The following is a 288358-nucleotide window of genomic DNA, read 5'->3' as shown; positions in this document are numbered from 1 at the left end:
CCCAGCGGTAGATGTTCCCCACCTCTCTTCCGGCCTCTCCACCTTCGGTGAGAGTGTCCGGACTTGTCGGGCAGAAGCGGTCGCCCCCCTGTGAGCCCGAGCGATGGAGGTGAGGAAGATGGGGCCCAAGGGACTGGTTTTGGTGGGGGAACCGTGGTGGAGTAGTTTCACTCATCTGATCAGTTGCCTCTCTTTTCTCAGGGGGGAAAGCCCTACCGTTGGCTCCCAGCATAGGACTGCCATGTCCGTTTGGGGTCCCGTCCCGCTCATCGTCATGGTGGGTGCTGACCTCGTGGGACTGGGAGGGAGTGTGCTGAGACTGGGAGTTAGGACTCTTCTTGGAGAGGTCTAGGCCATAGTTGGGGGAGCAGTTTCTCTCTGGATGTGCCGAGCGCAGGCCAAGTTGAGGCGGCATCACCGACTGCATAGAGGGGAAGGATTGGGGGCCTTGGGTAGAGGTGGGAGCATACAGCTCGCCGGCATGGATGGCCAACCGATGGGGAACTAGATCCTCCAGCGGGGGAGGGCGAGGTGTGTGGCTGTTCATAATTCCCGCTGGAGGACATGCCTGAATGACAGGAGTGGAAAACGTGTGGCGGCCTCCATTGCCTAAACCCAGACCGCCCAACTTTGCATAAGGCAGGAATGCGGGAGCGTTGCGAGGAGGATACTTGCCATTTCTTTTCAGTTTCTTTTTGCACAGAGCTACTAAATCGAGTAGCTGCAGGTAACTGGCCGCGGCCAAAACAGCACCCAAGTTGGGTTCAGTGGGAGACGCGGGGTCCCCGTCAGTGAGGCGGCCTGTGTAAATGTAGTCCAAAATGACCCGGAAGACTCCGGGACTCACCATCTCGTGGTCGAGGTTGATTAGATTGTCATGGACCACCAAAGACTTCAAATACAGGCTGCTGGCAGCCAGAATGTTCTTGTGTGCTCGGAAAAGAGCATTCTGCACCACGATTATAACATCGCACAAAAATCCTTTGGTCCGCTGGCTGTTGAGTTGCAGCAAGAGATCCCTCGCGTGACTTGGTACTTCCATGGCATCCAGCATCGTCTTCAGTCCTCCACCTACAAACAGAGTAGTGAGAGTCAACTTGAAGGATTTTTAAAATAAAGGCAGACATAATGAACTTGATGGGCCCTGAATTTCAGAAGTGTGGCCACAGATCATAACAAAATGGGAGAAGCTTGTAACAAATTATGAATGCAAGCAATAATTGTGTGGTCCCACAAAATTCAGAGGCAGAATTGTTATCCACCTGTCAATTTGTAGCAGAACAAGCAGGCTTTAGAGCAATTGTGGTAAACGCATATCAGTGAAAGTCAATGGGTGAATGAGAAAGGAAAAAGGTGAGCGTTTTGGCTGCTTTTCTCATCATGAGGAGAGAAAAAAAAAACTGTCCATCATGCGTTTACTCCCTCTGCAGCAAGCGAAAGGTGAGAGAGAAGTCAAAAGGCAAAATAAAACCCCAAACTAGTTGGTGTAGAGGCTGGGTGGAGCTTTGTGAAGAGATTTGAACAAATAGAACGACTCTTCTGTGTTTTTTTAAAAAAAATTTAATATATTATTATATTGTGTCGCAATCAATGCCCATCTGAGGTGCGTATTTTATACAGTAAATGAACCTTAACTTTTCAGTATGTAACAGAACCCAGACTGGTTTCTTTCTTCATTTATTTATGCCAGCAAAGTATAGTGATAAGAGGAACAATGTGAGAGGAAATTACCCTTCCTCTAGATGACAGACAGTAAAATTAACCTGTGTACCCAGCTGTTGCCATTCATACAATAGAATAATAGATTTGTCAGTAAGTGAACTATTGTGGGCACAAAAAGACAAGATGAGTATTGTTTAGGTTTATGCTATTTCTGTATCTTTTCTTTTTACTGTTAAGGATTCACTTCAACTCTGGCATTGTTGACAATATTTTGACTGGTTTAGACTAAGTTTATATGTGAACCCCCTGTTGGTTTTAGCTTCACAGGTTACTTGTGTGGAATTTAAGAATATTATTATTTTTTATGCCTTTTGGGTGCAATAGATGTCAAATCTGTTTTTCGTGAGAGGATTGACAAAATGAGCCAATCATAGGCCTCCTAGTTGAAATGGATGAATGGAATGAATATCAAGTTTTGCACTGAAAGAGTTCAAATACTGTGGTTGGGTTAAGATCATTCTCATTGCTAAAATAGTTTAAATTACATTGACTAACATTTATCAGACGGGAAGACCAGCCGTACTTGACCGCAATGCTTTTAACTCATTGGCTGCCATTTACGGCGAAAAAGATGCAATACTTCACGCTGTTCAGTCCTCAGGGATCCACTGCACACACACACACACACACACACACACACACACACACACACACACACACACACACACACACACACACACACACACACACACACACACACACACACACACAAACACACACACACACACACACACACACATTTACACACGGTCAAATATCACCACTTCTGTCCTCCATCAGGCCTAAAGTAAACTACATCATGCATGAAGCATGCGTCTTTTTCCAGCAGAAGCATCTGAGGATAGTTTGCAATACACAGTCACCCTTTCGGGGCTTTTTCTATGCTTGATGAGAAAACAAGCAAGTCAATAAATAAATATAATGTTACATTCTTCCACTGAGTGATACAGAAAGTGAAGGCTTTCCTTTTAAAATCTTACACAAAGTGGGATTTTAGCAACATGGTTTTGGTTATGTTGATTTTTTTTAGCATCATCAGGTGGGGAAGCAAAAATAAATATTTAAATTAATTTGCATGCGTAAATGATAAGAAAATATTTTTGAGGGGGTGGTCTAATTTTAGGAAGCTTTAATTAATAGTAATGAAGTGTCAAAAAGACTAAATATAGGGAAAAAATTCAGGTGTAAGGTTGGATTGCGTAAAATGACTTATTTTTACATTTTCAAAAAATGATTATAATAATAGCATATAATTAAAAAGGCTCCAGTTCTTCTAAAGGGAAAAAACTCAGTCGTCCATGTGATACAAATTTGACATTACACTCCATCCTTTCCCAAGCTGTCATTTTCAGCGCTTCCACTTCTGCTTTCCATTACAGGGGCCATCATATTTTATCATAAATTTTCAGCGGCGGTCACATCAAATCGGACTGGGCCAAGCAAGCATACCCCTTTCTTGAACTCTCGCAGCAATCACAGGGTGTGTGACGACACACAGCGACGGAAGACCTTACTGCTTGTTGAAGAGGACAACTTTCTTGCCATAAAATAAAACTCTTTTTTTCCCCCTCCAAATGTTTAATCATCCTCAACGGATCCCTCACGTAAATATAAATGTAAAAGGCTCGAAATTAAACGCACATGGAGTACCTTTGGCAATGCAACTGTTCCTTTGAAATGTGTTTACTTCACTTAAAAGTAACATAGATGACAGTTTGCTGCTTGCATCAAATTAATATCAAATACGTATCAACTATCTTTATTTAATGGCAGTTTTAAAGGAGAGCAGTAGACTAAACGCACTTATCCCTGGTTACACATAAGCTGGGCTGACATCTGCTTTCACGTCGCTATCGGCTCGCTTCATTTTAGAATCCGCAAAAGTGCAAATGAAAAAAAAAAGTCGATTTTGCATGTGTCAGATGGTAGACTGCATGTTTTAAATTTTTACGGGAAGGTTAGCGGCAAGAAGAAGGAGCCCCCCCCCCCCTTTGCTTTTTCAGAGGAGTGAAAGGTGAAAAGGTCATACTTAAATCATATCTGTAAAGCACGTCAGAGTTAACTTCCTGCCTGATTGCATCGCGGAGGAAAAAAATCAGCACACCATCGTAGAAAATGGAGACAAAATAACATGGGGAACTTTATGAAGTAAGATCTAACTATCTATGTCAGTTTACCATCAAGTTGGGTGCAAAAAAGAGCCTGTGGCATTCACTACATAGGGTTTCAAACAGCGTCTTAACATATTTTCTTCACACATGCCACACGCATAAGTATATCCATCCTCCCCCCATATGTTGTTTTGACACGTCTTTTGTTTTACCCCATTAAGAGAGTAACCATACATACATTGTATACTAATGAGACATGTTAACAGTACACAAAGTCACGCTGACAAATAAAATCCCCAGCTGTCAGAGAGCAAGCCAGAAATTAAAAGGGAAAATATGACAGGAAAATGAGAGTCTAAATATTTTGAACACACACACACAGACGCAAGCCCACTGGTATCTTGGTTAGAAACCCCAATCGGAAAAGCCGCATCATAAAAGCAGGTCAAATGAAGTGGCATATGTAGTCTATAAAACATGAATAAAGTGAAAATGTTCCACAGGGTTGATTTTTGTATATACATTTATGATTATTAATTATTGTGTTTATGTTGTACTTTGAAATTTAAAAGCCTGGAAATATGTAAAAAGTATTTTTTTTTCACCACTGCTCACTATGCTTACATATTTCTGTTGATTTGATGTTTAAATGTTTAGCACATCAGTCTCTTAAAAACAAGATAAAAAAATATTGGAAAATAATTTTTGTGGCACATATATAGTTTCTTAATTTTTTTTGTTCTTGTTTGTACGTTTTAGGATTAGTGTGACAAAGGACAAGAATTGTATTTGAGTACATTTAAATAAAAACTGTCCAATTGTGGAAAAAAACGTATTTCAATAACTTGTTCGAAGGCCTGGATCTTTAAGGACTGCTTATTAATAATGCTCACTTCAACATTTGGTAAAAAAAATAAAAAATTAAAAAATATATTTTAACTGCAAGTTGTGAATGACAACGCACTTTTTTTGCAGTTTTGCACTTTTTTCCATTTTTAGCATTGCACATCAATGAATAAAATTTCTACCAGTTTAAGCACTTGTATCCATTTAAACACAAAAGCATGAAAATGTGAAGAAACTAAATTTCTCCATTGACACTGCGGTAAAGTGTAACACATCACCGTTTTTTCTCTACTTTGTGGAATAGAGAAGCCGTAGAAATCAATTTAAGTAAATGTTAATGTCAGAAGATGAGACACGAACAAGCGTGAAATGGACAGTTTTTGGATTTTCTGATTCCTTTATCAAATTGAGGATGTAATTTATGTTTTAACACAAAAGTGTGAGTGGCATGTCGATCATAAACTTTTATGATTGATGCATTTTCCTGCTCCCTATCGTTAAGAAAAGTTACGGATTGTTACAGACATACTTTTAAATGCAAAAAGATTGCAAAGTGGGGATAATATGAGTGGCACATTCAGACACTTTTATGATAAACTGTTTCAGTAATTTAGAATTAGTCATTGACGCAGAATATTTTAATAATCACTTCATATGAAAAGTGTGAAATGATGATCTTGATCGTGAATTTTTTACGCCTTCATATAGATTATTTTTCGACAGATCTATTTTTTTTAAAGTGTCTACATAAGTGGCACTTGATCCCAAACTTCTGATTTCCTTATTTGAATATTAATTGAGAAAGATCATAATAACATAGAAACTAACAAAGAAATGCAGAAGAAGATAAATATTTCTATGACATTTTTGTCTGCGGCACATATCGATTTGATGGATAAACATTTAAATAAGCACAATATTAAAGCAACAACATAAAAATGTTCTAATATAGTGAGGTATCAGTAGAATGATCATCCACTTTCCATTTGTTTTTAAATTATTTCAATACCTACTTTCTATTTTCACTCACTTTTCTTTAAGAGTATTATTCTTTTTAAATCAACTTTTGCATTAAAGGGGAAGCACTACAAATAAATCAGGTTGAAAACAACAAACAGCGCGTGACATTACAGCACAGTCGACAGAACATGTTTTATATATTTATTTATGTATCTTAATGTATATTGCTGTTTTTGGAAGAATAAGAGTATAAGTTGTCTTACCTGCATGCCCGATGTCTGCTGCCATCCCATCCGCGTCTGCCTCAATGATCATGTCAGCAGGCTGTCGCAGTCATATCTGACGTCCCGAGTGCCAGCCTCCACACAGCCATGCCAGCGTCCTTTTCACCAGCTCTTTTTTATCATTATTAATTGATACGAACGCTCTCGTCGTTGGTCTCACGTCCTCCCATCCATTCCCCTCCCCTCCTCTCCCACCCACTTTCTCTCTCTCTCTCCCTCTCGCTCTCTTTTCTGCCCCTCCTCTCTTTTTCTCATCGCCTCCTATCCAAAGTAAAAAAAAAGCATCAGTTTCCTCCCTATTTTTTTCCCTCTTCTACTAATTTCCTCTGCTATTTTGGAGAGGCAGTAACGCGCGGTGATGATGATAATGGAGTCTCTGTGAGCTCGCCTCCACTGTGATGTCAGTCTATAATAAAAACGAAGAAGGTAACGCGGAGGGCAGGAACTTGGGGTGACCCCAACTTGAACTTCTAGCAGCTTGTCGTCTTAAAGAGACAGACTCCTCTTTCTACAGGCCTTTCTGCTGTCTTTTCTCGTTCAGCAGCTTCAGAAAAATAGATATTGAACAGATATTTGTCTCCCAAGAGGCCCGTCCCAGGTTGGTCCTCACTCTGTGAAGTTTACATGTTTTCCCCAGACTTGTGTGGGTCTTCTCTGGGTACTCCGGTTTCCTCTCGCATCCCCAAAACAGGCAGGGTCGGCTGGTTGAACGCTCAAAATTGCCCAAGGTGTGAGTGGCCTGACCCCCGTGACCCTTGTGAGGATAAGCAGTTCAGAAAATGAATGTTTCCTAAGACTTTCTTTTATTGTATTAACTTTATTGTTAAATCTTTAAATTCAAGTGACTATGTTTCATTCATTCATTTTCTGTACTAATTAACCTCACAAGGGTCATGGTGGGGTGCCGGAGCCTATCCCAGCCATCTATGACCACCCTAGTTGGTGACTAGACCATCAATGTTTTTGTAAGTGAAACAAATTCTAGATCACGTAGACCAAATTATTATCATTTAGCTATTGTTAAATTAAAGGGTTAAACAGAAAGGGTTACATGACAATTTATAAACAAAAAAAATATTGTGTGGAAATGTTCCCATCCATATCCTTATCATCATTATTATTCACTGTCAATCCAACTTTGTGGATGTGCTCATCTTTTTCTTGTTCCTACATTCATCCAAATGCACTCTAAATTGACTTCTTTTTTTAGAACATACCTTCCATTTTTGGTAACACCTGCGAGTATGTGACCTTTTTTGTGATGCCATCCACTCAAACTGCAGACAAGCACCGACACTTCATGCTTCACAGTGTCATCTAGCGGCATAATTCTGTAACAACAAGAGGAGACACTTCCATTTGTATTACAATGTTTGCTCAGGACAGGACAAAAAATAAAGTAATACAATGAAAACGTTCAACGTGTTCAATACAATAGTTTAAAAACTGTTGTGCAAAAACAATAATAATATCAATAATTAACTGTAAATAATCATAAAATAAACATCAACGATCAAAAACCTAGCAGCCCTTGATTATTTTTTTTATTCAATTCAATCATTTAACATTAACTATTTGTCATAAATGGAATACCTAATGGTTTAATGTTACTTTCTTACTGTACACTTAACAGAGGTGACCCCGTGGAATTTAATCTGATCACCACTTGGAAGGCCTCACAATGATTAAATGCCTTGCACCAGACATTCACTTGTGTACCTTTTGTTTTTCGTTGTTGTTTTTTTTTATGGAAACAGCATGCGATAATGTCATGAAGGCCTCCAGTGGCTTCCTTTAGGCAGCTGATTCAGGTTCAAGGTGCATGCCGTTAAGCGCGGAAGCGATCCGCAACACCCCGAGTAGCCGAGCCGAGGAGGGGGATGAGTGCATTGTCTTGGGTTTCCATGTTCCCCTGATGAACTACTGATAACCTGGCAGGCAGACATGGAGCGCTCCGGCCAGGCCTGGCCTGGAGAACACATACACGCCGTGGAGGATGTGACTGTTCAGCCGTCGTCCAAAATAGTTTCCAAACTGAGAGCGCTTCCATTTCACAACTTGACTTATAGATTATTTAGTGTGGATGCAGGCTATCCTTTGTATTTGCAGTGATTAAAGAAGAGAAAAAATGTTGTTCTTGAGAGATGCCTGTCTGAAAACATGCAATATTGTGACTGGCATGTCCGATTGAATATTATTTAGATCAGTGTAAGGCTCATTATTTTTTCTGATTCAGCATTATGGAAGATTAATGAATGAAATATCCTGTTGGATGTCAAGAAAAGGAGCTGCAATGTTTTTAATGGGCAAGCGGTCAATTTATCAAATGGTTGGAATGGTCATTTCATCAGATGTACACAAGCATGTATTTTAAAAAAATGTATTGAATTAGATTCTGGAGACACAAGGTGTTTCTAGTCTTTTATTTTTCATTTATGAGCACATTTTAAAATACACTTACATTAAAAATTATGTTAAATAGCCTACATACAAATTAAATTGATGGAATATAATTACAAACCAATCTCATGAAAATAGAATTAAAAAAATATGTTAAATTGATATTTTCTCTTTTAAAAAAATGCTGCTAATGATTCTAACTGATCACCTGCAGGGGATGTGGAAATAAAATGTTGATTCAAGCTACTTATTAATCTTAACAATGCTGCTTTTGTAATCGTTATGTTATCCCATAAATAAAATAATTATAGGCAAAAACCACTGTTTTTTTCATCTGACTTCCCAAAATTTAGTGTCACTTGCTAAATTGATATTTAACCAATAAACTTTGTCCACTAAAAATGTAAAGTTCTGCTTTGTAAATGTGAACGCTAGTGCATTTCTGCTCTAATTTAGATTTGGAAGTGGGGGAGGTCAGTATGAAGGCCAACAGAAGTATTAATTCCGCAATCAAGCTTTTTGTTCCTCCTTCCATATGTGATGAGGACAGCATAAGATTAACTGTGTATAATTGCATATGTGCATTTTGAGCACAGCTGTTGTCTTTGCAGACTCTATCTGACTTATCAATCAGTCTCCCGAGGCCTCGACTGGACTTTAAACTTGTCAAAACACAATTTTAGCGAGCTGTAGTCCCCAAACAGTGAACTTTTTATGAACTGTAGGGGGAGGCTTCAATTATTTTTTTGAAACCACCAAATTGCCGGTTGTAAGCAATAAGTGGGTTACCACTGCAAGCGCCAGGAAAAGTGTGTCGTATAGGGAAGCTTTCCACATTGGAGAGCAAAAAAAAAAAACTTAAAAAAGTGGAGATAAGACAGGGCCCTGCACAACTAACTCTTTAAATTACCCAACATTCCTGCAAGTGATGCAGGACCATTCCGTGTGACACGGTGCCGATTTTCACAGGGCTCGGGCCCGGGAAGATCAAGTGGAAGGCAGTTTTCCACACGGACGTCTGGGAGCAGACACGCTGCAGGCCCCTCGCCTGTCTGAGGCCCTGTTTCGCTTTGAATTTCCACTTGCCTTTTTTGTCATGCAGCGTGCTGCATGACAAAAAAGGCAGGGATTTTGACACAATGCAGGATGCTCCACATGTAAACTTAACACCTCAAAAGCAGACGACATCACCATTTGAGTCCTGCATCGAGACTGAATTCCCAAAGCTGGCGTCTCCTCTTTGTTACTTTGCTATCAATCAAGCACCAGAGTGCTACCTCGTAACCAACTGGTAACAGGGCTCTGCAAATAATCATCTCTGATACAAGAAAAAAAAACTTAAATCAGGGTCTAGGTCAAGGGTGTTGGTTCGCGGGCCGGTTTAACGTCAACTCGATTTCATGTAGGCCGGACCATTTAGCTATAATATTTAGATTTTTTTTTTTTTGGAAATGGATTAAAAGAACTGGATTAAAAGCCCTGAATATTCATTTTTTATATCTAAAACAATGTTTATTTTAGCTTTAGTGGGCCATCACTTTGACACAGGTGGTCAAGATCATCCATGCATACCTGCAAATTTCCAAACAATTTGTCCAAAAAATGAGAGAGGAATAGGACCTCCAAAATATATTTCACAAAGAGTCAAAGCCAAGTGTGCCCCACACACCAACACTAACAGGACGAAGACTATGCGCACATGACCTCTACTAAATTAAAATCTATTTTGCAGTCTGCATTGCCCTATACCTGCTATCTCTGAACCTAACCTAGTCCAATAATTCAGGCTTCATTAAGCTCAAGGATCAATAGATATTGGACCATGCCGCATAGCAAAAATGGTCGGTTAGTGTCCACAAGAACAACAGCAACAAACAAGCTGAGTATGGCGACCTGACAGGCCTTCAACCTGTAAAAAAATAATAATAATTAAACTGTAAAGCAAAATCAAGGCCACATAGGATGGTAGTAATATTGATGAATTTTAGGCCAATTTAAAATTGTATTGACAGACCATACTGTGGCTTAACTGGACAGACGGATGGATAGATAGCTTGTAGTGATAGTCATAACTGCAGGTGTATGAAATGAAGCGGTCTGCAGTGTGTTCATTGTTAAGCCTCAGAGTTCAACAGCCTCTCAAACACCCCCCCCCCCCCCCCCCCACAGAATCTTTTGTCTTCTGAGTCCGACATGCAACCACACACACATACACACACACTTATGCACCCTTCCCAGACCTTCTCCCCTCCATCGACTAAATCTCTTTTCCGGCTTGATATTGCTGAAAACCATATGCTGTGTGACATCATGAGGGCAGGAAGCGAGGGGAGAGATAGAGACAAGCTTGCCAGGGTTCTGCGAGGTGATGTCAGCTGCAAAGCACTCTGGGAGGCCCGTCGGGGGTGCGCGCAGCGGACGTTGGAAATTGTATCTTGCTTCTTTTTTCCCCCTTCTTTCCATTTCATTCCCACCTGGATAATCAGGTCTGTGGAAAGAAGGGAGGTGGATACAAGGTACGCGCACCTTGAGAGGGTGGCGGAGGGGTTGCTCCACGGCAAACAATTTGCGGTTCCACTCCAGGTCACATCATGCCAACACGGCTGGGCTCAGAGATATTCTGCGGCAGAAATATCCAAAGAATGTTGTGTTCAATTAGTCTCATGTGTGGTAGTTTGAAATGTGTTCGCCAGGCTTGGTTGGGCGTCACCTCCTTGTTCTCTGGGTGAACTTCTCCATCCCTTTGTTGTCACGTCCTGCTCACCATTTAGCAGCAAATTTAACCCTAATATGGCACTCTTCCAACCTATTATGAGTAGGAGTTTATGGCAGCAAATGATTGTCTCGACAAAGTGAATCTGAATGACAGAATGTCCGTCATTGTCAATTGCAGGCAATGTGTTACATGCTAAGGAATTCTTAAGTGTTATTATTGGCCAATAATATAGTGTTTTTATTCTGTTTAATTGTATTAGTTTTTTTAAAATGATTTTTTTAGTAGTCATATAATGCAAATGGAGTCAGAGTCACCTATTTTTGGGCTTATTTTTCAAAGAAGCATCCAAACAACAACATTAAATACATTTAAAAATGTATTAGTAGCGCAGGATAAAATAAGGCTTGAACTACAACGTATTTGAGCTATTTTGAATTGAGAATATCCATCCGAAATATTAAACTTTGGTTTTATTAGACCAAAAAACGTTTTCCTTAAATCTGATTCTCTCTATATACTTTTCTTGTTATTGGCTAGTGGCCACAAAAGGTACAACTCCTATCTTTTCCATTAATTAAGATAAGGGTTCACTTTAACTGCTGATTGAATGTATAAATAAAACTCATCAGGTGATGATTGTATTGAGCAATCACCCAAAGGCTGATTTAGTCACACGGACCCTCCCACATGACAATTTATGAAGATAACCTAGTACCTTTACGCTTGTGTGACATTATGTATTTCAGGCTCTCGTTCCTCTCGGGGTTTTTACGGTTTGTGTGCTGCAGCTTGTTGACCTCACGCTAACCCTGGTGCCACCCAGCCGGTGCATGATTTAAGCGTGCAAAGGCCCTGCCAAAACCCCATAGCGCCACATCTGCAATCCATAAACGCCAGCCACTATGTGCTCTCCCGCATTCTTTCTCACAATTTTTTTTTTGTTTTAATTTGCAAATTTTTACACCCCCCTTCTTATTTTTCAGGCATTCCTTTGACTCCTTTCCCCCACAGATTCATTTTTTTCTCTCAATATTATTTATTATTATTATTAATACGCTGGCCCTAGTCTTATCTCGCCTCCTGCCCCCTTCTCCTCTTCTGCTCTCTTCATCCACATCCAATGGAAAAAGCTCTCACCCGTTATATCTTGGGCCGGACGGCGTCCAAGTGTGGTGGCAGTGAAGTGGGAACCGCAAGACATTTTTGGGCCAACGAAGCACTAAGTCACCAGCACTCATTTCTCCTGACTGCAGACATGTGCCAAACACTCAAGTCATGGGTTGGAGTCGGCGCTATGTACCACGTTGCAGTTGGTCTTCACAAATAAGCTCTAGGGGAGAAGCAGGAGGATAGTATAGCATGCTCAGGCAAGAAAAAGGTACACGTGGAAATGCCAAGTGTTGCAATTCTTCAGTTCTGTTCAGTCAAACATAATTTGTGACATTTAGTCATGTGAGAATTTAAAGCATGCTTGTTCTACCTCCCACAAATCTATAAATTATTCACTGGAGAAAAAAAATACTTTTTCAATGCATATTTTTTGTCATACTACAAGTGAATTGCAATGAAGAAATTAGTAAATTAAAGATTTTTCCCACTATAAAGATTTTAGCTGCTAAGTACACTGTACAATGCATGTTAATTTGCATCAGAGGTTGGTAGTTTTACTTCATTTGAGTTTGTTTAGTAGATAGTTATTAAGAGTATTTAACCTCATGTTCAGTAAATGATTGTTTATCCTTTAAAAGCAATTCATATATTTTACTTATATATGTCCAATTAATCAAGCTTACCTAAAACATTGCCTCTCCTACAGTGTTTTTAACATGTATGCAGTTTGAGGCTGAAACAAATTAATTCACTTTACTTGATTTCCTATGGGAAACCAACATGGAAGTCAACCCTGTTGGCCTTTGGCACATCCACTGCCTTTATGACTGCATTTAGGGGGATATTGAATTGCGCTTTCCCTCACCGTGACCTTGAAAGCGTGAGCGCATAACAGACGCACATTGTCGTTATCACCTAATTCCAGCAAAAAAGCAGAAAATAAAGTGAGTGTTGGCACAACCCATGCCCCGCCGCCCAAAAAAAGCAGGATCCATCGCCCAAGTGTATCATCTTTCTTTTTCTAATAAAAAAAAAAAGCACAAGGTGAACTTTTGCTCTATTGCGGATCACGTTGCCGCCATCCCAACGTCTTCGCCCTGTGCTTGCTCATACAGACATCTTGGCATGCCCGCCGGGATGAATCATGTTTCTGCAAGCACGCAAAAAAAGGGGGGCTGCGATTTGCGATAAATACTGAGATTCATAAATCAACCATTTCCCCCTTTGCAAAAAAGGAGAAAAAAAACTGTGGAGCATTTTTTGGCCTTCCGTCTTGACAGCAATAAGGCTGTGTGAACTGTGTGGTGAAGAAGGGCTCCATCGGGTCAAACCTGGGGCAGCCCACACTCCCAAACCACATTTTGGGGGGGCATACCACTTAAATTTTTGAAAGAAGTAAAGAGACTGCACAGCATAAAAGATGTGTGAAAATGTATTGTGTGCATTGGTCTAATGGAGGTGCCAGGTTTCTTTGCTAGGCTATGATAGGTTAATGAAAAATGGAAGACTTTTTCCACCTCGCTCACATACTTAGGCTATTGTTTCATACTGTATCCAATTTCTTACAGGACAAGTGATGAATTGCCTTTTACAAATCTGCCGAGGTGCTTTTGCGGACAGCAATAAAATATATATAGATATTAATATCTCTGGAAGTTTGCAACAATTAAAAAAAAAAAAAAAATCCCAACGACCTATGTAAGCAGGGGACAACCTAAATTGGTCGCCAGCCATATTTACAAGACATCAAATCAAGTCTCTTTTCAACTGTTTTAATACTTAATAGCTCCAAATCATAAATCCTTCAAGTATGCACTCCTGCCACTGAGTACAATAATTTCTCTATCTCCAACTCAGGATAAGAGTCAGGGTGTCATCCTCAATATAGGTAATGAATTAATGAATTTCATAATTATACCTACATGATGAGGACTGATAAAGACCTTTTTTTCAACGACCGATAATATAATTTTTTTTGGGTCCAATGCTAATTATATGAACAGAATCTTTTTTAATAGGCAAAGTAGCACAAAAGATTTATATGTTAATGCCCTCTAGCGGCCAACACCGTTACGCCATTCTAAGGGTTACAGATCAGAGGGATTTAAGGGATTTTAAAAGACCTTAAATAAAATTACACTAAGTGAAAAAAATCTTCAAATGGGCAGTCATCTAACTTGTATGTGATCCTAATATTTTTATTCAATACCCATGATATTTTTGTTCAGGAATTCGCAGTGTTTTGCTACTCCATGTCCAAATCTTGCAAATCCACCGTGGACTCCCGTTTAAACCAGGGTAAAGACAAGGGCACATACGGGTCAAACGTCCAACGAGGATAGATCCGCTTGTACAAGTTCATCAAGACTGTGTCTTGGGAGCGCAGCTGGCTATCAAATACGCACTTCATATGACCATGTGTTCCTTTAAAGAGAAAACGCAATTTATTAATGATATATATACATGAGCTATTTTTGATGTTTTTTAAAATTATTTACCTAAAGTCTCTTTTATGTGGCCTCTCCGTCCCCATTTGGTATGCAGCTCAACAGGTTTAAACCACATGATGTCATCTAGCCCACAACAAAAAGGGGGTTAATATTAGATACACTAAAAAGCAAATGTTGAGGCAGTATTGAACACTCACCCCTGTTGAAAAACATGTAACGGACGACAGCAGACCGTCGGTTAATTTTGAACGGGTGTCCGCTCAGCACGATTCTCTTGAGCACGACACGTTGAGGATCACAACTTAGAAGGCTGCCCGTGGCTACAAGGTCCTGAACGCCTATAAACAGGGGTCACAAATGATTTAACTCATTGGGTGACATTGACGATGTTAGACATCCAATACATTGTGATCTGGTGGTCTTACCATCATCCCTCTGTTTGAAAACCAGGACACCAGTGGGAGGGAAGGTGATTGGAGCGTACACTGAAACCACAGTGGCGGCATCTGGCCTGAGAAAACGCTCCATCTTGTGTTTATCCCCTGATTAAAAACATAGATAAATTAAGTTAACTTTATAATGATATAGAGAGATATTCAGCGTGCGGCCATATGATCCAACACAAGTTGATTTGATGCTTTATCTTACCCGAGGTGTGCTGGGAGAAGATGGGAGAAGCCCGGAACCGCCGAAAACCACAGTGGAACACCAGCTCCTCTTTGGATTTAATGGGCTCCGTGTTACTGGGGTGCCTCCTTACTGAAAGGTGCATAACTGACATCTAAAGTGAGTGCAAAAATGTTTTTTTAGTAAGCATTTCTTTAAAAATATATATTTCTTGCTTGTAAAGGAAAAGACAGACCTTCTGTTCATGCGGAAGGAGAGACACTAATACTAGCGGCTTCCCTGTGTGGACACTCTCCATCACAGAGGGGGGCACATCAATGACATGTAGTGTGACGTACCAGCCCACCTGCAAAAGCGTGTTTACGAGAAAACACATTTTAAGGACAGTTTGAAATCAGGGGGGCAGACAACCAATGTTTTTGGATACCACAATTAGTTTTCTAACTCAATTGGTTAATTATGGTTCTATTGTTTCTTACCCTTTTCAGCATCAGTGTCACAAGTGCAATGCTTAAATGTTTTAAGTGTGAATAATATGAGCCGATAAAAACATTTTACCATGGCCCCCTCCTCCTCTTGAGCAGCTTCATTCAGGGTGCGGCGGCGAGTACGCTCAAAGTTTCGGAAGTGGAAAATGCGAGAATAGTTGTGAGGCAAATTCTCCATGGGATCCCACGGGGATGAGCGGAAACTTTTAAGGCCCCTGTAACGCTGGAACCTTCAAGAAAGACAGTGATAGTCCGAATTATTTTTCTCTCTTATAACTCAAAGTTCTTTTTTTAAAGCATTACAGGACCAACCTGATTCTGGCAGCCACATCAATGGGCGTATCCACCTCATCGGGGAACATGTCATTGGCCCGTGCTTCGCGGTAACGTTTGAGATCTTCCTCTTCCGCCACCTCATCCATTTCTTCATCGTACTGCTCATCGTCTCCTGCTCGCTCGGAGGGGCATACTTCTTCCTCCTCCTCCTCTTCCTCTTCTGTGTCTGAGTCCATGTCTGAACCTCCATCCTGAAATAAGACCAGACGTGAGGATTAGATTTTTTACTATGGTCCACTATGATGGAACTGAAATCTATCATGTCTTGAAGTGCTCCCTATAATGACAAATCACAGCAGGTGCTTTTAACAACTAACATTCCTGCACCAAAATAAGAAAAACAGTCAGCATTTGAAGTACCCTATTGTGACTCACACATGTTCATGTGAGTGAACATCACCATCAAACAAGTGCAAGCAATCTTTCTTGGTCTCCTTTCAAGCAACGCTGGAAATAAATCATTACGTCAAAGGCCTCCAACCCCCTCCTCCTACGCCACAATCCTGTCCAGACAGGAAGTCAGTTGTGTTCGACTTACAGGAAGCGAGGAGGCTTCGCTCAACGGCACTATTGTTGTGGTTTATTGCAGCAGACGCTTCAATAAATAAACCAGCAGCACCTTGTAAATGCAAGATGCACCAAAGGTATGGGTTACACATAATGACAATGTTAACAACAACATTTAATTGTCTAAAAAGTTCATTTCAGGGCTGAATCCTAAAAAAATTATTGAACGGACCAGAAATGAAAGAATTGTTTAGGCCCCGAGAAGTTTCAAACAATTATTGATACCTGCGAGCCGCCATTGCCATCAGGGCTCTCATCCATCATGTCATCATCAGGTTCATCGTCTTCGCTACTTTCTTCATCCAGATCACAGTTTTCGTCATCATCGTCATCAACAATCCACGCCGCCTGATAGTCAGATGTTCCTTTTGGGACTTTCATCACACGCTTCTTCTTTCTGGCATCTAAGAGACCATAATAACCTTATATTTCTAATACAGCATCTTTCAAATGAGTTGTCTTATATTGCGGCCTACAACTGTTAAGTTCAATGTCACTGTGTATAATTAAATCTTTAGTCTTTTTTAATCAAAACAATAATTGGAGTGACTGGAGTGCAGTACTTTTTATTATAAAAAATGAAAAGCACTGATGTAGAGACACTTCTGTTAGCCAGACCAAAATTAAGTCCAATTGTGACTTTTCTTAGTAGGTTAAAAATGTAAGCCCTCAACATTCAGAGCATTTTCCCTTTTCTGGTACCTTCGGCTTCCTGCAGCTCTGATTCCGTGGGCCAGGTTTGTTCTCCATCCATTGGGTCCACCTCAGCCTCCGTCTGTAGGGTCTCTCTGGAACTGGGGTCAGCTTTCATGAGCACCCGCACAGGGGCCTCTGTTTCCGGATCATCCTGCTAAATAACCCCAGCACAATATTTTGTAATTAAAAGAGTTCTCCTTAGTAATCTGTTCTAAATAAAACTCTACCTGCATATCAACATCTCCCTTGCCAGGCTTGGATTGTCTGGGTGCAGCTGTGATTAATGGAAGCGGGTCCAGTGGAGCATCAATCTGACTTAGCTGAAAGTCTCCGTGTCCACTGATGTGCACCAGACGGTCCACTTTGAGAGGACGCCCGCGAACATACCCGGAGACACAAAGGGTGCCAAGGCCAGTGGAAGACTGGGCAGAGGAGTCGTTGGGTGTAAAAGTGACATGTTGGGCCAATAAATGTGAGCGCTTGGACCGAAATCCCAGCTTTCGTTGCCTCTGCTGGCCCAAATGTCTGAGCAGAAGTGTGGCATCCTTATCCGTGTCAAGGGGGAAGAGACGGGACTCTGGGAAGCGGAGTTCTGTGACTTTGGATAGCACCCTACGAGAATCAACCTTCTTCTTTGTGGGCAGGTCAGATAAACCCTGACAGACAAGCGCTACCCAGGCATAGAAAAGAGAGATTAGCATCCATCGGTCCAAAAAAATAGCATAATCATATCAGGTTGACACATACCGTGGCTGGGCAGACCTTGGGCAAATAGGCAGGAGAGACAGTAGTCCCCATAGTTGTCCCAGCCTTCAGCTGAATCCAAGACAAACAAAAGGCTATCTGCCATCTTTGCAACATCGAGCAGTGAATGTATGTCATCTGGACAGAAAGAATACACACAGGCTTCAAATCAATGCTTATAACATTTTTTTAACTTACATTTGCTCATATACTATTAATATATCGTACTATATTTCATTTAAAGTCAACTTGGATAATCTAATGACTGATAACCTAATGAAGTTGTGGAGGACAAAAGCCTAATGAAAAAAAACCTAAAAAGGGCTGTTTCTGGATTGTGAATACTCACCAGTGTTGGTCTTAAGAAATGTGAATCTTTGTTTAAAACGAGGCACAACCAGCCCAAAGCTGTCACTTGTCCCACTGACAACACAACCCTGGTGTACAACACCCCCTGCTTCTTCTTGGCGCAGCATTTTAGTTATAGCACCAGCATCCACAGCAGCATGAAGTGACACAACAGCAACCAGAATAGGAGGGCCATCCCTGCTGCCCAAACGGCGTTTCTCCGATAAAATCTAGAATGACAAAAAAGTTATTTAAACATGACCTGCAAATGGCTGGCCATCAATTCAGGGTGACCCCCGCCTGGTGCTGGCTAGGATAGGCTCCAGCACCCCCTGTGAACCTTGTGCAGAAAATGAATGAATGAATATTTAAACATGGACACATTAGTCAACAGGCTTTACATATTTACCAAGTCTCTCTTATGCTGGCGAAGTTGATTGGCTTTGTTTTTTTTGTCCAACTTCCTTTGCTCTTTTCGCCGTTTTTTTGTCAGGGCTATCACGGACACCCTTCCTGTAAGAGAATGTTTCGACAAAGTGGGAAACGTGACAATAACACAGACTGATCATTCTGTAAGTGATGTCATTTTGTTTGCGTTGAACTATCCATTGCAAAAAGTACAAGATTTCAATTATCTTGGCAGGCATGCGTAACAACTGCGTTGTGTCACGTGATATACAGTAATGTGCCGAAAGCAGCCCCTACAATGTTTAGAATCTAATCGATTGCCAATTATAACCACTCTAATAAGTATATTATATAACCATTTATCCAACAGCGCAATATCTAGAGAAAAGGCAAATATGTTTTTTTTATAGATGCATTGTAGATTTTGGAATAGTTTTAAGGCAAGTACAGACGTCAACACGTGGGTTATGTCAACCATTATAAGCTAATAGGAGCTATCCCGTGTGCTTTCTCCAATACAGATCAACACTCACCTTTGTTACCTCTCTCAATTTCCCCTTTTGTTCGATGCTTGCCATGTTTGTGCTCTTTGTTTTTCTGCTTGTAAACGCCCGGTCTGTGGCTCTGTTGTTTTTCTCCTGTAGCGACCATTTTTCCTATTGATGGCTGGCGTGTTTTGCAGCACTGCCATGTGGCGCGGCAAAAGACACGTCACGTCCGCCTACCGTGACACTTTTTTTAATCGATTCATACGACCATAAAATTAGATGGAAATTAGGTGCGTGAATCAGACATTAGGCTGAAAATAGTGTGGCCAAATTCGTGTTTATTTACAAGAAGAGTGTATCGTTCAGTGTTTCACACAGTTTAGTGATACAGTGCGTTGATTTTAATTGTCCACCAGATGTCCTTAATGTAACGTTACAGAAACTCGCTGAAGCCCTAAAGGTCATCGGTATTGTTTTCCTGACACAAAGCAAGCCTCAAAGTTTCCCCTTTCATTCGCACATCTCTATCCTTGGTCCTCGTTTGGTTTTTTTTTGCAAGACACGTGAGGCAACACAGACAGTAATTAAGAGGCAGCCAAATGACATTTTGGTTCACTTTCGCACTCGTGACGTTCATCATGTCAATGCTTCCACTGACTTCCGGAAAACTGTCACTTCGAATTAAAAGCCCAATTGGTCAACACTACAAAATGAAGCAACGAGCAGTGATTCTTTTGATGATTTAAACAACAAAAACAAAACTATAATAAATAATAATGAATAATAATGACAATAATAATAACATGATAATGCATATCGCGTGTCCTCATAATTATAGTAAAATATAAGTGCTATGCACTATAGAATATTTCACTAATAATTCTTTTTTTGTTATCTATTGCACAAACTATGGTAATAATATAATAGAACAGACTATATTACCAAATTAATTAATAAATTCTTAAACTATTTTTCTATTACACAGTAATATTCAATCATCCATTTATTTGAGATTAATTCAATTAATTGGGATCTGATGAGTGTAAAAACAAATAAGTATATTTTTTACATGATGTAGTTTCTGGGAAAAAATGATGTCCACGTCATAAGTGAACGCCAGGTCATAGGAGGTTAAAAAAAAACGTGTAATTTGGCTTTTTAAAGATCTGGCATCCACAGATGTGGACATAACATTTTGGGTCAATATGTGAAACGTCCAGTGAACATATGTAGAGACTAGGTCTTTATAAGTTTTTTTTTAATAGTCACTTGCCATGTACGGGGTTATAATAGGGGCGATAAGAGTGGTAATTAAAATAAAAGTAGAAATTGCTCTAAAAAGTTTTTTTATGGCCTGGAATGTCTCCACCTCCTCGTGTGTGGGTCAGATAGAGTTGAGTGCAACAGGCAGGCAGGGCGGAACTGAACTGTTCCAGTACGTCGAGGCGAGGCGGACGGACGCTCGGCCCCGAGTTTCAACATCAAGTCGAAGTTAAGCATGCTGACGTCCTCAGCCTTTTTCTGACGTGCACCGCGGACACTATCGTTGGCTTGTTTATAAGTCACTTTTTGAGGCCGTTTGAACTTTCCTGACGTCTTTACCCTCGGCTTGTTTTTTTCTACTTTGGACGACAAGGGAGGCGGCGGAGTCAGCCCTCGGCAGCCATCTTTGGACCTGCCTTGCCTGGGAGTGAGATTCGACCGTTCTGGCAACCCCAGTCGACTGCATAGGGTGTGGATGCTCTTCTTTCTTTTTTATTTTTTTTTCAACTTGAACGAATTCCGTCGTCTTCCGTAGTCGAGTGACATCGTATGAAACAACTAGAAATCGACACACTCGTTTAGCCACGGGGACAGGGGATGAGAAAGGACGCCACACTTACTTTTTTGGGGAAAGTGTTTTGAATTTCACGACATTTCTCCACCACCGCTTGTGAGCTGGCCTGTCATAGGAGGGTGAGTGCAGAGCTAATGTAGCTAAGCTACGTAGCAAACAAGCCCGTAGCCTAGCCCTAAATGTCATCTATTTTTACGAAACGGACTAAAAGTGTATTTTTTCGCATCAAGTAACAAACGCCCAAATACACGATTGGTTTCGGCGATTGGACGCTGTGTTGATCTTGTTTTATCATATGACACGTAACTTAATCTGGCTAACGTCAAGTTGGCTGCTAACATCACAGCCAACGCTGTGCTGGTCGAGGCTCCGGTTAAAACAACACCCTTTTAAACACTTTGTTATACAACAAAAGTAGCCTTATTTCCTCGAAAGGTTGGCGTAGAAAAGTGACACTGATGTAATTATCTTTAAAGCTACTTATTTTGTCACTTGCCCTAGTGAGGGTTTACTTAGTAACCACAGGTAATCTCGTTTAGTTTGCGATAATTGCTGGTCAAAGTGGGCTGCAGTGTTAGCATAATCACATATATAACTGCGACATATGTAGGTTGTAATAGGTTTGCTCACACTGAAAGTAAACCGAGATAAAAGAAAGATACCGAGACTCCAATTTTTGAAAGAGAAAAAAATGAATATCATGATTTTTAAATTCCTTTCAGCCCATATTCTATGAAATATCTTACATAAACAAGTATCCTTTCCTTTTAACAACACCCAACAAGCAAGTGGGAACTAAGAACACACATTATTGAAGGCTTGTTTTTCTAATAATTATTTCCTATTCTTGCTGGGTTTTCCATAGTTTTTACACTTCATAATGATCCATGTAACGATGAACTGTTTAATAATTATTTCAATTTATTTAATGGTATTGTTTTGTATTGCCCCAGAAGAACACATCTTCAAAGTTGGTGAGGTAGGTTTTCCATGCATCAAAATTTAAGATTGAGCTAATATCAACATAATCTTGTAACTGATTAGCATTAACCGTTGTCAGAAATTTTCCCTGGGATTCAATTCTACTATATTATTTTCATAATACACACATTCCGTACAGGAAAATGATGACTCAGTTATGATGTAACAGTTGTTTGCCACTGTAATATCAAATGAGACATTAATAGCAGTTTATCATCATTCCTACCATCCATTAAGAGCTTATATGAATAAGCTCAAATTTTATTGGACAGCGACGCCGTTATTTACCCAATAGCTTTCTGAACAGGAAATGGTAAGTAATGCCGCATGGTAAAGGCACTCAATGCCAATCCCAAGCCTCCAGTTCAGTTGTCTCGTCCTGTGGCATTTTTGTGCGAGCACGTGCTGCGAATACTAAAAAAGGATGAAAAGGTGTCGCACGCTAAGGTATGAGGCATCTCGAACAATCTCGTGTGTCTGCTGAGGAAACCGTCATAGCGTATGACAACAAATCTCATTCATTATGTAACAGCTGGAAGTGTGGGACAATGGCAGTAAAGAGGTGCAGTCACCCATATGATAATGAACTTTAAATGAGATGTGCATTTTCTCATCATTAAACCAGTTAGCAGGTATTAAAATAATATCTGTGCTTTAGGTGTAGCGATTAACTTGATTTTATTCAGTTGCTGATTTGTGATATCTGAGATCAGACTGCTTAGGAATGTAAAGCCTCTATGAAATATCCCAAGACTCAATTTACAGCTGCCAATTGATTTCCTGATTTGGCATCCTTACTGTCCAAGTGGTGATGTCACGTCATGATTAGTCTTTCATCTTCTTTACAAATCATGGCAAGTCATTAAATCAAAGGTCATTGCAACTCTGTTTCAAAACAAAACTAAAATGATCGCACAACAGCAAAGTAAATAACAAGCAATTAATCAATTGGAACAGTAACTGAAGAAATCATTAGCACAGAATGTGGTCTTTCAACATTATTTACATATGTAGGACCACAAAGTATGCTAGAAAGCAAGAGGCTTTGCTGTCTTTCCCAACAGAAGTGACAGATTACATTGAGCAGTGATGTCCAATTGAAGCTTCTTGAAACAAAAATTGAGTTGGTAGATCAATTGGTTCAAAGCTTTATGGTGGTTCATTTGCTCTATGAGGCTACCAAGTGGTCTTGGAGCTCAACAGCTTTAAGAATTCTATTGCCTATTTGTTAAAGAAAATGAAATGAATGTGCTTGTTACACTATATTAACAAAAGTGCTCCAGGGATAACGTGTGATTGTTTTTACTTTTTCATTTTCATTCTTATTACTTAAAAGTAATAACTTTTTTCCCCTATGTATGGCTTGAAACAGCCCTTGGAACTAGCAATTGCTATTGTTTTTATTTTTTTATAGTGTTGTCAGTTGTCCAAACGATCTAACCAATTTTTGAAGCAGTCATAATCCATCCAGCCAGACAATGTGGCTTCACACATGATTTCTGTTTTTTTTGTGCTTCATGTCAATGATCTCCACAGGTATATTCATCAAGAATATTTTTAACGATGGGGCTATCTATGTACCGAGCCAGCATTTATACTTGGAGGGCAATGATCATCTTAGCTTTCAGTTGAGTGACAACTGTGTTCCTGCGGCCTAGTGGAAATGTCTTCTGTCTCGATCAATGGTTCTCTTTGCCTCCAAATTTGAACAGCCAAGGCCAGGCAGAGAGAAGTCTTGTGACTCCCACCTCGTCTCCACATAGACTTAAAACCGATCATCTAAGCCACATTGGTTGAAGCTAGCCTCTTTTGGTGATCTTTTACTGTCTACACAATTTATGGTGGGAGCGCAGAACAGCATAAATAGCCCAGTGTCAACAACATGAAAGTTTGTAGATGACAGAGGATTTGTTAACCTCGTCGACACTGTCTGCTGTATGTAATTTTGAAAAACAAGAGAAACCCACATTTCCGCACGAACAAACGTTAAGATCTTTTCACATGGATGTTTTTTTACCTCATCCAGAGTTTAAGCATATTTCATGCAAAGATTTTAAAACGTCAACATCCTGTTGTGCACAATTTTAAAAAAGAAAAAGAATAGCCTGTGGTATATTAGAGGACGTGTTTTCCAGGAGCGTACAGGTTTGACGAGAAGTCCCGTCACTGGAATGCTTTGTCTCAGTCAAGCATCTGACAAGTGAGGCTGTGTGCTGTCACCTCGGGGACTTTTGTCAGGAGGTGACATCGTTCTGTCTGCATACCATTTGCAGCGGTGGTGTGAGGTGAAGCTTTTCAGGATACGGCAGTCCTGATCTCATGACTGGAGCTGTTTAGTTGCCACTATGACAACCGACTTATCTTGTGCTACCCTTGTATGTCCTCCACCCCTGCACCAGACATCATTGACATTAACATCTTGTGCTGTCAATTTCCTCTGCTTGGTTATGAAAAATACAATTCACTGCTCTGGAGTAAACAAGATATGATTATTATTATTATTAAATTGAAACATCTAATTACTCCTAATATGTTTGAATTTTGTATGATTTCCTAATAGAAAATCTTGGAATTTGAACCATTTCCATTGTCAAATGTTTTGAACACTATATTTAAAGTAACTCTTAAGATTCCTAACATTCTTTATAGAAGTACAAGGTAATACAAACAATACTAATGTAATACAGTGGTCTTTCGATGCACCGCATTTAACAAATTTAATTTTTTTGTGTGGAACACAAGTTCTAGGTCTATTCTGGGTGACAGACATGTAACTGTTTGAGTTTAAATTAGGGATTTGATGGATTAGGCCCCATTTACAATATTGTACTTTCCAACTGTAAAACAGCATATTGTCAACTATTCAGGTCAAATGCTAAATGCAACAACCACACGTCTAGAGAGCCTTAGCTTTGATGAATTGAGGTTTGTGCTTCCTGCTGTACATTCATTCTTGTCAAAATTGTCATTCATGACAAAGCTGTGTGTTTTACTTAACCATAACCCTTTTTAGGCTGTCACATTTTTTTCCCTTTTTATCTCGGGTACACTTGTGCATAGCCACTGTCAGTGTTAACAGCTAAGAACAATGTTCTGGCAAAATTTGGACATCCATTCTTTTAAAATGTGTTCTTCTATGGTGTCACCAAAGGTCTTCTCTTGACCATAAATTGACACGTATCAATGCATCTTATGGGAGCCTCGGGAATGCAATCACATGCTAAGACTGCGTTCGATAATGCACTGCGAGCACAAACTGCACAATGTGCTGGCTAATGGAACATTTGAAATTTTGACAGTAATTTCTTTCCTTTCAGCTGCCGACCCCGTATGACACGGCTGTCCTGCAGATGAGCCGTCGGTGGGGGCTTTTTAGTCGCTGTCGCAGACCCAGATAGTTTGGCGGCAGCGGCATTGCCCCCCACCCCCACCACCTCCCCACTATGCCCAACAGCAGTCGAACAGGGAGCCTGAAGGATCCCGAAATTGCTGAGCTCTTTTTCAAGGAAGACCCAGAAAAGCTCTTCTCAGACCTGCGTGAGATAGGACATGGCAGCTTTGGCGCCGTGTATTTTGTGAGTACAAACCGGTCGTTTAATGTCGTCGAGGCAGTTTTGGTGATATGATTGTAATATTCTATTTTGGGAGATTAATTTCCAGGGTGTTCAATTACTTGACGGCAGAGTGAATTAAAAAAATAATAATAATATTTAACGATCTTACTATGCATTTGAGGTAATGCAGGGCCATTTGTGGCTATGGGTTTGGCTGAAAATACAATCGACACTTTTATTAGCAGTATGAATACATTTCACTTGTTGGTTATCAAGTAAAATTCCATCAGTGTTGGGGTTAGGGTTAGGCCTAGGGTTGCCAAGTCCGGTCCACAAGAGCCCCTATTCAGTCTGTTTTCCATGTCTTCCTCCACTACCACACCTGAATGAAACATTCTGGATGATGAGCAGGCTTCTGGACAGCTTGATGATGAGTTGATCATTTGATTCAGGTGTGCTAGAGGGGGGAGATATGGAAAAACAGACTGGATGGGGGCTCTTGGGGACCGGACCTGGCAACCCCATGTCTAAAGCAATAAAGTAAGGGGAAAATGGATGATTAAATCAGTATCCTTTGTGCTTTGTCTTTTAGGCACAGGATGTGCGAACAAACGAGGTGGTGGCCATTAAAAAGATGTCTTTCAGTGGAAAACAGTCCACTGAGGTATGTATTCCCAGAGTTGTTACAACTATCTTTATGTAGTACTGCTTCTGAAGTGACTGACTTTTCTACCTTTCTCTTCAGAAATGGCAAGATATCATCAAAGAGGTGAAATTCCTGCGGAAAATACAACATCCTAACAGCATCGAGTACAAAGGATGTTATTTGCGAGAGCATACGGCTTGGGTAAGAAGCAAAACAGAATGTATTCCGCGCTCTTATTTGTGGTGGGTGCATTTCATGTGGCACCTTTGTTTACTATATGTGCGGTCTTATTTCAGCTGGTGATGGAATATTGTCTAGGCTCTGCTTCTGATCTGTTAGAGGGTGAGTTCAAGTTGTGCAAGTCCTGACTATTTTCTTCCTCTAGATTCACGCCACAGTGTGGGGTATTTATTAATGTTTTTACATTCTTCAGTGCACAAGAAACCCCTACAAGAGGTTGAAATTGCTGCAATTACCCACGGTGCTCTTCAAGGTTTGGCCTATCTTCACTCCCAAAAGATGATTCACCGGTGAGTGTTCAGGACCGTGATGTAAGCAGTGACTGCTTTGAGCTTTCAGTCGTGTGTACAGACTTGTTATCACTAGCACGCCCCCTGCTCGTGTGTGTTGGACAGAGATATCAAGGCAGGAAACATCTTGCTGACAGAGCCAGGCCAGGTGAAACTCGCTGATTTCGGCTCAGCCTCAATCGCCTGCCCTGCCAATTCATTTGTTGGCACGCCGTATTGGTATGCTGAATGAGCTGCATACATTACTTGTATTTTGTATCAGAACCCATTTAGATTATATTTATGCGTGCATTTAGGATGGCGCCAGAGGTGATATTGGCTATGGATGAAGGCCAGTATGATGGCAAGGTGGACATCTGGTCTTTGGGAATAACCTGCATTGAATTAGGTACAGTCACTTGTATAAAAAATACTTTTAAAGATATTATATATATATACATTTATGACCCCAAATGTCTGTCTGGTTTGTAGCTGAGAGGAAGCCTCCACTGTTCAATATGAATGCAATGAGTGCCTTATACCACATAGCACAGAATGAGAGCCCCATGTTGCAATCCAGTGAATGGTGAGTTGCATTTTGACTTCAGTTTTGCTTTCTTGGAAAATACCTCTTTTGACCTTCACCCCTGTATTTCTTGATTTATTTATTTTTAGGACGGATTATTTTCGGAACTTTGTAGATTCTTGCCTCCAGAAAAGTCCCCAAGATCGGCCAAACTCTGAAGAGCTTTTAAAGGTAATCATAAAAATGTCACTTTACAGCAAGTTAATCTTATTTCTCATCGTGCCAATGCCTTTTTTTGTCCCTAGCACGCGTTCGTCCAGCGTGAACGTCCGGAATCGGTTCTAATAGACCTAATAAATCGGACAAAAGATGCCGTGCGGGAACTGGATAATTTGCAGTATCGCAAAATGAAGAAGATCTTGTTTCATGAAGCTCATAATGGGCCCACAATTGAAGCTCAGGATGAGGAGGAGGTCCGTCAAGCTTTGCATTATTTGCTGTTATTGTAATTGCAATATATTAAGTGTGCTATTTTTAGGAGCCAGAGCACAGTGTGGGCAGAACGGGTACCGTGAACAGTGTGGGGAGCAACCAGTCCATTCCCAGTATGTCCATTAGCGCCAGCTCCCAAAGCAGCTCTGTCAACAGCCTGACAGACGCCGGCGATGACAAAAGCGAGGTGGACATGGAAGGGGATCACACTGTTATGTCTAACAGCTCGGTCATACACCTTAAACCGGTAAAACAATAGTCATATTGCTTTGGCAGTTTGTGGTTTTGCTTCCATTGTGACACTTTTTTGGCCCCAGTGTATAAAACCACAAATTTTTCTCACGTCATGGTTTCCCATGAATCAGATCTGAATGGGTTCCATCTCTGTGTTCTTATAGATATGAACTTTTATCTTGCACTAGTTAAGGTACCACTGAGTCATTTAAACATGACTCAGGCATTCTGTAACATTTTTCCTATGCCAAGTTATGTGCCTTGGCAGAATGAAATTTGGGAAACCCCAGATTCATGCCATTTTGAAACAAATGGTTGTCTTGCTTCATTTTCAGGAAAAGGCAGCATACAACAAAGATTCAGAACCCCACATCCGGTCAACTGAGCCCCAGTCCCAGCCCGGTAATGCCCCACGGCCAAAACGGAACAGAGAACACTTTGCCACCATACGCACAGCCTCAGTGGTGAATACTCTACTCATACTAAACTACACTGAGTCAATATTGAATGAATAATCTGAATGCTTTTCAATGATTATTAGAAACAAGCAAAATTCAGGAGATCTTGGGCAAATGTTATTTCTCTTGCACAATCACCAGCTAACTCGGCAGATTAAGGAGCACGAGCAGGACTCTGAACTAAGGGAGCAGATTTTGGGCTACAAGCGCATGAGGAGGCAGCACCAGAAACAGCTGATGGCACTAGAGAACAAGCTGAAGGGGGAGATGGATGAGCACAGACTTCGTCTGGATAAGGAGTTGGAGAACCAAAGAAATAGTTTTGCTCAGGAGATGGAGAAGCTGATCAAGAAGCACCAAGGGTCAATGGAGAAGGATGTATGGCTTTTTAAGTATTTTGAATTATAATTCAGGAAGTATTTTAGTCTCCGCAATAATACTTATTTGTTGTTCTCTCACAGACAAAAACATTCAGCAATGATGAGAAGAAATTTCACCAACACATTCAGAGCCAGCAGAAGAAGGAACTCAACAGCTTCCTTGAATCACAGAAACGGGAGTACAAACTTCGCAAGGAACAGCTGAAAGAGGTAGTTGACTCTTCGCTGGTTTCTTATTCTAGGGTCCAAGCGCACATATATACTGCTACATTTTTTTTAGTCGTTTTAAGAGTGCATTAGAGACTATTTTGTGCAGTCAAATAAGAATGCATGCTTGTCACAGTTTTTTGTTGTATTTGTTTTATATGTATGGTAGTCACTGTTTACCAGACAAATTTAAATGCTAAAACACCCACTGGGCCCTGTGACCACATTATATAGAAATGTGAAAAGGAAACACATTTTTAAAACAAATGCTCCTTTACCTTCACAATACATTACATTGTCAAAGTTCTATTTGTCACATTTAATGTGATGTACCTCTGCAGGAGCTAAATGAAAACCAGTCAACACCCAAGAAAGAAAAGCAAGAGTGGCTTTCCAAGCAGAAGGAGAATTTCCAGCACTTCCAAGCAGAAGAGGAGGCAAACCTGCAGCGTCGACAGAGGCAATATCTGGAATTAGAGTCCCGCAGGTTCAAACGGAGGATCTTGATTGCACGCCATAACATTGAGCAGGATTTAGTGCGGGAGGTTAGTATTCCCCTCTTTAGGATTAGCTCAAGGTTCACTAAATATTCCATTAAATTATGTTGCGTAATTGTGAGTCTACCAAGTGAATGGACTCCCTTGATAGGGCTATGATAAAAAATATCATTTTCCTCAAACAGGACACTACAGTTTTGAAGCGATCAGAGGTTTTAAAGTTGGAAATTGCCACTGCTACTGATATGCAGGGACAAACCTTGGTTTTTGTGGCAATTGTTTTTGTGCTGACTCCCTTTGTTGGGGTATGTGACAGGAGCTGAACAAACGACAGACCCAGAAGGACCTGGAGCATGCTATGCTCCTGCGGCACCATGAGTCCATGCAAGAGCTGGAGTTCCGTCAGCTAAACACCATCCAAAGGACGCGGGCTGACCTCATACGCCTGCAACACCAGACAGAACTCACCAACCAGCAAGAGTACAACAAGAGGCGGGATAGGGAGCTTAGACGTAAGCACGTTATGGAGGTTCGCCAGCAACCCAAAAGCCTCAAGGTTAGAATTGATACATATCTTGTTTTTTTTCTTCTGATTTGATTTGGTTTGCTGAAATTTATACCATTTATGAATATGAACGGTCTGCTATGATTGGGTTGGATTTACAGGGTTTCTTCTAGAAAATTTGCGTGGCCTGGTGATAAGCCCACAGGCATGCAACTATGTTTTGGACAAAGTAAAACCAAAGATAGATAAAATGTTAAGTTGGTAGATTTTTTTCTACTTTTTTTTGGTATTGAGGAAAAATTCAATGCAATTTTATTGGACAGGTATGACCACAGGATGCTGCCATTGTGTTTTCAAATGGTTTACCAGATGCTGTTGAAATGTGGTAGCACTGATTTTGCCTGGGATGGTCCAAAGTGAGGAAAAAACGAACAATAAAGACGTTTGAGAATGACGATTTTTATGCTTAACTCTAATTTGACAGTCCAAAGAGCTACAGATCAAGAAGCAGTTCCAGGACACCTGCAAGATCCAAACCCGGCAATACAAGGCACTGAGGAACCACCTACTGGAAACCACACCAAAGTCAGAACACAAGGCCGTGCTGAAGCGCCTCAAGCAGGAGCAGCACCGCAAACTCGCCATCTTGGCCGAGCAGTACGATCATTCTATCAACGAGATGCTGTCAACTCAGGCGGTAGGCGCTTATAGTTGCACAAAAAAATGACAATACATAAATAATTATCTTATGTATTTATTTTTTTCTTTCAATCTCCAGCTCCGCCTGGATGAGACACAAGAGGCCCAATGTCAGGGTCTGCGAATCCAGCTACAGCAAGAGTTGGAGCTTCTGAACGCATATCAGAGCAAAATCAAGATGCAGACTGATGCGCAACATGAGCGCGAGAGGAAGGATCTGGAGCAAAGGGTGTCGTTACGTAGAGCCTTGCTAGAACAAAAGGTCCTTTTCATTCATTACTTGTTATATATAAAGTGACCAGCTGACCAAAATATTGTGCAAGCATCAGAATATAGTGCAACCAAAAATACACCCTAATTTATGAATAGCTTTAGAACTAAAGTTGGGACTTGATATTAACATGAAGTCATCTGCTAGCCTAATATTGTGCAAGTAGCCAGAAAACTGCCACACTTCTTTTTTTTTTAACCCTCATTTTGTCTATCAGATCGAAGAGGAGATGATGTCCTTGCAGAACGATCGCTTAGAGCGAATCCGCAGCTTGCTGGAACGTCAAGCGCGAGAGGTGGAAGCATTCGACTCTGAGAGTATGCGGCTGGGATTCAGCAACATGGTGCTATCAAACGTCTCGCCAGATTCCCTTGGTCACAGCTTTCCCGGCTCGCCCTCAAGTTGGGGTGTACATCTACAGCAGCAGCAGCAGTCTCCGTCGGGGAGCTTCCACGAATCACACTGGAGCGGCGGTGGCTCGGGTGCAGTATCGAGCCGCCAAGGCAGCAGTCGCCACTATCACTCCAGTCCCAGCGGGCAGGCAAGCTGGGGTCAGGGCACACCAGGAGGCGGGACTCCGCAGCAATGGAGCCACCCGTCGATGGTATCCCGCAGCGGGGCCGGTGCGCAGAACAGCCCCCAGGGCATGGGGAGGACACCGTCCGGAGGCCATGGCGAGCAGGGGATGAGCAGGAGTACTAGCGTCACATCGCAAATATCCAATGGGTCCCACCTATCCTATACATAGGTCCAACAAAACGGCGGCAAAGAAACCTCCCCTCCATTTTCTTTTACTGTGCGCGCACACATTTGAATCCATGTTGCTCAGGTCAAAAGGGCTGTAAAAAACTGCAGCTCCCCCCCAACCCTTCCTCTGTCCCTCACAGCAAACATACAGATTGTTTTAACTTAGTTTCATTAGCAACTTGATTTTCAGCAATTGTTTTAATGTTACCTTTTTTTTTAAGTACTTTTTCCTCATTTGCAACTCTTGCTCCCATTTTGCACATGAAAACACTGCTGAAACCCTTCCCATGAAACAAAACTAATAATACACCCTACAGTAAGTCAAATTATCCCCCGCAGAAATTGTTGTTTTGGACAGTGTTGTGATACCAGCCTGCTGTAATAGCCAAGTTAGATTACCACCAGCCTAAAGTTCTTCCCCAAATCGGCTTTCTCTTTCATTTTGTAAAAATCTTGACATAGGTGCCTTTTTATCTTTTTATATATAAATCTATACTTTAAAATGAACGACTCAAATGTTGTGTGTTACATGCCCAACATATTAGTTTCCTGCATAGTGGCAATAAATGTCCAATCCATTTTAATAGGTGGAGCCATAAGTGGCCATTCACAGCCAGAATTACTCTCCTGGTCTATATGGTCGGGTGTCAGTGCTTTTTTTTAGCATCTTTAGAATGTCCAAAATATAGTCATTGACACCCAGCAGTGATATGCTAACGAATGAGTGTGAATGGCAGGGCATGTGTAAATCTCTGTATTTGAATAGTTAACTCGAGTCCATATAAATCTGTTGTATTCTTTTTAAAGGAGGTGCAACATAATTTTCCAAGGTGACACCCTGGCCTTCATAAACTATCCGATATCTTGATTTTTATCAGTGCCTTTTTTTTCAATGAAAAAATGCTGCCTTTTTGAGCACTTTATCCTGAATACAAGATACTTTTCAGAATAGTTTTGAATTATTTTGGCAAGAGCAACTAGTAGATGATGAATGTCGAGTTGTCGGGATTTAGTAGACCGAAAGAATGGCGTGTAAGTGTTGAGACCCTCTTAAAATGAACGTGTGAACTATTTGAGTTGTGATTTTGCTTATTAATTGGGCTCATTTGAACTGTTCAGGCTGGTAGTGTGTACTCTGTACTAGCCATGACCATGACAGCAGGCTGGCAACACATAAAAGTTTGGTGAGGTATCAACATAAAGGTCCCACATTAAAGAACAATAGGGCTGACTGAATCAGGCATGCGAGTTATATTATGAACAAATGTGTCCATTAGCACTTAGCACAAATCGTGTTTCTACTTCTTAAGCAGAGATGACTGTGAAAACCATATTTATGTATTGTCAGATCATCATAATGATGTTGCTGACATCAGCTAGAATGCTTATACAAAATTCACTTTTCTAGAACCCATCCCAGAATAATTTGGCATAGTAGAAGAGAGCAAGCCAACTCCAGAATGTGAAAACACATCAGGGGTGGCTAAAAATACTTAAATAGAAAAATGCACCGGATTTAGGAATGGGTGGTTTTGGCTGGATGCCTCTAATATATTTGGCTCCTGCAATTGTGACACATTTAACTTTACATAAAAAGGCAAATAAATGCTTGCAATATCTTAAAATTGTGCAAAAATGAAGAGCAAACCCGCTTGCACAAAAGTAGAAACTTTAATTGGCATTTTTGGGCCAATTAAAAGCATCTTATGGAGTAGTAATTCTGTTCTCTGGACCGTAAGTTTCACACATGCAAGGAAGCCTGTTTTTTTTTTATTTTTTGTTTTTTTCTAAGTAGAACATCTGAAAAAGAATGCAAATAACCCATGTTTCCACATTGGAAATCATTTAAAGTGGAATATTATGTTCTGGAACATCACAAAAGGTAATGTTAACATAGAGTTAACATTATTTTACACTCTGTGCTAATATTCATTGCTGTATAGTAAATCCCACCTTCCATTTTCTGTGGCTGAGGAGCTCATCTTTATTGGGCCAAGTGGTGGGTTACACCCAGGACTAATCACCAGCATACAAAATCTGAAACCAATTTTGGGTTGTTTTCACTTTGTTTTGGAGTACCTTTTAGTACTTTAATTTTTCTTTCTTTTTTTAATTACATTGACTATGTAGACAGAATATATGTTACGAACCGTATTTACGAATGGAGCAGATTTATTAAGTCCACCTGATCCTCTCAGAAGATGGATGAGTGAATAAAAATGGGGAAATTATTCCTTTATCTAAAGCCAAGAGTTGAATGTTAGGCCAGCTCAACCTCGCCCTTCACGCCAACCATTTTTATTTACATTTATGTCAGTGTTTGTGTAATGGACAGTTTGTGTCATTTCCATCAACATGGATTGTTTTCCTTTTTCTTCATTTGTTTGATCCTACTGACTGAAAGCATATATATACACAATACTGAATGAGGCAAAACACAAAAGGCAGCCATCTTTCTGTGGTGCGAACATTGTGCCATAGTTGCCAAGCCCAGATTCCGCCATGTTGTTTCCGCCTCCCGCAGTCATCACTGGGCTAAACAGAAGCCAATAAACATACAAGATGCTTTTGTGATATTAGTGAAAAGAGATTGCATTTCTGTTGAAGATGTCAGTATTTTTATTTTTTTTCGGCACATTACCACTACAGCTTGTAACCTGTATTAAATTGTATAGATGGTATTGAGAGTTTATGAAGATGCTACACATAACAAGATGGTCAAATACTTAAAAGTTGATTAAAATTGTATAATAAAAAAAGAGATTGATTAAACAGAATAAAATAGAATCAAATGTACTATTGTTTGTATTATAATGTATCATTGTGTTGGCAGAGGGATTATTGAAAAATCAGCTGAAATAAAGTAAATTTAGTTTAAAATCTGTTGTCTTAGTTCAATTAGTTGTTGCTTACCTGAATTGTGACATCACCTAATGTCCTCACTTTTTCTATGATCTGATTTATCATTAGTCAAGGGCCTTAGAGACATGAATTGAAAACCTGACAATGGCCCTTTTTCTTTTCCTGCTGATGTCGTCCTCGTCCACTTATCCAACTTCCGTTGGTGCGTACAAATCATAACTGGTGAAGGCACAAAGGACAGTGATATAACACAAAGTGCACCGCTGCTGGAGATTTTTTAAACTAACATGTGGTCTTAATTTCATTTATTTGTATCCTTGAAATTATTTTGATTTTTCTGGATTTGCACAAATATGTGTTTGATTACACTACCATTGTGTGCAGTTAAAGTCGTAAAGCCATGTTTATGATTGGAATCGACCTTTCCAGTTATCCTGATTCACATTTTGGGAAGAAATCTGTTGAAGCCAAATATGATCAGTTACAAGTACCAAGATGAACATAGTCATGTTTTTCTAATTTTAGTATGACTACGTACATAAAAATAAATGTGCAATTTATGTGCAATGCTTACATGAGAAACTAAATCCCTCTTTATCAGAAAATTTTATGTAAAACAGTACCTACTTCATCCACTGACAGCTATTTTTCAAAAAGTGTCCTAGTAATTTGAAAGGGTTTTAGTTAAAAGTAAATCAACTGAATCTACCAAATTACACACTTATACTTCACTGGGAGGAAAAATTTCACTGTTCTTTTCAATTTTTCTTTTAGTAGACAAGGTGAAGAAAATTGTTAAGGTAGTATTGCATCTGCAACAGATTTACACAAAATTAAAGTAATGAGCTTTATTTATGAATCACACAATCATTAGGATAAGTCAATACAAAATGTAAACAAACAGCTCATCCAATTCATTTTTAAATCGTGTAATGTCATCTTCTGACCAAAGAGGGCGCATATACAAAAACAACAACTTTTTAAAGAACAGGTCAGTGAGTGTTCTTCCGGTACGTAACATCTCACTTAGCAAATGGATGGTACATTTTGATAGTTGTGTTTACATTTTTCTTTATGTGGAGCAGTTGAGCGCCCTTATTAGAAGTGACTATTAGTTTAATCTGACATTTTGGGTGCTCTTTTTTTGCAAGGATGGCACCCACTATCCAGACACAAGCACAACGCGAGGATGGCCACAGGTAAATAAATACGTTACTCTGAAAATCAAGCGGGCTATTTAGTTTGATTCTTATAAAGCATTCCTTAAATTAGGGTTTGAATTTGCAGACCACCGATTCCAAGGTCGTTTGGTCTGGAAACCATTTAGCAAATTTGCCATACCTCGTTGATTGATCCATGTCTTATTTCTTAGATGTATTTAATGCCTGCTCCACCGCGTGTCTTATTTCATCAGTTTGTACAGGTATTTTTTTAAGCCTAGTCAATTTTTAGTAGGATCAGTGGATCTAAGACTTGACCCAAAATGTGATGTCCAAATGTGGATGTCAGATATGAATTATTTTATATTAATTACATTTACAGTACTATGTAGTAGTTTCCCTATTAATGGTAAGGAACATTCCTCATTAGGTTCAGCAAAATATTTAAGAGTGTCTTTGTTGTGAATCCAACTCGTGAAGTCATGCTGAAGCATTTCAATTGGTTTTGAGGTCAGAACTGACATATTTGTCTATGGAAGCATTTCTGTCATGGTTTCCCTCTTGTCCTTTGTGTCTTCTAATCCTCATTTAATATCGTTTTTGTGCTACATTTACAGTCGGCCATCCTCACACAGAACTCTTCCAGAAAGGTAAGAAGTGTTGATACATGTTCTGAGTTTAAATGTTTGGTAAACTGGCATAGCAACCAAATAACAACCATTTTGTGTCCATGACAGGTCTGGTGTGGTCTGTCGGGTGAAATACTGCAACAGCCTGCCGGACATCCCATTTGACCCCAAATTCATCACATACCCCTTTGATCAACACAGGTAATGTTAAAGCCCCTTTTTTTCACATTGGAGAAGACCATTAATGAAATACTCACAGATTATTTTCTTGGTTTGTGATAATAGGTTTGTACAATATAAAGCCACATCTCTGGAGAAGCAACACAAACATGAACTCCTAACAGAGCCAGACCTTGGCGTCACCATTGATCTCATCAACCCAGACACATACCGCATTGACCCTAACAGTAAGTCCATTTATTTAGAGTACATGTAAACATAAAAAATGGATTTGACGTCTGTCGTTGTTCATTTTTTTTCAATAGCACTCAAGGGAAGCCGTGGCCTGTTAGCTCACTTGGAGTCGTTACAGTTTTATTGTTTTAATTGATTTATTTTCTCTCAGTACTGTTGGATGCAGCAGATGAAAAACTACTCGAAGAAGACATCCAGGCTCCGTCCAGCTCAAAAAGGTAAAGCCCTTTTAAATGAGTCTCCTTTAGTATGTTGCTGGCAAGGACTTTAATGTGTTTATGCTTTCCACATACACTTTTTAGATCCCAGCAGCACGCCAAGGTAGTGCCATGGATGAGAAAGACGGAATATATTTCTACAGAGTTCAACAGATACGGAGTCTCCAATGAAAAAGTAGAAGTCAAGTGAGTTGTTGAGAAAGGAGGAAAATGTGTGTGAGAGGGTGAGCAACAGAATTGCAAACTAAATGTGTTTTTGCCCTCAGGATTGGCGTGTCCGTCAAGCAGCAATTTACAGAAGAGGAAATCTACAAAGACAGAGACAGCCAAATCGCGGCTATTGAGAAGACCTTTGAGGATGCACAGAAACCGGTGAGAGCCAAATGAAGCACCCTTGCAAACGAATAATACTTCAAAAATGAGACCCCTATTTACTGTTCCCTTTGATATTGAATATTATTTTAATTTGCCGCCAATGTAAATCAAACGACCACTTGATCACAATGTAACTGAGAATTCAATTTTTTGGGTGACAGTTTTAATGTGGATTTTGTTAGATGAGATGTAATATTGTGGTCAACTTGCCCAGGCTTATCAGTGTTGTTTTTGTTCAGATTACCCAGCATTACAGCAAACCCAGAGTTACTCCAGTGGAGGTCTTGCCCGCCTTCCCAGACTTTAAGGTGGGTTAAAGTCATCGGCTGCAATTGACGTCAACTTCCACGAAATCGGAATATTTTTATTGCCATGTTTTCCCTGTATTTCTCCAGATGTGGATCAACCCATGCGCTCAAGTCATCTTTGACTCTGATCCAGCTCCGAAAGACATTTCCGGACCAGCGGGCGTAGAAATGATGTCTCAAGCAATGATCAGGTAGGAATTGATTGAGAATAATATATTGGGCAAGTGTTATTTTACTATTACTAAGTGACTATTTTGGTAATATTAAAGGAACCTCACTACCCAAATCCTCCAACTACCTATACTTTAGCCCAAAAAATACCCCAAACTATTATGAAATGTCCTATGGGGACCAAGTGATTTCTGTCAGGTCTGCCAGTCAAATTGGATTGGGCACCTAGCGCTGTCAATGACAGCCATTGAGTTAAATAAGCGCGCTATTGAGAGTAAAAACACAGAACGCTGACACGTGACTAACGAACACTTTCTACACAGAGGTATGATGGACGAGGAAGGAAACCAGTTTGTGGCCTACTTCCTGCCCAACGAGGACACGCTTCGCAAGCGTAAACGAGATTGTGACGAGGGCCTGGACTACATGCCGGAGGACCTGTGAGGAAACGTCAAGCCACACATTTAAGTTTGGTTCTGTTATTGAGCAATCTGTTTTCCTTCTCAGGTATGATTACAAGATAGCCAGGGAGTACAACTGGAACGTGAAGAACAAAGCCAGCAAAGGTTACGAGGAGAACTACTTCTTCATATTTAGAGATGGAGATGGGGTTTACTACAATGAGTTGGAAACAAGGTATGGCCCTCTTGCAATGGCATCACCATTTGATTTTTTTTTTTTGGATTACTTTTATCAAAACTATTCAATACATTCTTGTCCAAACCGGTGTTCGATGTTAATGACGTCGTGTGACCTTTGTCTTGCAGGGTGCGTCTCAGCAAGAGGAGAGCTAAGGCAGGTGCCCAGTCCACAACCAATGCGGTGCTGGTGTGCAAGCACAGAGACATGAATGAGAAGGAGTTAGAGGCCCAGGTCAGTCCTAAATTGGGCATACAAAATGTGCTTGAAATTGCCCTTTTTTGCCGAATTGGGAAAATTACTCTTTTCGTTGGGTTTGTAGGAGGCACGTAAAGCTCAGCTTGAGAACCATGAGCCAGAGGATGAAGAGGAAGACATGGACATGGATAAAGACTCTGGTCAGTTATTTTTAACCTGTATTCTGTATAGGGTACTTATTTCAATTTTATAAACAGGTCAACCTCAAATTGTTATTGGAGGGCACAACAATTTAATTACTGTCATATAAAGGAATAGAGACTTGTATGTCAAAAATGTTTTTTAATCTGACATATAGTCACTTGTTTTATAGTTTTAATTATATTGGCCACAATTTCAAGGTATATTCTTAGTTTTAAATATCAACTTATATTTGTCCACTAGATGGCACTACACTCCCAGAATCTAAGCATGCAGAAAATGCACTCAATTGAACTGTTTTTTTTGTAATTCCCCAAATATAATTCTTATTTGGTGTTTATTTAAAATGTTTGCAGTTTTGATATGCATATATCATATGTGATTTTTACTCCATCCTCTGAAGGCGACGACAAAGAGAGACTCAGCGGCAGCGATGCCGAGAACTCCGCCAGCGATTCAGACAAGGAGGATGAAGAGAATGAGCGTCCGGCAAGGGAGAAGGACGAAGGCGAACAAGAAAGGGCGAAGGTTGCCGCCAAGACCAAGAGGAGGCGGTCGAGTGGCAGCGAGAGCGGAGAAGACCGCACTCGAGAGATGCGAGACGAGGAGGAGATCTTCGGAAGCGATGACGACGACAGTGACAACGAACCCAAACGGAGCAGCGGCGAGGAGGGTAGTGACGACGAAGACGGGGGAAGAGGTGGAGGCAGGGGCAGAGAAGCCAGCAGGAGTCGCAGCGCCTCTCCGGCCCACAGCGAGCGCAGCAGCGACCACTCGGACGCACGGCCGCCCAGCGCCAGCGGTAGTGAACGGGCTTCAGACTCCAGCGATGCAAGCGACTCAGAATAATTGCACTCATTGGGGTAGTACTTTTGGACTGGAGATATCTCTCCTTTTTATATTTAGACGTAGCTTGTGCACCCGCTTGCTATACGGATGCCATTCTTCTTCGTGATGTAAAACTGCCCCAAAGCACACACACATTTTGGGGGGAAATTCTGCAATGACTTTGAAAATATCCAAGATAATTTTTAAAACCATTTGGTTTTCTGTACTTTTTTTAAAGGGACTCCTATTTTGGGCTGTCAAATCAATTTTCATGGCAGTCCCCAATTGAAATTTTCACTATGATGTCACATTTAGAACCATGAATAGGAAAATCATCCTGTGATTTGAGAAAGGCTTAGCAATTGAGAAAATAGATGACTAGTGTACCATATTCAAATGCCTTGGTTATATACTACATAGACTTAAACTTAAAAAAGAAAGATCGATCAGTGACCTTTCCAAGACCTTTTTTTGCGCCTCTTCATAGCAAATATTTTGTTTTTCCATTTTCAGTTGGTTGTTATTTTTATCTACATTTTAACAAAATAAAGAGGTGGAAAGAATTGTTTTGCTTTTGTTTTCATTTAATAAGTGGATTTTTTTGTTTGTTCTTCAATTTTAAATGTACAAAAGGGGAGAAAAACAATGAATATTCTGTGACTTCAAGAGTTTGATGTTTCATTGAGGACACCATGAAGACTCCTTTCTGGGGCTTGTTGACTGATACAAAAATAACAAAAAGCAAAGAAAGACAAAAGGCTCATAATGACAGTTGTACTATACACACTTACAACATACACACCCTCCCATTGAACCTATAGTTCCCATATTTTGGTTTTGCATGCTTTACAGAGCAGGAAAAACCTGTTGGCTGCTCGGGTGTGTTCCATCAATCTCAATTAACAAATAGCCCATTTACTAATACATATGTTGTACTCAACATTGGACTTTCCCAGACCTGTACACTCAAACAAAACAGACAAAATATTTGGCAATGAGACTAAGGCTATGGAAAAAAACAAGTTTAATTAGGATCGTATATATATTAATTAATTGATGTCAGAGTAAAATGTATGACAAGACCTAGTAAAATGGCATTCATATAAAACACACTTGCTATCCATCAATCGATTACAACTGAACTACATGTATTTTTTAAATGTATTTTATGAAAGCACATTCAATACGTTACACAAAGTATATCCAGCATTCAAAAGTTTTTCTTGGTGACATTTGGCTTTCGACATTACGTACCGTCCAGACGCATGACGTCACATGCGTGACGTTCATCTGCGTCATATGCGGCTCTAAAAAAAATCCAAGTACATTTCTCACCAGGCGCCCACTGTTGCACTGTGTTAAACACCTATTTTGTACATGCATTCTTTGACTTTGGACGGCCCCGAGCCACCGTGGGAATATCTTTGAAATGAACGCACCTACGAGGGACGATCGGAATGCTGGCCTACATTATTGAGCGCAAACTCGCTAAGCTACGAGGCTAGCATTGAGCTGCCTTCAGCTAATTTAGCCTTAGCTCGCTAAAAGCGCTGACAAAGCGACAAAGGTAAACAACTTTGAATGATCTTCTCTTATGTTTATGTAATAACGGCGGGGGGCTCGTGGAACTTATCCGATTTCTCAATGTTGTCGTTTTAGGCTTTTCTGGGGGGAATCTGAGGATTGACAGGGGCCACTAAAAACAATACAAATCCCCCCGTTGCTAACAAGGCCGACTTTACTCGCGCTGGATAGCTCATGCCAGTCTTTTAATGTTGCCTGTATGTGTATTTTTGCCCGACAGTGACAATTACCGGGATCGCAATGTTTATTCAAGCCACCGTGGGCACGATTTTTCCGATGATCTAGCTCGATATGTTACAGGTGCTAGCGTTAGTAGTGATGGTGAGTTCTTGACACGCTCCATTACTCTTGCCGGTCACCCTGTTGCTAATGTGCAGACCCACTATGACTTCATGGGCTGTATACTATCTGATATCAAGACATTGACGTGTTTTAAAAGTACAGACAGGACGTTGAGATCTATCCTGACGCCTTGAAACACTGAAATTTTAACACTTTGTTTTTCTCAGCCTTCATCTACATAATTTTCTGAATGAGTTTCCATTTGACACAACCAGAACAGATAAAAGTGGGTTAAAATAAGTGGAAAAAATGCTGCTAAAATCCCCCTAACTTTTATACCCACTTGATTTAACAGGCTATCTATCCAATTTAATTTATCATTTTTTGATGGTTGTATTTATATTGTATGACTATTATGACTATTATTAGTTATTGTAAGCCATTTATTAACAATACTTGACACACTTGATCAATGAAAATGACACACGCTGCACTTTTTCTGGTTAACTGACCATCTAGTAAAGATAAGTTCCTCATTTTATATAATTTTTCATGTGCAATTAAATATTACAATTTTACATTTTTGCAGGCTGTGTTTGTATGCTTTATTCAACCATACATTTTCCATCCTAACAAAGTTCTGGTAGTATATGTCTACTTTTTTATACTATATTTTGTGGTACTTTTTTAGATTCCCGACAACCTTTTAAACCAGGTCTGCCCATTATGTAGATCGCCAAGGTACTATTGATAGATCGCATGGCAATAACATTTTGACCCCCCTCTGTCGATTTCCTTAGTTAGGCTCTTATGAATTTGGCACATCCGCCGTGAGTTTAAGCGTGAATAGAGAGCAGATTTTCACCGACCATTCCCTGCCGGTCTTATACATCTTGACAGGTGCGAGGTATATCATGACATAATTGCTGATGTTTGTCAGTGGGCTGTAAAATAGATTTATTGTAGAAGGGTAACTCCTTGAAAAGTTGATGGTTGAGCAAAAAAAGTTTGAACACCCCTGCAGTAAGTCCAGTAGGAAAACTAAAATTTAGTTCAGGAAAAAATAGGACAATCAAAAATTTTAACATTTCATCAGAATTAGAATGCTAACAATATATTATTATCTTTTTGCTTTTTTTAGGAGACAAATGTGGTCCTGAGCATGCGAGACTGACTCTAAAATCTGCCCGGAGTCCTCCTGTCAGGATACATTTACAAGGAACCCTTGAAACAGTCCACACGAGAACATCCAGGATTTTCTGTCATGTTTTAGCTGCACCTTAACCATGTGAGGGTCTCTGAATGGACATCTGGGGAAAAGACTGACCCTGTCTGTCCCTGAAAAGTGTGCTTTCCCCACCCTATTGCCCTCTCCCCCCCTACCCCATCCAAACATTCCTAATCTCCTTGCCTAAAAAAGGAGGCGCGTCATGATGTTCAGAGACCAGGTAGGTATCCTCACAGACTGGTTTAAGGGCTGGAACGAGTGCGAACAGACCGTGGCGCTCTTGTCCCTCCTCAAGAGGGTGTCCCGAACGCAAGCTCGTTTTTTACACATATGCCTTGAACACTGGTTGGCGGACTGTACAGAAATACACATCCTGGAAGCAGAGGCCAACAATGCAGGTAGATGAGCGGGTATTTCAATGTTGGTATACAAGTAGAACCCCCCTTTTGATTTTCAAATGTGTTCCATTATCAAACTTTCACTGCACAGACTTCATAATAGATAATAATACTAATAATCAAATGTCTTCTTTTCTCAGCCATAGTCAACCAGTGGCACCAGGAGCCTAAAGAAAAAGTGGTATCCTTGCTCTTATCCCATCTGCCTTTGCTGCAGCCGCGCAACAGCGAGGCCAAATGTGAGTACATGAAGCTGCTGCAGAAGGTGTTGAGTCACACCATTGAGAGTAGCTTGTTTGTGGAGGAGAGCAGACAGCTACTGTCCTACGCACTCATCCACCCCGCCACCACGCTGGAGGACCGCACGTCCTTGGCCATGTGGCTTAACCATCTGGAGGAGCACCTCTCCGGCGGCTATACGCCGTCCCCACGGGCACCCCCAAGCCCATATCACCCCCGTCAGGGCTCGGACGAATGGCCCAACTCGTCCGAAACCCTGGAGCCCAGTCACGCCTTGCACGAAAAGTCCCCCTCATCCAGCACGTCTCCTGCAGGCCAGAACGGGCATATGGCTTTTCCTGGCGGATTGTCCTCTCCTGTAAACAGCAATAACACAGGTTTATTTTTAGCCCATCGTGTCGAAACTGAATACAAAGTTCCATTTTTTTCTCACAAACCTCTTTATATTTACAGGACTGGTTGGGCAAATGCAGCCGAGCCCTCTAAAGAAGTCAATCATCCCCACCAGTCTGCAGGCGTGTGGCTCCGAGTGGCTCAGTCAGGATGACATAGGGAGCAGGCAGAACTTCCATCCGACGGACCACGCGCCTCTCTCCCCGCAGAGCAGCGTAGCATCCTCGGGAAGTGAACAAACAGAAGAGCAGGGCTCAGCGCGCAACACCTTCCAGGAAGATGGAAGTGGCATGAAAGGTCAGAGGACACTCCCTGTCGCGTGCTGAACTGCAGTTAGTTGACCCTTTATGGGGAATCTATTTAACTCATTGGATGCCATTGGAAGAGGCTGCCTGCGATTGATTGCTAGCCCTGCCAGTAAAAATTGATTGTATGTTTCGTAGTCAATAGAATTACAAAATGAGCACTGAACAGGATCCAGACCTTTCAAATTACATCTACAATGAGATAGGAAAATTGTTACATCGTCTGAATTGCGTCTGAAGTGTCAGCCAGAATATAACTGTGCATTCATAGCAAAAAATGCTGGTTATTTATTTTTAATGGACTAAAAATAGTAACTTGCCCCATAATGGGTTGATATGACCTGTCATTCATGTTTGTTGCAGATGTTCCCACGTGGTTAAAAAGTCTTCGCCTTCATAAATATGCCTCGCTGTTTTCCCAAATGACGTATGAGGAGATGATGATTCTCACAGAGCATCACCTCGAATCACAGGTTTGTAAGACTAGTATGCACGAAAACCTGTCTTGGACAACCCAGATTTTAAAATGTTTTTGACCTTTTAAATTTACATAAAAATGCTGTATCCTTCTCACCAAGAAATACAAAAAATAAACAGAATTCCATCTGCGTTATATTTTATATTCCCATACCTGGAAACGTTTAAATAAGTTCAACTTGAAAAATGCGTCACTAGTCACTCAACAAACAATATTATGATACCTGCAGGTAATATTATTTTAATTATATAAATAAAGTAAAATATGCCCCTAACCCAGGTCAGAAAGGACACTCAGGTTGTCAAACTGCTATTATTTTTATCTTTACCATCTCTGCACAGAATGGATGCATAGTAGTCGCCACACATCCTAATTATATAGTCATTGAAGATTTATTTTGTTTGTCCATAGAATGTGAGTATGAAGGATTATTTATGACCTCTGAGCTGCCTGTTTAGGCTGTGCTATACTGCTCATTTATATTCAAGTGTAATAACACTCAGGCCCTCCACAACCCTCGTAAGGACAGGTGCCAAAGAAAATGGATGGATGTACTCCTCCTGTCTCATTATTGGATAACACTTGTCTCCTTAAACCTGATAATTCATCACCTTTCAATGAGGCGTGAAATTAAACAATGTTCCCTCAAATGTTACAGTTGCAGAATTGTTGTCTCTGCCCCGTGGCTTCCATAAAACAGATGGTGATTATGTTTTGCTGTGTTTTAACATAAATGATGGGGGTAAGAAATGACAAGTCGACCTCACACATGCTTTTATCATCTTGTCTTCTTTTTTAGAATGTCACCAAGGGAGCGCGGCATAAAATTGCCCTGAGCATCCAAAAACTGCGCGAGCGGCAAAGTGTGCTCAAGTCTTTGGAAAAGGTAATTAACACGTTTTGGCTTTGCTGTAATTAGTGTTCATGTGATTCTCAATTCTGCCGGGTCAGGAAATTTCCCTTTAGTTTGAAAGCTGACTGGCTTTTATGTACTTTACAAAACCCTTTGGCAGACTCATCTCTCTGCTGTGTTCCCAGGATATTTTGGAAGGAGGAAACCTGCGCAATGCCTTGCAGGAGCTGCAGCAGATCATCGTCACACCCATCAAGGCTTATAGCACGTTGACGCAGATCACAGAGCCAGCAAGCATTCCTCTGGACGTGACAAAATCGGACACAGATAAAGAAGCTAACCCTGAGGGATTCCATTCCCACAACACACCCACCTGTGACGGAGACTCTTCAGTGACCCCCATATCGGATGGCGACATTGCCGGACAGTTCACCCGAGTTATGGGGAAAGGTAAGGTGTTTGTTTTTCTTTATGGCCATTAGATGCCATTAAATGGGCTGACTTCCAATCCCTTTATTACTTTGGGGTAGCAGCAATCATTCAATTGACTGCCAGCCTGGCAGTTTCGCTCAGCCATTAATTCCTTCAACTCCCAAATTCTGTGAATGTACATCAACCACAACCAGGTGATGGGAGGCAGGAAATGCTTTAATAAAGCATAAAAAACACCACTAGCCTTCAATGAGTCATCAGCCCTGTTTCCTACCCGATAGAAAGAAAGATATAACCAGACGCCATGACAACTAGATCTGAGCTCACACCTGTGCGATGTGTGACTGACAGTTATCGTCAGTCACATTTCTATTTCAGTCTTCTCAATTCAACACATCAGTATTCTGTTGAGTTCTAAAACACGTTTTCTCTCACTGCAATGAAACCTCATGCTGTTCTAGCCTTCAAAGAAAAAAATGTTTTTGTGGACATTATGGTTGGTTTTCTCAGAAGTGAGGGAATGAAAGTACACCGCCTGTTTACGTTAAAAGTGCTGCCTATGGTGAAATTATCCCATAATGTAATAAACATCCTTGTCGTTCTGTGCGCATTCCACATGAACAGGTTCACTTCTTTTGTTTCAGTCTGCACACAGCTGCTCGTGTCCAGGCCAGATGAGGAGAATATCAGCTGCTATCTCCAGCTCATTGAGAAGTGTCTCATACATGAGGTGAGTGTGTATACTTGCTGTACTACTGGCAAATAGTGGGTGTTTTATGACTCATTTTACTCCTCGGCAACTGTCGGTCGCTAGTTCACCCATTAAAATGGTTACCTTGTGATCATGACCTTACCTTGATGACAAATTATTCTGGTGAATGATGACAAATTATTCCGGTGAATTTCTCAACTGGTTTTGTCTTGTTGGTTCTCGTAAGGCTTTCACAGAAACGCACAAGAAGCGTCTGGTCTCCTGGAAGCAGCAGGTCCTCAAACTGCTCCGCCTTGTTCCTCGGAAAGCTATGCTGGACATGCCCGTGTACCGACAGAAAGGGTGAGTTAACCTGAGCGCCCCCTTCGAACATTAGATGCCGTTTTATCTGCCAAAATGTTTTATTTTAATTTGACTTTGTTATTCCAGCTGGGCCTATGGGTCTAACTCCCTCCCCACAGCAGGCTCTGTGAGTGGAGGTGTGGCCCGGCGGGGCCAGAGGCAATTCCAGATAACCCCGCGTGGACTCCAGGGGGGACGCATAGGATTGTTGAGTCCCGGCGGAATCGGTGGCGCTTCTCCTCGCCACTCGCTCACTAATCCCGCACTGGCTGGCCAGGGTCGACAAGTCAGTACAACACTATGAAATGCTCGCAGTCATTTTTGTTTTAATTTTTTAAATCAACTGACATGATTCATTGGTGAATTTCAATCATTTTATTTTTAGAGCCTATGGTTTGCCAATCCAGGGGGCAGTAACAGCATGCCAAGTCAAAGTCGCAGCTCTGTACAACGGACCCACTCGCTTCCTGTCCACACTTCCCCGCAAACCATGCTCATGTTCCAGCAGCAAGGTACTCCATCAAGCTTTGCCCTTCAGGCCCACCCCCTCATATTTTTACCAATAATTTTAATTGGAAACAGGCTGAAAAGTATTTACAAGTCATTGTATTCTGTTTTCATTGACATTTTGCACAACATCTCATTTTCACTGTATGGAGTTATAGATGATTTTATATAAGAGTAGTGGAAAAAGTAGCTTCACCCACTGAGAATTCAAAAGTAGCACTAAATTGAACCATCCAAAAGAAGCATCTGTCGTTCTTTGTTGGGAAATGAAAAAGTGTACTCAGTATTTCAATAAATCTGAGGGAAGCAGCCACACACATTTTTACAAGGAAAGCAATGTTGTGAAATAGATTAACATTTTCTGTGTTGGAACACGACAGACCTATTAGAGGAGAAATCTGCAACACAGCATCTGGCAAATGAGAGCTTGTGTGTGCCTTGCAAAATCTGCCAGATCATTTACTGCCACATGCTGCTCCCCATGTCTTATTGTGTCTCCAGCACAAAGGAAGGGAGCACTTTTTATTGAATATCATCCATGGACTTAAAATATATATTAAAAAAACATCAACAATTATGTCACAATCAATATAATGCAAAATATCATTTTCCCTTGGTGTCAATCTTAGATTGCCAACTTCCAGGTGCTGACCTGGAAATCAACCCTACGCTGGAGTCGCTGTGCCTCAGCATGACGGAGCACGCCTTAGGGGGTGAGTGTCCTTTTTTCTTGAGAAAAAAAAGCCACATGAACGATCCTGTAAATTATCTTGGTATTCTGTCATCTCCATGACAGACGGAACTGACCGGACATCAACGATATGAAAAGAAGACGCGTGTCCTCATCACCCAGCACAAAAATTTACGTATGCTCGAGCAAACAGGCAAAGCAGTCACTACATAATGACAAAAAACAAACAAACAAACAAACTGTCTATATGTTCTCTAATATTTTTGTACTTTATTATATACAACTAAGTTTGTTATTAAAACAAATGGAATACAGATAATTATTATATTGCAAGACAGAGTAAGGTTCACAACCATGTCACTTGCAGGACTGTGACATGGCACAATTTTACGAGGAAAAAAAGGATCGGTGCTGTCTTAAAAAAAAAAAGAAAAGAAAAAAATAGAATGGCCCTATATAATTTCTCCTTCTTTCCTTATTCCCCGTAGGCTTGCATCGCCACGCGTGTAGATCGCCCAGATGTAAGGCACTTTTATACTTTAGGCACTAGACTGTAATTGGCTTAAGAAGACACTTTTGGGACCCCCAAAGGAGTCTCAAAAGGTTAAATTGTGTCTCTTTACCGTCCTCCCCGGATAACACGGTTTTTTGAGGACGAGTGCGTCATGCAACAGCAGGCGTTGCCTTTTATTTTAAAAGTTTCATCCTAAAGACACCAACTCTCCAGTAAAGCCAAAGAGAAGGGTTGTTCGGTCGATGACTCTTTTGGGACGGTTTGCACGCACGATACAATGGTTTACCCTTAAAAACAGTTGGAGAATGCCCAGCTGTGCTTTGTCTCCGTTATATATAGTATATATTTTTTTTAACTCCCTACTGCGTCCATGATGATGAATTATCGGATTGTACCAAGGAGCGAGGGTTGGCTTAGGGTTGTACAATTGCTCAAGCACTGATGGTCATTAGTTTTGGGATTGAGTTCCCTTTGCTTTGTTGTCAGCCTAAATTTAATTTAATTTTTTAAGACTATTAGGCTATAAATTTAAAAGTGTCCAATCACAGGCAAACAATTAGAAACTGATTGACAATGTATTTTACTGCGTCCCAAAAAAGTAGCAATCACATATACTGTACATTAGTGATAAAATGGCAGAACTATTTGTCTAAGAAACTGAGAAAAAGAGACAATTAAGAGATGCAAGAGAATTAATAACCATCTTAACATTCAGCCAATCAAAATTTTGGGACCCAAAAGTCCACCCTCCATCCTCACACAAGATGATTTAATGACTCATCCGTTTCCAAGGTGCTCCTAGTTGTCCATATTTTTCCATTTAGTGTCTGTGTTTCAGTAAACCCTCAACATTATCGCGTGGTATCAGTGTTGAATTGCTTAAAAAATATTAATGAATTCCGTGAATAAATAATCAAAAGAAGTGGTCTTCTAACCCCGGCCTCTGTCTTGGAATGTGGCAGAGCGGAGCGGAGGTGCATGCATGTTTGAATATGGTCTCTCATTTTGTTCATTCGGTTTATTTTTAAAAGCAGGGATAACTTTTTGATTTTTTCCTTTTGCGGCAGCGCCCATAGTAAAAAGGCAAAGGTGGTCAAACAGTGGAACCCCTAAAGTTGACTTAGCAAGTGTCAAATTATTGTGCATAATTACCTTTAAAACAGATATTTGCTTTAGAGAAGACATTCTGCATGTTTTTCCATCAATTCAAACTGTTTCTAAGTTTATTTACAGAGAAGCTTAGAGTTTGATTTATTTGATTACCCATACGCCTCAATGGAATGAATAAAACGCAATTAATCTCTTCCATTGCTGGCCACCTTGAGGCAATCCTGTCATATCCTGACACAAATGAAGAAAAATAGAGTCCTATTTGTAATATAAGTCAGGAATATATGTCTCGGTGAGTTGCTATATTATTTCGTCCACATGTTGAACATCTGTTGCTTTAAGGGTTACAAAATTGCTACTTTAGACGTTAAAATTGGCATGTTTATGAAGTTTTCCATGGAATGAGCTGGTCTCAATGCAACAGTGCTTGATTTAATTTTACAATGTGTAATTACGTAGGAAGTCACCTGACTTTTTTTTTAAACAAAATTCTCACCTGATGCTGCACACTGTATAGGCGGTTAAACTCCAATTACAAAATATGTATTCATTAAATAATTCTATGTAGTATTGAGCTGTGCCATAAGCTGCACAACCTTTACGTAAATTAAATTAAATCTATATTTGTCAGTTTTATTAATATCGAATGCACTATATTACGACAGTGTAATACTGACCAGCCAGGTAGCCTATTTAATATCATGTCTGAATATCTGAATTCTTAAGTTTTACTGAAAATTTGACTTTAGAGGTTCCACTGTATCCATATACCTGTTTTTTTTTTTTTTAACTCCCTTGGTATGTATAACTTATACTTAGTTCCTATAATTGCATGTTTTTGCCACACTAATACAGCATTGTTGTAGATAGGAGGACAACAGGGAGAGCGGACATCTTGCAACTGTGTGTGCGTGTAGGTGTGTTTGTGTGTGCGTGTGTTTATAACACCTGTTTACATCTTTCTAAAATAATGCCCAAGTCATAATATGTGAAAAAAAACAATCCAAAAACGCTGTCCTCTTTTTTTTGTTTCTTTTTTTTTTTTTTTGTTTCTGCGGATTCTTAACATGTTGACTACATTGTGTTGAGTTATATGGCAGTCATGGTTTTCTTCAGAGCAGGCTCTTGGATACATCTGACTTACAGGAAAAAAAAACATTTAAAAGGCAAAAAAAAATAATAATAGTATCACGCTCGTGCCCGACAAGGACCTCAACAAAGATAGAGCTAATATTTTTCGGACTTGTGTTACATCTGGCTCAGATGGTCCTTTTGAAAAATAAGATGCTGCAGCGGAATAGAGTACAGTGAATGTGCATAATGAAGCTGCAGTAGGGCATGACAATGCTTTTCTGAGCCAGGCGAGTAATCCTTAAAACACTACATGAGAATACAAGGACAAGGAGTACTCCATGTTTACATTCCAGTGATGCACTTCAAACTTGTGTGTTTCCCGTGCTGAGGCTGGGATGGGGAATCTTGAGTTCAAAATGTTAACATCTTTGACTTTACACTTGTTTTTTTTTTTGCCATTCATTTCTCTGTTAGAATATCAACAGCTGCATGTGTGCATTCAAAGGTTTAGGAAAAGCTTTAAGTGCATTTTTAAACTTATCCTGAAATATCCTTACGCGGGCAGTATGTTGTACTTCAGTTGTCTCAACTTTTTCCATGGACTTAACACGTTGTCTACCATTGACCATGATAGATGTCCAATTCATTTAAAGTGGGAGGCCTAGTATTGAATGCTCATGTTTTAGTGCCAGTCAGTGCCAATGTATTTTGATTGTCTCAGTCAAATTGCATTGGAGGTGCGGCACTGTCGGTGACAGCCAATGAGTTAATCGGCCTTTTTCAGAGGACTGAAATGGTTCCCCAGCCTTGCATCTAGCACGTCGAGTCACATAGGATCATCAACATCCATGTCAAGCTTGATACATGAATTAAATGCAATGGGCAATTGCTTTTGTCTTAAAAGAATTTATATATTTCACTCTGCTAACAGACATTTTGTAATGTTTTATGAAATCCTGTGCATCCTGTGTTTATGTTTTTTTTTTATTGTCCTAATTGTGAATTGTCTGAAGTGCAGCATCCGTCAGATGATTGACAGTCTAAATAAAGAGGTTCAGTTCTTTTTGCAACAGAATCTATACTTTGTCTTGGTGTCTATTGATTTTAGTTCTCATGCTATCATTGGAATCAGAAAATAAAGCCATCTTATTGAAAGAAAAATACAAAATATATTTTTTTATGAAAATTAATATATAATGCCAAATACCACAGGTGTCAAGACTAATGACTACAACCTTTTTAATGCAGATGTTTCTAATTTTCATGTTACACGTATTGTGTGTTATCATGAAAAATACGACTCTTGCAAACTTGCATTATATTGGGCCGAAATATGTGGCTTTTCAAATAAAATGACTTCATTTTGCTACATCATGTGAAACACTTCCGGGTTGACTTGTTTCCATCTCTCTTATCTAGCTAACAAAAGATGGCCGCATTTCTGTATCGTCAATAATTTACCCAACATGATTCCAAAGTTCTCTACGTGTTAAATTTTGTACGACTGGAATAGGTACGTTTGATCTCTTTACTTAAATTAACTGTTTTAATTTATTTTGTAATGCTGTTAAGATGGAACCGTGTTAGCAAGTAGCTTCCTGATCAGGCTATGAAACAAGGTAGTAAGTATATCTTTGCGATGTCAATTTTACCACCAGTAATGTTTGCTTTGTTTGGCGAATTATTTTTAAAATAGTCTCCTTATGGGTTTATAAAACGACTGTTGTCTGTGTTAAGAGTAAATTGCCTTTAGGGAGGCTGCAGTCGAGAATCGAATTCATGACACTGGGATATTAGTCCACTGTTTAGTGTTGTTAAAGCGTAAGTTTCCCCTCCAGAATTTTCACATTTTCCCTTTTGTAAGCTCACAGTTTAACGCAAGGTGGGCCCAAAACCGAGTTGATTATGACTCGTTAGGTGATCATTTATATTAATTTATGATACCTATCATATAAGGGCGTTAGTACAATAGGAATGTTGTTGATATGGTTCATTCGGTTAAGCTTGTAAATTATACTATATCAAAGTTAATGTGTCGTCGATGTAAAACCTTTCATTTTTAGAGCAACGCTATCACCATCAATGGCATTCACAGACTTAACATTTCTTTCATCCATGCCTTTTTCCCCTCCTTTCTCCAGCTCCTAATATACAATGTTGCCAGAGGAGTCTGGGGCTCGTAGAAAAGAACGGGAGAGGGGAGCGCGGCCCAAGGTGCGTCTGAGTCGTTCAGAGGAGAGACGAGTCTCTGGCAGTGGGCAGAGAAGCGCCCATGGTAGGTGGAAAGACTTGACCGCTCACGAACCGGCTGCCGAACGGCCCGTCAGTGACGGCTTTGAATATGGAAATTTCCTAAAAGAGCTGGAGAGTAGGGACCATGCCACAGCCCCCTCAGCTACCCATAGAGTGGGTTGCAGATGCCACAGTATGGAGGCCTCATTAGTGTCAGAAGAGGGCACGACCAGCCAAGCATTGGGAGCAGTCAACTCGAACGCAGAGTTGACACCCAGTGAAGGGGGGAGCAGCGGTCGCACACTCCGCCAAAAAATCCAAGATGCAGTGGGACAGTGTTTTCCCATGAAAATAAATAATGGCGCGAGCACGCCGGCGCTCCCGCAAGTGTTCTCTCTGTCGGCAAACTGCAACTCTTCCAGGCGCAAGATCCACCTCAGCGAGCTGATGCTGGACGACTGCCCGTTCCCAGAGGGGTCAGAGCTGGCTCAGAAGTGGCATCTGATCAAGCAGCACACCGCACTGGAACCTGCTGCCGGGCTGGCCGCGTTCCCGCCGGACGACGTGGACGGCCGGCTAAGGGAACGGCGGCGTATAAGCATCGAGCACGGCGTGGAGCCGCCCGCCGATGCCGAGATCCACACACTGGAGGTGACGCCGCAGGCCAGCGCGGCCCTTCAAAGGCGGCGCGGGCCCAAGCTTGCCCACTGCGTCACCGAGGCGGGCGGCACTGAGCAGAAGCAATTTTTCCTTCAGCGACAGCATCAGCTTCTGTTGCAGAGCTGTCTAGACACCCTTGACGAGGTGGTGGCGTCCTCTTCCGACGCCAGCCCCGCCCCCCCGGTGGACCCGGAAGGGTTCCAGACTCCCGTGCCTCCCAACGCTGGCCGGCACGTTCACACCCAGATTGACTACATCCACTGTTTGGTCCCCGACCTGCTGCAGATCACCAACTTACCTTGTTACTGGGGCGTCATGGACCGCTACGAGGCGGAGTCGCTCCTAGAGGGCAAACCCGAGGGCACCTTCCTGCTGCGTGACTCTGCCCAGGAGGACTACCTGTTCTCCGTCAGCTTCCGGCGCTACGGCCGCTCACTGCACGCCCGCGTCGACCAGTGGAACCACAACTTCAGCTTTGACGTACGTGACCCCAGCGTCTTCCACGCGCCCACCGTCACGGCTCTAGTGGAGCATTACAAGGACCCCAACTCGTGCATGTTCTTCGAGCCCTTGTTGTCCTTCCCCATGCACCGCACGCAGCCTTTCAGCCTGCAGAGGCTATGCCGGGCCGTCGTCAGCAGCCGCACCTCCTACGACGGCATCAACGCGCTACCCGTTCCCAACGCCTTGAAGAAACAGCTTAAGGAGTATCACTACAAGCAGAGGGTACACGTCCACAGGCTGGACACTTGGTGGGAATAACAAACGGTCAAAGTGACCACTCATCAAACTATACTTATTTATTGTACTGTCTTTGCTTCTCTGCGCATTGTAATCACACTGAGACAAGACAATGTACATCGACTGGTTCTTTCTGCTATAACTAATATATTGAATTTAGATCAATGAAGGATGGAAGTTGCTCAGCTATTATTGAGCCAAAGATTTCTGATGATTTACTCTCTAAAAAAGATCAAGACCCACCACCAAAACAAAATAAGATTTAAGTTTAGATTTATTTTTTTTAAAAATGTCTTTTCTCAAAGTTTGAAATATGGAACAAAAAGGTATCCGTTACATAACGTTAACAATTTTATTTTGGCAATGTAGGTTTGTCTTTCAGTGAATGTGCTTGGACTGACCACAGCCAATCAACGCACCCTGAGACAGGCAACAAGGGTGTTGTTTCAAGGCTTCATAACAGAATGTATCAAAAAAAAAAATTGAATCCACTGCATGTGTGCGAAAAGACTCGCAAGGTGAAAAAGTAAAATTCCCCAAAATTGCCACTAGGTGACAGTATAACTGCAAACAGTTCCCATCCCCTTTTATTTTGTTAGCCTTTTTTAAACCGTGGGCATAGTTTAACTTGTAACGTAATAAAATGTAACAGCAAAGTCTGGTGCTATGATTTTTTATGCTGCTCTGTCAATGCTGCTGCTTTAAAAAATATTGTGTTTTTATTCAAGATTGTCCACAACACCTGTGACGTCAGATACACTAAAACGTTTTTTAGGCCATTGCAAAGATCATGTTGACACTTCTATAGTCGCATATACACCGATAGTGCTTGAATAAAAACTATATATTAAATGAAGAATCCTGTGTTTTTTTTCTCATTTTTTTAGATTTATATAGATGAGTCTATTTTACCATCCACTTTGATTCGATTCGAGCTGTGATTGCTGCAATGTCATCTTATTTCCGTATCCTGCTAAAATCTTCATACAAATCGAATGCCTGGAACAAGATGGCACAAAGACCCAGAAGAAAAACGAGGTGATCTACAAACAAATCGTATTTACTGCCTCGATTAGCATTGACACCAATTAGATGAAGGCTTTGTGTTTATACGTATAACAAGCATGCATGCACTTAAGTAACAGTGATGCCTAACAATTGTTTTGTCGATCCAGTATAGTATTTACAAACAATTTACATTTCCCCCATCCCATTTTGCAGGAAAATTATTATGATCTTTGACAACATCCACAAAGCTACAAACAATGAAAAAAAAAATCAACTAAACCCGAACCTCGTGTTGGGTAAGTTCTTTCTATCATTTCCTTTTTTTAAATGTTTCACATTTTTTAAAATCCTTTCCTTATAAGTGAAGATGGTTTTGAAAGTATTTACCATTACTTCACCTCTTATGTGTTTATGTAGTGGCCACATCATTTGTTTTTTAAACAATTTCATGGATAGATGTTCTTAGATGTCAATGTGTGTAAACAGTTGTCAACAGTATACCCATCTTTTAACCAAAGTCCCCATGGAAATAAGCCCAAAACTTGCAGAATGGCCTTGACTACAACCCCCATTTTTTTAAAATATCATTTTTTAACAGCAGCTGTATTAAAGTGAGCTCAGCAGGGGGCTGTATGGAGCTTCATGGTTTATTGGGCTGCAGCTGGTAGAAGCTTGGCACTCATCATGCAGGTATTAGAGCCCCCCCGAGCGAAGAAAGAAGCATTTCTTCCCGGATCAGTGGCCCAGAGGGGACAGCAGTGTTCAAGGAGAGACCCAAGATGATTGGCTACACACTGTCACTGTGTTTGAAGCTCTCGTTCTCGCTCTACTTCTTTCCTAGCGACAAGGGGAAGATTCTCCTCTGAGTTTAATTCCAGTAGCAAGTGGATGGAGAATAAGATTGTTACGTGCAGCAACACCTGGGGAAAACACTGCCAAATCGCCCGGCGGGTTTCCGTGTTGAACAAATGCTGCAAATGGGCTCGGGTTGGCACCGGTCCAACGTGGCGAGGTTTGTTGTCGGGCCCTTTTGCGTCGACCCCTGTAGACCAGAGATGACTTTGCTTAGGGGCATGGCTGCATTCCAACGACACAGCAGATCCAACAGACGGCAATGCTCATTCCCTCCCTTCGCAATGTGCAGTTTAAATTTAATACAGAGTGTTTAAATCATTCCAAAGCCCAGAATTGGCTTTTGACCATTCTAGGATATAACTGGCTTTTAGCAGAAATTCACCTGGGATAGGCCAAATAAGCCCACCCACATGACCCCAATGAAGACAATGGATGATGAATTATTTGTGAAATTTTCTATGGTGTAATTTTAGGCTTTAATGACCTTATTTGTGACTATCTGAAGTTATTTCTTCTAATGGAAAATTCCATTTTCATTAATAAAGTAAACAACTCTGCCAATGCATTTTAGCTGAAGTATTTTCTCTTGACGATTTTATATTAGTCTGCATTTTTTTTCTCTAAAAGAATGAGTTGCCAGCATATGATTTTGAGTTGGAAAAGAACAAAGTGAAATATAATCAAAAGAAATGCATGTCGAGTATTTGGGGCCAACACCCCCTTGTTTTGTGCCAAATCAATTCCATTGATGTAGTCTGTGAAAATGGTTTCCATAGTGTTCAGTGTATGTAGGCCGTTAATTCAGGTGAGGCCGAGTGAAACACATCACCAGTTTCTGCAAAGATAATAATGTCTAGACATCTTTTCCACTGATCCGCCCACCAAGCAGTCCAACATATCTGTGAGTGAGAAACTCTGCAGATAAAAGACTTATTTTTCTGTCATTTCTATTCTTTCCGTTTTGGGGATGGCAAATGAGGCTGGTTGAATTTCCCCCTCTTCAACATTAATAAGAACATACCTGCCTATTTCCTTCAAATCTCTGAAATGGAGCGCCTCCTGTCATAAGAACATTAAGTCATTCTAGGGTTGTTAAAGATTCATTTCTTGAAAGTCTTCACAAATCCCTGGTGGTGGAACACAGCCGCACAGACTTGCAGGAATCTTTGTTTGCCTGAAAGTGTGCTTTAGAACAGATGTTGTTGAAGATATGCAACACGTCACTTCTAACATACTGTACAGTATGCCTGATGCAATTACGGATTTTAAGCATTCATAATTCATTATCGTAAAGGATTTCTAAATCTAAGAAACGTCTTACTCAAAAGTAAAAAGCTGAACTGAACCAATTCTAAGCATACAGTTGGCTAATGTTAATGAAATACTGTATTGTCAAATGCAACTACATCTATAGATCACATGCATATTGATGGTATTTGAACATAAAGTCACCCTTATGCCATGACGAAACCCATAAAGACATTACCTAATGCTTAATGGAAACAGTCAGGATGGGTCATCGCCGAAAATTAACGGCTTCCTGTATGAGGCTTTGTAAATTATCCTTTTGTTGAACTTGTAATGTATCATAATATGTTTGCTGTAATGGAGCCTATAGATATAATTATAGATAAGATATGTTTTTGAGAACAAAGGGCGTTTATTGCTGGCATTCTCCTCAGCAACATTCTCCAGAATTAAAAAAAAAAAAGAAACTGCTAGCACCCTCCCAAAAATCCACAGCATTTAATAATACTTTACCCCTAATAAATATTTAATAAATACTATGCAGTTGTGTAGATACATTTGGCCACCCTATTTGCATGTTGTAAGTTGCATCTAAAATGTTGATGGTAGTTTAAAAAAAAGTACTGCAACTGCATGTTTAATTAAAATATGTCATTGCCTTAGGTAAGAAGCCACAGTTTTGCTTATGAGGTATCGCAAATGATCCTATAAGTATACCAGTATAATGTATCACAATATGTTTGCTGTAATGAGGGTGACGGATATAATTATATAGATAAGTGTTGTTTTGTTTTGAGAGTAATGCATGTTAATGACCAGCATTCACTGCAACTACAACAAATGCCACCATTAAAATAAAAGTGCAACCAGGGGCCTGACATTGAGAATTTGAGTAAATGTTCAGGTAAATTGCAGCGTGTTGTTTTTCCCTGTGCCTAATTAGTCACTTGTCAGTTTCACATTCACCTACCACAAATGATTAGTGACAAGCAAGCTCACTCTGGCACTTGGGGACATTTCCAAGTCAACACAAATGATTTAATATAAGAATTGTGCTATAAATGGTGTTCATTATTATTGTGGGAAAAGCAACTCAGCTAGAATTTACATATTTTTTCACATATTGCGAATAACAAGAAGAGACCGCTATAATCAACACTAAAATGAAGATTAGTATATGGAAAAAAAAATGATTTACTTTGGAAAAAAATCATGACCTGACTGTTTGTATGACCTTGTATTTTTTTTCTCATTTAGTTATGTAAAATGTTGATATTTTAGATCAAACCATATGCGATATATAATGTCACCAAGGTTCCTTCCCAATATGGCTCCTGCATACGTGAAATCGACTACACTGCGAGCACTAATCTTTGTCCCGTTAAGGCTCACCCGCTCTCAAAGAGGCATTGAGAAGGATTATAATTTATTTTGAGTTAATCTGTCAACTTGCTCATGCTTCAATTATCACCACTCTACCGTACATATTTTAATAAACATAATCACTCACGACAAGGATGGCCTTTATTTGTACACGAGCATAAAAACAACTATATACTTTCTCCATTTTTTTTCCCCAGTAATCATAATGTGTGATACTACTCGTTTTCCAAAACAGTCTTTCATCCCATGAATCAATTCGACAAGCTTTCGTCTCTGTAAACATCATCTTTACTGATGCCACACATTAGCGTTGCGTTTAGATCTCCACAGCGCCGATCATAGCCCAGCATAAGACTGTACGTATATCAGAAATGGCAGATTTGTTAGAACCAGAACTGCTTGGAAAGTCGTGATTTAAAGAGGACCTTGGCCTGCAAAACAGATTAGAGGCTGTGTGACACCTCTTCATGTATGCTTGTGCAAGGCCAGGCTGGGATTTATGTTGAAGTAGCTCTGCGGTGTGCGACTAAGTGGCTGCTGAGAGGTTTTGTGTATACCCGCTACTAGTGTGTGACTTTTAGTTCTTTGCCGCTTGCAAATCAGTCTTTATTCCAATAAAGCTTGGCCCCAAGAGTTCTTCAAAGGAAGAGAAAAAAATTGAATTAAGAAGCAACAGTATGCTAATAAATGTAAGTGTAATACAGTAAATCGAAAGCTGTGCTGGAGTTTTTCAGGAAAATGTTATTCAGGCACTGAATAAAGACAGATGATTGTAAAGAGACGGCTATTTAACAAGAAAGGGGCCCCTGCTTAGAATGAAATTGGCCGCTGACTGGTTCCTATGTGGCCAAAGAACCAAGTGTGCAAGTTGTTACTTCTTGGCTGAGATGCCATTGGGGAATGAAGGCCATTCGATGCATTTTGTTTTGTTGAGTATAAAGAAACACAGTAATATATATTGCTTTTCTTTTATAGACAGTACTTTTTCAATCATCAGCTGCCATTGAACGGGTAATGCTACCAAGAATCACTCTCTTTTTCCCTCTCCCACTTCAAATTGACCTCAATGGCACGGAAAAAGGATTATTCATTAACCATCTGATTTGATTACAAAATGTATGTAACTGTAGCTGGTTATATTACTGGAAGACAAGATGCAGTTTATACAGCATATGCATAAGGATAAAGTCCTCCTTTTCCCATCACCTAATCAATCAACAATTAAGTCAGAAAAGCTGAACAAAATATTTTTTTTTATTCATTTAGCTCCTTTGTTACGTTTACAAACATAGCATATCTCATTTCCCATATCATGTTCCCAGCTGGTTAAATGTGATGTTATTCAGACATAAATACTAATGTACCGGCTATTCAAAGCATGGTGTTCTTTTGATTGACAGCGGGAGGCTGACAACATCTATTATAATTTAACATCTGTGTATAATTGTTTTAATTGTCATGCACACGTGTGGGTGTGAGAGCGCACATTCTCTGCAAAAGGGTGACAAAGCACAGCTTGGGGCATTGGTGTTAAACCTGGAGCAGAGACTACCTGCTATACTTACCGCTCCTAATTAAAACCTAAAGTATTTATGTATTTGGAAACGACCGTTTGCCAAAATGAGTCTCGACTCACTCCAAAAAAAAAGGCCCCGAGAGCGAGCAAGAGATGACAATTGGACAACGTTAGCAACTGATTAAATAGATTGGCCGACTTTACGAAGTGTGACGCCAACTTGGCTTGATGAGATTACGTTTTAACACTTTGAATTTCCTGTCTACAAACTTTGGATTGGTTACTTGAGATCCGTCATTTGATAGCCATTTTCCATCCTCTGGGTCAAAAGGTCATTTTTAGCTAATATGTTACTTTTAAGTTAATGTATCCTTTTTTTTATTCAATGCAGTGTCCCAAAGTTGAACCAATGGACATTTTTGGGGTATTTTTTTAAAGAATACCCTTTGCCAACGACCAAATAGTTAGTTTCTGATTTAAGAAGTTCCAAATGTTGCTTGTATGTTTAATTCCACACTTATTAAAGTCATTAATTCATGAATTTATTGGATTGTTGAAGGTGGCATGCTTAATTTCTGCCTCATTTAAAGATGAGCTTTTTCTCCAAAAAGAGCCGTTTTTTTACTGTGGCCAAATGACCCGACATCTTAATTTCCCCAAAGAATTAGTAATAGCAATGACTGCCATCTACATGATATAGTGTTGTCTTTTATGTGACTCAAGTTTAGAAGTGTTTTAAGGTTTATTGGACCCAAGCTTTGGATTAATAATTGGATTCCGTTTGAGTTCCACACTGGTTTTAATTGTGTAGAGGACGGTTTCAACTTGAAAGCTTCCACCAAGACAGTTTCTCCATCCATCCATGGTTGCTTGCACGTTATTTGACAGCTAAGATTTGGTCTGTACTCACTCGGCAGCTCCTCTCTCACGCTCGGTTTCAGTAATTAGAAAGAGAGGAGAAGGAGGCACGGTGTGGCTGTGTTTAACCTTCACATCCCCTTGTCGTAGAAAGTAAATCTCCTAGAGATCTGCCTCCTTTATTATGCAAGTTCCCTTGTGGTTTAACGACACTCTTTTCTGGGGACATGTTATTATTTTTTTCCATTTTGAGTGCCTGCCTACTATATGCAAGCTCTAACAATGGAATTGTTTCGAAAGAGACGTCAGATTTGTCTTCACTCGAGAGAGAGACTCTTATCAAGAGGCCTTGTGTTTAATGAGTTGTAAAGCATTATCTCCATATTAATACCAAAGCTAATTTTGTATGTCAGTGGGGGAATGTCTGGCTCGTGGCTCCTAAATTCCTGCCTTTAATTGATCCTCGCGGGACTGAGTCAGCGTGTTATCTGTATTCAGACCAATGGCAGCAACTCTTCCATTCAGGTTGGATGAATCAGGGAAATATTTTGTGTAATTTCATGATATGATCCTCAGATCTGAAAGAGACAAAATATCATAGCCTATCAGCTGACTTGGGTGGAGGTACACCCTGAACTGCTGACAGTCAGTCACAGTAAAAAGAGAATAACATAAAAAAAAACAAGAACCTTTAATTTGATTTGTAGATACATTGTGGCTGCATGGACAAAAATACCCATCCAGAAATGCTATAACGAGATGACCTTTCAGACTAAATGGCAGCAGTTGACATGAAGTCATGAACATTGGATGACCGGCAGTGTGGTTATTAACGGTCTCAAATTAACCTTTGGTCTGACTAAATGCAGAAAATGTCTGCATAAATCTATCTTTTTGTGTTGACTAGTGGTCAAGCTGCCGTCAAATGAGGTCCAATCCATTTGTCCTGGGTGGGTTGGCAGCATTCAAATGGTAGTGAGTGAGTTCACAGTTCCTGCACCTTATTTGACTTCACTGCGGTGGTTTAAAGTTCGTTGTGATTCTCGCAAATGAAGAAATGAATGTTCCGTCGCCCACACATCCCTAAGGCGCCTCAGCATCTCTAATAAAATCTGCTCTGCACTGACACACACTCACTCACACACACATTGCAGAGATGTGACAGTTTCTCTTTGATTGGTCTGATAGCATCTGATGTGCGCATTATGTCCGTACTGGCCGTCCATATCGCTCCGGAGAAAATATGATTTGGACCGGAGCGCTCCGAGGAAATGAAAAGACGGCGATTGGGGTCTCTGGCGGCATGCTAATCGGCCCGGCTTTGCGACACCATTTTAGTTTTTAGTCGGAATAATGACATTATATTGAAACATGGATCCGGTAGTGCAATTATTCAGGTGAAGCTTATTGATAAAGAAACTAATATGCTGGCATTTCCTCTCTGTAATCTGTGCGCAAGAAGAGAATGAATTTCAAAGGTCACCCCTTGACGCCGGCATAATGAATATGTCACTTCAACGTGTGTTTGTCGAGGCTGCGGCCAGAATATACAAGTGTCACTACAAATATTCATCATGAATACTCTAGCATGAAATTATATTCTCCCCCCATTAGTTTTGTCGGGGTGTTTTTCTTTTCTTTTCTTTTTTTTATTTATAGAATGCTATATTGCTAAACGTAAATTGGTTGACTCGGCGAACCAAGCGTAGTCTTTTTTTTTTCTTTTTCCGCCTGCCGTCCTCAGCGCAGAATTTAATAATAGCGGCATGCGACATTAATTCATAATCAGCAGCACGGCACTAGCAAGCCTTTTTTTTTTTTTTTTTACTGGTATAAATAATTATGCTCATACATGCGCCCAAGGTAAGGACAAAGTAAATCATAGGCAGTCTGGGGCAAAATGCCAAATGGAATTCTGCCATAGACATTTATGAGCTTGTCAAAAAAATAAATAAAAAAAGTCATTCAACAATTGTTTGAAGACTTTTTCTTGTCATTTTGCTACGCTTCAGAAATTTCTACTTAATGATTATTCTAACAAGCTTTCTTATTGAACAATTTGGAGGAACTTCAGAGGAAACTTGCTTTAAAGTGACACCTCCGCAAAGATGTTTCATAGGTTTCTTTTTGAAAACATTAAGTATAACATTTTAATTGCCTTTCAATTAGAAATGAGATGTGGATTTATTCTGACAAAACACCTTCTGGCCCAATGCACTCCTGGAATGAATTAAATCAGACACTAATGCAACATGTACGCTTATGTTATTTTCAAGTAAAAATGTACAATCTGAATCATAACTGTTGAGTTAGAACATGACAAATGCATTTTAAGATAGCTTTTAATTGATGCCAAAATCACAATCTTGTTTCAATCCACATCAAACCTATATTGTTAAAGGCTTCTTTTTTTGTTTTATACAGAACTTATGAAAATATTTCACACATTACTAAAGATTTGGAAAATTCCTTTCCTCAAATTGGAAACACATCGAGTAGAATTTTGTAATGTAACTGCTCCTAAACACCCAACCTGGATCCAATCTGAATTCTAGTTGAGCATTATAGCATCTTACTCAACACATTATTGAAAAAGAAGGCACAATTTTACACATATTTTCAGCTTGTCAAAATACATTTCCCACATTAAAATCTATGCTAAACACCAGTCAGATCTAGGTCATACTCAGATGTTTTACTTAATAAATATGCAAAAACACAGCAGGTTCCTGATACATTTCGACATATTCAAATGTGCTTGCATTTGAAATCCAAATTTGGATTAGATACAGTTTGTAGTTGGACAAAGCTTTCTCCGTATAGTATCAAAGGCAAATATCCCCTAAGCCCATTCCAAATCACCTTGCTACCTTCCCAAAATAGAGCACATAACAAGAGGAGAAGGGGGACAATGTATGATCCACAATTTTTGTAGAGGGCATCCCGAGAGAAGCAGGGAAGGTTCAGGCCTTCGCACATGAAACAGAGATGAGCCCATTTGTCTTTGTCTCTGCATTACACATAGCCAAGAGTTAATCAAATTGTGGCAATCGGGGGGCCTCTCGACACAAACCCTTGCTTGGATTGGCTTCCAATGCTGACCGTCGAGGACAAATGTCAGTCCTGATCTCACTCTGTCTCCCCCACTTGCGAATATTTCTCGCAGGCTAACGTATAATAATAACAATTACTTGAACACGAAAGCCTTCTCGAAACTGCAAAGTACCTCCTGCATAAATCAGGAACCGTACAAATGTGCATAAATCATTGAGGTGAAGATTAATTTTCCATCAGGTACAAGAAGGCGAATGGCTTCACCCTAGATGAAATTTTATTTTTTATCCTTTATTTTATTCATGTTTTTCCTTTGATCAGCTGGTCTGTCAGCAGGGGGAATAGATTCATGGGGAAAATTCACTTTTACTCTACAAACACTGAATTACATTGGCAGCAATTAGTATTGTGCTGGATTCTTGTAGGACCATAACCACAGTTTGTTCCCAGAATTGATATTGTAAAAAACAAAAAGAACAACTTAGCAGTCAGCAGTAGAAAAGACTTTGTTTTAACTTTTGTCTTATATTTATCAGGTTAAAGTACCTTTCAAAAGATAACTTTCTGAATAACTACTTTGTAGTAGGGACATCAACATGTTTTTTTCTGCTTTTTTCAAGTCTCCACACATATATTTTCCTAATCCAAATCAAAAGCTCTACTCCAGCAAATTAATTGAATACTTAAATAGAAAACTAAACCTAATAGGGGAACCAAATTAACTTGGCAAAAAGTAAATGACAGTTAAAATGCAAATGTTTGGAATGGAAAGAACTGAGCTAAGCTTTGTAAAAAAGGGAAACGGCAAATAACTAAAAGTAACGCATCTGTTGCTCCAATAAGAAGCATTTTATGAGCAAATTTCCATTTCTATTGGAATACTTTCACCATACAATTAATGTGTTGTTATAGTTGTCCAATGAACTTTTTCTGCTCTCCTTCACTGAACATTGACGCTTGTGGCGATTGCTTTGTGAATTGTGTGTGTTGTGTTGAGTCCGTATAACCGACTGTGTCTTCTAACGTCGCCACACGAGCAGAATTGCGCTCGCTTTCCTCCTGGCAGTAATATAGTCCACCCTCGCGGCCTTTTTTCGTATCGATCGGATTCTTGAGAGTTTGCTGTCCTCCTCTTTGCACCACTGGATGTGCGCACACTGAATTTGAACCCCACTTAATCAGGAAGGTATCTCACCGAGGTCAGAATTGGTACTCTTGTAGGCGGGATGTGGAAATTACAGCCTGAAATTGGTTTGCAAATTACTTGTTTTCTACAAATAATCTGTCTGACAGTCTCCAAATTCAAATGGATTGGCCGTCGTATGCTATCAAAGGCATTGAATATGTCTCAGCATAATTTCCCAAAAGGAAAAATGACGCACCTGATCTGACTCTTCTAATTGTCCCGCTTCAAAACAACCAACATTACAATCGCCATGGCGCAATGCCTGCTTCTAAATTCAGCGGCAGGTCCTCCTGGGTAGAAGCCAATGACTTGAGCACAACAAATGTGCTTCTGCTGCTTTGCAGTGATGTAAAAAATCTCAATTGCACCTTATTGATCCACTGGGGGAAGTTCGGCTGGTGCAGCAGCATTTACAGGAAGCAGGAGTGGTAGGAAGAGAAGAATGGCATTGCAAAAAAAAAAAAAAAGAAAAAAACGACATACACTGTGTGAGAGAAAGTGGGGGGAAAAAGGTCACGATTACCTATAGATATTAAAAATAACCGCACAGGATTAAGCATTATACTGTATGTAATAGATAATCAATGGCAGAGGAGATGAACTGAGCTTGCGTCTCTTCCTATTTCATGAGCCTGACCCACTTTTCTCTTTCAGATCCATTACAACTTTACACCATACAAATTAGCATAGACCCACAAGCTCTTTGCAGGAACTCATGCACAATCGGAAGTGCTGAATTGGGCATATAGCATTGAAATATGTTCCTGTTTCATAAATGCACAAATCAATGGATTTTTGTCCTTAATGTTATGATCTGGGTTTTCTTTTGTTTGTATTTTACTATTTCTTGTCCTTGGTGATGAACTATTTCTTTCATCTTCTGTCACCCTCAGAGATACCATAAATAAGGCAGGCTGCCTCAAGCACGCTCAGGCAATGGGCACTAGTATCCTCACTTGTCCACGTAGGACAGGACTATTTGATTCGAGCCACATGACATTAAAGTCAATGGCGCATGTACTTAGGAAACAACTATAGATTGCTCAATTTTCAACGGATTTTCCAACAGCCAAGTTTCTTAAAAATGTCCTAGATGCAGTTATTTTCTCCCTGCTGATTCTTTTTTTGCAAACCTGTAAAATTACAGCTCATGGGACGTTTTTGCGTCCTCTTGATTGCTAAATTATTATATTAGGTATTTTTTGAGTGGATACTTGTCATTGGTCTGGGTTGTATTTTTTTAAATTTTATATTATATGTCCATGGCACTTTTCAGCGGTTAGGCAAAGTGAATTAGCGACTTACTTGAAGATTAATTTCAAAGTGACACCAGATGGAAGGGAAATATATCGTGTCCAAATTGGCAACCAAACTAGCCAATTTTCACACACTTGACAAATAGTTGTCTATATCCCCCACCTGCTGGGATAGGCTACAGCACCCCTGCGACCCTTGTGTTGATAAGATGTACATGTATACATGTGTGTGTGTGTGTTTTTATTGTTTATCATCACCTTTCACGTCAGTGATACTAAAACATGATGATGTTTCTCTCTTGCTAATCTAATCTACATTTGCTTTCCCCAGATTGGTGCGCCAGTTTAGCTGGTGAAATTGAGCTAAAATCAAGCAAACATGCTGTCGCCAAGCCAAAAATAAGAAAGCGGAGAGGGGGTGTCTTTCCTTTCCAAGAGCCCAAACACAGCTGCGGGGAGTCACAGATTGGTGAGTCACAGTCACCAGTGCCTGCGGGCCCAGACATTCACGTCATTCCCATTTAATATTTTCATTAAAATTAATGCACAAGAGGTCCCTTTCGAACAATGTTGCCTGCTTGATGCATGATGAAATTTCACTGTTCTTGCCTTAAGGAACTTGGCCTGGTCAACTTAACTTTCGGTAAAATGGGGATGAATCCTGAATAAAATGTTTCCTCTTTTGACTGACTTTTAAAGGAAAAAGTCATGGGAATTGGATTTTCATTGGGCATGCCATCCTAACCTATGGGTCAAGTACATGGCTCTGAGCTGAGACCGGTGGAGTTGGTCAATTCTGAAATTTAAGACTCAAAGAGGAAAAACTTATAGAGGAACTTTTTTAATCCATATCAAGTATTCAACTAATGGTGACATTAGTTGGTGTTTTTTTGTCCACTCTCAAAACAATGTGGTCATGTATATTTATACTTGGTTTGATCACTACTTACATAGGTAACAATGTTTTTAAACAAGTAGGAATTGAACCTGTGTAAGAGAATGCATTATGTTATGCTAAGTCACTTCTGATAAACTTGACTTGTCTGGTAAATTTTCCTCTCTGGACTTCTTACCGTTTGCTTTCTTATGTTCATTGCCATTATTCAAAGTCACTAGTTCATCATTTAAATGACGCCGCTGCGCCATTATCTCATAAAATGTCCCCTGTTCCCTTTCCGGCTGTAAATTTCTTTTTTTTTTTCTTTTCGAGAAGCCGTTATCAGTTTTTCCACACAAAGGCAGAAGGCACACACCGTAGTGGATGTCAACAGTACATTTTTTATTTTTAAATTGGCACGAGCATCCATTTTACGTTAATTGCTGTTGAATTGTTTGCAGTGTGAATGTCAACAAATGAAAGTGGGGATATCCATTAACCATTCACACATGGTTATGGTGATCCCTTGAGCAAAGCAGGCCTTACGAGCTAGATAAATGTGGATGCGCGTCGTTAGGAACTCTGCCATTTTATTTTAAGTTAATTGAATAATTGCATTCATTATTCACCACATTTCAAAAGACAGAAGGGCCATTGAAGGTCGTTTAATACCGCACTCAATTTATTACAACACAGGAACATTTTAATGACACCAAGTACAATGGTTCTGCTTTTCAAGTACATACATTTGACTAATAAAAGCTATGGTTATTGGTCATCTATTTTCTCTATTATTTGTCTGGTTCTGTACACCCAACAATCTAAATTTGATATACAAACAAAAATATATGATTTAAATGGCCAGCTTTATTCCCCAGTAGTTGATTTACAGTAATAAACTGCAGTTTGCTGGTATGAATTACTTAAAAAAAATCTAAAAGTATGTTAAGCTGTTTTACAGTATTACATTAATATATCAAACCTATATTTAATGTAAACTGATGACCATTTGATAAAAACAACCCAATAAAGTTTTAAAGACAATTTTGGTTTTGACTCCGGAGGGACTTTTCTGACAAAAAATGCCAAAACAAACTCCAAAGGCCCAATTTTCGGATTATTAAATACAATTTCTCCACGCAATTTAACAATTAGCAAGCACATTCAACCATTTAGAGTGCCTTGGGGGTAGATTTCTCATAAGGGAGACACACACACTTGTAGGGCACCGACAGGCTCAATATGGCGACTTATTTGTGTGCTCTTGGTGTTCTGTGACGTAACCTACTCAATAAACCTTCCACTTCCCACTAGGTTGTTATTTCTACGACTACCATTTTTAAAGCACTATGAATCAAGCAGGAGAATGAATGACATAGGGTTACTGGTAGTGTCTGCACAGCCTGATAAGAATAGTTGGAGTGTTTTTTTGTGAATCAAGACCCTTGACTATCTCCATGAACCTTTTTGCTTGATGCGAGTCATGATTAGCTTTTCCTTGAAAATCTTGCCCCCCCCCCTGCTTATAGGAAATCTCTGAAATCTTCTTTTTTTTTATATTGGATGCTTTTATTTTCCTTTGTATCATTTGTGGGGGAGTGTGGTGAAGCCTGACAACATGGCCTCCAGCACGTGTGAAGATGAGGCACTGTAACGGCGTCACATCATACATCTATCTTCATCTGTCGTCTCGCTCGCCACTCTTTGCCGCCCCTGAGGGTGACAAGTGGGCGTTTTCGACAATGTTATACAAGAAAGTTGACAAGACAGCCGTCGATTTGCGGGCCGTTATGCCCACAGCGAAATAGGGAAAACACAGAAGCTACATTACACATTATTGCTTTTACAAGGATGATCATATTTTTTGGAAACGGTCATTCTGTATGATGCATTGCACTAGCTCAACGCTGCAAAGCACAGTAACATAATAAACAGCGGATATGTCCTTTCTCAGAACTAACCCAAATGGTACACATTGACTGACCAAATGAAGGAAGGTATGACGCAGTTCCAGAGCACTTTGGATGTGCTCTCTGCTTCACTACTTGGCGCAGCAGATTTCTGCCCAAAGTGCATATTCTAACCAACCATCCAAATCCTTGTGCAACACCCTATGACGCCCAGTCGTTAATAACAGTCTTGACATGTGGAGGCATGTTAAATTTCATCCGGCGTATCTAATGTCACTCTGACGATGACAAAAAATGTATATAATTGCTTTCAAAAGTACCATTCTAGAAAATTTTAAATCATCGAAATAAAAAATTATAAAAAAATGTAATTATCCTTAGACTAATTCTAAAAAAGGAAAACCTATACAAAAGAATGCCTTAAATATATGATCCTTTACATCCTTAATTTTGACAACACATAACGCATCAACGCCAGGATGTGAAAGATATTTCTTTCTACTCCTCCTTTGCATACACACAAGAGACTGACGACATATAAATCTTACGTCCACTTGAGTGTATTTGTCGCTGGCGTCCTGTCACACACCTTAAAGTAAGATTCATCTGCCGTCAGAGGACAGACAGCAAAGTCTGGAAAACTAATATGTCTGGCGTTGACTGCCAACAATGGTAACGAGAAAAGTCTCTGCTGAATCAGTAGGTATTTTGTAAATGCTTTTAGTTGTCGTTTTTCCTTTTCATGCTGGTGCCTTTAAAGTATTTTGTATAAATCAAGGACATCTTCCTGATGGAAGCTTTATAGAGATTCCAGCCATCCATTTTCTCCCGCTTAACCGAAGCGAGTCTCAGGGAAGTCCAAAATTTTCCTCTCCCCAGCGACTCCACCTAGCCCTTCCGGGAGGATCCCAAGGCAAGACATAGTCTCTCCAGCCTTTCCTGGGTTGGCCCTGCGGCCCCCTCACAGTTTACAAAAGTAATGATGGAATAAAAAGAGCTGGCTGCCATGAATAGTTTTATCATTTGCCAGAGACATTTAACTCTCTCAAGAAGACAAGGTTATCTGCTCCTTTCAAAGTGTTACCTTTATTCAAGTAGTCTGTAATGCATACTTTTATGATATGGCCTGGTAGGATAAAACAGAGAAACCATATAAAGTACAGACCACCTTCGTACATCCTCCTCCCAGTGGTTGAAGGGTCGGGACACAAAGGTGTTGAATCATTGGACGTGAATGTATATCAGTCTAGTGTAGCATAGGATCGTGAGGGGGATCTGAATCGCTGATATGCACTCCCTTCCAAGAGATATAGGTTGCCAGATAAGATATTTTGATGCCGAAATGTCAGATTCTGTCAAAATGTGCCTCTTTGATTGAACCAATGCTGGTCCTGGTCTTTCTCACTGTCCAGCCTGCAGTTCATGACCGGCTGCCAGCTCACCTGCCACATCTAGTTTCTCTCCCATCTGGACTACAGCAGCCAGCAGACCATTTTTATCAACAGGGACTTAATAAGACCTTGATTTATTTCAGCATACGTTTCAATTTGCTTCAGGTAGACTTGTGTTGTCGCACACTATTTACAGCAAATGTGATGCTCTCAGTGACCAAACAATTCACAAACAAAGTGTTTAGGTCCTTTTAAGTCACGCAAAGTGCCCGCTTTTCACAGTTTTTCCATTTGTCTACAGGGAACCAGGTGATAAATGTTTAATAGGCTGTTTAAATACAATTCACGTTTCCCATAAATTACTAATTGAACCAATTTATCTTTTTGTCTCATTTCTTCTAGGCTCCCGGGAATATTCTTGGAAACATCAAACATTCGGGTACTACAAATTATATAACTAATTACAGTAAGAGAAAAATAAAATACCATTGTTCACAATACCTATACATGTGCTTGTCTATCCAGGTTGGTCACCTGGGACACAGCACAAATGCAGCATGCCCTTCGTGCTATGCAACTACATCTGCTGGGCATGTATGACATTTCAAATCCTATTTTAAGCAAGTGTCAGAAGCACATTCTGCAACCCTTTTGTTTCCTAATAATAACTCCACTTGTGAAAGTGTGTGTGTGTGTGTGTGTTGGGGGGCTGGAGTGTATTTGGTTTTTGAAGTTCATGAAGCAAAACCACAAAATAATGTTCATCGAATGGTAAAATGAGCAAAAATGGACCAGTAATATATCCTGAATTTTCATATATGCTAATCCAGTCAACTGTAATCAGCAGTGATTGCAATAAGTCACATTTCAATGCTTGACAAACATGTAAATAGATGGAAATGTGTTGAGTGCACCTGAGCTTTCTGGATGCAGCCGCAATGCTGGAATTACCTCTGACTCGCGATGATCCTTCCGGAACTCATGGTTTCAGATCTCATGAAAACCAGTAGCTATGCGGCAAAAATTGTGGGCAGCATTTTTTTTTGGGGGGTGGGATCCATCCACTTGAATGAACGTGGGCATAAATTGCCGAGTTTGCTATCAGAGAGGAAAATCAAATTAAATCTGTAAAGTGCATAGAGCAAGTGAAGACCGGCTCTTTTCAAGTATCGGTATTGGTGAAACTTGTTTAAAGTCACGTCCGATGAAGGAATGCAGATAAGACAAGACTAACCCCTTTAGCCTGCAGACGTCAGATAGCCCATTGTTTACGTCCCCCTTCATCTGTTGCCTCACTTTGTATTGCCGCTGTATTTTCTCATCTATTTGATGTATTTAAAAAAAACTTGTGGAAGGTAATAATAATATATCTTGCAGTAGTGTGAAAATATCAACTAGTAGCTTGTTTGCGTTTGTGCAATTTCTCATGCAAATGAGCACAATGTAACTCTTGGCATGATGGGGATTCTTTTCCCATTGTTTTTGTCACTCTTCAGTTGACACTCTCTTTATTGTCAGTTATTCCCACAACTCTGCAGAGGTAGCCTACGTGGAAACAAAGGGGCAGATGATGCAACTAAATTTGGCACTGTTGTCGTAAACAGTAACACATAAACAGTACAGTGCAAGAACACATACAGGCAAAGCCTGGAGCACACGTGCTTAAGCACCAATGGCACGTTTCCAAACAAAAATGCTCCTTTTTTTATGAAAAGCATTGTGTTTGTGTGATTACTGTTTGTGTATGGCTTTGTCTGTTGGGATTTATACTCCTACACATGTACTTCATTCACACCAATAGAACAATGTACTTAATGTTTACAACTTAAGATGCCAGTGCTGACAGTGCAAAACAAAAGCTGATTTTTAAGATAAAGGCAGAACTATAAACTTTTGGTGCATTTCATTCGATCTTACTTTTATGTTGCTAAGATACAACCAAGGTTCTAGACCCAATGGTATCATCGTTACAATGTTTTTTCAATGTCAGAATATATATAATTAGATTCAATAGATATATATTATTATATTAAATAGATCCAACTATTTTATACAACCAATTTTGTTCCAATTGATTTTAGCAGGCACAGTTTAATCAATGAAGTTTCTTCTGCAATCAACTGATTTGCTTTTAAGACACTTTGGTAAAAATTTATCTTAGTCATTGGTTGGAATAATAGCACCCATGACGTAGTCATTGCATAAAATTATCATTGTGGTGTCCTTGTTTTTTGGCCAATGAGCCTTTTGTTGTCATTTGCGTTCATTGGTTGGGGTTATAATGAGCAACAGTGCTTTTTAATTGCAACATCTGTGAACCTTTTGGTCTTGCTAATGTTTCAGCATGGCTCTATTCCTTCTAGCAGGGATTTATCTCTGACAGAGTCCTTGAAGTGAGCCAGCTAGCTCCCGGCAACAAATGAGTGGCGTCTGTCTGCCGGTTTTTCTGTGGAAAGAGTTAATTGTGTCTAGTCCCAAATTGAAATTCGGGCCCTGTAAAAGACTCCAATGTGGAGTGGAAAGATAAGGCGCTCGCTTCTAATCTGCTTGTGTGTGAAGCAGGTGTTTGCTGTTGGGGGTGAAAAAAAATCATGACAAGGTGGACCATCAAAGCACATGACTTCATAAATTCAGTCATTTCATCACATGAAATGACCTCAAAGCTATTTTACCATTTGAGAGCAAAATAACACAAATATGTTTTTGCCCTTTCATTTAATGTTGAAGATATGATGTGACGGCGGCTTTGTTTAAAGCTTCTTCGAAACATTTAATACTGTTTTAATAGTTAAGATGCTTTAGGAATCAATATAGGGTTAAAAAAAATAAAGGTTTGGTGAGGTTATACTCTACTTGAGAAAGGTGAATGGATTGGATAAAAGTCATTTTGACTTGTTAGTGCTAAATAATATCTGTCAGATGATACTGGAAGCGCCACAGTAAGAAAATAAGGTTTTCTCTTCGTGCAAAATTTGATTTGAGAAGCCAGTGCAGGCTTTGTGAGAAGATTCACAATATCTCTTTCATCTATACTGAATGTGCTATCTTTCATCAAAAATAGACTCTGGCCATTTTGTAATCAAAATTCTGCAAACACGTCCTCACGGAATCAAGAGCTTCCTCAAAAGGACAGAATTGACCACAGGGACTCATGACCTAATTACATCCAAAACAATTGGTTAAGTGGTTAAATATGCGACCGGCGAACCAAAGATTCAACCACAGAAGTAAATCTCAAGATGCCAACATTGTGATTCACATACATTTTAATCATGTTTTATACCAGGAAAATGGTTGGTAATGTAAAAGTGTCTAAAAAAGCAAGCTAAAAAAACCTAAATTTTATTCATGCATATATTGTGTCAAATCAAATTGTCATACACAAGAGTATACTTATATTGGATCTGTGGGATCCATCTCCCTTTTTTTAAATTCTCATGCTCATAGGTAACCTTAACCCCAAACAAATCTATCATTCTTTTCAAAGAGAACAAGATCTTAAAAGCAGCTCGTTCACAAGCGAAACCTTGCCACTCTAATGCAATCTCCAATAAGATCATATAATGCCAGCATAGCACTTCAAATTCATCTTGAATGTGCTCCCCTTTGAAATTTTAGGACATTTTCTCCCATAGGTCTCTGTGTGCTTCTGAAACACAGCCTCACTGCCACCCTGCAATTTTGCTTGCCTCCTTGGCGATGCGCTTTTATGAAAATTTGTTTGTCGCAGCCTTGTAAATGAGCATGTATATCAAGTAAAAATGCAAAGTGTTTCATCAAAGGCACTGCATACTGCCTGGTTGAAATCGGTATTCATTTTCAGATCAAACATTCACAGTTTAAAACCAAATAAAGGTGATATTGTAATATGTTTTTCTTTTTCTCTTTCTGAGCTGCAAAGAAATATACAATGGCTATTTTTACTTGGTCACATAATTGCTCACACTTTGAGCATGGGCAGGATGCAATAGCCGTCACCTCCTAAGTGAAGTTTCTGTGCAAGAAAGCAATTTTCAGACAAGGATTCCTATTCATATCATTGTGGTTATGCATGAGTGTGTCTTTGTAATGAGAAATAGATTTGATTTCACTCTGCAGACATTCGACAAAAGCTGCAGAGTTTTCTGCAACATTTTATTTTATTATTATGTGAAAAAAAGACTCTGGTGATATTGTTGGATTCACTCATGTTATGCCATTGACGGCGATACTTGTCTGAGATCTTGCTGTGATTATTCAATAGGCCCCTTTCAATTTAATTTTTAGAGATGTGGGAGTACCCGGAGAAAAAACACGCATTACTGGGATGACCTTGCAAACTCCACACTGTAAGGACCAACCTGAGATTGAACCCTCGACCCCAGAACTGTGAGTCCACTTTAATATTACACTAGTAATTATTATTCATTTATTCTTTGAAATTATTGTGTGTTTCTTGTGCATATTTTGTTTACTCTAAGTAGCAGAAGGTTTTGTTTGTTGTGCGCAGAACAGTGAGATCTCACTATTGTCTTAGCCATACATTTCGCATTAAAAAACCCAGATAGAAAATTGACATGGAAACTCTTGGATCTGCCTTGTTAAAAGAAGACGCTTCGATTAAATCATGAAAATAGCTCACGGTCTTTGATGACGCGTTAGCTCAACAAACATGTCGTCTTATTGGCTTCCTGAAAATTGATGCTTCTGAGAGGCGAGGAATTGGCAAAAAAAAACATAGCATGGGGTATATCTCTGTTGTTGCCTGAATGACTGAGTGCAGCTAATGAATAGGGGTGTCATTGCTAGTAATGTCTTAAATAGCCAAGTTTTCTTCTATTTCTTCCTTGTTTTCTCCCTTTGATTATAGTATGGGTAATTGCCGTCCAACAAAGCCATTTGGTGTTAACAATCATTTGCCTCTAGAACTGGTTTGTTGTGTATTGCAATATAAAGAACAAGCAAGCCGAGGTTGCAATGTGTTAAGTATAACTATGTAACAAATGACATAAAATGTTCCCAAACGTTTTTTTTAATCCAGGCTAATAATCACTTAGTGTCCAAAAGGCATGCTTTGTGCTGTTAGCGATTTTATTTGTTTTTCTTCTTCTTGCTGATTTTATCTTGTTTTGAATTTCCCTTCCTTTGCCTTGTCTAACCCCTGCAAATCATTTATTCATCTTCCACTTTGCTTATCCTCACCAGGGTCTGCCAGCTAACTATTGAAAAGAAGCATGGCACACTGTTGGGCCCTAAAATAGCCAATGTTTAATGTAAAAACGATTGCTCGGTAAGATACGTTTAAAAAAAACAAACTGAAAAAAAAAAGAATAGAATAGAGGGTGTCAAGTCTTCATACTCAATCGTGCGCAGCCTCTGATACTGCTCTGACACTACATCTGAAGGCGGAATATTGAAGTGGAAACTTCCTAGAATTTTGCATATGCATTTTACAGAACAGTGACATGGAAAATTGTCTGTTCCTTTTACTTTCCTTTTGATATTGCAATGCTGCATGAAGAGATGTGAATCTGATCAGCTACAGCAAATATGCAAATTAGCCTGCTTGTATAGCAGACGGGTGGAAATGTTGTGTTGCGATTCAGCGCACGATGCGTTCGGATGCCCCCAGGCTGTGTTGTGCTGTTTGACAGTGATTATTGGCTCTTAAGTAGAGGGGGTGTTAAGCCTCCAAGGCCGCTACCTTCCTCACAAATTGGCGCTGTTCAAATTTGTGGGGTATTACACATTACACATACACAACTTCAGGGTCTTTCTGAGTAAAAAAGGCTACAGAAAAAAAAGGTAAGAGCCAACTTTGGCTGCATCCACATTTGCACTAACCCTGTAGGCCACATTCACCCCATGTGGTACCAAAATATGCTTTGAACAGTTTTTTTTTTCTTCCAGCAGAGTTTGGTTCTTTATGCAGCATACATTTACAAATAAATATTGTATTTCTATAAAGGCAAAACTAAGACGAAATAGTAAAAACAAAATCATACCCAAATGGCAACAAATACAGCCATTGGTGAAGATCAATTGAATTTATTGCAAATGGCATCATCCAAAGTTAGCTCAAATTGGTTGGATGCTGTACCAAATACAGAACATTTGTATTTTCTTTGTATTTTGATAAAGAAGCAAATGGCTTCAAATCCAATTCAAGTCATGTGCCATCCATTTTTTCTCAAAGTCCAAGTCATGTTGTCTTTCAACATGACCATCAAATTCATGACTCGAGTGTCACTCGAGTCATAGTCATAAGGCTGCAGCCCACACCTCTGCGCGTAGAAACCATTTGAGCACGAAACATAAACTCGATGCAGATGATTTGCTCTCACGGGTCACACAAAATGATGTGACGGGACGAATAGAACCCCTAGGCCGTGAGACAGCCGTGGAATTGATGTCCTTGTGATCAGACTTGTCATTTGAAAATAAAATGGCCCAGATATTTTATTTGACTTCATACACTGAGTGCATTGCCAGACAGAAGTCAATAAAGGTTGATAGTCTCTCTCTGACAGTTGTACACTTAGTGTGGAAATTGGAAGTCAGTGCCATATGGAGTAATATTGTTTGTATAATCTACCTACATACAATGTTTAATAAGCATGTCAGTGATCCTTCATAAATCATGTACTGCTTTTATTTCAACTGCAAATGAAAGGGCACAAAAACTGTTTTGTCAGTGCCTTAATCTCGGTCTCATCTTCAAAAATCACAAAGAATTGATGGTGGTGTTGTCCACTTATAAAGAATAAATTGCTTCTCCTCAAATAAAAGCCTTAGACTCGATGCATTTGAGTCAATAAACACCTCAAGCCACTGGTGGCGGAAACGTTAATCATCAGGATCAGGTTTGTGGCTGTAATTCAAAAGTAGCCGATAAATTAAAATCTTTAATAATAGAAAAGTTTTTCCAAACAGTCTTTGCTTGCGTTGACTGACCTCGATAGCCCGCTGGGCCGAGGAAGCAGACAAAAGAAAAATACTTATTCCAGACAATGAACTTGTTCAAGAAACAAAACGGTCAACTTTCTGCTCGGTTAAACACAGACACCAAACAAAACAAACAAACAAACAAAAACACGAGTCTAACCTTTGTTACTAAAAGCATACTATTTTTTCTCGGATTTCTAACAGGCAAGGTTTTATTGTCAGTTGTGGCCATCGTTCTTGAGTGGCGAGCTGCGATTATTCCACGGTGTCATGTTTGTGTGTGTCAAATGGCACTTTTAGGCCTTCGCAATCGATTGTGGTGCCGAGCTCAAGATGGCTGGCAGATGGCCATAGTCTCATTATTTGCTGTGCTTCAGAGCCAGTGCCTGACACTCAATGTGGTTTGAGTAGCCATTATTTGTAATGCCATACATTGAGGCGCCTTTATATATGTTGTAGCGTGTGTTATGGCCATATTAGTTTTGTGATTTGTAGCTTCCAATGGACAGCAGATGGGAAAATAGGATACTAGGAGGATATGAACCATGATTCACACTACTAGTCGAAAGCTATTCTCAAAGACAGCCGTTTCTTATGGACCAATATGGCTTTAACCTCCTAAGACTCCAACTCATGCATTTTTATTTTCTCTTTGATATACAGGCTACTTGGGACTTGATGAGTGTAAAAAACAAAACATTATCTTTTTACGTGATGTAGTTTCTGAGAAACATGATGTTGACATCATAAGTGGACGCCATGCCTTTGTAGTCCAACATCTAACATTGTAGTCTTTCCACACATGTGGACACTGGCTCGTAGGAGGTTAATTCTTTACATGACACTCTGTTTAACTCATTGGCTGCCGTCGACAGAGCAAAACGTCCAATCCACCCCCTTCCAGTGGCACTTAAAGATGAGAAAAAATCCTCACATTATGAATTGGACGTCTATGATTGTCAATGGGGGGCAGGGAGCCAGATACAGATTTAAAAAAAATAGAAAAAAATCAATATTTGACCGTATACGGAATGTATTTTTATTCCGAACCACTTGTACTTGAGGGTCACGGGGGTGCTGGAGCCTTGCCAACAACAGCCAGTAAGCAGGAAGTAAGCAGGGAATATTATTATTCTTAATGAAGTTTATTTATTTATATCAAAATGATTATGGTAAATTATGAGGGTGAAATTACCCAAAATGTGATATCCAGTTATGTAGACACCAGTTATTTTTTTAAATGAGCAAATGTAGTGGCCTGGCAGAGAAAGAGTTAAAATAAATAAATAAATGAATTGCTTTCTGAAAAAAACCTCCCCTTTAACCATTGCAATAACAATTTTCCCCCACCCAGTCTTTCAATGTTGACAATCTTAATAGCATGGATTTAATATTATTTCACAAAACCTCCAGTTTGTTTGTCTCATGTGACAAATGATAAGCTGCACTTTTACATTCATATGTAATAATTTAAATGCTAGAAGTTACAGCAGTTTGTATCCATGGTTTTCATCTCATTGTTCCTGTTTTTTTACAGGAACCAAAAGTGATTGGATGATGGCTGCTATGCTGTAACAGAACCAGGTGTTTGTTATTCCCTCATTATCCTTGCAAGTTGCAGACAAAAAAAAGAGTAGACTTCCTTTTACATGCACATGTTGCATTTTTCTACTCTCCACATCCCAAAAGTTGCAAAATCCAATGAAGCAAGCCATGATTAGAAATAGAAAAGTTAGGAAAAATCAACTCTTTTAATATTTTCTTTTTTTTCTAAAGTTTTATTTTTCTTCTTAATTACAACACTGCAGGGACCAACACTGAAGGCCCGGGGAATGCAACTGCACTGCATGACTGGAAAACATTTCCCTTGTGAGGAAAGAAACTTTCAAATCAGATGAAGAAATCCTGCAGATAAGGTAAGTTTGTGCTTTTGTTTACTTGTCTTATTATAATATCAGTTGTGCTTTAAAAAAAGATGAGACAGTTTTGACAGTATAATAGTGCAGTATATAGCTTCTCTACTATTTAACTTCTGATCTTTATTTAAATGTTGTGGCACACCGTTCATGAGGATTAAGGCTGATATTTGATTTTGTGCATTTGAGTTGCAAAGTGTTGGGTAAAAGTCTGCTAAATACTAAGAGCATCCTGTGAGGATAACCCTATGGTTAAGATTCCGTTTATACACAGCAACATTTGAGATTCTGAACTGAGCACTGAATTGCATTGAACTTAAGGCTTGTAATTTGCGGCCTTGCTGAACCGTAATTCCCTTGGAAACTATTATATTTGCCTTCTGTATGTCGGCATTACAGTACATAGGAGACCAAAGTAAATAGTGTTGGGGAGGTAAAAAGGAAAAAAAGTGTTATTTTTTTTCTTGATTCTTACCTTGATGGTAGAATAAACATTGGCTGAATGTTTAACCTTGTTCTTTGTGTGAGCAAATCAAACTATGCTTGTCACCATAGAGTTGCTTTGATTTTTAGTGGGATCCGCCTAAATTAGATATAATCTGCCTGCCAAAAGTTTTTAGTTGTCATTTAAAGATAATTTTCTCCCATAGGAAAGGTTACCTGAATTTATTCATCGTTCCAAAGGCATTACTAATGCTGCAAATTTGTTGTGCCAATAATTCTATTGGTATACATATATTTTTATTATGAGGTTGTGTGTTTTAAGCAGTGTTGGATTGATAGCATTTTTGGGCCCTCGTCAATTCAGATTTAAAAGTAACCTGAAAGACTCAGGATTGCTTGTTGATGCCAATTTGACATAGAATAAATATAGAATTCATTTGTGAAACATATTTATATATATTTCTAATAATTCCACCGTTCTGAAACAACCAGATTCCAAATTAAATCTTTCTTCAGTGCTACTCCATTAGGATTTGCATGTAAGAGAAGATGATGAGTTGACAAGACTACATTTGGATACACAAGGTGTTTGAAAATTAATCTCAGATTACAAAAAAAAAACAGGATTTATGGGGATAAATCTGTAGCTAACTGTCTTGTTACAATTCAGTCAAGGATTTATTTCCTACTTTCCATGGTGTCTCTAGAGAGCTTTAATGGATGTTGTAGTCCAAATGTATTGTATTATTTGGAAAATGTGCTCCAATATATGTGCCCATTAGTCCTTGCTTTAGGCTTTGTTACATATTTCAGTAATTGATTTTCAATCCAGTCTTTGCCTTTTGGTGACCCTTCCAAAGTAACTAGTGTATTTTGACGTTAGTACCACCAAGGTGAGATGTGATAAATAACGCCCATGGCTCTCATCGTAAGCAGAAAATTAATGATCTGACAAATGGCTGATTCATTACATTAATGCACAGAGCGGGATGTTCTTCACGGGCACAAATTAGTTGTAACCAATTCATTTGCCAACGTCCATGCTATTCCCCCATCCACCCGCTGTAATTGCGACTGATTTTATTTTTCTCGTAGGTGCCGACAATCTGGTGCTAAAATCACATGATCCTAAATATTGACATGTGATATGATTTGTAACCCTTCATTAGAAAGACTGTCAACTTGTGTTTTCATTGCCATTATCATGTTGCTTAGCAACTTGTTTTCACTTTGTGCTGTCAGAGTTTCTATTGTAACTATTAAGTGCATTGGATTGGAAAATATTTCTAGGCAGGGGTGAAGTCAACAATCTAGAATATTCCTCACACGCATTATAATTTACCATTGTATACACTGTAAGAAATCACTCTTTGAAATAGCCTCTTATTTACTGTACTAGAACCTAAACATCATACGTATTTTCCAACGACTTTAACTGGCGTTTGTGGCAATTAACGCCATTTAGTATAATCAACCACTTGCTCATTTGTTTTTTTAATTGCTCTTGTGCATACAGGATGTAAATTCATCAGCTCTCAGAGACGGGAAGGGCGGTTCATTCATAAAATGAATGTCATACAGTTTTAGACAAATTGATAGTGTGGACTTTACAATTAATGCAATCCGGACTAAATTCTGCAAGTTGCGCCGTGGGGTTTAATTAAGATGAAGATTTTTATTTAGTACAACATCCAAAGAGTTACAACCAATATATAGTAACTTTAATATTAATTGGTTGCACATTTTTTTAAATGGGTGCTATGTGTAGCATTATAATGAATAAAAAATACCGAGTAAAAAAGTTTCCCAAACCAATCAGTTAATTATATTTGGGCCTTCCAAAAACTCAAATTACAGCAAAAATAAAGACCACAACCAAGATAGCACAGTTTACCACGTTAGATTAAATTTTCAGATGTTTATTTATGTAAATGAATAATATTCTCCTCAGATGATGTTAGTGTGATGCAGGAAAAATCGAAGCTTTCGTGCCTCAATGTGCAAAAATGTCAGTTGTGGCAGCACGAGCGCAGTTCATGAACTCTTCACAAAGGCAGCATTATTCCTCCAGGACTAAAGCACAATGACCGTGATCATTTGATAAACCTTAGTGCATCATTAAACATGAACAGGACACAACATTGCGCTGTTTAAGAAGCTCGCCTTGCTTACCAACCTCACCCACCGAAACAATTAGTAGCGCTTTGCAGCAAAGCGTGGGGGTTTGTCTTTATTAATCATACTGCCAAGGCTGCTGATTGCAACCACAACAATCAATGAGAGACTTTCTTACCACACAGAGTAGAGAAAATGAAAAATGAAAAGTCCACACTGTTGCCAAAGGATTCATGACGGTGGGGTGAGAGATTTTTGTTTTGTCAGGTCTTATAATTACTTTTAAAGCAGCAGTAAATTTTGTCGCTGCCCGTGCACTATTGGCAAGGTATCAGGGTGAAATATTAGGATTGTATTAGCAGGCCGCGAAGATGCTTGTTTCAGCATGTTGTGCATGACGCGCCCATCCTACTAAGCGCTCAGTCAATGAATTGTTGAAAAATATCTCGTTGAGGACCGTTGAAGGGCGTCGACCGGGCAACCCCAGCCATCATGACTAATACTAAACAAAAGCGATTAATTTTAAGACAAAATGAAAACCAATGAAAACAAGCCGTCTTTTCAAAAGGAATTAAAATTGATCAAATTAGAAAGAATATCTTAACCATAACTTTGGACGTTTTAACTGTCTTTTTTGTACAGATAATGATGTAATTTAGTTTTTTAATCCTCACATTTCTCTATTTTGGTGTTTGTCAAGAACATACAATCAATATAGAACGTAATAACAAAACAATATATCATCAGTCTTTTTTATTTGAAACCTTGTTTTGTCACGTTTCTGTTTTCAAGTTTTCTAACGAATAGAGACAAATCCTACAGAAAATCTATATTTCGGTCCTAACTACTACCAGTAGCATTGTTTATATTCCTGAAACGTAAGGTTTAAATACACTTTTCTTGAATCTCAGGCTCTTCTTTTCTAATCTATAAAGCATGTCATTAGTGTTTTTGGAGAGAAAATCCATCATGGCTTCTTTTCATGTTATTCCAATTTACGCACAATGTACACGTGATGATAATTAGTTGACGATTGTGAAGATGAAATGGACGTGCATTTTTTTGCTTTCATCTGAGATTTTAATCAATAACACATTATCCCCTTTCTGCTGCAGTTGTTACCAATGTATATTTGAACAGTACTTATCAGCATTCTTTTCCTCATAATGTTAAACAAATTGAAAGTACGTATATTTGGTATGGTTTTTAACATCCATCTGCATTTTCCAATTTATGTACTACAAAACGTTGGTTTAAAATCCAAATTATTATTGCTGTTGCTTGCAAATCATATATTCATTAATATAAAACATTTTTTACTAGAAGCCACTTTTAAATTTTTATTACTTGCAGAGACGATATTTTTTTAAAAGTTTGTGAGGATTTGCGCTATAAAACATGTTAATATTGATATATATTTTGAATGAAAATATTTTTTTGCCTTGGTATGCATTTCTAGACTGTTCGCTAAGACAATCTTTGTGGCGATGTTTTTGCTGATTATTCAGTACTTTGTATTCATGATTCAGCCTTGAAGATCACATTCATTGAATAATCTGTTTTTTTTCACTTGTGGATTGTGTTCAGAAAGTTAGTCTTATACAGAAAATAACCCAAGAAGTGTAAATTCGCTTTACAAAAAGACATTTCGTGTAACAAATTGAAAAAAAAAATGTAGATGCTATTTACACATGGCAGAAAATGCCACTGTTGATTAGTGAAAGTTGTTGATGTTCTGAGGATGGTGTTGTATTTGTTTGGAGATGTGTCGAAAATAATATAAGTAAGGGTGGAATTTTTGTTTGGGAGAGAAAGAGAAAAGTGTGCAAATATGCAACATTTCACTTTGTAAGGTGTTGCATCAATATTTTTCATATAGTTTTCTGCTAAAGTTAAGCTCATTTAGATTCAAGGTTGATGTACACAAAGGCTTCGAATTCTTTGCAGTCAGATCAATGAAATTTTGAAGTAAGACGTCTTCATTGAGCTCATACGCGTGACAGTGCTATAAGTTAGGGACGTCACAGTGACATAGTGGCCCGTCCTCTCAAGTCATTTTAACTGCCAAAGTCTTGTTGAAATACTGTTCAATGAAGGATAAATGCAAGGTAGTGATGACCTGGAGGAAACGGGTGTGATCAAACCTCCTTAAATCAACGGGCTAAATAAATCCTTGTTAGCTCATGAAAATTACTGGCGTGCAGATGAAATCGTCGAGGCTGCCAACGCCGAGGCAAACTTTCAAGGTGATGATGCCTGAGTGGCTGCATTGGTGGAGGAGCGTTTCCACGGCGACAGTTATTTACTTTACTTGCCTCTTCATAAAGAATGTCAGCTAATCAAGGGGGAGAGCTAGTTGGCGTTTGGAGTATGCCGGATCTTCTCTGGAGGCGGATGTGGAGGAAGGATGACAGAGTTGGTTCCCATAAGAACCAGGGCGCCATCAGTTTTAACTGGTTCACATTCCAACAGTTGGGCCAAATTGGACAATTTGTTTTCATCATTTTCCCAATTACATTCAGCACATTTCTAAATCTCAGATTATCCTGAGTGGGTATCTCATTAGGAGATGGCATTAGTTAAGAACTATTACATGGCAGCTAATTTTTAGGAGAGAAAAAGGAACCCATTTGTGTATGTGTGTGTGTGTGTGGTGCAAGAAAAATGGAAGATTTCTTGAAAATACCTAAACTTAGAGTAAGATGTAATTCCTCTAAAGCAGTTTTCTGGCTTAAAGATGGATAGTAGTTTGCTAGTACTTAAACCCTCTTGTAATCTGTTATGCAGTTTAATTAAAAATGCATATATCAAGACAATCTTTTCCATCTGGCTGGCTTCTACTGTGCAGTAAAGCTTTCATAGAAATGAGGACATGGGGTTTGTTCCTTTTATGGATTTAATAATTTTTGCCACTTTGATAAGAGTTGAAAAAGAAATCGTGGGTGATGGTCAAAAGAAATATTTCTAATGTGAGTGGTAGACTATACTTGGAAATGAATGATAGTCCCAGATTTTGCATATTGGGTATCTTATAAAACTACAGTATTTTACTTCAGACAGCTTGTTTCACCTCTTTCTATTCATCCTTTGAATATTTCCACTGACTTTCCCTGCGTTCCATATAATACAGTGATGTATAGCATGCTAGAGTTCAAGACTACATCCAATTAAGACGGTCTAGTAAAAGAAAGACAGCCAGGCAGACCTTTTTTTCCCCTCAATGGTAGACATTTCCTGATTTTAAATAAGTGCGTGTCGACTTTATCACAAAATCCATTAATTTAAAGACCCTGAATGAATTAAACTTGCTCAAATTTGCCCCGATGTGAACATCCATTTGAAGGTTCATGATTTTTAGTACTTTGCAGGTATTAAATTAATAGGAACTAATAGACACTTGCTCACAGGATGAGTTTTTCTTTGATTGTACCTCCTTTAAATGGCCTTTACTTCAAGTCAAGACTCATTTTTACCTTAATGCCTGTGCAAACCTTCTCAAATGTGTAAAGTGCTTGCTCAAAGACTTAAAAGCATGTACAATTCCTAGAATTGTGATCAATGGTTTTGAATAATATCACCCAATAATCTTCTATTGATGATTAAGAATGTATTCATAACTATCATTTCCCCATTATATCTTTACTTACTGAAACTAGTTTTCACTTGGATGAACTCGACAATGCTGTTTATTCCAAGATGCATGTCAGTTTTAGCAATTAACACATTAGGATCCATTTCACCCACAAAATGTGTCCTATTCTTTTAAAATGTGGGCTGATGAGCACACCGTCAGTTCTTGACATGACATCTGTGAAGCAGTCAACTGCATATCAAAGCGGCGTACAATATCTTTGCCCAGATTGGTTCCAAATGCTCTGCCAAACTCCCAAACAGGTGCATCGAGGCTTGTACTTGCACGATAATCCAGATGTAAGTTTTCTACCCAAGCGTACAAAACGTAGCAGTTCCTTTCTATACCTTCTGAAGCTTTTTCCTTTCTTCCGTTAACGACATTCAATATCTATGTAGGCTACTGGTGAATTATTAATGACTGAAACAGAAATAGGCAATACAATAGCGTTGAGCCCTCAGGGAGTGTCTTTCAGGTTACCAGGAAAAAAAAAAAAGGCGAGCATTAATACAGCTGCTGCTTTCAAGTAATACCGAGGAAAAAAATGATTTCTTTATCGTTACTAAAGGTAATCTGGAAACACGCGTGACTTTACCAGGTTTGACAGTTAATATGAGACATAATTACGTTTGTCAGTGGTAATTTTTCCAATCTTTTTGGAAGGGCAGCTCAGTTATGCAACAATGTATGCCGTCGTGAGGGAGAAAAAAATATTGTCACTGCCTGTTCATTAAGCACCTTTCATTTCCGATTGTCAGACCTCGTTTGTTTGCCAGCTTAATTATATAGTTCCACTCAGAAATCTCATGAGGCCATACTTGTTCCGCTCTCAGATCCGTTTTAGCATCTTGTGCACATCAACTTGACGTCACTATTCTCTGAGTCAGCTTCGTTATTATTATATAGTTTACCCCTCCACATCGTCTTAGTGAACTTGGTTTCTTTCTTTTCAAAAACTTGACAGATTATTAGCAGACATGTAACGATATGGTCACAAATCCAGTTTGAAATCCATGTCTTTATGCCTGTTCTTCTGACAAATGGTCTTTTTGGAGGGCCCATCAACCCTCAAATCCTGGTGAACATACATGTTGAAGATTCCCCAAAGCGCATGTTACCACCAAGCTAATGACAAGCAATTGTTGATTATTCTGTTTCGAAACTGTCCGGCTAGCCCAGCACTCACTCTCCAATTGGAAGTCTGCCAGAAAGCTTTCGCCTATTACCAGAGCGTCAGAATCAATTAGTCCATCAGATGAGCCAGCACAAGCGTCAGTATCCACACCTCCAACTTTCGTATTGTTCTAGTTCGACAAAAAGCTTCAACGTGGTAATTACGTAGCAAGAAAAATCTGTTTAGTGCGTCGGGCACCGAGCGTAATCGTTAATCATTGACACTTCTGACAGTTAATTGCGGCAAGGCAATGGCTTTTTCATATTTGCCGAGCAGCTGCTCTCAAATAAAAGTTCTATGATTAGCAAACAATTTATATTTTGTAATTTGCCAAGATGGTTTCTACTGCTGAGTTGCTTCCATATTTGTTTAACTTTACTTAGCAGAAATCAGCAGTTAAGACCTGCAATATCTTCCCAAACTTGACATTTTGAAGCAAGGTGTAATTATATAACTATCTTAAAAGCCCACTTTCACACACACACCAATTAAATAATAGAATCATGTCAAAGGGTCTTGAAAAATAAAGTCACAGAGATCCATAATTATTGAAATTATACCACAACAATAATTTCTTGTCACAAAATTACATGTGCCTTTGTCAAATCTGATCCATAATTATTGAAATTATACCACAAAAATAATTTCTTGCCACAAAATTACATGTGCCTTTGTCATTTCTTGCATTTAATTGCTAAATCTCTAATATTTCTCTTTTTATGTTGGCCTATTTCAGCTGTGAATGTTTTTTTTCCATTTGCAATGTGATCAAGATGCCCATAATTAAATTGAAAAAGATTAATTTTTTATCTTGATATAATAGCTAGTTGTTTCTCTTTTTTCTTGGAAAATAACAAATTCTCCTAACATAACAGTTTCTTTTCCCCCAAAAATCGATCTGTTGTTCGTACCTATTTTGTCTCCTGTGATTACTTCAATCAACATATTCCAACCGTTTTACTCAAAGAGACAAAAAGTCAGAACAAGTTAATTAGGCCGAAGTTATAGTTGTCATTCATAACTTTGTGTCAGTTTGACATGAGGCTGAGTTGTCAAACTTGCTCTCTCACTCGCTACCACGCATATACATGCCAATTCTTAAAAGGTAAACCTGACAGCTTCTCCATTTTCCGCTCTTTCATTCCAGCGGCTCAAACCTCACAAACTTTTTTTTTTTCATTCCTGGAGGTAAAGAAATGCTCCTGTTGTTACCTCTACGCGGGTAGTTTGCATGAAGACGTGTCACTTCTTGTAGACAAGATTGCATCGAAAGAGCTCAGAACTGCTGTGTATCTTTTCATGCCACACATGCATATACGCACACACTCAAAGCAAACCACTTCTAACCAACTGTTGACAGAGATGCGTGTTCTGGGACTGGCATCAGTCGAACCGATAGCACGGAGAGAACAAAGTGCGTCGTGTTTTGCCATGACGCTAACTTCTCTTAGTTCCTCTGAGACATCCATCATTAAATAAAAACGAGTGCTTTGAGCCAACGCAGGAATGCACTGTATATGTTGCATTACAAACGATCAAAGCATGAAACAAAAGGTGTGATTTGTTATAGGCAACACTTCAGATGGAGGAGAATTTACTTCAGGGTAATTACATTTTGTCAGGGCTCAAGCGTAGAAATTGTCTATCCATCCGTTACCTAAAGCAGTTGTTCTAGGGGGAAAAATGTGGCACTCACTGTATTGCAATCATAAACACATTAAAATACAGCAGTGAAATAGATCTAAAATATACATGAAAAAAACTAGTTAATTCGTTTATAATCCTGGAGATATGATATTAAATGGTAATGAGGAATTTTCCAACAGTTGGGTTGTTGAGAACTTGAAATTATAGAAGAATAAAGTCAACAGAAAAAAAATGCTAAGCAACCTTGAAAGTTGAGGTGAACTAAAAATATTATGAAATGAAAGAAGCCAATATTAGCCAACATTCAAACATCATTTGAAATGCAAAACATGGCATTACGAATCAATAGCTAACATACATGTATTTCTACCAGGTTAAAGTCTTAAGGTTATATTTTGATTTTGGAAAATGCACACACACAGAATAGCACACAATAATTGTTATTGTATTTCACTCCACAGTAGCGACCACATGTCGTTGCTTAGCAGTGAACGGAGCACAACTCGTAATGTTCTTGACAAAAGATTGACTGTAGACCACCAATACCCTCTCCAAGCCTACAGCGAGTAAGACTGCAATCAAACCTATAAATTGGCAACGCTTTGGAACATGGGAAAAATGAAAAAACATATACTATCACCCTCCTGCCTCTGTAAGGTCACCTACAAGGACAAGGATCTGTTATTATGTTCCAGTAAATGTGTGTGTGTGAGCGTCTGCGTTCATGAACGAGTCTCGACCACAGTGTCACGCTATTTCAAGGAAATTTCACAGTAACTCAACTATCATAAGCCCGTTTAATTGCTCCAAAGAACTCCTGTGCAGTCGCACCAAAGCGGGATTAAACGGTAGTTGATCTTTCTCTTCATGCTCGTTGTCTTCTCTGATTTGAGCACTAAAGTAACTGGGGAAATGTCCTAAGCGCTTTTTTGCCTTGTAAAAGTATGATTTTCTTTCTTCTTCCCTCTTTAATTGAATCGGAGAATATTCTAATTTCAGAAACATGGGCACGGTGTGTTTTCATGTTGTTCAAAGGTTTTGGTGGCAGAGTAATTGTTATAATCAGTGCTTTGAAACCTAGCCACCTTTTTGATTAGGTCCGTGAGGGGCATCAGGTTTGAGCTAGAGTGCTGAGTATTTTTCATTTTTTTTTTTTTGGCTTGGATGGCACAAAATGAAACAAGGATTCAGGGAATATGCACGCTCGTTTTAGGGCATAATCACAACATGAAAGTCAATAGTTTGCTTTTTTCTAGTGGTTGCTTTTGACATTGAAATTTTTGATAACGATCCTTCACAAGTGGTTCAATCATTGGAAGTTTGGAAGCCAACCAAGGCTTAGTCTGGAGATTTGAATATGCCTTTTATTCCAAAGGTGGCATGACTGGATTAAATCATATTTTCACAAGATCTACCAACAGTACCTTGGTTAAGCGCCAATGTTTTAAATACTCTACCTCAGTTTGGTCATGTTTGCTTTCGGTCGATACATTTCATCTTGGTGTATTCCTAGTTAGTTTCTACTGCTCATTCCCATGCTAAATTTATGTCAAACGAATGCACTTGCTCTAACAGTGCAAGCAAGATTACATTTTCATATTTCATCCTTATCTCCCCTAAGATGGGATGTTTTGCAGCTCTCATAATATGGGTTGGTCCCTAGCTCCAGCTATTGAATATTGATTGGTCTTCCTTAGGGAAATTAATATGATGTATTAGAGCAAAAGTGCGCTATCACAATTGTTTAGCATGAGGGCTAGAAAAATAAAAAGAGACTGTGTGCCTTTTCAATTTGGAGTGTGGAAGCAGTGACAGCTGTTTAACCCGTGGCACAATAGTCAATCTGGGTGGGATTTATGGGTAAAATGATGTGACTGCTGAAAGCACTGAATCATCATGGTGCTTTAAAAAAGAAAAAAGAACTCCCAGAAGCATGTTTTCACCATTCCAATTATTAGGAGTGCAGGAACGACTACATGCAGCTTTGTGTTCAGTTTAATTTGCCAAATCTAAAACCAACAATGACTTGACTTTGAGAAACAAGGCAAAGGGAAACAAAAATTACACACGGTTCCTCGTGTTTAACAATTACTGTTACATGCTACATTCATTATGAAGATCTGTAGCCAATCTGGTTTACTTGAAATGGATTTATGTATTCCTACAAACCATCTACAAAACAACTCGAACTCGGAGACAGTGTCCTTCATTTAAAATCCAGCCCTTGATCTACAGTCCTTGCTTTGGAACAGAAAGTCTCCAAAGACATTTCTTTGTTCGACATGGCCTAACATCTATTGGTAGCTTTGATTTGGTGGCATAGCACGGAACACAAGAAATACTCAAGTCAGTACTTCTGTTGTGGGAGGTCGTGTAACCTGCTTCAACTTAGAAGAATTCCTTTGTGATCCCTGTCTCTCTTGACATTTGCCTATATGCCCCTTGCAGACCAGGCAGCAGAGCAAGTGGCACTAACCTTTTAGCTGCCAATTGATTCAAGACTGTTCCATTGATAACACACACACACTCATTCAGTCAGTCAAGACCCCTTCCAGGGTGGCCTTTTGATCTTTTAGTCGCCGCCATTGTACTTATCGTTGGTCTATTTTATGCAGTCCGGAAATTCACCTTCATTGTGTGGTAGTGACAACATACCGCTTGGGCTCACCTGCCGTGCTGATTTGGTCTTCCCACCTGTCATTTATTTAAGAGTAGCTATACTTATCTATGTAATGACTACTTATTTATTATGACTACTTATTTTTGGGTTATTTATTTGTGCCCCTCATAGTGAAGCTTTAAATCTCATTATTCGGAGCTGAACTCAAGTTGAATATAGTGTAGATTTTATTTCTCTATCGCAGTTAAATTAACCACCCCTCCATCTCATAGTTTGAAAAGCCTTACATGTTTGTCTTTTGGCTATGCCTCAAAAATAAAATATCACCCTTGCTTGGAAATAGAACAATTGTATCGGGGACTCTGGAGAAGATAAGAAACTCTCTATGGCCATAGTAAAGCGGGGCCAAATCCGATGTAATCCTTTTTGCTTTCACAGGGATTAGAAGTAATGATTTGTGCACTTTATCAGCAGGCCCATCTTAAGTGAAATTAAAATCCCTTATGTTGAGTAATATTTGAAGATATTGACTTGTTATTTAGCTTACCTCCTCAACTGACTGGTTTGCATCTCAATTTAGTTGACAGTCTGATCTTCCCTATTCTGCATCAGAAGCCTAAAGTACAGCTCCACAATTTTAACAAACAGCTCCCAGGTGTCTTGTTAAAATATCTGTCGCTTGCTTAAGTCCAAATACCATGAGAAGTATACATCAATTGGTACAAACTACTTCTACAGCTCAATTAATTTAAAGTCTATGAGGGCGTCATCATGCTTGAAACAAACAAACAAACAAACCACTACCTGTGCTAATATGAGTATGGCTTTGTGTTTCCGTGACAACCGGAGGTATTTTCATCTCTGAATCTGAATTTTACTTTGGGGACATTTGAGTCACTATTCTTTTCCATCTTTTACTTTTTTATTCTTTTTAGTTCCCGTAAGGACGTAGCACTAAGAGGCCGATTTGTGCTCGTCATCTAACATTCAGATCTGTGCGAGGTGGTGCATGCAATGGACAAACGCAAATGTTCTGTACTGCCTCATTGGCCATTTGGTTGAACGTTCCAATGTGATTCATACATTTTAAATGTCAAATTTTTGCTGCAATGGACAATAGACCATCCAGTTCACACTGATTGGACGTGTATCAACATAAATTTCAGCCAGAAAATTAAGCAAAATTGAAGTTTATCTTTAATTGAATACATTTACCACTTTAAGTTTAGTATGAATGCCACCAAAGTTATTAAAGTCCTCTATAGTGGTATGGGAAGGTATGACTGGGTAAATGTTTTTGACAATATTTTTGTAAAAACACTACAGCGCATTAATCTTTAATTTTTAATATCTTAAACTGTGACTTAAATAATACATTGTCTTGTAAAAATGGTATATATTTTTCAATATTGGGGTGTACTCGTGATTTATTGTTGAAGAGCTAAACAAAAAGTCCCACCTGTTCTATTTGTATACCAGCAATTAAAAGTAGAATTTTCCATTCCTCTTCTGCAATTGCACAATCTTAGGATCCCAAATTTGGATGTGTGCATTCAGCTGAGGAAAAAAATGGTACACATGCATCAAAGCATTATGAACATTTCCTGCTATCGCTGGGTTTGTCGAGCACTGGAGAGTGAGATTGCTGAGTGAGAGACGTCTGCAGCCACGCATGATGATTACCACTTTCTCTTGTGTAATTTCAAAAGTACGATCCAGGAACAAGGGCGGCTAACGGCTAGCGTATAGCTAATTGTGAAGGTGCTGTCAATCCAAAAATTTGGCAACGTAGACCCCCCCCCCTTGAGCTTTTTTGTCACGCTTTCTGAACTTGTGGGCTCCCGTCTCCAGTTGGACATATTTGCACAATTGACCTCAAATAATGCACATGATGGCTCTGTGTGTAATCACTCTTTCAATTGCTCTAACAAATATTCTTACTTGTAATCAGCCTACCGTTCTATGCTGTTCTCATCAAAATTCTTTTGAATGCACTGTTGCCATGGCACCTTAAAATGGGCTGCTGAGATGTTTTTTTTCTTTTTTTTTCTCCTCTCTCTGCTGATATGTCAGTGCTCATTTTTCTGGCCACTTACCTCATAGACATTGATTCTCGCCATACATATGGGAACAAATTAGCACATACAATATTTACTTTGCGTATTGTAGTCAGAAAAGCAAGGATTATTTATTTCCTTTCACTGTTTCCCAGGGAAATTAGTTTTAAGAAAGATATATGCACATACAGTATTACAAATATGGTTGAATGGAACCTCTCAGGATTATATTAAATAGTAACATATTTTCCTGGTGGGAATAACGGAAACAATTTAATTTTCGTTCTTTATTTTCAGCGGTTGTCATGTTATCTTTGCAGCTTGTTAATTTGAAGCATATGTAGGAGTCTGACATATGTAAGAGGTGGCAATGTTAAGTTCTCTCATTAAGGCTTGTTTTCCTTGAGGTAGAAGTGAACCACAAAAGTTGAAGTAATGTTTGCAAAATTTGGTACTACTTTTACTCAGGTTATGGTTTAACAAGGTATAGATTTCATTAGACAAAATGTGTGGTTTGGTGCCATTGACAAGTGTCCATCATCTTATGTGTTTTGAATCAGTACAGTCAATATGTATGCTATTGGTGTATTTCTTGAGGACTTCATTTGTATCTATTTTTCATTTTGTCAAGTACGTTTGTATGCATACATATCTTATTTTTACTGCAGAAGCATTGGATTGATATACACTACTTATATTCTACACGCATATGCGACTCAAAAAAAAAGGAAAATAACTAAAAAAGTCTGAATTTGAAAGAATCAAATATGGGCCGAGAAATGGTAACTGACCTGCAGTGTGAGTGTAGCCAATTTGGCAACTTCAGAGGCTCCATTGTCCTGGATACAATTCCATATAGTGATGGATGGGTCATGGGACCCACATGTTCATATGGGATATAGATGTACATTCATCATATAGTTACAAGACAATTGGTCAACTGCAGACCTTGTGGGACTGATTAAGGTTTGGGCTTTAGAAGCAAGCCATCATTAGCCATTAAAGATGAAGGCCTGGGTTTCTTGCAGTTTAGCATCCTTATACTATTTATTGAATAGATGCCCCACTCAAGGCACATCATATTTACTATGTCGTTTAAAAAATAAAATACAATCATCGTTTCCAATGGGGTTTAAAATTGTTTGCTGGCTGAATTCCTAGGACAGAGTTTGCCTTTGAACGGTATCGTCAAAATAGTAGAATCGAGACATAAGAATGGCCTTGCAGGGGTTTTGTTCCTATGGAAACTTGGCTCACAAGAAGACGAATATTCTAAAGTTATGCTCGAACCAGAATGGTAGAATTCGTACTTTCTTTTTTTATTCACGTCCTCAAAGTCAGAGAAACTAAAATGAGATTGTTTTTGAAGGACATAGTGCAGAAATAGCCAAAAGTATTACCCTAAAATGGCCACTTCAAACCAAAATCGGAGGCATGGCTTTTTGAGATATACTTTTTGTACATTTACTCATGATAGGCACACCAACTTGATTGCTTTTTGTCTTAAGGCGAAAAGAAATCTCTCCGAGAACGTATTGAAACGAAAAAAAATAAAGATTCAGTTGCAGCCTTCATGGATCATGCTCAATAATTCAGAGTCAGCGATCTTCTACAAATGATTAATTTTTCTGTCAGGAAACAAAACCAAAATGTCTACTTTCCTGCATTCATTAGATGAAAACTGATGGGTGTGATTGATGTCATAACCACATTGCTGTTGTAATGAGTCACTACGGAGAATAGCAGTTTCTGAATTCAATGAGATGTTATGCAAGTCTCTGTATTGCAAAAATATAATTGCTTTTTCTTACCAAAAAAAAAAACACATTTGTCCATTAAAGGATTAAAACAACCACATTTCTAACAAAAACCCTCAATGTTGACAATGTAGATTTGTAGTTATTTGGCATCAAGATGCCACACACAGAGAAAAAATAAAGAGTATTTTTATGGCAATAGACAAATCCTTTTATTCCAATTTCCATAAAGTTATGAATGTCTTGCAGAGAAAACTGTTTACAAAAACAGTAGCACATATTCCCAAAAGACCAAATTCTTGCTCAAGTACGATTCCAAACACATTTATTTTCTTAATTAGAGTAAATTAGGTAAGCCTAAAATGTTCATTAAAACATGAATTTTAAAAATGAAAAACTGCAAGGAAAATGATGGTAATGGGGCTTTCCTTTTCACGTATTCAACGTTTCATGAGACTCTTCAAGGTAGTGATGATTGTTGGCGGCAACCTTGCATCATTTCTTTTGGGTCAGCTCAAATAATGGATGCATATATGTCGCATATAGCATTTTTTTTTTTAAATATAAGGTGACCACAATGTTGTATGTTTTTTGTTGTTGTATTTACTTATTTTCTTTATATCTGTAGTGGGAAAAACAGAGCTGACGAGCCAATTAGAGCTGACCGAATATCAGCCACATTAACAACATGGCTGCATGGAGGGTGTAATGCAACAGGGCAATTTACCCAATAAGATTGTAGTCCTACTTAAGTCTGAGGGTTATGCTGTAATTATAAATCTTGCTGACCTAAAACACTTCTTTTCTTTGTATAATTCTCATATGAAAATGAAGGCCAGAGGCATTTTTTCTCCTCCACTGTTATCTTGCCCACCTCTAGCAAACTTGCCTCAAGGACACTCGAGGGATTTTCTTACATGACAGAGTGTTGAGATATTCCTTACTTTGGTTATAATATAACCAAATTTAAGACCTCATTATAACTAAATTGAGGCAACAATATTGACAGAGGAGAAAAAAATTACATTTTCGCATCAGGGAGTATTGTTTTTTTACCGTCACAGTTTATGATCAAGATTCCAATTATAATATCAAATTAAAGTCTCAATCAGGTTTTAAACTCATGATTTCACGTGACCCATGAATGTAAATACTATCCATGACTTCCTGGTTATGTAAATAAAATGCATGTAGCCATTTATTTCATTGAATAGGAATATTTACTTTTTTCCTATATTTTAATAAACAGTAAAACAGTAAAAATTTACTGTTTATTCCAAAAGTAGGCGAATAAGGAAGGATATGAGTCAATTTTTTTCCCCCATAACTGGACAATGACCCAAAGCACACCTCTAAATTATGAAAGGGAAGTAGATAGCAGTTGGTATTCTATCTATAATGTGTATTCAGCAGTTATCAGATCTTAAGCCCATTGAACTGTTGTGGAAGCAACTTGACCCATCACGCCAATTCAATTTATGGGAGGGGTTTCCGGAAGCCTTGGATGGAATTTCTCCACATGACTTCAACAAATTAACTGCTATAATGCCATGCTTTGATTGCTGCAAATGGCACTCTTTGCCAAAAGCTAAATGGAAATATTTTTTACCTTATTGATGTCCTAAACACCATATTTTCTATTATTTTTTCAACCCGTTTGTTTGGAAAGAAAGTGATCTTTTTTATAGGAAGCACAGAATTGTCCATGTAGCTTTTGAATCATGTATACATTTACATTTGGTACTTACATTGTTCAGCTTTTTCAATATGATTGTAGTGTCAGGGTTTTGCTTCCATTTTAACCTTTTGTGATAAAAAGAATTTCACTATAAATGGCAAGAGTTAAGATGACTGCATTAAATTTGAAATTGAGCACTCGATCCAGCAGTGTAAATCTAATAGTAATAGTACTATGCCTGTCAATTCTGAACCACAAGACCTCCAAAGGTCTTTCAATATAGTATCTCTTGTGTATTTTGCCATTGCTTTACAGATACAATGGCCTCAAGTGTTTTCATATTATTTCAAATTATGAATTAGCAATACAGAGGCAAATTCTCTCATATTTGGAGTCAAGGTGTTCAGCTGAGGTCCACTGAAGCAGGCCGACTGGAATACAAAGTGCATCACGTCGACTTGGCTGAGGCCAACAAGCCCACGGCACAGAGGCACTCACGTCTTTTTTCCATATCTTTCTCTTTTTGTTGTTTTCACATCAGTGTCAATTCTGTTTGGCTTTGTATTCCACTACACGCCATGAATGCAGAAACACTTGTTTGCCTTCAATAGATTCCGACACCCACCCATCAGCAATGATGGTATACTTCGATTAGTAATATTAAAAAGTGATGACATATGAGAGCAACCTTTAAAAAATATAAAAACGTTCTGTGAGGGTCCAATACAAAGCAAATTTCCCTGCATAATGTTTTCCCGTTTTTTTTAAAACCGATTTTAAATGCATACTTTGAGGAATGGTCTTCTATGAATGCCATTTTATCCTATATGAAAATTTGATTACATTGTTTTGCAATCATATTTTGTTGTATAGTATAATTGTTGTGAACTATACTCTTGTTTTTCCAATTCGCATCGAGGTTCGCCCCCTGTGAGGCTCAAATCAAATTGGTTTGCTGTAGTATATTGGCTCTTGTAATTACTTGCAAGTGGAAGTGAAATAGGAGACGGCATAGCTGGCAAACAAAGAATAGGAGCTTTAAAAACAAATGCCTTGATATTATCATGTGAGTAATGCATGAGAATTATTTCAGGGCTGATTCTAGTAATTCCCTCACACATTTGCCATTTGAGTTCTGAAATATTGTTTCATATATAAAAGATATTGTATTTCATTTTTTTTGAAAGCCAGAAGTTTCATGTTAAGTGGTTGGTCACGCAGCAACCAAATTCTACAGTTGATCCTTGCCACGAGGCAGCCATTCTGGTAATCTACGCACTAATTCTCCCTCGGAATCCACTCGAGACTGTTCGCTGACACACTGAACTGATGGAACATCGCATTATTGCTCCGCTGGGCTCGACCCGGCCAGGAGAAATTGGGGAATTTCTCTCTCCTTAATGGAAATTGATTTGTGCAATTTGTTAAAAGTGCGACAAGGGCAACTGTGTGATGTCAAAAAAGCATCTGGAGGCGAATAGACATACACACACAAACACACACACATACACCGCCCACATTTTGCTTGAGCAACTTGCGTGGGTGTAATACGTTCTGGGTCCTTAAACACGTACCCTCTGAGGGCTTTAGTGGTCTAGGGTGGTGTGTATGGATCGCAGGGCAAAACTGCTTTGACTTGGTGGGTGTGATAAGGTGAGATTCCTCATTAGCCTGGATTGAGTTCACTGATCTGATCTTCTGTTATGATTTGTAAAAGTGGCTTAAGTTGTCATTTCCTCATGTTTCAAAAGGTGCGGGGAGTCAAGACACCAAATCTTCCAACATGACTGCTATCTATCACTATTTTTTTTACATTGCATTGCCAATAGAGTCAAGCTGATAGTATAAATAGTAATTATTCTCTTGCCTCTATTTCTACTGCAATCAGTATTCATCGCATGTCGACATCATGTGCATCTCAACACTCATGCATGCACTTGTACACTTGAATATTTCAGCATAATGGTGCCAAATACTAATGCATATCAAGTAAGTGGATGAATACTAGACATGTATTCGGGGCAAAGGGAAACCCAAGTTGAATAAAAAAAAGTATGAATATTTATATGCAATGCTTTTTTAAATTGTTCCCAAGGATATTTGTTTTTAGGCCAGGAGTGAATGAACTCCCAAATCATAAACTTTCCCTTGGGGGGGGTTGCATCGTTAAGTTGTTTGGCCATCCTCTTGTGTGTAGACCTACCAGAAGCCTAAAGAAATTCGTATATAGAGACTCGTATTCTCTCATGACGAGGATGCTCGTATAATGAAAAACTCTCATAGAACCTCTGTTTTTGTGTGCGTGTAGTCAAATGGGATCAGTGACTGTATTTGAGGGCTTGAAGATTAACATTTGCTATGTGATTAGATATTGATATTCAGAATTGAGTAGGTGAATAAGTACCATCACACGTTCACATCTGAGCAGTTCATTAGAAATTCTCAGGAGTTGCCTAACCCAAAAAAGAGCTGCCCTTTAATTACAACCGGCAGCGCAAAGAGTTTGCATATTAGATAACGACACGCCACACCGACGCCAAGATAACAGCCAGCATAGGAATTTACTCCAAATAAAACAAGGCCTAAGGAAAAATATATTCCTATAAAAATTTACTGTGCCTATACTCGTCCCGTTAAAGCATGTAAAGCACGCCTGCATCGCATTGTAACGAGCGCCGACGTCGTGATTTTCCATGTATTTTATTTGTAGCCGTTGCTGCTTTATTGGGGGCTTGCTTGCATTTGGGAATTGCTGTGCATCGTAATTTCATTACAGTCACACCTTCATAACAGTCCCCCTCCCACCAATCAATTTGACATGGAGCAGAGCCATCATAATTAAGGTGGAATACCACATGTTCATATCCGCTTGAGATTTATTTCTAATTGTCTTTTTGATGGTCTATCTTGAAGTAAATGCCTCCAAGCATGTGGCTACTGACGACATTTATGACAAAGCGCCTGGTGGGCTATATGGTGGTCGTTAAAAACAGTGTTTTTTTTTAATATTTGTTGAACTAGAGAGAATACTTAGAATATCACCAAACAAAAAAAAAGGGATACATCTTGAAAATATTCAGATTTTCTTGTATATTGCATTATGTGTGAGTAAAAAAAATGTGGTTTATTCTACAATTTAAGGAGAGTAAAAGACCCAAATTCCAAGTAAAATGTATTGACCTTCAGTGCATTTACTCTCTTAAAATGTTAAAAATTGCATAAAGGATCCAGTAGAATTTAAGTCTCATTTTACACTATTTTTACCCAAAATACCAAGGTCAATTTTCCTTTTAAAAAGACCTGCGAAATGAAGACTAATTATGCTTTATTGAAGGTTACATGATCGAAAAATGGTTTTAACCATTTGTTTGTATGATTTACCAAATGAAGTGTCCGGTACTATATTTGAAGCAGTCATTTGCAAATTCTCAATTATTCTTAAGCAATCAACCGCACTTAGAGGCTTTTGAATATTGGCATTAAGATGTCATGGCTGTCATATTTTTTTCCTCCTCTGTAAATGTAAGAATGGATTATATATGCTCTCTTTTCCCTTCAGCGGTGGGATATTCATGTCTGTTTCTAGTCATGCTGTGTGTTTTTTTCATTGATCATGGCCAAAAGGAGTACAAGAACTTGGCCCCAAAACAAAAGTGACTTTTGAAAAGATGTGGCTTGCCAGCTTTGTTATGGTGGTCTTTTTCGTGATGGAAATGCATGGAAAGTCACTATCAGCCAAAATGTGATTCATAACTCTCTCTTTTGAACTTCTCAGGGGATATAAATAAGGCTTCATTATTGCCATAACATACATTTTCTTTTAAATATTTGCTGTCATACCAAAAATAACACGCTTCATTTTAATGCTGAAAAGAAGCAGTGTAAAATTTGGCCCCTGGTCTTCAAAAACAAAGAAGTCTGTTGGTTTTATGGCTTTAATTTCCATTCCCAGTTGAAGACTTTACAATACACACTGGTGTGTCTATGTGTATATATTTTTTTATATATTATTTTGGAAAATAGCTTCAAGCATGGGACTGTCTTGTGTTTCATAATCAAATCAACCTCTATTGACAGTGTCAATGTCTTGCATTGCCCTCTGGTGGCCAAAAATGCAAACCAGAAGGAGCAGCCTAATGTCCGTTGAATTAAAGCAAAAAATATTGTAACATTTAGTTGATTTATCAGATTGTTTATTATACAATAACTTATTATAGTTATTTTAAATAGTAAAAACAGGAATGACATCTGGTACTTTTTCTTAAAGGGCTGGAACGGGTTCATGTCATTTTAATTCATGCATCATTGAGGGCATAGCTAATCAAACTTGTGTGTTTCGTTCTGGTATCTGAGTGCAGTCACACTCCTGTCATCTTCAGAACCCCCTAATGAGGAATAAACAGGAGGGATAATGAGCAAATGAAAGTCAAGGTCCCACTGTATATTTGAGGTCATATGTCCAAATGTTTAAACAGTTAAAAAAAAGAGCTATAAAAAACTTTGATTTGGCTTTTGTTGTATGACATTTCCGTCTCATCGAGATAAACTAAATGTGTTATAGACATTTTGGGTTTACAGTTCATTCTCTTTTATTGTGAACGTAGCATTTTGATATTATAATGCCAACGTCCCTATAGCACTATAGTAGTTAAAGTGCCCTTTCCTCAAGTTTGTTTGCAACACAGCCCAAAATATTTATGTACAACAAATATCTCGCAGTAATTCCATTGATTTTTTTTCTCCAACAAAAATCCTACCTTTTGCATTCAGTGATAATATTTAAAACCCTCAGTAACACAATATAATTTCTAACCATAAAATCTGCTTCATCTTTGAACAGTTACCTATTATGTTACTGTTCATCAATGTTGGTTGCTACTTAGAGAACTAAGTCATTTTGAGCTGGTGATTATGTGAGTTATAAAGCTTTAATGACAGCACAGGCCGACTAGAGACCGCATTATAATGCTATTTATTCGGTGCACAGCTCCCATTGTACTCCATGCACTCTTTTTAATGCAATCCCTTTGGTATCGCTTTAACTGCTGCACTGTGCATAAAGGCACTAACAACTGTGTCCACTGGCCACTTTCCTCCCACCCACCCACCAACCGACTCTTCCCGTTCCCTCATCCTCGTCACCCCCTCCTCCTTCTCCTCCTCTTCTTCTTCTTCCTCCCCCTCCAGACATGATGGCGTGACAGCAGCTTCTCGTTCGCGCAGGTGTACACACAAGGCGCATTTTGTGTGTGTGTGTATGTGTGTGTATGTGTGAGAGGAGAAAGAATCGCCCATGATGCTGCAACCAACCCTCTCCTCCCTTTCGTCCTTCTGATCCTGCCGGTGCACGGAGCTCGGTGGCCGGTTGATTTTTGTGCCAAACACGCTGCGCGCACTACCGCGCGTAAGATCAGGACATAGAGAGGGAGAGCGGAATAACACCGTAGCATCAAAACCTTAGCTGGGATTCCATCATGTTGGCGAAAAGGGGAAGTTATAACTGAACACTGCGTCCTGGTTGCGCCGGCTGTTTCTTCTTCTTCTTTTTTTTTTCCAAAGCTGATTTTTTTGTGTCTTTTTCCTCTTTTCTGGACCTGTCTGTGTCATTCCTCTCTTCCTTCACCACCTTTATTAAACATGCGTGGAATTTATGGAGTGATAACGCGTGCTTAGTGAAGGAGCCGGATGCGCATTAGTCCTTGAACGCACCTCGGACGCAAAACCGCCAGGACAAATCTCACGGCGGCTTTTTCGTCTCGTCTCAGAGGTTGGATTTGAGTTTTTGAGACTGTATTTTTAGACTCCTAGCTGTGAAACTTGACTCAATGTCACATCTCCTTTTTTGGATCATTTCAAGCAGTTTCCGTCCCTCCGGCACTACGCATCGTTTTGGAATACATTAGTTCCCGATTATCCTCCGCGGTTGGACCCTCAAAGTGGAGGATGCGCGAGAGGGAGTCAGTCATGTGCAACTCTTAATTAGTGTCACTTTCGGTAAGTAGGAGCAAACACACATTTTGGTCGGGCAGCAGTGAAATGGTAGATTGTGCAGTCTACACCTGTTAGGCTTGTGTGAGTCTTTGATAGCCCTGACTTTCAAATGCAGCCTCATGGCTTGTGCTGTGAAGGCATCAAGGCTTCTATTGATGATGGTGTTGGATACGGTATTTTAGCCGACGTCCGTTGAGCCCGCGAGCTGCCCAGACACACATCGGGCCTGCATCTCAAGGAGGCTTTAAAATAACTAAAACAGAACATGCGTAAGAATGTGGGGTGTGTCTGTGTCAGCAACACACAGAGATTGCCTTTTTCTATTAATTTAATGATCTGAATCTTAGAAAGCATTCAAAGTGGTGCACTGACTGATGGAAGGCTCTGATAACTGCAGTTAAAATATATGTGTGTGTATATAGTCATTCATTTATATTCAACACCGCTCATCCTTGTCGGGGTCATGGGGTGCTAGAGCCCATCCCAGCTGACTTCAGGCAAAAGACAGACTACACCCGAGACTGGTCGCCAGACAGTCCTGAGGCACACAGACGACCAACCACACTGCCACTGAGTGTTAGTCGAACCCACGCAGGTCGTGTATATGTGTGTGTTTGTGTCTGTGTAGATAGAATTGTTTTTCTATATATATTTCTAACAATTAGTGCCGAGTCTTCCTCCCAAGTTTGACCCCGTCTAATTGCGGCATCCCGGGGACAAGAGAAGGTCAATGTCTTGTCTGGACAAATATCTCTCCATCACCTGAGTGAAGATAGATGCTTGCATGGAGGAGACAGCAGCAGTGAGGTTGTAAATCCATACGAGCGGGGCGGGGTTAGATGTCAATAAGCTTACGTTCAAAGTCGAGGCAGCACTGCTGCCGCGTTGCTGATTCCGCCAGCCTTCCTGTGTGAGGAGCTGAGATTTATCCGCATCTTTGACTATCCCGCAGGGCTAAGAGGATGTAGTGTTAGGCACCGGCCGACTGTGTCGGTCGGCCCCATCAAGAGTGTTGCAGTCATAAGAGGGAAGGGAAAAGCAAATGACGGCTGCATGTGGAGAAATCATTCTTCTTTCAAAGCCTAAAGGATGGAGTGTTTCGATGCCTCTCGGCTGTCTGTTGGAATTCCGGAGGACAATGAAAAATGAAAAGTTGTCATAGGGTTTTGTCACCAGTGCACATTGTGGCACATGCCTCCAATGGCTGCCAGCTATAAAACATTTATCAGGTGTCAACAAGCCGCATAGGTTGAACGTTTAAGATGAACGGAGCAAGGGAATTGCCTAATGTTTCACCGCCCATTGACTCTTGTGGAAAGAGTTTAACTGCATAGGTTTGTGATAATCAAGTCATTGGCACGTCTATCTTACATTTGGCTGAAGAATTCATGCATTGCATTTGCATTTCTTGTGTGGGTTTTCACAGGGATAGAAAAATCCTTTCAAACACATTTGTATAACATCGACATGTCGCCCAGGTGAACTGTGCATATGCGCATGAAACAAACTTTCTGTAAAACAAACCCCATGGACAGACTGAACAAGAATTCAAATGAAATCAAATCTGTTTGCTGTTATCAAACTGAAATGAAAATTTCTTCACAGTCTGAATGGGCCTTAAGCGTGGCATCGATTCTCACTCGGTGGCGATGCGATTGTGAGAGCGAATAGTTGTCTAGTCTCTGTCTGCCCTATTACTAACTGGTGACCAGTCTAGGATATAGTTAGCCTTTTTCTTGAAGTCAGCTGGGATAGGCAGAAAGAAAAATGAATGAATGAACAAATCGGAACAACATTTTCTTTTACAATTTTCTCATACACTGTCTTTGAAACATGCGTCTATCCGAGTTAATGTGACTATTTTGCCTACTTTGACGTGTGTGGCGAAGGACTACTGCATGGCCTGGCAGTTCAAATGATAGGATGTTTATCTGTCAATGGTTAAATGGAGGATAGTACTTGGCAAGTGCAGCTGATGACATTCGCTCGTTGCAGAGGCTGCCAGTGCTACTTGTCAAGCGTCAGTGTACTGCAATCAGGCAGCAGTCATCCAGCATGGATAAATGTTTGCATGTTTTGAGGGTAGGCACATTTCTCCAAAAATGTTGTTAGAAAGGTTGACAAAAAGCCACATGTATATGTAGATAGGTTGATACTTTCTAGTAGCCATACTGACCGCAGGGTTGAGATTAATGGGTTCTCTCACTTGCCATTCTGTTGCATTGTGTTACAGCAGCTGCCCGTGGTGCATGTGTCATGTGTTGGCCTTTTGAAATCGGGAGACCAGATGAGCGTTATTAGAGACTGTAGGAATAAGAGTGTGATGGTGAGCACCGACTATTGATCGGCCATTAGAGATGGACTTCACGGAACAATGTGGAAACCTGTTTTTCTGCTCGCCATGCAATCATAGACGTTTTTTTTTTTCTTCCCGTGCACACATATTTCTCACTAAGACGGTTGTTTTGAGGATATTTAGTGACCACAGGGGATTGGAGATCACAATAATTTCCTGTTCAAGGTTCTGGAGTGACGTTTCATGTGTATATTTTTTTTTTTTAACTAAGACCACATTGGCCCCGGAACTAAATTGTTGGGCGGCTCAAAAAATGTGTATATGCGTATTATATATTTATTTATTTAGTGCCAAACAGAGAATGTGCCCATTCCAACCCATTACTGATAAAAAAAAAAAAACAAATGTGCAGCATTCGACTCCTTCTGATGACTGTCACATGTCAAATGCAGCCAAGAGGGTGTGACCATAGAAGGATTGTTGGGGACTTCTGAATCACAAAGAGGGAGAGGTAAACTGTTTGCCGTTGGGATGCAGATTGACATTAAATTGTGCAAGGAGGAGCATAATGCTTTGAGGGATGATATTGAGCACCAAGCTGAGCTCAGTGAGCGGCCGTCCTAATCCAAACATATAATATCATTAAAGCTGTCCGTGCCACTAGAGGCCTGACACACATTCACTTTAGGGAATACATGATGCAGAGCATATGGAAACTGCTCCATAGTCTATCCATTACAATGTGGGCTTTCCAAACAGCAAAACTGGACCACAGTTTGGGTGTTGGCATGGTATGGTGATAAGCACGTCTGCCTCACAATTCCAAGATCAATGGTTCAATCTCTGCTGACTTCCGGTGTTGAATTTGCATATTCTCGTCTTGCCTGGGTGGGTTTTCATCCAGAACTCTGGTTTCTTCCCACATCCCAAAAGTATGTGTGGTAAGCAAGTGTGAGTAAGAGTGATTGTTTGACTCCATTACTACAAATCACAATTAGCAGATAAAAAAAAACGGGTGGCAATTAATTGACTACTTTTAATACCGCATAGACGAGCAACCAGTAGGACCGACCTCGCTGACCTGGAGGTGACATTGATTTAAATCATGCTCTCAGAAGCTGTAGTTGGTCTTATTGATCAGTATTTCCTGACCAGAAATCATTTCCTTCTGGCTGTCTTGAAAAAAGCCAATTAAGCTCTCAATAAGAATTTTAAATGCATGCAGTGCCATTAAATATGCATAAATACAATAAATATGACTGTATAGCGCTTCTACAAGTGCAGGCCTTACTAGTTCAATTGTGCTCATCTAATCTAAGTCTCACTGGACAATTGTGGAGCGTTTAATGCACTCGTCATCCTTGTAGAGGAGCATTAGGAAGGAGATAATGCCTCTGTGAATTCACTCGACATCATATGCCACAGTGATGAGCTATCATTGGGCCCTCATGTATTGATTTATTTGCCTGAGCGTGAGAGATATAGTGTATGTGCTCTTCATCAGACCTCCGCATATTTGGCCTCACTGGAGATGTTGAACTTTGTGGCCTATTAAAAAGCTGCCAGACAGTAGAAGCACTCAGCTATTCTAGTGAAGTGACGAGTGGGAGCGTCGACTTTCTCTGTTGGCTTCAAAGTTAGCTCGCATTATTAAAAGATTCATGCATAACATAGCAATGCCTGCCAAAATTGTGAGGAAATGATTCATAAACTCTCACTGCAGACTTTAAGATTCATTTTCTTATTTTTTTTCTTATCACGGCCTTAAAATGGCGTGAAAGAGAGGAATTTCACCGACAATGGCAATCTGGAGTGGCATGTCCAATCAAAAAGGCTCCTCTCATTCCCTTTAAATGCAGTACACATTCTGTGCTCTGACTGCCTAAACATCGCTGAGCCCTGGCAACCAAATACATAGATTAGCAACGGTAATTCTAATATTAATATAAATGCAAGTGAAGTGATTGATTCATGCTCAGTCAGAAGATACAGCTCCACACAAAAAAGGACTAAGCCAAGATTTATAGCTAAAATTTCAGACGTGGTATATGATTCACTGTAAACATCTCGGCAACAGTTCAATAAAAAAGCTAACATAAATCAGTGGGATTCAAAGATTCCACACCAAAGGGTTTAGTTTTGTACAAAAGTTAAGTGTAGTGTAAATCCACCTCGGGAAGCAGTAACCAAAAACCTCAAGCTCACAACAACACAATATACCTCTGATCAAGTTGGTTAATTCAACACTACAAATAGCTTCTGGCCTCTTGTCAGTTACGTGATGTGCCACTTTTGATATTCACCTGCTCGTGCTGCTCAGATTTTGTTGCCCTAAGCCATATTGATTCACAGTGTCCAGTATTTAATACATCCTGTATGAAATCTCTTTACCAGCACAGAGTAAAGCCACCAAAGTCGTAAATGGATAAGCTTGTGAAAAGCATTACAAGGGTGAATGAGGATGTCGGGATTACGTGTGCGGGAGTCTCTTGTATCGATTTATCTACATCTCGGATACCTCAAATATTTGGACACGTAATAGAGCGCAGTGATGACAAACACACACTGAGTGGACACAATAGGTGCTTTGGTGAAGTTTGACTTTTTGGCTGGGAATTCTCAAAAATAAAGGGTCCAGATTTGACTTCTTTTTGACAGCAAATCCTGACTGTTTATGGACTGCTAAATGTAATTGTTGCATGAATCTTGACAAATCACTTTTTGTTTCAGCATAGGTCACACTGAGACCTTTAATTTTTTGTCCAACTCAATCAGCTATGCATTTAATTCACTCATTCAACAACTTGTATTTTTTCTTAGCCCAAGAATTTTATTTCCAAGTCATAGTCACACAAACTGTACCCACTCATAGTAGACTTTTGCACTGGAAGAATACTAAATCGCCATAGTATCCATTAGGTAATAGTTACTGTATTTTTGGTGAGAGTCACATTTCACAAGAATCAGCTTAGTGCCCACTAAATGAATGAACTTTGTGTGTTGGCTTATTTACAGAGGCACTTTTCTTGAGGTCGATAGAATAAAAAGGTTATTCAGCACAATGCTATGCATTCCCCAGCAGAAGGACACGTGAGCAGGTGGGCTCTTTGCTGACAAAGTGTCAAGTGCCTCTGAGAAAATCTATCTGTCAGATCCAGATCTGTTGTATTTCCTATCCTTGATTTCTTTGGAGTTTTTAACAGCATGACTGGTTGACAACCTTGACTCATTTGTCAGTATGACACGACATTTCCCCATGTTGCACACAGTCAACAGCTGGGTTTTTATTTGTCATTACAATTACGCACTGGCTATTATATCACAGAAGTGTCAGGTCGTGCTCATTCTAAGTATATCGATATCAATGACCATTAATTTAAGGCTAACCTAAGCAAGAGCTATTTCTAACTGATGTTGGTATAACCAGAGCTGGAATTATTTGGATGTTGTTTTTAACAACAGTCTTCTCTGTCATGTGTCGGGTTTACAAGACATCTTTATTTTCCCTTGACACAGGCTTTAAATTTGAAGGTTCAACCTATTTGATTGCCTCACAGAGGATTTATTGTTTCGATATCAAGTGCCCAAAGGAATTTTAGTTGACTTGGTATGGACATTTTAGATGACATTTAATTTTTTTTTATTCTCCACCACCATGGTATGTTCTCTCTCCTAAGTTTTAGTATGCTATCGCAGCTCATCGCTATGTGACATTTTCAATATACAGTTAGGAACAATATTTCTGCTAAAAGTGCTCTGCAAGTCTGTGTGACTACTCTTTGAATCCCACACAAACGAGCAGACGTTGTTGGGCTGTAATGTTGATTTAAAAAAATATATATATCTGCTTTCATCTGAGATGAAAGTTCAAGGATGAAACTCACATTTAGGAGACAAAAGCGCAGGTATATAGTTATAGATACAGTTCATCTCTTTGCCTCCACAAAATATTGCTGAACTATTTCATTTTCTGTCATAACACTGCAGCGGTGACATTGTTGCAAACAAACCTAATCCAATGTCTGCGAGGCAATTTAGTGTGCGACTGATAATATCTGATGTGTTTATTGCTTTCTTAGTAGAAACACATTAAACTGAGAGCGCACTTGGGCTTCTGTGGCTACATGAAATGGCTACTGCACTCAATGTTTTTTTTGCCACTGGTAGTTATAGAACTCTTCGGATCAATACTTTCAACCTAGTGTCTACACTCAGCCCAAATTTGAACCTAAATCTATTTTGGGAAAATGAGCACATGGGGAGCTAATTTGATGTAATTTTAAATCAACCAAGTTAAGTCATAATGCTTAATAAAGTTGGATTTGCACATTTGCCCAGTTCGGGTCTAAGTCCAGTCGTTATCCCACAAAAGATTTTGATTCTAGTCTTTTCAGAGTTTCATCCATCACAATTGTTCTGATGGAACCGTTTATACCAGCATTATGAGTATTTGTACCGTCTAGATATGAATTTAGGACTACTGTGCATCAAAATATGCTACCTAATTAAATCATTGCACTTTTCTAAAGAAAGAATAATCTCAGACAACAGACATGTTTGCCCAGTGGTTTGATTTGGATGAGCCAACAATTGTGATGGTGCTGAAAACACATGAATACTTGATCCAATCCAATAAATGGAGCAAAACTCTGGAAAAATAGCCGTATCAGGCTCTGATGGCAATACTGAGTATTGGATGGGGACTAGTTTTTACAGAGTGGGACAGGTATGACATTATTGGTAGTTATATCCGTAAAGGGAACTTTAGAAAAATAGCTGTTATTATCGGAATAATTGAAGCACGTTAGTCAACCACGCTTTGTTTACCCTCCCTCTAAAAATGCTGCTCAAGCCAAGATAAATACAGCTGTTTAAGACATCCAGAGACTAAAAGCATCAATGTTTGTCAGATGACTTTGGGCCGCTTTGTTCACAATTTTGTCAGTGCGCAGAGGCCAGGTGGGCAACATTGACTTACATGAGATGTGACCGGGCAGAAACGTTAGCTGCATTATCCCAAACTTCACGGTTGAAAGACAAAACAGCAGTGGCATGTCTTCAGTGCACCTGCCTGTCAAGAAGCATGAGAAATGCCAGCCTGTTTAGTCCCAAACAAAGAGACACAGTAGCCAGTTTGAAGGTCAGCTGTGTATCTTTGACGTACACGAGGGCTGAGATGAGAAGCGACATGAAAGTGTTGTGGTCTCATGGGGGGGTGGTGCTTCGTAATTTTGGTAGTGAGGTTATCCTGCCTCCAGGATAAAGGAATAATATACTTAAGGCAATGAAATGTATTTAATTTGAGCAATGTTGATTAGTATATCATTCGGTGACGTCTTTAGTGGTCTTTGTAATTGCTGGAAGAACCAAGGCACAAAGCACCCTTGTATCCAATTAGGCCTATGAAGATTGCTGTGTCATTTGTTGATGTCTTTAGTGGTCTTACTCTTCTTAATGTTAACACAATTTGGTGGAAAATCACAGTAAAATATTTTGATAGAACATAGCAATATCGGATTAAAAGAAATGCAATGTAAACATTGTATGCTATGGCATTTTTTGTTTTGCTGATGTTGGCATGGAATCAAAACGGTGTTATTTTTTGTTGGTGGCTTTAGTGGTCTTTGATAGTGGCGTTCACTTGCTAATCATTGATTTTGATGGTTTTGTTAGTACAGTCTGCCAAACTACCTCACAGTCAAATGAAAAGTAAGACAGAGCTACAAGAGGTTGAATCTTTGCTATGAGTAAACTTTAAAATATTATTCTATTCATGTGAATAATTACTTTAACTCTTTTAATGTCTGTTCTTTCTTCTTTGCATGTCTTAACACAGAATGATTAACTTGCCAACTGTTCCTTACTTATTCTTTGAGAAGTGATTATATCTCCCAAGACAAACATCATTTCTTTATGTCCAGCACTTGCATTTGTCGACTCCTTTGACGAGCTTTGCCCAAATGATTAGATTGCCATGACAAACTCTTGTGAGATGTGACGGATGTCGGACCGACTTAGCCACAGTGGTCTGGACATCTATTGACTAAAAGGGACTTATTCGCGTTGGCAAGGATTAGCGATGTGAGACATTTATAAAACTTGCTAGGTTCCCTCCACTGTCTTATGCGGGCTGCTCCTGAAGCAGTGCATTCATAATTGTGTGATCAATGTATCCCGCTATTCTCCTTTGACTTTACCATCTTATTTCCTTTGTGTAGTTCATATCACAGTTTGTTTACCAACCTTGAAGTGCAGCCAATTTAGAAACCATGAAGGTCAGAGCTTGCAGTACATAAGGAACTTTAGACTGTATCTAATGATAAAAGATCCCACATTAAAGCAGATTATGTTCAAATCAAAGGAGACGAGCACAACAGATTTTTACTTTTAATTACGACTTGTCATAATTTTTTTTGTAGATGGCCTTAATGTAGTGTCTAAGAAAATGTTTCAGAAAATGTGCATTTTTCAACTTTTTTAAACTGACCTTTAGGAAGGAGACGTTGGTGAAAGGATTTTTATATTTTAAAACACCTTTTCTATGCCCTCTTGACTCCCAAATTTTTATCAATATTGCTTTTGCATTTCTTTTTACATAAAATACATGCCTCCCATTTGCAGGAAAACCAAAAGTTGTTTAATTTTAACAAGTGTGCTTGTTTTGTTGATGGTGAAATTCTTGTACTCACAAATTTCGCACCATTTTAGGGTGAACAAACGGTTATGTCCCCTTGACAATGCAATTTACCATGAACGCGTTCAACTGGAAAATGTATGTCTTTATTTGAGGAATAAAGATTACAAGACAGGAAGGACTTAAGGGGGATTTTGTACATATTCTTACATGATAAAAAAATCAGGAATAATCTTGACATTTGTCAGTTCAAGACTTTTAGTGATAAAAGAATCAGGGGATCATATATTATAATACTGAGTGCTGTTCTCTACTTAACAATAACAAAATGTGTCCAACTGAGTCCCTCAATAGTTCCTTTTTAAAATCATTTTTAAAAAAAATGCAGTGGAGGGTATGGAAAGTAAAAATACTTGTACAATTTTTATATTCCAAGTAAAATGTAAATGAAAACACTTGAAAAACAATGTTCTAGCAAAAGGAGAAAAACACATCATAATAGAGACAAATCTGCTCCAACCACTTTTAGATCGTCTAACAACATTGCTTTTCTGTCAGGGAGTGACACAACCTAACTGATTGTCTGAATTAATTTTTCTATTGAAAGCAGTTCTGACAGTTCACACAGTGGTGACACAGTTGAAAATTGGAATTGCCTTTTAGTTGGAAAAAAAGATGTTAAGTAGCCTATTTCTTAAGAGAATTTATTGGGGCTGTGATCTTATAAAACTTGCCTTTTGGTTCTTGTTGGAACAGTCGTTCCCATGTTGTGAATCAAGTTAGTGCTTAAGCCCATAATTAAGTGTAATGGTGCAAATGTCTGAGCCTTTTGCATGTTCTACCAGCTGCTATACTATTTACGACGGATGTACTCAAAGTGCTCATTTACGATTCATTGCGGAGGAATTGCGATGGTCAGCCCACATTTACACTATGTTGTATTTATGGACAGAATGAAAGGTCTACGGCACATCGTCAAAAAGTCGTAAAGTCTCCAAGAGCTCGTGGTCACGTTGTCATATGTCTTATTACTGCTATCTGCCGTAAGCTGGCCGTATAAAGTCAATCTTTTCATTGGAACTCTTGGAACAATAAAACAAATCTTGCAGTGTCAAAATATTTGTAATTTCTTGGCTGTAACCTGATTTTTATTTGGCAAAAAAAAATACGTATCAATACCTTGAGCTTGTGAAAAGACGTATTTTTATTACAATATGATTTGACGTGTCCAATGGTAGAACTTTACCACTCAATGTGAACCAATGTTTATTTTGTGTGATTGTGTTTAGAACTCCGTTTCATGATAGTAAATAACAGCTCCAATGTGACAGTAGCTTATGCCATATACAATTTTAGTGGTAAGATATGAACGCACTGTTTTGTGTTGCTTCCGATGTAATAGTCAAAAAGTGTTTTAATGTGAAAAAATCACAATGTCCATAATTTGGGGGAAAAAATCAATCACTTGTAACTGTAATGTGTGGCGGCATGATCACTCTAATATTTTGTGTTTTATGGAAGTTTCAACAATAGCTATAGTCTTTATTTTGCTCCTGCAAATGACACAACTACAAACCATATTGAGCTGATCCATAGATGATGGAACATTCCTCAACAGACTGTTGGCCAGACTAAGTCAAAACATGGAAATCAGACTCTTTCCGCAGAGATTTGCTGTCTGGCTATTCGTCATCCAAGCCAAAGGCAATACAAACTCATCCACATTTCAACACGAGCAATGAAGTAACACTACATTTTGTCTAACATTCTTAGACTTTTGGAGTATGGCAATTGCTTAAGAAGGCATCTTTCAATTAGATTATTTTTTGCCGGGTGATTAAAAAGGGCACCGCTCGGAGGAAATAAAAGCACCAGCAGATGTCAAAGATCTCGTCTAGCTGAGAGCGTATCAGGCATTAGGGTTGTAGTAGCGGATGGATTCCCATGTTTGATCCTCAGTTGAGGGAGGACAAGTTGATTGAGTGACTGCGATAAGAAGCTAAGCACTTCTCCCGCTTGTGTCTTGATTTCACTCTATTTTGCCAACATGGTTCATTTAATAACCCTTTTATTCTAATTGAGATTGTAGTCCAGCCTCGCTGATCCGGCTGTCAGTGTGATTGCGTTATAGCTGTTGGTGTCCAGGGCTGCCAGAGCATGTACTAAAATGAAGTGTTGACGCGATGGTGTCAAATTAATCATGCTATGAAATAATGTCTTTAGAGATGTGGCATGGCCGCTGGCTTTTTTTTGAGACAGCGAGATCCAGCTGCCTGGCACTTGTCTGCCTTCGTTGTTCACACATTACTGTCCACAGTCTCGTTTCCTCTGGACTACATGCGTCAAGTGACAAATCAGACTCCCGTCTCCCACCCTGTTGTGTTGAAAGCAATTTCATTGTCCCAGTCTAATTATCTGTCGACAGGATACTGTGTTGAAGTTGCAAGATTATCTGTCTTTGTGTTGGGTTATGTTCAGAGAAGATCAACTTAAGTTGCTATCGTGTGGCTAATTTAAGTGTGATCTGTAAATAAAGTGGGAATGCTTAAGGGAAGCTTTGAGGTATTGGTGATATTTGGTCATTATTGTGATATTTTGAGAAATTTATTATTGGAGCTATTACTTGATATAAAAGGTTTGAGAGTTTAGGCTTAGAGTATTAGTAGAACTGAAAATAATACTTAGATTTCACTCTAGGACTCCTGTTTTAAATGTATTCAAATACAAAGGAGGCACAATAATATGTTACTGAGAAGTGCAGTGTCTTCTTGGCTTAGTGGAGTGAAACACCCTCCCTCAATTTTGTTGTTTCTATCACAGCAGTAGAAAAAGCTGCTACATAATGCATTGCAATATACAGTGATGTCTTGTGTTGGAGATTGCAGCCAAATTACATATACAGCAAATGCGCTTTTAATGGACTGATGTGGACTGCGTGGATTTTCCTTCCGCTCCAATCATGTTAGTCTGTCTGTCTCATAGATTTGAGTCCAAAAAGCAATTGTTTGGTCTTGTGGCTGTGTCTGCTTGTCGCTTCTTTGCAGGCTTTTACACATCACTATCATTTGTTGTGGTACCATAACAGCAAAACACCTCATGAACTCAGCTAGAGAATGTGACTGGTGTGGAATTGTGATATTCCCTTTTTTTTAATACCCAGCAGGACTACACTGTCACGTGCTACTTATCTCTTTCTTCTTCTAACTTCAGTACTAAAATAACTTGCTAAGCCTTCCTAGAAGAAACCATTTCCAAGTAGCAGCTTTACACTTTCATTATTTTTTTGTTAACCTGTAAGCCATAAACGCCCGTTAAATCAACTCACCTTGAATTCAATACAAGATAATTTAGGGGACAACGTAAAAGATTCTTCAACACAAACAGATGCCATGTTGGTGTTTGAGTTGAAGGATAATGTTTCTCACAGCATGGGTGTAGTCTAATCGCTGGCCCAACATATGGCAGATGTGCCTGCAGGACTGTCATTTTGGTCCAAGCACACTTCACAGGCTTGTGCACAATTGGCTGCAGGTGCTAAAGTTTACTTGTGGCAAAGAGAGTGGGCAACATAATGCACACATGCATTGTGTAGTTGTTGGAACACCCTCCCCTATATCCTCTGTTTTGGATTCATGCATCAAGTGAAACTCTTAACATCCACTGAGGCTTATGGACTTAGTTATCAAAACTGCTCCAACTGTCAGGCACAGTTCACAGAACTGTAGTGAAATTGATGCTGCTAGCCTTTCAAGAAGAAAAGGACAACTTTTTACTGGTGAACTGTGATTAAATGTTAGGTTCTGCTTTAAAATGATTATTCCACAAGTTGTTCATGAATCAAGTGCATGGGTTTCTTTCAGCAACAAATGGAGAAAAAAGATAACTGCTTCTATAGAACATTGTGTTATAAGTGTATGTTATGGTGCAACTTTAACATTACTCCATGGAGCTTTCCGGGAGTGCTTTACTTGTTTTTTTTTTTTTTAATACATAGCAATTACCGTTTGTCGTGAATTCATTTATTTTTAAAAGGTCCATCGAGATGCTGATTTCACAATTATTCAAAATAAGGCTAATTGTATGATTTTTACAGAAGCAGTAACTTTTTTAAATTGCTGTAAAGACCCAAAGTGCACAATCAGCTAGATTTGAACTACTTAAAAATTAATGTTTGTTTTATAACTACTTTACCTTGCAATTTACAGAACCTTTAGTTTCATGCAGTTAATAATTCTGTTTTATTCATTAGCCTTTGTGCTCGTTGCCATTTTGACTGACACTACATGGAATACATTTTATTTCCCTATAAATAGAACTCAATTGTATACAATGATCCAATTAATTTTAAGGCTATTAGATGATTTCATGGGTTAGGCATTAGATTAAGGAGCCATTGGTTAAGTTCTTCTCTGTATCCTATAAATTTCAATTTGTTATGATTAAAACCAAAATGGAGCCCAGAAATCTTGGCTGAGGGTTCCCAGTTTATGTTCCAACAAATCCAGCTCATACAATTTCACCAATGAGGTTTCTGCTAAAACATGGTACATCTGACTGGAACCAAATGATTATACATGTAAGATGCCATGTTGTTTAGTTGGAATGAAATCCTACACCCACTGCAGTCTTTTCTGGAATAGGTTGGAGACCTATGTTTTAGACCATTGGTATGTGTTTTATTTTTTTGTTATTTTTATTTATTTGTTTAAGTCATAGCAATTCCCTTTGTGGGTCCCGCCTTAATGCCTCTTACTTTTTCTGCCTTCCAAATTGCCCTTTGTGTAAAAGGTGCTGCAGAAACAAATTGCTTTTGCCTCAGAGATGAAAATAAACTCACAAAACAACCACGGGAAGGTCATATTAGGATGAATAGCAATTAACAGAAAAAATAAGCTTTTTAATGCTTACAACTACCACTGTCGGCCTGAAATGGAAGAATAGAAACTAAATCAGAGCCGGTCCCTGACTTCCTCTCTAATTAAAAATATCAGGATATCAAAGCCGAGTGAGCCACTGCGGCAACACGGAATCAAAATGACATAAATGTCTGATGAAACTTCTGGAGTAATGCTCACATATGTAAGGGTTTCTTTTTATGGAACACAGACAGACTTGCTTTTATGACTAGTGCAGTAGGTAATTAAAGAGTTTGAGGGTGTTTTCTGATGGAGGTGCGTTAGCTTGGTTCTTTGCTTTTCGTTTTAGTATGTCCGTGAATAATTAGCTCAGTTGGAGCTTACTTCCTAAGAGGCTTAGTAGTGCTATGAGCTAAATTATAAGCCATCTTAGCGAGGTAAGTCATGTACACCCGCCATTGACCACATGCTTTGCAGGGGAACAAGAGATGTTCTCTAAAATGCTCACTTTTCACATTTAATTAGTCTTAACTTTAAGAAAGGGAGATGTAAGGAAAGTGTTACCCAACCGAGTAGAAGCAGAGCAAGAATGGACAGTCATGAAATTTTCATTGGTGATGATGCTCGTATTGTGAAGCTTCACTGCATGATATCCAGCCCTTATTTAATCAGTCTTCACAGTCTCGAGTTATTTAGGAACTGCAATAAGTAGAGCCGATCTGTAGTAATTCCATCATGCTAATGGGAGCCGGAACAAAAGTGTGCACTGCTTCCCTTGCATGAAGGCAGCTTAAGAGATGCTCAGGCATAACCCTGTTGTTTTACAGTTAACTCATAACATACCTGTAGTTAGAAAATGAGTGCTTATACTGTAAATATGACAAGTAAAATGGGTCATCAACTCTTGCTTGTACACAATTTTGTGGATTTTTTAGTGGGTATGGGTTTCTGACAAAGCAATAGTGATAGTCACATGGACTCAAAACTGTATGGTGAAGCTTTTTTCTCTTCAGTCACACATTTGGCCACATCACTCTTTGGGGCAAGCCTCAGATGCCTTATTCAAAGGGGTTGGAATCCAGTTGAGACGTTTTAACTAAGGTTTTTATGTAATTTAAATGCAAGGTATCCATATTTGGGAGATAGCCCAAGTACCCCATACTGTCATAACCTGTCCTGCTTAAGTCACCTTTGTTATTGTTAGAATTCAATTCAACATCTTGTCAAAGACGGGAGTGATTTTGCTTTTGCTTCAGCCACTCATTTCAAGCCGGCATATGAAACCTTTACGATAGTGTATCCTTTTTTGCCAAGCTGCTTATGAGAATATAATAAGCTAGTGACCCCTCATGTCATTCCATCGATGCGGTGACAGTGTTGTCGGGAATAGAGAAGATTTGTATAATGGCCCCGTTGCCTTTTAAAGACATCCAGATTTTCTGCGCCATTAACTTTGAAAGATGAGCAGCAGTAAAGCGCGAAATATCCTGCTTGAGCCGTCACTGGCTCACAGGAAGAACACACAGAGAGATCAGTGACAGAATTTTCTGGCCTTTTCTGTGCTTATGGAAAAAGCCCAAAATTAAAAGCGCACAAAGGTTTTCAGTGTTTTTTAGCATGATGACAAATCTACCAAAGCGCAAAATATCCTGTTTGAGCCACCATTGGCTCACAGGAAGAACAGTGGCACTGTTTTCTAGCCTAACATTGGTTATGCCGTAGGCTAAGGATGCTTCTCAGTCTTTTTTTACATGGTAGCAAGCCTGATTAAAATGGACAAGAATAGGGAGCATTTTTATTTCCAGCAGCGGAAGAATTAACACTTTACTGTTGTCGGAGTAAATGGTGCATTCCATCCCAAGTGTGCAGCTTTTAACATCTCGCTAAGTGCCAATAAATGTAGCCTTTTTGTGATTCACATGGAGATTTCTTCATCCACCATTTCCCCTAGAGATTTATATATATACGTTTTTGAAATTATGTGCACTAAAGCTCCATCTGTCTGTCCTTTCACTATTGGCGAGCGCTTGTGTGTATTCTAGAAAAAAAGGGTTTACTGAAGTAATGGTTTGATATCAATATTTCAAGTAGCACAGTTTCTTTTCCTAACATTTTCAAGATGATTTACTATTTAGTGTAAACTGCATGTCCAACAAGATTGGGATTGGATTCTTGAGATCAAGCACTTTTCTTTATATCCAACTGAAAGAAAAAGGTCTGCTTTAATGTGTAAAGATTTTTTGTAGTTTATATTTCTTATCAAATGAAATGAAGTTCTGAATGAAAGTGGTGTAGTGGTGCACAAATAATGATTTTGGTACATTACTTGATTTTATGATTCACAGTGAGGAGAAAATAATGAGAAATACGAAAGCACCAATATTTTGGTGGAATATCATTTTTTTCTTTAATCCAAGATCAAACATTGGCCTTCATTGTAGGAAATTAGGCCAGCACATCAATACAGTGGGTTTATTTTTATGTTTACAAAACACTGATGGAATTTGTTATTGCTTTTGGCTCCATTTTGAGAGCTATTGTATAGCCAGACACTGATAAACAAAACTTTTCATGCTTGAGTTTAACACATTGAAGCTTTTGGACGAGACATCAGTCTCTCCCAACAAACCAAAACAGTCGGCGCATCATTAGCACACCTGGTTATTGTACTTATGGATAAAAATTGGATTTTTTAAAAAAAAATTACCAATAGGGGCACATTATCAGGTTGTCAGTTAAATTGGTCCCCTGAAAGTTGTCAACGGTTTGGTACATCTGTCTCTTTTGTTTGTGATTCAGAAACATTTGAATAGTTGTTCTTCCAGAACGATTCCAACCTGGATCAACTGGAATGGAATGAAAATTGGCTCGTTTTCTTGGCCACGACTTGTCATTTCGTCTGGAGGACTTGGAATTGTAACGTGGAGTTTTGCAAAAGTGATTGAGGAAGAATGCAGTCTTCTTTCGCCTAGATATTGTTTACTGTTTGGCCAAAATGGTTTCCATTATTCTAAGTACGGATGTCTTTATTCCACTGACTTTGTTGACTTTGGAAATGGCCTCAAGCTAATGAGCCTGCAAATGGCAAATTTATTTGCTTCCCCTGTGGTACAAACAACATACAACTTTTGATAATCAGCACTTTTTTTCCAAATTCTGCCAGAACTCAGAAGTGAGTGCTATTCTAAAACAAACCGGAAGTTATTTTGGTCAGAGGAATGTCAAAGGTACTTTAAATGTTCAAACAACATCTCATTTGTGGTGATTGACAGCAACAGCACTCCATTTGAACTGTGAAGTCATGCTGGAGTGATTCACAACTAGCCCTCCCAGATCAAATGCTTTGTAAAATCAATGGCAATTAACGGATTAAGTTCACCGGTGACAAAATGTACTCACAAGGCTTCTTTCTTGTTTAAAATCGAGGCCTGAAGAGTATAGTTAACATCAAGTTATTATACTGTTAGATTGACCCTTACCCTCTGCCACATAGTGGAAGAACATGATGCAATTTGTCAGTGGTATAGATAGAGAAAATATATATAATTTTTCATTGGACACTGGACCAAAAGCATCACTTTTTAAGACCACCTATCATCCAGCACAATGAACTACTTGAACATAATTTCTTTTAATCATGGTAAGTTTCCAGCATTTTGAACAGGAATGACTCAGAGCATTAAATTATATAAACCTGATAGCTACTGAGGTGCCCGATGGCGTTAATTATCATCACATGGGAAAGAAATACAGTACATTTGTGGAAGATTTTTCTGCCTCCTTTTTGTTTGTGAGCCGTTGGCGTGATGACGCATGTAGCTGCTTTACTGACTCTGGGCTGCGAAGTCACACAAGCGAATCAGGCTAAATGTAACCGTGTGAACTGCCAAGGGGAGGGTGAAGAAGTAATGAAGTACAAATACTGATGAACCCTGCTTGTGTCATTTTCTCATGTAGCTGTGTTTTTCTTTTGTGAATAATAAAACAGATAACATCCTTTCTACTTCTAAGAGAACCTTTTAAGGGAGGGTTATTAGTCTGTTGAGGTACTCCTGTTTTCATACTTTGGTACCATCTGGATTTACCTTTGCTCATTGAAACATCCACATTGGAACCAGTTGAGAACATTCTAAATGGGTTCACTCAAATGTAACCTCACTTATACCTTTCTGCCACTGTATCTATTATTAATCTCTCGCTTCCCAAGGACAACATCTCCACAAATTAGTATGCAGCAAACGCAAGGATCACTTACCAGACCTGACTCAAGAATTAGTTCTGAGAACTGAATTCTGACCTTGCTTTCAATACAGAGGCAATATCTCTCAGCCAACAATGTGGCCAGAGGGACTTGGCTAGCAGATGGACCCAAATATTACTGCAGGAGTAATGCGTTCACCTTCGTCCTTTCCTCGTAGTATAATTAACATAATTGAAGAAGTTGGTACCGTTAAACCTTGAATCACCAAACGGAAATCACTTTTTTCCCCCACAGTTTTCTCATCCATCAAAAAGTTTTCAGTGAGCCTTGTTGCCAAGCTGAAACAGAATTAACTCATTTTACATATGAGTGAAAATATTAAGCCAACAAGGCAGAATCATGAAGTGGTTACATTTTTTTGACGATAAATCTTAACAAACAAGCAAATGTTTGAGGGCACCTGTTGAGCATTCTTTAACTGAAGCATGTTGATGCAAATTGCACCTTTAATTCCATTAACAAGAACTGTATCTTTGTGGAAATTTGGTCACATTCGTGTTTTTGAGGTCGGTCATTTTGACTATGTAGTTTTCAGTGTTGTACTCTTGGCAACCCTTGTGTACGTTTGAAGCAATCAATCATACAAGTTCATTGTCTGACATTCTGGATTTCACTGTATCGAATTTGTTCCCCTGCCAAACATTCACCTACCCCTACAAGAAGTCAAGTTTGTAATATGCTATCCATTTACAAGTTGGAGATGAAGCTGAATAATAGATAAACACTGTGATTATTGTGGATTCATTGCTAATTATGTGTTTTATTGAAAGAGTTGTGGCAAAGTGAGTGTGTTACTCGGTTTGAACTTGGCAGCATCATTCTTAATAGGTCTGGAATATCAAAACAAAAGCTCTTGATATTAAAACGATTGGAATTTTGGCATACAGTATTTTTAACTCATTATTTTTTTCTCCATTATGGAATTTAATTGTTTAAGAACTGCCATTCCATCTGCATATCAAAAAAGAAGATAGTGGAAACATGAAAGCTACTTTACCAATGATCTTCTTTTACAGTTAAGAGGCAAGAGTTCACATTCCTTCTAGGAAATTGTGACGCTGTTATCACATTCAAAGAATCACTTTTCTATGGGCAGAAGGCCTCTAGTGGAAAATCCCTTATCGAAATACAGAAAAAGCTATTATGACTTATTGAATTTTGATGGGCATAGATGACTTGAGTCTAGTGAAAGGTCTTCTTTTATGTGGTAAACTGCTTCTGAGGCAGAGCCCGTCACCACGCACACACACACACACACACACACACACACACACACACACACACACACACGCGCACACACACACCACACAGCACTGACATTCAGCTAATGAGTTACCACGCTGTAATGTGTTCATCCTCCCAGCTGGTTCTCAGAGCGAGGTCGCGTCGGGTGTGGTCGACTTTGCACTGTATCCGTAGAGACTTGACCAGTAGAGACTGGCATACATTTTATTTTTGTACAAAACTTGCATCATGATAATAAAATATGCAGCATTACACACTGCACTGCACGGACACTATAATTAAAAATCACTACAGAGGATCCCCATGATACGAGCACAATCCATTCCATGAACACATGTATGGATTTTTCCGCTAAAAATACCTCATTCCCAGCTAATGCACACAATCAATTATAACAAAATTACTACATTTAGGATGTCAAACAAGTGCAGAGAACCTTTAGCCATGTAAGGTAATTCACCTTCAGGTAATGTGATAGAGATTTGTCCGACAATATAAATTGTCGGATAATTTAAATTCAAGTAATGCTAAATGAAATTACAATAGTATGGACAACTATTTATTAGGGATGTAACAACCTGGAATTACATACAATTGCATTGAAATTGATTAAAGCGCCAAACATGAATCAATGTTGCCATCTTTTTGATATTTCATTTTGTTAAAAGGACTATTTTAAATGGCTAAGTTGTTATAGTGAGACAAATGTTGAGATTTTCAGCAGAGGAATCATTTATTGTCATTGAACTAGCTAATACAATTGGATGTACATTACATTAGGAATGGTGAATGTTCACCTAGAACTGCCTCCATTATATCACTAGTGACCAACCACCGGTCAGGTAGTCTGGGACTTGTTAGCCGCATATTACCTTTTCCAGTAGTGCTTCACCTTTGCGCCACATAAAGGGAGCAATGAACCTACATGTCACCAAACCAAAAACAACTGTGTTTGATGCAACCCATCCCTGTGATAAAAAAATACTTTTAAACCTTCCCCTTGCCTTCAGAGGATAAAAGAAAAAAGGGGTCTGACCTCTTGACTGTAAATGTGTTGACCGAGTGCATGGCTGTGCCAACGGGATGTGTCCTTTACTTGGCCTTCTTCCTCAGATAGGAAGGTGGAACTTTTTTTGTAATCCGCCAGTTGAAAGACCATTCTTGCGGCTGCTGTGTATTAACCAGAGCCATTTGTCTGATGTTCCTGTAGTGCCTCAAAGATGAACAAAAGAAATACCCTCAGTGCCAGCTCAATGAGGTCTCACCATATATTTGTATGTCTCTGATACGACGCATTTTATTGCCAAGGCTGAATGGACTACCCTGTTCCATTATGATGAGGATTTGAGGCTTTATTTTCATAGTTTGTGTCATAATGTAACTAAAGGAACAGCCCATAGTCTGTTTGGACTGATAAGGATGTGGTCTGTTGACTGCGTGTGGAAATTGAAAAGCATAAAAACAAATGCAGAAAACATTAACCGGTGGTGTCATACCAATTCCATAAAGAGCACAAAGGGTGCAGGTTTACATTCCAACCAATGAAGGTTCACCTATCTAATCTCCTACGTGTGTATTGCAGTCAAGTACTACTGCTTGTTTAAATAGAACATTCATTAAACTGTCTTTGCTGTATTGGTTGGAACTAAATCTGGGACCTTGTTGGCCCTTGGTGGAATCGATTTAAGACCCGTGACCTATGCAATTTACTGAAAAACACACACATATCCATTTGGGGTCTTCCTATCAGATATTTTTTGCACCTAAATTAGAGTCACCTGAATTTCAGGATCTGCCAAAAAAAAGCACATAGAAATATTAAAATATTTTCACACTATAAATATGATGCCATTCATTTCCTTATCTTTCCGTGACAGCTACCAGTAGGTTCTTCTAGTGGTGCTGTTTATATCTCCTTCTGTCTGCTGTGTGGAAGAATTGCAGAGTATAATTCGTATTTTATATAGTGATAAATATGGATTTGTATATATAGAAAATTAGAAATGTATAGAATTCTGACTCATCAGACCCCGTGTCCAATACAAAACAACAAATTATGTTTCCACCTAATTCTGGTTCTCTGAAAATTACCTCACTGGGCCAATTTCTACCAGTGTGGTAAAATTTCGGAACAATCCCTCTTGTCTATGCATATGTTTTTTGTGCTATTTCTGTATGCCCAAGTTCCCTGCACTTTTCCTAAGGCGGCATTGACCAACAGCTAATGGCAGCGTAAAACCCGACTAGCAGACGGAGCCTCAGGGTGTAATTACTTTGGTTTCCAATGTTTTTGACAATACTGGGTGTATTCTGAGCAGAAAATGCATTCAAGCTGTTATACAAGCTGTATGTACCCTGACTCCTTGGTAGCAAAGTGCTAAAATCCCCATTGCATTGATACACCGGCTGATCTCTCCTCCCAGCATTGGCTCGCATCCCTCTACTACCACCAGCAATTTCATTTGGGGGAGCGTCTCGAAGAAGAGATTATTTGACACATGGAGGCCACATTTGGTCCTTGAGTGTGAGACACTTAACCTGGACGGCTAATCGGCCATACTAATGAGTCCATATGCTGCTCGTCAGGGGCCGGCAGCACACCAGCTTTCATGCGAGGTAGCACATTTGAGCCCGCACAGGAAATGAAGGTCATATCAATGCAATACAGTCCGTCCATTTCATGCCTGGAGAGTGATATCATTGTTAAATCTATTAGATCAAATACTCCTTCTTCACACTGCAAAGATACTAGTGCTCAATTGTCAACTCAAAAGCTGCAGCACAAGGTTGTAGGAGAGTTGTACTAGGGAAAGCTGCTCCTATTTGTAATATGGGGATAGTGATATTGACTGTTTAATATCACAGCAGCAGCTTCTTTGCTTTTAATCCTCTTACTCGTCTTAATATGAAAAAAAAATAACTAAACACATCTTCAACGTATAATCAGGGGGTGAATATGACTGTGGATTGGCTAGAAAATGTGCATCTTTTACAGGCTTTGTCAAATGGTCTATTGTTTTGTCATGATTTGTGATGCAGTTTTAAGGTTTGGTCTCCAAGTGTATATAGAAGCTGTTTCCTTTAAGCCTGCATGTTGATTGGCTAACAAGATGTCGGTTTTGATATAGGTGCTGTGTGGGGTTTCATGACCCTGCTGGTCTCATTGAATAGAAGATTTCCAGTAATGTAATCTGATGCTGAGTGCAGCGGACTGACTCTGCGGCTGGCATGAGAGGTACTGACAAATTGTTGTGATGTAAAAATAAGTAGTGGCCTTTTTTTCTGCTTGTTATTACAACAGTAAAGCAGCTGATGGGGGGGGGGGAGTCAGGGAGCTCAGTTCTCTTTTCTATTTCTCAGAAGTCTTTTTTTTGTAGTTGAGGGATAATAAGATCGAGGGAAGCCAAAGGTTAGCGCACCAGACCACCGTTATTCTCTAATCCCCACATATTGTGAGAGGATGTGGGTGAAAGAGGTGAAGCACCAGTATAGTCACTCCTGCCTTCCAACTGCTCATAAGGTGCAGGAGGGAATTGGTTGGGGGTAGGTGGGACACTTTTGCTGAATATGTATCAGTTAATTTGCAAGGGACTTTTTTGTAGAGCTCACCTTTTATTCGCAGGCTGACACCAGGAAAAACATACAGTAATACATGAAGTGATTGTAAATCATGTCTAGCTTTTTTTGTCTGTTAATGTTGCTAGTTTTCATTTTGTCAAGAATATTTCAGCAGCACTGCAGTGAAAGAATGTTATACTTTACCCTTCTTATCCCGGTGGGATTAGTAATTCACCTTGCATGAAGATGAAATGAATGTGATTCCTGGTAGGCTCTCTTTGGATTTTGTTCACATAAAGGACACATGAACAGAGGTACTATTGAAATTCAAAATGTTTTAAATTTCCTCTACCTTAAAGGTGCTTGTAAAGTCATTTTGAGGATTTTCTTTAAAAAAAAATCATCAAATCTGTTAAAAATAGGTAGTGCTGAATCTCTGAGTTGAGGGCAAAAACTCTTGGTCTGATTTTCCAAATTAGTCGGTGTTGTTAACAATGGTCTTTATTTTCAACTCATTCAAAAACTGAGTTTACAGCACCTTTAACACAAGCTCTATTATAAAAAAGTGACATGTTCACATTACTTTCAAACTATCATATCACATCTGTTTACTGTTTCGTGTATGTCAAAACCTTGATTTCTTATCTGCAGGCTGACAAACTAACTATAGTATCTGTCTTTCCTATGGCTGTATGAGCCCCTATCACTCCCTAAATGTCTTATTGGGCCCATTATGTCACAAAGTGCATGTTTGGCACGCTAGCTTGTTCCAGAGCAAATAACTGTAAGGAAAGTGAGGCAGGATGTGTGGTAATGTAGAAGCTCCATTAATGTTGAACAGAATATAAAGGCGTAATGGGATGTTGCCGACCTATTTGAACACTCTAATGATGTCCCAGCGGCGCCCAGAGTACACTATAAGAAAATGACCAGACCTTGTTGGGGCCCATAGACAGACTAGTATTGTACTGGAATTGTAATGAAGGCCTGATGCTTGTGATCATTAGCTTCTCCCAGCTTTTCAACCTCTCTCTGAGAAGACTTTCTCAAAATGAACTTAATAAATTGTGCTGAATACCTTTTTCTATCATATAAAATGATATGATAATCCAGATTCTGTATCACCAGTTGAGAGGAAAGAAAGAGCAAGAATTGCCTGGAAAATTCTTCGGTATCGCACATCCTCATAAGAGTTGTGGGGGTTTCCGGAGCCCATCTCAGCTGTAAAAACTGTATCTAGTTTTTATCAGTTACTGACTCATCGTAAAAATATATCTCATATATGGTAAAGAAATCCCAGATTCTTCTAGGTTACAGTTTAAGCATGTTGAATATTGTGTTGTTATATCTGCGACAAAGAATAATTTGTTGTCAAAAGTTTAACTACAACAATACAAGTTACCTCATGTAGCTAATTAGTATTCAATACCTGTATCGTACATAGCTGAGTTTCACATTGTGGTCTATATACGCTCTCATAACACTATCAAATTTTCCCCCTGCAGCTATTTGACTATTCCTGGTTGGTGTGAATGACATTTGTTTAAACCTGTCAATTTATACCACCAGCATCGCTACTGGCCACAGCCAAAATCTCAAAATCCAAGGGGGTTTTCTGGGTCAAGTGCAAAAAGGAATTCAGAGGGACGAGTCAGGGAAGTGCCAGCAATGGTTTCTATGGTAACTGCAGGCACAGGCTGTATTTTAAGGCAGTTGTTTCACTGCGTCTGGCTGGGATCTCTGTGTGTTCCCGACCAGTCAGGCGAGAAAAGGGGAGAGCAGTGAGAGGAATTTTCCCAAAGGGCCGCGAAGATGGAAAGTGGGGCAGCGTAGCCCGTCACCGTCAAACAAAATCTCTCATCTGTAGAGAAAGGGAGAGGATCACATCAGGATTTTTTTTTACCTTTTCTGTGTGCATTTAGGCATAGTTAGGTGTCGATTGATTAATACTCATAGGTGATTTATACTAATACCGAGTTTCCCCAGTATACATTTCTAACAGTGTTTTTGTGTAACGACCCTTTACCCATTCACACTTGTCTGACACATGTTTGGTTACTTGGGATTCCCCACATGTTGTCTCGTCAGTAGGAGTAGACATAGATGGCAATGGCACTTGCATTAGGTGGCGTTTATATTTAATGATGTTTTTTGTTGTTGTTGTACAAGTATTTTCTGTCTCTTTTTCTGTCTGTTCTTCCTTTTCTCTGCCTCCCCTAAATCGGTTTCTGTCCATGATTTATAAAATTATATTAATAAACCAATAACTTAATATTGCACCAAAGAAGAAACAGACTTCTACAAGTCCCTTCTCTGGCTGATATACTTCAACTTTTTCTATGATCAGCATTGTGAGATGGAAATGCTTTAACAGTATAGTAATGTTACTGTTTACAAACAATTGACTTTAAAGGAAGTTATGAATTTTTGTCTGGAATTGTATAAACATTTTTTAAAGCTCCTCCTCAATATTCCTAGTTTTATTCATGAATATGACACAAAAGTATCTATTTCGATAAAAAAACATGAAATTGATGGTTCCGGAAACTGAAGAAACCCATGACATTACGTACTTTACAACAATATGTAACCTTGGAGCAAAACTGTAATTCTGGTTTAACTATCTGAGGAAAGATCAGGCATTAAAACAACAAAGCAAATTTGACATACTTCTGCCTGACAATTCAATTAAAAGTGAAGCAGAACTATCATACTCATCCATGAGAAGTTTTTTAATAACAAGGAGAAACAGTCATTTTTGCTTAGTTGCCAATCTTTTTCTTTTCTTTTTTTTCTTTTCGTGTGGGATATTAATTGGGCGGAGGTATAAATGAGCTCATCCAGCCTGTCTCATTTGTATCAAGGGTGCCTGTTTTAAAAATTAATGGAGAGCCAAGCCAACTCTTCTTTTTTTTTTTTTTAAAGCTTGTTAAATGTAGGATGTAGAAGGACTCAAGTTCAGAGTGAGATATCCACTTGCTCACTTTTAAGATTAATGATTCAGTGGGCTATAGGAAAAGTGTTTCTAGAATATATTATTTTACATTACAATAGCACAATAGACTGAGTGAAAATCATTTTTTAAGGTACTTGAGTCTTAAAGTGTAGTAGTGGTTTAGTAAGGCAGAAAAAAATTGAAAAACACATTGTCACATCTAAATGGCGCACACCGACTTAAAAGGTGCTGTCAGTTGATGGTGCAATTCTGTATTTAGCCTATACACAAGACACTCCTAGTCAATGGGTACAATCTATGGTAATGGTAGCATGAAACATATGCTTGCATGCATGTTATAAATATACATGTAGATATTTAGCATGCCCACTTCTACTGGCCATGTTGAAGTTCTCAAGTAAACAAGGATTTTGATTGGGTAAACATCATATTATGATGTTTGCATTATAATCATCATAATGCATAGTTATGGCAGTCTTGCCGCTCCTGTAAGTGATGTCTCTTCTCCATAATTGCGGCACGTATTTAGCGTTTTGCTTAGGCTTCTTTCACAAGGCAAATGGTAATTGGAGGATAATTGCACCAAGCTCAGATTTTTTTTTCTGAAGTAGGAAATGAATGCTAACATTAACTAACATTCCCTAACAAACAAACATCTTATTTCCACGTGTAGTCATGTTTTGTTCAAACACTTATCAATTAGGATTTAGTTGAGTTGTCCCATTTATTTAACAAGAGCTTTCGGATAACTATAGATGTCGTCAGCCTCTGAATAAAACAGTTAATAGATTCATACATTTTTACAAAAATGATTAAAATAGTTAGATTTTTTTTAAACTTGAAAGGGAAATTATATCTAACTAAATAATTTTTCAAGGAACTTTTAGCGCCAACCTAAAAAAACAAATTCATCATCCTTTTATTGAAGTTGCTATGCAACTCGGCACCTGTTTTTTAGAAAAACAATGTGATTTTTTTTTTTCTAGTAAATCCGAAATGGAATGTAAATGTTAACTGCAAAAGGTTTTCCGTCCATTATCTTGTGCGGTCCTTCAATAGGAGGATTTGTAACTTAATAAACAATAAAAAGCGTCCCCCATCTTCATTGGAGTAAACAACCAGACTTTGCTGTTTCCATGTAGGCAGATCTTTCATTTTACCTTGTATGGGGACTCAAGGACACAGTGCTGAGTGTGGACAATATGAGATAACCTGAGGTTAAGGTTAGGTTCCCTGTGAGTAGAAATGAATGAGTTATTTAAAAAAATAAATAAATTGAGCCCAGAGGGACGAGAATGAATCGACAAATGCTGCCTCAGTTCAATTTGACTGCATGTTTCTAACGCAACTCGTAAATCCGTAAACCTGCCCTTGTTTGACTACCCTCACAAGAGTTTCTCCATTTGATTAGCTCTGCTTATAAATCCATGGAGTGCCTTTAGATAATATGTTATGAATTATTCAAACATAGCAAGTTAAAAAAAATGTAGCTAGTAAACATGTTATATTTGATGGTTACACTTATGGACCAGAGCCGTGATGGAAGCAATGTAAACATCTCTTGTGTTTGACTTTAATTTGGCAATTTGTGGATTCATATCATCGAAAAGTGGATTAAACATCTGGCCAGGAAATGACGCCGCATGTGCTTAATGTTGTGTTAAAATATGTATTCACTCGGTCTAGTTTGTTTCGGTTTGTTTTTGTTGATATTCCTAAAATAGCAAACAACAGGAGGTTTTTAGTCCCACTACACATTCAAATATTGATTGCTCTGCCTTGTGCACTATTTCTTGGGGCTGGCCAGTAGTTGTTATTGTCACACAAATTGATCATCAATGACTTGGCTCCTTTTTGTCAGGCTGTGGTGACGTGCACTGTTTGCTTCATTGCACAACAGCGTGGAGGCTTTAAATGTGAAGAAACAAGAACAACACCAGTGAGCTTGCTTGTTATTGAGCAGAAACAATTCAGACTAAGGGGAACATCAATAATGTTTCTTAAGAGGGGCTTTGACGCTTGGGGAAGTGTGGGTGGAATTCTTATGAGAATTTTGTAGAAAATCTCACGCACACATACACACTAATAATTTAAATCCAAATTGAAGCTGTTAATAGAAACTGGTACTACTTCTTCCAGGGAAAACGTGAAAGAAATTGGCATGCTCCATATATTTAAATGATAAAACAATTCACTAACTAGTTGTAAAAAGTTACTTTTTTTGTTAAAGGCATAGATAGGTGTTGCATGTCATTTGTCTTCTAGTTATTTTTCAGGATACATGGAATTTTAGAAGGAAAACTGTGATCCTGTTTTTAACTCTTACCTCTTGAGTATTAATATGATATTCACCCATAAATATACATCAAAACTGACTTTGCACCAACTCAATTATACATCCCAATCTGATATATCTTGTTAACTTCATTTTCCAGTCAGGAAAATACCTAAACCATTCACACAACATAAAATGGGTCTAAAAGCACAACCAAAAATGTTATACAGTGCATACTTTCCTGTATAAAGTGATGACAATATCACGCTTATGTTTTGTTTCTCAAATCACAATGCCCCCGTTATCTATTATCTCTGCAGCAAGAAAACATTCACACCTACTGATTATAAATTACCGACAACAGTGGCTAAGATAACAAATTTGCCTTTTCTCTTCTAAGTACAAGCTAATGTGTGTACGTTGTATTGTGCACAAAATGACAGCAAATTTTCTTTCTCAACATGCAGCTGTCGCCCACTGTTCCTCGCATTATCTCCAGCAGGAATCCAGACGCTGCTTTTAAAAAGAAATCTTTTTTAGCTTATATCAATTAAACATCTTGAGCTTTGTAGATTTGTAGATTCTATAAAATATTTTCTTGATTATTTGCATTTCAATGACATTCGAATTTTGCTTTGATTTATAATGAGTGAGTTAATAAGGGCAGTAGCTATGTACTTTTCTCAGAAAAGAACTGCACAAAGACGGTGAAACAAAAGCACCTCCCTTGTTATTAATCAGAGACTGACTTGACAGTTCAGAGCATGCTGCTTTCATGAGCCTATGTGGGATATTTATGTTGAATATATTTCACTCCACCAACCGCTTCACATGCTGTCATCCATTATTTGTCAATGTTCTTCTAAAGCTATGGAAGTTTCTTTTACCATTTCTATGCTTCTTAGTTGATGACATCACAAGGAAAGGAGGCTCATCATGGATGCTTTCATTTGATTGGCTAAAATAGTCTGAGTATTGAGTCAAATGTCTCTAATTCTTCTGGAGTTTTCATGGAGTAAATATAGTTTATGCTGGGATGCATATGTATCCAGTTCTTTGCTCTTTTCTCATAGACAACAATGCAGTAAAACAGATAGTGATTTCCAAAAGTCTGGTAGCATCCCCTAAGTACCTTTTTTTAAATTTCTTAGCATTTAACCTGACTAATAATTGCTAATTGACCATTTTTGATTTCCAAGTTTATTTTGACACAAGAAAGCATCTCCAAACCCTATGCCCTAAAATGAAAAGTCAGGATATATTGATGTTCCATTTCAAGCTTAGCTTTAACACTGCTATCAGGCCCTGGCAGGGAATATGAATTTCATGCTGGCAGATGCCAACTTTCATCTTGTGTTAGTTTGTGTGTGATGGCCACTTCTGCCTGGCAAACATAAATTCAAAGTGAGCCTCAAAGTCAATCTCATGGGGTTTGGAATTCCAAATATCCACGCAGTCCTTTGATCAGCACTATAGATTATAAGAATTTGCATTTTCTTCTTACTAATGAGCAGTCACTTGCAATTTTGTATGAGGTCTGAGAAGTCCTTGGCTTTTTCTCAAGGTTTATTGATTCACTAAAACTGTTTTTATACTTTGATAAACTGTATGGAAAGCTGTTAGAAAGACCTCCAGGTCAATAAAGAGGTTTTACTCTTTGTCTTACACTGTAAGTGTCCTTCCTCCTTTTAACTTCACTCATTTCTGTTAAAATGAATGGAATAATGACACAAAGGCTTCCATGTTGTCTTTACCAGATCTACTCATTACCCTTATTTGACCTTACTTGGTGGTGGAGCCAGTTTAGGAAGAAAACTAGTATTCGGAGATTAATTGTGCTATACAATCTAATATAATATACCATCTTCAGATGATTTTGAATTTGATTGATGTCGAATTACCATTGTATTGTGTTTTATTGAAGAATAGTTGGCTCTGAATTGAGTGATGAATTGATTTTGTTTAGTTACACTGCTTTTACAACATTTTTTGGCTTTATGTAATAGTTGGTAGTTCTACACAAACAGATTTTATAAATTTCCAATACAATTGTAGAACTTTTAGGTGTCAAGACAGCAGTAGGTCTTCTGAAGGAGTTCAAACGGGTCTTAGCCTGCAGTGAGCTCTCATCTTTTACTGCTGTATCCCCATTCGGGCATGATTTCATTGTTGGAAGTTGAACATCATATGAATCAGTGCAATATTTCCTCTGGACATAAACATGAGTTCAAAATAGTCCTATGCAATTTTTTTGCTCAATTATTTTTTATCCGCAGTAGTTAATGAGAGGGCTATACTAGTAGCTGTTTTTGTAGTTCAAAATGATCTGCTCTTTTAATAGGCACTCTACAGCCCTCTTAGAAAGGGAACAACAAAGAGCTGAATAAACTGCTGGAAAATGGATATTATATAAAGCTGTACAGTATTACAAGGGATAAAGTTCCATATAGTTCTGCTTAATGCTAATTTGCTTTATTTCACATTGCAACCCATTTGGGAAATAATCTACATTGGTTGAAACAACACATCCCAATTGGTACGAATGGAAACTCATTAAATTCCACATGATTGACACAATTCCCAACAATCGGCACATTAATTGAGCAGGCTCATTAATGGACCATACACTGTAGTTTTATCTCAATGCATTTGTGGCTGTGTTGTGACTGTCTTTTATTGAGGATGGATGATGTTTGCCCTCAGGCTGAGCATGACTGTCATCAAACTAAAGCCGCTGTACACTCATTATGGGCCTTTTCTCCGCAATTTTGGAGGATATTGTGTGAAAATAGTATGTTAGCTGTCCCTCAAATTTGCTGCAATTTTGAGGAGGACGGTTTAGTTTTATAAAGTATGGACTAACTCGATGATATTCCACCGAGGATTGAAGCAGGTATGTTAAGCAGGAAGGCAGCAGGCCAACTAAATAATACAACACCTAAGGTCATAAGGTCATCTCAATGGCCAGGCAGCTGTATGACTCAGGACGTATGTCTTATAATTTATTTACGACTAGTCGTTAAGCTTACTGTGCACTTTTTTTCTTCTAATTCAGTAGTGTGCCATATGGATAAATAAAGAACAGACGGATTAATTGCGAGGATGTGTGGACATGTCAAATGCATCATTTGCAGCCACTGATGCTACACAGCCATTATGTTGTGGTATGGTGGGAAAACTGTCACTTTGTTGACTGTCAAGCATCCAAGAATAGTAATGTGGGGGAAAGGCTGTTTTGCAATAGTCCCAGTGGACCCTGTTAAGGTAGATTAGGAGAGATGTACATGTGCCACTGCTGTGTGATGCCCACGAGCAAGTCATTAGCGCCTCATGGCGTGAGCTGGCTCCAACCATTTGATAAAATGACGGAAGATGACTCGTACGTATTGTTCACCCTCTGGATAGAAAGTTTGTTTCTTAACAAATGTTGGGTGCGTGTCTGTCAAGCAGGGATGCATTTTTTTCTATACATATTTTAAACAAGTTGAATCTTTGTCAATTTGGTATGAAATAGTTGGCTAATTTACCTGACAACCAATCCCAGTTCGAATGATTGTCTGTTCCTATCAATGAGTGAATCATGAAACTCATTCTCTGAAGTTGGAGGTTTAACTCCTGCTACTCTAGCTTGTCGAAATTGTGTAAATTCGGGTCCTTTTTGCTTAGGTTGTAACATTTGTTGGGCTTATATATTGTCCTGATAGTTATTTTTTCTGCGGCTGAGAAGTGTGTGTATAAATGTGTCAACTGTGTTTAAAGGTTCAATGCAATTTTCTAAGAATGTTGTTAGATTTTCATGTTTCCTATTCTAATTAACTTCATTTTCAAACGTTCAAATAATTGTTTCCTATTTCCATTGGCATTGATATTTTTTTTAAATGAATACCTCATATTTGTATAATACCGATGAGTGTAAATTGCTGTATTTTGTTGATTATCTTAATTTCTCTCAGGTAGTAAATGCATCCCTCAGATCACACATACTGTAATCACAATTAACTAACTAAGCATTTACAAGGCCAGATTGCCTTTTCCAAACGTTTGGCTTCATTTACTACAAATCACATTTGTTTCGCATTACTGCGTCGTGTTCTAGTGGAACATTTTTCTACTCATTGCTGTGTTTCATCAAGGTTTTAAATGTGCTCAGGGAAAGGCAATCCATCACAAGAACGCCATACTTTTCGTTTCATCGCTAATGGCATTTTAATGTAAGAGAGGTAGAGAAATATTGCATGTGGTTTGGAACCATAGTCTTTGTTTTTGCATAATTATTATTAACACTTTTGTTCTTAAATTGCTCGGATTAATTTGGCGTAGGAAAACTTATCCCCCCGAGCACATAGTTTGTCCGGACTCATTACTACCACTAACAATGATATTGTTCTATTTATTCAAAAGCATATATGCAAAAAAATAATAACTAAACAAAATAGTGAGCTTTCCACTGGATAAATCTGCATTGTTAAAGGTTAAATCGGACTTTTTCTTATGTGATGTTTCAGGCAATTTAAAGGCCCTCTCAGTTGACAAGTGGTACGGTGTGTCTTTGGTAATGCAACTCAATGAGGAGGCATTGCCCTTTCTACTTCATTGAGAGTGAAATGGCTGAGAAAAACGACCTAATAAAAAGTTAGTTTCTTTTAGAGTTTATGCAATGCACTATTGCTCTTGTTTTTCAATTCAGTGAAGCCTGGTGTGGCTTCTTAAAGTAAGTTTGTAGGACCAAAACAATCAATGTGTTTACTTACTGAGTGCTAGGCCAAATAGTTCCGTTTTTCAACATTAAAGCTCACAAACCACTCTGTACAAACAGAAAACTTTTTAACTTGACATTTTATGGAATCCACGTACAATGAAATGGGAAAATCTTGTTTCCACACTCTCTTGCATTAGCATATGTCCATTCTTATGATCTACAATCATCAGTGGTCACGGTTGAATGAAAAGCATTAGCCCAACTCAAAGCATCCATCTGTTTCGGTGTTTGCCAGATTTTGCAAACTCATAATTAACGGAATAAAATATAAAAAATAAGGAATCACTTGGCCGCCTCTTATTCGGCTAACTAGCTTCATATAAATGTCATTGAAAGACAGAGATGGCTCTACACATGCAATTTTTATTGACCAATTGAGAACCTAAATCCCAAATTTCCTTTAAAGCCATCATTTAATGTTATTATAATTTAAATGAAAATTAAGTTCAAAACCAGCGATTAATTGGCCCTTTCAGGGGAATTGTTGAAATGATCAGCAAACTATGAAGGCTTACTACTCCCACAAACTTGCTCATCTGTGCAGTATAACTCCTTTCGATTGAAGCTCATTTAGGTGGAGCATTGAAGCCTCCATAAAGGCGATTCATTTGGCTGAAGGAATTGAACTGATGCTCTAAGGCTCAGTTGCTTCTTGTCATTTCCAATATTGTAAGCCTCCCTATCAGTGATACTCTCCGGTGCACAGCTTTTCATATCAGCAGGGCCTGCTGTTTAAGCGGAGGCAATGTCTTGTATTGTAGTTGGTGAGATCTTCATTTCTTTTTGTGTTATGTCATGGTTGACATTAATTTATTTATTAATTTTTCTTTATGCCAAAGATCCTTAAATTTTGCATGTGCAAACATTTTCACATATTTGTAATACGTTTAATGTTAAACTATTTTTTTGCTGAATTATTATTTTTTGGACCCCTCCAAAAACAGCCCTTACATCTGAATAGGTATTTTTTGATTGGCTTTATTTTTCAGAATATAAGCTAAATATCTAAAACTAGTTTAGTGTATTATATTTATTTTTCATATGGTAGTTTCCAATCAAATTTATTAGTAAAATTATTAGAAAGTGTTTCATTAAGATAAGAGTTACTCACTTTTTTCAATGTATGAGCCATCCTTAGTCAAAGTTACTTTTTTTAAATGTATTTTTTCATTCAACTGCCCCAACATTGATTACACAATTTCCATATTTTTGTACCAGAATGCCCATTTTGATCTCAAGAGGATGCTTTTTGTTGTATAAGCAAAAATTTCCTTCCTCTCAACATCAGTATCGGGCAACCTGCTACCTTGTACCCGTCACACGACCACGCGTTACATCCTTGCCACGGTAGTTCTCCTCCATCCACCCCCTTTCCGCTCCAAGTCGACACAACGTTCCCACTGAGCTCGCGTTTCCATCCACGGATACACGCTCGCCCCTCATGTTAGTGACAAATCATTCCATCTGTGAGTCAGAGAGCGTCGTAGGAGAGCTCACCCTATCATCTGTCTCACACAGATGAAGCCGCGGGGTGTCATTGGCTGCGTTTGGTGGCCTGAGTGTGTATACACGCGCACCCTCCGGGATACTAATGGAGCACATTCTGGCTGCTCCAAGTATACAAAAAGTGGGTCGAGTCAATCATCTCATCAAGCTTGTTTAAATCCATTTTAGAACATGTTCAGGATTGTGTCATTCACTTGTCTGATGCCATTTTGGCTGCGTGCTCATGCTGTCTTTCTATACACGTTTAAGTAGGATTAACACAATCTGTAATCTGCCGCTGCAGGAGGAGTCCTTTCTCATTATTCCCATGAGGGATCAAACAAGATTTGGGTCACATAATTAGACCACCCTTCCTTTCTCTCTCTCTCTCGCTTACCAGCCCATTTGTCATTTATGACAATTGAGTGATAAATGACAATGCATGCCAAAAAAAGAGATTTGTTTGGCACAATGTTAGCTATTGATATGCATGAGATATTTATATCCTCTAATGATGCATTTACTTCCAGTAAAGTTGGGTTTGGCAACCAAATTTGGATATTTTTCCCCCCCTCATAATTATATTGTCATAATTACGAGGCTACTTCTTAAAAAAATCTCACTCATACTATTATATTGTACCCCAAAAAAACCCAAAAACCAATACAATATATTTTTATTGAATGTAAGTGAATTTCCTACAGGCCTTTATTACTGTTACTGGTGCAACTTCTCAGTTGTATTGTGAAACAATAACCAAGCGATAATTACTAGGTGGGTGTCTTGAATCACTTTTACAGCCTTTTAAAGTCTCCAGTTGACAAATTATTGTTTGATTTTATTTAAGTAGAAACTTCATTACGCCTGTAAAGACGCATAATTCAATTTTCCATTGCATTGCTGGTGTCTAGTTGACTAAATATTTCATTAAATTTAACTCTTGTTTGTCATAGCAGTCTGTCAATAGCAGGCAATGTTATGTTTAAGGCGTGGATATTAAGGAAGCATTTTGCCAGATACTTTTTAGTAATAAACGGAGGTTTGGCAGTTAACCTTGATGTCCATCATCTGTCTCTCCTTCACTCTGTCTCTCACTATGGATCTCAGTCTCTCTCTCTATTTTTCCTCTTTCTCATCATATGTGATCAAAAATTGTAGAAAGGGTAGAGGAAGGCAGACATCCACAATATGCTGCAAAGCCAGAATGCGTGAGAGCCCAATTCCATTGAAGATCCCTCGTGGTGATGTGGTGAACCCTCGCAAAGTACTCTTGACCTCTTTGTTTGAAAAAAAAAAAAAATGAAACGCCTCCGCTTTCCCTCCGTTTTCACAACTCTAAAAGACTCTCATCTCAAAGGAACTTCTGAGATTTAATGCTCTCTGAAATTGTTCAAATGCTGTGCAGTTTTAACGAGAGCAAAGCTAATTACATTGATCAAGCCAGGTGACTGATTGATGAAAATAACCCACAGTCTAAGATTTTGGTCGGTGTTTTATTACAATGTATTCTAAATAAAATATAGCAGAAAGCCTTTCAAATAGTACACTCACTAATGTACACTAAACTATACATTAATAGTGCGAGTGCTGCCATTTACAAAGCCAACGCAAACGGTAACTCCACTGGAATGCCACAGAGTGGAGTGCTAAAGACAAATGCATTAAGATGTGTCTATTAGTAGAAGCAGGCACAGCCATTAAGCCCTAACAAAACATTATGGATTAGAGCTACATCAGATGTACATTCTCACTTAAAGAAGAAATTAAGTTGAAAGTTTTACATGAAAACTTGCTCTTAAATCTTAAATGTAGTGGAATGTATGTAACAATTTAAAATGTTAATCATATAGTATATACAACCTATATAGCCACCATAATAAGTACTCATTGTGAATAAGTCAACTCATTCAATGACTGTCACCTTTTTAATAACAATAATTTTGAGTGGGATTGACACGCTGAAAATATAAAAAGAAAAATACTGCTGTCTTCACTAGATTCACTCATTTTTTTTAGTTAGCTCCATGGTTCACAAGTCTTAGAGCTTTATCTTTTCTAACTCTATCACTTATCAGTCCAAGCATGCAGTTGGGTGTTCATACCAATGCCTGGGGGAGATTTTTTTCCCCTACTGATATATTTTTCGGCAGCATGTACACCTTTTCCGCTTTCTACTGTAGTTGCTCTTTAGGAATAGACTCCTGCCTCAACAGCAAATGTAAAACCACTGATGGTTTCTGTCAGAAAAGAGCCAACAGCTGCCAAGTCTGTGACGCCCTCCAACCGCTCACAGGCTTTTGAGGCTAGACCACAATATACTTGACATATATCGTTTTTACTTGGCTTTTCAAAAAAGAATGTCCAGGCTAAACCAAACACTATTTGTTACAGGAGAATGTCTAAAGGTTTTAAATTTGTCTTGCTGTTGTTTTGAAGGATCCGAGCTCTGACATGTAGGCTTAACTCATGTGGTGCTGAATGGACAGCGCCGCTGCTGGTTGCACTCAATTAATTCCACTTTTTTAAAAATACTAACTTGGTAATTGATTTTTATTCTGACTACAAGGTGCCTTAAATATTTTTTCTGCCTCTTTGCAAGTGCTGGGATAATGAGTTGAATATTTTTATAGAGTGATACCCATTTACATATTGCAGTTAGAGGCAAAAACGGAAACATTCAAACTGTTTTTTCCCCCCTGTATGCCTTAAATAGGTGTTTCTAACTTAATAATGAATGAATGAATTCAGAATGGACCCTCGGGCAGCCGAGTGGTTAGTACATCGACTTCACAGTTTTGGAGCCGAAGATTCGATCCCAAGTGGGTTCTCACTGTGTGGAGTTTGCATGTTCTCCCTGGGCTTACGTGGGGTTTTTTCTGAGCACTCCTGATTCTTGCTACATTCCAATAACATGCAGTAAAGGCTCGTTAAACACTCTAAATTTCCCCTAGGTGTGAGTGTGAGCATGAATAGTTGGCCACCAACTCAGGGTGGTGTCTGAAATCAGCTGGGATCGGGTTCAGCACCCTTGTGAGGATAAGCAGTTGAGAAAAAGGAATGAATGAATTCACAATGTTTATTGGAGCATCAAAATGTTATATTTTGCACTCCCAAAGATATTTTCTTTGATTGGTAAGCGCTTTCCTTTCTCAAGGGCAAAGTGCGCTCATTTACATTTTTTTTGCCACTGCTTTGCAACGAAAAGAAAAAAAACGAGTCTTTTTGACTGCAGTCTCATTTCCACTTGGCCCTGACGCCTTATGCTGCATTGCCTAGTTGCGCATGCTTTGCAAACTACTTTTTCGTCTGGTGTGTCTGTATATTACTCATACAGACACTCGGCCTTATGGCTGTTCTACTTCAGAAGTGCATCCAACTTCATATTCATACAAGACTTTTAAAGTAGTGAATAAACATTTATAGTTGTCTTCTAAAATTACGATTTTAAATATTTTTGTGAGTTTAAATTTTATACCAAATAGACTTCTTATTTTTGTCAGCAGTTTGTTCTGTCTGTCAATGCCTCAGGGAGATTTCTATTCCCAACATAACCCCTCTGTTGCCAATTTTTGCCCCCAATTAACTCTTCGGATGCGCTTCATGATGATAGACCTCAATTTTAAAAATCATTGGTCACCAGTGACAGCGATAGATCTCCAGTCCACTTTACTGTCAGCCTCTCCCAGTTCAAATGGATTGGACAGTGGGTGATTATATGTCCTGATTTATGCAGGACCCTTGCTCATTTAAATGCCGCATCCGACATCCTAGGCAGACTCGAGCAGGAATCTTCTTTGTCCTCTCTTTTGGACTTGGAGGCTGTAGTAAATGCATCATGTTACAATATATTCTTATTTGCATTGTAAAGAGCAACGTACCTTTTGACAAACATTTTTATGACTCATCCAAGTTCACAGAATGTATAGTGATATCAGAAAAATATTGTGGCAGAGCTTTGGGATTTACTATGGACACATTTTGGCTAATTTATGATTACTCGAATTGACTCGGTCTTTCTTTTCATGGGAATTTGTGGTAAGGGTGGAATTGTGCACACACTTGACTGACACAGCAAGATCTGCTCACATCCAAGTCGATCCTTCATTTAAAAGATGCCATGCTGGCTTGAAAGGAAGGTAATAGACATGGGATATAATTAGATATTGTACGCAATTGTAAATCTCCACTGTCACAATGATGACAAAACCTGCTCAGATTGTTTGTAAAATTCCATCTGGCTTCATAAAATGTCATCAAGAGGCTCACGCCAGAATGATTTATATTGTTTGTAACCCAACATTGTGACATTTACAGGGCTTGGCATGCGTATACAAAAGCAAATAATGGCCCATCCCGAGGGTTCAGCAAAGATAGTGAACTTTATACGCTGACGTAATTTAAAAGCTTCAATGTGCGGAAAAAAAACATACAAACTTTCTTACGGATATTATTTTCTAGATTGACAACCTTACAGCATCATTGCAGTCTTCATTTTTCAACTGCTTTTACAATATAAATCAAAATATATTTTTTGCATTATGTCAGTTTATTAATTCATGCTATTTTGCAAAGTTTGAATAGATGTGATTGAAAATGGCTGTGGGACGATATGCAATAACCTTATTTTCCCCCAAAAGCAATTACCCATTTAAGATACAAATATTATACAATGAATCTTAGTCATATTTTTTGTCTTTTTTGCAAGATTGGAGAAAAAAATTTAGCAGCTGCAATTTGTGGTGATCACAATCCTAAATATGTAACTTTAATGCTTATAAGGACAAGCGCTATAGAAAGTGGATGGATGATTATTTCACAACAAATTAACGATGGTGCTGAAGTTGAATCAAATCATTGTCATCATAATCCACAGGAATGTGTCATCATTAATTTGAAGGGAGGCACTGTGCGTTTCCGTGCAAAATGTCTCATTAACTCTAAATCATAGTGTACACTGTTAATGAAGAGTTCCATCTTTGTCATTATTGTACCGGTGAGATACGAACTGACTTGAAGATTTTAATTCATTCTTGTCTTTTATTGCCAATATACCAATTATAGTTGAAACAACCAGAGCCGTGTTTCATGATTTTACCGTGCAAATTACTCAGATTATGCAGCAGGAATGAGCAATAATATTTTGGGTACACACCTACTGTTAGTAAAGATTGATATGAAATATAATCTTGAGTCACGGGTCAAGCCACAGATAATGTAATTTGTTATGTGAACAAAATGGTCGTCAAATAGGTTGGGTAAAAAAAACCTAAGGTTAAATGTTAGCACTTTTCTTTTGCACAAACAGTGTGAGTAAAGGCTTAAGTTTCCAAGTTGATCCTGAGTCACCTCTGGTGGGATATTTTACTGGTATTTTTGCTCAAGAAGCAGCCAGGGGCAGAAGTGATAAAATATTTGAAAGTTATGATGGGAAATGCCCACCACTGCTTGGTTATCTGAAGTAAGAGTAGGACAAACAAAAAAAACAATACAATGTGCATATTGCACATGCCATTGTTTCTATATTTATGTACTTTTGATATATTGTCCAGCCCTAATTTTCCCTTTAGCACAGCTCCATCTAGTTGGTGCATAACACAATCCCTATTACTTCCACTACTAAAACCACCACCACTACTACTACTACTGAGTGTTATAATCCGCTATGCCTTTATATTTGCAACACATTTTAAAATCATTCTTTGAAGGTGCACTTTATAGTCCGGTGCACCTTATAGTGCGTAAAATATGGTATTTTTCAATCCCAGTTTAGTCAATATTAATCACTGCTGACTTGGACATTTAGTCCTCTCTGTATGTCCCTTTTTTACATTTGCTGCCATATCAGAAATATTTAATTGCTTCCAAACTTCCACAAAAAAATAGAGAAATAAAGTTATATTAGTGGCTCTATGCCTGCTGAAGCCTTTATCAATACTGTCCAGTACAATCGATGAGTCCATTAAGCATTTAATGGAGCACTGCTCCCTTGCGTATGAGCGCATTCATCAGTAAACAAATGTCTTCTTTTGCTACAAGGACAATCAGGTAGACTACATTCAAAACAACAGGAGGACCTCACCAATTGATTTCCGAACTCGACATTGTTGATGGATGGGATTTAGACCAGAAGTAGAGGATAAAATCTTGCTGCATTTTCAGGGAAAAAGATGCTTGTGCATTATAAATTAGTGTTCAATATTATCTTAATTGATGGCCAAATATGCAGGTTGGGACTTACTAGTGGCTTTGGGGTAAGTTTGTTCTAGGAGTGTCTTTTGTTATGGTTAGTGGAATTTACAGGATGCTAGAAAATGTTCTAAATATATAAATAGGAGGGTGGTCATGATCTGAGGCTTTACTCACAAAGCAAGGTAGGCTGATTTAAACTTTGCTGCAGCAAACAACATTGTGACTCATCATAGAAGGGAAATGGTCTCCTACAAGTGTCACATGTCAGTTTAGCTCACCTCCATTATCGACCGTGGCCAGATTTTCTCTTAGGCACATGACAAAGTGTCTTATTTATATACAATTTTCCTCTTGGTTCACTGACTTGTATTTGTTGGATCGGGTTTTGGCAAAAAAAAAAGAAAATGGCTGAAGCACCGCAACATTTATTAGAGCGTAGATTATTTGATATGATTCTCTCAGGCAATTTGTGTGATTGCTCACCACGGTCACTGTCTACGCCGCCTTGTGCTTGCACCCCTCTAATGAAGGAGTTTGACAGCCCAGCCGCAGTAAATGCCATATTACAAAGTCGTAAAAGAATACAAAAAAAGCACATATTACTCCTTGTTCTTTTTCACTCCTCCGCTCAGGCCATTATCTCGGTACAGCGCGGCCCACGTTGCCGGCTTCTACTTCACCTCAGGGTTGCTGCCTTTGTCTAGAGCGCTCTCATCTGCGGGGGTCGCTTCGGCCGCCTCGGAGGTACCGGTGATGGCCGACATGCCAAGTGTGTGGGTGGACTAAGGGAAACGTATGCTAGTCTGTGTGTTCAATCACTCAGTTTGCTGCAAAAAAATCTGGTCTTCATTTACTTGCAGGCTAACAAACGCAGTCGACATGTAGGCAAGCAGATATTTGTCTAGGAATTCTCATCACGACGGTGTCACCGGCTTGTTTTGTATTCCGTCCACATCCGTCGCCTAAAAAGAGGATGATTAAACAAGCAGGGAGCAATGAAGCTCGCTTAGACTTTGCCAGTCGCATTGCATCCCAGTGGCCCACGATCAAATACGTGTTGCTTTATTTGTTTTGTTTTTACTGAGAGCTTTATAATAGCATTGGGAGTATTGGCCACATTTTTTCTTTGGAGCCTTGTAGTGCTTTAATATACTCTTTAAAAAAAAAAGTACTCTTTAAAAATAGTCGTACCTTTCCCACTAGAATACTTTTAAGCTCACCTTTTTTGGTCAAAAGGTATGTTTTCTGTTTTTGTTGTTGAGAATCATCTTTTTGAAGACCGTTTTGCTACTATTTTGTACATTAAAAGAGCAGTTGGTATGAAATAAATATTTGTATTACACAAGCATGTCACCCGTCTCAACAAGTTAAAGAAAATAGCAATTTATTACTACAGTGGTTATTTTAAACATTGGTTCAAAAACAGGTACAAGCGTAAGCGAGTCTACATTTAGTGAAACAAAACACTGCAGTGTCAACATGCTACCCAGACAAAGAAATTCTAAAATAGGCACAGTTATAATCAGTTTGTTTCCTTTGTGATTATCCTTCACAAAGTGTAGAGGAACATTGAATAGCTACTCATTTTCAAAGAAATTTGCAACGTGTTGTTCTTCATTTTGATTTTATTTGGGCCAACTAAGACGGTCTGTTTACAAATAAATATACTAATCAACACTTTAATGGAAAACGGTAAATATTTCAAAATGATTCATTTCATAGCAATAATTGTGTTACCATGATGCAATTAAATCACCATATTCAAAATTTGCTACACATGTATGCCAATAGTTTTGTTTGCTGATTAACAGTCATTCATTCATTCAGTCAAATTATTCAAAGAAATAATATGTCTTTAAGTGTTTATCTCAGGAAAATGGTTTCTTTGTGGTGAAGATATTCCCCAATATCTGGCTTGGACTTTGGTTTATTTGAAGGGTTTGATTCTACTCAAGTCTGACCTTTAAACTCTTGACACTACATAAATTGTTGCTCTTTTAAGAGTTTGGTCCTGTCCTTATACTTGACTGTTAAACTTTACAATTTGAAGTTACCTTGGAGTCTAAGTTGCCACCGGAGATACTACACTAGTAAGCTCCGCCTTTCCCCAAATTGAACATATTTGTCACTTTTCATTGGGTTGCCGAAGGTCAGAAATAGAACAAGCCTTGAAAAGTTTTGGAATCCTACCGTACAGCTCCACTGATACAAGGTTATCAGTTAGTTATTGAAGTGCTACCCTATGGCCATTTACTTATTAATCTTATGCTTTACCTCAGTTTTGATACCACTAAAAAATACACAGAATTGTTCGTCAAATGCCAGTAAGACTTTTGCTTACTGCTACTTTGTGTACACGTACAGTTTCTGTTCATACTAGTAGATTCTATCTTTCCATCAACGATAATAAAGGGCATTCTTCCTTTTTTAGATGTCATTATTTTTTTCAGGCCTCCCAGCCCGCACATTGTGAATTATGTAGAGGCAGCCCGTTTAATGCTCACTTCCAGAACGCCACATTTTGTCGTCACGGCGAGAGAGATCACAGAACAGGCTAAGAAGCCTCTGAGCGCTGGCCCGCTGCTGTGAAGTGCCGGACAAATGCACTTTTTGTCCTTGACAATGCCAGCGAATGAGAAGCCCTGCAATACACATGAAGCAAATAGCTGTCATGAGAGCTGTAGTCTAATGAGTTATAAATCATGTCATTGGCCTGGTGGTGGGGGGAGAGCGGCAGGTCAGGACATTACACCATGTTTAAGTTTGACCTACACATACCTAAAGCCTAATCCACTGCCACCATTTTTAATTGTCTTATAGGTATGGTATTAGGTCTGGGTGACTCTTGGATCGGGCTCAAAGATTAGAATTTTTGTTTTATTTTCTATGTACTATGTCGTATTTAATCGATCATAAACTAATTCCATCTGAGCAGTTGAGAGTCTAGCCTGCCACTTGCCACTCGCAGGGTATTATGGACTAGATGTAGAAGAAAAATAGATGTGCAATTTTGACTTTTATGAGGTCTAAATGAATAACCACTTGCATGATTATTGAATTATTTTCGTCTTGGCTTTTCCAGCAAATGTTCCTACTGATTTTGACAGCCCACGTGAATCACAAGGCCTGAAAAATGACACTTTACTTAACTGAGGGAGGCATAATAATTAAATGTAAAAGTCAACATTCCACTGATGGATCTGCTGCCTTTGCTAAGTCACGTGTGTTTCGTGTGTGTACAGCATCTCGCGTTTGAGGAAGGGTGCGTGGGCGTTTGATGAGCAGACGAAGGAGCAGTTAGCGTGCAGTCACACTCTGTAAAATAACGGCCGAACGGCCCTGGTGATATTTTTGTACCCTCCCTTTGTGAATTTGGACGTGGATTAATCAATTCCTTTAGCGTGGCATGCCTTTGAGAATATTAGGCTGACAAGACGGCCAGAACGTACCATGCATGAAATTGTCATCCTCAGCTCACACCTAGTCGGAGGGTGAAGAAAGCAAAGATTGTTTGCTTAAGTGATGACATGCTGAATAAAGGTGCTAAACTGTTTCCCAAAGCGTTAAGTAAAAGAGAGGTGGAAATTTACAGAATGTCTGTGATCAGCAGAAGAATACTGTGCAGTTTAGGAGACCCATTTTCAATGTTTTCCCGACATAACTCGTTTAAATTTGCAGGATGGGTTTTAAATTGGGCAAACATTTCAAATATCAGAGAGCTAATAGGCCATTCTTTAACGTTGCTATGTTTGCAATAGAGTAGAATCCTGTTTTTGGTCACAATGAGAAAAGATTGTTGTTCATGTGATCTGCACCAATTTCAATTTAATACATCAATGGGTATTCTATAGGGATCTCAAATGAAAAACACTTGAACTATGAATGGAATAAAGTGGTCTGAGTAGAGTATGAGTTTAAATAAGATACATAATAAGTTGTAATTCCTTTGTGATTCAGCTCTGCAAAAGCACCAAAATATCTCATTCAGATGAAGGCAGCGTAGATAAATATGCGCACTTCTCCAGCCCCTAGATGAGTATAAATCACTGAAGTGAGCCACTTCTATCAACTTTGCTGATTTCTTTGAGTCAGAAAGTCTTGCAAAGTAGGCCACAGAGTTAAGTTAGTCCCTCCAGAGAATTGCAGATTGTGTTTTCTTCTGTTTTCCTCAGCTCTTATTTCTCACTTAGACCTGGACTTAATTTTCTTTCCCTCCCTTTTGCATGAAATTTGCAACTGTTCATAACTTGACATTTAAGTCACAGTAATCCTCTATAGATTAAACTTTATCTATCCCACACTCAGAAAATTCACTATAAAGATGATCCTGAAGATTTAGAAAAAAAAATAAAATGAATCCAGCTTAGCGATTTTAAGATGTTGTTGTAAAGTACACGATATTTGACCATTTTAATGATGTTTTTGTTGAACTCTGCCTTCTGTCTTCTATAGGCGCAGGCTGCTTTCAAGTAAAGTCGTGCTACAAGCAAGCTGGAAAAGGACAATAGAACGGTAAGTCCATTAAATCAATATAACCTCCAAATTATGTCATGATGTTAACTAGGAGATTTATGATAGTAATATCTATGACAAAATACTGGGCATCATGTATGTAATTGCTGCTTTGGATTGACATGTTTATTGCACACACCATTGTTTTATACTGCAGTGTAAACAGCTTAAAACCCAATCAAACTCACAGCTGTCTATGAAAACCAAAATAGCCCAAGTAATGTTCATATGTAACAATGATTTGTAGCTAAGAGTTTAAATCATAATTTTAGGGTTTACATTTTATTATCTTACACCAGGGAGCAGACTGACAGTGATGGGTATTCAAATCCAGTCTATTTGAACTAGAAAGGATGTATGGTATTAGGATGCTGTTTTTACACAAACATCCTCTCATCCGCTTGGTCGCAGTTACATGCATATCCTAGCCACCATGTCCCCTATCACTTCCCTCACCCGCAACCAAACACAGTGCGACACTGATAGCTCTGGGATCACATGGGCAGAGCTCGAATGGCAAGGCGGGTTGTGCAAGTGGGAGCCGGCTCCATTAACAGAGCGGCTGCTTCGCCGAGCCAGCATCCTCTCCTCCTCCCTCCTGCTTAGTCCTCCTCTTTGCAGCAGCAGATTTAATTTCTGGTCCCATCAGAGAAACATTCCCTCTGAGGAGCTATGGCTGTGCTGTGAACACAGATGGAGGATTCAGATGAGATATGCTTTTGATAAACTTGTGAATGTCAAACGATGCAATCTGATTGCATGCTTTTAAATGACTATGTTACTACATATTAAAATACTACATATGAATTCATAAGTGAGGCGCTAATAAAAGAAGCCATCAAACCTAATGCACAGCCTGCTGCATTAATATGCTATTCGACATCTAGCCGTTGCTACGTTTACACTGAAAAGCCTTAGAGAACTCATGTTTTCTTGTTGCAATGAACGCCTGTTAGTTTGTGTTTCATTATGTTTTGTTGTTTGCACAAATACATTCAAGACTAGCACTTAACTACACTCAAGGATATGGATTTCTTAGAATGGTTGTCTTGGGAGAATTAGAAATTATTTATGGAACGCGCTTGTTGCACTAGTGTAGGGTAGAACTTAACAACAAACCACTAAGCTGATCACTTCCAGTTATGCATCATTTTTTAATAAAAATCTAAATAAGGCTTCAGTTGGGTATAATTTAAACCATAAAATGAGCCTAATAGAGCTTAACCCAGCTAACAGTGGGCAGTTGGAAGTGTACACTCTTGAATTGGTTGCCAGCCAATCGCAGTTTCAGCTCGGTTTGTCATCCAAAACTTTTATTCACCTTCCTTCCCCGTCTTTCTGCCATAAGATTGAATACAGTTAAGGTTTAGGCTTTATTGGTTCACCTTTATAGGGTCTACATCATGGCTGCTAAATGGAGCCGATGTTGGAGCGGATTGTTTTCCGAGGGCTGAGGTTTACATTGTGAGAGGAAACTGATCGCAGCTCTGACAAGCCTGCGGGAGGCTTTTATGCACAGTGTGAGTGTCTGCCTGCAGCTCTTTTCGGCTCTGGTTAGGAGGAGCAGAAATAGGCTGCATCAGCTAATCGGACAAAGGTTTAAAATAGAAAGTTAATGATCCGTCATGCAAGCACAAAAGAAAGCATTTTACTCTGCGTTGTTTCCACCTGGATATACGTCGTGTCTTATATTAAATCAACAGAGCGTATTTTCAATTAGGGATAAAAGGGTTTTGGAAAAAAAGTTTTCTTTTTTTTTTTAGTCATTGCGTAGTTTGCCAAAAGCACAGAAATAGCTGAATTAACTGGCGTGCTGTTCTTGTAAAGAGATTTTTCTCTTTTGGAGCGCAGAGAACAGCAAATGAGATGGGCACCTTTGATTGGTCTTATTCAGAGGGAGGGGCTATTAATTATACTCTGGAAATTAAAACAGTAATTATTTGAAGCAAGAGTGGTCTAACTTACTTTTGTCTTTCTTTTCTTAACACACAATTAAAGTTGTCACCACCAGTATCAAATGCTATTTTAATGCTTACAAGTGAATTATCTATGCAAGAGGTACAATCCATAATTTAGATTTTTTTTAAATCTGTGACTTCTCTAGTGTGTAAAATAATCATGGCAGCAATCAGTAATACAACACAATACATTCTTTGTTGTGTTATTCTAAACATTGACAGTTTGATGTCTTTGAAGATTGCAGCTTTTCCACTTACCTTTTTGACAGTACCAGTGCACACATCAAAACATTTGCAAATAGTTGTTTTTATGTTTTTTGCACGCAGTGTTTTTTTAAGGATGCTATAATTAAATAAAAGAGTACAGATGCAACTCTTGCTGTTGCCGTGCGAAACACCAACACCAAAACACAGCCGTGTCAGAGGAACGAACAGCTACATTTGGCTCGCGACGCAATCTGCTAGAGTGTGCTCAGCTTGAGGATCCATCTTCATCAGCGTAGACAGAAAAGCAAATGCGCGTCCAACTCAGCAATTGCAGTGTGCTCGACATTTGTATGCAAATGTACAAAGTCACATTGCTTGTTACCTTTTTCCCCATTTGCCTTCACCTACGACTCCTCAAATGATGCACACAGATGTAAATGCTCAGTACAATATTGCCCATTATGTTAAAAATTATACAGATTGGATTGGTTAAACAGTATGCCTAATTGGATTCTAATTGTTGTTTTAGCAGGCCGCATATTACATAATAAGTTTTGTAAGGATTTTTAATTTGTCTACTGTATCATGGGTAAATGATGAGTCTTCAAGTAGGGCTAAGGTAACGTAATAATAATAAATGTCAAGCACGTATGCACCTTACCTATCCTGAACAGCCTCCATTTGTGATGATAGCGTGATATCCAGTCAACAAGTTCACCATCAATCATTTTTGATAGTACATGTCACATTCGGGGTCGTATGTCAAGCTGAAGGAGGTGACTTATGATAACAGGTGTGTAAAACTGCCGTTATCATGGGGCTAGAACAGATACACACAGCCAGGAGTATTCACTTGACAGGTGCATACATGCTAGTTTTTAATTAACCTTCCAGGTTGTCTATGGAAAAAAAAGAAGAAATCTTTGACCTGTGTGTGAGGACTATTGAACTAAAGCCTAGGGGCCCGCCAGGCTTATAAAGCAAGGGGGAAAACACTGCCGGTCACAGTTTCGTTCTTCAATAAACTTAAAATATAGGCTTTTGTCAGGTTGAATAGATCACATTTTATACACAGTGAGGGTCTCAAGTGTTCCATTTCCATATGCTAATTAGATTTTCTGAACTCATACATGGTATATATTTCACCTGGATTTTTTCACACTGAAAATTTGATGTGAAACAGACATCATGTCATAAATTGACCCTCTATCACTCTGGAAAGATGCTGAGAGCAGCGTTCCATCCCGAAAAATAAATATTTGACACTTTGTTTTATTTATTCACTCACTAGGTGCCAAGCTAGGGGCTCGCACCTATAGTAAATCACTGCACGTTTTGACAGAATCTTCAAGATATATCTACCACATGACATTATTAAAGAACAGTCACTTTTTTTTGCAAGTTTCAAGTCCAGCAGGGGGTAAAGCGGAGGCGTGGGCTGGGAAAATAGACTTCTTAAATTACGATGAGGAGGTGAGCAAACCTCCCTCTCGCAGGAAGGCTGTGTCTTGCATCCTAACGCAATTGCGAAGTGATGGCAGAAACCAGCTTCAAACGGATTGTATTGCACTTAGATCTTTTTTAGACTGTTGTGGAGCGTGGCTCGTCTTTTAAAAATAATAATGTAAAGGCAAATTATATGAATATGTTAACATATTATTAAATTATCTGTGTGCATTTACTCATTTGTATTTCCTAATGCTTGGTGTTCATTGGCTTTGCACTAGCCTACAATTATATTTTACAGGATGGAATTTGGTTATGCATGATGATATTTTGGGCCATTTAGTCCACACTTTTATACAAAATGTTAATAATGTTGCCTCTATGACCCAAAATGTGATATGCACGGATGTGGACGCCAGTTCTTAGTGGGGCTAAATTTAATTTATTAAGGGTTAAACACATTTTTGTCATAGAAGACTGCAATTATTATGCTTTGCCAAGGAGGGCCATTATGACTGCAAAATATTACTGCAACAATTTGATAGTGACTAAGTTTGGGATCAGATTCCAGCAAAACCCTTTTTATTCAACAACTATTATATTTGTTGTCAGTGGTTTGGTAATGAAACCAATTCTTGCGATAACTCAATGTTTTTAAAAGTGATAATTTTCAATTTTGGCAAGAAACATGAGTTTGATTTACATGATTGCACAGGCCACATAAAATTGTGACACATTTGCCCCAAAGCCCTTGAATTTGACACTTGTGGTCTAAACCAACATAATACTACAAATAGCATTTTTCAGACTTCCTACACATCTTTTTTTTCTGGAGAATTGCCTGGCCAGACTTTGTATCCTTGACAACACACGGTTTATTCAGTGGCCCTTCATCAACGTGCGTCAACATTTTGATAGATGAGTCGGAAATTGAATTTAGGAAATTGGAGTCGAGCCCAAACAAGTGCAGATGGGTGACAGACAACATGCTCCCTTTTGTTGGATATAAACCCCCTCCCCTTCTTATGTATTGTGCAGCACAACAGAAGGCACAATAAATTATGCAGGTGCTCCCTGATGTCCACGCATTTAAAGGTGCACACTAGAGTAGAAAATTGCCATATTCTCCCTCTCTTCCTTTGCTGCCTCCTTTTTTTAAAAATGGAAACAGAACACTTGTGACCTCTGATAAAGACTGAGCTACGATAGCTTAATTTATTCCTCCAGCTGCAAGGTGCCGCCAAGCCCCTAATCGTAAATATGTGGGATATCAAAATGAGTGTGATGGGGGAGGTTGGGCAAAGGGGTACTGTGTATGGAAATAAGAAGCAGTTTTTTTCCCAGGTGAGGTGGAATAAAAGAATACAGCGGTCATGGATAATAACAGCAATGGAAGTATGAGAGTACAGAAAGGACGTTCCCCGTCGGACTTGTTTTTCTTTATAGCGTTCTTGATATCATTTTCCTTATGTGGAGTGAATGGTTTCAATCTTGTAGTGATGTTATGGAGGTCTTTTCGACTGAAGTGTGTTTCTTATGGTGATACTGTGCTCTTATTTTCTGCTTTACTTCCTGGTATTTGGCCCGTATTGCCTGTTCAGCCAATTGTTGATGTTTGAGTGACATTTCTGATCGCTGTTGTTGACAGGGTCATTTATATTTTTTGCGTTGCTGTTGGGTGAAATACTCATTTGAAACCCTTAATATGAGACTCAATCAACTGATTGGTTGGCTTGATAGAGATTAACAGCAAGTAATCACCACCAGCCCTCCCAGTCAAAATTGATTGGGTATATACTGCCATCAATGTCTTTGAAAGATGATCCTCATAGTCTAATAATCTGACAGATACAAATGAAACTTTTTTTTCATGGCACTTGCTAGTTTAACAAGATGAATAGGGAAGTAATTAATAACAAAAATTGAGTATTTAAATGTATTATTAATTAAAACATTCAACCAATATCCCAATCCGTAAATAAATGGTTCATACTATGCCATTTAAATAGGTTAATTCTAAAATAGGTTAAATATAATTGGAAGCATTCATTATCATAATGAAATTACTGGTACTTAATGCGCTATTGTTTCTCATAATTCAGTCATATTTTTAATTATTTTTTTAGCCTTTGGGTGTAATTTGTGGGCAAAAACTCTATATAGCTAAATGATGATCACTTAAATTCTTAATATGCCCTGTATCTAAGAATAATGTATTAATTGTAGACCTCGAACTTGATATACGATGAACTAATTTATTGTAAGTATCCAGCACAAACAAGTTACAATTACGCTAGTGCACGAACAGTCTTGAGAGCAATTTAAAAATAGTAAATGTCTTAAGTAGCCATAAAGGTCACGTCTAAGTATTGGATCGTTATATATAGCATCTTAGCTTATGGCAGTCTGAACTCAATATTGAAATCTATTTCCTTTTTTTTTTTTTTCTTCAATGTGTGTTTAATCACTGTCAAAGTGCAAGTGCCCGTCCGGGAAGATAACAAAATGAGGTGAAGTCCACTCACTTTTAACAAAGACATGGGCTAAATAAATGGATCAATGAAGCCCCTGAAGACTTTCTCACTTTGATAGCGGCCTCAGTGCTTTCACCTGAATCCAAATGGAGGACTTTGGCGTGTCTCTGTGTCTGCACGTCTGTGTCTCTCTATTCATGTGGGAACCTATTTACTCTGTTTTATTCATGGTAATGTGTCAATGGGGATTTTCAGTCATGTCATATCTTTAAAGTCAGGCCAAGAATAACCTCTCCTACAATCTAGTCTGTACTCTAAAAGGTTTTCTCGAGAGGTGGAACACTGCCGCTTGTCTTTAAGTCACATGTGGTAATGCCAGCCTGTCATGTGACAGGTTCTAATTTTAGTTATTCAAGTCCATCGAGAGAAAGGACGGAGGACCGATCGCAAGGCCACGTGCCCTCTGGACTGACGGCTCGTCCGACTTGACATAAAGTTTATGACCCATTTTATTTAGTGACCTCCATTCAGCAATTGGTTAAACAGTTGTTGAGGGTTCAGAAACATTTCTCTCATGTACGGAATTGAATGCGATATATGCTCTTAATTTGGGCCGTTTTGCATCAAATCTTGGAGGAATCTAGATAATGTTTAAAAGAATTCAAGAATTTGAGTTATGACTACATCATATCTTTAGTTAATATGACTTGGTAGTTTTTTTTGTTTAGTTTTTTTATGGTGTGTTTCTGATTAGTGTTTTTTTTCAATATCTGTTTGGTTGTTTGCAATTATGGTTGGGTTTTTCTGCTATAAATTTGGTGTTTGTTTCTAATTTCTGTGTTAGTTATTGTTTTAGTAGTATGGTGATGACCCATTTGATATACCTACCATTCTACAAATTTACTAAACGATGATTTGCCTCCGCCTTGCAGTTGACAAAGTGCTGTCAGAAGCTTCGTTTAACATTCTAGTCAGCATTGACATCATGTTAGTTTGTCAAATCAATTCATAAAGTCACTTGAGACTTTGAGGTTTCTATACACATTTCTAGACTTTGATACAAGGCTTGGTAAATACTTCATAGCAGCACTTAAGATTCACCCGGTAATGATATTTGTTTATAACCTTTTTTTGTCTCCTTGGCAGACATCAGAGCTATTTTTTTTTTTTTGTCTGCTTTCTCTTCTCCCTTGTTGCTGATGGTTTTGTCAGGTACCAACAGCCAGCCAACTCAAATATAGGCTTGCACTAAAACAAGCAGTCCAAGACTACAACATGCAACCTGGTATTGTTGATTTTAGGAGTTATAATAACAATAATGCATAAAACTAATTGCAGTAGTAAATGATATATTGTTCTTTTTTTTAGTGAGAAAAGAGGACAATGTAGCACAGTACTTTTTTATGAACAATTTTGGATTAAAATTTTAATTCTTTTTTTGTTTACTTGTTAATTAGTTATTACTCGACTCAAACTCGAGGCCAGTGGACCAGAGAATGCTAACTATAGGTGTCTGCTTTAATTATGCTGTAGATTACATTAATTCTTAATGGGAAGCAACAGCGCAGTAACTCTAAGACACCCGCACAGGTGCAAAAAAATGACTCCAGTGGCTCCGTTCAGTTAGAGAGCCAACTAATCATGTATTTTACCCATCAAGACCAATCACTCATACCTCCTTCTAGTTTTCCACCCAGGAAACCATCCAGCAGAATCTTGCTGGATTTTTGGTATAGAAATTAGCCTATTTTAGATTTCTAGAAGAATAGAGAAATAGCTCAGAAGCAGTTTCACCTCTTGGAATATAGATTTGCTGTGGGTAACTGGATGTTTGTAAAGGTGCCAGGAGCCAGTGTAGAAATTGACAGGGAAGTCAAGTCACTTCACTTTTGGGTGCATTTGCAAAGTGACAAACCTCTATTTGGTAGTTGGCATGAGTAGTATCTATTATTATTTTTAATCAAAGGGCATTGGCCACGTTAGATTTCTTTTTCTGTGTGAAAATCGTTGATGACGTCAATTGGGTTTGCTTAGCAACTAGCGAAACAACACCTGTGGGATGCAGAAGTGGGAAATCGCAGACACCTCTGGGGTAGGAGCTTCTGAAAGGTGGTGTTAATAGACCTGAGACTTCCAGTCAAGTATGAGCCATGGAATTTCCTTAAAATGGCTGCTCAAACCAAAGTATCAAACTTTCTATTCCACTTCTTTTTGTGTCCTTTTATGATATCATGTTTTATCAGAGTAGTCAATTTTGTGTTCATCTTTAAAATTAGTATTTCAGATCAACCTCCTCAAATGGAAGATTTTTAATCTCCAGCTATTTTACTGGAACTCATTAGAGTATGCTGTAGTGTCATATTTTAAAAGCTGTAATTCTGTGATACATTTCTCTTGTTAGTTAGGTTGCAATTACAATTTTACACTACCTTACCCAATTTTAATACCATATCTAACCACTAATTCATCTTTGACACCTTCCAAAGATTAATTCACTCCATAAAATGGACCTGTCCTCATTTTTTTTACACATTTACTGCAAGAATCCTAGTTTCTTTCTTTCGGTTGGGTTGAATACGCACTGTTGTTTCCATATATTTATTTATATGAGACATGGGGCTGCCCCCAGAGTAGAACCTGTGCTTCACCCAATTTACTCTTAAGTTGTGTGCTTTATTCTTGCTCTTTGCCTCTTTCATTGTGGCAAGTAAATTGGAAAGAAGTGACCTTTCATCAGATACAAATAGCAAACTGGAGTGTTTAAGCCCCAAGTGGTGCACCCGTTAACTTCAATTAATGAGGTTAGTGGCGTTATAGGCTGATGACACATTCATCACTGACATTTTTTCTTTCCTCACTGATGTCTGATGATGACATTTAAATTTGCCGCGAGGGAACGGGACAGTTTGAGTGTTGGAGGGATTTTGGCATTTTAGACTTAATTTCTTTAATAATGCTTGCTGTGTTTTTAAATAATTAGCTGGCTTTGACGGCAATAGACGTCCAATTCATTTTAACTAGGATTAGCTCGCAGTAAATAAACACTAAGAGCTTTTAGTCAATATTATTTGGACATCGTACTTTACTTAGGTATTTTCATTGTGGTTGAATGTAAATATGAATACATTTTAAAAGATTTTCAACGTATACATTTATATTTTGTTTAGGTAACTGAAGAAATGACAAATCTTGCCACTTTAGCAAGTAGTAGCTATTAAGGAGACTTAAAGGAATATTTTTAGGAATATAAACACTGACTCTGCCAGCCCCAGTTTAAGTGGATAAGACCTCCATCACTCTAAAAGGTAGAAAATGAGGTTATATATGAATTGTTTAAAAAAAAGACTGATGGTAAAAACATCATTTGTCTTTAAAATTGCAGTGTATGACATCCAGTTAGACAACAGGAGGCAGAGGGTCCACTTTAATTTGTTGTATCTTAAAATTGTGTGATGCCATTTTTCAAAAAGGCTATTGAACGTTTTACGTCAACCTTCGCTCTCAGTCCAAAGAACCATTCTTTTCAGAGAAAATGAGATTACTGTCATAACCTTATTGCAAAATTTCTCTTTCTATCGATTGAAAGACATTTACGAGCCGGCCGAGGGAAGATGGGGGCCAGTAATGATGCGCGGCCTCCGGCAATAAGAATTCATTCTTTTATTTGTAAAAGCTTTGAAGGCCGATAACTTTTTAAAGGTTTCCGAGCACGATGACCCGGTCATCGTGGTCTGCGCAGTGTCAAAATCACTCAGTCAGATCAACATGAGCGAACATATGAAAAGAAATTCAAGCAAAACATGCAGTGTAATATTTAAATCAGAGGTTAATCGCCTTAAAAAAACTAACTAATTACATCATTTGCATCTCTAAATCTGCCAAACAGAAAATTAAGTGTTATTCTGTAATTTGGCCCATTGTAATGAAACTCAGGGAAAATAGTATCCTAGGCGTCTTTTCGTATAATTTAACCTAATTGGGCAACACACCCCCAACGAATTGGAGCAGGGCGGTCCATTCACCACCACCGTGCGAGGAAATACTGTTTCCGCATGGCTTTGTTGTCTAATTTCTGGTTGTCATTCCTGGCAATAGCAATATAGACTTACGGAAGCCAACGAATGTTAACATTTCCAAGAGTCCCAATGTCCCGCAAGAGGTCACTTGTTCCACTCCACACGACTCCATATCCATTATAGATGGCAAGTGCAATCTTGCCAGCAGTTGTGCGTATGTTTACAGCTGTCAAATGCACCAGGAGGAGTCACTGAGAAGCCCTGCAAAGTAATATGCCACTTTCTTTTTGCCGCGCCGTGACCATATTTACCAAAGTATATCAATAATACATGAGGTGATAAGTACACTGGTGTGCACGGAATAATAAAAGGAAAATGATACATGGAGGGGGTGTTGAAGAGGATTGCTACAAATAATCCACTAACGCATAGTTGTTTCTAAATTTGTACTTAATGCATTTAGCGGTGTATAAAGCAATCTGTTTTTGTTTGTCATCACCGAGCTGGACTGATGTACTTGTGATTATAGAGTTCAGCTTTACCAGCAAAGAAATACATCAATGATTGCTGTTACCGTATTTTCCAGACTATAAATTACCATTTTTTTCATAGTTTGCTTTATTTTTATTCTACTCTGACCACCAACGGCTTATGTTATGTTTTTAGGCTGTAGTTGTTAAAAAAAAAGGAAAAACGGTTAATATTTTACATTGATAGGTTTTTATTTAGTCCATTGTTCCCTATTTTAACCTTTTTAAGACGTATTTTAACGTAACATGTTTGTTCTTAGTTAACAATCATTAATCCCCCCAAAAAAATGTTCTAAAAAATGCTACTTATATACCCAAGTGCGACAAAAATATGGTATTTTGAACTCAACCCAAAAAAGCTCACGTTAAAGTGCCGTTTTAAATCTAAACAGGATAATGTGTACATTATTTTCTGGTCATTTGAGAGGCCTAAAACTCCAAGTAGCCTTAGCAAAAATATGTTTTTTTTTTATTCACTTTAGTGCGTCCGAAAACATTTTTTCACCATGTGAAGACATTTTGAAAACCTTATCAAGTAACCAATACATAGTTTGGTAGTTAACATATTGGAAGTATAATGATTATATAGTGTTTTACCCCTATTTTTTATTTTTTTAATCCTCTAAAAATTACTTTCCTTAAACCGTTGTTTACAGACCCCTTTCCAAAATTTGGAAGCACATTCATGAGGAAATAATTTGTGGCAAACCAGTCCTGTGATTACAGTTATTAAATTCATGGGGGAATGATTTGACATTGCCAGAGCAACTTGCCAACATTTCTCATTCAACCATAAGCTTTAATCGTAGCTAAGGAAACAGTTTGCTTTTTTTCCTGGTCCCATTTTAGTTATATTTGATTTTTTTAACCAATTAATTAAAAGAAAGTAAACAGTTGATGTATAAAGTCTGTCATGAATGGGCCTTCGTATGTGAAACAATAAAATTGTCGGCACAAACATGTTAACTTTTCTCCAAATGCTTACAACATATTAGAGTCTTAATATAATCAATCCATCTCTCATTTTGAGGCCCTGCCCAATGACTTAGGTCTTTTATCTCTGCGCTTAGCAGCATTTTTATTCTGTCTGAAGCAGCCTACTTCATCTTGCAGACTAGAAAATAAAAATTCCATTATAAAGAAATTATCATTCTGGCTCATACTTTTGTGTCCTGAATGATAACAACCTCCCTGTATTTGTCCTTTGTGTTCAATTTTGCTCAAAGGCTAAAAAAAAGGAAAATGAACATTGCAGAAAGTTAATCACAAATGTATTCATCAATCTCCGGGGGAGAATAGAGATAAATCAAAAAACCTGCTGCATCTAATTCAAAAGAAAGTTTGCGGCAGTATGAGTGATTGTAGAGTGACAACACACAGAGTTTGACCGGTTTTGAACTGAATCGGAAGCTCGATTTTTGTTGAGTTGAAGATGAGGATAAATGGGAACGTGATGTTCTTGAGATCTGAGGACAATCCGCATATAAGCTGCTTCTTGGCTTAAGTTACAGGCTTCAGGAAGAAAAGATCAGCATTCCGTCTTATATTTCCAGTCATATATTTTAGTCACGATGGAAAACAGCCCCTTAAGGCATCGCTGTATTTCAAGTGGAGCTTTTTAATTCTCCTCAGTGCTGCATTTTAATTGTTGCAAGTGCACAAAAATGTACAAGCCCCTCCCACTTTCAAAAGAGTGAGACATCCATCATACCCCCAATCAGTTAAAATAAAAAATATTCTAAAAAAAGGAGAAATTTTATGAATATTAATACAGATATTACTGCTAGTAGTCTTACCAAACGTTGGGCACCACTGAACTAAAACATTTGCCAATAGGGCTAATTAAATTTATTGATTAAAAAAAAATCAATATAGGGCCATAGTGTTCCGCCTTGGACAGGTCACAAATGACCTTATCTGCCTATTGACATATTATACAGCATTTTTACATTTCCATGGAGGAAATGCAACACCAGGATGACATTGTTTGCAGATAGTAAATATAGAAAAATGGCTTTGATGGATCCATTTGGCAAATCATGGGCTATGCTCGGGGCAGGCTCAATACTTTGTTTTTCATTTTATTTATTTTTTATTGCAGAAGAGGGGCCAGTTATAAAAAAATGATAAAAGCTGCAAGTTTACAAAATGTGTTGACGCAGTATCTCTCATAGTCATTGATGTGTCAAGGGCATTTGCTGCACAAGTAACAACTTTTTATTGCCTTTTTTTAATCCGAGGTTGTCTACTTTGTTAAAACAAAGACATCATGATTGTCTTTCCTTTAAAGCAATGAATGTCTTTGTGCATATTGACACAATGTCCTTCCTTATATAAGAACCAGTCTCCTCTATTTAGTATAGAAAGCATCTCAATCAACACAAGTGCCTTTTTTTGTTGCATGTCAAGTCGACACTCAGGTTTGTTGTGTTTGTGAACCAATCAAACTCAGAAAGTTACTTAAATGCAAGTCAAATTTATAAAGTAGAGGTTTACATGCCAGCCGCCACGTTCATTTGGCGAGCCATGTTTCTAAAATTTATTTTGGTGGAGTACACAGCCGTGTTTAAAAAAAAACTAAACTAAACTGATCAAATCCTGTTTCTTCTCACAAAATGTGTTCCTGCAATGCATTCATTGATATCTCACAGGGGCTTATATCACACAAGTACCCTTTTTTGTTTTGCCTGCTCAATTTATTGTGAAAATTTCCAACCTTCTATAATCCGCTTTAATGGCTTATGTGTAGCAAAATATGCTAATACTTACTGTATTAAATATTTGTCTGTATGCCAGTATTTTTTCCCTACTCTTTGTTGTTGTCATTATGTTCCCACATGGAACTTGATTTAGTTTTTTTCTTCGGTCTAAACAAACCGTGTAATGGGGTAAATCAGGAGCCATAAAAATAGGATAAAAACAGGTAAACGGGCTCTCAACAAAAAATAAATAATACTAGTTGTGTTTCAAGGTAATCAAGCAAAGACATGACCAAATATTTCAAATGAGGCGACACGTAAGAATGGTCAACCTTACTACGAGTGGCCGGCTGATCTGCACTAATTAAACTGAACTATGCAAAAATATCATTGACAATGAAGCAAATTCTTATTCATGGAGTTAAACTCAGCTGTCAAGAAATATTTTTCCCTAAGATAGTGATGATTGTGACTTTTTGATATACATTGCTTGCATGAAGTTTGGGATATTTATACATTTTTCAATTTCCTGTACTCTGATATGTCACATAAGATGCTTGGTTTCTTGGAAAACTTCCATCAGATCCTTTACCTATCTTCCTGTGCCTTTCTAAAACAAAACAAAAAGAACCAGTCTATTTTGCAACCAACTGAGGACACTTTGTGAGACACTAAGCAGAGTGGTTTCCCACTGTGAACATCCTGTTTGAAGCTTCGCAATGGCAAAAAAGTCCTCTTGAGCGCACAATGTTCTAACGTGAACAGCATGATGAGTGGGACATCTGTTATCCATTCCAAAAACTGCTGAAAAATCATCAGTTGATTATAACAATTGTTTTGATTGAGCTATTTGGCTTTCTGCAAAAATTACCTTGACTAAAAAGTTTTTTTTTACATTTTCTAAAACTAATGTAGACAAATTTTGATATGACTCATTGCCCTTTTTTGCACTGTCCTCTTGTTCCTTTAAAGTGTAATCAAATCCTTTTTGTCGGATCAAAATTAAAATTGATACTTTACGTTAGGTGTTCTCGCTCACCAGAATTAAAAAACAAAGAAACAAAGGGGTGGGTGGGTGATTTCTGCTTCTATTGTCCACTCGCATGCACCGTTCCCATTTTGTTATTACTATTTCATTTCTTTTTTTTTGCTGTTCTGCTGCTTGGAAACTGCATTGATGGCGTTTCGTCCTTTTCAATTTCAATTAATTGCACCATACGAGATGTTATGGTGCCAAATCCTATACACAATGTAATCATAAGATTCATAGATCCACCTGTGGAAGGATTACGCATGTAATTAGCAAAGCTATGTTGCAAATCTACTCCTCAGGAATTAGATCAACGTGAAGTCTAATCCTCTAGTGTGATTCATTTATTTCTCTGTAATGGAATGAGACAGTGTTTCATCAGCCACATAGTCTGAAAGTCATCAATCTTGGGCCTGTTTGCCAAGTTAAAACCATCCCGCCCATTTTTTTGTCCTTTTTTTTTTCCTTCTGCGCTTTCAACCATTTCACACCATTTCCATCAGCAGATGGAGTGTGCTTAGTCGCCATGGAGATGGATGGGTCTGTCTGCATTTGTAAGCTAGTGCTTAACTTTAAGCCAACAAGAAAGAAGTCTTATTAGTGTTTTGGATGTAGTTGGAACTCTCACTGAGCTCACTATGTTAACGAGTAGTTTTTTTTCATAAGCATTCTACTAATGAGGACTCTGGAAAAACTACAAAAGCTGAATATGTGCAAGGCCAAAAAAAGAGCATACAAGATAACAATTAACCTACATCTAGCTATAAACTATAGAAAAAGGGGCCTTTTATTTTGTCATAATGAAGTGAGGTTATTTATATTTGCTTGTTTCCTTTTTTTTTTATTTCTTGGCTGTTGCCTTAGAAAAAAAATCAAATGAGGATGTTTGATGTTCAGAGAGCATCAACCTACTCTAGTTTTGACATGAACTTGGCTGTTAAAAAAATGTAATCCTTAAGGGCTAACAGTGAATGATCTTTGTTTGGATAGCACAAGTCAGCATGGAAGGTCTCCAAAACTTAATGACTTCTAAAGTCCCTGAAGTCAAGTTAAAATAGATTTGACACATGTTGCCACAGGCTCACAACTGAAAAGATGTGCGAGTATTTAAAAGTATATAGAGTCAGAAAAAGTTCCTGTTTCTTTTTTTTAAAATAAACATGACTGACGAGAATAAGTGATGTTGAAAATGAAGGAATTAATTTTTAAGGTTTGGCATGTCCTTCATGTCTTTGATCAATTAAAAACGATGAATAGCTGAGATCTAGTAGATGCATCAAATGTCTGCTTTTTTATTTATTATCCAACTTCAAGCCAAACTGTAAATGCATTTCAACAGGATTTTTTGAAATTTTTACCTTCCAGTTTAACACTATTGTTGAGCTGTGACTTGGTTTAATAGCTAATTTGACTTTACAACTGCACTCCCCCAGAATCCATATAAAATAACAGTTATTCTCCTTCACATTTTACTAGTCTGAAAGCTGCAAAGCATCCTTGACAGTTCAAGAAAAATTCAACTTGAATGCAATGTGTTTGTCCCCATATCACTTGTACTCCCGCTGCCCTAATTCAACTTCTGCTGATCACCATGACCCAAATGACTCGGAGGAACGTTAAAAAAGAGAGAAAAAGAACAAAAATGCAATTTAGTCATCACTGAATGACAAATACCATCACTTAGCACCTTGCTCAAGAATCTGGGAAAATCATGAATAACGCCTGCAAGACACCGCTGGTGAAGAAGTGGAATGAAACACCATTGAAAGGTGTTGGTTGGAAAAAGCCCAGAGGACCCAAACTTGCCTTAAATATCCAATATTACTTGGCTTACCTCCTAGTGACCTAGGTTCAAGCCCACCCTTGATGACCTTGCCCCAGTGAACACCATTCATAATTATCGATTAGTCCATGATACTATCTCGGACCTTTTTGCCCACCCCAAGTGCCAGAGGTTATGACAATAAAGTTAATTGCCTAGAGTGATTTTTAAAAAAAACATATATACCTAGTTCAGGGTGAGGATCTTTTCCCCCTGAACTTTCATTCCTTTTTTTTACTTTTTTGTAGGGTTGGTAGGTGAGATGAAACCTCTACCCAACCAATTTATCCACACTAAGGCTTACTTGAAATAACATTTGTCCTGTATTTCCTACAGTTTCTGAAGTTTCACTGCAAGGTGTCTTGCAAATAGACTTAGACAGTTTCGACATAATTGCAAAACATTAGTGTGTGTTGTTCCATACAAACGATTAAGTAGTTTAAATTAAGTCATCACTCAGCAAGGAGTACAAATTACACAAGTGAGATAGGGGTAATGCGGTTTAGTTTGGATACAAAAGCTAGAAATGAAGCCGACCTGACTGTGGATGTTGTTATGTGCAACCACGGAGAACTCTGTCTTTGAATAAGCAGTTTTGCTCATCTACTCCTGAGACAAAACTGGCCTCTGAATTTATTGCAATCCAGCAAGTAAAACGAGGACTTGCATGTACCATCAAATGTGCTTATTTCCAAGTCAAAACCTATTAGAAACCAAAGGGAAGATGGCGATGTTATCAGAATCGATTTCATGTTCCTACCCTTCTGTGGCCTAACATTTTCTTTGTTTGCTCAATGGTAAACTCAGAAACTGCAGTTACTAGTGTCAATATCTGGGAAATGAAGCGCAAAGAAAGGTGACTTCATTCAATATGCATGCTTTCAGTCAAATGTATAATTGATTGACTCGACACGGATTGTTTGGTTTTTTTGTCCTTTGGGGGTTGGACGTTTAAGTTACCTTTCAGAGTCTAATTTGGTAAAAGCCTGGTTTGAGTTCAGATGCAAAGTATGAATTCATGCGTGAATTGATTGCTGAGTGGATGAAGAAGCAGCTGGACAAACAGAAAGATGGATGAGAGTTTACTTGGCAAACCACCTCACTTTAAATATGTATGTCAGCACTTATTCTTCAGAGTAAATACTACAATTACCAAGTACAGAATTTACTCTAGGAGACTCTGAAGTAGATTGCAGTGCCATTGGCTCATCTGCCACCCTGACTTAAATCATTCATTGATCATGATGGTGGTCCCATCTGGATTTCATGACCAATCCATCATATCCATCGTGTTTCAGCAACCACTGTCACAGCAGGGACTATCAGACTTTGCTATCTTTAGTTAAGTGGGTGAGAGATCAAGATGTTCCCATACCTGCTCTGAAACATACCGGAGTCCCCTCAGCATGTCCTACTTTTTGTCCTGAGGCATTTTCTCAGCTGGACGTGCCTGGAACACCTGGGAAGCTTTTTGGAGGGCTCTCTGCTGGATGACTGATTTACTATCCCTTTAAGGGTGAGAACAGACATTCTGCAGCAATCTTAATGTTGTCCATTCAGTCACTATCGAAAGCTATGATAGTGGGATTGTGGATGGACTGATTTTCTCTTCGCCACATCAGTTCAGGTGCAGGAACTGCATCAATCATTTAAACTTTAGTCCTCCTGAGGTGGAATTATCAACTCTCCCACTTTGACTGTGAAGCATTGGCCTCACATTTATAATGTCGGTGCCCTTTTCTCATTTTTCATGACCTGGGATTTATTCATGTTGACTAACTTAAAATGTTAGACATGAACTAATGCTTTGTTCAAATACTTAAAGTCCAACAGTGTTCAGGGTTTGAAAAGAGGTGATTGTTCCTGTCAAATAATACATTTAAACGATTAATGGAAAGTAGAACAAGTATTGGATTATGGCTTCTGAGTATGCAAGTTGAATTCCTTGCTCAGTACCATTGGATGGCATATCCTGTTCTTTGCTATGCATTTCTCTTTCTACCCTAAAGATTGTGTAAAATGCTCCCATTGATGATTTTCCCCCTTCTTTCAGTATAATTGTCTACCCGTAGAGCTGTGGCAGCCTTAATGTCCAAGTGACTTAACAAATTGCATTTCTGCCACTTATCTAATTGGCTAATTAGGCATTTGCTTTACTGAGTAGCTCAAACAGGTGCTACCATATGGTATGCAGCTAATTAGGTAACTCTGATCCAAAATAACCTTATTGTATTTTCTGTGTAAGAGTCACTCCATGATATAATACTGTAAATCGTCTCATGCTCTCAATGAGACAGTGATGGACAATGACTAGTGCTTTTCTCCCTCGATGTTTGATGATTCAGACTTCTGTGATCACATCACATACAACTCTAGGAAATATGAGAGCATGAGGTGAGCATAACATCGAAAGGACTTATGTATGTATCATATCAACAACTGATGGCTTCTGAGATTAATTGATCGGCAGCAGATTTATCGGACTGGGCCGGGTAATCATTTTATTCTTGGAAATGGGTATTCGAACAAAATCACTCCATTTGGGGTGAATGAGTGAATGACCCATAAAAGCATCTATTCTGTAAAGAATTAAATTTTTTTAAAAAGCAGCAAATCGATAGATCATGAATTTTTAATTGGCTAGATGAAAAGCAATAGGTAACTAGCTCCAGGTCTGTTTTCTCTGAATATAAATTGATACGCCATAAAAGTGGATATCTGGTCTTTGTATTTGCATGATCCTGCTTTGTGAGGCATATGCTAATTCTTTTCAATTTCTGTGCAGTGCTTTGGCATGTGGTGTTGGGAGAAAGTATAGGCTGGTGACCTTGACAGGTTCCTCCTCTTCCTTGTATTCAATGGGGAATCGCAGAATTATAGACCACACGGGCCTGCATCTTTGTCTTTGTAACCGCATCCTTCTTTTGTTTTGCTTGGATCTTTTCTAAAGCTGTGTCAAAATACAATGCATTTTTCATCACAACTTCTCTGCACCCTCTCTTTTTTTCCACTTTGTTCTGCTTTAGCTACAATGATGCAGTAAAATATTAATGACGGGACACACATTCATCTCGGTATCCCCTAAGCTGTTTCTTTTTCTTTCAGTTGTCTCTCCTGCTGCTCTCGCTTCCTTCCTGTTGTTTCGTAATCAAATCAACATTCATATCGCTGCCAAGTGAAGGAGGGAGCAAGCTCTGTCAATGAGATTATCATTGTATGACTGCTTCCCCTTGTGTTGAGGAATTTTGCAGGGCTCGCTTAGGAATATTGTCTAGGATGTCATGGATGTGAAAGTGATCCTACTGGAAGTCTTTCTTTTTTTTTCATCAAACGATTCCGTCAAGATTATTAACAGTAAAAAATACCTAACGCTGAATCCATTATTTCCTTTCCGAAAATGCATGACAAGGTGCCTAAAGGAGGTCTCAGGAAACACGAGCTGGCAAAAGCTCTCACTTTTTGGAGTGTTGAATCCCCTTACAGGCTATTTATTGGCAGAAATAATATGACTCGTGTTCCATGGCAGCCAAGTGCGTTGCTCTCACAATTCAGCAGCCTCCTATATTTGTCTTGTCTTCCATGCTGAATTTAATGGTGACAGGGTGTGTCCCTGAACTATTTTTACTCTCTCACCCAATATGATTGTATAGGAGTTAGAAATTGAAAAATTGTAAGGACAGTTTTGATATTGCAGCAGCATATAATGTGTCTATACTTTCAATGTTTGATGAGCTTTTGATATATTCAAACTCCTTAAAGGAAGATTTAGGTGCCTTAATCAAAAGAATCAAAGCCTATGGCTGTAATAAAAATAAAATGTGGGGACGCACTAAGATGAAATTTCATAATATATCTCAACTATGTGTCCAACGAGACTTTGAAATTTCAAATGGGAATGTTGAACTTATTTAATTGACATTTTTAATGAATGATATTGACTGCAGATTAAACCACTTATTAACATAAACATCGATTTATATATTAAAACTCATCAGTGCAGTAAGACAGAACAAGATATGCATGTAACACAACAAGATATTCATTTAAAGTCAATCATTTATCATATAAAATTATGTACTTTTTCCTGGATTAGGATGCATTTTATGTATTAACTTGATAAGCTTCAAGTTAGCATTTTGCAAGCCTGGTGCAGACTAGAGAGAAATTATAATAGTTTTGAATTGACTTTCTTTTGTAGATACCTTGCAATTAGTTTATTTATAGGAATGCATGACGAATGTTGAGTTCCCAACTAATAGTTGCTTTGTTTGTTCCTCTCATTAAGATTGTGTATTCCTGGTAAACCCAGCCACCTTTCACGTCCATTGGCCCAAGGAGGAAGTGGACATCCAGCTAATCGAAATACCCGCAATGGAGACAAGAGCTTGACTTGTGGTAAGTTAATCGTGGCGACTCACAGCAGCTGTCTCCATCAACCTTTAGCGGAAAGTGTTGCGTTAGCAGTGGTGCATCAGCACATTCTTGCTGCAGCATATGCACATCAGAGAGGGCTATTTATTAAAAGGAAGGCCATGAATGTGCAGAATTAGGTCAGAATTTTTTATTTTTATTTTGATGTGCCAAGCTGGGTCATCCAAGGTATTAGTAGGAAGTCCTAAAAGGCAGATATTTTTGACAATTTAGTGTGAAAGGTTAGATATTTACATGACTTACTATTGAGTTAATTAAATTCTGGCAAAATGTGCATATTACAAGATGAACTCAATAATTGTGAGAATTTAACAGAAAAAAATTAATGTCAAAAGTATTTTAAATATAATACATATACACTGAATAAGTAATGTAACATTTTATTCAAATGGTCTTAACTAGTGTTAAATTAGACTTCTTTATGGACTACTGCTTGATACAACTATGAAATATGTTAGCCATATGGGGTCTTGAAGGTTGCTGGTAAAGTCTCTGAAGTTGAAATGGGCTATCAAGCGCAGCCATACCTAACGATTGGGCCTTACATCATATAGCATGCGAGTGTTCATTAAACGTTGGCGCATGAGAGGACGGAGTTAATGATCTGTGCTGTGTCTTCAGAGAGCAGTCAGCCGTGAAAAATTGTGCACATCTGAAGTGAAGTGGGTACCTGTATCCCCCTCAACATCTGTCTGCCAGTGTTTTTTGTGTGTGGTACAGTATCCACTTGTTTCATCAAAGGAATTGCTTTTTGAAAGTTATTCGTAATATCACTGTAGGAGATGGCTGCTTGGTCTACCGCTGACCCACTGTGGTCGTAACTTGCGTCCTAGCTGCAGCTGAGAAGGAAATTGCTCAGTGGTAAGAACAAAGAAGTTGGATGGCTCTTACTTGCTCTGCGTCAGTTGAAAGGGAATGCTGGACCAGGCTAATTAGTTGTTGCTAAGTGGGACATAATTACTGTTCCTTTTATTGTTTTTCGGACTAGTATCTTTACTCTTCATGCATAAACTCCAAGAAGAGTCTCCATTAAACTAGCAGAGATTCTCACTGAGTATTTAGGACCAATCTGGTCATCATTATTGACTTGCAGTTCTACGTCTATTTACGAATATCCTTAATGGGAAGATTTTGTCTAATGATGCAAAAGAAATTCCAGTTTCGAATCGCAGTCTTAATCACTCTCTCGAAACGTATGTACACTTATAGCATCCTGTATTTTATTTTATAATTGGCGTGATAGAGTTGCTCTCCCAACACCCCCGCTGGCCTCCCATTGGCCAGGAGGGAGCTGTGTCTTCATCATTATTGGTGCAAGGTGCATTATTCCCTTACATAGTTCTTATTATGACATAAATGATGGTGATATTTTTATCTATTTACAACAATTATTGTTTGGAAAACAGTTGATGCAATTGTAAAGTTTTAAATCATAAATTTATCTCGAAGTTGTCTTGGCAAGCATGAGCTGCCACAACACAACATCCCTCTCGAGTTCACGACTGCGTGCTCACAATGATGTTTATCGTAGCCGTGAAAGGCTGCTATAAGTAGAAAGTTGGGCCAACTTTCCAGCATAGCACTATAGACGTTGAGAATGGGATCAAGTTATTAGCCTTCCGTATTCAACGTTTTCAGCTCTGCCTTTTTCGAGCCAGACTTTTTCCATTTTAGTGTTTTGCAGTCGCTTCTCTTCTTAAGGTAATCTTCTACTCTATATATAACTAATATGCCTGTATAAAGCAAAGCAATTTGTTTCATACACACACACACACACTCCTATGTTTTACTTTTAACATCAACTGCTTGCAGCAATGCAGAATCAAGCACATACGAGCTCACAGCAAGCACACTTTCGTTAGTTGGCGCTGACTTTTAAGAACAGATTTACATTTAAAAATAGTATAATCAGTGCTTTTTAAAAACTTGATTAAAAACAAACCTCTCCTTCCAGGGCAGGAAAAAGATAGACTCCCTTGTGTGTGTCAAGCCTGGAGTTCAGTTAATAACAAGTACAATAGGATACATATACGAGGAGCACATTTCTTTTAGGACTGCAGTACTCTTCTTTGAAACAATTTCAGCCTCCACAATGGTTTTCGGCAGACATTTTACAATTATGATTTCTGTGTGAATATTTGCACATTTACCTTGTTGTTTAAAGTCCCTAGACTTAGGCTCAAGATCAGAGGTGATAGGGCCTTCACAGTAACTGACCCTAGACCTTCGACACTAGCTCTAGATTCTCGAAGCTTTTAAAACCTCTTTGAATCTGACCCTTTTTTCTCCGGAATTCCATAACTAAGCAAGACATTTTTAAGATTTCAAATTGCTAGAATCTATGTCTATTCTTAGATTCCGAATAACAGAAGTAGTATTTGATCCTCGTCCTGATGAACATGAGGGTATTTTGTTCCTGTCAAGGCACTCGCAATGATTTGCCTGCTAGCTTGAATTCAAGGAGTCACATTGAATATGTTTTGTGTTTTAAAATACTACAGTATTTATAACTATCAGCTCCAGAGAACGAGCTTGCTTACCCGATCTCCATTAAGGAAATGTTTTGCATATCTTTCGTCCAATATCGTAAGGATATTTAAGCCGAACTGTTTGGAGCCATCTCCTTTTGTGCATAAGCAATAGACCCAATTGGTCGGCCCTCTCATTCTCACCATGCCCCCTTTTCCTAGCCTTAGATGACACGGACGATCAATCTGTTACTGTAATTCGCTTTGGCTCACTGTGATGGCGAGGAAGCGGCATGAGGCAGCGATGCCATAAAGTTCTCCTGGCAGTGCGATGAGCTGCTTTGGGTAAAGCATTAACTGACAGAGTTGCTCTTAAAGTGGCGTAATGGTGGCCAAGCACAGCCCGTGGGGTGGATGGTGGAAAATAGAAAAATATCCAGCTGACCAACCCTACCGCATCTCATTCAGCATTAATGTTTTATTGCCGTGTTTGATCAGCGGGAATACCTGAAACTAATCAAGCTTATTTATTATTCATGGGCTTTGTTATGAGGTTCACTAAGTGGCCTATAAGGCCTTCATTTCCCAGTTTGTAATGAGCGGGCAGATCACACACCTGGTGCAAGCTGAAAAAATAAATAAATGAAATGGAATGGCAGGGCAGCTTTCATCAATTTGGAATTTGTCACTTAATGAGAGAGGCTTTATTTCAATCAAAATCTAGTGAAATTGGTTATTTTATTGTTCCAATTTGTTTGGAAGTAGTGTCCAGATTGGCCGCTAATTGAAAATCTATTTGAGTATCAAAATAAGACTAAAAAAAGCCGTACTTGCTTGAGTATTTAGCATTTCTGCTACACACTTTATAAGACTCTTGGTTCAAGTCTGAACTTCAATCTTATGTGAACATTTTAAGCGTTTGCTTTTTGTTTTTTCCGTACCTCAGAATTGAGCATGTTTAATGAATTGTTATTTTGCATAAATATCTGATTATAGATTAACAAAAAAATGTTCCAAAGTATACCTACAGAGCATAAGTAAACAAAATATGATCAATAAAATGGCACTCCAAAATAATTATGTGAGATATGCCAATATTTCAGCTTGAATTTGCCTCAACTGCTTTGCTTTGGGGAATGCAGTTTGGATTTTGTGGCTAATTCATCAATTGTGCTAATTAGGTAGAGACAGACATTGAAAGAACATTTCTGATAATGCCGTTTCTGTCAAATAACTTGTGATCTAAGTAATTATTTATGGGCTAGCCGACAGTGCAATAATAACTTCATAATTAACCCGCGATGCTTCATCCTTGACAAAATTAATGGCTTGCTGTGTTTCAAGTGACAAACTACGGTTGGGACCTAAAAAAAACAAACCATGCAAAAAAATGAAAGTTTCTATCTATCATTAAAATGTTGACACACTCTAAACACTAACCATTTTTTCGTATTAACAAAAAATTCAAGTTACTTAACCCTTTCCAGAATTAACTACCAGAAATAATTTTGTGAGCAGAGGTACCACTGAATTTGTATCTTAATCCAGTTTACATGACGCAAACATAATCCAAAAGGCGGACCCCCTTGTACAAAATTGTAAAGATGTCATGCACAGTGGAGGTTATCGAAATTGAAAATAATATAATCTTTCATTTCATTATAATCCTCATGCAGTCTTTTCTTTATCAATTAAGAGGGTCTTTATTGTTGGAATAGATTATGCTTCGTGCATTCCCATTGGCTATGGATACATAGGGCTAAGAATGTAACAAAAGCTTTACAAAAAAATAGAACATTGAAAATTTGCTTTATGTTTGACATGGGAAATAAAATGATGCATGAGAAGCAAGATTTGAACAGCATGGTCCCTAATGGAAAAACATGGTGTCTCCAGTGTGGAGTTAATTAGATTCCTGTTTTGCAGCATAATGTCTTTGTGTGTGTGTTGCAATGAAAGTGAGTGTTAATGTAAAAATAAGTCATGGTTGAGATTAAAAACAAAATGAACATCATTTGATCAATTCATTTTTTTTGTTATTTTTCTATTATTGGAACGCCTTGTGTCGCATTGGTGTTCACAATGTGCTATCAACAAAGTTAAATCATGACTTATATTTACAATCTTATTAAATTATATCAGAAAAAAATATTCTAATCAAATACAAACACCAACAATACCTGCAGAAACAAAAGAAATATATTGGATCTGATGGATTAAAACAAAAAAAGAGAAACATCCATTTCTTATCACTGCTTTTGGGAATAACCCAGGCCAGAAATAGAGATGAGCAATGTGCTAAGCCGCATGTCATTCAGCGTACCTCTGTGTCCTTGTTAGCAGCGCCTGCTGTTATCTCTCTCTCATTCTCTCTCACTTTCACTCATTTTTTTAACACTGCCCCAAACCCACCCCCTTAGGATGTAGGCAATTCATCTCTGAAGCTGTCATTCATACTCAGCTTCATTGTGCACATTATAATATATAAAATGTAATGTCAGTATGACATGGTGTCTATTAAATGGACACTGCGTAGGAATGCCCTGCATGTACAATGGCCATTTCTAGCACCAAAACGCATAGGTGCAATTTTAGGCTGTGTGTGAACAGCCACACTCTCTAAAAAATAAATGTGCTGAATTTGATGAGATTAGATTCAACTTTATTCATCCTGTACTTTCCTCAGGAAATTCACTAATGCACTTTTAGCTTTATTTGAAATGGATATGATTTTTTTTAGTACAGTAGTGAGCTCCTTAGCATTTTCCAGTAATGCTTGTACATTCCTTCACTTATATAATTTGCATAACTTTTTTAATTTATATATTTTCATAGATGTTCAGTGTTTGGCTCCATTTTACATATATGATGAATGCATCATTTAAAATGCTTTAAAAGATATACCATAAATTCCACTAAATTTGGAAAATCTCCACTAATTGCCATAATTTTGCATACATAGTCAAAACTAACAACACTACAATATGGAAAGTTTTATTTTCCTAGGGAATAAAAAAGTATTTAATCCAGAACAGGATTCTTGTTCAGCCTTTGAGGTTCCACTGGTCTTCATATTTGTCTGACATGTTTATATTATGTCAGGTCAGTCTGCATTATCTGACCTTTCACAATAAACATCAGTCCCTGTATTCGTTCTAATTGTACAAGCTTTAAAAATAAATGCTTTCTATTGGTGAAGAAATTAATGGTGCATGACAGGTAATTTTACCTGTTGGTCATTATGGGAAAAGCCTGCCATTTCATTATATGACCGTTTGTGTCTCATCTGGGAAGGCAATTTGAGCGTAAAAGTGGACCGGCCTGGTTGGAACAACAACATATCTAATCATCATACATTTTGCCTAGTACATCTCTTATGACCCACATGGGAGGTTTGAGCGGAATTGAAATTTGTGCCTGCTGATATGAGACTCCTTGAAATCAGGTTCACATGCCAGAGTGAGCTCATTAGCATGCAAATCGACATTATTTAAGCTTGATTACATAGGCACACTTCACATACAGAGAGATATTTAGAAATGACTGAGAAGACAGGTGACTTGTTCAAATCACCTGACTGCAGAAAATGATTATTGTAATTTATTTATTTCGCCATTAACATATTTTAAACTGTAGTAGCTCTTTAATTATATTTTGGGCCTATTGGTTTATGCATAAGTAATGGCATTTTTTTTCCAGTTCTTATTCTCATTAGGGTCATGGTTGACTTTTGAATTTGAGCTAAAAGTGGGGCACACCTTGGACTAGTCTCCAGTCAAAGCAGAGCACATATAGCTACACTAATATAGATTGAACAAATATTAAACTCTGCAGTAGATCGAAATAGAATACAATATCAAATGAAACCATGTTGACTGCTGTCTAAAAATTGAAAATGGGAAAAAAATCCAACATTCAATTCTACCTTATAACACTTATAGGCTAAAAGACGGTTTGCACATCAGGAGTAACTAATATATATATATATATATATATTTTTTTTTAAATCCGAGTTATATTTAGATACAAACACTGCAGAGTTTTGGCCAATTATGGTATGTAGCAACACTGAAAAACCTTTGTGTAGTCTGACGCAAGTCTAGCAATCACTCTCACATTCTAAATGCATAGAATATATAAACATCTACATATTGTATACAGTACACCTAATAGAAGAAGCCCTCTGCCCTCATGGGAAAGCCACTTAGGCAGCCTGAGAATTATTCTGCAGCTACATTTTTGGCCCAAGTGTCACCTCTTTCCACTTTCTTGCACTACCGTAATTTATAAGGTTAATTGTGAGTTCCTTAATTGTGAAAATAGGGTACAGAAATCAAAAAGTACTGGCGGCCAATTAATTGTCCGCATTTATATTTAATAACTTCCCTGCCGTGTGTCAGGAAAAGACGGTTATCAAAGGTTCCAAGGTTAAGTGTCTCATTGATAGACTTAATTGCAAATGTGGGCCGCATTTTTTTCATATTGACGTGATTACAATACAGTATGCAAATGAACCAACCTCTTTTCCTGCCTTTCCTCGACCCATTGTAATGAGACAAAGTCAGAAATGACTTAGGCCTTGCAAATTTCCAGTGGGATTTGCTGAGGACGGAGCAGAGCTGTCAATAATTAGTCCTCCCTCCTGACGTGCGGGGTTCACACCGGGGCAGAGCAGAGTTCGGCGTCTGTACCGTTTAATTGCTGTTTATGCTGACAATGTCATGTCTAATGGAGAATCTGTAGTGTGTTGTTTGTCTGTGAGAAGTTATACTATTTATTAATTTTCTATACAGTGGATTGCTCAATGTCACATTCAAAACTGGCCGAGCTGTAACCTGCAGGACATTTTGCATTATTGAAACTTCTTATGACGAAATAGGACTGCAATGCTCATTGACAATGTGTGAGCAGCACGGAATATGATTGGACGAATAGTTTACATGTAGGATTGTATTTGATAGCAAGCGGTGGAGATGGATATATACATGAAAAGATTTATGATCACATAAACGTTTTAATATTACAGCAGTTGACTGAATCACTTTTAGTAGTTGGTGGAACGTATTTTGTCGTGTCTTTGTGAGTGTATATAGTTAAGCAAGTGTGCTACACCGAAATGAATAATGAATTTCTGATTGTGTCATTCTGTTGTTGACAGTTGTCATGAATATATTTTAAGGATTTTAATGCTGTGACATGCCTTTATGTCTTCATTGTAGGTGCATTTTGAACAAAATCCACAGCATTATGTACACGTGGGTTTAGCAAATACATTCCCAGACAAAGATTGACTGTTGGAGCTGTGAAATTAAATTTGCAACCTGGTCCTATGCCATGTGTTTAAAAATGCAGCAGTACAAATTCATGACAGAAATAGTGCAAATCTTATGTATATATATGTATTCATTTTTAAAAATATTTTTACTTATTGGATGCCCTGATTAATTTCCTACCATTAGTTCTCTGAATTGGTGTCGTTTTAAGTACATTCATGTATTAGTTCAGCTTCTTCTTCTTTTTTTGGTCTTTATCCTTTCCTTTATTTAAAAATATGAATGTGTTAAGTACAATAGACGTAGATAACAAGACGCCCAGGCATGTATTATCAGACACGGAACGCGTGTTTTCTGCCAGCGTCTCTTAAGACCACAAGCACTTTGTAGCGACATTTCATCCTTGCGAGCTGTTAAAGACAAAAGCACATACACACACACACACACACGCAGGTAGTGATAATTTATCCTCATTGTTTCCCTTTTGCAGAGCAGTTAATGCCTCTCCATATGTAAAGCACGTTCTGTATGTTTACTTGTACATGCTTGTGTTGTTGAGTTTGAGATTGATTTATGTAATATAGGAAAAAATACATATTAATGAACATATACTACATGTTCAGATTAGACATGATGCAGAATTTTAGCAGGCAGCTTGTGTCATAAATTACGAAATACTAATGTACAAAAGTAGCCTCTATTAAAGAAAAACAACCAATTCATAAAAAAACATGGCAAAAAAATTCATTAAAAAAACATTGAAAAAACATATCACATGATATTAAAAAAATGTCATAGTTTTAAATTTAAAAACATTTCCTCACAATTGGTATATCCAAATCCCTTTATAATAAGTAATAAGCAGAAACAAGGGAAGTACGCCAATTATGTTGCATGTAAACATGCTTCATTAAAGTAATAATGGCAAAAAGGTGGTGCCGCTCCAAGAAATCCAACCTTCTGTGAGGAAGCAGCAGTGACAGATGTCGGCCAAGGCTCTGTGGATTTGTCAGCAATGTTTGTTGGCTTTGAGGGTTCACATCCCAACACTTCCCTGTAAAAATCACACTCACCTTTTAGACTTTCACGCTTATTTTCCAGCGTGTTCATGGGGAAATGTTGGTTAATAAATGTGGTGGAAAATGCACTCAGCAGAAGGTGCAAATGTGACTCCAGGCAAATATGAGCGTTATTTGCACAGCAGTGCCTTGAAAGTTGAATTCTCCAAAAGTTCTCCACAGGAACGTTTGGGAATATTCCCAACACATATGTTAGGACCCTTTGTGTTTTTATTTTAGTAAATAATCACTTGTTATGTTTCTTTCCTTTCTCAATGAAAAAGCCATATTTCAAAAAAAAAGGATGAGCAATACACTGCCAGTCTGCTTACAAATTCTAAAAATAGTTTGCTATACATTAACACCAGCAGGTTCAAATGGAAGCTCAGCATCTTCTTAATTAAATTCAAAGACCTACATTTAACACCCCGAGTTGCCTTGGTAACGAAGTCCCTCCACTGCTACTCCTTCCCTCCCTGAAATGGTGAAAGATCAATAGAGTATCCTTGGCAGTCTGGCAGGAAACACTCAGGCAGTGATGCTCGTTGGGAGAAAGCGCACGCTTTGTGTCCTAGTTACCGTGTGAATGTGAACGCAACCCAACAAGATCTGACCCATTGCTGCTAACGAACAAGCGTGGGTGGCATTTTTTTTCCTCCCTCTGATCAACAATGTTTCTTTTCCCTTTCCCTATTGAAGTAGACATTTCTGACAGGAGTGAAGAGGTGTGCTTTATAAATAAAGTATTAAAGGTGGATCGATATATCGATCCTTTATGTGGACTTTTTGAAAATAACAGTGTGACAAATCCCTGATAAATTAAAAGAATAGTCAATAAAATAGTGTTCTAGCATCAGTAAGATTTAGATATAGAGAATGGTAAATCTGTGTTTTAATTTGCCATATAGGATTTTGGTGTACTGCTCTTGTAGTTGTTCAAATTGTTATTGATAGGTCACGTAATTGAGCTGAAGAAAAGATGTATTGCGGGATAGACAAAGACACAATAGAGAGGACTCGTGATACAAAAACACTATTGAATATAGATGCTAACTAATGAAAACATGTAATGAAAAAAGCTTTACTAATCAATGACCACTCTTACTAAGGGGACAACAACATGTGAGAAGGGGATACTGAAGGATAAGGAGAGAAGGTAATTAGGTGAACTTTATTGAAGCAGAAAATGGAAAAAAAAATACTGTCTCGCCTTTAGCAGTTTGTTCCAATGCCTTTGATCTAAATAGGATGAATTTGCCATGACATATTAATTATGGCTGTTGGCATCTTTCGTTTGATTGACATGTTGGAACTCACATGGTCAGTTGTGGGTAGTGAAAAGGGTGCTGCTGGGAGTGTGTAGAGGTCCTTGGCCCACAAATGGAAAGTCAGTTTTCATTGCTTCATTTGATTGATGCTAACACACGGTCTTCATTCCCAATGAAGCTTTAGTCGTTTGCAGCAAAGACGGATGCCAAGGGGGGTTGATAGTGGCTGGCAACAACATCCATGTTTGTCTACCACCGGGGCCTCTTCAATTTGCTCCCACCCAGGATCACATTTTCCGCTTGTCACTACAGGCAGGTTCTCCCTGAGACTAAAATCAATAGCTCTAAATAGAAATCAGAGCATCAGAGTTTCCTCAAAAAGGAATTATCTGAAAGCATCCATTATTAGAGAGAGTCCAAATCACCACAAGCCTTTTTGTCACACATTTCCAAGCAATATATTAAAGCCAAAGCCCTACATCCTAGTTGATAATCACTACTCCTTACCCTTTTTTGCCTAGTTTTGCACAAATCTCCTAATACTGAACCATTTCATGAAGTTCTAAACCATGCTTGCAGATTTATGCACATGTGTAAACCTCAACACCACACCAGATTCAAAGATTTGCTCAACAATCTGAACTATTACCTTTCACACTATGACTTGTAATGAACTTTATGCTAACCCTATAATTGGGAGCAGTCTGGATTTGTCTTGCAGACATGTTTTTTTTCTCTCTCTCTAATACCTCAGGAGTGTGAAAAGGTTTCACAGATTTCTGACTAGTGACCTTTACTTCTCAATCTCACTATGGAATAGAAAGTTAAAAGCCTTGTTATAATCATGAAAATGTATATGCTGACAGAAATGTATGCTTTGCATGTATTTACAAAAGTATATGCTTTATGTACAAAGACTGCTGTTATTTTCTTTCTATAAGGTTCCACAGATATGTTTTTATTATAGTGTTTCTGCAGCCTTTCATCATAGCAGGTGTCATTATTTCTGAAGAACTAATTTCATTTCACATTGATACTTTGAAATTTTCTTAGCCTGGAATATGGGTTGTGGAGCAGCAGCAGGCTCACATGATGCACTTTATTCATCCCATTTTGTTTCCTTCTCTATGTGCAGGATCAGGAACGCCAGTGAGAATGGAGCGGCTTATTCTGTGTGTGCTGCTGTGTGGTACCTTGGTGAAGGGCTACAGTTGCCCCGGCCGCTGTATCTGCCAGCATCTGTCTCCCACCCTCACGCTCCTTTGCGCCAAGACAGGCCTCCTGTTCGTCCCGCCCACTATTGACCGCAAGACAGTGGAACTGCGGCTCACTGACAATTTCATCACGGTCATCCGTAAAAAGGATTTCTTCAACATGACCAGCCTGGTGCACCTTACTTTATCCCGCAACACCATTAGCCAGATCACCCCTCAGGCTTTCTTTGGCCTACGCTCGCTGAGAGCACTACACATGGACGGAAACCGCCTGAGTGCAATCAGAAGCGACCATTTCAAAGGTCTCAATAACCTTCGGCATCTTATCCTTGGAAACAACCAAATTCACCAAGTTGCCGCCACTTCCTTTGATGAGTTTGTCGCCACCATTGAGGACCTGGATTTGTCCAACAACAACCTGCGCACATTGCCCTGGGAAGCCATAGCACGGATGACTAACATAAACACACTCACGTTGGACCACAACCTGATTGACCACATCGGAGCAGGTACCTTCACACTACTCACCAAGTTGGTCCGCCTCGACATGACGTCAAATCGGTTGCAGAAGCTACCGCCCGATAGCCTGTTCCAGCATGCTCAAGTACTCTCCGACACTAAGGGCTCCAGCTCATCCACACTGGCTGTCAGCTTTGGTGGGAACCCGCTTCATTGCAACTGCGAGCTGCTATGGCTTCGCAGGCTGACCCGTGAAGACGATCTGGAGACTTGCGCCTCGCCTGACCACCTCATGGACAAGTATTTCTGGTCCATACAAGAAGAGGAGTTCATCTGTGAACCACCATTAATCACAAAATATCATGCCACCAAGCCCCACGTGATGGAAGGGCAGGGCGTCACCCTCAAGTGCAAGGCAATGGGTGATCCTGACCCAGAGATCCACTGGCGTTCACCAGATGGCAAGCTGGTGCACAACAGCTCCCGAACCGTCCTGTATGAAAATGGAACCCTTGACATCTTGATCACCACACTTAAGGACAGTGGAGCGTTCAACTGTGTAGCCTCCAATGCGGCGGGCATCGCCACGGCCGCTGTGGAAATCAACATGATCCCCTTGCCGCTGTTCGTTAACAACACCGGCCACATGCGAGAAGACCCAGGCCTGTCGGACATCACCACTTCGTCCAAGTCTGGCAACGACACCAAGGACAGGCAGGGCAGAAGGGTGGTAGTCACTGATCTGAGTTCGTCATCTGCTGTCATCCGTTGGCCATCTGAGCGTCACATACCTGGAATCAGAATGTACCAAATACAGTACAACAGCACCGCAGATGACACTCTGGTGTACAGGTAAGTCAAGTTCCAATTCAGAATCATTTAAAAAAAAGCACTAAGACACAATGAGGAGGCAGGAAAATGCAACAAAAAAAGGTACAAAATGAGGTGGTGCAGTGGAAGAGCGGTTAGCACGTTTGCCTCACACTTCTGAGAGCAAGGGTTCATTTTGTATGTAGAAAAAAATCTAATGTTTATCTTTAATGTCTATCTGCATGAATCTGACTCAAACGACATCAACAAGCGACTGTAGGTCATCACTGTTTATCAACAACAGAAAAATAACTGACACGAACGAGAAATGAACCATACCTTTTCCTTCTTGAAGGGAATAAAGCTATCAGATTTAAAAATAGTGTCTCTGGTAGCTTAAAATCCTCCAAAGTTGACCCAACTGTGGGTAGGCCAATACCTCGCACTATTTGAATAAACACTGCACATACACAACAAATTGGTAATTGATTAAAAAACAGGGAGGAATTGCGCTTCATGCCTTGCAGTGTGAATGTAACCTTTTGATCAATCCCTGCAAAAGCTTTGATCAAAGTCCAAGTTTTCATCTTCATGACTTGAAGGTTCTGAGAAAAGTCCCATGCAGAAGCTGCTTGAGTTAGTCTGTTCAGGTCTGTGTTTAGCCTGCAGCTCTGGGCAATAAAGGGCCATTTTCCAGGATCATTACACGACAATAAATAACAATAGCACATTTCACTGGGCGCACTCTGCCTCTCTCATGGCAATAGGCCGTCATTAATTTGCTGCAACACAGTGTGATTACAAGCGGTGGGCTGATTTAAGACTTGGTTTCAGCAACGACTGAAGTCATTTATTTGTTGGGGGTGAGAAAATAACCTATTACGCATTTGAAACTTAGTAAGATTTAGACATGAAAAGGGAATTCATAAAATGATTTCTGTTGCATATGACAGGAAGAAATGATGAAAAAAAGAAGGGCAACATTTGAAAGCATTTTTTTAATAGTTAAAATTGTAAGGGACCCCAAGAACTGAGAGCTCTTTTGTAATGCTAATGTGATCGCTATGAATAATAAAAACATCATTGAATTTAGAAATATTGAAAATCTTTTTTTAAGCAGTGAAAGGAAAGGAAACATTCCCATAAAGATGTTCCGTTAATTCTGATAAATGTGCTTTTCCTATGCCTGGAATATACTAATTTACATATATTTACATTCATTTAAATATTGGATATTCATATACACTTCATTATTTGGTGGATACATTTACAACACATGAAATTACATTTGAATACATTATATTGTTATATGGCTAAGATTTATTGTTAGACCATAGTACAGAATAGCATTTTATGTTAAGATTCCTTTATACATACTGTAAAATATGCTATGATTCACTGTGTGACGCACTAAGCAGAATCACAGGTTCTTTCTTGCATCTATTTCAGGGTTTATGTATTCCACATGATAAAATATTAAAGCACCCACTGTTGAGTTTTAGCATTGGAAATGAGTCATCTTATTTAGTCAGTGTAAAGCGCTGAGGCGTTTTGAACAACACATGTAAACAAACACCCATTCATACTCAAGAGAGTTTATTTTTTTGTCATAACACAAGAGCAAGGAAATTTAGATCCAGGTTCAACCCAACTGAGGCAATTACAACATAATGCTCACCCCTCTCAAGGGTAAATGATAAACAGCTTAAAACTATTTTTGTTTGTTCAATGAATCACAATGGCTTTGATTGTATATCATTTTTTTCCAACATTGAACTTGATGTGATGGAAGTTTAGGTGTCTATCTAATTATGAGTCAATTATTTAGGTAAAAGGCTCTCCTAATAATTTGAAGAGGCTTTTCATTTGTTAAATAGAGAGCCATTAGTCACAATGAACACTGTCAAACAAAAAGGAAAGTTCACGACATGTAACAGGCGGAAAAACCTAATGAATACTATTCATAAATATTGAAAAAAATTTAATTCACTAAACAGTTGTTCACCCAAACCAAAAGCACACAGAAGAACAAACTAATTTTGTTTCTGTCTTCCTTTCAGGATGATCCCACCCAGTAACAAGGATTTCCTGATAAACGACCTGGCTGCCGGCCGTGAATATGACCTGTGCGTTCTGGCTGTGTACGACGACGGCGTCACGTCATTGACGGCCACGCGCGTCGTGGGCTGCATCCAATTCCACACGGCCAGCGAGGTTAGCCAGTGCCGCTTCATGCACAGCCAGTTCCTGGGAGGCACCATGATCATCATCATCGGCGGCATCATCGTGGCGTCCGTCTTGGTGTTTATCGTCATCCTCATGATCCGCTACAAGGCTTACGGTGGTCCCGAGCAGGTCAAGGTCAAGACGGGCGTCCGCTCTGAGCCTAACGGCAGCCACCGGCGAATGCACCGTTCTATGTCCGGGGAACCTTCGGATGAAGGCCACCGTGATGGATCCAAGGAGTGCATGGCTCTCGTCCTGAAGACGGATAACGAGGAGAAGGAGGACGCCAAAGCTGTGGTGGCATCCGCCGCCGTCTTGGAGGTGGAGCTGCCTCCGCCGAGCAAGCGAAGGACCAGCCTACCGCCAGAGGACACGCAGAATGACACTCAAACGGACAGCAGCCTGATGGGCTCCACCATGTCTCTGTGCCTCATCGGTCCAAATGCCAGCAACACAGAGGCGCCGCGATTCCTGGACAAGAAGGGCGCTCTAGCCAACACGGGGTTGCTGATGCCCAATGAACTGGCACGAACTCGGCACAGGTTCTCTTTCGATGGGGGGGACTACTCCATATTTCAGAGCCACAGTTACCCACGACGCGCCAGGACAAAGTGGCACCGCTCCACCAACCAGCTGGACACAGAGTCGTCGCCCCTAGCCAACCGCAAGGTGACGTTCAGCAGCACCGAGTGGATGCTGGAAAGCACCGTGTGAGCGAATATTGCCACTAATATTACAAAAAAAAATGACATCCGCCCATATTCCCATCTCGCCATTTTACAAAGGTTTGTGGGTAATCCGTGATCATTCATTCTTACCGTATTTATTCGAGTATAGCGCGCACCCATAATTTGTGACTAAAAATTGGTATGTTTTTTCTTTTCTTGACTTTTTCTCAGCTCACACTAAGGATTGCACGGGTACTGGTAACTGGCAAATGTTGAACACATATCGCCATGACTAAACTTTTATTCATAACATATGGTACGGAAACCTGGTAAAACAACCTACCAGTAGGGAGACAATTCTCAAATGGAATTTACATTCTTAAATCCTTCATCTAAATCACCCTCTTAATATTTACATTATTTTTCTAAGTCTGATTCATCATCATCAGACTCACCAAACAATTGATTGCATTCTTCTTGAGTTGGCACTAGCCAATAGGACGGGCTCTCACGTCCCATTTGGTGGACAAAGACAGGTTGTATGTCTCCCAAAATAACGGCTGTTGAGGGGACTTTTCACCGTCTTTTAACAGGATTTGTGTATAACGCGCAGCCAAACTTTGTTGCAGTTTTTTGGTACAAAATTTTGCGCGTTCTACTCTAATAAATAGGGTATTTTAAATTGGTAATCAAATAGTAGAAATATGAAATAAGGATTACTTTTTTTGTTTTCTGTTTTTAACACCGAAAAGCACACACAGTCAACTTTTCTTCTGGCTAACAAAGTCTATTTTATTTTATATATTTTTTTAAACTTGCACAGTAAAACTCTGACATCAAGTGGTTCCCTATTTGACGGAATCCAAACAATAACAAAGTACAATGCTAAGACAGCAAAATTATTGACAGTCCAAACTGTTACTGTTTACATCCAAAGCCAATATAAGTATCAACATATATACATAATCGTAGTTCTCTCGGGTAAAATTGTTCTCCTGCCCTAAATTTACATTCATCTTGAGTGGGGAAAAAAAGCAACCAAATAATCAGCCACGTTTTCTGTTTTTATTTTCATTGACAGTTGAAAATAAGAAACAAAAAAAGACGAATGATACACAGATCATCGGTCCATGTTGTTTCTTTAACGCAGCAGTGCCTTAATTCTCAGAAGTGAACAAAAAAAGTACGAATGGAGGATGCTGCTCACCATTCTAGGAGGGGAAAAAATCCCTCTGTCCTTTCTTTGACTATTTGTTTGTTCATAACCGTCCGTGAGGTTTGTATGTGTATTTTCTTTGATTGTTCAAAAAAGAAGAAAAGAGCGCAATATACAGCGGACAGTAACACACACAAAAAAAGAAAAAAAACTTGTGCACATAAGACACGAAGATACAAGGACATGTATCAAGACCAGAGTAATAATTTAAATGGAACAACGACAAACAAACAAAAAAAAGCTCCATTTTACACATTTCTTTACAGTGACAGGAGTCTTTCTCACTTCCCATTGGACTAGATGGTGTGAAATAGCTCCAGATGTGACTGTATAATATTTACCTATCTGGCTGGTCTAGATCAGAAAGAGAAGTACAAAGAACAAAAGAAGACCTATATAAATATATTCAAACATTTGGTGTATGTGTACTAACTATGTAAAGTAAGTCAGAATGTCACATGACTTTTTACAAAGCATTTGGGTGTTGGCTGCAAGTTTTTACATTAAAAACCTGTGTCATCACACATCTCTATATATGTGATGTATGGTTGGTTGCATGTTGGATTGCAGAATCAAACATGGGTCCAAAAATATTTGTCAAATATGGCTGTGTGGGCTTGAATACAGCCGGGTAGACCGATCAAACGTGCCAAAAATCAGTCTGAGGTTCAAATATAGGTCTCACAAATTGGTCGGGTTTTTTTTAGTATGTGTATGTAACAAAATTGGGACAGTGCTATGTCAAATTGGGGTGAGGTAAAATATGAATGTGGGACAAACATGAGATGAGTGAATCTTTCAGTGATTGGGGTATCCAATATGTGCCTGTAACAAATGAGGGTTTCTCTCTCAAACATGAGATTTTGAGGAAAAAATAGGGACTTGTAAATCAAAGGTTGAATTAAATTGTCTTTTGGTTCCAATATAGGGCTGTAGGTATAGAAAAGGAAGAAAATATGCATGTCAAACATGGTTCCTTGTGCCGCATTCGTTTTCGTCGCTTACACATCAAGTTGAATGTATGAATATTTCATCAAGTGATAACTATTTATAAGGATCACACTGTGTAAAAAGCTGCAGAGTTGACCAGGGTGGCAGGGATGACGAAGAGGAGGCGGTGGAAGGGTGTGGAACGACATGGAACATGAATAACTGGATATGAAGTGGAGGAGTTAGATAAGCCTAACAAGATGCAATTAGTTTTTAATGCTCTAGGAGGAGACAGTGCTCAGCCATGATAACTGATCCTGGATCAGTGTTATGTTTTTCTTTTTCTTGTTTTCCCTGCTTGTTGAATCCACTCACACACCTATATGCACATGCACAAACATACACACAAATATACATATACATGTGTATGTATGTATGTATGTATGTGTGTGTATGCATGCATGTATGTATGTACGTATATGTACATGCATGTATGTATGCATGCATGTATTTATGTATATATATGATTATATCTGTTTATATATACATAATCATTTATACTCAGCAAAAGCTTTTGTTTTGGTTCCCATTCCATTGACTGTGGCACCACCAAAGTCCAAACTATCAAATTCAGCTAAAAGCCCCCTCTCATGTTATGGGTCTACATGACAGGGGGCTTTTAAGGCCTATTTTATGAGGAAATGAATAAAAATGTAGGATACTAGAAAGCGAAAAATTGAATGGGACTACTGTAAGCCTTTAAGCATCCCACAGTGGGTAAATTAGGGTTCATATTTACACCCAAACATAATACATGGCTTGCACGCCTCTTTGCAAAAAGTGGTTGTGCATAATCTTACAATCGAAAAATAAATCCCAAGTAAAGCGTCATACTTGTTACAAGAAATCTAATTTGGCTATTGTGGTGTTCCTAATAAATTGTCCAGTAAGCATATTAGTTTTCTAAGGATTTGACTATCATGTCAGAAAGATAATTCTTCCTGTCACTATCTGTGGCCATTAGTCATTCAAAGCAACGGAAGAATCTGCTTAGCAAGGAAAAGGCTGCGGTTTTGCGAGGCAAATTGACCCTTCTCAATAAAGTGGCAGCTTTGTGTCTCATCAGCGCTTTTTTTTTTGCTTCTGATGGTGCACAAAATGTGTCTTGACCCGGCGAGGCTGCCGAGGCACTTGTTAAATCTTTAATGTGCAGTAATGTGTCTGACGACTCCAATCAGAAGCAGAAATGAGTTAAAAAGTGCTTGTTCATTTGGGGATGTTTCAATGTCTTTTTTAATGTATGGTTAATTCATCATCTTTATTCATTTCAGTGTCTACATCCAGATTCCTTTAGACGAGATGTCTGAATGGCAGAAAATTGGCACATACCCAAGCCAGAAAAAAACAAGAAGTCAGCCATTTTGCTTTGAAGAGGACATTTCAATTGTAGGTGTCCTTCATAGAAATACGACAGGCAGTTCTCAATACTTCATCGATTTTTCTGTACCGCTTATCCTCACAAGGGTGGGGGGCTGAAGATAATTCAATATTTGAATGTACGTTATTGTGTTTGGATGCTCAGAAATCAAGTGAATGTTTTTCTTTAAAAAGAAGTTTTATTGGATACACTATTGGTTAATAGAGGAAAAAACAGTAACCAGTTAAAGCTGGGTGTTTACTTTACAGGCTTTCATCAATTTGGTTGACATTGGGATTATTGGAGCCTGAGTGTAGGTAGTCCACATCCTTCCAAGAACACATTACCGCTTTATCCGTTTCCGAAAAGCATGAATCACACTATTTTTGTTTATCGGCAAAAGAGACGCGCGCCATTCGTTCCGCTTGTGTTGTTAAATGCCTTGCTTTTAACCTTAAACCCTGCCTGTCAATAGGCATTTGTATTTTCTACCATGTTTTGGGTTCAGCACAACCCACTCTCATCAATTTGGACTGGAGAACATTTTAGCCTTTTAACCTACTCGTGCTTCTTCACTCATACTTTTAACACTTATTTCCATTTCCTCCAGCAACATGACATGTGATTGACTTAGAAAAGCAACCAGACGCAGCTCGCCCACATCTCCTGACCAGAGCGATACATTCTGCAAGATGTTACACAAGGGAGCGAAGGAGTGACCCGTGGCGCCTTGTGTGAGATCATGCTTTCAATAGCACCGTTCATTAGTGTGCCTAGTGTTTAATTTGCAGGTTCAGGGTTGTTAATGTTGTCATGTGCCCCCTTTCTGCCACATTAAGCAAAAGTGTTCAATTGCAGGAGCGGTCAAGCCATGCAGGGGACAGAGTGCTGCTGGGCACCTACAACTGTGTGAGTGTTATTTAACAAGCACATATTTTACAGGTCATTACACTTGTGCCTCTTTTATTGAGCTGTGCGTCCATTGGAAAAGGTAAAGGGCGGGAAAGGACAAATGAGTTGTATTTATAATTTTGCGTGGACTTGTATTATTTCCACACAAATACTGGGTTTTTAGGTATCTCACTCTGCCTCTTATTATATATTTCTATTCATTTATTTCGGCCAGTTGGTAATCTTGGGCATTAGGAGAAAAAAATTAGATAACAAGTATGCTACTGACAAATCCACACATTTCATTGTAAAATAAAAATGCAAAAACATGATTTAATTCCACAATGAGGCAGTTCCATATTGTGATAAATGTCTAAGGGGCTAAAAAAAGTAATGCAGCATCTCTCAATCTTCTGAACTTTCATCTGTGCTCTCCTCTCCAGCTGCTCTGTTGTGTTTCCTGCTTTTCTTTGAGGAGTTAGAGTGTTTGTTCGAGTCATCATTTTTCCTTTTACGTTCCCGTCGGTCCTCGTTTCTCTTGTCTTTTTTCTTACTTTTATGGTGACTTTTGGTCTTATTGCTTTCATGGTTACTGTTCGCTTTCTTCCGTTTTGCTTCCTGCTCTTCGTCTTTTTTCTTCCTTTTCTTCTTTTTGGATCGTTTCGACTTGGATGCTTTCCTTCTTTGGTCCTCCTTCTCTTCGGCGCTGCTTTTTTCACTGAAAATAGATGACAAAGACAACATTGTTAGAGAAATAAGAAATTAGTTACACCAGCGCAATATTACATTTGAAAATATTAACGTAACATCATCTCTCAAGTCTTGAAAATGAATGACACATTGTCCATTAATTTCAGTACATCTCCATTTACCTGTCGCTTTCAAATTCCTCAGGGTACAGCTCCTTGAAGCCACTGTGTCCCCATCTGCACATAACATTCACACTGAGTATCACGTATGAAAGTACAGCTCAAATACTGCCAACATGAAAATGCAGGTAAGTGTTTATCAATGATGATACATGACATTTATTCCTTTAAAAGTATGTTTAATAATAATGTGCCTCAGTGTTAGAATATGAACTCTAAATACAAGAAATAAATGCACATACACTAATTGCATCAAATGCATTGCAAATTACATTTTTACACCAATTGATGAATATTTTTAAAATGTTTCAATAGATTAAATGCAAAATGACTTGATTTAGGATTATAGGAATGAACTGTACATCATCTACATGGCATTTTTGTAACACTAATCCATGTAGAGCAGTCAAAATTGTCACACACAAAAAACAACATTTTACTGTGTGATGTCTTAATGACATGAAAGGACAGGAGGCTGCTAACCTGTCTGGATCGTTGTCCTCAAACTCATACAGTTTTTTCGTCCAGTATCGAGCCTCTCGGTCGTCGTGCTCAGAAGACACTCGAGGTTCATAGGACAATCGATCGCAGTGCATTTGACCCCTGGAATCATGCAAAAAAAAATAGTAATAATGAAATAGGTAGTTTTGGCAACATGGCATTTGATGATAAAACTCATCTTATACCTGATTGTCCCAGTAGTGCTCACATGACTGTGGTTGGACTTTTGAACTTCCCATCCTCGTAATTTCCACATCTCAGTCTCCTCTTGGATCTGCAGGTAGAAAGACAATTGATGACTAGTACCATTTATTTGTCCTTACACCTAGTAGTGAAAGTACAACATTTAGAGAAAAGAGAAATAATGTTCATTTTTAAACATGGGATGAAATTCCTGGTTTTCAGACAAAACTGAAGTGACAGTTTGTGAAATATAGGAGCAGGGTGGAGTCCCCTCCAATTACAACTCCAAACTGGAAGACAAGGGCTGGGATTCGAACCCAGAACCTTGGAACTTGTTCAGCAATAACAACTGTTTACAGTCATCTGAACTGATAAACGTGTTTTAGACAGGTAGTTCTGACAAGAGGAGATGCTGATATGATCACAATGATCCTATTTGTAATAAGCCAGGGTCTGATGATAAAACCAAATCACCCAGGAAACATCGCGGTTTATTATTTTTTGTGTCATACCTTGTTATGAGCATCAGTGTGGCGGATCACGTTCCGCAGCAAAGTTTTTCCGATCGTCTGCCTCGACATAATGATAACCTGAAGAAAATATCAAATCAAAACGTCCGATTTAGAGCAAATATATGAATGTAAAGACTGTAGTAAGATGTCAATAACTGGTAAGCTTTTTACCTCGCTCAGCCTGTTAACTAAACAGATCAGAAATGTGTTTTCAAGATCGATTTATGATACGATCACAGAACCATAAACGGTCCTTTTTTGTTAGGCATGAGCCGTCATTTCACGTAAAATAGACTAAAGAAAAGGCTTTTTGTTAGATTTGCATGGCTCGCGGTTTAGCGGTATTTCCTACTTGGTCCTGAATGTTTTCTTCTGATGGTAAAAGCGCGTTTTTCATTGGCAGATGAAGCTGGCGATCATAGTTTGAGCGTCTCATCGTGAAGGATGGAAACCGCCCAGTTTCAGCGCTGCTGGAATTTAAAGCGAACGCATCCATTTATGGTGAGTATATAAAAATATAATATCTTGGGTACAAAATATATTCCAACTACTTACTCTACACAGGATTCAATGTCACCGAAATATAAAAAATTCCATAGATAAAAATAACAGTTGAAGAAGAGTATCTGGACATAAATTCTGTTCCAAAAAATGGTTTTTTCTTGTTTCTTTGTCACATTTGACCTTTTTGCACCATCTCCCAATTGTCAACCTACATTTTGCCCTGTCTCATAAATAATATCATAGTTATAGAAAGTCCCAGCAGAAGGAGGAAAACTGTTAGTCTACCTCCATCTGTTCAACATCTGTGTGCTTTTGTGCTATTATTTGTCTTTTAATACCTTTTTTCAATTCAGTTTTAAATAATGCCAGAATATTCCACCCTGCTTAGTGACTAAATTTGAATATTGAAGAATCACATAATACTTCAAATTGTAAACTAATTTTATAGTTAAGATGAAAAAGCTAAGACGTCCAAGTATGGTCCCTAAGTGAGCAAACCTGACTGTCTTTCGACAGCCTCCAATTTAGTTGTAGCCCCTTTGTTATATTTAGCTTAATCACTTTCTATTCTAATAAACAGGTCATTGACTCATTCACTGCCATTTTAACTAGGCAGGCAGAATGAATGATCATGTTTCAGCATGTTTAAGAACATTTGATCACTGCCGACCCACTCATCTCATATAAGTTGGACGCCTAACGACATCAATTGACTAATCTATGAAATGACATAACACACATAGTGGAAGGTTATTGATACGTTTCCTTTGAGAACAACTTTCTGAAATGTGTAGCCCTGAAAAGTTGGAGAACCTGATCTAAAACCAGCCATCTAAATAGTAGGTCTCCATAAGGAAAAGCTGTGTTTTCCCCGGTACACTATACTTAGGCTACATAAATATACCCTTAACCCATCCAAACATAGCATTCAGTCCACATGAAGTTCCCCAAATGTTTCCCTTGCATATATTTCCATGCATCTTTTCAAAAACTCCCCAGAATTACAATTTCCCTCCTCCTCTGTTATGAAAGTTGAGAAGCAAAAAGGCAAGAAGAGGAGGACCGAAGACGAGAAGGGGGAGGGGGTGCTAAGCACACCCAGACGGAAAAAGAACATAAAAATATCTGGTCCCTGCCATGAAAAAATAGACAGAATGACATGCTACCAAAACAGAACCAAAGGAGGACAAGAGGAAATGCATTCAAATGTGGAACTGCATCAATAGTTGGAGACACGAATGCATTGTGTTGCGATCGCAATGAGAGGACAAGCTGAGAACAGCGGCTGGTGCTGCTGAGCACCATTCTCTCTCTCTCTTACTCTCTGTGATCCCCCCCACAGCTTGGCACCATCCAGCCAGGCGAGGACGGAAGAAGGCTTGCCAGAGCTTTTTGATTTAGGATTTGTATGGATATGAGAGGATTTGGACCACGCCACCGCTACTGCTACCTCTGTTCTTTTTCACCAGCCGTGTAAAAACGCATAGATTCGTCTAGTTTGCTTCCCTCCCCTCCCTCCATGGCTGTTACGGTCCTGACTGAGAAGCAGGGCATCGCCCGGACGTGGGGCTCCGGCTGACTGCAGTGTGAACTTCAGCCATGGGGGCAAAACAAATGAAATGGTAAGCCTCATTCTGTTTATGATTGGGTGCTTTTATGTTAGCACCGGGGCAGAAAGCGACAGATGGTGGCCACACGTCCACTTTGACAACAAGTCACATCAGCTATGTCGTGTAACAAGGCGACGGTGACTGCTTTAGCAGGCTACCTATTGTCTGTTTGTTTACAGTGCACGGTAGATGTGGGTGTGTCCCAGTGGGGCCGGATGCTATTGCCTAGCAACCGCCCTCTCCTTTCCCTCACTTGCTCCTTTCAGTTTCATTGCGGGATCACATGTTTAAAGATGGATAGATTGTTTGGGTTTCCCAAATTGATAGTTTAGTCTCAAATGCACTACTTTATAGTGTATGTTTGTAGATAATTGCTGAGAACAAGGCTAAAAATATAGCATCCTGATTTTCCATATACTCTTCCATAGGTATTTTTCTTCATTTTGATACTCCTGAGTTTCATAGTTGTACAACTGCTACCCCTCTATAACTACTTTAGAAAATTAGATAAAAAAGTAACAATTTAAATCATGTTTTAGTTGACTTTATATGTGCTCTAAGTGTATATCTATATGAATGAGTATAGCATTACTAGCATAAAACATTTACTAATTCAAAATAAGCAGACACTGTGGAATAGTGATCAACAGATTTTCCAAGGTTCAAGTTGAACCAATATGTCATGTATGTCATTCATGTTGTTTAATTATTATCCTTCATTCAAGTAAATACCCCCCCGTGATTTCACACTAAAATAACAAATTTCAATCACATTTGTTCCCCTTTTACATGGCCTGATGCAAATCTTCTACTAATTGTATGTCTAAATCCTAATCTGAAATTGAAGGTGCCTAATTTCTCCCGAGTTACGTTGCAACTCATCTGGCAGGAACTCTAGCCAGCATAAACGCAGTTTAGGTGGTGATTGAAGGCATCTCGATGGTGTCATCATGTCATCAACTCAAACGGAGATTAAGACGGGACTGTTTGCTCTCATTCCCTCTGGACAAACACTCAGGCATAATCACTATAGCCTCTGATAAGACACTCACTTGATCGCTTTTTCATTGGGAAGGGTGACCTACTACCTCTCTGTAAAATAAAATAAATACTTGTTAATTGGAGGGAGTAAAATAGAAAAAATGCCTTCTAATCACTCACATTTTATTCCAAATAAGATTGCTTAACTTTTTAAAATCCTTTATTTATTCATATTCAGTATCCCTATTTAAAATATAATGCATTGACTTGAATGGATTTTATTTTGATTTGATTATATTTTTGCATCAGCTTTTCTTGCTATAAATTGCCCGAAGGGAAAGCTGCATGACATTTGTCAAGCCCATGAAAATGCATGTAAAACCCAATGTTCACTTTTTGAGAGGGTATAATGCGATTATTTAAGCCACACCCAAAAAAATAAGAAGCAAATCTCTTCAGCTACCAATCTAAAACTCACGTTTTTTTTTTACACACTGATGCAATGCCTTTGGATGTTCTGTGGTTTTATGCAACACTACACTTAAGCCCACAATTTCTGCTCAGCCCGAGGAGCAGAAGAGTTTTTTTATTTTAACCCTCCCCCCTTTATACAGTGTTTTTCCCCACATTTGCAGGACGTAAAAGGAACCCCCCATGCACATTATAATACCACAGTTCATACTTTGTACTATCTAATGTTGTCAAAACAGAGCAAAACAAAGATGACAGACAGCTTTCCTCACTTATCCCTTCTCAGACGTCTTATCCAGACAGATGCAACATGTAGAGGACATGCACTAAGACCACTATCCACTGCGAACCTCAAGGACCACTGTAACTCACAGGCTAGCAAAATATGTGAAGAATTTCCTGCGTCATGCATGCATGCTGCCCCAAGTTATCGTGTTGCAGCCTGTGTCAGTCTATCCTCTAAGCTTAAAGTCCATAATTTGTTCCATGAAATTGGTTAACTTCTCATTTCTCATGAAGTGAAACAGATTAATCATTTTCTCCAAAGCCTTGTATGTCTGTATGGCAAATGCAAGTACAAATTATATACCATTTTGTATGTCCATCCTTATAGCAAAGCTGTCTGATGGTGTTAAAATCCCGCTAAAATCTTCGTATGTAGTTTTTGGATGTTCTTTTTTATTTAAAATTGGAAAGATTTGCAATCATCTATCCATATGGATTTAATTTATATCTTTACCCCGCCCAAAGCGAGAGCCGTTAAATAATACTATCATTATTTTATGCTCATGGCACTATTTATTGCCGCTCAGCTGGCAGGAGGTGCAAACAATCACAGTGCTGTCTGTGCTTGCCATCTGTTTCAGTCTCAGCTCAGCAAGCCCTGTGCACTCCCCAAAGGAGGAATATGTTGTCACCCATTCCATCGATACACACGGAGAGGAAACCATCCGCGATCAGCCTGAAGAGCGGCAGGGAGGATTAAGCCATGGCAAATTGGAGCCAATGGACAAGAAGCACCTCAGAGGTTGGTGGGCCCCGTGGCACTCGAGTTTCCATCTTAACTGGTAATAACCACAACGAAAAATAGTGAACATGTTGGTGGCTTTTTGCCAACCCATAGTCCCACTTGATATGATAGTTGACAGTTCTTCCTCACACGTTGTAAACCACAGGGGTCAAAGAGGCAGCCCAGGGGCCAAATCTGGCCCGTTGCAATCATTTTGTGTGGCCCGAGAAAGTAAATCATGGGTTTCTATTTCAGGATCAAATTCAAATGATGATAGATGTACATTATATTTTCTGATTTCCCCCTTTTTTTAAATCAATCATTGTTTTCTTTTGTGTTTTTTGTTCAAAAAGCATTTTGTATAATTTAAAAACAAATATTTTCCTTTTTCCACTCAAAAAGAATATTTTGTTTCCATTTGAAATATAAAACATGATTAAAAGACATTTTCCATTACTAATAAAAAAAAGCACAAATAAACATTGCTTTAGATCTATAAAATCTGCCTATTTAGGGCTCTTGTTGCAGTTCTTTTAATCCATTTTTAAAAAATCTAGATATTAGATCTAAAACATGAAATGGCATTGACATTAATGCGGCCCGCGAACCAACCCGAGTTTGACATCCCTGCTGTAAACAATACAATCCTAACAATGTGGTATTGGTTTGATATCAGTCGATCCAACAAAGCCGTGTGGGACTGCAGGGATGTGGGATTAAGTCTGTAATGGATCGGATGCCAAAAATTGATATTGGAACAACACTTCTTCCCACAACTGACAAGATGCACCTCCTGATTTCCAATTGCATCCCACTCCTCATTTCAGATGAGGTGTCTCTCTGTGGGCTGTGCCCCTCCCTTGGGCATGATGAGCCAGAGGAAGAAAAGTCTTGGGAGGAACAGCTGGATGCCCACCAAGAGCAGCTGGAGAAGGAGATGCATGAGGCAAGAAGGATGGTGTTCCGCCTTCAGGTACATCAGGATCATTTTCCCTAAGAGGGGCCATTTAACTTTTTATGTCGGTCTCTAGCAGCTGTGCTGAGTTTATTTGACGTGATGCAACCATTAAACAAATGTTTTTGCTTTACAGTTACGCATGTGAACAGGAGTAATGTGAACAGTAGATAGAATAAGGGCTTGCGTGACTTTTCTACGAGTACTCCGAATTACTCCCACATTCAGAAAAATGTATGTTCGGCTGGGGTGGGCAAACTATTCGGCCCGGGGGCCACATTGACTTTAAAAATTTGACAGACGGGCTGGGTCAGCACAAGATACGATACATATAAAAAAGTGCATCCGTTCATAGTACATATAAAACATAAACAGAAAAAAAGACTAAAGTATTAACATACTCATCACTCATCATTAAAGTAAAAAGTATAAAGTACAAAGTAAAGTAAAAAGGAATGTATTAAAAAATATTAAAATGTAATTTAAAAAAGATAGAGGGGCTGTAAAACACGAAAAATAAGCAATTCCAGAAAAAAATATGAATACCTATGAATCTGCAACTGTAGTATGTAATTTAACCTCTCTCTCTCAACATAACACATCTTTTTGGTTGTTCCTCTTAAAATGAACACCTGACCATGTGTTTGTCTCCAGGCTTTGCTCGTCAATGGCTCCCTCCCAGAGGACGAGCAGGTTGGATCCGTGAACTTCGGGGACAACCGGGCTAACAGCGAGCAACAGCTGGTACTGTATCCCCTCCCGCATGTCTCCGCTTACTAGTGAAAATGCGACTGCCTGCAACACACTAGCAGCTTTGTGTGGACACTCAGCCCTTCTGTTGTGTTAATGTTCTTCCACCGCCACTCTTGTTTGGAGAGCACAAATTAATCTCACTGATCTCACTCGCCTCCCTACTGTCAGGCTCATCCTATTGGAGCTTTGACATTGGCTAATTAGGATGCTCCGACTGTGTCCCTCTGAAGGTTCTCACACAGAGCCGCCTGGACCAAAGCATGGAGAAGGCCCTTGATCTTAAGGTACGCAAAGTGAATTGAATGTGTACTTTTTGTCTACCCTATTTCATCTTTTTTTTCCCCCAAAAAAGTTCTCACTTCCTTTTTCTAACTTCTAGCGGGAGCTTCTTAGGCATAAACAAGAGGTTCGGCACGTTCAGGCCATCAAGGTAAAGAAAAATTATAATTGTTTGGAATGTTGATTCAAGTTAATCTATTACTACAATTACCTTTTTGCTCAAATAACACTTTTTTGATGCTTTAAGATCAAAAAACACATTATGCTTTTTGCCTTTCATTTCACCCTTAGGGACATTCAACATCTATCTATTTATTTATTTTAATAAAAAAATATCATAAATTATAATTCATGTATATTATAGTAATTTGTTAAGACATGAGGAAAACATTATATATGCCATTATTTATGGATTCCTCCATCTTTTTTTGAGGATTAAACAAGCTTTGTATACATTTGACCTTATATCAACAAACATGACGTCAATGCACATTATATGCATTTATGAGCCAGGAGTTTGCCCCCTGATAAATGTTTCTAAAAATCAAATTATTAAATGCATTATTGTTACCATCATGTTCTTTGCATTTTTAAAATCAACCCACTGGGCACAGAAAAAAAACATTAATATATTGTCAACACAGTAGAACAAGGACATCAATCTGCCCACACACTCAAGGAACAGTGACAAGCGATAAAATGTTGGTCATAAGTAACACATTTCCTTTTTAAAGTGGCTATACGATATGGTGTGTTAAATTTGAAGTATCTATATGCTGATCTCCCTTCTTTTGACCCTTTGGCTCATTAGGATGCATTGCAGCAGCGGCTGTCAGTGCAGGAGGATGCCGTTCTGCAGCTAAAGCAGGAGCTCCTGAGAAGCAACATGGCCAAAGATCAGTTAGAAGGAGAAAATGTAAGACCTGTGGTGGGCTTTACAATGCTTTAACCTGATCGAACCACATTAAGGATTGACATACTTAATGTACTTTACAGGCGGTGCTCAAAGACAAGCTATGCGAATGTAACAAATTACTTGGTGAATACGAGGTATGGTGTCCTGACAATGACCCGCTAAGGCAATCTCAAGGTGTGTTTTGCATATGCATTTTCTTTTCTGCTGTTGCCATAGCAGCAACCTGGGAGGAAGGACAGAATGCTGCTGCAGCAGCAAAAGCATGACGAGTCTCAGCACAAAGCACAAGATGTGAGCCACAATTGGGTAAATGATTCCAAATGGCACATTTTAAGGACATTTTGTTTAAATGGTGTATTTTCAGTGATAATGCTGTCTTCTTTGTGGCAGGCATTTAGGAGTGAAGGTGGTTACAGCAGTTCTCCTCCAGTATTTCAGCACAGTGCACCCGTGAGTAGATATGCACCCCCCAACTAAACCATCATGGCTGCCTAAAAATAAATGAGTCAACATTAGATGTCACAGAGTGAAGAACTACAACTGGTGAGGGAGGCCCTGCGTAGTTTGAGAGACAACTTTTCTGGCCACGACCCTCAACATCACACTTTGGACACCCTGGAGCAGGGAGTGTCAAGTCTCATGGACCGTCTGCACTCCTCAGATACTCACCGACGGCAGATTAGAACGGTATGCTTGTCACTGGGATGGTCCATGTTACAAAAATTGCATCTTTATGAAGTCACCATGGAAATGTAGCACAATATTGAAAGTCCTTGATTTTATCGCACATTAGCTATATTTCCTCTGCAGCCACACAGGTGAAGAAAATGCTCTTTACTGATAAGATGCAGTGAAAAGTAGGATGAATATCAGTTGAGGTTTTAAATTTGGACACAGAAAGACTTGCATTAGTCGGATTTTAGCCTGACTTACAGAGGATTTTATCGATAGAGAGCATTTTTTTTAGATGGGAAGGGAAAGAAATAGGCCTTGATTTAGCCCCATAGTGGATTGTATTGTTTGTGTGTATGTTAAATGTGTGTAAACTAGTTTTTAATGACTATTTTTTCATTGGGTATTCTTCCAGGAGGAGTTTAAATCACCCAGTCGGAGAGCCAACTCTTCTGACCGAGACTCATGGCCACCGAGTTCAAGTGAGACGTATAAAAACGAGTCATCCGTCGTCTTTAATCGCTCCGTTGTGAAAGAACTATTGGCTGTCAGATGTCCTAAAAGCCATTTCTTCTTGTTCTTTTTTTTTCTGTTACTTCCAGAAATTGCACATTCTCACAGTAGCCCAGGTTTGGATGGTGGCGTGTCCACAAAAGTGCTCTACTTTACCGATCGCTCTCTCACACCTTTCCTTGTCAACATACCCAAAAGGTGAGCCTATTTTAGGTCACATCATTAAAATGCTTTTGATCAAACTAGAAAATGCAATTCTGTGAGGAAATTTAGAAGTGATGCTTTTCTCTGTTGGTTGCAATGAATGGTGGGTTAATTTTACATTTTGGATCAATGATAAGATTGATGTTTATTGTCTTTTGGCATCTTCTCCTAGGTTGGGTGAAGTGACGCTACGAGACTTCAAGACTGCCGTGGACCGACAAGGTAGCTTCAGATACCACTTCAAAGCTCTCGATCCAGAGTTTGGCACTGTGAAAGAGGAGGTAGGAGGAAAATTCTAATGCCTAATAGAGCATGACGTGCTAATAATAGCATGGCCAGTTTTATTCCAGTTGAAGTTGATAAGACTTTGGTTTCTTAAATTAGACAAGTGTATTCAGCAAGTTATTCACTCTGTCTAGCTTTTGTCAAAATCCTCTTTGGTACGTTATACTTTATTCCATATTTAATTAAAAATGTAAAGGGATGCTATTTTAACAATATTGAACAACAGTTCTATTTTAAATGCATTATTGTAAATCAATCAATCAAAAGCCTTTATTGTGTATGATGACAATGAAGGCTTTTGATTGATTAATTTACAATAATTTCAAAAGCATACAAAAAAAAAATCTACTTTTACATTTATGTTGTGAAGGTATTCCAAGATGGAGCAGTCGTGCCTGGCTGGGAAGGGAAGATTGTAGCTTGGGTGGAGGAGGACCATGGGGAGAGGAGATAGAAGCTTTAAAAAAAAAAAAAACTTGTGTTCACTGGAACAGAACTTGATTGAAAACACTTGGGACCATTGGACTGAAACAAAGTTTGGGAAGAATACTTGCCTAGTACAGCTCGTCAAAGACTATTTACGCCAATAAACAGGGAAATCTGTTCATTTGGTAACAACATTCCTTATGAAATCAAATTAAAATAACTGTAGTATTGGGAATGGATGTTCACTGCCACTTTCCTCATATTCAAGATTGCCAAATAGTGGATGTTTCCCACTCTTCACTTTCAAACAAGAGTTTTAATAAACATTAATTATCGTATGCATCATTTTGCTGTCAATTATTTTGAAGATGGACGGTAATGGCGGGGTGCAGCGGCGGTGGCGGCGGCGGTAGCCCCGAGCCATTACACCTACGCTCCATTAACAAACCATGCTTTCTAATTGCTTAATAGAGAGGCAGCTTTGTGCCGGTGACTCAGCCCACGCAGCATGGCCACGGTAATATCTGAGGTTTTGGAATAATGTTTTTTAATGTTAACATTTCTATGATTTTGGGGGGGGGGATTTTGTTTAACAGATTCTATATTACATGAGGAATACATTTTAGGTGAGTACAACCATGGACAAATGTTTTTGGACTTTTCACCATTCAGTTAAACAAGAAAGAGATTCAAAAATGTTGACAAAAAGTATACAACAGCCACTTATTAATACACAGAACTACAACTTGTTTGTGATTCCTTAAGAACCAAATACAGTGGTGCTCTTTATTTCTAACTGGTGCAAAACAGGTGAAGACTTTCATATTTAAGAGAGAAATTTTACAAAGGAAGAGAGAAATAAACAGCTTCAGTTACACATTTTATTGCTTACATGTTAATAGATGGTAGACGTCAAACTGGTAAATACAAAATGCTTTATCACAGTGTGTTTGTGGAGACCTTTTGTCCTTTGCAAAAGACATGTTAAAACAGGTCAGGAATAATACATCACATGCAAAATACAATTGTTCCAAAATACATGTCCATGCATGCCTTTTATATTTTTAAGTGCACCAGGTTAGTAGACCTGTTTACATGAGTGATTATTACACACCCATTCTTACATCTACTTAGCGGTAAGAAACCAGGACGTTTATATATATGCCCTCATAGTGGGCGCATCACCAAACACAGTTAGAGCAATATTTACACAACTTCAAGTGTTGAGGTCATGCATCTCCCAAAACTTTGAGTATCAAAGTGCCCAGGTTGGCTAATACCTTCACTTTATCCTGACTCTGAAGATTTACCTTAATTTTTTTCCCCATTATTTTCATTTACCTTCCAAAGTAATCTGCCCCCCGTCCCGCCATGTCACAAAATATCTGCAGTCACCGTAAGCCTTCGACTCCGCTTGTTAAAGATGGCGACGGCACTGTTTTCATTGACAACTTTAGGAAAATCTAAGAGTAAATAGTAGATGTCCTCCACTTCTAACAGTATATCATCCTACAAGAAAAAAAACATGTGTTATATGCTGTGCCTGACCAGAAAAAAAGAGCCTGGTGTCAATTTCAGCTAGAAGAGCAATCAGGACTAACCTTAGACATCTGAAGCTGCCACTCCGACATTGAGCTAATCTTGGGCAATTCAACAGTGATCTCCAGTTTGCAGGGAAATCCCTCGGCGTCAGGCCTAACCTCTATTCTGTACTCGGGCTTCTCAGGCTGCTCGTACGTAGTAGAGGAGATTACCTCGATTAAGCTTTTCTTGCGCACGGCGGGCTGACGGACGATATCAGCCGGTGGTCCCTTGTTGTCTTTGTCCAGGCGCAGGGAGTTGATCTTCTGCAGAAGGCACTCCGGGCTCTGAATGCCTGTAAATTTAAAACGTCTTGATTGTTATCGATGGTAGTGGGAAGTGTGAAAGATGTGTTGAAACACATAAAGGGCCCGCGGCAGCTTGTCAGAGAACTGATGTATTACCCTACCTGAATCTGATTGTTTGTCTGCAGTCAGTTGTTGCCGCTGGGAACAGAGGCGGCGGCGCAAATCCTCAGGACAATTTTTTGGGCAAAAGCTAACAATGTTATAGTGTTGAGATAACTTGAGTCCATGCTGCTGGTGGGCAAAGCTAAGGGCAAGTTTGTAGACTTGGTCCATTTCGGCCTTGTCTTTTTTGCAATCCTCTAACACCTCAGGGTTGAAAGCAATGTCTAGCACAGTATAAACACCTGCAACAAAGAGGAGACTAAATGTTATACAAATCATCATGTCAGTGGCAAATCCCTTTGGGGGAAAAAGTTTTTTAAGTCATTTTCTATTATGATGACTATTTCCAGGATTATATTTATGTTGGAAAAGTTGTTCAAATAGAAAAAAAGAGGTCATTTCTATCTCAGTGAAACACAGCTTTGTCTTTAAGTGCTCTGACCTTCATCTGTGTGTGCCTCCAGGCTTCCAGCATATACCGGTAATGGCTTACTAGGATCCTGGGATGCTGGCACACGCTTCCATCTGCATATATTAATGTACAGCGAGCCTCCCTGTGGTTCCTGTTGTGGGAACAGAGACGATGAAAAACAAACTGCACAGTAAACAAGGACAAAATTAGAATAAATAGAAATTGAAAGAATGCAAACCATTCAACCTAAAGAATACATTGCTTGCAGCTATAACAAAATTGGCTGCATTCACGCCATCCTAAATCTCCTCTAGCTCTCATTCATACATTTTCTGAACCATTTTATCTTCACAGGGGTTGCAGGGGTGCTGGAGCCTATCCCAGCTGACTTTTGCAGGGCACGAGGAGACAGACAAACATCCAGTGAGCAAAAGTGGACATTGACTTACCAACATGTCGACACAAATACACGAGTCGAGCTGAGGCGGCGAGTTGTACTCCAAGCCGGATTTCACCTGCTTCTCCACAAATTTACGGTAAGCCTCTGGGTCGTTCTCGCAAAGGTCGTCCAATATGGACCATAACTGATCAACCTGCTGGAGGACAGCTCCTGGTACGCCATTGGATGACATTTCCACCTCGAATGTTTATAGTTGGTCAAAAGCTAATTTACTAAGGACTTGAATTAGCTCCTTCCACAGGTTTTCTCAGACGAAGTGAAGCTTTACAAAGCCAAAAACCTTCTGCCAGTACAATTTGTGGCCTTAATTCTCAGCTAAAACTTGTTCAAAATGATAGGAAATAAACAAAATTCGTCCGTTTGCTAATTCATAAAAAGAAACCAATCAAAATTAGTCAAATATAAGTGAATATACACTAACTACAAATTGGTGCCTAACCTAGTGAAGCTGCTGTTGTCAGTTGCTATGGAAACTAGCAGAATGGAAGCGATACAAAAGCGCCACTCTGTGGCCAATAAAGAAGCTCCAGCTCAATCACTTAACTGGTCTTCTAAAAACATCTTTTATTTTTTTGGTACATAAATAATAATACAACAACTCATCTTGATACAAAGAATGAGCCAAAAGTTGGAATATACTTTTAAAATGAATCAAAGGAATGGTGCGATAAAAAAGATGTGCAGGAATAAAATTATGCCAGAATGAAAATAGAGAATTTGTTAAAATGTGTATCCTTATTTTTTGGCCCACCCTTTATAAACTTTGATGGCATACATTTAAAAAGGACTGTTTGTAGTTAAAATGTCCACCCTATGTCCATATTCACCCTTCAGTGAATCTGAAAAGATAAAAAAAAATGTTAAGTAATAAGTGGGATTTATTAACTAAAGCATTTTTCCACAATGAGATGTAAACTGCCACATATGTGACTACTATACTCTAAAAATAATTAGGTTTACCTCCATCATCTCATAGATCCATTCGAGGAATGTAGCCACCTTTGTATAGACTCCAGGGTGGTTGGGCTCAGCACAACCATTCCCCCAGCTGACGACCCCTATTAACCTCCACACATTGTCATCCTGACACACCAGAGGGCCACCACTATCCCCCTGCGACATTGTTGAATAAACGTGACATCCGTGAACAACTGATGCCATCTTCACAATGTTAGAAACATCAAGTCAACATTCAGTTAGGAGCGAGCTGCACTTCACCTGACACGCATCCACTTTTCCCTCGGTGTATCCGGCACATAACATCTGTGGTGTGATCTCTCCATTGTACATGCAGGAGCTGTTGCATTTGTTGGTGCTAATGATTGGGATTGTTGCCTCTTTCAATGTGTCAGATGAGTGAACTGAGGGAGACATATACAGACTGCTTCTCTATATGCTTTCACACCCGTGGGTGATAGTTGTTTTAGACTAGCATCTTACTTACCCCCATCAGGTTGTGTGTATCCCCAACCAGAGATCCAGCACTGTGTACCACCAGGAGGGTCGTAGTCATACTGAGGCAGGCACACTGGGCGAACTGTATCTAAGGGAAAGGAGTGATTTCAGCAAAGCATAGAAGATCTAAAGTGAATAATCCTGGACAACATGACTAGAGAAAGGTTGGTGAAGTCTTTGGTCATAACTAATGTATAAGAGAGCATATCCAGCTGCAAAACCTCGCTGATGCGCCTTTTTCGTGAGTATTTTAATAACTCCTTGTTTAATTTTAAATGGAAACTTTCAGCTTTTAGTAGTAGTAACACGTTGTACACTACATTTAAGACCTTATATTGAGTTAGATTATTTTGCATCTTTTAAACATTTATGTTAAATACCTCCCTTTTTTAAAGCCATTCTTATAAACTACTGACCTTCACATTCACTAGTATTATTTAAAATTTGAAGAATAAACAATTTTTTGGGAAAATCTATATAAGTGTAATTTCCCGTATTTGGTAAATAAGCTCTTAGTATGTATACAATGTATAGTAAAAATAATTTGTGTATATATATGTCAATTATGACTCTTTAAGATCTTTGTGAAATTGTGGTTTCAAGACAGACCTGAGAAATTAAGTGGCGTCCGCAGTTTCATCAGAGCAATATCACTGTCATGGCTCAGGTGATTGTAGTTCTTGTTGTAGACTATCTTTTCCACGGCGTGCCCCATCCTCGCCGTCGTTTTGGCCAAACTACGTGTCACCACTCCTGTGTAAACTGCCCAGCTGGACACCTGTGGCAGCCTGTAGCTAATATTTTGATGACACAAAAGACGAGTGAAATGGTGAAAAGAAGGCTTGTCGCTTACACTGTATGGGGCACAGCTGTTTTACTGTTGTGGTAAAGTGCGATCTATGAGTGGCGTAAAGGTCAGGTTGCTCTTACTTGTGAACACAGTGAGCAGCTGTGATGATCCATTGGCTAGTGATGATGGAACCTCCACAGGTGTGGCGGTTGCTGTAGTAAAGGCTGACCTGCCAAGGCCATCTTCCCAGGGAAGCTTCTTCACCCCCGATGATCCTGGGCAGCTTTGCTCGCGTGCCGCATTCTAGGATGGAAGAAAGGTAAACAAAGATGTAGTGGAATGTAAAAAAATGAATAATTCCAGCTTGCTGAGGCTTCTCATCAATAGTGTGATGTCCTCACCAAAACACTGCAAGGCGATGACTTTGTGAGTGATGCAGCTCTGCCTAAAGGAAAACAAACTGGTAAGATTTTAAAGGATCAATAAAGGAGTTCTGGGCTAAAATGTTCATCTTGCTGTTACCTGAACTGCCACATGTTTTCCAGAGTTCCCCATTGTTCTGAGATAATTTGTAGAAATCCATTAATGTAGTTCGGCCCAATATCTGTTAGATTCACACCCTTGTCCTTGGTTAATCTGTATAACATAGTTGTGAAACCTGGTTTTTAAATGGACTTCTGATAGCAGTGATTTTTTTTTTTTAAACCCAGGGTGACTGACTTCTATCTGGCAAATTTCCCCTTCATCAACATGGCACGAATGGCAGATATTTCCCTCAGCACAATCACCAACAGTGACTCAAATGGTAAATCATTCACAAATGCACTGAGTGTGATTCAGCATTTTTTTAAAACTGTTTGAAATGACAAGAAATATTTTTGAACTATTGAGCATATGTTTTGTGGTTTCAATTCCACCAACAGATTCCGGAAAAATATTCCCACTAAGTACTCGCAAAACTGTGAATTTTGATCTTGGTTATTCCTTTATTTTGAGGAGGAAAAAACATAGCTAAGAGATAAGAATGTTTCACTTTTGTTATGTTTTCCACTTGTTTAAAATGTAGTCCTATCAATAGCTTAATCCTAAAATGTATTATTTCTAATTCTGGTGCTTTCATGTGTAAAATTAGTTTATAATTAGAGGCGTAATGATTTGGAAAGGATTATGCGGGATCTTAGAGGTTACTACATTCAGAATTTATGGATGCAGATGTATTTTTATGACTATGAGATTAGACCAGACCTACCTCAGATAACCCAGCTGCCTACAGACCAGTGTTCCCAGCGATGCATTCCAACGCTCATAGCAAACAGGAAGCCAGGTGGGAAGCTTTCCCAACTGGATTTCCAGCAGAGAGTTCTCAGGGCTGATCCTGTAAAACACTGAACCTGATTGATTGAAAATCCCCCCCGAGGCAGACTCTTCCTAGCCAACATTTAATTAAACATCTGCCAGGGAGAACACATTCTGGAGAAAAAAATGTGCAAAAAGAAGAAAAAAAAACACCCCAAAAGCATCTTTGCCAATGTTGTCAAATTAGCACAGATAATTACAGTCTTTTCATGCCAGTCAATAGCCAAGTCTCCAGAGTATAAGAAAAAAAAGTAAAATAATCCGCTTTGGAATGTTAATTTTCTGCTCAAATTCCCTTCAGAGATGAACTATGCCCTTCACCACCAGGAAAAACAATACAAGGAACTTCACAATCCCTGACTTCATACATTAACAATGGAATGCAACATCTTGCCTCCAATTAGCATCCAAGAAAGAGAGTTGGCACAGACCTTTTCTGGGGTCGACGGTAGAAACGTCCTCCGTCACATTGCAAAAAGGGGTCTCCTTTGTGTCCCCCAGTCCTGCTGTACTGTTAGATGACGGTTTCAGGAGAAACTTGACTGCATGGTAAAAACATGTAGTTCGTTAAAAAGACTGACTCAAACCCACCATATCATTTTTCCCCCCATTTAAACTCTCTGTAATATGCCACTTCTACCATACGCCAGACTTAACACTAAAAATTAAAGCTCACCCCAAAAATTGCCTGAACTCAAAATCAACTTGTCTTTCATCCAGAATCTGGTTATAAAGATATTACTGTAACTCCATCCTACAGCAGAGCTGCATTTCACAATCCTATTAGTGTGGCAACATAAGCGTGAGCATGGCCCACTGTGTGCTTGCAATGTAAGCCATAATCAAGCACAGAATAAAGGAACATATGTGCGGTATGGCTTTCAATTTAAGGCTAGACTATTTGTATCACACTCTCATAGTTCGGGTCCAGGTGGGCTGCACTAAATGTCACACTGACTACAATAATCCACCTTGGGCTTATTTATCGTACACACAATGCTTACCTAGAAACCAGATGCCAATAGCCAAGCCTCCCAAGAGTCCAAGTGCACACACGGCTGCCAGCATCCTCAGCAGCCTGTGAGCTAGAGCGACAAATTGATACATTTTGGCTGGATTCAATATGCATGCTCACTAGGCACAAATTACAAGCACACTCTCTCTGCCTGTATCTCATCACCACCTGGAATTTCATACATTTTTCTGCTACTTCACTTTGCAACACTATGTTCCCCTCCTTAACATGACAAGCCATTTAGCATCGGTAAAATAAAATCCACAAAGCTTTCTTTACTTTTATCGCTTTTAGTAAACACTCACCTGCAGAGTTTAATAACACGCAAGAAAAAGTATATTTTACAGGCAGTTCATTCACAGATTGAATGGCACTCATAATTTCTGATGAAGCCATTTTTAGAGTGCTGTCAAACAAACAAGCATCAGGACAGGCACTCACCCTGCAATGTTTTCTGAAAAGCTTTCAAGCAGCTCCGCGTTCCCTCGTTTTGTTCGACGATTGCCGTCTCGGAGGGAAAAGAATGGCTGATGGTCAATGGATTCTCAATGACGGGTAATCTGTCCCCCTCGGTTCTCTGTTAGGACAGAATAAACCACACCATAAAACACCTGCGCCTCAATCTAGCTGGACCTCATACTATATTCACAATTTGCCTATAGATAAGTAAAATAAGACTAGCTATGGAGAGAGCAAAAGTCTACCTTTCACCTGAATAACTGCCACTGTCTGCTCCGGAGTGAAAATTGCTCTTAAATTTCACTAAATATGGTCACTGGAATGTAAGGTCCAGTTACAGTGGATAATCCAATCTGTGGTCAGACGTAGCATGTGTGCTGAGAGTATATATTTTCTTACCATTTTTGTTGTGAGCTCATCTGGAGGCCTGAGGCCAAGATACGGGGGACGGTCAGGCGAGTGTCCAGTGGTAAACCATTTAGCAGAATGCAACTGTGGATTTTCCCTTCACAAAGAGACAATGAGGTCAGCAGAGGTGCACTGAATGAGGCTGTTGTTTGTTCATTGGAGGGGAGGGTCACGAGGCATCAGAGACCAAACCCAACTTGGTTGCTGTCAGGTGCCGCAAAGGTTGGGGCATCTCTGAGTCACCTACAAAGATGACTGCAACGTGTTTTACATCTGCTATGAGGAGTAATCAAGACTTGGAATGAGTTGACAGTTTGTTTGTACTGAGGAAAGGTCATGATTAGAGATTGTTGAAAGGTCTTTATTTTTCCATATCCATGTTCCATCATTTGGAATCTCCAGATAGAATGTCTCTAGGACTGTATGGTGTTGCCAGTCAGCTGTTATTTAATTCAAAAAAGTTATTCCATTTCCTGAACCACATAGTGTAGTGATGAGTGAAACTTATTCTGTGGCTAAGAGGTTAAGGCATCAGCCTGTCACCCAAAGTGTCCTAGTTCACATCCTGGCCTGAGAAGACCATCTGCTTTAAATTCTTATATTTCAAAGGTGTATGAGCTCTAGTGGTAGAGTGCTCAAAAGACAGTTTATAGACTTGCTCTGTGGATAAGTGGTTAGTGCATCAGTCTGTCACTTACAATGTCCTGGTTCAAATCCCCACTTGGGAATACCACCTGGTTTAAATTCTTATATTACAAAGGGGTATGAGCTCTAGTGGCAGACAGGCAAAAGACGTTTCAAAAGACAGATCACAAGACTTCCTCTGTGGGTAGGGGGTTAGTGCATCAGCCTGTCATCTATAGTGTCCGGGGTTCAAGTCCTCGCTTGGTATTACTGGCTGCTCTATATTCTTATATTACAAAGGGGTATGAGCTCTAGTGGTATAGTGCTCAAAAGACAGTTTATTAGACTTACTCTGTGGCTAAGGGGTTAGTGCATCAGCCTATTGCCTATGGTGTCTGGGGTTCAAGGCTTGGCCAGGGATTGGCAGCTGCTCTAAATTCTTATATTATGAATGGGAATGACTTCTAGTGGTACAGTGCTCACAAGATGCTTTCAAAGACTTGTTCTGTGGATAAGTGGATAGTGTGTCAGCCTGACACCTATAGTGGACTGGGTTCAAGTCCTGGTCTGGTGATACCAGGCGCTCTATATCCTCATATTAGAATTGGAATTAGCCTTTGGAACACGGGCGTCCCACTCCTGGGAAGGCAAGGGGCGGGGCCAGGAAAAAAAATCAACGACACTTGACGTGGACTCCTTTTTTTCCTCAGATCACCCCAACAAATGAGAGATTTCACTTCCTGGACTCCAACATCCAATTCATGCATTGTTGTGCTCAAGACATTGGCTGCAATTGTCGGTAATGTATGTCCAATCTATTTATTCACAGAAAGAATTAGGCGAAATATATTGATTGTTTAACTTTTTTTAAATTGCTGCCATTGACGCATGTATAGTAAGGCCAGGTGTACTATATAATATTTGATACATATTGTTAGCATTTACATTATTGCATTTATTAATTCATGGTCATGTATAATAATACACAAAAGATGTGTGTAAACGCTATCGCTGCTTGCAAAAAAGGAATTGCAGCACTGCTAACAATATAACTTGCTGGAAAGCAGAAGTTCAAGAAATAGAATTAGTATTTCATATACTGCAAATGTAATGAAGCGTTTGGGTCTGCTCTGAAACGCGGTTAGTTTGTAAAACTTTTACTTTGTAAAGATTTTCGTAGTTTCCTACTTTGCGCCATTTCCGGTTAGCGTCAGCCAAGCTAGCTAGCTTCCCGACTTCCCGACGCCAACACAGGCCAAGGTTTGATTTCCTTTCTTAAAAGTTATATACACTCGCTATTATGTCTCTTTGTGGTCTTCGCCGGGTGATCTAATCGTTTAAATAGACGATTCGTTTAAAGCATTTGACGAATAGCGTAACAAATATCGCATGATCTCAAGTGTAGCACATGTATTGGTCATTGGCGTCCACGCTTGTTTTGAGGCGACCATTCCATTTTATTTTGTCAAACTCCACGAGTTTATCACTTGTAGACGTCTAAACCGTACGAGGTGTGTTTTGAAGGGTTGGGTTTTGTCGTCCATTGCCGCCGTAGGCAGTCGGTGTTATTATAAGACATGGCTTTCTCAATCCCGGTATAGCCGTTCATTGCTATCGATGCTAACCAAAGTGTGCGTATGACGTGGGTTTGTCACTGGCAGAAGACTAATCCATTTAAAGTGGGAAAAGTCGAGGCCCACTTCAAATGAATTGGACATCTTATGCCGTCAATGGCAGACGCCGAGTGACGGTGGACTTTCAGTACACGGATGCTGCATGGATTCGTTCCACCACAGTCATTGAGTAGACCATTTGAGTTCAGTTTAGTCCAAAAAGGGGGAATCGTGACCGTGTCGGGTGGGAGAAAGTTTGCTAATCTTTAGTTTTCAATGTTTTTGTGTGTATTGTTATTGCTACTATTTCTTATTTTCCATCTTTTTGCTGCTTTTCAGGATGGGAACCTCTGGCACCGCTGGCCAAGAAGCTGATGAAGGCCCTCATCGTGGCTCAAGTGCTGGACATCTTCGGAGCATACGCGCTTTTCCGCGCCATGGACCAGAGCCAAGGTGACAACGCACACCAAAAATACAAATGTATAGTAAGTAGTAAGGTCATTATCCTTAAAAAAAAGACATAGTATAGTAAGGCTTTATTTCTTTAAAAAATGACGTAAGGTTTTTTTTGCTTAGAAAACGACATAGTATAGTAAGGCTTTATTTCCCCGTTAAAAATGACATAGTATAGTAAGGCTTTATTTCCCCGTTAAAAATGACATAGTATAGTAAGGCTTTATTTCCCCGTTAAAAATGACATAGTATAGTAAGGCTTTATTTCCCCGTTAAAAATGACATAGTATAGTATGGATTTTTTCTTTACAAAAAATAACCACAAGTCTGTGATTTAATGTAATTGTTCCTTGTGCTTTCAGGCCAGCCCGACGCAGATCAACCTGGGCCCGTCGGCCAAGCCCAACGGCTTCCACTTCCTCAAGGTGATCGGCAAAGGCAGCTTTGGCAAAGTTCTGCAGGCTCGCCACCGCTCGGACAAGCACTTTTACGCCGTCATGGTGTTGCAGAAGAAGGCCATCCTCAAGAAGGAGGTGAGTGGCTTTAACGCGGGAGCACCGTGGCTCCGTTGACCTGACGGCTCATGTGACCGTCCGTCTTTTCCAGGAGAAACACATCATGTGCGAGTGTAACGTGCTCCTGAAGAGCGTGAAGCACCCCTTTCTGGTGGGCCTGCGCTACTCCTTTCAAACGACCGACAAGCTCTACTTTGTACCAGACTACATCAACGGCGGCGAGGTATGGCGATGGACGCTGGCCGGCCAACTCCCACACCTCCAGGCTAACTTTGTATTTTGTTTTTTTTCCGGTGCAGCTCTTCTACGCCGCCGAGATCGTCTACCGTGACCTCAAACCGGAGAACATCCTCCCGGACTTGCAGGGTCACGTGGTCTCACTGATTTTGGCCTGTGCAAGGATAACATCGAGCCCGACGGGACCACGTCGATCTTCTGCGGCACGCCCGAGGTAAAGACACATTACACAGAACTTGAGGTGCTGGCTTTTTATTAAGAGTACAACATTGCTGACAACTTTTCTTCTTCAGTACTTGGCGCCGGAGGTTCTCCACAAGAAGCCGTGCGACGGCACGGTGGACTGGTGGTGCCTGGGCGCCGTCGTCCTACCTATAAGAGAAACAAAGGTGGCATTAATTTGTAAGTGGCTGCTCACTTTGCACACCATTCAATAAGAGAGACAGAGGGACCATCTGCTAAGTCTTAGCACGGAGCCATCTGGCTTCTATTTGACTAGCTTTGTATATAGAAGACAAGACTAAAAATAATGTGATGTAAAGATGTATGTTATGTTCATAAGTGTTTTAATGTACTGTACATTGTAAAATTGGAAAGTGTATGTGACCAATGGTGAACCAGCAATAAAACAACCATGTATACTATAACTATGTTTCTGCTACTCCTTATTTTTTAGAGGATGGTGGCCCAGTGGATAATGACTAAGTGTTTAACCCCATTTCCTTGGACAAAACGTTCAGTTAAAAGAATATGTTAAAATGCCTAAGTGTTTAAGTATTCAGTGGTGGATGAAATATTTTGTCCAAAAAATGACTAAGTGTTTCACCCCATTTCCTTGGATGTAACGTTTCAACACCCTTGTATAAGTGGGGCACGAGTTGGTGTTGTGGGTTGCACACTCGCCTTTGCACCGAGAGAACGTGAGTTCGCTTCCCGGTGTCGGCGGTTCACTGACCAAGCAAGCGGTCGAGGGTCGGCCGAAGGCCGACCCGAGAACGCCTTTCGCACAGACAGGTCCCTTCAAGTGTCTTCCGAACTGCCGAAGGCAGTTCGGAATATAACCTTTTGCTGAAATGTATGACTAAGTGTTTTATATAAATTCAAAAAAAAAATTTCGTCTACTCACCTACATGGTGCAGTGATCAGTCAAACCACCAGGTGGCTCCAACTTCCCTGGTCATCATTTGAAGGTGGCGCCACCAAGTGGCTCCACCTTCCTTGGTCATCATACTGAAAAAAAAATGACTTAAGTGTTTCACTCCTAACCCTGTATAATGCCTAAGTGTTTAAGTGTATAAGTATTGAATGGTGGATGAAACATTTTGTCCAAAAAATGACTGAGTGTTTCACTCCTAACCCTGTATAACGCCTAAGTGTTTAAATGTATAAGTATTGAGTGGTGGATGAAACATTTTGTCCAAAAAATGACTAAGTGTTTCACCCCATTTCCTTGGATGTAACGTTTCAACACCCTTGTATAAGTGGGGCACGAGTTGGTGTTGTGGGTTGCACACTCGCCTTTGCACCGAGAGAACGTGAGTTCGCTTCCCGGTGTCGGCGGTTCACTGACCAAGCAAGCGGTCGAGGGTCGGCCGAAGGCCGACCCGAGAACGCCTTTCGCACAGACAGGTCCCTTCAAGTGTCTTCCGAACTGCCGAAGGCAGTTCGGAATATAACCTTTTGCTGAAATGTATAACTAAGTGTTTTATATAAATTCAAATTTTTTTTTTCGTCTACTCACCTACATGGTGTAGTGATCAGTCAAACCACCAGGTGGCTCCACCTTCCTTGGTCATCATTTGAAGGTGGCGCTACCAAGTGGCTCCATCTTCCTTGGTCATCATTTGAAGATCTTGCCTGCAAATACACAGAAAGAACTAAGTGAAATATAACCTTTTACTGAAAAGTATGACTAAGTGTTTTATATAAATTTATTTTTTTTCTTGTTCCATTTACTGAACCTCACAGGGTAGTGATCAGCCAACTTCGGCAGTTCGGAATAAATTGTTTTACTGAAAAATATGACTAAGTGTTTAATTTAAATTAAAAAAGCTTTTTCCATTTACTCACCTACATGGTGTAGTGATCAGTCAAAAGACAGCGAACCTCTGCGCCACCCAGTGGCTACACCTTCCTTGGTCATCATTTGAAGGTCTTGCCTGCAAATACACAGAAACAACTAAGTGAAAATGTATCACAACCGGGATTTGAAGCCAGGTCTCCCAGACGGGAGTCAGGTGAACAAACTTCTGCACCACCAAGTGGCTCCACTTTCCTTGGTCATCATTTGAAGGTCTTGACTACTTGCCGCTTGGCTTGGTCGGCGGATTGGACGACGGGCCCAGGTTGATCTGTTGTGTCAGAAGGAGAATTCAATGAAACCACAGACTGATGGTTATTTTTTTTGTAAAGAAAAAAGGCTTACTTTACTGTCATTTATAAGCCTTACTATACATGGTCAGTACCATAAATAAATAAATAAATAAGTGGTCAAATATCACCAATATTACTGGAGTGAGTCTTTCCACAATTAGGATTTTCTTTTTTTGACGAATGTTCTAAAAGGAATTTCGAATTGGAAAAGTCATCATTGAGCCGTCTTCTTTTCTGTTTTTCTTTTCTGATTAAAAAAAAACACTAAACTCAATTCGATTTGGAGATATATTATGGCTACACGTGGAACTATATCTTTAGAGAAACTTGCAATGTAGAAAACGGGAGCATTTCTTACCTTTTCGCCGCCATGCGTCGAGTGCACAAAAATCAGCCAACGTCAAAAACAACAACTTCTTGGTGAACTTCTGTTCGTGTCCCTTCACAAACGTGTCTTGGTTGGAGTGGACCCAAATGAAGCAGTTTAGATCATGCGATTAAAAAGCTGAAAAGACGTTTACAAACAAAACAAAGCAAATAGGTCAACGACATGCGGTTTTCTTCCATGTTCTTTTCCGGTCCGTTTCACTTCCGGCTCACAAATGTGACGTCACCTCAGAGAACGCCCTCGACTCTTTTTCCTTTTTTTTGCTTTGGTTCTGTTAGGCTCTGGCAACCCACACTACCTTTTCCAGCTTGTGCAATATTAAAGTTGATAAACCATTTTCTATCCAAAAGAAGACTAAGATATTTTTCTTTTAAATAGAGATGACTCACAAGGCTTTAAACAAATGGCTAGGTTAAGTGTAGCCAATTGGTGGTGTAGTGGTTCACTCACATGACTACCATGTGGGCAGTTGGGGGTTCAAATCCTGGTTGGGAATCATTTTTCCCTTAAATAAAACAAAAAAAAACATGATTTGCCAAGACTTTCCAATAATCACCAGGCAAAGTGTGGTGACTTTGTGGTGTAGTGGTTCATTCACATGACTCCCATGTGGGCAGCTTAGGTTCAAATCCCAGTAAGGCAACATTTTCCCTAAATTGGTTCTATATATTTGTAGTCAAGACCTTCCAATAATGACAAAGTCATGTGTGGTCAATTAGTGGTGTAGTGGTTTGCTTACCTGACTGCTGTGTGGACAGTTGGGGGTTCAAATCCCATTTAGGACATTTTCCCTTAAATAAAAAAAATATGTGTAGTCAAAACTTTCCAATAATGACAAAGTCATGTGTGGCCAATTGGTGGTCCAGTGGTTCACTCACCTGACTGCTGTGTGGGCAGTTGGGGGTTCGAATCCCAGATAGGGTTTTTTACCCCCTGAATTGTTTCCATATATTTGTAGTCAAGACCTTCCAATAATGACAAATGAAAGTGTGGCCAACTGGTGGTGTAGTGGTTTGCTTACCTGACTTCCTTGCGGGCTGTTGGGGGTTCAAATCCCAATTGGGAGTGCTTTTTCTCTGAAATTAAAACAAAAACATGTGTAGTCAAGACTTTCTAATAATCACTAGGTCAAGTGTGGTGACTTTGTGGAGTAGTGGTTCACTCACGAGACTCCCATGTGGGCAACTGGGGTTCAATTCCCAGTTGGGAAACATTTTCCATAAATGGTTTCTATATATATTTTTCGTCTAGACTTTCCAATAATCACTAATGTGGGTGTGGTGACTTTGTGGTGTAGTGGTTCACTCACCTGACTACCATGTAGGCAGTTGGGGGTTCAAATCCCAGGTGGGAATCTTTTTTCCCTTAAATAAAACAACAACAATAAACCTGATTAGTCAAGACTTTCTAATAATCACTAGGTCAAGTGTGGTGACTTTGTGGAGTAGTGGTTCACTCACGAGACTCCCATGTGGGCAACTGGGGTTCAAATCCCAGTTGGGAAACATTTTCCCTAAATTGTTTCTATATATATTTGTCGTCTAGACTTCCCAATAATCACTAGTGTAGGTGTGGTTACTTCGTGGTGTAGTGGTTCACTCACCTGGCTACCATGTAGGCAGTTATGGTTCAAATCTACTCATCCCACAATTTTCCTCCAAATAAAAACAACTGTGTGCAGTCAAAACTTTCCAATAGCAAAGTAAATTACACCAGGAACCTGCTGAGTGTTCAATCTGTTGTATTTTATGATGCCATTGACCATGACCTCTTGAGTTGAATGTTTGAAATTGGCCTCATTTGAGAAGCATGGAAAACTTGGATGAGTAGTGTGTGGAGGTTGTTGTATTTTGCATTCCGGTTATCCATTTCTTGCTAAAATTGTCAGAGTGACTAAAATGCAGCTACATTTGTTTTCTCCCTGTTTTCATCATGTTGTGGACTGTGAAACTCCCTGCAAAATTTACTCTTGGTGTTACACTGCCATCATGTGGTTATTTTCTATATCATTTTCTACATTGAGTCTTACCTTGCAGTTGAAGCAGAAATTAATTCATTCTTTCAACTTTATAAGGGTCGTGGGAGGGTGCTGGAGCCATTCCAAGCCAACTATGGCCACCTTGAATTTGCGAATGTCAAGTAGATGGACAACCATTCAAGCTCACAATTGTATCTAAGGGCAACTTAGAGTGTTTAACCTGCATGTTTTTGGAATGTGGGAGAAAAACAGAGCACCCTGATAAAATCCACGCAAGCTTAGGGAGAAGATGCAAACTCCCCACAGGAAGATCTATTACAACTACTATTAGTGTAGGGCCTTTCAGGATGTCATGACAGCACAGTTGTGACAAATAGAATTGTGAACATTGCCCTCGTCACAACAAAGTTAAACAATAAGATGCTGTGTCAGTATTGGATGTGGCAGGTTGCATAAATTGCTGTCATGTACGAGTTTGTGGCGGTCTTAGAACGGCTGAGGTAGAAGTGGGTCTATTCCTACACCAGATGGTGGATATAATGTGCGTCTGTTTTTTTGTTGTTGTTATTGCCCACTATGCTCGCTCTAATTAAACAGAGGAGATTACGTGGCGGCTTGGTCCCACTCAATCTGCTCCTGCACACAACGTGTGTGCTTGGACATGGGAATCAAGTAGCAGAAGTGACAGTCTTCTAAATCATAATCAAAGATATTTCCTTTGTACTCTTCACTGTGGCTGACAAAACTTGTTCCTAGCACTGCGGGCCAGACAGAATGCAAAGCTTGAGTCTGATGCCACATATTTATATATTTTCTCCTCTTTCTGGCGTCTGAAACACACAAAACAACAATTTTACAAACACTGTCTGTTTATCATGGCTGGGCAGACTTTACATTCATAAAACATAAATACAAATAAAATAAATGTCATGATTTGAGTCTAAATACTTTAAAGGTCATTGAAAACTTAGTTTTACACATTTAAATGCACGTTTTTTTTCTATCAAATAGCAGACAGAAGAGACGAAATGCATAGAATAGTAAATTGTTTTAATTTTTTTGTCTTTTTTTTTACCATGCCATCGAACACTGACGCATACAGAGTTGTGCCTGAATTCACACAAAGAGAACACTTTCACACACTTGTGTTAAAAAGCTGCAATGAGGGATTTTACTGTACACATGGCAAGAACAACAACCCTGATTGGATACCAGTTCGACTTTTTGACCTGGCCCTGAGGTAGACAGACATCAAACATATCTAAACGATGCAAATCACAGCCTTCTAGAGAAACATCAAATAAAAGGATACCGGCATCATCACAACATGGGGGGCAAAAAAAAAAAAAACGCACACACGCACAAACATTTAGAACAAAAGTGCTCTAATTCTTTTGGTCCACCGACTAAACTGGTTATAGTGCATGTCCATGTATAGAATAGATATAGAGAATCTGTGTCATGACATCACGTTGCCAAGATGTGCTATACATCGTGTTTTCACGCAACTAATAGCCCACAGTCCGCATTCCTTTGTCCATAGTAAATGCAAGTAATCGCACTTGCTGGAAAACTTGCATCAGAGCGTCAGCATTACAATCACAGTATGTTGCTTCCAGTTACAGTGTTTCGAGAAGTACTTTTCATCTCGAATATGGGTGCGAGTAACAAAAAAAACACAAACAGCACAGACCCAAGTACGTACTCAAGCATGTCAATGCTCTACTTAGAAAAAGAGGCACAGGGGGAAGTGGGGCCTTTTTTTTTTTGTCTTTCATTGTTTTTTTTTTCCCAGACACATATAAAACACATTAAAGATGCATCTAAAATGATACCAAAATGTAAACAAGACACCAAATTACTGTGATACAAAAATACAACGTGTTTAACTATGGCCTGTGTTAGGCTCACAAAGGGAACGTCAACGCGGGACTGTCTGTACGTGACAAATACACCACAACTGACACTAACCGCCACGCATATGGATTTTATTCTAACAACAAAACCATATAAAAAAAAAAACAAGCACAGCTTTTTAATGTTCTATTTTTGTCCGTTCAGTGATTTTTTCAAGACATCTAATTATAGATGATTAAAAAAATACATCAAAGCCATATTGAGGCTCTTTACATTTTTTTTCTTTCACTGTTTAACCATTGAAATTGTGTTTCTAATCGTGGAAAAAATGGAAACCACAGTTGTACGTTGTCAAGGATTTTTGGGAACTGTAAAATAATAGCTTGTTCTACCTGAAACTATTGCGCAATGTGGTAATAATCAGCACATATTTTGGTAACAAACAACAAATAGCAAGAACAATAACCAGCACACTGAAGAATTAAATAGAAGCCTGCTACCTCAAAGCCAAAACCACCAACCATAAGAGAACAAAACTACACTTTGAGGTAAAATATGTAGCCACCATTGTAAATGGGGCCTAAACTAATTTTAAAACTTGGAAACGGGAGATCAAGGCTTAGACTAGCCAATTATATCGTTGTAAAATAATTTTTGTTTTGTTGTTTGTAACTGCATAATCAAAAGAGCCATTCAGAAAGCTCATCAAGCCCAGATACTGCTACCACAAAACTATGACCATCAGCAATTATTCTTCAGTCTTAATTGAAATCAATTCTTATGTGACTCTTTAACAAGAATCAGACGTTAATTGAATCTTTTATATGACTTATGATGACCTTTTTGTCATCAATATTTTTCAGTTGTGTAGGTGCCAAAGCAACAATCAAACATTAAATGCTCTCATTCTTTTTTATCTTTTTTCTTTCTTTTTTTTTCTACAGAAAAAGTTGTCAATCACAGCATTTTGTCGAGGAAGAATATACACAGTGGATATTTTTGACCAGCAGACATGACTAAAAATCTCTCTTGTGTCTTTGCAACTCTTTGAAGCACCCATTTCAATTCGATTATTCCCTACAATTATTCCTAAGTAAAGTTGTTACCCCTTCAGTGTGGAATAACTTAGGGTATAGTTGCGAAAATGGAATACTTGAACTTTTAGACACTTTGAGTCTCAACTCAACCAAGCATGGCAGTCAACTGGTCGCAGTCCTTTCCCCACATCACAAGTTTCACAGTTTTAATATTTGTAATTTAAAGACTCGTGTAGTCACTAAACTTCTTTTTCAATCACTAAATGGCACAAATCATGTCAAAAATCAAAGTATGTAATTGTTTTTTTAACCACTAGCAAGTTGAGTCTCATCATGTCTTACTCTCTCTTCAAGTTGCATTTCTATATTAAAATTATCCACTACTTACCTTTGCGTTTGTGCCCCCCGGGTCCAAGACCTGCTCAGACATAACAGACATACAGATAAGTCTTTTCTATCCTCCAGTCAGCTGGCACATCCTCCGGTTTGTGGCTTTTCATGTGCTTTTGCATGGCGGCCAGGCTTGGGCAAAAGTCCTGGCATATGGTGCACTGGTACGGAGACGCGCCGTTGTGCGTGCGGAGGTGCTTGATCATAGCCGAGTAGTCTCTAGACCGTTGGTGACAAAGCTTACACTCAAATGGTTTCTCACCTGGAAAAAAATTAACAGCACCATTTCAGACTTAGAAAAAAATTGTCAGATATCTGTCATTGAGAGAAAGTGTGCGAGGACATTGCACATAATGGGATATATTAAATGCATTGACCAAAACCCCAAGGCTGCTATGCTATGGTAAATAAAACAAACATTTTATACATTTTTTAAATCTATTATTAAAAAAAAATCAACCAGGAAGAGTTGGGAGTAATAATTGCGTTATTTTTAATTACTCAACTGATCAAATCGAACTATAAATACTCCAAACAATACATATGTGCATGATTTTTTTTTAAATGCCACATCCAATGAAAGCTGTATTTTCTATTTTATTATTTTGTTGCAGCTGTCATAACCAATTATTTGTCTAAAGCTATTTTTGCGTATCTTTAATCTGAACAAAATGTTAGTGCAACGGATGTATGTTAAGTGTGAGTAAAACTGGTAAGTAATAGCTTTTTCAACAGTATCCAATGCATCTAGCGTACCCATCTTGCCCTCAGCTCTCACCTGTATGGACGCGGTAGTGCGTCTCGAGCTGGTGTTTGAGGCTGAAGCGTTTGCCGCAGCTGTTGCACTCGTAAGGTTTCTCTCCTGTGTGGATGCGTTTGTGGCCCCTCAGGGTGCCATCATCTCGGAAGCAGCTCCCACAGAACTCGCACTCGAATGGGTGATCGCCTGAGAATCAAAACAGCACACACACACACGATAACTCACGGCGTGTCACTACCATAGCCTCCACCGCGATGTGGCACATTATCTCACGAGGCTACATTCATCCTTGGCACGACATGCCGGCGTGAATATGGAACCGTGTCCAAATAGTCCAGACAGACACATGTGCAGTTGCACATTGCTAATGTTGTGACATAAGGACACTTTTCTCAAGGGTCCGCGAATGGCTAATAAAAGGCCTCTAGATATGTGGCGCTCTCGCCACTATACTGTAGTTAATCTATTTCTCTTCTCGGCTGATGTCCTGACTCATCTCCAATGACCTATGTGCCTCATTATCTCAGTGTCCACAGCAACAGCTAAAGCCTAGGATACATGACCCTCCTCATCACAATCCAATTGTAACCCCAATATATGCCTCCGACCCACCCACCACCCCGCGCTGACATTTAAAAATGTTTCTTCCACGCAGAATGGCATATAAACACGATACGCTGTCATGACAAAAACTCGCCTCTCCTTTGTCTCTTCACATCAATTATGTATTCCTTCCGTCTAGACGTCAAGCCATCCTGACAGCTGAAAGTGTTATTTAAGGTAAGAGAAGAAAGGGGGGACATTGCTCTGTTTCTCGCGGCACTAAAACCCACCCTGGCTGGAACACACAAGACAAGTCATTTCCATTTGCTTTTCCTTCAATATTTATTTGGGTTCCCTCTATTGGATTGCGTGAACCACACTGGAACTGACAGCCATGAATTTGCTCAAAGCCCCCAACGGGTGTCTAAGAACCCAAAAATATAAACATGGTAAAACTACCCCAAATATACACCCGCTATAACGGTACAGTGCTGTCATAACATAGGTGAGTCATTTGATGTAGAAGAAGGCTCGGAGATGATGCTTGCTAATTAATTAACAAAAGGATTTTAGTCATATAAATACAAAAAAATTAAAAAAGATTATGTATGAGCTGTCTGTAGTGTCACAAATTCCGTTTTGACTAGTCGCTTTGATGGAGAAAATATGGAATTGAACGTTTATTAAATATAATGTCAATGGTAAAATCTGGTGTTCAAGCAACAGGTTCTATCATCAAAAAAAAAAACGTATATTTTTTTTCCCTGTGGAAGCTGTTATTGTAGCATACTATTGATGCCATATCACACAAAGAAAAGATAACCAATGAAATAGGAAATGGAAATCCAAACAATACAATGTAACATTGGCAAATGAAACGTTATCCTTCCTGCAAGATATCATTCCCAAAGCTACCTTTGAGAAAAGGCATTTTGTTTACAGGCACATGCCGGCTTGACAAGGGAAGACCCCCGTTGCCACTACAGAAGAACGATTTAATTATCTATGGGTGGGTTGACATGTTAAAAGAACGAGTACCCACAGTTTGCAGTGGTGTGGCTCTTTGTTCCTAGTGCCAGGAAAGCTATCTGCCTCATTGGGCTTCACAAAACACTAGGGATTTTTTTTCCTGTCTGATGTTTGGTAAGACCAAAAGAATAACGAATTGGAGCTAATCATGGCAGAGCGGATTAAAAAAAACCCAATATACCCACAGTGTGCTACGATGAGGATTTTCTAATACTAGTACTGACACATAGTTGGCCATTTTTCTTGAGCGCTTTGGATTTGATCTCCTAATACTCCATCCCATGTTTGGTAGTATTACATAAGAAAAAGGTAAAGTGAGCGATGAGCGGTTTGATTAAACCTAATACGGATGTATTACAAGAAAAGCTGCTATTCTAAGGCTAGTCCTGGCAGCTTTTACTTCTGAGTTTATCAATATCTAAGGTGATTCTGGACAGAATTCAGACCCCCGCTTCCTGTACAAGGATCAGCGAAGGCGTCTGCTTTCTTCTTACCTGTGTGAGAGCGCAGGTGTCTTTTGAGGGTGGTGTGGCTGGGGAATGGGCGATCACAGTGGCTGCAGATGTAGCTGTGCATGCCTGCGTGGACCTCCATGTGCTGCTGCAGGGCCTTCTGGGTCTGGAAGCGCTTTGCACACAGCAGACAGAACACTGCCATGTCAGTCCCTGGAGAAGACACAAAAGGAGAGACGAAGGCGTGCGGTTATTTCAGTACGGCGTGCAGACACGGGGCCTTAAGTGGGGAAACTGGGTCACTTCAACTTTGTGTGATTCCTCAGAGGGAAAAGCTTCTTTCAAAGAGCAAGTGTCTCTACCAAAACCAACTCCCCTAAAAGCCCGCAGGCGCTTTCAGCTGTGAGCCTTTTATGCATTCTATTTCCAACCTTGAAAGTCATTGTTTTCCTAAAGAATTTCCCACCCAACGTAGCGCATGCCAATCAATGGTTCCTTCCTGCTATGTTAGATGTGTAATTATTCTCTTCATTCCCCATCAGGAGTCAGCCACAGTCTGAGAAGTCCTGTGTACTGAAAGAGCCGCTGATGGTGGCTCCACCCTAAATGATGCCTTCGCTCTGTGCCCTGTGCAGAATGTTAAATAGTGATATCAGGCCATTAAAGGCAGGACTGCAGGAAAAAACACAATCCAGTTTAATCCTGTGTGTGACCTGGCATCTCTTTTGGGGCTGCTTTCCTGTTGCGCCGAGTGTGGCGAGGAATACAGATGGGGAGCCGCCGGCAGGCTCGTTTAAGTCAAAATGGCTACGAGACATGTATCCTTTAGCTGTCATACTGTAGGCCACTTGATCTATGGGCTCTGGACGCCGTCACTCCAAATGCACTCTGTCGGGTTGGCACCGACGCTAAATGATACGTGCGGCCATGTCGAGAATACGGCTGATCTGCGGCTTTATGGCCCAAAAAAAGGGAAAAAAAGTGCCTCTCGAGACAGGGAGGCATTCATCGGAGATTATGATGCTCCTTATTTGTCTTGTCTGCTCAGGTTTCTGATCCTCTCCCAATGCTCGCAGCACACACATCGCTCCTGACTGAGATTCAATCAGACATCTCCAACGGAGGATCATTAGTAAACACAGGACTATGCCAGCACTTCATTGGAATTCAAGTGGGGTTGCTGTGTCACATTTAAAATGCAGTCTGATGAGGTCCACTAAATCAAATCATTTGTTACTGTTATTGAAGTGCCTTGAGGCAACTGGCAATTAAATTGGAATTAACGCAGGGAAAAGGGATGCAGGGTGCTCATACTAAGAGGCAAAAGTGTCAGACGCCCGCTTTTGGGTTCAATCAAGTTAACGGACAAGAGACAAAGAAACAAATCAAGCCAGAAAACATTTGCCTTGCTTGTAATCTTATGTGGACCAGTCCATTTTGTGCATCTGTCACAAATAGACAAACATTTGTGAGGAAGAAGAAAAAAATGGAGTAACGCTCATGCTTTTTCTTCAACAAAATCCCCTGCAAAAGCACCGTTATTAGTAGTAGCTGGCTCATCTATAATCATTAACAGTGGGTGGAAAAAATATTTTTTTAATTCTCTGTAAAACACTAGTATAAGTGCATCATCTGTAATCATTAACAGCAAAAGGAGTGGATGAAAGACATTCCCTGGTTTTAACAGTCCTGCAGGGAGGCCATCCACTGGATTGAAGTGCACCCGTTAGAGTCTTTGGGGCTGTGAGCTTCACAAAGAGCACACAATGAAGTTCAGGCCCTCTTTGACCGAGACCATTAGTCATAGGCTCCGCATGCACTTCCCACAACCCCTCTCACCCACTGTCTTTATGCAGTTGCCTAATGACCAGAGCCCTCACCCACAGATCACAATATTTGAGTTGAAAGACAACATAGCTTCAACTCTCAACGCCTCCCTTTCTCCCCCACCCTTTTGCCCTCTCCCACTGCCACATCTTATCCGCTGACCATACAAAAAATCCCTTTACCGTTTAACCAGATTTACTTTCTACACAATGGCTAAGGTGGTGGAGATCTGTTTTTATTCCCCTGGCAACAACTTAAAAATTTGATTTGGTCAGATCTTTTCCATCTTAACTGTGTTTGATTCCTCCAGCAGAGGGAGTGCTATTCCAATGTGTTTCAGACCGGACAGTTTGGATCAACTGAATAACGCATCATTACTATTTCACATATTTCAGAGCTACTTTAATTATCAGTCATTTAAATGCATGGCTAATTTTTAAGCAATCTGATGAGACAATTAACATTCATGTGTGGGAAAATAAAGTTATTATTCAGGCTGGCAAGAATTGTATGGAATGTTTAGTCATGTTTGTGGGAGTTTTTTTTTCTTTACTTTAAAAACAAAATGGATTTGAGTTCCTGCGATAAGCTTTGGGTAAAAAGTGCAGAGGAGCTTCTTTTTTTTGTACAGGATAAGCCCTAAGGTTGGCTGTCATTACCCCCCTTGTATTCTCTCTCTTAACCAGACAATAGTCTCTGGATTTAGGTTTGAAGGCCCAGTATGACCCCCTGACCCATGGCCCTCCATTGGGTCAATAGCATATAATCAAAGGTATTCCTTTAAGGCCACAGTTGAGTATTGTCTTCTCAGGAATGGCAAGAATGATTTACTCGCAGGCTTATCCGTAGCAGGAAAGCACACACATTTAACCAAATGCATCACGCTGCTCAAGTATGTTAATAATTCAAGATAGGTCGAGGTGGGGATGCTATTTCGGCACACTAGACCGACGTTTGCGCATGTAACCAAACAGAAACAATCTTGGTGCATCTGCCACCAAGAGTCCAGATTCAGTTCACACAAAAGTAAAAGATGCACATTGATCTTACAAAAATTCAGATCATCTTTGTCAAAAAACATGCACTTAAAACTGAAACCAGATATAAGAGTCTTAGTAAATCCAAACTATGATTTGGGTATTCATCAGAATGGTATGTGAAAGTGATGTTGCATATGATATCCATAGTAGTAAAATGTAATATCAAACCTAAAAAAGTTGGGCAATTATCAGGGAATATAGAGGGTTATGTATACATTTTACTTCAGTTGCCATAAAAGTGTAGCATTTAGACAAACATAAGGGAATGCAGAAATGTGTTTATTTTGCCTGAGACCAGCAGATTCCAATTGAATCAGTGCAGGAATTTTTGTGAAAAATATTTCCTTTTCTCCTTGGAAACACAAAATCAATGACTTCATCTTTAACTTCATTTTCGATTCTAAGTAACTAAGTTTGTACACTCAGAGTACTCATTCAGATTCTTCACTATAGTTTTCTTCTTATTTTTTTAGACAAAATTGTATAAGTGTGATTAAAAACAATACAATAATAAAAAAAAGTTGTTCAGTTTTTCATATGGGCAGGATCTCACGCTCCCCAAAAGACACAAAACCACGTGTCCAGGCAACCAGATAGGATCACGCTCCATGTTGGGGTGAAGTGTTGGAGCTAATCCCTTCATTCACAAATAAGCGCAGCCTGTTTCTTTTCACACCACAAACAAAAGTTTTCCCACCCTGAGGATCTGGGAGCAAACCCCACTGCAAATTGAACAAGAGATTGTATTCATTGACTGCCCCAATGTTGTATTTCTGCTTTTTTTTGGTCTTTTCTTTGCAGTCACGATGTCTTGTTATCGCCATATTACATTTTTTATGAAAAAAATAAAAAAATGACTACAGAATGTTCTTCCTTTAGTTCAATTATTCGAAGATGATCGTCAAAGGGCTGAAGAACATCAAAAGTTGAAGTGCTCAGCTCAGTTAGCATCAAAAGGAATATGTTGCATTCTTATTTCTTGGCTTTCATGCAACCACGAAGAGATACTCTTGATTAGAAAGAAAATTATATTACAATCAAGTTAAGTCAGATTGTTTTTAAAATAGTAAATCAGATTAGTAAATATAGTAATTAAAAATGCAAATTCCAGAAAACAGCATGAATTCAGAATTAAGAAAAAAAAAAGAAGTAAGGTGGCTGGACAGAGTTCCCAGTTTGATTTTTATCAAATCCAGTTTGTCCTTTTTGATTTGGGTAAGAAAAAACTTACAGTATCAAGCTGACAAGATTATTTTTGCAAAACCGGATTTTCAGTGCAAATGAACAAGGGTTTTCTTATTTCCCTTTAGTTTTGAGTCTCTTTTGTTTTATTTCTGGCTTTGACTATCTTTGGCAGACTATAGAACTTAAAAGTCTATCAGTTATTATGCAACAACACACTGTCCCTGGTGAAAACCCAAATATACAACTCTGGCCAATCATGGGTGTGCCCTAAGTTAGGAATAGGAAAACAGAAGACTGTTATTATCTATTTTTCCCCCCAAAATATGGTTCACGTCAATATATTTCGTTGTTGTCAGACGACAACTGAAAGGGGACAATTTAAATGAAGATTAAATATTACACGCGGCAGCTAGTGATGTCACATACGCACCAGAGAGCGAGCGGCTTTGTCCGCAGGCTGTTCTTGCTTGGCGTGTACGCCAAAGTGAAGCCTCTCAGCTCAGTTGAGGCTACACACCTTGCATGACCCTGTGTTCAAGCCACTCTACTGTATGTGTTCATGCACACAGCTCTCAACTGAGGTGGCCACTCTACATGCACACACATACACATACACACACGCTACAGTACCTTAAACAACCCCGGGCTCTCATCAGTTGACTACTAATCTACCCGACAGAAGAACAACCAAGTCAATAATTCATGCAACAAGAGCTACATTGCTCCTATTTTAACCATTCGGAGGAGCGGTTCATTTAAGTCGCCGTTGTTCCTACAACAACGGCGGTTCCCACGATTTATGCTATTTTCTCCATTTGAATAATTTTCATGTAATAGACCTCGAGCCAGATACAGTGTGCTATGTCAATCATCACAGTCCAATGCATTTTGGGCCAAGTTTAGTCTGATTGACGGCCTGTGTGAATTAAAAGTATACCTAGTTATTGCGAGGAAGCTGCAGATTTATGACCAATTCACCGGGGTGAGCTAAAAGGTCTGTACCTTACAAAGCCGGCGCTGTATATTGAATAGACTTGCGGTGTTGTTTAATCACATGAGCCGGGCAATGGGTGTACACAGTCTAACTGCTGTGACTACACAAAGCCAGCTCTCATGACCCGAGTCTTAAACATAAGGTGGCACACGTCTGGACTGTCTGGTTTCCAGCATTGTACACAGTCCATTTCACCAGAGATATGATACAGTCTCCAAAATAATCACAACAGCCCAAAAGTCCCCCCTTCTACAACCCTCCCCACCGGCTCCGACGGAACAAACGTCTTTGTTGTGCGAGCGATTCGGAGACAGATCCATTCTTTTATTTTCGGATCCGACAAGTAGGTCAGGAGACTATGACAGTGCTGTGTGGAGTAAACAGCAGCACATGATGTTGTTTTCCCCTGTCAATGCTGGCACCCAGCACAGCACCAGTAGTCTTTCCCACCCCTTAGGAAGTCCTCATGTAGCCCCTTCTTTCCCACCCCTTGCTCTTTGATCACAGCAACCCTCGGCCATTCAACTTTGACCTATCAAAATGTTAACCAGACCTATGAAAATGAGTTGTTCTATCAATCCAAAAGGAGGAGTGTTAAGTTTTAATCTAACAAGAGTAAAACTCCTTTTGCCCACATGACAAATTAAAAAAAGTGAGCACACTCTGACCCTCAATGTAGTAACCCTTTCTTCACCCACATACACAACCCATTGAACACTACTGATTAGGTAACCTGTAGTTTTTGTGACCAGAAATAACAGAACGTTGTCATGGCCGGGCTAAGGCAAGATCATGACAAAAGTAGGGAGTAATGCCCTGCTGTACTCTGCTCTTGAGACAGTGCCAAGTTTGAAAGTGAGCTCTGGATGTTTACAACTCAGGGGGTGACGAGGGTAGAAACTTCTGGGCATGAACGACACGCCTCATTGGTATTAACTATTCATACTGTGTGTGCCACCTGGAGTTACAGTTACATGCCAACGCGCCTGAAAGGGTGATCACCTTTCTCTGACTGGCGACAAAATGTATGGGTTTAGACCGGTAGGGACAATGTGACAGTTTATTTAATTTTAGACACTCAATATATCAGATCAATATAATTGATCTGTTTTTGGGTTTTGTCTACTGTACTATTGACAAATGAAATAAAAGAATGTTTGAAATCACAGCTTTGATTCAAGACACAACCTTCTCAATTGTGACAAATTTACAGTTGAAAATCAGGTTGGCAGAACATTTAAGTAAAGGAGCCAAATTAAAGTTCAAGGACCCCTTTAAGGCCGCTTTGATCATGTAACAAGTAAGAGATACAGACTGAACATTGTGTTCAAAGGTTAAGAAAAGTACTTGCAATATTTTTTTCAGTTGAATCTAAACAAGTAGTACTTGTATTTAGAACCTGGTTTAAATGTAAAAGAATAAGTAATCAAAATTCACGGACGATTCTTTGTGGCAATACAGACTAGTCTGCAGACACCAAATTATAACACAAATTAAGTCTTGGCATTAAAGCATACATGACTCAACCACATTAAAATTTGAGTGTTGAAGGACTCGCAAAAATCAATTTGATGCAATTATTTGAACAGATTAGTGTTTTGTTCAGAAACGACAATTTCTTACAACGTCACAAGGTCAGCTATTGAACAAATTCTAGATTCCAAAGACCTGCCGAACCCGTGTTATAAAAAAATATATATATCTGCACTTCAGAATCCCAACCTGCCACTATAGAATCAGCAATGTGAGAAAAGTTAATCCATCAACTTTCCACATTTGATAAATCAATGATGTATCCGGACTAGGGTGCTCGAATGCAAGTGATAACACAAGATACATCCCAAACCACCAAAGTACATCAAGTAGGGTGTCTATTTTTGTCCTAATTACAAGGCTGTTTACCAAGGAAATGACTGAAGCTTTTATTTCCAGGATACTATTACGGCAGTGTTGCCTTAAGAGAAACAAACAACGTTCAGCTGCCTCTGTATTTCGCATGATGTTTTGACAGGTATCAAGTTAGCCAATACCCTAAAAGCAAGTTGTGACACCAATAGTTGGTACACCTTGCTCTAGTGCGTTAAAAATACAAACAAGAATAGAATTGGACATTGAAAATTAATTGTTAATTGTTTTGCCCCTGGGGAGACTGGGCTTTAGATTTTTGCTTTAAAATGCCATTTAATTGTAGTGGAGGCTGTATTTAGAACCCCTCGAGGGCAAAAGACTTGATTCCTTTAAGAAATTATTCATAAAATGAGAATGAATCTTAGCCTTTGGCTCCAATAAAGTCAGAGTAGCATGAATGCTGCCTTGTCTCCACTAAACGGGTCAGTTCAGCTTAGGTCACAATGGTAGAGTATTTATTTTTGGGGGAAATTACATTGTGATATAATCATTTGTCTGTATATTTTTTCTGTATCTGCAACTTCAATTCATTTGACAAACTCCAATTTTTTAGCACAGTCTGGAAATATATATTTTTAAGAAGAGTTCAAGTATCATTTCTCTATGTTCAATAGGGATCACCAACATGGTGCATTGGGAACCATTCATCATGACATGCTTACAGAAGATAGCATCTATATGATGTTTTTTATAAAGTAAATATTAAAATGAACAAGTGTTACTTAGCGTTTTAGTACTCTTGAGGTTTGGAACTCTGCTGACTCATTTCCTATTTAATTAAGGGATTCTAGTCTCCCTCTAGTCTAGGCAAGTGTTTTTTCACTACCAAGTTGTGGATATTACACTTGGAAAGCATAGCCATTTTCTGTCTCCTTGTTGTCGAGGTGCCAATGCTGGCCAACTCGAGACTATAGCTAAGCTCCAATCGCCTTGAAAAGTGGACTGGCAAAGGCATTTGGCCATCTTAGGCGAGGTTGTGAATTTCAGCAAACAGTTCAAAAGGCACTCAAAAGGCAATACGCCTACAGGCTGTTGGAATCAATTGTTCACTTCACCGGAAGTTGACAAGCAAAACTTCCTGTAACGGAATGGCGTGTCAATACGGAGCGGGAGAAATGTTTTACATTATATTGTCATTAAATGTTGAGCGTATAGCAGAACACCATCTTTATTTTCTCAGCAAGTCATTCTTATTGTCGTCAGTGTCATTGTTTTAGTCTCTGCTTTTAGTTCTTTCATTTTGTGAGGCAAAAAGTCAAATTTAAGGGGGAAATAAGGCTGTTTTCCATCGTGTTTACTTTGTTGGGGGTTTATGGCGTGTTTAATATGTTGTTATACATATAACATCCAAGCCTACACGGATCGCCGCCTACACGAAAGATAAACTTTTGTCAGTAGAAATGCACGACAGAGTAGGGAAATTTTCTACTTTCCTTCCATTGGCCATCAGACTGTTTAGTGGAAACGGAAGTTAACTAACGGTGTAAGGTTAATTGCATTGCACTCAAAGGAATAATATCTGCTAATAAAATAAACAAATAATTTAATCTGTGACCTAACATTTTGTATCCTACTTCAACATTATACTATGCTCAGTATTAGAATAAAAATTTCCATTCACCTACAAAACAAAGTCCACAGTCTCTAAAAATACTATTTGCTTTACTGGGCTTCTTCAATTTGTCTTTCCTTACATTTGATCTTCTCTTTTAAATAAGCTATTTAGATTTTATTTACAGTATAATCAATATCAAAGCAGGATTCTGACATCATCTGGTCATGACTATTTTTCCTGATTGGAAAAACGTTGTGGATGTTTTTGTTGACCGGAAAATACAGAACTGTTGTGTGTGTGTGTGTGTGTGTGCTACTGCATAGGCAAGTGTTGTGGTACTGTGGTTTGTGTCCAAGTGGCACGCGGTTGAGCTGGATACTGAGAAATATCAGAGGCCGACATGTGAGAGGGCCTTCCACCTCTTTCTCGATAAATTATGGAGCATCATTACAGGAACAGTATAAACCCGCCAGCATGACAAGCCAAATTCAGTTCCTAAGTCATGAGTTACACAAGCACGTGCTTGAGTGTGTATTATGTACCTGTGTGTGTTAGTCGGTGGGCATCCAGAGCCTCCTCAGAGGAAAATGTGGCTCCGCACTGATCACACACCAAAGCCTCAGCGGGAGCTGTGGGAAAAAAAAAAGTGTTGTGGTTTAAAAAAAAAATCATTTGTATAATTTAAAATTCAAATGAACTTGCCATGTAGTCTAAAACATTAAAATGGAATATGACTTTCCATTTTTTCCACAATTAAAACAGATGTTCAACTCTTTAAATCACTCTTGTTTTAATTTGTTAATTATTTTGGGATTTTTAATTCCAAAACTGACATTTTCTGAACGTGATTTGTTGCAAGTGCTATTTTTTTTTATCATTTATCGTGTAGTAGTCATATCATGTTGTCATGTAGGCATTGTACAATACAGTGTGTGTGGTACACTTGGTACTTTTCAGGTGCTCGCACAAAAGAGAGGTACCAACGGGACAAACAAAATCAGCAGACAGGGTGCAATGGCCCTTCTTACTCGCAGAACGAGCCAGGCTGAAGAGTTTTATTTACCATGCCCCTGTTATCAGCTTTTGAACAGCAAGCAGACTGTCTGCCTGAGAGGCCACACAAGGACTGGGTGTTCTCTCTCTACAGCAGACGCTTACCGCCTGCGGCACATCCTTTTCATCGGGTAGAGAGACGGAGACGGAGAGAGAGAAAGAGGGCGAGGGAGAGAGAGAGAAAACCACTACAGAGTCAACACCCCAAATCCCATCACATACACTGTAACTACACTTGCCAGTTCACCTGTGCTACTCCCTTGTCTATTGCAGTTAAAGAGAAGCTACAGCCTTCGTTGTATACTCATAGCCGTTCGACAAATAGACATTGCAACATGTCGTGCAAACCGACAAGTCATACCTTCCAAGAGTGCAAAAGTACAAATTCAGCAAATTTTATGGGCAAAATCCCTTTAAATCTATCTGTAGTGACCATCCGAATGTTTTGGTGATTAGAATCCCATAATGGTTCAAATGATAACCACAGTTGGGGTTTGTTCCTCAATAAAGTCATATTGTGACATCTTGCCTTACATTATCTTATTACTCCTGGCTGAAAGGGATTAGTAAGTATACTTTTATTTTTTTGTAGTTACCGTATTTAGTAATTTAGAATTTAGCAAGCATTATAGTAATTATTTATAGTAACTTTTCTCATTTCAAGTACCTGGGTGATCTTGAACACATGGCCTGCAGCCATTGGTTGGCAATCACGGTCTTACACTACTCATTAATAGAGAAGAAATGGACCCATAATGGTGTGTTTACATGAAATGCAAAACATGTACTGTATTGGATTAAAAAAAAGAGAACAGACTTCTTTCTACTAATTTTCATGCTAAAAATTCTGTGATTACTTCAGTGCATATCCCACTTTGAGGATCACAGATTTGATTGACTAAAAAAAAGACAATTTTAACCACTTTTTGAAAGTTATTGGCCAATTGTAAAAGCCTCATAGTATTTTCAATTAGAACAACTTTCAAGTCAACCAGCATCACCAAAGCAATTGTGTTCCACTTTGGAGGTTCCATTCAATGCTGGCTCAAACACACACAGACACACACACACACAAACACATCCACACAGCTGTTTAGATGTGTGTTGGCTCTCACAAGAGATGTAAATCGGTTACAGATCCATACTGGCCCTGGGCTCATTCACTGATCTATTTTCTGCTCAGCTGGCTTTAAATGAAGTTAAAATGACTCATTAAAACACCCACAAGCTTTGGGAACTCAAAGCGGCGCAGCCCTAAATGTGGCCCTCTTTCAACTCGGCTGGCAAACACGGACGGTGCCACCATTGCCGTAACAAAACAATGGGGGAAAGGAAAGAAGAAAAAAACCCCAATCTGTTCATCTTTTATAGTTTGCAAAGCGCAACTAGTGTTACACTCGAGCGACACAACAACGGCTGCAGATCCTAATGTTGTGTGACGCCGTCCGGCGCGTCGTGTTGTTTTGTGTGTTGTGCTGTGTGTGATTCGTGTGATAAGAGAAAGAGTGTGAGGGTGTGTGTGTGTGTGGGGGGGGGGGCAGAACATAGTGCATTGTCTTGTGCAGTCAAAGGCACAGGGTGTGCTCTCATCCATAAACCATCAAACCGTCTCCAGACGCGGCTGCAATCGTCCTCCATCAAAACACTTTGTCTGGCATACCAAAATAAGAGCCGGCGTCGAGCTGCATACCAAATCAGCCCATTAGAGCGGCGGAGCGCCGGCTCCTTAGCAACCGGCGGGATCTGAGGCTGCTCTCCCCAAATACGCGGCGACATAGAAATGAGATCCGCATCCTTTTTGTTTGTTTTTCATGTCTCGTTACGGGGTCGGAAAACTCTCAGGTTAAAGGTGCTGCAAACAAGGCACGTTTTGTTTTGTGGGGGAAGACGATAAAAGGGACGACTGGGGAAAAGTTAAAAGATCCGCTCTCAGCTGTCACCGGGATGTCAACATGCACGGAAATAAAATCTCTACACAGCTGAGCTTCGTATTTTAGTTGCATTTTTAGTCCCTGATTATCCGACCTCCCCCCCACACCACCACCACCGCTAGCACCACCACCACCACCACCACCACCATCCCATCCCTCCCTTCTGCTCCCCGCTCTCTATTTTGGATAAAGTAGCTGGGAGAGCAGTCAGGTCTGATTAAGTCTGCATTTGGGTACAGTGTGTTCCTGGACACACATCTGCGAGCGAGCCATCACACACGCTTCGGAACACTGGCAGAACACCCAGGCCTGCCGGCGGCGAGCTGATGATGTCATCACTCAGAAAAAAGAGGGCAGAGCTGGCAAGAGGCCCAAAAATACGGAAGAGACGGAGACTTTGCTCTGGACAAATTGGGAGGGGGGTGTGAGGAGGAGAGGGAACAGGTGCAACTGAAAGCATGAGAACTCTTGTCGGCCTTACCGAGTACAGTCACCCCACCCTCCCTGTAGATTTGCCCGCTTTTCTGCAGAACGGGCTTAAGTATTCCCCTACCGAGTCCTTGTCTGTTTAAAAAAAAACTCTTGAATGCCAATAGATGGCGCCAAAGAAAAAAGTCACAGGAGAGTAGAAATTGCTGTCCTGGAAGAAAAGTCAATCTTAGTCTCATTCATCCTTTAGAGCAGGATGTCCAAGTGGCGGCCCGGGGGCCAAATCTGGCCCGCCGCATCATTTTGTGTCTCCCGGGAAAGTAAATCATAAGGGCCAACTTTCTGTTCTAGGATCAAATTAAAATGAAGAGTATAGATGTATATTAAATTTCCTGATTTTCCCAATTTTAAATCTATAATTGTAATTTTTTTATATTTTTTTTCTGTGTTTTTAAATCAAAAATCATTTTGTAAAATCTAAAAATATATTTAAAAAGCTCAAATAAACTGTTTTAGATCTATAAAAAAATGAATATTAAAGCGGCCCCGAGTCTGACACCCTTGGTATTTTCGGTCATTTAAAAGTTAAAAGGATGGTAATAGTGTAGTGGAGAAAAAAGTAGATAATCATAATATTTAGTAGAACTAAGCAAAATAGCCATTGTCAGGGATTTTAAAATTCCAGTTCTATTTTAACCACTGAAATGTGAGAATCACAAAGTGTCGGGCCATCTAGCCAAGCATTGGCTACCCACTGTAATATGCAGGGTTATTGGAGAAACAAGCGTTCATGGGCCCACTAAATGAAAGTGGCTTTCTGACAAAAAAAAATCAAGTAACAGCCCATAAGCGGAAAAAGTCGACCTCCTACCGTACCTGTGTGCGACAACATGTGCATCCGCAATCGCATGCTGTCCTGAAAGTGCTTGCCACAGAATTCACAGCCATGGCCTTTTTCGCCATCATGTAGCCTCCTGTGACAGAAGAAAAGAAAACACACACACAAAAGGCAGCATATTAGCACAAGTGTGTTTTTATGGACCCATAGCCCCCCTACCCACCCCCCTCTCTTGTATCCTCTTCTCAAATGCCATTGTGCTTCTTAACAAGAGGAGCCATATCATCCTTTTGCAAATTCCGGCAAGAGCCGGGCCCAGTTGAATGTGGCATCATTAGTGTAAGAGGCCCCTCTGAGTTTGTGAATCACAAAACGCGTGAATGCGGAGAGAACACAGACAATGGGATATCTGGCTAATTTCAGAGTGCAGACGTACGCGTGCCTTCACCCGCTAGCACTGCAAGACACTGGTCTCACACACATATGTGAACACGCACTCACACATACAGTATGCATGCACACGCACACACAATTTCCTCATGTAGCGGTGATGGGGAAAAAAAAGAGGGGAAAAAAAAGACGACTGGCCCAAGCCGAGCCGCCAGCGAAAGCCATCATATCATATCACACACATCTGAGCATGCGAGGCATCTGTACTCTCATCCTCACATCACCCCGGCTTACGAAGGAAGTTATTGTAAAAGTGTGGTCAAAAATAGACCAAACGAAGAACACATTTATCGGACGGATTCATTTTACTACTCTGAAAATTCTACATTGTGCAAAGAATTATGGACAGACTGATGAATTGTATCAAGAAAAATCAGTTAAATTAGTAATTAAAGGTTTGAACAATGTAATCTGTCTTTTTATGTTCTTATATTTTATAATACAGTGGTAACTTATGAAATTAAATCATTCCAGAAGTGGTTTCTTAATTTGGATTTTACACAAGCAGATACATTTCCCATGTAAAAGCTTTAATTCATTCCACTAGTTTTAAGATCCTCCAATACTCCAAAAGCAAGGAGCAAATTGGATACATCCGAATTTAGGAGTTTTTCCTCCAACTAAAAATGCTCCCGGAGAAATTCTGTCAGTAAAGCACTCCCAAATGTCAATCTGCGAACCAGGTGCATGCTCAGTGACCCAGTTACGGACCTACTGCAACTTCACCACGTCCTCGAGCAGAACCACAACAGCATCTTAGCTCGTCGGCCCGCAGACGTGCCCACGTCCAATTCCGTGAGTAAGACAGCACATCACTAAACATCCTACAGGAAGCCAAAGTGGCACGATACTGAAATGTCAGTGACCGCTTGGTGCCTGAATGTGTGCTAAAGATCATTGCATTGACAATAATGACCCTTCCCTGAGTGTAATTTGCCAGGGGAAAAAAAAGAGTAATGAAATGGCCAATCGAATGAAGGATTCATATACATCTAGCCAAGTAAAATCATTCATTTCAGTGGAAATATTTCTTTGTTAATATACATACTTTGCTTGCTACTCAACGGAAATGTTACCATATACAATTTTTAGTTATGTTATGCTGGTTGCTGTTACTTACTAAACTACATTGAGCAATCGAGGTCACTTTTTCAACAATTTATTTATTTGCAAAAACCAAATCAAGACATAAATATAAACACTGTCATGGATCTTTTTTACTGCTTTATGGAATCCAACTGATTGAATTAAGTGAATTCATTTATTCATTTTCTGAATCGGTTATCCTCTCAAAACGGCACAAGTCATGCTGGAGCCTATCCCAGCCAACTATGGACACCAGGCGAGGAACACCCTGGATTGGTGGGCAGCCAATCGTAGGGCACAGGGGGACAGACAAACATTCACAGTCACACTCATACCTAGAGGCAATTTAGAGTATTCAACCAGCCTAGCATGCATGTTATTAGGATGTGGAGGAACTGGAGAAAACCCATGCACGCCCATCAAGAGACAGGCAAACTTTTGATCCCAGAACTGTGAGATCGACACACTAACCACTCGCCACTGAGCCGCCACAACAATATCAGTAAAAAAAAAGCAATTGTTCCCTTGTCATTTAATTCCCTTCACATTCTGTGCTAGTAGAAGCTGCTTGTTTCGTTCCAAAGCGCACTTGGTCATCCTCATGGTAACAAATCATTGGCCTTGTAGCACCATTGAACAGTCACGATGAGTTGTTAGGCTATCTTGACCAAAGTATATCACTGACTTGTTAATCTGTAGCCATTTGTTTATGCTTTCTTTTAAAGACAGTACTTTATGCTGCTTGCTTTGGCTTTGGTAGAGATCTGTGTAAGTGTTAGTGAGGTATATGTGCCGGTGTTACCTGTGCTGTTCCATTGCTTGCCGGCTGTGGAGCTGCAGACCGCATTCATGGCAACACTGCGGCCCCTGAATGCACCCCTCGTGCCTTATGCCCGCTGCGAACTGGCCCAGTCTGCTCAGGATCTCCCGGTGCAGAAGGCCCTGGTGAAACAGCCCACCGTACGCTCGTGGGTCCAGCGGGACCCCCAGAGTTGGGGCCAACGAAACTGACATTGGCTCTCCCCCACGGGTTGAACGGACGGAATAAAGGGATGCTAGGTGCTTCTCGGGTATGCTGGGGAAACAGTCCAGAGAACTCCCCACCAAGCTCTCCTCGGGGCTAGTGTGTAGCTCTCGGGTGCTGGTTATCACGCTGCTTCTCAGGGGTGTCCCCGGGCACTCGTCCCGGCTGGGATCAGACGCGCAGCTGCCAGACGAGAGTCCCTCGCAACAGTCCGCCTCGTCCACCTGCATGCTTTCCAACTTGATTCCCTCAACGGGTTCCAACGTGGGGGCCTCTGTGTTACCCTGCTCCAGTTGCTGGGAAATGTCCATGTTCCTTTCCAGTTTGGGACTCAGTTCTGGAGGGGGATTTGGGTCTGTCCCTGGTGGGATTCTGTCTGTCATATGGTACAATGCCAGGTGATGCAGAGCAGTAGGAATAGTACGCGGGGCTCCGTCCTGGATGGAATTCTTCTTGGACATCAGATGCCGCCAATGTCTAGGCCGACCGAGGTTGGCGTGATCTCCGGAGGAGTTCTTCCGCACCTGCGTGTTCTCGCTCTCCTCGGCCTGGATGGTCTCCAGTACCTTCAGGCACTGCTCCTCCAGAAACTCGATTTCCAGGATCTCGGCGGCGTACAACAGGTCATCCAGGTCCTCGGCCGTGGCCTGCAACGAGGCGGTGTACGCGTACTCCAGTATCTGCTGGAAAGTTTTGGGCGACAAGAAGTCCAGGGCATAACGGAGGCTGCTGCGGTGGAAGAGGATCTCAAACATCTTGCTGGTGCACGCCAGGACGGTGCGATGCGCAGGGAACTCGTGACCGTCCACTGTGATGATGACGTCGCACAGGGTCCCCGCCAGACGCATCTGGTTGGCACGTTGAAGCAACGTGTCGGGATGAGCAGGGTTGTGGAGATGGAGAACGCCCATGTTTCCTCAGAACCCGCTCGGACCTTGGCTGCGGCCACACATCAGGCGTCGGCCCTCCTTCAGCTGGAGGTGTGTGAGCTTTGGTTAGGAATGAAAGTGAACGGAGACGATCAGTAGTGGCAGCACTGCAGAAAAAATACATCTTTACTCATTGACTGTCTTTGATGGCCTTTTCTACCCAATCTGTTTTGAATGTAAGGAGCTGGCAGCGATTAATCGGTGCAAAAAGTTCTAGCTAAAATTAATTGGATATCCAATGCTGTCAATATTATTGAAAGATGAGCCATCACAGTTTAAAGGAATTGGATCGTTATCAACGGCAAGCATTGCACCATTTCAAAGCCCAACAAATTTAAGCGCTGACTATTTTTATTGTGGGTAGTATACTTAAAAACGACAAGCACAAGTCACAACAATATCTGCACCAGTCATTTTCTTCTAATGCAGATGTTTGCCGTTGTATAAAGACGGTGGCGGTGATTTCTAACGTCCAACACTCTGTTTAACACACCCGTGAGGTTTTATTAATAGTCATACATTTTGGTTTAACATTCATATAGGGAAGAAAAGCACAATCTTGACACTACTGGAAAACCTTTTATAAAATATTTTAAAATCATACATTTTGCTGTATTTTCTGGTATTTGTATTTTTTTCTTTTAAATGTGACAATCTGATTACAAAATGTAGTCATTTCCATGTAAAATGAGTTACGGGAAATCAACTTCAATTCCTAAGTAGAAGTATAACTGTCCGGGAAATGAAATCTGTCTTGATTTCACCAAATACTTTCAGCTGAGGCTTCACATGATCTACGTGTGTTCAATCTTTCACCAGAAAGGGAAATTTCTCCTACAAAGCCCAATTATCTTCCACGCTTAAGTAGTCACGATGGTTTAGTGTGAAGATTTGCAATGAGTTTTGTCCTTTTTTGAAGGTGTTATTAAGTCATGAGCGATCAGACAACAGGTCGATTCGAGGCGCGCGTACAGCAACAGTTTGCATGTTGCGGGGGTGATTAGTCTGCGAGCGGGCACGTCGCTCTAATAACGTCTGCATACTGAGAGAGGTGGCCATGGCCATTTATCAAGCAACGCACGCACACGAGCGCACGCACTAAAACGCCCATCAACAGGTAGACAAAAGCTGATTAGTCCATTAAGGCAGCGCACGTTCGTAATTAGAGGCGCTCCAGACAATTAAGCCCACCGATCAATAAGTTATCAAACTATTAAGATGGACGAACGCGTGGAAATGGTGCCATGCGGTGCATTGACAATGCCCATAAACGTTTGTCCTTGTGGGTGCGGGTGGATTTGTCGGAGATCTTTTTTTATTTTATTATTATTTATTGGTCGTACGTGTCACCATCTGACAGACTGATGGATGGATGACGGCGTCAGGTGTAACCCATGCGATGTACATAAAGATCCTCTCGATGTGTTAAAAAAGAGGTATATATAACTACTACAGGTGTAGTTTTTGCCAGCAAATATCAGCTTTGGGAAAACTTGTAGCCAATTGTGGCGATAAGACCCCCGCCCACCTCAGAAGGACAGCATGTCATCTCGTTTTAAATGCTAAATCCGTATTAAATAGTGAAGTAGTTTTTGTAAAGTGATCGTCTTACCGTTCTTGTCTCCGCTGCTGCTGCTGCCCGCTGATTATCCTGATTATCCACATTTCACAGTGCCCGCTCCAAAAACTCGCTCTCGCTTCCAAGTAGACCAGTCAAGTCGTAGCAAACACAAAGATCACTTCCGTGTAGAGCTGTCAAAGTAAAGGCGTCACATCTGCCTTTGGAAGGGCGATTGAACGAATGTATTGATTTTGTATTCTACATCATTATTATCATATGTAAGAGCATTGATATTTCTTCTCAATGTAAAGCTTTCATTCTTTATTTGGAAATATCATATATCCCCAAAAACATCATATTTTCTTATCCATTTTCTGACCTGCTTATACTCACATGGGTCATGGGGGTGCTGGAGACTATTTGAGTTTGATTTCTTTCCCAGAAAACTATGGGCATCATTGTTTTTTCCAACCCCTAGTAAAGATATACTTTATGCAAAACACTAAATAAATATTGATGTACTTGAACTCACTTCTCCAAAATTATTGGCTCTATTTAATTGCATCACTTTAGTCAGCAGGAAATAATGTAAGTAACTTTGAAAGTGGCATACGTGTTTTTCCGGTAAGGCAACCCTTCACTACTGCTTACTTGTCTAGTATGTTCCTCCATGCAAGCTCACATTGTGCGGGTCCAACTTCTGTCACAGCACAAACACTAAAAAAGCACAAAGTACATGATTTGTCCTAATTTAATTAAATGCAATTTATTTCCCTGCCTTTTTAAGTTGGACAGGCCCACCAAAAGCACATCAAGTCACCAGGCCTGCTGGTTATTATGGAAACATCCCAAATTTGCCCAAAATGTACTTCTAAGGTATCAGATTCTGTAGCAATTGACTTTTTTAAACAAATAAACTTTATGGATTTAGTGTTTTCCAGCCAATACAACCTGTTTGCAGTGTCCATCCCAAACAGCAAATCTTTCCATGACCAAGCAAAACATAGAAGATATAGCCTTTTAGAAAGGGAATTTGGTTCCGCCTGGTGGCCAACAGTTGCCATTACACCATGCAGCCCCCCATCCTGTTAGGCCTATAGAAGACAAAATGGGCCAGTACCCAAAAAAGGATGAGAAACCATGAATTTATTTTGAAAATGGCTTAGCACTCAAGACTGTACACTGCTGAGTCTTTTATCCCAGTAATAAGGGAGCAAGGTGGTCCACCAATAGTAAATTATAATGTGCCTTATCTCCACAAAAAGTGTTTATAGGTGGGTGAGGCTTTTCCACAAATTTTTAGCGATGATTTATCTTGACAGTGGCTGGCAGCTTGGTATAGACTGCTGTTTTGGTTAGCAACAAATTCCAGCAAAGTCCACAATGGCCACTATTTAAAGACAATCCAGTCCCATCTTCCCAATCTTAAAAGCAAGTGACCACCCTGCTTCCTGACAAGCAGTTTGTACTAAAGACACAAATTGTAGGGATAGGGTGGAGGTGAAAAAAAACCACACTACAGAACACTTGGGAGCGAAAATAAATTGGAAACGACACCCATGAATTGAAAATGAGCGATTTACATCCCAAACGGCGTGCCTGCTTGTTAGTAGTTATGAATTCATGCCTTTCCTTTACGAGAATCACTGATACAACTTGATACCGTATACGTAGCACTGAATGTGTGTGAGACTGACCCCACCTGTTGTTATCAAGATCACGTTAGTCCATTTAGCACACCTTTCTTCTAACAATAATAGTACAATTTAATATACAGTATAATATTTATACATATTTATAAGAAACAAGACGCTAGATCTCTCACGACAAAGCAGATTATCATAGAAACTGGTGACAGGACATTCTACGGACACGCGCGCACACACACACAGGCACAGTGCACAAGCTTGCAGGCAGGGATGGAAGATTTTCAAGGTCGGAAATAGTACCCACCCCAAAAAAAACAATAAAAATCTGGGTGTTTTTTGCTTCGTGCGGGGGAGGAATGACCCGAATGAAACATATTTAGAGTTTTTTTGTATGTGTAATTTCACAAACACTGATGAGGCCGGTGATGTTCGCCAAAGGGGCAAAATCCGTGAGGGGTTGGGGGGGTATTGGAGGGTCTAATTCTTGAGGAGAAACCCATAAAGCTTTTAGCAACCATCTGCAGGCCAAACATGCACGAACAAGCTGACGAGAAAGTAAAAGGGCATCACGCACACAAGACAAAATGAGGATCACAAAGGATGCCTTTTAGTTCTCATGATAATCAAATGCTCAGGTGAGTTCTGATGTATTGTCCTTGTAAATCAAATTAAAAAAATAAAAATCTGGTGAATGCAAGAGAAACTCCTCGGGTGAAGGTGCACGTTATTCATTTTTTTAATGTGTGTGTGTGTGTGTGTACTTAAGGGCACTGGAAATGAAAATTCCCGCAGGTGCAGAATGTTTCAAATGGACTTATTTGTTGGTTTGTCTGTTCATGCTATGCTCTGCGCGGCTTTTGTCTGAACGACATTGTTGTGCTCGGCGGGCGTCTCCGTCAGAACCTTGGACAGCTCCTCCTCCTGTCTATCTTTACCGTCTGGGAAAACCTTCCTGAAAAAATGAAAGTCAAAGTTAGCCATGTTAAAATCCAAACTCCACATCCGTGAACATTGAATCTCAAAACAACGTCTTAACCGCATATGTAAGAAGGCCTGTGTGCTTTGCGCAGCTTCCTTACATATTTCTTCACCACCATTTACAACATTCAGGAACAAGGTCATGGCACACTGTTAAGAGTCTTCCTTGATCCTATAGCCTTCCCTCACAGGTGCTCTGATGCAACAAGGAAAACTTTCATCTCAGTCTCAACGTTATTTTACATAAAGCCCCTTTAAAGGTGACCTTGCCTAAAATCTTCACACATTCTCATGTATCAAAAAGTGTGATTTCAGTTCTGTAAGTAAAACTTTTATTATGTAAGCAGCTGCCCATTTTCTGCTTCTTACATGCCCACCCGCCAATGGTCTGGTGAGGTTTAAATATTAACACTTGCCACTTGACACACTCATTGGCATCAGCAAAACAGAGGACGTTTTAATTTAAAGATTTCTGGCATACATATGCATACATTGTGGAAACATTGGACTGTTGCTACCACAAAATTCTCTCTGAAAAGCACAGATGAGTGCATTATCTTAAAATGCAACATCTCTGTTCTCAGGGTTGGAGGAACTTGCCATGGTTCTTACTGTACCCACATATATTTTATCACAACTACCAGTTTTGCTCTCTCTGGTCAGATGGCATAAATAATATTCTGTCTGGTAGTAAACTCATTCAGGAAAAGAAGCACTCTGGGAATTGGCAGTAAAATGTATTTTTTAACATGGGATTGTTAGCTAGTGTCCCAATTTTAAGTTTCAATTTTACATTATGACAGGCATACCTGAGAGTGATAGACTCAAACGAATGTCTTAACTTTGTGGCTTGCCTTGTGCTCATCCGAACTCGGCTTTGTAAGAGCAAAACCGTACCTCCTACCATAGTGCATAACACTCCAACGCAGTTCCTAAATGTGGGGTCGATGACAACGTGGTGGTGAATGAAGAAGCAAGACACGAGTTACTCACTCACACATACAAGCACACACAGAGATAAACCTCTAGAGGGAGCCGTACTCATCGTTGACAGGAGGAGCGGTCTTGGTCAGAGTCGCCGACGATTCCTCCGAGAGGGGGAGGTCTGCTCCGTCTCCGTTGGGCAGAGAAGGGGCAGCGGGTGGGCTCTCTAAACTAATGAGATCGTCGGGGATGGCCGTGGGTTCATCTGTGCCGTTACTCAGCTCTAAGTCGAACGTGGTGTTATCGAGACCCATGTCGCGGGCGAGTATGTCGTACATGTGCGGCGGCGGTGCGTTTAGGTCGCTATGAGATTGGAGGGAGAGAGGGGTGGGGACATCGAGGACCAGAGGGGATGAGTCTTCTGCATCCGGCCCTTTTAGAGCTTTGAGGATAGCTGAAGACGTGGAGTGAGGGTGGGGGTTATGAGGGTAGGACGGCTGGACGGGCTTCTCAGAGGCGATGTTTGAATCGGGGTCATTGGGAATAATCGGCGGGCTGGGAGCCGGCTGCTTGTAGTCGGGAGTAAGAGGGGGGTCGGTGGCCAATGGAGATACAGGCGGGCTGGCTTTAGCCCTCAAGGCCACAAGTTTAGGAGAGTTTCTGCGCTTGGGTGGGATGGGCGTCCCAGATTTTTGAGTTCGTTCCGGGGTGCCCGGAGGAGTTTGACTCTCCTCCTCTTGGTTAGCCGCCTGCTCGCCTCCTCTCTGGTTGACCAGCGGCGCCATCTTGGCCTCCACGGCCGCCTTGCTGATAGGGGGGGTCGGCGGGGCCGTGCTGGTCTCCGGGCTGGGCGCTGGAGCCGGGGTTGGTGTGGGCTCATTGGCCGGAGTGGACAGGCTACACGTAAGCGTGGTGGTCTCGCTAGAAGGGCTGTCTTGAGCGGGGTCAATGGTGGCCGTGGCCGTGTCAGAGGATAACGTGTCCAATGCCAGGACAGCGGTGAATGCCGCCAGCCTGAGAGAGTAGGGAGAGAACAGAGACACACAGACTAGACACCAGGGTGACTGACACAGGAAGGGCGGCCCGAGCTGCATGCGAGGGGATTAGTCGGCCATACAAACAAAAAAATAAAGCCACTAAAATCAAAATACTACGACAAAAAATCATGCTTTAAGCCGAGGAGAAATGAGTCATGCTGTGTGAGAGGACATTAAAGGTTTTGTTGCATCTCATACACACACCAATATGGAAGAGACCTGACTAGGATGGCTAAAATTCCAGCAGAGAACTACCACGCAGAACCACGTCGAAGCGTTAAACAGTACCAGAGGCAGTGTTTTTCATATTCGCTTTACTGGGGGGGGGGGACGGTAGAGCTTTTTCTTTTCGCTGTCTTCTGCTGGTATTGATTTAACATTCGTATCATCACACAGTAAAATAAATACTTTTGAAAGGCGACACACTCTCAGTGGACTCCACTCAAGAATGACCAGAATTGGACTGAAATTTTTGTCCTGGAGGGGAAAGTGAATTCTTGGAAGTGGAGTGCAAAGTACAGCAGCTGATGAAAATGTTTTAAGAGCAGCAAAATTATAATTAAAAGAAAAGAAAAAAAATCGGTGTATCTCTGGATTCTACTTACTCTGGCTCTGTGAGAGGTGTGGTTTCATTGGGTTCTGTAGGGCCTGCTGCATTGTGATTGGCTGTGCACTCATCCTCCGTCTGGACTTCTACAATCGGCTCTTTTGACTCATCTTTCCTGTAGTAAAGACAGAGGACATGGGCAGTGTATAACAAAGTAGATGCTGGAAGCAAAATATGGACTGTAAACATTAGTTTCCATTGTAGCTTTATTTTTAATTACTTTTCTGTTATTTAGAAATACGCATTAATAATAATATATAGCAGTCAATGAGTTAACGTCCACAAATTAGAAGAGCAGTTTTAGGCATGTCTATACTAATTGTAAAGAAACATAAAATGGATGTTTGGCATTGAATTAGTTAAAATTATGCAATCAGATTCTCCATTCACACTGTGCATTAAGCATCCATTGACAAATGTGTGGCTACATACATGAATGCGGCCTTGCCCTCTTCAAGGTCCTTTCCTTTGGTGCTGGAGGCCGACTTGCCGCACAGGCACATGATGAGTCCGCATTTGTTGACAAAGTAGCACGTGACGTCGACTGCCAGGAGGAGCAGCACGAACGCCACCACCAGAATGCCCGCCCACAGCATGACGCCCATGGGATACTCCGGATCCTCATCCACGTCTGATACAAACGAGAGTGACCAGAAAACAGAAGGCACCATGCAATGGTTTAGTCCCTAAATAAGTTGTTAGATGTTCCATTATTTGGAAAGAGAAACGACTCACCTCTTATTCATGCAGGGTTTTATTAATGTGGGATGAAAAGCAGCCCTTATTAGCAGTCTTCAACATTTGATGTTATATATTACAATATTTCCAAAACTTTATTTAGTTTAACATTAATATAAAACTGTGATTTGCAACCGCTCTGCAATATCATGACTGCAACAATAACATGCATTAAACAATTTCAATTAATTTGCCTGTAAAATAATCCATTCTCTACAAATTAATCTTTTGCCCATCCATACCATTGATGTAAGAATAATAGGTGCTCTTACATGGCAAAATCTACATAGGATCTATTGCCAATCAAAAAATAAATCATGGACCAAAACGAAAAATGAAAACATGGTGTCCACATATGTGGACATCAAATTTTGGCCTATGCAGACCTCAAATTTAACACTTGATATAAAATTTGGCCTACCTGATGCAAAATTTAATGTCCACATATGTGGATGCCAGCTCCCCAATTGCATTGTATTTAGATTTTTTGTTATTGATCATTATTTCTATTTATCAAGTCTAAATAAAATCTGAATTTAGTAAGATATTAACGCATAATTCAAGCAAATAAACACAGAAGTAGAGTGTGGTTATGGCCCCCAATAACACTGAAGTTGATTCATTATTTTTAAAGTATAGCTGTTGTGAATGTGTAACTTTCAGTGCCAATGAATAGCAAAGGATGTACAGTCTATTGTGACTACCAGTCAAAATGGATTGTGCACCATGTGCAATTGCAATGACTGAAATTACGTTGTTTGTACATGTATTAAAATCTTAAGACAGGTGTGCAGATGTGTACAAAAAAGCACCTTTCTATTAGCATTATAGAAAACATGGTTAGGTATTCACCAAATACTTTGACATGCAGGAGAAATGTGTCCCATTTATCATACACTATTCAAATAGATCACATACACTATTTAAATAGTATAATTAGGTTCTTTCCTGGTAGCTGGGTTTGTTGCTGTTTAGTTGGTCTTTACATAATATACGCACACTTCAGTGAGCAGTCACCCAGTGTGTAAAGTAAAACATTCTAGTGGACCCTGCTCTAGTTTTTTCCTGCCAAATGTAGCTTGTCTACGTCAGCTAACATGTCTCACTGTCAATCTGTGGCGGTCGCGGGGTTCCACTGCCTTTGGTTCGGTTCTGTCGAAATGTTCAACGCACGTGCACACGCGTCTGTCACAGTCTGCTTTCTGAAATGTGCGCGCAGGGGACAGCTTTGCTCTTCTTGTGTGGATTGCGGGAAGCCGCCAAAACTACGAGAGCAGCAATGTGGTGACGACGGACAGGATGAGTGAGACCACATGGCACATCACGGACGGAGAGCCTTGAGTGGCTGGAATGAGAATGTCCAGAAGCGGGTCCGTAGATCAGGAACGTCGGAGGGGGGTGGTGGTGGTTGACGCGGGGAGGAAAAAAAGAAGGATGAAAGGGGGAAAAGAGAGAAGGAAATGGGAGGGAAAAAACAGAGGAAGGCAGAAAGTGAAAATATGTCGTTTGAAAAACCAAAAGGTGGAAAATCAAAGTAAAAAAGGGAAAAAACAGCAACACATTGGAAGTAAAAAGCACAAAGCGGGAAGATGGCGTCTGATGAATGGAGAAGATGGTTTCAGGGGGCCGAGGGTCAGCTTCAGTTAGAACCACTGATTAGTCAACTGTTACAGAGCAGCGTTCAGCCCTTCTTAGCTACATTCTTGGCGCCACTCCTTCAAATGTATTTTTTCTTATTTCATTTTTTTTCATTAATTGTTGACTCAACGCGTATCTGATCAAAGTTTCCAAGCCCTCAGGATTTTGGCGGACAAGGTACTACTGGCTCATGGAGATAAGTGTGGTGTTGAAAAGCAGAGTCTAATGTATAACTCACTGGCGGCAATCTTGCGTCAGGATTTCGCTGGCAGGCTCTTGTGTAATGGATGTCTGTAGAGTTTGTATTTTTTTTATAATAAAATGCTCGAATTTTTGAAGGGTTTACAAACAGTTTAGTTCGTAAGGAAACTGTATTAATGTGGCTACAATTAGGTTGTATTTATTTGAAGTAAGCAGCTTATTTACTCCATCTCTGACATTTCTGTAGAATCAGCCGTTAGGAAATGGGTTGGAAATTTAGTAGTTTGTAGCTCTTTTGCAGAAAAACGCTCCACTGACTAAATTATATTCATGCAAAATAGCCAACAAAATATGACACTCGTCCCCATTGACTCACACATGCATCAGATATTGTTTTCTATATTTGACATGGATGGCAGAGGGTTGTTTTTTAAAGTTGCTAAACCTATTGCATTCATCATATATATTGATGACCCCTAATGTAACATACTCATAGGAGTATTTAATGGTAATGTGACCTAGTGGAAATTCGGTGTCACTATTGTCAACACATAGATTTATAGAATTAATATCTACATGCTATTATGTAACTGCTGACTAGATTTGTCAGAGGACCCTATAAAAACATTTTTGTCAGAAGAGAGACATTTGATGGAGATGATTGCATTTTAGTGACTCGTGGCTCATTCTAATTAAAAATGTATTTCAATCTATTTCGACTCCCTGCTGCTGAAAGGTAGCAATTGAGGAAACACTGCAATGTTAGACTGAAGAAGATGGCGATTATTTTGGTGGCAAAGCATTTTCAAGTAGCCTGGCTTAGTTTTGCAGGAGCAAACTCAAGGTCATTTGGTGAGGTTAATGAAAACCTCTGGAAAAGCATATTTTCTTCACCACAATACTAGTAAATCAATCTAATATTTCTACCTTTGAAGGCTAAACTAGAAGGTGAGCTTTGAGTGGTGATTCTCAGTGTTGTGTTTAGTTGCAGTGTTAAAGTGTTAGCGGGCTAATAGGGAGAGAAAAAAGAAAGCAAGTATACCTGGCATGACGGCAGGCTGCACGGACGTCTTGGCGGACATTGTGGCCCGCTGAGACTTGCCCTTCTGGTTTTCAGCCACCACGGAAATGTCGTAGTCCGTGTCCCAATCCAAACCGCTCAGGATCACATAGTCGCTGTCACTGGGCATACGGATTTCGGGTTTCCACTGCGATGACTGAATCTGAAAGCACGTGTATTTGGGGTTTCAAACTAGGGTTGAAGGCTAAATTAGTCAGGATCACATATGTCAAAGTCATCCGGTCCACGAAAGTCAATTATTTTCTTCGTTTTCATGTTTCTTCCCAAAATGTTTACTAAATTTTACTATAATATTTGCTATTAAGGACCACAAAAAAAGGAAAGGAAGACAATATTTAGGTCAACGTTGTCTCTAAACAACCGCCAATCAAAATAGTTATTAATGCTAATCCCAACTAAATTACAATGGGATGACAAAGATGAATTTGACACTCCTGTTCTAAACCTTCCCACTGGGGAGTAAATCGCATGCCATGTTTGGGCCTTTCCACCTGAGTTCTGGTTCCCAAAATAAAATGAGAGATATGTTTTTTCTTTTTAAGTCCATACTCACCGGTTTGAAGTGCACAAGGTAGTGTAAGATGGGCAATCCGCCGTCATCCTGCTTGATCCAACTGACTTTCAGGGAGTTGCCTATTGGCTGAAGGACTCCTTCCAGTTTAGGAGGACTTGGTTTACCTACAGCCGAAGAGCAACAGTGACGTGATCAGTATTTTTAGTTTACAAAATATCAAAATTTGTAGCGAGCAGGATAGGTTATTAAGCAGGGGAAGCGTTTGTTTTTAAACAACAGAGATGAAGTTGGAAAGTTTTACAATGTATACACTCGCTTTTGTTATCATGGTCCTTTCTGGGTCATTGGCCCTTCCTTAGTAGATTTGCCTTCAGATGGTGGAGTCACACTCATTCCTAAATAACACAAGCGTGCATGCTCGTCTGATTCAGTCTGAGTGGCACTCATACGGAATTCAAATTACTGGTTGATACAACCCTCCCACCCTTTCTGAGGCACCAGAGCTTTTCCCCCTCCTCAATTACAGAAATATTTACTGCAAAACAAATTAGCACCAAATGACATGTTTACTGTACTTAATGTTTCAAGATTTTGGCACTTAAGGTAAAATTAAGCAGTTTTAGCTCTCACAAGCAAGTTAGAAAGAACAGCTTTATATTCTGACTTTGACCAAGGTGCATGTGATATGACCGCAGGGTAGGGTTGCCAACTCCCTGGAAAAAAATATGCTGATAAACATTGCAAAGGTAACCATCTCTGGCTCTCATTTGTCCTGCAAAGATGGATGCCTACTCAATTGATTAATGGTGTTGATTAATGGTGTTTAGCTCAGACTTTGTCGTACATCCGCTTAGAAGCAATTAATGTGGCGTTTAATAGCGGCATTCGTCGATTGAAGCAATCAGTCTCAACGTCAAGTTTACCTTCTGCGTGGCATGAGGGGAGGGCAGATGTCACCATGCCATGCAAGGAGAATAAGCATCATGTGAGTTGTACATGTATGAATGGTTGAAAGGGAGAGGAACATACCAATAGACATGGAGATTAGAATATAGGACATATGACTATTGTGCTAAAAGTCAGGAATGGGGCATTTGAGGCTAAGGTGGATCTCTAATGAGTGTGAAAAGGACAGTAGACATTTTAAACTAGCACACTTAACAAGAAGTGATGAGTCAATGCTAAAGGGAACAATGAAAAGAGTCAACGGCATGAAACCAAACCCAAAAGGAGTTACGTTTGCCTGTTGAAATGGAACATTTGCTTTACTTCATGATTCTGACATTTGGTCATTCACAGCCCGCTAAATGGATGTCATTATTATTCCTATTTGGATCATTTGAGATGGGGTTAAAAAAACATAATTCTAGGTCACCATAGCCACCTTTGACACGTTGATCCTTCAAAATCATCACTAGAAGCAGGAGATCAGGCATTTATCCACATTTTCTTCTTGACAGGGGATAATACTTGCCCCAAAGGCAGAAAAAAAGGCCAGCTACGTATCTACTTGGCATTCCGTTTTGGTACTGTTTTATGAACAGCGATAGGGAAGAAAGGTGGACAAATACTGTTGTATTACTATTTTTCACAGGCTATCAAAAGTGGCTTTAAAACACATCTACAAAGAACTAATACGCTTCACTAAATTGTATTTTTAATTCAAACACAAATCTACCTACAGGTATTTTAGTTCCACTAATAATCCTCACTAAAGAACAAACCTGTGTCTTCTGAGACAGAACCAAACACGTCATCTTAAGACAAAGAAAGCACACAATAGTAATCAATCACCTGCACAATTCACTTTCCGTTTGTGTTAATGAGGATGAAAGTCAAGGTCAGGTTGAGAGTGAGCTGATTGTAAACCTCCTCACTGAATCTAATGTTTTAATGTCTTCTTCTGCCTCCAGAGGGGGCTGACAGCTAGTTCATGGCATCTACAGTTGTATTTGTTTTTGTAACTGAGATGGCACAGAAAGTCCAAAATGAAATTTAGTTATTTACAAAATTGGACTAAAAAGGTTTCTTTGCTAGGTGACAGCTTTATTAAATTAATTCTCACTATGATGACCTTTAACTGTTATGCTGTACGGCAGCTGAAAAAGCAATAATAATTTTAGCATTTGCATAGAGGTGCAAGGAATATTTGTTTACACTTGGCCCGACAGAGTAAAGATCACCTTTCATGGGCTTTGAAAAAAAATGTTTTGGTGTTTGTTATGTGAGGACTTACGAACTGGCTCTGTCTTGAAAATCTCCACAGAACAGCTTTCACCTTCCCCTTTTCCATTAATTGCAGACATCTTAACTTCGTAGTTGGTATCAGGCCGTAAGTCTGTGATGGTCAATTCGCCGAAGGAACCAGACGCTGTGAATGATCAGAAGGGCAGAGAGTGAATTAATGAAAGTGAAAGCTTTTTGATGCATAGAGTTGAAATGTGCTTAAAAGCGCTGAAAACATTCACAAGCTGAGAACGAGTGACTGCTCAATATGAGTGGTAGACAGATGCTCTTTTGGTCTGGATTTTGAAGTTTTTGTTTTTAAGTTGAAAACGCTGACAGTAGCTGTCACGAGCCAAGATACATTTTAGTCACTGCTTTCTGGGCCAGATCCCACAATGCACTAAACGACATGGTGAATAAACGACCAAAAAATGAGGAGATTAAAAAAAAAGCAGTTCATTAAGAGCGACACAAATGGAGACTTGTTTTACAGGAACCCCAAACACCTATTGGTGCAGTTGGTGTCACGTGTTTATGCACTACCATAATCTTCTAAGACAGCCAAAGAAATTGACAACAAAAGAGTGTCAGAAGTTGAATAAACACATTTGTAACTGGAAAAGGACATTTCCATTTCTTCCTTTCTTAATATTTGGCGACATTTTCAAACATGCCATGAATATGTTCACAGAGGGAACATGCTAAATTCATAAACATCTTTTTAAACGTATAATTCATTCAAATTTTTGCTTCCTCTATTTTCTAAATCCAACAATTTTATTAATTTTAATTTGACTTAACCAACACGCAGGATTGGTTTTCATCTTTGAAGCTGTGTGTGTATTTGACTATTTTACCACAAACTGTTGGTAGCAATCCAAATTGTACAACCCAAGAGCTATTTGAGCTTTAAGGCTCCACTGCATTCCAATTTGTATGGTTTGGTCCACTGCTTGTATAAATTTTTCGAAGATGCATCTCGTATAACTTATGTTATTTTAGTATTCTTTTATTGAAAATTATATATAATATCACCAAGAAGGATGTGAAAAAGATGAGATTGACCAAAAGAGAACAACATGAGCAACACCTGCTAATTCTGTATGTGGCCAGATGGTGGGAAAAAAAATGCACTTTATCATACCATCTTTGAGTTCGTAAATCTTCTGCGACCAGCTGCCCCTGTTTTGTATCCTCCACAATGCTTTGTACTTGAGAACAGGGACTCCTCCAGTGGACTCGGGCTCCTCAAACTGAACCAATGCGGTGGTGGAGAAAGGCGACACCTCATTTATGAATGGAGTTGAGGGCACCTCTGTGTTAAAATTGAGGACAAAGTGTAAAGTGATATAAAGGAAGAGCATTCTCCAATGGATTTTTTTTTATTTTCGGAGACTTACCAGCTTGAATGAGGACAAATTCTTTGGCCTCTGTTCCCATCTCATTGGAAGCAGTACAGTTGTAACTCCCAAAGTCATTCTCGGACACCGGTGTCACCTGTAGGAAGACAAATACCAATCCTCTATCTCTCATGTGTCCCCCAGAAACCACATGCATAGAGTTAATGTTTCTTGCTACAGATTGACTATCAAAATGATAATTTGATGGTTAATATGTCATTGATTAGTAGATTAAATGTGGTGGCCAGACGTTGCAGACATAATGGCTCTCTGAAGGAAATCATAAGTACGATGTGGTCCACAAAATATGACTTTGACCCCCCCTGATGAATCCCAAGTGCAGTGATGTCATTTTTTACTATCACAAACGCATATACTTAAGGAAAGTAGCTTTCTCCCACAATACATGAGTTGCTACAACTTGACTACTACATTGCAAATTTTCAGTTTTGTGGTTAGTTTCAATACATTTGTTATCATCACACATTTGCCCCTGTGGTCATAATGTCAGAAGGATTTCTTCCAAGGATTCACTGCTTTCTATTTGTTACAGTGAGTTTCGCACTAGTGAATTATTCTAGCCAACTCATGAAATATTGATAAAGCCTTCAAAGCACATGCCTAACTTACCTGAAGGTAGCTGGCTGAGAAAGACCTGAAGATCTTAATGTTGCTTGTGTTGGCATTGGGCAAAGTCAGTCCATCTCGTAGCCAAACTATGGCGACTTGGCTGGGGTAAGCTTGCACCTCACAGCTGATATTGACAGCATTTCCCTCCCAGGTGTATACCGCTACTTCACCGTGGATCTTAGGAGCGTCTTGGGGAGAAACATGCCATATTGCGACTGTCATATTCTCAAGGGTGTAACGATGCTTGAAATGAACATATTCATAAGATAGGAATATAAACACTAGAATGTATTGTCACACTAATATATATATTTGAAATCGTAAAATAATGAGAAAAAACAAAAGGAAAATAGTCTCGGTTATTGAAAACATTTCCAGTGACTGCGTTTTGAAATCTCATGATTAGATCGAATGGGTTAATCTCATTACATTTGTGATGTCTGTAAACTCGCCTAGTACTAAAGCCATATTTGAAGCAAATTGCATAATATGTTCACTAAGTTCCTCTAAAAAATTGATACCTGTTTTCAAAGCATGCACTTGTATTATGCAGGAGGCTGCAAAGTAATTCATGTAGAAATGTTTTGATATAAAGGGTTATTTTTTAAAAGCATGTTCGACATTACTGATCCTTTGAACGGCACCTTATTTGGTGTAAAAAGATGCCTTTTACATTGATTTAGCATTGCTTTCATGTATATTTTTTGGCAATGACAATGTTTGGCGTGTAAATACACAAACAACAGCTGTAACATTACCAGTTTAACTTCTTACATAGATAGGGTGCATGTTATTGCACTGAGGTTTATAGTCGTGTAACATCATTTTCCCCCTTTCAAGAGGATCAGGTTGAAAAATGTCAGGCAGCAATGGAAGCGAGGAGCTGCCACACAGTGAGCGCTCAGATGAAGCGCTCCGGGTGACAGGCCATATACCTCAAACCCCTTGGCCATGTTAGCATCTAGCAGTCAGATGATTTTTTTTTCCCGCTCAGTTCATGTGCTTACATGAAACTAGATGGGTATGCTGCAACTATATATTTCCAAACAACACAAATATAACCATGATTGGCAGCTTTGGTATTTGAACTGACTGGTAAGATTACTTACAGCGAACTTCAAGATAAGCCCCCTTGTCATCTTCTCCAATGGCACTGCGGGCAGAACACAGGTACTGACCGGCATCGGTGTACTTGACGTATTTTAGCGTGAGGGAGGACACGCGAGCGTCACTCCTCACCACCACATTGCCATCCTCGCTCTGAATAGAAGCAAAATATGACTTGGTTAAAGAGACAATATATCAATCACGCATGTGTTTATCGAGGAGAATTTAGGCAGAGGAGAAAAACACATTTTCCAAAAAAAAAAGGTAACAGATGTGGAAACACAAGAGCACAGTTGACTGTAGCGGGGAGCTGATCATTAATTTATAGCAGGAGGAACCACACAGAGCTTTTCCCTCACAGCGCTTAGCAACTTGTGACAGTGTCACTTCACCTTTAAATGGTTTGTGCATTGCTTTCATTCAAGGGTCATTTCTTTTGATTATTTGTCAGGGAGTAGATTGCTTGTCATGATCACTGTTAAACCGATTTGGCTGGCAAAGATTTTCTAGAAAAAAATCTAATTCAGCGATGGAGAACGCATGTTGTATTCATTGGCAAGGAAATGATAACAGGCAGCTGGTTAATGAGTTATGTAAATGACTCCCACACTGAACTGATGCTACCTGCTTCAATAGACACCTGACTTCAACCAGCTTCCTTACTTTCAGGGTCAACAACTGTCACTTCAAAACGCCCCTCCGAAAAAAGGTATTACCATTTGTAATACTGATAACAAATAGCCAAACAATAATGGCTACATCTGCTGTTATGATAGCAAATAATTGCCTCCCGCCAACCTTGAAAGTGGTCTTTTATGATTGTTCCTGTGTGCATTTCATTACATCCAACTGCAAATGATAAGACATTATAAAATGCTTTTAAAAAGAATAAATTTTGTCTAATGGCTGTGCTTGGAAAACTGAGTTGAGGTGTCGTAATTAAAAGGTGATCTTGTCAAATTTTAATTTTCCCCACTGTTTCATCAATTTTGTAAGTCACACTGTCCCTATTATTATGCAACTACCTGCCCACTTTGTGCTTCCTCCATGCCCACTCGCTGATGGCCATATGAAAGAAAGAAAACATTGCCAAAAACATACCTACTTGCCATCGACTAATATGAGCAAACACTTTATGTAGACATTATTCAAATTTCCAAGTCACATGTTAACTAATGAACGAGCTGCCTTGGAAAGCAATGACTTCCAATCCATTAAAATAGGAGGGCATTCATTGTCTTTGCTATCAGCCCAAATTCAAATGGATTTCTACTGGTGACAAACAGAAAACGGCCACCTAATTGGATTTCTATTATCATTAATGACACTGGAAGATTTAAGGGGAATTGAACTGTTTTCTCAGTTTATTAGAATACAATAATAAAATATATTTTGACAGTTCACCTTTGCGCATTTTTTTGTATATAATAGCTTTTAAGCTGTTTATTTTCCAATGCTGGGCGACGGCTCAACTGGTTCATTGGCGCTCTAGGGTTTTTGTTTTTGTCTTTTTTTCTGGCTCAGATCCGAGCTGCAGGCAAAACAATACCACGGATGCTCTTACACATGTTGATTGAGGAGGCGACTAGGGTAGCCATGTAAAGAGAGACCATGATTATTTTGTATTCCAATTCAAATTAAGCTACGCATGTCTGCTGCATTCATTATGCATCGCGGGTAGCAGGATAAGAGCAATGCTTATATAACACTTTGGACTTTTATATTCTAACCATGGTCCAGAAAACATTCTATGTCAAAATATGCAGCATATTGACTGCCTTTGTGCAATATTTCATCATTTTTCAATAGGACGCAACTGTTTAAGAAATACTTCTTCATGGCAGCAGAAGGTTTGGCCTTTATTTATCTATCCAACATTTTTGATAGCACTTTTTCAAATTACGATTATTGGTGAACCTTTCTCAGCCAGGCAAAGGCAGATGGAAACCCTGAACTAGTTTCCAGCCAATCCGATGCCAGTCTTTGTTAGTATAAATTAATGCATTCATTATATATAAAGGCGGGCATATCATGTGTCATGTTTATTTATCGGGACACATTTATCTTGATTGCAGTGTGAAACACACGTCTAAAATAACATGATGGTTATAAGCACCTTCCAAACAGAATATGAACACGCAAAGAATTCTTGCTTTAACGGTAATACGGGAAGACGGTCTGGGAATGTCAGAGCGTGAAATCAAAAATATACTACGGAACGCATTAGCTTCAAGCTTCACCTCATCTTAACTGGCCTGGCATATGCAGAAAGAAACATTCTCTTCTACAGCTATTCTGCCAAGCCAGACATATTCTGCTCGAAAATGCTCAGCACGCACACACCATTGTTTCGTGCCCATAACTCTTTTATCCCCACTGGCTGGCTTCATTATGGGATGTACAGAAACACCCACAAAGTGTGAGTGTGACTGCACAAAACAGCATAATTCTGTGGCTTCTGACTTTTGTTTTCCCACCTCTAATGTAAACCACTAAATATTATGTCAATATAGCATTGTTAACTTAGCACCTTTCAAGTACTCCTTCAAATAAAAACGGCAAACCTCCATCGTTCAAAAGACACGTAGATCAAGCATTTACATGGTTTCCGTCACAGCTGTGACTATATATGATAAATTCAGACAAAATATATTGGCCTGCACATGAATGCAAACATGTTCTGGGGTAGAACAGCTAAGGGCAAATGTATATCAGATAGTTTTAAGATCTGGTGAATTAGTTACATTATTAAATTATTATAATATATTTTTATGAGTATTCGACAATGGTCAAATTATATATTTAGGTGAAGAGAAATGGAAAGTGTAGCATAGGGCATAATAATGCCCTGAAATGCACTTGAGAAATGCTTAATTGTATAAAAGTTGAGAACGCTGATACTTCTATTTATAACACATTTTTATAAATATTTTTGGGGTATTTCTTTGTCTTTTGTCAACAATTGTTGGCTTAGATGCAATGAACAAGAAATCACGCAATGGAAAAGATATTGGAATTGCTTCTTGAGATATAAAAATGACCCAAAGTTATTTTTTTCTGGTTAAACTAAACTCATTCATTAAATGGTGAATGCTTGAAAAGGTGACCGCAAAGCCTTGATTTGGAGAGATGAGATGCAGTCGCTATCAAAATGGGGTGTAAATGAATACAATAAATAGACTTTTTTTTCTGAAATGGACCTCATCTATGGTGAATAAAAAATTCTGAGGAGCTATTATGATGTGTTATAAATCAAGTTGTAGTAAAACAGTTTCCAATAGATTGCAAGTCATATTCCACAACGCAGCTTCCAATAATTCACAAGCCTGCCAAGATGTCTGTTACAGTCAAGCAATTTTAGCGTAACACGTTCCGTCACAATGTCAAGCCTTTATATTAAAAGCAGACTTAATAGCAGAAGAATAATACAATTTCCCCACACTATTTTTGACATTAAAAATAAGACAGTAACTGCTAAATAATTATCCATGAAGTGTGGTAAAATATTTGATTAAGCTACTGGCGCGTGTTTATTTTGAAGGTCACTAATCCCCCCTACCTTATTCAAAATCTTCAACGGTAGATCTCTATTTAAAACATTTTTTTTTCTAAATCCGCCGTTGATAATTGCATTCAACTCCCTTGTTATGGGAGATGGATGCGTTTAAGAAAAAAAAAAAAGAAAAATAGTCATGCATTTAGAATACCTTATGTTGCTCAGGACGAGTCCATGATGCCTGTAGAGGAGAGAAAATAACAAACAACAACAAAAGAAGCAGAGTAATTCTTAGAAGACAATCCTCGTGTGGATAGAAAAATAAGAAAATAATGTTTTGGTGCTGCAAGTGGGAAGTGTTGTATTTTATTGTTTTCCCTTTACGTCTTCAATACCTGTGCATGAAAGTTAGATTTGATTGAAATGGTCTACACATCCATTGTGGTTATACGTTTCATATTGTCAAGGCTGGGATATTAAATATTTTCAGTAATCCCTAGTGTCCTCCTTAGAAGAAAAACTGTGTCTGAGCTCCATTAAGACTTACGTCGACTGGCATCACGATAGGCTAAAGGCTTTCAAAGAGAAAATAAAAAAAAAAGGTCTTTGATTTATCAGGAGTCATTGTTTTAAAATAGCTTTGCAATGGTTCTTTTGCTTTGTATTTTCTACATTTTCTGCACTAAAACTATGTAATGTTGCATTTGCGTTTAATCAACTTACAGCTAAATATTTGCATTAAAATGAATAACTGGAGTTTAACAGATATGTTTTCCTTTTGAATATGTCCTAGGGACCCATTTTGTACTTTTTGAACTCGAGGATTGTTTTTATATGGATAGGATGATAACCTGGCAATTGAAGTACTAAGTCATTAGGGGGAGGGCCCCTATCTGCAGAGACTTCATAATTAAATATTTAAGTGACTTTGAACCAAATCCACCGAGTATCCATATTTTACAATCAGCATACTAGAAAAGCTTGAGAGCTTACTGGGACAACATGCTATGCCCATTTAAGAAGAAAAATCACCAAAGACAAGAAACTTCACATAAAGCATGCTCAGAGGAGAATGCGTTAGAGCATGAAAATGAGATGCAATGGAGTAACACGTAAAATATCAAACAGCTCTTTCATCAGATGAAACAGCGAGGAAACGTGTGAAATAAGTGAATGCAAACTGGAATAAATTACTGGCCGAAAAAGGTGGCTAAAACTATCAATGCACTCCCAGCCCAAGTCCATCCTTCATTAAGTTGCAAATGATAGAAATGCAGTTCACTGAGGTAGGAGAACTAGACTGCTTAATTGAGTTATTTACCCTGAAACTAACATCTGGACCACCATGCAAAAGTATTTGGAGGTCTAATTGAGTGTTTAAAGGTGAGTGTCAACGTGACTTCTCTATCACTGAATACAGCAAACTGCTATGAAAAATCAATACATGGTACTACTGCACAAATGTCTATAGGTCACTCCTATTTTTCATATTTTACCTATTTTTTTACAGCCACCATTCTAATGTATAAAAAAACTAAAAACTGTGCTCATTTCAAGATTACTAAACCCACATGTGGCATGAGACTTTTGTGCAACAATAAACCCAATGCACAAGGTTGTAGTACAATTGTGGGCTATATATGAGCGTTGCTGGCAGCACGCACATTCAATCCTGTAATATCACTGAAACCTTGCACATCAGTGCAAACAGCAGTTAGCCACGTTGTCACAGTCGCTCTGCGGAAGAGCTATAGCCTTAATCTACTAGGCAGCTTAATAGTGTGGAACATCAGCACCTCATTGGTGCACAAGGCTCCACACTGCAGAGCACTGCGTCACTGTCATATGTGTTACGTGTGTTTGCTTAAGACCAAATGCATGGTAATAGGTGATGTCTTGGGCATAGTAAAAAAATGAATATGTGATAACGCAAACAACAACAGAGAATAATCATAGTGACAGCTCCATCAGGAATCATTATTTTACTACCATTGAGAGTTATCTGCTGCACTGTTATCACGAGGAGACAGTACCCTGAGAACAAACCTTTGTAAATGTGCAAAACTCTGTCATTGTTTCAAACCCCTTGATTGACAAAGCAAGACAACATTGCTGAGCATTCAGGCCCACACTAGTCTTTTGTTTCCAGGGAAGACAAAAAGTACAACAATATAGTTAGTCTCTGATGTCCTCCCCAAACTGGGGCCACAATAAAGGACTTAGTCTTTTATTACACGTTAAATAATTTCTTGCGGCATGATGGTAGAAAGGTAAGCATGTCCTCCTCACAGTTTTCCTTGTGCCAAGCAATTGACTAGTAACCAATTCAGGGTGTCCACTGCCTATTGCTCATAATTGACTGGACCCTCGTGACCCTTGTAAGGATAAGTGGTAAGCAAAGTTACTTAACCTTTATCACTTTTATGATAAAAAAAGAACATAAAAAGTGCTCAATGGTCCACTAAAAAATGTCTTGTTTCCCACCTGCGCTACTTTAATATTTAGAATAATCAAAACAGTATGTTAGGAGCTGAGATTTAAAAAAAAAAAACTAGATAAGTATTCACTAGTGGACACTCCTTTTCTGTACATAGTTGCTTTATCCATAATTTTAATTTATGTAATCACCACTTTTATATAGTGGGATCTTGTGATCTTCTTCTTAATCCTCATAGGGGAACATGAGCTTCACACCTGATATCATACAATGATGTTGTTGAATACTGTGGTAAGCCTAGTAAAAATGCATCTCGGGGTGGTAAGTTTTACAGTGGAGGCCCGCCGTGAGAAGGCTCTAGCGAAACCAGACAAAGACGTCTTTAAGCGAGAGAAACAATGAATCTGTCAGAGCGCAGCAGCTGTAACTCGAGTTGCTTTACTTTTTGCCCTGTAACAAAAGCTGTATTACAACCAGATCCAGTGTGTGTGTGCGTGTGTGTGGTGGGAAGGCTTCCTGTCTGAAAACTGAATGGTCTACTGACCACATTCAAATAAGTTAGGAAGCTATGAATGAATGAATACAGTTAGGTTTCATGTCACTTTTGTTAACCAGAGGGAAAATGTCCCATGGAGTACTGAATATGATAAGCATTCTAATCATACTGTATGAAAGGTCACACCCTAGAAACTGATGCATGTTGAATGTCCATCTGCTGGTATTTGTTTATCGAAGAGATACCATATAATGTAATGTATGAAAATAATGCACCATATCCTGAAATGATTATATGAAAGCAGGTACAGTAATGCTACCTTTCATTGTCTTAAAGTATCATTGGAACCAACCAGTAGGCCCTTGTAGTTTCCACCTCACTTTTCTATGAAATATTTCAGAGACTGAAGACATCCCAAACAAGCAGCTAATTAGATTGAGCGTTGAGCATAATGCAAAGATAAACTGGCTATTCAATGTAATACAAGCAATCGACACATTGTAAAATCATCCGATGTTTTTTTGTTGTTGTTGTTTTTAACGGATGCAAACATCCTGGATGAAATACAGCTGTTGTGATGCGTACAGATGGCATGACAGATGCACATCAGATGAATAGAACAAGACAGCAAAACAATTAGCAGCCATTTTACCGTGCATGTTTTTTTCACTGCACTTTCTGCGCATCTGCAGAATATTTACAACTAGGAGTTGTAAATAGATTTTTATCCAGCTACTTGACTAGACAAAAGGGCCGTTCATGAAGCTGCTAATGGTTTCTTAGAGTCTGTACTCGGGTCAGCAAAACACACTGTTGCCACTGTGCGTGAACAATCAGAACGTCTGAACTTTCCTTGCCTATTTTTCGGTTTGCAGGAATTCACTTTATCGACTGCCACATGCAGATATAATCTTTGCAGTGGCAATAAATGTTTGCAAACCCATAAAATGGTTTAAAAAGGATTTTGGCAGTGTATTCGGTTTTGAACACAGGTCACTTGATAAAATGGTAGGTGTGAAGAGTTAAAGTGTGACTGTGCCTCTGCTCCGTGGGCAGAGAGAAAACAAGGAATATCGTGACGTGCTTCATATGGCGGCAGTGTTCTTTTTGCATTTGGAGTACCATGTGTCGTTGGCAATCTATTTTTGATGATCAAACACTCGCCTCGATGAGCTTGACAGGTGGCTGTAAAAACACTGAACTTCTGTTGTCCACGCACAGAAACAAGCTGGAATAAGTAAACCATCGAAAAGAAATATTTGCAGGCCACCATTGATGTTGCAACTTGAGTGGGCGAGCGTTTGATTCTCAAAAGACAGACGGGGAAGAGAACAACTTTTCTACACGGTCCATGTGACCATGACAACAATGTTAGACAGTCTAGACCAGGAATTCCAAAACTGGTGCATAAGATTTAAAAGGATAAATAGAGGTTTCGACACATATCAGTTACGATTTGGCAAAACGTGATTTTTTTGTGTTATTTTAAAGTGTTATTGTCAAATTGGATGACATTAAGGGCCCAAGATGTCAAATTCCTATTAAGCAAATGATCACTGCCAGATATCCTATTCCTAGCCAGTCCGATGAGTTTATACAAATTTGTCTAAAAAGTGGGACGGTGCAAATTGGTGCCCCCAACCAATGGTTCATTTCAATACAATAACCATTTGGGAAGTGAGTTCTGGAGCAAAGTTTTGGAGAAGCTGGTCTAGACAACTACCGTATGAACATGTGCATGGATGAGTCAACCTCATGCTACAATGCAAAGACTGAGTGATCAATAGACAAGAGAACATGGTGTTTCACTTTTTTTCTTTTGTTACGTGACGAGAAACCACCCAAATGTCATGCTTCTACGGCAAGATAACATCTATTTACAGCTACACTCGGCGCGCATGCAGCAGTTCAGTCAGTGATTTAGTTTTCTATTTAGACTCTGGAAAACTGATTTGAGTCAAAATCTAGAGGCGAATTTTGGCACAGTACACCTGTGTGCCACATTGATTTCATACCTGGTAGATCCTGTTTAGGTGTGCCTGTAGGGAGAGAATGTAGTGCATGTAATGGAGCAGCTCTACAATTTCGCCATCAAGAACACCATTCTCTCAACATTTTCCCCCTCATTACTTCACAGCCGTAGCGAGACCCTTGAGAAATAAGGCCGCATGAGCTTTGTGAGGATAATAGCCAAGAAGGCTCATTGTTTTTTGATGATTTGACCATTAAATATTATGGGAGAATATTGGTCAAGGATGTAATGGACAGTAGCGCTCCATGCGCCCGATACAAAAACAAATTGAAAGCATGTGTGTAGTGTGAAGTAGAAGGGAAACAATAAAAAGGATACAGTTAAGCGTAAAATGTAGAACCCTTTCAATCACCAGCATGAGCGGGGCAATATGTGATTGAAAATATTAAATAAACACTTGATCATCCAAGTGCTCATTTTAGCAAAACAAGAAGAAGCAGACATCAAGTTTAATAAAAGAGCTCTGGATTCAATTAGAATGTGAAGGGGAAGATTTTTTTTCCTTTTGACATTTAGGAACATTTTTTTGACATTTGGAAATGTTTAAGTGGAATCTAATTTCCACATCGAAAGTTGAATGCAGTATTGTGGAGGTAATTGCGTGAGAACGAGTCGCTTCATTTGGCAGATTAAATATGCGATGCACAAACATCTTGGAGTGCATTGCATGCACATTCTTTTGGATAATTATTAGACATCTTGAAATCCAGATTAAATTTACATCATCTGTCTTTAAGAGATTGACTTTTTTTGCGATTTATCAATAATTATACAAGTTGTCCAGTTTAATGTTGGCTACTCATAAAATGATCATAAATGTGCTTGTTCATCCATATATACATTTAATTAACCTTTACTGATATTCAATCAATTTATCGATGATAACTAACAACAAAAAATATCTGCACTGCAGGTCAGAATGTTAAAAAAAACAGCCAGTTTACTTACCATCAGACAATTTCAAGCTATTCAATGGACTGGAACAAACTGACTTTCATTTTCCAAAAGTATATAACATAAGGCCATGATAACAACACACTGCAAACGTGCATGAACTAATAATAAAGGAATAAAAAAAACTCATTTTTTGAGGAGAAAATCAGATCACCAAATAAAGTTGTCTGTCATAAATAAATTCAGAATAAGTTTTATTTTTGGTTTACCTGTTCGCCGTCGGTAAAAACCCGGTTCCCGTAGCTCCAGCTGATGGTGGGCGTCGGATCCCCAGAAGCCTCACAAGTTAGCATGACCTGCTCCTCCATCTCAGAGGTGCTTTGATTCACAATATAGGTGATCTTAGGTTTGACTGTAAAAGACAAAGTTGTTCCAAGTCATGAATGCTCGAATTGGGATTAGTTCAAAATGAGGATGAGTGTTTTGACGTGTGAGGGGGAGGCGTTAAAGCTGAACCATAAGCCGTCTACTCCCAGCAGTAGCAAAATAACAATAACTACGCAAAGGAAGCACATTTTAATTCAGGGGAAATTAAGTCTGTGTTGGAAGGCATGGTCTCTTGAAGTTTATATTTCACCAAACTATAGCTGAGGTGTTTTGAGATTGCTGTCAGTGGAGCAAAGAAAATTAACACGCTCTCACTGAAGCGTGAAGTTGTTGTTTTCCTCGCCCTCTGCGGAGGATAAACACATTGAGGCATTCCTACACAGTAATAATTGAGGATTTTATAATATTCATTAGAGGGGACACATTTGCAATGCTGTGTTAAAACTGTGAATAGCCACTGGTAATTATTTGATGAACAAAAGAGCAGCTGTCTTGTTTCTGGTGTCATTACACATAACGCATTGATTTTAGTTTTTTAATTTAATGACTAGAATATTAATATGATATCAGAGAGAGAGAGAGAGAGAGAGAGTGAAGGTAAAACAAACTAACACTAGTGTTTGTGTGGGAGCATATTAAAAAAAACATGATGGCGCGATGCTTTGAAGATGGCAATTGTGTTTGAATTGGAGGATATTTATAGATTGCAGAGGAGAGTAGGCTAAACCATGTGGCTGAACACCACTTCTAGATCTCATAATTAATTATAATTTCTGACTCCACTGTGGCAGAGGCAAAAGAGCACATACTACTACTACTCCAAAAAGTCATGCCTACACACTTCACAGTCTATCCTTACGTAGGGTCAGTATTTCCCACTCACCAAAAACTCTCAAACTAAGCTCCTGCTCAGCTTCCCCAGCCTTATTTTTGGCAATGCAGGTGTACTCGCCCTCATCGAGCTTCCTCACATCCATGATGGACATTTCCGAGCCATCCTCATTGAAGCTGTATTTCTCTCCCGCCTCCAAAGTTATTGTGTTGCTGTAGGATGAAAAGAACATACATACAGATTTTGTAGACGTCCACTTGATTTGAGAGGGAAGGCAATGCTAATTTATCAAATGGATCAGTGAGTGCCTGATAAAGAGTAAAGGCATCCAATCACTAATTACCCCCAAAATATCTGACAACAAATTGTGGGTTATTAAATGCTACCATATTACAATTGATGAATCAAAGAAAATGTATAGTAGCACCATTTAAATTGCTCTTTCTAGGTGGAAACAGTTACCTTTTCCAAGTCACCATTGGTTCAGGAAAACCATCAACTGCACAGGTCAACATGGCAGATTGGCGCACATCTGCTGTGGCATTAACCTCTGACTGCCATACTCTGATTGTTGGGAGCACTGTGCAAACACACAGATAAGGTATATATGCATGTCATTTCTCTATTCACGGAAAACCAGGAAGGGGATGCACAACCGAAATCAGTGTTGAAAACAGAACACTTTCATCTTGGAAACCTTGTCCCTATGGCTTTGAACTCTGAAGGAGACACACACACATAGACTAGTATAACTGCTTTGTACTATCCAGTTGCTGTGGGCAACTGTTTCCACATTCGTACCTTAAGCTACTAAGGATACATACAAGCATGCACACACATACAGGGTGAAGAAATATTTTACTAACCGTTTACGACGACCTTGATAACCCGTAAATCAATCTCGCCGCGGGCCATCAGGCGTCCCTCACAGGTGTACGATCCCTCATCTGTTTTCTTTATGCCACGGATTTGAAGATGGTTGTTACCCAGCACCTTAAAGCGAACTTGATAAAGAAGATACAAGCATCGTTAGGGATTGTTGAATCATGCAAGAGTTGTGATGGACTAGTGCAAAACTTGAAGAGTGGCTCAATAGAACACAGCGCTGGAAAATGTCAAAAATAATATTTCGTAGTGGGTAAAGAGAATTTTCAGATTTTGTGACCCTTTACCAGTGATGCATACAAATATAAAGCCTAATGTTATCTGGTTTTTTTTTTAATTGCTTTCAAATAGTTTCCTTTTTTCAATAATACATTCTAACAAATGTAATAAAAAACACAGCAAATTAACTATTACTCATATTTTCGTTTTGTGAAAATGATTCCCACCTCATGTAGACATCCACCGGTTTTCCATGGGAAACAATCAAATTGGCCTTAATTGGTTTCAGTCAATTTGTGGAACTTTTAAAAAGGTACAAATCACCCATGTATCCACCAGTTACCACTCAGACAAAAGAACAGTAATTTTGTGTTCAACTGCACAGACCCAGATTCAGTGAGTAAATTTGTAAGTAATTTGAGATAATATCCGCAAATTTCTTGTGACTCCTTTTACCAGCAGCCCACACTGGTCACTTACCCGCCACTATACTGGCTCATCCGCTTCCCAGCGATACCAAGATGCAGCCCTCACACAACGAACAAATCCCTCAGCCAATGCCTTGTGACAGTGCACACAGGGTCACTTTCATGCCAAACAAGCCCACAAAGGTAGTTCTCTAAAACGTTTCGCTGCACCATATATATATTTCTATATACCTTTCTCAATTGGGTGAAAAATCCTTGCAAAAAATAAAAACTTGAAGCCACAAGATTGCCAAGAAAGTCAATATAGATAGTTATGTACATATTCAGACCCCTACTGTCAAAACATATTCAATATTAATGCAGCACATACTGTATATAACAAAATATATCCTTATAAAAACATGGTTTAAAATGAAATGTTAGCCTAATAAATTCGATAGCATTAATTCAAATCACTGTTACAACCCCCGCGCGAGCTTGTGATATGATGTGGGAGAGAAATCACATTCAATACACTGTGATATTGCTCGGGTCTCTGGTGAATAGCACAGTCAATTGCATTTTTACTTTCAAAGGCAAATTACTTTTTAGCCTCCCTTTTTAAAAGTAAGAGTGAAATGAGAGCGCTGTCAATCACCTAAATTTACATTTCATTTTGTGTTTATTCGATTGCCATCTTACCATCTTTTTCCATCTGTATTCGAGCTCCTCTGTACTTCCACAGGATGGTAGGAGGAGGAGAACTGATGACATCACACACTATTACAGCAGTGTCCCCTTCAGTGAACTCTTGCGGTGATGGTGCATTTGTGAAGGTGATTTTCTCTGAAAAAAGAATAGCAAGTTAAACATGTTTTTTTCATACATATTGGTTTTATAATATATTTATGCATAGGCATATTCTCAAAGCTTTAAATGATATGATTCTGACTGGGCAACTTTAAAACTGAATTTCTCCAACTCAGCAGGCTATAAAATATTTTGAAATACATTTGCATATTTGTGGGAAGTTGCACACGATGATTTCTTCCTATATAGGAACCTGCTTGCAATATCCTTTAACAACTATTGGAAGTATAAGGTTTGGAGGTTCAAATTCAGATTGATGACAAAGATGTATTAAAAATGATGGCCCAATGTTTTTCTATTTTACTAAAAACTGAACTTGCCATATTCATTCTTTAAACAAGCTATTTTAAAACAACTAGGTCATTTTAACCAGGTTTTCCCCTCCTGAAATTAGTTTGCTCAGGTTTACATTCCATGTAATTTAATCAGGTTCCCCTGGCTGACTATATTTACAGCTGTGTACTTCCATTCTTAACTAACCAAACTGATTGATTGAGTTTGCTGGTGGCATTGAACCACTACGGCGACCTTAAGCACTTGACTCAGGTCAAATGTTGCAGACTCGATTGAGCTGTAATCTTATCTGGTGACGTTCCGTAGATTAAAAAGATAAAAGTGTCCTTTGTAACAGTCTGTGCCTACAGGTGCAAACAATAATTGGAAAAGGGGGTTGACATTGAGGTTAAAAAAAAGTAGTCTGGCCATGCCCCCTTTTCAAAATACATGGGAATTTTCCTTTGCGGAAAGTAAAATAAACATATAAAATCTAAGCATCAAAGTATTTAAACAGGCTCTCATGTGCATTATATGCATGGCTTACTGCATTCTATCAAATAAACAGCGATAGAAGTGAAAAGCGGGTGGAAACTCAGATAGACGTGCTGATGCACAGCATTTATGGAAAATATAAGACTTTCATCACAGTGGCTGAAAAACAGACAGTCATTAAACAGCCTTGTAACGGTCTTCCGACCATTTATCGAACTGATGAAAAATCTATATGCCAAAAAAAGAGCGAGAGTAATGTGTTGCCCAACAGTAGTCAATACAATAAATACTACACGTTTAATAAACAAAATGCTTGTTTTATTCTGCTTTGAGTTTGCACAGAAAATACTTACGGAATATTTTTATGTTAACCGTTGACTCCCCTTGCTGATTTCCAGTGGTAGCGACACACTTGTATGTCCCGGCATTCTCTGTCACAGCTCGGTACAGCGTGAGGATGGATGAAGTCTCGTCGTTGCGGGTCACCGTTATGTCGGGTCGGTTGGGTTCTATCCTTTCTCCACTTGGCCCAAACCAGTCTATGTGTTTTGCACCGCCAATAACTAGAGAACAGTGAAGGGGGGAAAATGTCTATCTACAATGCATCTATAATGTATATGTACAAAGTAATAAAGAAACTCAATCAGTTCCCCTGGACCAAATAGTGCTGACGATACATTTCTGTTTTATACACTGAAGCGTCTGCTTTATGGGCTTCAATTCACGCTTCACCAGTGCCGGCTGTGTGACTCAGCAACAGAGGCAGAATGACAATTACATAACCTTAAAGACTACACAAGGAATTACACGTGTTGGTGGTGATTACACTCGCTAGGATGTTGTGCATTTTACCTAGATTTCACTGAGTACAAACAATTCAATATGTAGCGATTATCTTCCATCCATTTCCTCTGGTGTCAATGCAAATTGACAGTCACAGTCATTTTATCATCTGGATTTTGTTTCAAGTATATTGTCCAAAAAGTGTGATTTTACAGTGTCAGGCCGATTTGTCATCCTTACCTTCACACATGAAGAATTTGGACTCCCCGATACTGATTTCACCATGATTGGGTGTGATCTGCACGTCCAGTGACACTAGAAAAAAACACACAACAACATCCAAGATGAAATGAAAGAATACAGAGATAAAACTTTGTCATGAAAAGGGACACTATTGCAATAGCACTAACTTGACACTAAACAGTGAAAATTTAACCACCCAGGTTTGTAAAAAAAAATAATAATAATAATAATAATAAATTAAATTGAAGTTCTTAAAAATTCATTAGAAAATACCAACTCTTTCTTGTCTGATTATTACAAGATATTAATAATATATAAAATAATATCAATAACACTGACTCAAAAAAGACTCATGGAGGCAGAGTTGAAAAGTCTAGATTTCTAAAAGCCTAGACTTGATCAATGTCTGAATGACAAAAAGACCATTTCTTTTTGGTCAGAATGGGGTCTGGATTGAAGCCTTTGCCTTCCTAATTAGAACAAAGCTTCACTTGTTTCCCGAGGGGAGCAGTTAGTTTCCCGGGGTTGAGAAATGTAACTAAATAGATCCCAAATCCGGCTCTATATCGTCAGGGTGTCAAGGCGAGAGCAAGTGGAATTACAAAGGGTAGGAAGCTTTAGAGAAAAGGCAAACTGAATCAGCTAGTATTGAGAAAGAATGATCAAAATTAACTTGATTTTGTCTTCTAGTGTTTTGTAACAAATCTATTAAAACATCTAATCTTACGGTGAAATTTTTTTTTGAAGAGTAGACATTTAATGCACGCTAAAATGTACAAAATAGATTATTATTATCCAATACAATTAATTACACTACTGCTGTTGATTACCATGAGTCTGCTCATTAGTGTCACACTAAAAATGGGTAACCTAGGACCCTAGGCTTTAGAAGTTTCAACAACCTGCAACCATATTGTCAGATTTGGTGTACTACAAACTGACCTGCAGGGATTTTCGTCTTTTTTAAATCCTATGGTTTGTTTTGGACTACTGATCACACTCTCGGCACGTAAATGTCAGCTCCTTTTCAGTACAAACAGAGTAATCTGCCCACCCTGCTGATCGCAGAATCAATATTATTCTCCTGTTTCAAAAAAATAAATAAAACTCTTTCCCAATCTGGGAGTTCTTTGACATAAATCGAAAAATAGCCCGATACTCAGTAGTACTATCGGAAAGCAGATGCAAAGCTCCTTTCACTGTGTAGTTAGGTAGCAGACAGTAATTGCTCTCTTGTATCAAACGTTTAAGAGGCTAAAAAGCTGTGGAAGTCTTGCTAAAGGGCAAAGACATGTTCAAAGCGGAGGGAGTGGGGAGGCAAGTGACACAAGAAACTGGAAATTGAATCCGAAGGCGAACCCCCTGGAGACTAATCAATTTGAAACCCAAGACTTCACACCAATGGTTAGAAAGTGTGTTTCAAGATGAGACAGGCACAAATTAAAATGTCAGTGTAATTTTTTAGACATATTCTACACTCACAGACACTAGGAAGTTCTAAATTACTACTTACTAAAACACAAGCACTATACTTATATAATTCATTTATGGATAACAAATGGCAGATGGCAGTTTCAAATGAGTCAGTGGGGCACATGTCAATGCAAAGCAGGAGCTCTGAGAGGTAACTGAGAATTTCAACCGCCCCCACTGGCACACATGATATATTTGATGATTTCTCAAAAATAGGTGAATAGTTCAGAAAACCACCCAAAGGGTGCCCAATTGAAGCATGGAATTGAAGCACACATTTGAAGTGTCCAAGATCAATGTATTACTTAGCAAGCAACTGTCACATCTGGTTCATGTCAGGCAAGGTAACCATAAGTAGTTGTTATCGGCAGAGGTCTAGATGCTAGAGCAGGATATGTATTGTAAACAACTTTGAGACAATTTAACAATCTGTCGGCTAAATGAGATTGTCAACATATGCATGATCTTAACGATCTAATATTGCTATATCGCATATCCTCACCAAATAATGGACCTTTAGCATGGCTAAAGTAATATTCTTTGGAAAGCCGGAAACAGAAAAGGATTTTAAAAATGAATAGGAAACTAAACTACTGGGAGATTGAATGTTTTGCCATAACTAGGTCACCGTCATATACAGGAGTTCATTTTGGGTGTCTGAGCATGTCCTGGGCCATAAAAAGAAACAAAAAAACAACAATGCAGTTAGGAGAATTTCTCCAGTTGATGGGGAAATTAAAACTTCTGGGTAATTTTGTCCATTAAGTTGTACATAGCATTGCTCTTTGGACATGTGTTCCAGTTTCTCTTGGCAAGGTGACTTAATAAATGAATCATGAATTGTTCATGCTCCAACTGAGTGATGTTACAGTTAGGATCACCATTATATGCTGGGTAGAACATAATAAATTGGGGTTGTCACTGGGTGATAACATCCTGTTTTTTATGCAGTCTTTTTTCTTACTAACACAAACAAACAACAATATTTCAAGGAGTGTGATATTTAAAAAATATATATACAAAATGCACTATCCATACATACCGCTCGAGCAAATACCAATGTGACAGACCCTTAAAATTGTCTATTCAGTATTTTGCATTTTTTTCCTACAGAATATGCCTCTACATCATATATAACAAACAAGTCTCAAGGTCTTAAATTTGAAAAATTTGTATCTGAATGTTTCTGTCAGACATCATAGGAGCAGAGTCGTAGCTGGCCTACTGTTTGTAGTTGTTGCTAAAGACCTCTCACAAAGAAAAGAAATATTTGACATCTGCAAATAGATATTTGATTTAACATTTTCTTTAGCTGTTGCCAATGCCATATATCTATGCAGCACCATTGTGCTGACTGAGGGGCAGCTTGCAGTATCAATAATTCAGGTTTTGGTGGATCAAAAACTAACTTTTGGTGTTAAATTTATGAACCCAAAAAGCTAATATGTACCGAGTGCAGAGTTCCCAGCCCTTAACTATTGTAAAAGAAAAGCCAAAACATATAGCTAAAGAATTAATTGTTGTGTAGTCATACAAGTGTTTGTTCCAATTCATGATACTTTCTTTGGCCCAGCTTTTGATGCATTGTGTATTCTACCCAAGCGCACATGTGCTCTCATGTGACAGATAAGAGGTTGTTTCATGTATTAAGATGATATGAGTGCCAGCCCTTAAGCGACAGTAATCAGCAACTGGTTCTTAAGTCAAATAAAATGATTGCCAAAACCCATCCTCTCGAGCTTGACTTTTTAAACATTTTAATTCAGGTTCCCTACAGGAGCACACTGACTTTGCCACGGTTACGCTGAAAGTGACTGATAAGAGCAAGGAGACAGATACAGTATATGGAGATGGGGAATATCTGCAGTGCGTGGTCCCTTTTCTCCACTGTCTCTCAGCTATCTTAAAACAAGTCCTCGGGTGAATCAGTCTTTGCCTCGACCTGAGTTATGACTCGCTTTACTTTCACAATTATGCTCATTATTGATTCTACCAACGTAGCACACACATGAACTTCAAAAGCACCAAACAGTTGACGGTCAGAGTTAAAAAGTTTAATGACCACTGAGCTAAAGGAGTGTAAGGCACACCTCCCTAAGGAACACCTCAAGGGGAGTAGCAGCGGCTCGAGATAAATCAAGTATACATTTTTGAACCTGCAAAGCAACAGATATTCAAAGGAATTTATTTAGTAGGACACAGCCCCGGTTATAGAGTGGTTACCACGTCCGCCTCACAGTTCTGAGATCAAGGGTCTCGTAGACAAGCACATTTTATACCTTGAATATAACCTCGAAAATTATTAGCGTAATACTACCATAATTGTATATTCAGTAAAGTTTTTGTAATACAAAAAGAAGCACGGTAGTTTATTATTTTGGTCAGTAGCAAATACATTTTTGAAAAAATTCTCTCTCGCATCTCATTTTTAATTGTTATTTTATGTTCTCCGAGGACGGTTACTTTGTACTTTGCCTTTGAAGGCCACTGTACCAAACCTAATAGAATAATAAGCTAGAGGTTACAGCCAAACAAACTGATCTATTTCTTTAGAAATCTTGCCTAAATTTTAAAGGGATCCAAATAAATTAATATGACCAATCTTATATTGTTCAAAATAATCTAAAAATGCTATAATTAGGGGGGGAATTCATTCTTAAATTATTCATCTGCACATTTTCTTCACTGCTTCCTCTCTTGTCCGACATAAATTATGTTTTTCTCTAATCAAAAGTTAATTTATAATGTATTGATCTTTTTCTGCTTCATTTTCAAGTCAGAATGTTAGAGTCTCTGTGCAGATTCTCTCTATTCCCTGAAAAGAAAATGCACAATCTGGCTGGTATTCTCGCATCTTGATTTCTGAATAAGGATTTGGGGATTTAACCTTTAATAGAAAAGTTTGAGTCGTGAAGATGCAAGCCATATTTAAGTTAAAATGAATCATCAAAACACCACACATCAACAATCAATACCACACGATTGACCTGATAAACTATTAACAAAACTATTCACGTATGATTCCAATGCTGCCCTTTCACAAAAATCTTTGTCTTAACTCTCAAATGCCACCAGATTTTCATTACTTTAACAAGATTCAAGAAACCAGTGTTTTATATTAATAATTTGCTCATTTGAAGAAATTAAGACCGTATTTGTTTGCTTCTCATGTCTCTCAACTGCATTTTCACTCCCTCACTACCAGTTGCCATGGAAACATGTTTTTCTCTCTCCCTCTCTTTTTCCCCTGGTGGTCTGACATGTGGGGTGATGGTTCCACACAGGTTGCCCACAACATAATCCAAACTGACTAAATTCCACCTCGAAACCTCATTATGTTTAAACAGCCTACATTTAAACAATTAATTTCATCCTCAGATTGTGGCTCCCTTGTGATGGCAATAACCCGGCAAGCTTTATACTTGTAATATTCTGTAAATGGTAGAGAAATGTATCATATGAAGTGCACAGTAATCCCCTGTCCCTGAAGTGTGTTTAAAAAATGTTTTCTCCAAAATAAAAAGCAACTACTGAAACATTGAAATGACAAACTAATATTCGTTTCCTCTATTTGTTTGGTTAATTACCTCGGTGGTCTTTGGCAGAGCAATCATACAAATATTGTAAAGTGAAAAATAAACATTTCACATCTAATCTGCGTCAATGTCAGTAGGGATCCATTGGTAATTTCCGATTTTACACAACAAGAAAGTGCAGCAGAGGCAACAGCAGCAGAATCCATAATACATCTGTTTAAATTATTCAAATTTCTATTGGCCCTCAGAAAGGAATTGGCTGCCATAGTCGTAACATGAAATGTATTGTATAATTTCTGTTACACTACATGAGAAGCATATCCCACATTGGAAATTTACAAACTAAACATCCATTTTAATAAGGTGTGAAACATTGATTGCCATCATTTTTGTTTTGAATATTTGCCAGATAGTAATACACTAGTTTCTTGAGTGTTTAGTGCATATTTAAAATTGGGGGTATAAAAACAACAAGAAGAAACTGTACTAAAGATAAGACTGTTTGTAATCTTGCCCAATCCTTTGGTGGCTTTAGAATTATTAAAAAAAGAAAAATTCCAACCAATAATGAATCCTAAGCGTCATAAAACTCTTACTAATTGAACTAAGCCTTCCTTTGAGACATCGCTTTTTCTTTGGCAAAAAAAGCATATCTGAGAACAGTCGAGCACTACACTTCAGTTGCAGAGCAGAATTCGCTCTCATTCAGGCAATTTTGTCTAAGTGCCCCTCAGCATCTGCCTCAGCTGTGCATCACACAGCAAAGGCCCAGGGATGTGGAAAGCAGGGCTTCTGTGGCCCATCAGCCTGTGTACTACTGTAATGATTCCATGGAAGAAGAAAAAAAGAGCATGATGACATTGAGTATTTGGTACCAGATTTTTTTTAAAGACAAGGGAGGACTATAAAATGAATATGCATGATTAATTGTAAGCTTAAACTCAAAGCATGTTGCACAATTACCATAATATCGGATCAAAATCATGCCACAGAGGCACAGGGGGAAAATGTACATTCCCCCCAGGGCTAGCAGTGAACTTTGAGACCTGTGCTCATGTCTGTATGAGCAATCTGTCTCTTGGACTAAAAGTGACATGCATAAAGCAATGTAATAGAAAGTCTCCCTCTTGGAGACTGAATTCTGTGGTCAGCGTAATGTCTTTTTTCCCTAAAGAATGGGGAGTCTGTGTAGCCTGAACAATGACTGACATGTTAGCATCTTTGCAAACACAATGAAACACCAGAGGACAGTCTTGATTTTAAAAAAAAAGCTAATTCTTCTCTACTAATCATGTAATCCCTCATGGATCCCCTGTTACAGCTAGCCATGACACATTCCCATCGAAAAGCAAGGCCAAATCCGCTGGATTTGTAAAAAAAAAAAAAAAACAAAGCCATTTAAATGTTTAGGGGGAATCCTTGCAGGGGAATACACAGTAACTTTGCCATTTTCATGGATGTCTAGTATTTTCTGTATTCACAAAGTGGGAATTAAAGTAGTAGCCAAGAAGATCAGAAAGGCAGGAGGTAAAACAAGGACCACCCTGCCACAAGCTGCCCAGGACAACACAGCATCCCTAAGTCTGGCATATGCACACCACTCTCTCTCTCTCTATCTGTCCATTTACCAGGCAGACACACTGGGACAAGTCAGATAACCCTGCCAGTAACTCCACAAGGAAATACAGGAATCAATAGGAGAGAATACACAATTTCAGGAAAAAAAATTCAAATAAGAGATAAGGGGAGCAGGAGGAGAGGATGAGCATCACTAGAGAAGTCATTATATAGCACGATTGGAATAAGGAGAATGAGCACTGGTTGTTCCAATCTACAAGCACATTATGCAACAGATGTAGCTGTACCTTGCTCATTGCGCTATAAACAAGACAGCGGTGTAACGGACCACTCTCCACAGTTTAGCAGTCCATGTTCTCCACTGAAAGACAATTCTGTCGTTAAAAACCTTAGCTGCTTGTTTAGAGTCAGCACATTTTTCCTTGTCTAGCTCAACTGACTACAATTTTGTCTATACATATATCCTGAATTGAAACCTTTGAACTACTTTGAAATAACGTTGCAAGAACCTCGAAAATCCATGGAGGTCTTTAAAGAGATTGGTCTTACATTACACAGTGACTGTTGTAACAATAAAAATGAACAAATCTTGGTTTACCCACTTGGATAAAGTGAATTCAAATATAGATCAACTGGCACACCCATGACACAAGAAATCAATAATGAAGCTTCTATTCCTTTTTAAATCAAAGCCTTCATCTTCCCATCTCTATAAAGAAAAATTTACAACATAATAGCAATGAAAATTACTTAGGTGCTTTTATTGCTCAGTCTCCTCTTGCAATCCTGCAGTCATAAAGGGATGCAAATAATGTTATCTATCAGCAACAGGAGACATGAAGCAGAAAGAAAATGTCATTAACTGGTAGTCTGGATCTTCAATTGCTAATTAGAAAAGGTATACATTTAAGAGGGAGGAAAATGGGAATGATTACCTGCTACAACTCTAGAGTGCGATTCACAGAGGCGTCAATATGCATATAAACGTACACTGAATTTCTCCTCTTTAAATAATCTCTCAACCAGGGATCTTTAGCTATCAGACCACGCCATTGCTTCAGTGTTGCTATCAGACGGATTTACTGTATCCTTTTGATATGGATGTGAAATAAGTCTCCTCCAGTAAGTACTTTTTAAAATAAATCTCTTTGAGGACTGCACATTAGTAATCTGATCTGCTCAGAAGCTAATTTGTTACATCTGGAAAATTACACTATGAATTATTGTGGACGGTTCTGTCATAGTTATATGGCCTGTCTTTACCTGACAAACATCTGACTTCTTGATGAGGGTAAATAGAATAGCCAGTATTTTTACCCATGAGATGTGGAAGAAAAAAATAATCACTTTTTAAAAATTAGAATGGGATTATTTCTGTGACTGGCTGGGAACCAGTCTAGGGTGTTGGCTGTTTTTTCGCCCGAAGACAACTGGGTTAAGCTCGAGCAACCATTTCGAGGATGGGCGGTATGGAAGAATGAACGAATGAATGATTATTTCTAAATTATATTAAAAAGAGAGGAAGAGATAGATTGATAGAGAGAGGGAGAGATAGTTAGAGAGAGGAACAGAGTGAAAGAAATTGAGAGAGAAAGGTTCACCAATGAATACTGTAATGGTGGCAAGCTCAGTTTTTATTTTGGTCGATCATTTGATTTTATACCCTGCAAGCGATGCCAACATGCACACCCCATGATGATCTTACGAACAGCGGCAGTCCAAATAGTAATAATCACAGGACACACTTTAGTCTCCGCCTGAATGAAGCCCAGTGTTAGGATGCAACCATCGTTTCATATCATATCTACAAAAATGAGTGCTCCCTACCCTTAACTCAGTATTTAGGCGATTCATTGAATTTTTATTTTTTTTTATAATTGGCCTATTCCATGATCACATTATTTTGCTTTTATGTAGAGAGGTCTCTTGTCCAATAGAAAAAATCCATTTGACTATTAGTCTACTGCCAGTCCAATTCAAATCTGCATATTTTCTATAGTATGTGTTTTTGTGTCCAGAGAAACATTTGACTTCATTAATTTCTTTGGATCTTCTTCATTTGTCGGTATTATATAACTACATTACTCTGATTTTGTTATGTTATGCTGCTAGGAAATACAGTGTACTTCGGGATATTTGGCTTCACTCATCAGAAGTATTTCAATTAAATCCATTAACTGATGAGAAACATTAATGCTACTTCTACATCACATCCCTTCCAAGGTTGTTTGACGTGACCAAGTCTTTGCAGCAGCTCCTTTGAGAACAACAGATGGCACGAGGCACCTTACAATAAGATTACACACACGTAGACACACATCTTGTTGACCAATCAGAGGCAGGACAGTAAAAATAGACACTGGGATCTGGTTAAACACTTGGGATTTGAATTTTCCTCCCTGGGATTGACTCTAGATTCTAGCAGCATTTTCAGTCAAAGACTAAAACTAATAAATCTTTTAATAGAAAGGACTTATGGATATTCTCAAGAATATACTATTGAATGCACTGAAAAAGAACATCTCCCAAACAAAGCAAGGATTTTTTTTCATTAAAAAAGGCGTATTATGCTAAAGCAAGGTGAATGAAAGGGTAGAATTATGGCTGGAGAAAGAAAGAATATTCAATTTTGTTGCAGCTTTGTCCCATAATATAGAAGAAAAAAAAATTGTCGCGAGCATAACCATATGCTTCTTATATTCCTTTAAATGTTTAAGTTTCCAGTGTTAATACAAAATATGTTTTATTTCTTTGACTAGGAGTAGCAAGTTACAAGCATGACTGATATCCAAATACGTCATATGTAAACTAAGTTGCTGGAAGAGGTGGGCTTGTGTTTTGCTTATTCAATCACTGTAATTTTAGAATTGTATGCAATGTCCCCATATTGACTGGGGTATTTCAGCAGTGATAAGTACTGGTTTCTTTTGCTCCTCGAGGGCTGTCATCTGCTTTTATAGTTTATGGCATTCATGAAAAAGATGCACGGTGGGGTTTGTGGTGCATCCGGCGTCTACTGGCAGCAACAGTAAAAGAGCTCTTCGGCAGTGGATGCCAATGACTCATACTGAGTGGAAATTGTTGTGAGAGACCATCAAGAGATGGCAACTATACAATCAACATGCTTATGTCATGTTGGGGGTTTATACTCAGCAAACCAGTGTGGTAAAAGTATTTTTCAAAAGAAAAAAAAAAGCTTTCTTTAAGACTAACTTAACTAATCTTTTTGTTCTGTGTTGATGTCTGTATGATAAGCACTGTAACCTCCTACGCCATCCCTCATCCTCATGCAGAAACTCTTTTTCTTCCTCCCAGGCTAATTTTATTCACAGGATTATTTAATCTTCAAGTTTTATCCTTAAAATCTATGAATTGAAACCAGGATTTTCAATTTAAACAGCGTATTGCATATGAATTACGGAAAGGCTAAAAATAACATTGAAATTCATTCACTTTAATATTACAGGTAAATTAGTTTAAATACAGGCAAATTAGATTGTAAAAATGAATGGCTTTCTATTGTATTACGAGTACTCAGGACAAGAAATATCCAGTAATTGAATCCCACATCTTTACTAAAGAGAACACACTTCTGTGCAAAATGTTACAATTCAGGTACATAGATGTATCCTTGCAAAAGGGTAAAACAGCCATTTTTTAAGACGGATCAACTTTTCAGCATTGCATAAAACATGGGAATGATGGTTACTATAATGAATAATAATTTATAAAAATAATAAATAAAAATCCTTTATATTCTAACCGATTTAAATAAGTAATTGCTGTATCACAAAATACATTAAAGACTGCTAGAATTTTAGTACCGTCAATGCCATCTGACCTAAAGACCTGAAATTAATAAACTCTTACAAATGTAACAATAATCCAATCAAAAATACACTCCACTTGATTCCAGGTCAGAGCCGTAAGAGTAAATACACAATTGCTGTAGCATTACAAGCGCCGACACCACTACAGCTTCAGATTCCATAATTACTGATCACTTCAGATGCATGTCCTCTACTTAATACCACTGATGGAAGCTGTCCAACAGTCCATGTAAATCTAAGGTTCGTAAAAATATCAGCATTAATTTTTGGCTACTAAACGGAAGGCATTGGTTCTAAAACTGAGAACTGTTATCAACAACTGCACAGTTTATTGGACTTTCAACTTAGAAAAGAGACCTGCTTATAGTCCACACCTAATTAGTCAGCCTGCCACAGACAAGCTTACTGTGACGGTCTAGTGACCTCTAACTCAAAGGAGGCCTCTAATCTCTGCAAATCTTCTATCGGAACCTCCTGTTAACTGAGTCTGCTAGCACTGTAGTCAGGCTTCAATGATATTACTGCTGATTTCCATGAAGCAACTTGAACAGGATGTGTACATTATCCTCAACAGCCGCTCAGAGAGCCTGGGGTACATGAGAAAGGGGAAAGCATTGAGGTATGTGCCCACAAAGACTTAAGGGGTAGAGATTTAATGCAAACTATGTGTAAACCAAATAACCGAAGGCATGCATTTTCAGGGTATCAGCAAGTGTTCAATTTATCAGGCATCACTGATATAGTGTGATGGCCATTCAAGGGTCATTAAATATTCATTGGGATCAATCCACAACAAACTTGCAGAAAAGGTCAAGGTGAATGTGAAGCACTCAAATTACAGAGTGAAAAATATCACCTTTGAGAAATGGATTCATTTAAAAGAGTATTTATTTTTGTTTTCATGCCAGGGCACATTAGTAAATCATGTTTTTGTGTGTGTCATTCTCCACAATCTAAGAAAATCAATTGCAATAATAAGCGTCATTCCTGCTCCTACAACTTTTTGCTGTTTTGTTCAGGTTTGTACTAAAATATTTATGCCAAGTTATGAAGCAATAACATACAAACTTGGTTGTTCCCTGCAGATGTTGCCAGGTAAATTAATAACAATAAAAATGTTCTCCTATGCCCTTGGGTAGCTATGAAAGAAATCCACCTGGAGGCTGATTTATTCAACTCAATGACACAATTTTGAACACAGAAGTTTTAATTGTAAAATGTCTCATTTTAAGCTGAGCAATTTATCTGCAAGAATCAGTGACACCATTTTGAAGTGGATCACATACGGCTTGAGCATCTACAGCGACCCCAGAGATAGACACTTAGTGTGATCTAATTATTGATTAAAATGAGGCGCCATACTACTACAACTCATTGTCACAACTTTGGCTAAAGGTTTTTTTTCTTCTTACCCAACCATAATAATGGTAAAAATAATATTACCTTACTGGAGGCGTCTCTACTTTTCCAGTCAAAGATGAGTTTGCTCATAAAAGAACGTGAAGTTAGTAAAGGGACACGCTATGGTGACTACATCAAAACACACCCTGAGGCACAGAAGCTAGGAATTCAACCTGCTCTGAGCTTAGTGATGCATCCCATAGTTGTTCAATATGGAACGTAGCATAATGCACATGAATGCATAAGTGAATGTATTCTGCCGAACAAAAGAAGTGGAAAGATAAATTCTAGCCATCAGCATGTTGCTTTATAATGGCCACTGTTTTCCCTCAATCAAACATAATGTGTGCTAGCTTTTAGGTTTGATTTGTGAGTAGTCATAAGCATTTCTTTCACAGATGGGGCAAGGTACCCTCCAGCATGGATAGTGTACAACATTACACGTGAGTCTGAGTACCTCATTCAAGGCTGTAATGACTTCAATTTGAAATTCAGCCTTGTCTTTCCCTACATTTCTTTTGAATTACAAATGAGTACATGAAAAAACAAAGGCTGGGGAACTGGCAATTCGTAAAAAAAGCTTTAAGAAACACTTTATTTTCCAAGTCAGCAAGTTGTGAAACCCTTGCATCTTTGTTTTATGACAATTCAGTTTATATGGAAACACAGTCACTTTATCATTTCGGAGATAAATTGTAGTAAAGGCGACGGCTATAACATATTTACATAAATTTAAGATGTTTGACAACTCTACAAAATTTGCATTGAAATGACTCGAGCAGTTTTAATGTTATCGGAAAAGCCCTAGTACTATGAACCGAAAAACAGACTGATATTAAGAGTCTATGGCAGCCTAATCCTAAACATTGGCATTTAATCAGTGTGCCAAGCATGTTCCTACAGAAACCTTGATGGATCCCTTCTCTAAATCCAGCAAAGTCGAGGGCAACATATGCCTAAAGCTTTGACAAACTAATGTTTGTGTCCACAGGGATGCCGCGCTCAGCAAACTGGCCTCATTTTAATATAATGAGCGGCAAGAACACACTGTTCTAATTTCTAGCTGGAGCTGACATCATTCCATCTTGCTGGATATGTAAAGATTAGTAAAATTACAAAACGAATGACAGCTTGATTTGTCAAAGAGCTGTTACAAAAATTTCTGTTATGTGTAACTGTGTAACCTGATCTTTTAGAAAATAGTTATCACTGTCTCTTTGCTGTGAGCCCGTGTTAAAGGAGAGCCATTTATGGACCTCCCATAGTGCTGCCTTACTATGTCACGTGAACGTGTAATGTCATCTTTTCTGCATCCTGAGGCAGCACTTCTCCTTTCAACGTTTTAGACCTGGATCTGTCTAATCCACTCCCCTTCACCATAGACTCGAGTAGTACTGAAGAGGTGAAAATCACAGTCTCTCTATCTGTGACCTCTTACTTTCACTGATAAACCATCAAACAAAATAATATTTTCATAAACGGTTCGAATGTGAGAAAGGGAATTTTACAATGACCTGTAGCATGTTTAAAAACAAAGGATTCAGTTTAGTCTACTTAAATACTCTTAACATTTGCACGAAAACATAAAAAAATAGGAAGTAAACTCTAAACCACCCTTTGCATTTTACCTGCCCTTTTTTCTCATAGGAGCTCCTTCCCAAACGCGTCTGTGTCTCTTTTAATATGAATTTGCATAATAAAACTAGACACTGCCCACAGGCTTGTTTGCATATTAAAAATTTGCAAAAGACCAAAAGAGACTCAGCTGATTTCAAAAGGAATGCAATTGGGTTTTATTTTCAGTGGTATGTTGATTAGTCATAAATAAGAGGATGATTCTAGTGTACTGCAGGATTTTGGCAGTTTTAAGATGTACATAAGGAACCGTGCAGCCTTTGCAAATCAGCCACATGTCCATCTTATGCTTAGAGCATTGTGGAACGAGTCTGTGTCATCACCGCAGTGATGTAACATGGACTAAAAGATACAATTCCACTGTAAACAAGTGAGCTGGCAACATGAACATTAAAAGGGCAAAATCGTGTAGAGCTTACTTTCCTTCCTTTTAAGCAATATGGCCAATATAACATGTTCTTTACTCACATGACCCGATTATACTGACCAGACGCTGTCATGTTTTGTGGGATTTGGTCGTTTTTTCTGGTGTCCTGTCTGTAATATTGTACATGAGTGTCACCTGCTGTGTCTTTTCTGGCTCTCCTTCCCTTGAGCGACCCAGGTATTTGTGATTGTCATCAGCCACTGTCTGTGAATTTAAAGTGCCTGTTGGGGGTGCCGTCATTTGTCTGTCCGTGGTTATGTTGCCTTCTGTCGGTTATTATTTACTGTCCTATTCTACTCTACAGGCATGGGAAAAATATTTTACCCAAAATAATAACATCTCAATGTTGCGTTTTATTTCCAACAGAATAATATAACTAAACAGCAATCAGATATAGCTGTTTCTTGAGTCCAATTAAATTCTCCTTCACGCATGGTCAACACTTCGAAACAATCAAAAAGAAACATGCTTCTTTTTGATTTGCACCCCTAGCATGCACATGTATCTCAATCAAAATGAGATTGTACGCGCTGAAGGCTTTTCTCTTAATACTGTAGCCATTTGAGTGGTTTCATGCATAACAAAGTGCCATTTGCTCCAGTGATGAATGTCGTCACCCTTTACTGTGCATGCCGGCTGGGTGGTTTTCTCACAACAAAGCGGCAAGGGAGGCACGTGATCTACAAAGCGCAGTCGTGACGTTCTTCTCGCAAACCTGTAAGCACGCAAGGAGGAGTTAGAGCAATTACTCCCTCTCTCAGCATTTTCCCCGCCTTGAGGAACACCCTTCCTTCCTACACTCCCTCTGCAAAACAGATTAGACGGCTATCCCACTCCGAACTGTGCATCACTCGATACCACACGTCAATCCTCACATCAACTCTTTAATTATTAACTTAAATGTCTGATGAGTTTATCACAAATGTAATCTGAAAAGGCACCCCCATACCACCACAACTGCTTACATAATGACACATTTCACCAACTTAGAGGATCTCATTTCAAAGCCTTTATCAGGGAATCGGCTTACATAACAGATGATTCAGAGTAGGAGTTTGCATGTGTGTGTGTTTGTGAGAATGCATCAGTGTGCTTGAGAGAGAGCAAATGAAGCGGCGCTTTCCCTGACAGACCCTTGATGGGCGCCATGCAGCCCAACATGGCCTGTCAAGGGCCACCCTCCTCCATTAATCCCCTCCTCACTGCACCTCCTGTACACAATAACAGGTGAATTACAAGTCTGCTCTATCGCCCAGTAACTCTCACTTTGTATCCTTTTAACCTTTTGTAGGTCAAGTGAATATTTTTGTTCATTGAAAAAAAACTTTGTATCAAAAAGAGCTGGTGTTCGTATGGGATGAGGTCACAGGTTGGGTCTTGTGTTATTAATATTTGGTATAGATCAAGTGGGGCCTACATGAGCAGAAATGTAATGGGGATGCCAGGTCTCAATAATAAGTAGATATTTTGTTCTATTGTTAAATGTTTTTTTAACGATTTTTTTTTGATACAATAGAAAATTCTAAACTACTGTAATTTTCGAACCACCCATCAAATACGACCAAAACTAAATTTGATTACATACAAGGTACCTTGAGCTATAAACCTTAAAATCCAAAGGAAGGAAAGTAGCAGCTTAGAATCTGCAAATTAATAAATAAAATTGCAATAAAAACAAAATAAAAAATGAATGAATACCGAGAAACACTCGTTATGGGTCCCAACAACACTCTAAAGTTGATAAATAATATACCATTAATAACAAATAATTAAAATTTGAAACTAGCTTTGTTTTTATTGTGAAATAAAATGTTTTAAAAAATAGATGAACATTCTAAAGAGCAGAATAGCAGTTTTGTCTATCTTACTTAAGATTTTAGAAACCAAAAGCATTCAAATAAATTCAATAAGAACATTTGCTGTGAACATTTGAATAAATAAACACATTTCCCATTTTGCATGAGCGGACCGAGTGTGAAGGCTCAGGTTTCGGTGTCATTGTTATAGGTTCTCATCGGGTCGGCAGCATTTCTCCAAGGCAAAATGCTTTGGACATCTGGCGCCGTCAGTGGAAAACAATTATTTAAATAGGCACCCAATAAACGGTTAAATGGGAGCACATCGTTACTCCCCATCCATACCAAACAGATCCACACAAGCGCAGTGGACGACAACAACACAGCAGTGGATGGAGGCCAACATAAATCCCCTTGACACATTACCCCACACATTATCCACACCCTCCCCCTTTTCAACCTCCGAGACTGCCCCACGTCCGCCCCTTGTGGAGGACCACAATTTATGCCATACTAAATAATGCAAAGTCAGCGTTCAAAATCCAAAGAGAGTGTATGGTGGGGGATGAATATCTTGCACGGAGGGCAAATGAGAAGAATTAGAATTAGAATTAGCATTAGCTGCAGCACCTGCCTAACAGGGATCCTTGGGGGGCGGAGGAGAGGGAAGACCCAAGGATGGCGACCGACACTCCTCGTTGCTTCTCCTACTGATGGTAATCAGAATAGCACACTTTAAAGTGAGTTGATGAAAGTGTCTTACCCGCACAGCCCACGAGAATCAGGGCAACAAAGATGTCCTCGAGCCGGACCATGGCAAAGTCCCCCCACACCTCCTTCACTTGAGGCGAGCGTCCGTAAGGCGAAACGGCTCGGCAGATCGCTCCTCTATCCACCCCTCCACTGGCAGTTGAGTGAGTCGCCCTCGGCTTAGCAGCAGTGACTCCTCACAAAGCGTTCATCCTCGGATTTATGCGTTCCGTAAGGATCTTTCAGTGGTCAATGGCAGGGCGAAGGAGGATGGCGAGTCACTGGTGCTGCTGCTGGAGGATCTAGTGGTGGTGGTGAGCGCCACAGCGCCGTTCAAAGTGTGACTGACAAGCCGAACCTGCTCACATGAGCGTATCAATGCGCGCTAGCTGGAAAATGTGCATCTCGTTAACTAGTGCGCCATTCACATTGAGATGGGAGGACCAGTGGTAAACCCTTAACCCTTGATCGAGCATTCCCTCATCCATTTAGGTTTCAGCCCTGCTTATTGATTGAGCACCAACTTTTCTTGTAAAATGTATTTCATCTATTATTCAGGATTATCCACGATTTTCTGACATATGACTAATGCAATTTTTTTTTCAATACACTATCCAAGACTGATATATTTTCTCTATCATGTAACGTTTTTAGGTACCCGTTTTCATCATTCATGCTATAAATGTGTACGTGGTTGTTTTGCCCCCCTTCTAATCGCCAAACCTTAACAGAATCGGAATTCAGAAAAATATAAAATACAAATCTGTATAAATAAAAAAAAGAAGTAAAAATTCCTGATATTGGCTTTCTTGTTATGTATTGTCTCCCTGCTCCCAACACTGGGTAATCACTTGAATCCAATTGCACTCATCCTTTGTTTACCTGAATGAATTAGATTACAACTCTTTGTTATGAATAAATCATTGGCATAGTTGCTGGAGATTGGCTCCAGCACCCCTACAACTCTTGTGATGATAAGCGGTACAGAAAATGATTGAATAGTACTGCATTCACATTGATTCCATGTGAAGTACAGATGAATCTAATGGAGTTGTTAAAAAAGGACTTTTACGTGGTAGCCTTTTAACAAGCTAAGGTGGTTAAAATTCATTAAAAAAATATAGAGGACACAACCTTGATGCGTGACTGTAATGGTCAAACTCATTACAGATGTAGGCTCATCCTGAATTCAGACGTACGAACTAATGTAAGCATTAAACTTGACATTCCAGGTTAGTGGCAGTGTGCCTGTGCCTGACAGACAACAGCAAAGGAAAATGTATTGCAGTCACAGTATCCCACAAGTTCCTACATATACAGTCTTAACTACAAAGCGATATGCGAACAATTGATTCCTCCTTTGTTAGAAAAACCTTAAATCCTAGTTCAGTGTGATCATTTTCTTTTTGGTACTCCTCTCAAACCCAAGATGTGTATGACATTGAGGGACATTGTGATGACAACGGCACTAAAGGATCCTGGAAAAAAAATCATTCCAGGAGTATGCAAAGGCAAGATGAGATGGCAAGACATAGAAAGTGTATTAGACTCCAGCAGGATTAGTTTGAAAGGGAAAACTTCTTGTTTGAAGATAGGATTTCAAATCAAGACACTTTGCTAAAATGTAGATGTGCCTTCTTCCTCAAAGTACAGAAAATGACTTGTTCTAAAGTCTCAAATGGTAAATTTCATTGCTATTTATTTACCAACAAGCGTCTAAATGCTAAGACAAAAGGTTCAGTTGCTATT

The 288358-nt window shown here is 39.2% G+C and overlaps 13 protein-coding genes, 2 long non-coding RNA genes and 1 pseudogene across 34 annotated transcripts in view; 8 read left to right on the top strand and 8 right to left on the bottom strand.

Annotated features, from left to right (window-relative positions):
* hic1 (hypermethylated in cancer 1) overlaps window positions 1-6068 on the bottom strand; it is a 10899-nt gene extending 4831 nt beyond the window's left edge. The window contains exons 1-2 of the mRNA XM_077722962.1: window positions 5903-6068; window positions 1-1071 (exon numbers count right to left, since the gene is read on the bottom strand). The exon at window positions 1-1071 is cut by the window's left edge and continues 4831 nt beyond it. Of these exons, the coding sequence (XP_077579088.1) occupies window positions 1-1071; window positions 5903-5954 (1123 nt within the window). The 5' untranslated portion in view covers window positions 5955-6068. The remainder of the gene's footprint in view (window positions 1072-5902) is intronic.
* An 8326-nt stretch (window positions 6069-14394) lies between these two features.
* tsr1 (TSR1 ribosome maturation factor) lies at window positions 14395-19536 on the bottom strand. Its single transcript, XM_077723481.1, has 15 exons — window positions 19347-19536; window positions 18815-18918; window positions 18407-18635; window positions 18061-18195; window positions 17541-17983; window positions 17320-17467; window positions 16843-17021; window positions 16027-16241; window positions 15785-15944; window positions 15462-15572; window positions 15248-15380; window positions 15025-15141; window positions 14797-14937; window positions 14648-14722; window positions 14395-14573 (listed from the first exon to the last, which is right to left on the bottom strand). The coding sequence occupies exons 1-15, from the start codon at window positions 19462-19464 to the stop codon at window positions 14395-14397; spliced, it is 2487 nt and encodes an 828-aa protein (XP_077579607.1). The 5' UTR covers window positions 19465-19536.
* Window positions 19537-20537: 1001 nt separating this feature from the next.
* Window positions 20538-34439, top strand: taok1a (TAO kinase 1a). Of its 2 annotated transcripts, none has more exons than XM_077723478.1 (20): window positions 20538-21033; window positions 25437-25694; window positions 26266-26337; window positions 26419-26520; window positions 26616-26661; window positions 26753-26849; window positions 26955-27068; window positions 27146-27237; window positions 27321-27414; window positions 27504-27585; window positions 27660-27827; window positions 27893-28093; window positions 28416-28544; window positions 28680-28916; window positions 29000-29128; window positions 29467-29670; window positions 29939-30178; window positions 30612-30824; window positions 30906-31088; window positions 31315-34439. In XM_077723478.1, exons 2-20 carry the CDS (start codon window positions 25563-25565, stop codon window positions 31843-31845), a joined length of 3066 nt encoding a protein of 1021 aa, XP_077579604.1. In that variant the 5' UTR covers window positions 20538-21033; window positions 25437-25562; the 3' UTR covers window positions 31846-34439. The 2 variants fall into 2 exon arrangements, with proteins under 2 accessions (XP_077579604.1, XP_077579605.1); XM_077723479.1 differs by having other exon boundaries at window positions 20538-21257.
* A 1274-nt stretch (window positions 34440-35713) lies between these two features.
* On the top strand, window positions 35714-40410 carry paf1 (PAF1 homolog, Paf1/RNA polymerase II complex component). The gene is made up of 14 exons (XM_077723482.1): window positions 35714-35905; window positions 36484-36516; window positions 36604-36696; window positions 36781-36902; window positions 37061-37127; window positions 37212-37313; window positions 37394-37499; window positions 37742-37810; window positions 37898-38001; window positions 38305-38421; window positions 38489-38617; window positions 38749-38854; window positions 38943-39018; window positions 39423-40410. The coding sequence occupies exons 1-14, from the start codon at window positions 35859-35861 to the stop codon at window positions 39866-39868; spliced, it is 1617 nt and encodes a 538-aa protein (XP_077579608.1). The 5' UTR covers window positions 35714-35858; the 3' UTR covers window positions 39869-40410.
* Window positions 40411-41130: 720 nt separating this feature from the next.
* On the top strand, window positions 41131-52069 carry samd4b (sterile alpha motif domain containing 4B). The gene is made up of 13 exons (XM_077722926.1): window positions 41131-41414; window positions 42855-43339; window positions 43480-43956; window positions 44033-44269; window positions 44641-44750; window positions 45555-45641; window positions 45794-46058; window positions 46685-46770; window positions 46979-47094; window positions 47182-47380; window positions 47480-47606; window positions 48231-48314; window positions 48398-52069. The coding sequence occupies exons 2-13, from the start codon at window positions 43144-43146 to the stop codon at window positions 48424-48426; spliced, it is 2013 nt and encodes a 670-aa protein (XP_077579052.1). The 5' UTR covers window positions 41131-41414; window positions 42855-43143; the 3' UTR covers window positions 48427-52069.
* Window positions 52070-52375: 306 nt separating this feature from the next.
* socs9 (suppressor of cytokine signaling 9) lies at window positions 52376-55279 on the top strand. Its single transcript, XM_077723294.1, has 2 exons — window positions 52376-52503; window positions 53132-55279. Exon 2 carries the CDS (start codon window positions 53145-53147, stop codon window positions 54642-54644), a length of 1500 nt encoding a protein of 499 aa, XP_077579420.1. The 5' UTR covers window positions 52376-52503; window positions 53132-53144; the 3' UTR covers window positions 54645-55279.
* Window positions 55280-67348: 12069 nt separating this feature from the next.
* On the top strand, window positions 67349-71753 carry LOC144200261 (uncharacterized). Its single transcript, XR_013327075.1, has 3 exons — window positions 67349-67456; window positions 71568-71604; window positions 71691-71753. It is a non-coding gene; the product is annotated as an uncharacterized LOC144200261 (long non-coding RNA).
* A 7982-nt stretch (window positions 71754-79735) lies between these two features.
* Window positions 79736-185950, top strand: lrfn1 (leucine rich repeat and fibronectin type III domain containing 1). Of its 4 annotated transcripts, none has more exons than XM_077723195.1 (5): window positions 79736-80005; window positions 148086-148145; window positions 168613-168722; window positions 179961-181350; window positions 183369-185950. In XM_077723195.1, the coding sequence occupies exons 4-5, from the start codon at window positions 179981-179983 to the stop codon at window positions 184246-184248; spliced, it is 2250 nt and encodes a 749-aa protein (XP_077579321.1). In that variant the 5' UTR covers window positions 79736-80005; window positions 148086-148145; window positions 168613-168722; window positions 179961-179980; the 3' UTR covers window positions 184249-185950. The 4 variants fall into 4 exon arrangements, with proteins under 4 accessions (XP_077579321.1, XP_077579319.1, XP_077579322.1 ...); XM_077723193.1 differs by lacking the exon at window positions 79736-80005 and adding an exon at window positions 102301-103122; XM_077723196.1 differs by lacking the exon at window positions 79736-80005 and adding an exon at window positions 141502-141580.
* Window positions 185951-188966: 3016 nt separating this feature from the next.
* nkapd1 (NKAP domain containing 1) lies at window positions 188967-191162 on the bottom strand. Its single transcript, XM_077722718.1, has 6 exons — window positions 190893-191162; window positions 190722-190799; window positions 190212-190300; window positions 190009-190128; window positions 189529-189582; window positions 188967-189374 (listed from the first exon to the last, which is right to left on the bottom strand). The coding sequence occupies exons 2-6, from the start codon at window positions 190788-190790 to the stop codon at window positions 189062-189064; spliced, it is 645 nt and encodes a 214-aa protein (XP_077578844.1). The 5' UTR covers window positions 190791-190799; window positions 190893-191162; the 3' UTR covers window positions 188967-189061.
* A 1137-nt stretch (window positions 191163-192299) lies between these two features.
* dixdc1a (DIX domain containing 1a) lies at window positions 192300-200637 on the top strand. 3 transcript variants are annotated; one of them, XM_077722316.1, is made up of 15 exons: window positions 192300-192847; window positions 195154-195314; window positions 196124-196269; window positions 196906-196995; window positions 197235-197288; window positions 197384-197434; window positions 198095-198199; window positions 198280-198333; window positions 198416-198505; window positions 198590-198649; window positions 198725-198886; window positions 199287-199353; window positions 199474-199582; window positions 199761-199869; window positions 200244-200637. In XM_077722316.1, the coding sequence occupies exons 1-15, from the start codon at window positions 192825-192827 to the stop codon at window positions 200325-200327; spliced, it is 1365 nt and encodes a 454-aa protein (XP_077578442.1). In that variant the 5' UTR covers window positions 192300-192824; the 3' UTR covers window positions 200328-200637. The 3 variants fall into 3 exon arrangements, with proteins under 3 accessions (XP_077578442.1, XP_077578441.1, XP_077578440.1); XM_077722315.1 differs by having other exon boundaries at window positions 192302-192847; window positions 198419-198505; window positions 198716-198886; XM_077722314.1 differs by having other exon boundaries at window positions 192302-192847; window positions 198716-198886.
* A 529-nt stretch (window positions 200638-201166) lies between these two features.
* Window positions 201167-203623, bottom strand: pih1d2 (PIH1 domain containing 2). The gene is made up of 5 exons (XM_077722318.1): window positions 203152-203623; window positions 202733-202853; window positions 202290-202532; window positions 201901-202175; window positions 201167-201808 (listed from the first exon to the last, which is right to left on the bottom strand). Exons 1-5 carry the CDS (start codon window positions 203332-203334, stop codon window positions 201674-201676), a joined length of 957 nt encoding a protein of 318 aa, XP_077578444.1. The 5' UTR covers window positions 203335-203623; the 3' UTR covers window positions 201167-201673.
* Window positions 203624-203992: 369 nt separating this feature from the next.
* tmprss5 (transmembrane serine protease 5) lies at window positions 203993-208732 on the bottom strand. The gene is made up of 13 exons (XM_077722893.1): window positions 208637-208732; window positions 208220-208355; window positions 207768-207848; window positions 207195-207305; window positions 206657-206792; window positions 205930-206043; window positions 205809-205852; window positions 205548-205710; window positions 205227-205411; window positions 204607-204705; window positions 204381-204523; window positions 204102-204275; window positions 203993-204001 (listed from the first exon to the last, which is right to left on the bottom strand). Exons 1-13 carry the CDS (start codon window positions 208637-208639, stop codon window positions 203993-203995), a joined length of 1398 nt encoding a protein of 465 aa, XP_077579019.1. The 5' UTR covers window positions 208640-208732.
* LOC144200278 (serine/threonine-protein kinase Sgk1-like) lies at window positions 204458-212734 on the top strand (annotated as a pseudogene). The gene is made up of 9 exons (XR_013327079.1): window positions 204458-205726; window positions 205795-205870; window positions 206118-206212; window positions 209980-210068; window positions 211222-211367; window positions 211698-211868; window positions 211942-212073; window positions 212150-212301; window positions 212381-212734. The product of XR_013327079.1 is annotated as a serine/threonine-protein kinase Sgk1-like (transcript).
* Window positions 212324-215913, bottom strand: LOC144200279 (uncharacterized). Of its 3 annotated transcripts, none has more exons than XR_013327081.1 (4): window positions 214819-215913; window positions 214158-214438; window positions 213214-213944; window positions 212324-212459 (listed from the first exon to the last, which is right to left on the bottom strand). It is a non-coding gene; the product is annotated as an uncharacterized LOC144200279 (long non-coding RNA). The 3 variants fall into 3 exon arrangements; XR_013327082.1 differs by having other exon boundaries at window positions 212324-213317; window positions 213829-213944; window positions 214819-215906; XR_013327080.1 differs by having other exon boundaries at window positions 212324-213944; window positions 214819-215902.
* Window positions 215914-217855: 1942 nt separating this feature from the next.
* On the bottom strand, window positions 217856-241373 carry zbtb16b (zinc finger and BTB domain containing 16b). Of its 2 annotated transcripts, none has more exons than XM_077723066.1 (8): window positions 241356-241373; window positions 240756-240922; window positions 237993-239250; window positions 235693-235790; window positions 231946-232032; window positions 222937-223107; window positions 220889-221056; window positions 217856-220372 (listed from the first exon to the last, which is right to left on the bottom strand). In XM_077723066.1, exons 3-8 carry the CDS (start codon window positions 239123-239125, stop codon window positions 220143-220145), a joined length of 1887 nt encoding a protein of 628 aa, XP_077579192.1. In that variant the 5' UTR covers window positions 239126-239250; window positions 240756-240922; window positions 241356-241373; the 3' UTR covers window positions 217856-220142. The 2 variants fall into 2 exon arrangements, with proteins under 2 accessions (XP_077579192.1, XP_077579191.1); XM_077723065.1 differs by having other exon boundaries at window positions 237993-239203; window positions 241356-241372.
* A 457-nt stretch (window positions 241374-241830) lies between these two features.
* ncam1b (neural cell adhesion molecule 1b) lies at window positions 241831-286975 on the bottom strand. Of its 10 annotated transcripts, none has more exons than XM_077723061.1 (22): window positions 286623-286975; window positions 270181-270255; window positions 269511-269720; window positions 268222-268365; window positions 266875-267012; window positions 266471-266588; window positions 266060-266220; window positions 265059-265201; window positions 263879-263902; window positions 259142-259171; window positions 255437-255587; window positions 254328-254515; window positions 253698-253794; window positions 253442-253612; window positions 252308-252442; window positions 251796-251828; window positions 250111-250235; window positions 249519-249699; window positions 246332-246530; window positions 245898-246014; window positions 244355-245269; window positions 241831-243305 (listed from the first exon to the last, which is right to left on the bottom strand). In XM_077723061.1, exons 1-21 carry the CDS (start codon window positions 286672-286674, stop codon window positions 244357-244359), a joined length of 3405 nt encoding a protein of 1134 aa, XP_077579187.1. In that variant the 5' UTR covers window positions 286675-286975; the 3' UTR covers window positions 241831-243305; window positions 244355-244356. The 10 variants fall into 10 exon arrangements, with proteins under 10 accessions (XP_077579187.1, XP_077579180.1, XP_077579182.1 ...); XM_077723054.1 differs by having other exon boundaries at window positions 244373-245269; XM_077723056.1 differs by lacking the exon at window positions 251796-251828 and having other exon boundaries at window positions 244373-245269.
* Between the last annotated feature and the right edge of the window lie 1383 nt (window positions 286976-288358).

This window comes from Stigmatopora nigra, chromosome 8 (genome assembly GCF_051989575.1).
Source record: "Stigmatopora nigra isolate UIUO_SnigA chromosome 8, RoL_Snig_1.1, whole genome shotgun sequence".
In the NCBI taxonomy this organism is placed as follows: Eukaryota; Metazoa; Chordata; class Actinopteri; order Syngnathiformes; family Syngnathidae; genus Stigmatopora; species Stigmatopora nigra.
Note: the sequence above shows the minus strand (reverse complement) of the source record. Positions and strands in the feature narration are given on the sequence as shown.

Excerpts from the sequence above, each read along its gene's own strand:
- pih1d2 (XM_077722318.1), bottom strand. The coding sequence starts at position 203,334 with ATGTCATCCAATGGCGTACCAGGAGCTGTCCTCCAGCAGGTTGATCAG. Across the intron at positions 202,854-203,151 it reads GTATTTGTGTCGACATGTTG|GAACCACAGGGAGGCTCGCT; the intron begins GTAAGTCAATGT and ends TTCCCACAACAG. Across the intron at positions 201,809-201,900 it reads GGCAGCTTCAGATGTCTAAG|GATGATATACTGTTAGAAGT; the intron begins GTTAGTCCTGAT and ends TTTTTCTTGTAG.
- paf1 (XM_077723482.1), top strand. The coding sequence starts at position 35,859 with ATGGCACCCACTATCCAGACACAAGCACAACGCGAGGATGGCCACAG. Across the intron at positions 36,697-36,780 it reads TACCCCTTTGATCAACACAG|GTTTGTACAATATAAAGCCA; the intron begins GTAATGTTAAAG and ends TTGTGATAATAG. Across the intron at positions 38,618-38,748 it reads TACAATGAGTTGGAAACAAG|GGTGCGTCTCAGCAAGAGGA; the intron begins GTATGGCCCTCT and ends TTTGTCTTGCAG.
- tmprss5 (XM_077722893.1), bottom strand. Across the intron at positions 206,793-207,194 it reads TACCGTCGACCCCAGAAAAG|TGTTTTACAGGATCAGCCCT; the intron begins GTCTGTGCCAAC and ends AATCAGGTTCAG. Across the intron at positions 205,711-205,808 it reads CATCGCCTTGCAGTGTTTTG|AATGCGGCACGCGAGCAAAG; the intron begins GTGAGGACATCA and ends CTTCCATCCTAG.
- socs9 (XM_077723294.1), top strand. The coding sequence starts at position 53,145 with ATGTTGCCAGAGGAGTCTGGGGCTCGTAGAAAAGAACGGGAGAGGGGA.
- tsr1 (XM_077723481.1), bottom strand. The coding sequence starts at position 19,464 with ATGGTCGCTACAGGAGAAAAACAACAGAGCCACAGACCGGGCGTTTAC. Across the intron at positions 18,196-18,406 it reads ATTTCTTAAGACCAACACTG|ATGACATACATTCACTGCTC; the intron begins GTGAGTATTCAC and ends CTTTCTGTCCAG. Across the intron at positions 15,381-15,461 it reads TCCTTCCGCATGAACAGAAG|ATGTCAGTTATGCACCTTTC; the intron begins GTCTGTCTTTTC and ends CACTCACTTTAG.
- lrfn1 (XM_077723192.1), top strand. The coding sequence starts at position 166,657 with ATGTTTGATGATTCAGACTTCTGTGATCACATCACATACAACTCTAGG. Across the intron at positions 168,723-179,960 it reads AGACAAGAGCTTGACTTGTG|GATCAGGAACGCCAGTGAGA; the intron begins GTAAGTTAATCG and ends CTCTATGTGCAG. Across the intron at positions 181,351-183,368 it reads GATGACACTCTGGTGTACAG|GATGATCCCACCCAGTAACA; the intron begins GTAAGTCAAGTT and ends TCTTCCTTTCAG.
- taok1a (XM_077723478.1), top strand. The coding sequence starts at position 25,563 with ATGCCCAACAGCAGTCGAACAGGGAGCCTGAAGGATCCCGAAATTGCT. Across the intron at positions 26,850-26,954 it reads TCCCAAAAGATGATTCACCG|AGATATCAAGGCAGGAAACA; the intron begins GTGAGTGTTCAG and ends TGTGTTGGACAG. Across the intron at positions 30,179-30,611 it reads AGCAACCCAAAAGCCTCAAG|TCCAAAGAGCTACAGATCAA; the intron begins GTTAGAATTGAT and ends CTAATTTGACAG.
- dixdc1a (XM_077722314.1), top strand. The coding sequence starts at position 192,825 with ATGGGGGCAAAACAAATGAAATG. Across the intron at positions 197,435-198,094 it reads GGCACGTTCAGGCCATCAAG|GATGCATTGCAGCAGCGGCT; the intron begins GTAAAGAAAAAT and ends TTGGCTCATTAG. Across the intron at positions 198,200-198,279 it reads ATCAGTTAGAAGGAGAAAAT|GCGGTGCTCAAAGACAAGCT; the intron begins GTAAGACCTGTG and ends TGTACTTTACAG.
- nkapd1 (XM_077722718.1), bottom strand. The coding sequence starts at position 190,790 with ATGTCGAGGCAGACGATCGGAAAAACTTTGCTGCGGAACGTGATCCGC. Across the intron at positions 190,301-190,721 it reads ACACTGATGCTCATAACAAG|ATCCAAGAGGAGACTGAGAT; the intron begins GTATGACACAAA and ends TTCTACCTGCAG. Across the intron at positions 189,375-189,528 it reads GAGGAATTTGAAAGCGACAG|TGAAAAAAGCAGCGCCGAAG; the intron begins GTAAATGGAGAT and ends ATCTATTTTCAG.
- ncam1b (XM_077723054.1), bottom strand. The coding sequence starts at position 286,674 with ATGGTCCGGCTCGAGGACATCTTTGTTGCCCTGATTCTCGTGGGCTGT. Across the intron at positions 254,516-255,436 it reads GGCTTATCTTGAAGTTCGCT|ACGCTCCTAAGATCCACGGT; the intron begins GTAAGTAATCTT and ends TTTCTCCCCAAG. Across the intron at positions 243,306-244,372 it reads GCTCCTCCTGTCAACGATGA|GAAGGTTTTCCCAGACGGTA; the intron begins GTACGGCTCCCT and ends TCATTTTTTCAG.
- samd4b (XM_077722926.1), top strand. The coding sequence starts at position 43,144 with ATGATGTTCAGAGACCAGGTAGGTATCCTCACAGACTGGTTTAAGGGC. Across the intron at positions 45,642-45,793 it reads TGCTCAAGTCTTTGGAAAAG|GATATTTTGGAAGGAGGAAA; the intron begins GTAATTAACACG and ends CTGTGTTCCCAG. Across the intron at positions 47,381-47,479 it reads TGGCTGGCCAGGGTCGACAA|AGCCTATGGTTTGCCAATCC; the intron begins GTCAGTACAACA and ends TTTTATTTTTAG.
- zbtb16b (XM_077723066.1), bottom strand. The coding sequence starts at position 239,125 with ATGGGCGTTCTCCATCTCCACAACCCTGCTCATCCCGACACGTTGCTT. Across the intron at positions 223,108-231,945 it reads CCACCGACTAACACACACAG|GGACTGACATGGCAGTGTTC; the intron begins GTACATAATACA and ends TGTCTTCTCCAG. Across the intron at positions 220,373-220,888 it reads GCACTACCGCGTCCATACAG|GTGAGAAACCATTTGAGTGT; the intron begins GTGAGAGCTGAG and ends ATTTTTTTCCAG.